The sequence below is a fragment of the Euleptes europaea genome, chromosome 13, assembly GCF_029931775.1.
Source record: "Euleptes europaea isolate rEulEur1 chromosome 13, rEulEur1.hap1, whole genome shotgun sequence".
In the NCBI taxonomy this organism is placed as follows: Eukaryota; Metazoa; Chordata; class Lepidosauria; order Squamata; family Sphaerodactylidae; genus Euleptes; species Euleptes europaea.
Window position 1 is genome coordinate 12,475,911 of NC_079324.1, and position 288,358 is coordinate 12,764,268.

The following is a 288,358-nucleotide window of genomic DNA, read 5'->3' on the forward strand; positions in this document are numbered from 1 at the left end:
AAAGAGTCAAAAGAGGCCAGTTTCCCTAACCTGGTTTCTTTCCTTCTCCTCCCTCTGACACTCAACTAGGTTAAAAATCCCTGGGCTTCTAGAGAGCCAAGACCATCCACAGTCCTTATCAGCCTGATCTGGGAGGCAGCAGTAGCAGTTTCTTCTTTTACATTTTTGTTGTAAAATAATATTTTTCTGTATAGTGCAAGCCCCCTTACTGCAAAACCCCATACTGTGTCTTGGCTTTACCCTATTTCACGGCCCTACGAATAGGCATTAATCAACCACATTTGTTACTATTAGGTACAAATTCCATACACATAAGCAGCTAGCACCTTCAGTTAAAAATGGAGGAAGTATTATGCCTATGTATTATGCACAGTTGGAAGAGATGTGAAAAATTATGTTATTATCCTAAGGAGGCCCCTTCTGAAGCAGAAAAGCTCCCCTGCTTACAATTTGAGTATGTTCTCTTAGTTGTAAGCTTAGGAATGGCCACTGAGTTGAAGGCTCTACTGCCAAACTGAATTAGCTTTCCAAAGCCGGTCTAAAAAGGCTAGCAGGAACTCTCTCTTTGTTCCATTTCTCTTTTTTCAAAAGTTTAAATTGGACCATTAGAATATCTCTCCTCACAGGCCTCTGCTGAGAGGCAGATGGATTTTTGAATGTGGCAGACATTTAATGAGAAGTCTAATGTGGAGATAACGGAATTGGGAAGGCCATTAAAGGGAGAGAATAATAATAAAAAAGGTGGGGGATACATATGAGAGAGCTGAGAACCAGGCAAGATGATATGCCTTGCATATTCTGGAGAGATAGCTCTGTCTGGTGTGAGGAGGTGAGAAGAAGGGATCGTTGCGGGAGATGATGGAGTCCCACTTTCAGGCCTGTGCAATAATAGGATAGTCTATCAGCTTGTAAAAAGTGTCACTGGCTATATTTATGTACAGATAGACACTGACAGTGCAATCCTAAGGAGAGTTACTCCAGTCTAAGCCCATTCATTTCAGTGGGCTTAGGCTAGTGTAACTCTGCCCTGGATTGCACTGTAAATGAAGCTGCAGCAAGCAGTGCTGGTAATTTGATCAGAGAACAGCATATGGGGTGCATCGTTGACCTCTTCTCCCTCTTGCATTGTTTCCCCAAGCTGTTATTTTCTCTTGGTGGAAAAAAAATAAAAGCAAAATGCAGATACAGCTGCATTTCCATCCTCTGTATAGCAAAGAGCACCTTCAGGAGGGGTGATTTAAACCTGGGAAATGGTGCCACTTTGATCAAATTAACACTCCCCACAATTAGTAAAAAAATAAAATAAAATAAAGTGGGCATCAATCCTGGTTCTCTTGATGCAATGTCGAACTTGTGCATCAGGATCCACTGACATGCTTTTTAAAATGAAGTTTTTCACCATTGTGGAGAAATGTATTTTAGTTTGGGTTTGAGTTTAACACAACCCCCTTACTCAGTTTTAAATGTTATTCAGAAGAAGACAGGTGAGAAGGGGGGGGGAGGTGTCAGTTGCTCCCAAGTATCTGAGTGCTAACCATTAAAGCTCTGGAAATGCTAATAACCAGCCAGGCTGGAGACAGTGAAATGGTCAGCTTATAGAATCTGGGATCTGATACCTAGAAGTCTACACAGAGACTTGAGGATGCAAAGGACTAGACTATATCTGCCTGGAGATTTCAGGAAAGGATTATTTGACCCACAAAGAGATGGTAAAAAAAGAAGAGATAAAATCCCTTGGCATAGAGGGAGAGGCTGAATACATCTGGAGGAAGGAACTGCCTGCCTGGACAAAAACTCCAAGGTAATAGGAAGCTTTTAGAAAACTGTAACTTCTACATTAAAGAGCCTGCCTAGAGATTATGGGGGTGGAGCCTGAGGAGGGCAGGGTTTGGTGAGGGGGAAGGCTTCAATGGGGTACAATCCCAAAGAGTCCACCCGCCAAAGAGGCCACGTTCTCCAGATGAACTGATCTCTGTCACCTGGAAATCAGTTGTAATAGTGGGAGTTTGGCAACCCTATTCATCCCTCCAGCCAGGTGGCATGTTTGGTAGCCCTGCTTCTGTGTCTGGGGCCACTGGGGTCCTAGAATGGGAACCAAGGATGTGATCAAGGCAACCTATTAGGTTGCCCTTGGATTTCTTGGGTTTACTGTGTTAGGGTTGCCAGCCTCCAGGTAATAGCAGAAGATCTCCTGCGATTACAACTGATCTCCAGCTGATAGTGATCAGATCACCTGGAGGAAAATGGCCGCTTTGGCAATTGAACTTTATGGCATTGAAGTCCCTCCCCACCCCAAACCCCACCCTCCTCAGGCTCCGCCCCAAAAATCTCCCGCCGGTGGTGAAGAGGGACCTGGCAACCCTACTGTGTGGCCCCAGCTGTGCAGAAGCTAACCAGAACCACACCACCACAGTAAATATATACATTGGCCCTAAGGTTGCCAGGTTGGAGGTTTTTGGGGCGGAACCTAGGAGGGGGGGTTTGGGGAGGGACTTCAATGCCATAGAGTCCCATTGCCAAAGTGGCCATTTTCTCCAGGGGAACTGATCTCTGTCGGCTGGAGATCAGTTGGCAACCCTAACTGGACCTCAAGAGAGTGTGTGGAGCATTTTGTATGTCAGTGGAGTGTCTAACAGCAAACAGCCAAAGTGGAAGAGGGAGGAGAGGATGATAGCAGATGCAATGCATTAAAAACAAACATTATCTGATGCCTGCTTTGTTTTTTTTAAATCCACATGCAGAGCATCTGGCCTCTGGCCTCTGTGGAAGGCTGAAGGGAGAGGCGCCGTGAGGTCACATGTAGAGAGGAGTGAGCTTAATCTGGCAGATTCGCATGATTACATCACTAATGCTTGTCCTTTTAAAACACTCTTTGTTCTGAAATATTTTAATATTTCAAAAATGTAGTTAAATATTTATAGTGGGGCAGCCGCATACTCAGCACGATGGGAGATGCCAGTTCTGCAAAAGAAATGGAACACTTTCCCTGTGTTTTTTCACCCTAAATGCCCAAGGTAAAAAAATACAGAATGTGTCCCCAAAATAGCAGAGGATATCGAGGGAGGGTTCGCTGGTCATCAGAAGACCACATGCTTGGCACACATGATATCCTGCCTTCAGTTCCTGGAATCGCCTCTTAAAAGGAGATTGGGGTGTGTGTGGCTCATCGGTAGAGCATCTGGTTGGCATGCAGAAGGTCCCAGGTTCGATCTCTGGCCTTACCCCTGCCATCCTGGCTGCCTTCCTGCACACTATCTGCCTTCCTCCAATTCGCCTGAGCCAGCTTCAGAATGGGCCGTGCTCTTGGAGCAGCGCTCCCTCCTGAGCCTCTTTGCCCAGGACTCTTTAGCCTCTCTGTCTCTCTGGCAGCCAGTGTGGTGGTTTGGAGCAGCGGAGTCTGATCTGGAGAACTGGGTTTGATTCCCCGCTCCTCCACATGAGCAGCAGAGGCTGATCTGGTGAACTGGATTTGTTTCCCCACTCCTACACACGAAGCCAACTGGGTGCCTTTGGGCAGGTTACAGCTCTGTTAAACTTCTTTCAGCCTCACCTACCTCACAGGGTGTCTGTTGTGGGGAGGGGAAGGGAAGTTGATTGCAAGCCGGTTTGAGTCTCCCTTAACTGGTAGAGAAAGTCTGCATATAAAAACCAACTCTTCTTCTTCTTCTTCTAGCAGAGGCTTCCTATCTAACCTCCTCATCGGCTGGATTCTCCCTTCTTTTATTCCCCTTTCTTTCTGTGACTCCACCCCCTTCACCTTCTTTCTTCCTCTCTCCCAAGCCCCACCCCCTTCACTTTCAGTGTTGATCGTCCTCTGGAGCAGTGTTGCCAACCTCCAGGTACTAGCTGGAGTTCTCCTGCTATTACAAGTGATCTCCAGCCGATAGAGATCAGTTTTACCTGGAGAAAATGGCCACATGGGCAATTGGACTTTATAGCGTTGAAGTCCCTCCCCTCCCCAAACCCCACCCTCCTCAGGCTCTGCCCCAAAAATCTCCCGCCGGTGGTGAAGAGAGACCTGGCAACCCTCTTTATATGTAATGGCATGCCTAGTTCTTCTCTTTTCTTTCAGATAAAGCAGAAAGGGGCCCTTAGAAGTAGAAGGGGTCCGTTTCCAATTCTGTCCCACCATATTTCCTGTTAAATGACTACAGATAGCAGCGACCCTGTAAACCTCGGAGAGTTGCCGCATGGGCTGACCCAGAACTGGGGAAAGGAGTGGACTGGTCATGGCAGGGTGGTGATAAACAGAAAGATTTGCTGGCCCTGCCCAGAAGAGCCACATGAACCTCAAACGCCCACCTGAGGTCAAGAGAACAGGTTGGATCCAATGAAATGTCCAAAGGGAGCTGAACCCTGCTGTTCTGCCAATCTACTACCTGCAAGACTTGAAAGAGGCTGCTGATGTAACAAGGAGGCACATCGCCAGGAAGCTGAATCCTGCAGATTAAGAAAAAAAAGTCTTTTAAGAGATTCGAGAAGAAAACCAGGCGAAAGGGGAAAGAGACAGCCTCAAATACCTGCCAGTTTGTCCATCAGAGCATCTGTCTTTGCATTCCACCTTCTAAACCGTGAATGCTTTTCCAAGGAGAAAGTGAGTCAAGCCTACTATTAAGAGTTGGACAAATTCACTCCTTATTTCCCAGGGAATGTTACAATCTTCCAACATGGTCTGTGATCCAGGAGCCACACAACTCTTTTTTGTCAGCCATGTCTAATTTGAAATAACCAGTATCGGTGCACATTTGTCATCAGATCTCCCATCCCCCTATCTTTTTTTGCCCTAAAAAGCAGCCACGGGTGGGGGTGGTTAACCCTTTTCACTTGCACTGCTTGGACAATGGATCCAAACCCAGCTGTAGCCCCTCTAGGAAAAGAAGAAAGGCGTCCTCATCTTTTATGCATGGCTGTTTCACTCGTGGTCACCCCTCCAACGATTTTGGGTCTTTGTGTTGCTTATGCATGCTGTTTCCAACCATCAGAAGTCACCTCACTCAGCCCCTGCATTTCCCTGCATTTTGCCCACGTTTCAAAATTAGAGATAAAACAGATCCTTCAAAACCCGGACAAAATGCGGGGAAACGCAGGAGGAAAGCGAGGCGAACTCTGACAGTTGGAAACCGTGTGCATAATCAACACAAAGACCCGAAGTTGTCGGAGCGGTGACCCCGAGTGAAACAGCCATACATAAAAGACCTCTGTCTTCTTTTCCTACTGGGGCTAACTGCAGTTAAGGGGGATGGTCTCCCTTGGGCTAATGCCATGAATGAAAAGGTTACCCCTCCCAGCAGTTGTCCAAATCAGTGCCCCAACTGCTTTTGGGGGTCAAAAAGCACATTGAGCGATCTGCTCATGGATCTTCCAGATCAAATATTGTTTGGGCTTGGCATCCTTGCCATTTGTGGTTAAAGCCACTGAGTGTGTTGTAGATGTTCAAAAAGGTCATCCTAAAAATAGCTGTATTGAGTGCAGCTTCTGTCACTCCTTTGGGGAAGGCTGTAAACACTTCTGCTGTGTTCTGTAGACAATCTCAAACTAGTGTGAAACGGTTGCACCTAATTATAGCTCTGCACTGATTTCTGTTTCTTGGAGCTCACCGTCTTCCTGCATCTCATGCGGTGCCCAGACTAAACAAGGCAAACCCTTCGTGGCCCCACTCTGCTGGGATGTGGGAACAAAATGGAGCTGTCTGGCTTGACCGTTAACAGTGCAGTGAAACAAGGGCAATCTCTCAAGGAGTGCCATTGAACTGCCATCCTATGATTTCCAAGGGCACATTACACTTTCATATGATATGTTGGTTCACCCAAATGATCGGCTGCAAACACAAGTGGTCCCAACTGTCCGCAGTGCATAGTCACTGAACAGTTCATTTTATTGATGTGATCACCACTCTGTGATGGAATTTGAAAGGTCCCCACAAGAGGAGGAGGAGGAGGAGGAGGAGGAGGAAGAGTTGTTTTTTATATGCCAACTTTCTCTACCACTTAAGGAAGAATCAAACCGGCTTACAATCATCTTCCCCTCCCCACAACAGACACCCTGTGAGGTAGGTGGGGCTGAGAGAGCACTAAGAACTGTGACTAGGGCAAGGTCTCCCAGCTAGCTTCATGTGAAGGTGTGGGGAAACCAGGAGTGGTTCACCAGATTAGCGTCTGCTGCTCATGTGGAGGAGTGGGGAATCAAACCTGGTTCTCCAGACCAGAGTCTATCACTCCAAACCACCACTCTTAACCACTGCACCACGCTGGACCCCTGTGCTAAACTAATACATTTCAGCATTTCAGTGCTGTCCATGGACTCTTACTTAATGCAGGGAAACATGCCACTTTTTTGCTTCTTAGCCTAGGGACTGATCTGAGAGTAATCAAAGTTGCTTATCTAATGAAGTGGGCGCAAAACGATACAGAGGCCAAGTAATGTACTGCCAGACTAATGTGGTCAGAGTAAATGTAGTCCACTGTACATGTTGTCTGCATAATTTATTTATTTACTACATTTACATCGCATTTGTATCACATTTTTAAAAGTAATTTAATAAAAACAGTATAACGTATGCAGTAATTAAAACTGGATTGCACAAATAGAAAACAATGCAGAAATGACGGTAGAATGCTTACAAAGAATGCAATAAAGCATGATTCAAAAATTGGAGGACAATGCAACAAAAACAGTATAATACATAAAACAATGCAATAAAGCTGGATTACAAAATGAAAACACAGTGCAAATAATTGTATGATACATAAAAGAAACAATGCGATGAAAATTGCCTAATTTTTTCACACACATTAAAACTACAACCCTAACCTCTTTATAAAAAGCCTCCTCTGAACAATTCCATTTGAACCGAATCAAAGTGAGCACCCAAAGATAATTGTTGCATTGCTTCTATTTCCTTCATGTCCCCTCCATCTTGGTGCCGGGACCACCTTCCCTCTCAGTTTTGCATCTAACAGCTAGGGTCACCAACCTCCAGGTACTAGCTGGAGATCTCCGGCTATTGCAACTGATCTCCAGCTGATAGAAATCAGTTCACCTGGAGAAAATGGCCACTTTGGCCATTGGACTCGATGGCATTGAAGTCCCTCCCCTCCCCAAACTCTGTCCTCCTCAGGATCTACCCCCAAAACCTCCCACCGGTGGCGAAGAGGGACCTGGCAACCCTATTAACATCCCATTCTTGAAGGGAAAGGCTGCGCTGGTGGTTGGAGGATTCACCCCCCCCCCCCGAAGGCAGAAAGCTGCCCTTCCTTGCAAGCTCCTTGGAACCGCTCCATAGCATTCCATGGGGCTACGCCACCTAAGAAGGTGGCGTAAATGCAAGTACACATGAACACATGAAGCTGCCTTATACTGAATCAGACCCTTGGCCCATCAAAGTCAATATTGTCTACTCAGACCGTCAGAGGCTCTCCAGGGTCTCAGGCAGAGGTCTTTCACATCACCTACTTGCCTAGTCCCTTTAACTGGAGATGCCAGGGATTGAACCTGGGACCTTCTGCATGCCAAGCAGAGGCTCTACCACTGAGCCACAGCCCTCCCTATGGCTCTCCAGGGTCTCAGGCAGAGGCCTTTCACATCATCTACTTGCCTAGTCCCTTTAACTGGAGATGCCAGGGATTGAACCTGGGACCTTCTGCATGCCAAGCAGAGGCTCTACCACTGAGCCACAGCCCCTATTTCCAGCTAAAAGGTTCTCAAGTAATGGGGCTGGGAAAGATCCTTGTCTGAGACCTTGGGAGCATAACCGCCAGTCAGAGCAGAGGATGCCAAGCTAAGTGGAACTGGAAAGGGGGGCGCTCCTGGCCTGAAGAGGGGTTAGGAAGCAGCCTAAAGGCAGCTCTGCCCCCAGAATACCCCCTGACGGCAGGAGGACAAGTTTGCGTCCTGGGGCTGTGCTGCCAAGGCAGTGCTGGGAGGCCGGGGCCTGGGCCCCAACACCACTGTCCAAGCCGGTCACAGTGGTGCAAGCGGTGTGAACGCCGGTGCGGGCCCTTCCTCACCTCCAAACAACTTTCGCCCTCCCAGGTCTGGAATGGGCTGTAAATATGCAACTCCATGCAACTGGGGAACTCTCACAGCAGGAAGAGAGGTTTTATCCCTCTCTTTGCATTTTTTGCCAGTAAGGCGCCAAATAACAAAAAAGCGGAGATCGTTCTCATGTCGAAACTGCACAAAATGATCTACAACCGGGGCGCTGGTGATGCACGCGCAAATTCTAGAACAATGTTCTAGAATCCTACTTTTGATGGGTCGTATGCTTGCACCGACGTAGATTTTACCGCAAGGACATAAGAGGCAATAAACGCAGTATTTGGTCTCACAATTAGTGAAACTTTGTAAACGAAATACAAATTGCAATTGATCTCCAACTGATAGAGATCAGTTCGCCTGGCAAAAATGGCCACTTTGGCAATTGGACTCTATGGCATTGAAGTCCCTCTCCTCCCCAAGCTCCATCCTCCTCAGGCTCTGCCCCAAAAACCTCCCGCCGGTGGCGAAGAGGGACCTGGCCAGCCCTATTTCAAGCTGTCTATGCTCATGGCCATCACCATCTCCAGTGGCAGTGAATTGCCCCGGCAGTGGATAGAGCGATGGAGTCCATTACTAGAGTTGCCTACTTGGTTTGAGCAATGTTTGGAGAGTTGGGGGCCTAGGCTTGCCAACCTCCAGGTGGGGCCTGGAGATCTCCTGTATTTACATCTGATCTCCAGACTACAGAGGTCATTCCTCCTGGACAAAATGGCTGCTTTGCAGGGTGGACTCTATACCCCGTTGAGGCACCTCCCCTCCCCCAAACCCACTTTCACTATGTTCCACCACCTCAATCTCCATGAATTTCCTAACTTGGAGTTGGCAACCCTAATCCTACCCCCAATTCTCCTGCATGTGTAGGGTTGTCAACCTCCAGGTGCTGGCTGGATATCTCTTGCTATTGCAACTGATCTCTAGGCAACAGAGATCAGTTCCTCTGGAGAAAATGGCCACGTTGGAAAGTGGACTCTATGGCATTATACTTGATTGAAGTCCCTCCCCTCCCCAAACCCCACCTTTCTCAGGCTCCACTCCCAAAATCTCCAGGTATTCCCAACCCAGAGCTGGCAACCTTATGCGTGTATGAACCAGATCTCATTCTGCATTGAGCTCCCACAGCTTCATAGAAGCAGCAGTTCTCCTGTCCGTGAGTAAATATGATAGACTACTCTCTTCCTCCACCCCGACTGTGAGGTTCAAGCTGGTCAGGAGCAAACAGAGCCTGCCGCGTGTTCCAGCTCTGCCTGGCCTGGCCATGCTGGCAGCCTGGATACAAAGTTCAGCCTGTGCAAGGCATGAAGGAAAAGGGATTTTTGTAACTTTTCTCGGTCAATAACAAAGCTCATCTTTCTGGGCCAGCAAGACGCTGCATGCACCACACATTTCAAATTCGGTTAATCTCCAAATAATTCAAAAATCAAAGAGCTTATTCAACCATCAAGATAGGCCAGATTGACTCACTGTGTATTCATGGGAGGGAAAGGAGAGGGAGAGAAGGGAGGACGGGGAAAAAAAGAGAAAAGAATCCAATATTGGAATCAGTAAAAGCTGCACCGGGTTTCTTTTTTTTGTTCATTTTAAATTGGGTTTTTTTTTAGACCACACAAACACGGTGAATATTAGAAAAGATACCCAAAGAATGTTTTAGGATTCTTTTGTTTGCATTATTCAAGTGGTAATAAAATAGATTTCTGTTGGAAGAAGCAATAAACATCTGCCTAGGGTTGCCACTCCCAGGTTGGAAAATTCCTGGAGATTTGGGGGTGGAGCCTGGGGAGGGTTTTGGGAGGGAGCTCAGTGGGGTATAAGAGTCCATCCTCCAAAGCAGTCATTTTTTTCCGGGGGAACTGATCTCTATAATCTGAAAAGCAATTGTAATTTTAGATCTTCAGCCCCTCTCTGGAGGTTGGTCACCCTACACCTGCCTCTTGTTCTTTCTGTCCATTTTAAGGTTTTTTTTATTATTATTTTTTTAGGGAGGGGAAATGTGTGTTTGTGTTAGTGCTGTTTTAAATGGTTTGCATGTACAGCAAAGTGACTAGTAAACAAAGGGCTCTGATTGAAATCCCCATGGATAGGGTTGCCAACCTCCAGGTAGTAGCTGGAGATCTTCCTCTATTACAACTGATCTCCAGCCGATAGAGATCAGTTCACCTGGAGAAAAATGGCCGCTTTGGCAATTGGACTCTATGGCATTGAAGTTCTTCCCCTCCCCAAACCCTGCCGGTGGCAAAGAGGGACCTGGCAATCCTACCCATGGACAAAGGTTACCTTTCCATCTAGGGTTGCCAGGTCCTCTCTGGCCAACTGCCGGGAGTGGGAGGTACAGAAAAGAAGAAGAGTTGGTTTTTTATATGCTGACTTTCACTACCACTTAAGGAAGAATCAAACTGGCTTATAATCACCTTCCCTTCCCCTCCCCACAACAGATACCCTGTGAGGTCGGTGGGGCTGAGAGAGTGTGACTAGCCCAAGGTCACCCAGCTGGCTTCATGTGTAGAAGTGGGGAAACTATTCCAGTTCACCAGATTAGCCTCTGCCACTCATGTGGAAGAGGGGGAATCAAACCCGGTTCTCCAGATCAGAGTCCACCTCTCCAAACCACTACACCATGCTGGTTGCCAGCTCTAGGTTGGGAAACTCCTGGAGATTTGGGGGTAAGGTTGCCAACCTCTAGGTACTTGCAAGTAAACTTGGATTGCAATAAGAAGCTATTCAACCAAAGGGCAATCACTATGGCAGAGTTTACAAAATAAGAAAAACCAATGATATTAAAGCAAATCTTGTATTGTTTTGTTCCTTCACAAACACTGTTCTTTAAACCACAAGTATATTACAGGACCAACAAACACAAATCAAGACAGAATTCCGGTATTCATTCTGTTTCAAAACTTTCCTCAGTTGGATATTGTTAAAGTCCATAGAAAGGTAAATATTGTCCTCAAATAATAATCTTGTATTTCTTTTCTTTTCCTTTTCAGGTGCTTCTTCCTTTTATATTGAAGAAGATGAAGCTCATAGGCAATGAAGCCTAAGATACTGTTTCAAAGAGAGGCACACTTCATTACTATGTTTGACACAATGATCCCTAATGGGCTTAACTCGGTGTGCGACTATTCAGCCTTCTTGTAAAGTCAGTCTCTGGGAAGCATCTGAGTTGGCGTTTCTATAAATGACGAACCTGATTCCCTTTTAGTATCCCACCAAAATATAAAGAAATTGACTCAGAGAGCCTTTATAATGATTTAGAAGACGTGATAAGTTGTCTGTAAGTATTTATTGTATAGTTTTTGCATGTATATTTAATACTCTGTATGGTTTCCAATGATATTTTTTGTAAACTATGTTTAGCTGATTTAAATAGAAACAGCGTGGGAGTGCCTGTGAGCTTCATTGCCTATGAGCTTCATCTTCTTCAATATAAAAGGAAGAAGCACCTGAAAAGGAAAAGAAAAGAAATACAAGATTATTATTTGAGGACAATATTTACCTTTCTATGGACCTTAACAATATCCAACTGAGGAAAGTTTTGAAACAGAATGAATACCGGAATTCTGTCTTGATTTGTGTTTGTTGGTCCTGTAATATACTTGTGGTTTAAAGAACAGTGTTTGTGAAGGATCAAAACAATACAAGATTTGCTTTAATATCATTGGTTTTTGTTATTTTGTAAACTCTGCCATAGTGATTGCCCTTTGGTTGAATAAGCTCTAGGTACTAGCTGGAGATCTCCTGCTGTTACAACTGATTTCCAGCTGATAAAGATCAGTTTGCCTAGAGAAAATGGCCGCTTTGGCAATTGGACTCTATGACATTGAAGTCCCCCCATACCCCACCCCCTCAGGCTCCACCCCAAAAAACCTCCTGTCCTGGGCCATAGAGGGACCTGGCAACCCTATTTGGGGGTGGAGCCTGGGGAGGACAGGGACCTCAATGGCGTACAATCCCTATTCCTGTCACTTGAACTCTTCAATGCACTTTCGAATCCTGATTTCATTGATCTTCATTACGTCTGTTTGAAGTGTGTCATTACTATTCTGACTTTCCACAGCCGCTGTTTGCAGCCATTTCCAACATGACAATTTCCCTTTATGGGGAAGCACCTGCCATTCTGCATTGCAAGCTGGAAATGGGAAAGAGCCGATTGAAACATTTGGTTGTCGGGTTAATGACTCTCTTTAATGTCTGTTCTGTTTATGTGTTCAAGGGACAGATGGGAGGTTCAGGATAGGGAGCCCCAATGAGAAACTAAAGGGGCAATATTTGAAGCACAGTGATGGAGATGGGAAGGGTGAAATGAGATAGTGGAACAAGTTAGCATCTTTAAGAGTGGGTTTACAACTGATCTCCAGCTGATAGAGATTAGTTGACCTGGAGAAAATGGCCATTTGGGCAATTGGACTCTATGGCATGGAAATCCATCCCCTCTCCAAACCCCACCCTCTGCCCCAATATCTCCACGTATTTCCCAACATGGAGCTGGCAGCTCTAATTATGCAGGGGGTTGTACTAGAGGACCCTGGAATTCTGTGTTTCTATGATTCTATTTGCAAGCCAGGCTCAACGGCCCCAATACTCTAGAAGCCAGCATTGCAGAGACCACACGTCTCAACCAATGGGGGTGCAGGAAGAAGCAATGGGGTCAGCCCACATCCATCATTGACACTGCTGGTCAAGTCTGAGCTAAGTGGCCCCAGAAGTGCTGGAAGAGCTACCAGTAGGGTTGCCAACTCCAGTTTGGGAAATTCCTGGAGATTTGGGGATGGATGCTTACGAGGGATGTGATGCCATACAGTCTACCTCCTGAGGCGGCCATTTTCTCTGGCGGAACAGATCGGTGTTGTCTGGAGATAAGCTGTAATTCTGGGAGAACACCAGGCCCCACCTGGAGGTTGGCAAGCCTAGCTTCCGGGGGCTTGGTTCTGCTTACTCCTGGCTACCAGCATCCTTCCAAAGCAGTGGTCCACTAGGAACATGCCCTGTAAATTAAATGGCCAGTCTACCCTGGCGTCTATCGTCACGCTGCTCTCCTGCTCTGTCAAAATCCCTGGGGGAGCTTTTGCTGCAGGAACTATATTTTACCCTTGCTTTACTACAGATGGAACCCCATGCCGCAGAGTGGTAAGCTGCAGTACTGTAGTCCAAGCTCTGCTCACGACCTGAGTTCGATCCCGACGGAAGTTTCAGGTAGCTGGCTCAAGGTCGACTCAGCCTTCCACCCTTCTGAGGTCAGTAAAATGAGGACCCAGCTTGCTGGGGGTAAAGGGAAGATGACTGGGGAAGGCACTGGCAAACCACCCCGTAAACAAAGTCTGCCTAGTAAACGTTGGGATGTGACATCACCCCATGGGTCAGGAATGACCTGGTGCTTGCACAGGGGACCTTTACCTTTTTACTACATTTTAACCTTGCAAGCATTTGTTGGCAATCCAGCTGTGCTACCTAGAATTATTTTTAATTATCTGGCAAATCTGAGGCTGCTGTAAAGGTTTCTGCTCCTTTAAATTTTTAAATTCTGATTCATTCCCCTCCCCCCTTCAAATCAGTGCCTCTTGTTACCCAGAAGCAGCACGGTAGCTTTCAAAAAGTCCCTGTTGTTCTGCTACACCGCAAGGATCTAGGTCGCACCCCCTGCCATAGAGGAAAGGAGACGGCACTCGAAGAGGAGCTGGGTTTAAGTGCCGGTGCGTGTGCCCGCTGTGTATTACCTTCCATTATTTATCTTCGTGCCTCTGGCAATGTGCCACTCTTCTCCCTGCCCAGGCGTAATTGATGTGGCAGAGTGATTAGAGATGGCATGCTACATAACAGCTCCCATTATCATAACCAGGAGGGCATGAACAAACAACGTGCACTCTGTCTTTAATTGCTTTTTTCTTAATGACAAGGACCGTGGTCATTTATAACGTGCATTAAGCATCCCAGAGACCAGGTGCGGCAGCTGTGCAGTGCGCTGTTCTCTTCCCCATGCAGGCAACATCTGGCGCTAGCAAGACCAGTTGTAATGAGACGGCAGCGTTGCCCCGCATAAGGATTTAGTGGTAGCAAAAAGGGTTCAGTGCCTGGAGGAGATTCATTTTGCAATTCGAGGTGTGTGTGTGGGAGGGGGAGATAAGGCTCTTCCTCTTTTGACTCCCCCAAGTGCTATCCCATTTCCACTTATTTAGTGAACTCCAAAGCTGGGAGATGCTAAAAGCTTTCCTCGTTCTGTTTGGGAAATCAATTAGGGAAGTTTGCAATTCTTTGTGTCGACAGATTGAACCAAATTAAAAACCATTCTTAACCGCTTCGTCGACCTGGTTAAGTGAAAACAGGCTCCAATTTCTTCTCATTTGCTTACTTGCAATTCAGGGCTCTTCTACCAAAGCCAGCGAAGCTAAGAGCAACTTTACACGATCAGACTAATCTCTGGACCTGCTCATTTTCACATGGTCAAAGTGTTTGTGTAAATGTTTCTCTGTGTTTGACTTATGGTTGATTACTTTAATGATATTGCTCACATGGCCAATTTGGCCCTGAACAATTCGGCCCTGGTTGATTGATTGATTGTGGTTGATTTATTTAGGAGAGTTCTATGCCAGCCTCTTCAGAATCCTGCTTGAGGCAGCTTACAATTATCAATATAAAAATAACAATCCATTAAAACAAGACCAGGGACATAATCATAATTAAGCGATGTCAAGCAACTGACTCACGGCTATCCCTCATGAGGTTTTCCAGGCAAGAGATGAGCAAAGGTGGTTTACCATTGGCTTCCTCTGCATAGCAACCCTGCTTTGCTTGGTGGTCTCCTGTCCAAATATCAACCATGGCCAACCCTACCTAGCTTCGAAGCTCTGACAGCCTCAGGCTAGTATGGGCTATTCAGGTTCCTCACTGGAGTCGAGGGTTGCCAGGTCCCCCCTCGCTGCTAATGGGAGCTTCGTGGGTGCAGGATAGGGGAGTGTCCTCTGCATGCACAGTGTGCAGGGCGCAATTATGTTACTTACGGGTTTGCGTGGGATGCTCTGGCACATTCCTCCAAAAACTCTATGGAAACCGTAGGTTTTGGGGGAGGGTGCTAGAGCATCCCTGTCGCAATGCTGGTGCATCTGGGGTAAACCTGGAAATGACATCATTGTGCGGCACACCCTGTGCATGTGTGGGACACCTGCCTTCTTCAGCTGGCCTGTTTCTACCCACTGGCCAGCGGAGGGGTGGCAGGCAGCCCCATTAATTGGCGGGCAATTTCCTACCATAACCGGGCAGTTGGCAACCGTACTGGAGACATAAACACTATAAATATGTAAAGATTTCTGCTTTTGTCTCCGGTTATCCTCTCAAGAACTGGATGGGTGGGAGGAATTGGGTCTCTGTGCATGGATGTGGGAAATGACTACTTCCCTGTGTTTTCTGTCATAAAGGTTGAACAGTCCTGTGCCGACAGGAAGTAGAGCTTATGAATCATGGCAAGAGTGAAAAATCTAAGAAAAACACTCAAAGAGGAGGTGGGAACAGATTATGATTGACAGTAAAAGGGAAGGGAACAGAACAATGGGGAAAGAAGAGTAAAAATATCTAAACAAACAACCCGTTCAACAAAAATAACATAAGAACTTAAGAAAGGCCATGCTGGATCAGACTAAGGCCCATCAAGTCCAGCAGTCTGTTCACACAGTGGCCAACCAGGTACCTCTAGGAAGCCCACAAACAAGACAACAACAGCATTGTCCTGCCTGGTTCCACAGCACCTAATATAATAGGCATGCTCCTCTGATCCTGGAGAGAATATGCGTGCATCATAACTAGTATTCATTTTGAGTAGTAGCCATGGATAGCCCTCTCCTCCACGAACATGTCCACTTCCCTCTTAAAGCCTTCGAAACTGGCAGCTATCACCACTAGGGTTGCCAGGTGCCCAGTGGTGGCGGGCCTATCACGAGGCGGGACTTCCAGTTGTAAAGAGGAAGTGATGCGCACCCACATCGGTGCGTCCATGCATGTCGTGGTGCAGGTGAGGAGCGAGGGCTGTAAGTTGTAAGCGTAGTCTGGGGAACAGTCCAAGGTCATTCACAGTGAAGGCAGAGTCTGAGATATCAATACAGGCAAGGGAAGTCCAAGGTGTTAGTCAGAGCCAGTCCAAGAAGTCAGGGTACCAGGAATCCAAAGGTTAGCAGGGAAACAAGGCCGGTACACCAGGAGGTTGGTGACAAGTTGCTTGCACAACAGCCAAGCCTAACTGGTGGCTTAAATCCCTTCCCCTGCTGCTGTAGCAGAGCCAGCTGATGCTGATGAGGCTGAGTTCACAGGTGGTGCTTCAGCCCTGCTCTTCCTCATCACTGCTACTGGGGAGGTTCCTGTGTAAAGCCTTCAGTCTAGCACTCTGCCGTCTCTGCTGCATTGCCAGACGAACCTGTTTTCTTTTCTGCTCCAGTGGCCTTGGCGAGGCCTCTGGAGACACTGCATGTTGCAAGGTGTCAGGTCCAACTGGAGTCCTTGAGCTGGCAGGCTGCAGGCATGGCGAGTCATCTCCTGACTTTGGCTGATCCTCTATTCTGGCCTCTACTTCCTCTTCGTCAGAGGAGGTCTCTGCAGGCTGACTCTCTGCAGGCTGACTCATGACACCGCGTTGCCGCTCGATCTCGAGATGTGCCTTAAAAGTCTCCCGCCGGAGGAGAGGTAGGACCTGGCAACCCTAATCACCACATCCTGGGGCAGGGAGTTCCACAATTTAACTAATTAACAATGGGTGTGGACTAGGGTTGCCAGGTGCCCGGTGGTGGTGGGCAAACTCCCCGCAATTTGTCCCTTTGCCCGCCGACCAGCTGACCGTCGGCAGGCAAACTTGCACACGCGTACCAGCCACTGCAGGTCACTTCCGGTCCCGCCTCGCGAGGGGCCTTAAAGGCCTTTCACGAGTCGGGACTTCCGGTTGTAAACTGGAAGTGACGCGCACGCGCGTCGGCGCATCCACGCGTTGCCACGCAATCCTGAGCTGTGCCTTAAAAGTCTCCTGCCGGAGGAGAGGCAGGACCTGGCAACCCTAGTGTGGACATTCAGCATGATGTAAGACAAAGGTGTAGAGTGACTAGAAGGCCACAGAAGAGGTCTCTACAGGATAGGGATAAAACTGGGAGAATGCTATTCCCTGCTGATGTACACCGCACACCTTTGTCTTCCGTTCCAGCTTTAAAATCAAAGTTATAGACATGTTCAGCTTGATCCCGTCGACTGGCATTGCTTGTTATCAAGCCTTTTAGCTGCCTAGTTGAATCCATTTATTTTTTAATGCAAAAGACATATAGGCAATTTAGAGCCAATGGTAATGGAAATGTATTATAAATGTCAGAGGTTTTGAGTGAGAGGACTGGTATAAAACTTTATGTACAAATTTTATACACACTTTGCCCAGTTGTAACAAAAAGGCCTGATTAACATTATTTCTTACCTTTTTATTATTTCCTCCTGAACACCTTGGCTGTCTGTGAGTTCATGTAAGTTTTGACACCTACTAGGTGGGGGCCAGCAAAATTCATGGGGGGGGATCCTATCCTACATTGCAGCTCCAGGCCTCCTACTCCTTCCCCAACCCCACTTTCTTGCTGGCTTACCCAGCGCAGCATGGCCAGACCTCCTCCTTCTCCTCCCCCTTGTGCATGCACACTCTTTTTAAAATCGGGGGGGGGGGAGGGGATTTAACCCTCCCTTTTTAATTTCAGATTTTTCTGCAGGCCCGGTGGTCCCCTGAGTCTGCAGAAAAACCCATTGGAGGTGAGTGTGCCCCCAAACTGCGGAATTAAGTATCTGCAGGCAGGGGACACATGAAAATTAGATATATAGATACTGCCAGATTTCTTAGCCATGCTACCAACTTGAAATTCCCACATGAAAATTAGATATACAGATACATGAAAATTAGATATATAGATACTGCCAGATTTCTTAACCATGCTACCAACTTGAAATTCCCAGTTTCTCTATGGGGATTCTCAAGAAGAAGGTTGATCCCCACAGATGACATAAGGCCCCCACGATCCAGCAACTACATTAGAAATATGAGCAGAACAATAACTCTGTAGCGTATTCAATGGTTTTGGTATACACACACTTACTTTATCCATGTTCACAAGTTATAGTGAATGCATGTATAATTTATGTACCGTGTACTCTGGAGTTTTCTTTATACATGTGTTGGGAAATTCTCATGGCACATTCAGTTCTCATGGTACATTCAATGCACATAAAGCTGAAAGTGTGGTTTAAACCCCACATTTATCCAGGTACTGGTGCCCAGTTTCATTTATAAAATGAACACTCGTTGGAGCTTTCTTACAAACAGATGTACATGTGTACAGGCAGGATGTACATGCTTTCACTGCAGTTTGTGAAGAAAGCTACAAATTCACACATGATATCCCTTTGCATGCATGTAATGGCCCAATTAAAACAAAACAAAAATAACCTCTGAAACATTATTTTCTAAATATTTCTATTTTGCTGTGTGTGTGTGTGTGTGTAAAGTGCCGTCCAGTCACAGCCGACTTATGGCGACCCCTTTTGGGGGTTTTCATGGCAAGAGACTAACAGAGGTGGTTTTCCAGTGCCTTCCTCTGCACAGCAACCCTGGACTTCCTTGGTGGTCTCCCCTCCAAATACTAACCAGGGCTGACCCTGCTTAGCTTCTGAAATCTGACGAGATCAGGCTAGCCTGGGCCATCCAGGTCAGGGCTCTATTTTGCTAACCGAAGTCAAAGGTAAAATAGACCCAAAGAAAAGTAAAAGGTTTAAATGAGACTCCATAATAATAATAATTAGATGGGCCAGTTCCACTTTGAATTCCACCCACGTGGTTCTCCACCATGAATGAAATGGGAGCCCGCGTGACCACACTAATAGAATTTGATGGGAATGTTATTGCTTTGATTGACACCTGTTTTTGTATCCATAGCATTACCCAACAGATTCCATAAAATGTTCCCTGGTTTCCGTGCTGGAGCTGGAACTAGAGCTGCCCCGAACGTTTCAGCGAATCTGTTCAGCAGGCGAATACATCATTTTCGACAGCTGCAATCCTTCGTGAGCTGGACCTCGGATCCCCTCGCTTTGCTGCTGTCCCACCTGGGTACCCTACCGAACAGCTTTGCAGCAGCTCACTAGCATGGTGTTGGAGTTTCATTTCCTCCTGCCTTGTGGCATCTGCACAGGAGGGGAACTTGATTCTCCCCCAGGGTCGTGGGTGGCTGGGCCAGGTAATTAAATGCTATGGGAGGGGGCTACAATTCCCATACAGCTGTGCAAAAATATGCATGAAATAATGTTCATTTATTAAATTACTTATACCCTGCCTTTCCTCATGGCGGAAGGTGTCTTACGAAACATAATTAAAAACATCCAAACAACAATAACATACCAATTCACCACAACCCTCCCAAACCCCCAAATCCCAATTCACCCCCAACCTAAATCAAATGCCTGTGAAAAGCTCTGATGAATAAAATAGCACTACAGTGCCTCCTTGAAAGTTTCCAAAGATGGTACACCCCTCGCCTCCTTGGGGAGCCCATTCCATGAAGTGGGAACAGCCACAGAGAATAGTTGACTGCCTGATAAAAAATCTGACTCCCAGCCTGTGGCCATCGAGCAGAATTTGATGTTGGGCCAGTCGCTCTCTTTCATCCTAGCCTACCTCTCAAGATGGTTATTATGAGGATAACCTGGAAGAGAAGGGAATGATGTTCTAAATCACTTTGGGGTCACACTGGGGAGAAAAGTGAGGTATGTACATACGTAAGTGCCGTCAAGTCACAACCAACTTATAGCAACCCCAGCAAGGGGCTTTCAAGGCAAGTGAAAAGCAGAGTTGGTTTGCCATCCGGGCAGGCCTGCTGAGGCTTCCCCTTAAAGAGAGCCAGGATGGTGTAGTGGTTAAGAGCAGTGGTTTGGAGTGGTGGACTGTGATCTGGAGAACCAGGTTTGATTCCCCACACTTCCACATGAGCAGCGGAGGCTAATCTGGTGAATTCCTCCACATGAAGCCAGTAAGGTGACCTTGTCACAGCTCTCTGAACTCTCTCAGCCTCACCTACCTCACAGGGTGTCTGTTGTGGGGAAGGGAAGGTGATTGTAAGCCAGTTTGTGTCTTCCTTAGGCGGTAAAGTTGGCATATAAAAACCAACTCTTCTTCTTCTTTCTATTGGTGAAGCAGATGCCTGGGTCCTGGGTGCTGCTACTGCAGCAGCCTCCACCACCAGGACCCTCAAAGGTAAGATAATTGTCTGTGTATATGCAGATAACACTTTATTTAATTGGGGGGAATTTAACCCCCAAATAGATTTTTTGGAACATTTTAGGTTTTACTGTAAACCTAGGGGTTCCTGCAAGTTTGTAGAAAAAACTGTTTTGGGTAAGTGTGGCCCTGATCCGTGGATTTAGATATCCGCAGATAGGGGGCACACTTGGGAAATAGTATATAGATAGAGTTGCCAGGTCCCCCTTCATTACCGTTGGGAGCTTTTTGAGGTGGAGCCTGAGGAGGGCAAAGTTTGGGGAGAGAAGGGACTTCCATGCCATAGAGTCCAATGGCCAAAGCGGCCATTTTCTCCACGTGAACTGATCTCTATTGGCTGAAGATCAGTTGTAATAGCAGGAGATCTCCAGCTAGTACCTGGAAGTTGGCAACCCTGTCTATAGATGATGATAGGCCTAAAAAAGATCCACAGTGTAAATGAACAGCTAAAAATGGACAATTAATTTCTGAAGTGAGCTAGACATTCCCAGGACTTATAGATTCTACAGTGTCAAATTTACTAATAATTTGTATATTTTGTATGGCTACTGATACTGGTATCGATAGCTTTTTTCAATGCTGTTTCAAAGTAGGGTTGACAGCTGTGGGTTGGGAAATTCCTGGAGAGTTGAAGATGGATCCTGATGAGGGAGGGAACTCAGCAGGGGTCTGATGCCGTAGAGTCCACCCTCAAAAGCAGCTATTTTCTCCAGGGGAATTGATCTCTGTAGTCTGGAGATCAGTTGTAATTCCAGGTGATCTCAGGCCCCACCCAGAGATTGGCAACCCTAGTTTGTGAACCTTTCTAGCAAGATGTGATTTATACTACACATTTCTAAAGAGGTGTTACCAGATCTGCAAATGTGAACGTTGACCACAATACCAATAATGCAAGTGTCAAAGACTCATTTCGTGAATGAGAATTTCACTTGTGCAACATCAAATTGTTCATGTATGTGTCAGTTTGCTGATGAAATAATGGTTATGTATTGCATGCAACTCCCCACCCGCAGATAGGTTATTCTGCATTTTATGAGAGTTAGCAAAGCTGACATAGTAATAAAATTACTCTGTATCTCTCACTCCTACTTCTATAGGAAATTATTTGAAATCCACTCATCACCCAACTGATCATTTTTTAAAATTGCTGCCATAGCTAAATTGAGTTCAGCTTTTATTTGCTCGTGATCAAGTGTAGAATTCATGAGTTTCAGTTGAATCTGATGCTATATTATGTTGTGAACTGTTCTTGTCAACAGTTATGCTACAGTAGAGTTTGAGCCTCATCTCATCCATAGTTGGGAATATATACACAACACATCTTTTTTCTGCCTTAAGAGTGACCATTGGTTGAAAATCAATTTCTCACGAGACTGTGAGACCACTGTGGTAGAATGGTTGGACCAGGACTATGAAGATGTACCTTCAATTCCCCACTGAGCATAGGACCTGTCGCAATGACTCTTAAGCCTCCATTTTGTTAGCCTTCCTCTCTGCTTCCTTCCATCTTGTGCCCTTGACCAGCCAGTCTGAGGACACACTCAGAAATCTGCACACAAGCAGCCCAATCCCGAAATGGGGGGCAGATCCGCGGTGGCCGGGAGTGGCACAGTTGCACTGTCTCCTCAGAGGCTTCCTAGCCACTGTGGAAGCAAAAAAAAAAAAGGGGGGGTTTAAAGGAATAAAAATAAGAGGAAATGGGGGAAATCCCTCATTGCTTTCAATGGGGCTGAGCCGCCCCAAAAGGTGGTGCGGCACTGCCGCAGCGTGAGGGGGTGTTCCCAGTGTGAAAGGGGTGAGGAAGCTACCTAACCCCAGGAATGCCCCCGGAACGCCCCCTCCATGCTGGTGCAGGTTTTCCCTTCTAGGAAAGCGCTACTGCTAGGGTTGCCAGGTCCCTCTTTGCCACCGGCGGGAGGTTTTTGGGGCAGAGCCTGAGGAGGGTGGGGTTTGGGGAGGGGAGGGACTTCAATTGCCAAAGTGGCCATTTTATCCAGGTGAACTGATCTCTATCAGCTGGAGATCAGTTGTAATAGCAGGAGATCTCCAGCCACCACCTGGAGTTTGGCAACCGTACATACATGTACATACATGTACATATATGCCCTGACCTGGATGGCCCAGGCTAGCCTGATCTCGTCAGATCTCAGAAGCTAAGCAGGGTCAGCCCTGGTTAGTATTTGGATGGGAGACCACCAAGGAATATCAGGGTTGCTATTCAGAGGAAGGCACTGGCAAACCACCTCTGTTAGTCTCTTGCCACGAAAACCCCAAAAGGGGTCGTCATAAGTCGGCTGCAACTTGACAGCACTTTACACACACACACACACACACACACACACACATATACATACATGTAACATATTAGCACACAGACATCTTACTGGGTGAAGGGCAGCCAGTCACTGTCTGGCGGCATAAACTGACTCACAGGATTGTTGTGTGAATAAAATAGAGTCACTGTGTATGCTCCTTGGAGGACACAATAAGTAGATTTTCTTATAGTCTTTGCACAGTAAAAGAGCACCTTTGTAAAATGTAGAATGTCTCAGTTCCAATCGCTGCCATCTCTGATAAAAGGGTTGCAGGCATTCTGCGTCAAGAGAGAGCTTTTTCTACCAGAGACTTGGGAGAGCTGCCGCTCATCAGGGTAGACAATACTAAATTAGATGAACGAATGCCCTGAGTTGGTATAAGGCAGTTACATATCTTCATATTCATCAGAGAAACCTCATTCGTTCCAATCCAGGACAAAGAGAAGCTCTCGCCAGGGCTGTCCCAGGAGACCCCCGGGTCATTAACTCATCTCTTTGTTATGCCTTGACTGACTGATCAGAATTCTAGTCGCTATCAGAAATTTGCATATTTCCCGTAAGACAGGCTTCAGAATTGTGGTGCAGGAATGTAAGCCACATAATATTTCCCACCGTTATCTTTAGGATCCCCATGTTACCTTCAGGCTGTCCTTCAGATTTATTTTAAGATGGTTCTTGTTCTACTTGTCAGTTCCTGATCTTGTCCTTGCCTTTTGTCTACCCCTTTAGCTCCTTAGAACAGGGATCCTCAGCCTTTCCGAGCCTGCGGACGTCTTTGGCATTTCGGTACAGTGAGGTGGGTGCAACCACAACACAGTTCCCGCAGTAGCCCCTGTTGCACTGGATCTGCAGCTATGGAGAGGGCGAAGGCAAGCCCATTCTACCATGCCATCATTCAGCCACCACTTTCTTCTTCTGCATATTAAATCTTCCCTAGGCCAACAGAAAGAAAGGGGAGCCCTTTCTCCCCCTCTCATTGCTGCCACCATGGCGCCTGCGAAGAAGCTTGCCCCGAAGGGTGGCAAGAGGAAGAAGCAGGTCCTGAAATTCACTCTAGACCATGGGTCGCAAAAGTGCGGCTCCCGAGCCGCAGGCGGCTCTTTGAGCCCTTGAGTGCGGCTCTTTCCATGTGCGGGCCAGGCTGAGTAGCGAAAGGGGGGGGGCTGGGAGAGAGTCTGCGCAGGAGGTGCTTGGGTTACGTCGGAGCAACCACGTGCCGCTGCTGCTGGCGGGCCTGCTGTGGGGAGAGAGTCTGCGCAGGAGGCACTCGAATTACAAAGGGGCGACCACGTGCTGATGCTGCTGGCTAGCCTGCTGTGGGGATTGGGGGTTTCTTAAGCAGCGGAGGGAGCGGCCGCCGTTTAGATATTTGCACAGTAAGCCCGCTCGCTGCCTCCTGGCTTCTGCTGTCAGCTCCTCGAGTCCCTCTTCAGAAAGCCTCGAGAGAAATTCTCATTGCTTTGGACGCGCTTCGCCCGGAAGAGGAAGCCCCGTGCAGCGCCTTTCTCACTTGAGGCCGCCCGCAGCCCGGAGGGGAGGGAGAGGCAGAGAGCGAGCTGCCCCAGCGGCTGCCACCTCTTCCCTCCCTGCCGCGCAGGCCTCTCTTTCGGTACGGCCGCTCTCGCCCCCTCGCCCCCAGGGCTGCAGAGCGAGCCCAAGACCGTGCTCAGGCTGCCCCTGGGAGGGGGGAGGGGGCTGGCGCCATGGCCTCGAGGGAGGGAGGGGCAGTTGGGGGACTCTCCTTTCTTCCCCCCGTGGAAACTTCCTGGGCGCGCGGCCCTGCCTGCCTGCCCCCCCAGCCGAGGGGGGGGGGCTCCTCCAGCCAAGCAACTTTGCTCGGGCGTCTGCCTGCCCTGAATCTGGAGCCCGTAGGTCCCAGTATGGTAGGGGGGGTGAGCACCTGCCCCTCCCTCTGGCCAGGAGGGAACTGGCATGTCCGTGGTGGGGGGGAGGATGGATGGATGGACTGTGCATCTCCCTCTCTCCAGGGAGGGAGGAAGGGGCCGTTGGGGGACTCTCCTTTCTCCCCCTCCCCCCGTGGAAGCCTCCTGGACACACGGGCCTGCCTGCCTGCCTGCCCCTCCAGCCGAGGGAGGGGGGGCTCCTCCAGCCAAGCCACCTTGCTCGGGCATCTGCCTGCCCTGAATCTGGAGCCCGTCAGTCCCAGAATGGTGTGGGGGGGTGAGCACCTGCCCCTCCCTCTGGCCAGGAGGGAACTGGCATGTCCGGCGGGGGGTGGGGGAAGGATGGATGGACTGTGCATCTCCACCTTGTTTGTTTGCATGGAACACACACAGACCGGGGACCTGCTGGCCTCTTCCTCTGTGCCTGGGATCCCTGGACGTCTGGACCCTCGCTGGGTGATGGGCCTTTTTGTCTGGCAATTGTTAGCCCTCCCCTGGCCTATTACTACAGGTTTCCCCTCTTCCTGCTACTTTGTGCCTCTTTCAAAAGGAACGGGGGGGGGGTTACACTCTCCCCACAGCCATTCAGCACCCCACTGTGCAGTAGGTGCTCTACTGGTTTCTACTCCTGCTTCTTTTCTGTTACCCAGATGGAAAACTCAGCACTTATCCTTGTTGAATTGCATCCTGTTCACATCTGCCCACTTTTCCAGTGTGTTCAGATCTCATTGAATGCTTTCTCTATCTTCTGGTTACCTGGTGTGTTCGCTGCTCCTCCCAATTTGGTGTCATCTGGAGTAGTACCTCTCTTGCCCTCTTCCAGATCATTAATAAAAAATAATGCAAAGTACCAGGCCCAGAACTGATCCCTGTGCCCCTCACTGGACACCTCTCTCCATTCAGATGAAATGCCTGCTCCTGCTGCTTTCTTCTCCCCCCCCCCCCGGAGGGGATTTAATATATTTATGTTGCGTCCCCCTCTAAGCCACCTTTACTCTGATCTGAGAAGCGCCAAATGCGTTTGTTTTTTCTCTCACGTGGGAGCTGCTGTGAATCATGTCCCTTGCAAACTATGCCTTCCCACCCAGCCCTGGAGAGCCCGCTTTCTTTTCTAGGTCGGCTGCCCTCAATAGTCATTTGGGGTCATTTAGTCCAGGATCAGAGGACCAGGCCTGTTAGGTTCTTTGGGGCACAGGCAGGACAGTACTGCTGCTGCAGTCATTGTCATGATTTAATGTTATGGATACCTTACTTACAAGTTAATTTTTATCAATAAATAAGATCATTATTAAGTTTGATGTCAAGTTTTATTCAGTGTACCTATAGTTTAATTAAGACTTAAAACTTTAATTAAAGTTTATTAAGTCAATAAACAGTGTACCTACCTATATAGTTTGAGTTTAAAACATTTGGCTCTCAAAAGAAATCTCAATCGTTGTACTGTTGATATTTGGCTCTTTTGACTAATGAGTTTGGCGACCCCTGCTCTAGACTGTACCCACCCAGTAGAAGATGGCACCATTGACACAGTCAACTTTGAGCAGTTCCTCCAGGAATGGATCAAAGTGAACGGGAAAGCCGGCAACCTGGGTGGGGGCGTGGTGACCATCAAGAGAAGCAAAAGCAAGATCACCGTCAACTCTGAGGTCCCCTTTTCCAAGAGGTACTTGAAGTACCTCACTAAGAAATACCTGAAGAACAACTTGCACGACTGGCTGCACGTGGTTGCCAACAGCAAGGAAAGCTACTAGCTGTGATACTTCCAGATTAACCAGGATGAAGAGGAGGAGGAGGAGGAAGATTATATGCGCAGGGATCTGGAGATAGTTTTGTACATTTGGTTTTTCTTTAAATAAAATGTGAGTCCAACTGTTAAAAAAGGGGGGGGGAGCAATGCCTACTTCTCTGTCTCTAAAGGAGAGAGGTCAGAGAAGAAAAAGGAAATGACCTCACGTTTAGTTTGGCCGTCATCCATCATAACACCAAGAAAGGGAAAGAGCCCAGCCAAGGGCTCCTCTTAGGACCCTGGCCCAAAGCTGATTGGGGCAGCTAGATGATCATGTAGAAGAAGACTGAAATCTCATCCCATCTCCTAGGGCTTAAGGTAAGGGTGTCAAGCATATGGCCCTCGGGCCAGATCCGACCACTTGAGAGCTGTTATCCGGCCCACGAGCCAGCTGAGGCAGCCAACCCACAGGCTCTTGATCTGGGTTGGTGAGCCCGCTGTGACCTCGCCAGCCGAGGCAGCCACCCCCCCATCCCAATCTGGGTTGGCAAGTCCGCTGCGGGCTCACCAGCACAGGCAGCCTCCCAGTCCTGATCTGGCTTGGCTAGCCCGCTGTAGTCTCACCAGCCTAAGCAGCTACCCCCTCCAGTCTGAGGTATCAATGATCAAAGACTGTTAAGTAAAAGAAAACAAGAGTGTGATTGTTTTAAGCAGGTTTGTATTTTAAGTAAAAAATAAATAAAAATAATAATATCATTAATTGGCTTTGCCTGAGTCTTCTATAAAGTGTGTATCTTCGGTACCTGGCATTAGATTTAATGGTACATGTGGCCCAGCTTGACCAAGTGACATTTATGTCATATCCAGCCCTCGTAACAAATCAGTTAGACATCCCTGGCTTAAGGAAATGAATAACCACAATTTACAATTTTACCCTTTCCTCCTGGGTGTTGATATTCAAGGTCATCCCCAGCTTGCCAAAGGCCCCAGAGGCAGCAGGAGAGGTCCAGGACAGGGTTGCCAATCTCCAGGTACTTGCTGGAGATCTCCTGCTATTACAACTGATCTCCAGCCAATAGAGGTCAGTTTACCTGGAGAAAATGGCTGCTTTGGCAATTGGACAGCTTGAGGTTTTTGACTTTTAGAAGAGCTGTCTTGGCATTTGGGAACTGTCATTCTGAGGTTTTACTTCCCATATTTATTGTGACCATTTTGAAATTATCAGCTGAAGAAGCTTTGGCGAAACGTGGATGATGATCTAGGCAACAAGTCCTTATGTTTCCTTCTCGGCTGTTCTGAATGTGGACTGTGCCACTCTTCTCTTCTTTGCAATACTACTGAAAAAGAAAGAAAAAAATCATAAGATTATATCATAAGGAACAATTACAGAATACTTACCTCAACAGAAGAACCTATCCTACCTAAACCATTGGCAATTTGTACTTTGTATATATGTGTTGTTTGTTTATAGGTAAGTATTCACTTTCACCTGCACTTTTAATATAAGATTTGTATTGCATTGATATCGTGTGCTGGTTTTTGTTCTCCAGTACCTGGTGGTTGGCAACCCTAGAGGAGCGCCATCTTATGCACTTACATATCTAATTGCTGATTTTATTAATTGATGATGTCTATGGGGCTGGTATTTATTTATTATATGAACTATTTTAATGTGTTTTTATGTATTTTATTATATATTGCCTGATTTTGTTGTAAGCCACTCTGTGCCCGGCTTTGCTGGGGACAGCGAGATATAAAAATAATAATAAATAAAATAAAATAAATACCCTGACAAATGTAATGAATGAAGCTTTTTTGGTTCTGATTAAAGTGTATGGAATGTTTATTTCCTTGGCTTTAGAGCGATCTTGCAACAGAAGAAAGCAGTGATACTGCTCTGATTGAACTGTATTCTGATTTTTAAAAATGGAGTTTGGGGACCACACAGAAATCTAAGAGCCCAGGTACTGGGAACAGGAAACAGAGAACTAGTCAGCATTTCAGGCTTCTGATGTAATTTGTGGCTTGGGTATGGATGGCGGAAAACTCCCCAATATCTTTGCTTGGTTCAAAATTCAAGGGATGTCATTTGAGACCTATGGGGGTTGTGATCTTATTATTTTGCCCTAAAGACTGACCGCACATTCCTGAGGTTTCAGGGCGAAACCTCTTAGGAGGTGTCGTGACCGTCTCCATACGCCTTCAGCTCAGGAATGGGCTGAGAGTAAAGTATCATTTGGGTCTACTTTTTTCAGGCAATAATAGCTCTAGAAAGGGGCTGTAGTGTATTGTTATCTTGATTTTACAGTTCCAGTGTCCTCCCTCCCCCCACAGCCCCCCTAACTTTATACAGTAGGCATTGAAACCCTGCAAACAATGAAAAGTCACTCCCTTCCCAGTAGTGAGTCCTTCGTTTTATACAGATCAAACGAGGCCACCACGGAAAGCAAACTAGGTTGTAGTCAAATATGGGCAGCAGGTATTATTTATGATGGATTTAACACTTTGCATATCTTAACCTGCTATGCATAATGCCTTCTCTTTCTGTTTAACCAACAGAACATTTTTATATGCCATCTATTAACTTTGCATGCAGTCATAAATCTCCACCTACGGGCTATCCATTAGGGAGCGAGATCAAAGAGAGCTATTTAATGTGCGGTATTGTACCTTCTCATGGTAATCCCAGCTTTGGCAAGATTTATGAAACTCAGTGGGGTTTACAGAAGCAAACCAACGAATCGCTTTAGAAAAAACAATAATCCCCAAATGCAAGCCCTGCCATTTGGGACTGAACATAGGTACGAGGGCCTAGAACAGCTGATGCTTACTCTGCTTCATTCAAATCATAAGGGTTGTTACTCGTTTGCATACGGCCTTGGTTTTAAGTGCACACACATGGAAAAAGCTCTTAGAATATCACATAAAAGTAGTAGAGTTGGTTTTTATATGCTATTTTTAAGAAGAATCAAACCATCTTACAATCTCCTTCCCTTCGTCTCCCCACAACAGGCACCTTGTGAGGTAGGTGGAGCTGAGAAAGTTTGGAGAGAGAAATGTGACTGGCCCAAGGACACCCAGCTGGCTTCATGTGGAGGAGTGGGGAATCGAACCCAGTTCTCCAGATTAGAGTCCATTGCCCCTAACCACTACACCATGCTGGCTCTCTAGCGGTGCAATCCTAAACAGAGTTACACCCTTCTAAACCCATTGACCTCAATGTCTTCACTCTTCTGAGTGTAATTCTGGTAAAGATGGCATTGTAAATTAATGATATAAAAGATGGGCTAATTAAGTATTGGCTAAATAGGGACCTGCAGCTGTTTTGTTGATTGGATTTATATAAATCTCATCTTTGTTCCATCATGGATCGCAAGATGACATCCATACGGTTCTCAACAATTCTCCCATTCAGGCATTGACCCAATTCAGTTTTGATTAGCTTCAGTGAGGTTGCGACATGATGTGCTTTCTCTGTAGCCTGGGAAATGGGAGATTCCTCGGTAGGATCCTGTGATGTCACAGAGGTCTCTGGGGCACTCTGCCATTATCAGGTGAGAGGGGTGCTCAGTGGGAAGCAATGGAGAATGGATTCCTTGGAGCTCCCTTGTCTTTCAGGAGGCAGCAGTGGGCCCTGTACTCCAATGATGGTGGGCACTGCTGAAGTCCCAGGGGCTTGGCAGCAAGTGCCTATGCTGAACTAGGCCATTGTTCCATCTAGCTCAGGTGTGACAACTCTGGAAACAGCTCTCCAGAGTTAAAGGCAGAGGTCTTTCCCGGCCCTGTTTTCCAAGATTCTTTAACTGGAGATGAATTGGTTGGACTTTCTAAAGGAAAAGCATGACTTAATATCAACCATGCCCTGACCTGGGTGGCCCATGATGGCCCGATCTCATCAGATCTTGGAAACTAAGCAGCATCAGTAATGGTTAGTACTTGGATGGGAGACCGCCAAGGAAGTCCAGGGTTGCTGTGTAGAGGCAGGCAATGGTATCTGTTCATCTGTTGCCTTCAAAACCCTACAGGATGACCATCAGTTGTCTGTGACTTGATGGCACTTTCCACCACCACCACTATCAATTGTACATTGATTATGGCCCTTCTCAGTTTAATCAGATGGTCTTATATTAGGGTTGCTAACCTCCAGGTAGTGGCTGGAGATCTCCCGCTATTATAACAGATTTCCAGGCGATGGAGATCAGTTCTTCTGGAGAAAAGGGCCACTTTGGCAATTGGACTCTATGGCATTGAAGTCCTTCCCCTATCCAAACCCTGCCCTCCTCAGACTCCACCCCCAAAATCTCCAGGTATTTCCCAACGTGGAGCTGGCAACCCTATTTTATATTAAGCCTGACCATAGACCCATCTAGCCGAGAACTGTGTACCATTCAGATTGGCAGAAAGTCGCAGGCAGAAAGTCTTCCTCAGCTATCCAAGATCGTCAAATTTGGGGGCCTTAGGATGAAAAGTGTGTGCTCTTACCATCAAGCAATTCCACCTGATATTATTTTATGGTAAGGTCGGTCACTGAGCTCCTGGCATTGAATGTTAAGATGATCTTGTTTAATTCTATTACAACAGCTCTATATGGATTACCTTGATCAATCCTTGCAACAACTCTGGAAAAAAGAGTCAGCATTTTATTATCCCAGTAGATGGGCAAGTGGGACAGAAAGTCTTGCTTAAGGCCTCTTGGCAGGGATGCCAGCTCTGGGTTGGGAAATACCTGGAGATTTTGGGGGGTGGAGCCTGAGGAGGGCAGGGTTTGGGGAGGGACTTCAAAGTCATAGAGTCCAATGGTCAAAGCAGCCATTTTCTCCAGGTGAACTGATCTCTGTCGGCTGGAGATCAGTTGTAATAGCAGGAGATCTCCAGCTAGTACCTGGAGGTTGGCAACCCTACCTCTTGGTAAGTTCATGGGAGAGATAAGATTCAAACTGGCGACTTTCTGATTCATTGCCATGGTGGGTTTCTTAGTCATAATGCTACACCAGCTTTTATTAGTAAAGGCTTCTCCATCCTCCTCCTTATGTCCATTAAGCTCTAAAATTGGGGTCTACAGGGAGTAACAGTTTCTCATAAAAGAGCTCCCTGAGTGTTTTGGCCTTCATTTCACTGAAAGAGTTCCTATTATTTCAAAGAAGAGGCAATGTTCTTTCAGCGCATCTAGTTTAAGACGCTTGGAATGAAAAGATAACCAAGTGCCCATTACGACAACAGTTGTTTTCCAAGGTAGTTTTGGAACGGCTGGAATGACATACTGTAATATCAATACAGATAAGTAGCGTGCCTCTGGTGATAAGCTTTGAGGCGAGTGCTGAAGGCACACCAGAGCCGGCACTTCTATTATCAACCCTGGTGGGTTTCAACAACTGTCGTGACGTGTAGTTAAAGAGCAATCAGAACTTCAATGGGGTAAATAAACAGGGAAACTTCAACGGAGAAAGGGTGGGGAGTAATAACTGGGTTCCGAGGGGTTGCTGGCTGGTAAAGAGCAGGAATGCACTGGTTAAAGGCCTTTCTTCTTCTTCCCCGGGCTCTCCTATCACAGTCAATAAGCAAAGGTTATTTATGCATGGGTGCTTTCACTCACATTCACCCGCCGTCTGTCTTGGTTGTTCCTTGGAGTTATGCATGAGTTTCCCCTCCGTTAGAGTTGACCAGCCCTCCCAAATCCTGGGACTTCCCGTTCCTCTGTTAACCCAATTCTTCCCTCTCCCCTGAGCTCAGCCCGGGTGAAATCCCCGTGCATAAGGCAAAGTGTGGGACATGCACGCTTGGTTTCGCTCACAGCCAATTACAAAGCAGCATGTCCAGAGGCAAAGATTCAAATACTTCCTTGCTTCCTTGGAGCTCTTTCTGAGCAGAAGAAAGGCTTGGATTCCCTCCCCCCTTTTTTTTCAGGGTATAATGCCATGCAGTCCTCCTTCCAAAGCAGCCATTTGCTCCAAGATAAGCTGAGTAAATATTTTAAATAAATACGTAATAAATAAATAACTGATTTATGTATAGGGTTTTCAGGTCTCTCTTCACCACCGGCAGGATGTTTTTGGGGTGGAGCCTGAGGAAGGCAGGGTTTGGGGAGGGGAGGGACTTCAATGCCCTAGAGTTCAATTGCCAAAGTGGCCATTTTCTCCAGGTGAACTGATCTCTAGCTGCTGGAGATCAGTTGTAATAGCAGGAGATTTCTAGCTAGTACCTGGAGGTTGGCAACCCTATTTATGTAGCCCAGAGATCAGCTGTAATTCTGGGAAATCTCCAGGTCCAATCTGAAGGTTGGCAACTCTATTCAGATTTGTCATTCCATTTTTCCTTCCCTTTCCATCTGATCCCTCCTTCCCTCAGGAAAGGCAGCTGTTGCTATATAAATAGAGTTGACAGCTCTGGGTTGGGAAATTCCTGGAGATTGGGGGGTGGAGTCTGGGGAGGGAGGGGTTTGGGGATGGGAGGGACTTCAGCAGAGTATAATGCCATAGAGTCTACCTTCCAGTGCAGCCATTTTCTCCAGGGGAACTGGTCTGTTTCACCTGGAGATCAGTTGTTATCCTAGGAGAGCTCCAGCTACCATCTGGAGGATGGCAACTTATTATCAGCATCAGGCTGATGGGAGATGTCGTCCCTCAGAAATCCCATTACAATGCATTGCAAGGGCTGCCTCTCTTTAAATAAGCTCCGGTGTCAAAGAGATGAGGGCAGCAGGCCACGTTTTGCTCCACCAGCATCGCTTCAGATGAGGATGGTTCTCCTACTTACCAGTTGCAAATAGGGAACTAGTTTTTCGACAGACATCATCTGTTCATTGACCCATTTATGGCTGTTTGGCAGTTGCTTCAACTGTTCCTTCCCAAAAATGCACTACAGCATACTCAGCCTCTCTTATTTCTTCCTCTCCTTCCTGCTCCTCTGCTATGCTTGGCAACCAATCATTTAAATACAAAGTGAAATCACTGACAAATCATAGAATCATAGTGTTGGAAGGGACCACCAGGGTAATCAAGTCCAATCATATAAATGCTGTGCCATAGATAGGGTTTCCAGCTCCAGGTTGGGAAATACCTGGAGATCTTGGGAGTGGAGCCTGAGGAGGGTGGGGTTTGGGGAGGGGAGGGACCTCAAGAGGGCATAAAGCCATCGAATCTACCCTCCAAAGCAGCCATTTTCTTCAGGGGAACTGGTCTCTGTCATCTGGAGTTCTAAACCATCCTCTAACACCAGATTAAGAGCTTTATACTCTGGTGATTTGCTGTATTTAACTTCTGTATTTTTATTCCTTTTAAAAAATTCATGTTTTAGGTGGCATATCTCCTGTGCAACCCTATGCGGGTTGCATGGATTTTTGGTGCCGGGCCTGGTGCAGGCATTCCACTCAGGAAGGCACTATAAGAAGCTTATATTGTCTCCTATATTTCTTCCTCATAACAACCCTGCATGTAGGTACCAGCTGGAGATTTCCCGCTATTACAACTGATCTCCAGCCAACAGAGATCAGTTCCCCTGGAGAAAATGGCAGCTGTGGCAATTGGACTCTATGGCATTGAAGTCCCCCCTCTCCAAACACCACCCTCCCCGGGCTCTGCCCCAAAAATCTCTAGGTATTTCCCAACCCGGAGCTGGCCATCCTACCTGCAAGGAAGATTAGGCTGAGAGTGTGTGATTGGCCCAAGGTCACCCAGCAAGCTTCCATGGCAGCATGGGGATTCAAACTGGGGCCTCCCAAACCCTAGTCTGACAGTCTAACCACTACACCACCCTGGCTGACATTCCATGGTGACAGCAATGCCTGGCCCTATATCAGAAGAAAAGCGTCTTTTGATAAAGGCAGGTGTCAGCAATTAAAGCCCATCTACAGAAGCCAGTAAGCAGTCCTCCATAGCCCTCCGGTACTCAGAAGATTAAAAGTTACGGCTATATAAACTCACCATGTTCCTGGCTGGTGATGCAAAGTCTGGCAAGAGTACTTGTCATGGGTGTTGATTGTTGCAAATGTTCACTTGCATTGCACGGAGTAAAGCACGTTCTCTGGGGGATTTGTTTCCTAAACCTCCTAAAAGAAACTGTAGAAACCAGTACCTTGAAAGGAGAAACATAGACACAGGCAGCTAGATTGCTCCTGTTTGGAATCAGAAGTCTATGGCCACACAATACTCCTTTTTCAACTCCCTGGGAGTATAATACAGATGCTCCAATTGCCATGGTTTGAAAAGATCGTGGGAAATCATCACAGAATTGTTAATGCGGAGTCCAGAGGTGGCAGATAGACATTGTTAAGTCTTCTAAGCACACCAATATGACATGTGAAATGAAAAATCTCCCTGGGATGACTGTATTGCCTAAAACTAAGTCCAAGAATCTGCTGGAGAGGAAATGCTGGATGCTGTAAACCAGGGATTCCCAACGTGGTGACCGTGCATCCTTCCTTTCTTTTCCTTTCCTTCCAGGCTCCCATGACCCACAGGTCTTGAGCAGTCAACGAGGAGGGTTTTCCCCCCTATTTCTTCAAGGAAGACTGTCCGCATCATGATGCCTGCTGAGCATGTTCCTGGAGCCCACCAAGTGTTTTTAGAAGTGGGCAGAGCCAGGTGGAGCATTTGCCCAGCAGGGCTTCTGTTTGGCCGTTGGAGATTTGATGGGCTGTAAAGATTTTTTTTAAAATGCTGCTTTGGCAGCAGCTGCCACCACAGCACAAGGATCTTCACGGTGGGACTGAAGAGAAGCTGCGGCAGCCGTTTTGTGACTGGCACTGCCTCCTACAGCAGTCTTTTTTTGGCAGTGCCAACCAGAATTCCAAAGGTGCCCGCAGGCTCAAAAAATGTTGGGGATCCACGCTCTAAACCCTTTCCTTCCATTTCTAAAACTGGCTTTCAAAGGATTTTGATTATGACATCAAGGATTTTTATCCTGCATTTCCTCCAAGGAGTTTGGAGTGGTGTCCATAATTCTCCCTTCCTTGACTCTTAAGGGGAGGGACGATCCCACCCAGGAGTGAGAAGGAGACACCAAAAGTGCCCCCTCCATATCAGTAGATAAAATAAGAGGTCTCAGAGCTCCTCTTTGCTCACTATACTTTTCTTTCTAACTTTTAATATGGCATCCTGTGTGAGGAGTTAATCCCTTCAGCTCTCAGGAGGTGGCACCGGGGCAATAGAACGGAATTCATATTAACAAGATATCAGCCCTTTTCAAGGGAGATAAAAGATCCTGATGGCAGTGTGTGAAAGCTACCAAAGATTAAATTAATATACCAAAAGCACCTTTAAAATGTAGCCTTTTATTGAGCTAAAATTGACAGTTCTGTGGGTGGTTTTTTTTTTTGTTTTTTTTTTGCTTTTCCTCATGACTTAACTCAAGCGATTAAACTCCCAATTGAAAAGGGAGGGGGGGAATGGTGAGGGGCAAAAAAAGAAAAAAAGAAAAGAAAAAAGAACCAGCCATTCAAATTCGCTGAAGTGGATACTCTGAGGAAATAAAAGATCCTACAGGTTTATTCTTGTGTATCCTTCTGTGACCAGCTAGCTGGCTAGCCAGAACGGTAGCTGGGCACGAAGAGAGAGGGGAGGTTTTAAAGTGGAAATAAAATTTCCTGCTCCAATGGAAACCCATGCCCACAGTCATTAGTCCTTGCAACCAAAGAAAGTTCTGGGAACTTTAGTGTATCAACCCACAGCAGGCCAGCCGCTGGAGAGCACACTCAATTATTTAAGGGCAGTATGTTTCTGACACACTTGTGGTGAATTCCTAATGAAGTGTGCGCCAGAGGAAAGCCTACTCTGGCGACCTAAAGGACGAAGGTGGGAAGGGGAGTGCCATTAAACTGAAATGCCGGCGGCTGAGTTTAGAACCTGCCGAGCGGTGTGTGTGTGTGTGTGTGTGTGTGTGTGTGTGTGTAAACTCTTTTGCAGCAAGAACACATCTAAAATCTGATAACTTTCCTTCACCCAGTATGCCTCTGGGAAGAGAGACGCAACAGCATCCCTTACATTAATGGACTGTTGCTTAAACTTAATCAGAACCCAAATAAATTGTCTGTGGACTTTACCGTGGTGTAGTGGTTAAGAGCAGTGGACTCTGATCCGGAGAACACCGTTGGATTCCCCATTCCTCCACATGCAACCTGCTGGGTGACCTTGGGCTAGTCACAGTCCTCTCTGAGCTCTCTCAGCCCCACCTACCTCACAAGGTGTCTGTTGTGGGGAGAGGAAGGGAAGGAGAATGTAAGCTGGTTTGATTCTCCTTAAAAGGTAGAGAAAATTGGCCTATAAAAACCAATTCTTCCTACTCATCCTCTTCTTCTTCTCTCTAGTATCAGAGGAGCATGCCTGTTATATTGGGTGCGGTGGAACACAGGCAGGATGGTGCTGCTGCACTCGTCTTGTTTGTGGCTTCCTAGAGGTACCTGGTTGGCCACTGTGTGAACAGACTGCTGGACTTGATGGGCCTGGGTCTGATCCAGCAGGGCCTTTCTTATGTTCTTATGTTCTTAATACCAGGGATTTTTTTTTTTAATACAGAATGGACAAGAAATGTGGGATATTGGCAGGGGCGGAGGAAGTATTTCAGTCGTTGGCTGACATGCTCCCCGTTTTCTTGAGTGGTGAGAAGTTCCCAGGGTGTGCTACCAGGCTGAATTTCAAAGTACTGAAGACTTGGGGTATCCTTTGTAACATTTGCTTTTTATTTACAAATATACAAGCAGACCACAGTGGAGGTAAAGGCATGCTGGCAGACAGAACAGACTGCCTTAGATTTCCATAGGACAATTTTTGTAGCACTGCTGTTCCTTCTCCACATGGCCAATGTATTATTTATGTATTACATTCACATCCCACTTGTTTTCTTTCTCTCGTGGAAGATCAGAGTCACGTACCAGGTTCTAGTTAATTCCAGATAGTAAATGGAACACTTGAACACATGAAGCTGCCCTATCCTCTGTCAAACCCTTGCAGCCCAGTCCTAACGGGAAAGGCAAAGGGGGTTTGGAGCCGGCGTGCCCCCAGCGATGGCATTAGTGGCACGTGCGCTAGCTAAAGTGGCGCCAACGCTGGGGCAGGTACATTGGGTTTGGGGAGCCTCACGGTAGCACGAGCCTCGGACACTGGTGCGGTCTCACTGGCGGCGTTTTCCTGGTGCAGGGGCCCACACTGGCATCAAAGGGGGTGTTCCTGGGGCCCAAGATGACATCAGTCAGCTCCCAAAACCCTTTCAGCCCAGGAACACCCATTTTTGCAGGCAGCAATTTACCCTTGCAAAAAAGGCATGCATTGCCCCATGAAACTGGCTTGCTGCGCCTGGAAGCGCCTGGAAGCACTGTTGGGCTATTAGGGTTGCCAGGTCCTTCTTCGCCACTGGTGGGAGGTTTTTGGGTACAGCCTGAGGAGGGCAGGGTTTGGGAAAGGGAGGGACTTCAATGCCATAAAGTCAAATTGCCAAAGTGGCCATTTTCTCCAGGTGAACTGATCTCTATCGGATGGAGATCAGTTGTAATGGCAGGAGATCTCCAGCTGATACTTGGAGGTTGGCAACCCTAACAGAGACCCTGCTGAATAGTCTCCCACCTGTAGAAGTGAGGTGAGCAGCTGATAGGGGCAAGGCAGTTGCAGTTATGGAATTTTTGCCCCGTGTTGTTTTGCCTGACGCCGAATCGGCAGTTCAATATATGTCTTTTCTCTCAGGCTTTTTGTTGAGATCCTCTTTTGTTGAACGGTTGTTCCTCCTTCACACTTAGATGTTGCTGCTGGGTTTTAAATTAGATATTTTAATGATGTGTTTTACTGTGGATTGTTACTTTTTTTTAAAAAAAATCCTGTTTTCATCTGGTTCACTGTGGTTTTTTATCAGTTGTTTTACCGTTACTGGCATTTTAGTAATGGCTGGGGACTGCCTGGCAAACTGCAGGCTGAAAGGTAGGGTATAACTATTTTAAATAGTCAGGTAGTCCAACCTGGGATTTATGTGCTGGAGGGACATATGAGCCCATGTGGCAACTCTGGTCATCATACCCCTTGGTTTTCCCATGGTTGTTCCTGTCATATGGTAAGGCCTTTTAAATGGAGTGAGAAAATCCACCACCCTCCTGAGACCCAGAAAGCTCCAGAAGGCTGAGTTGTATAGGAAAGCTCTTCATGATCCATGATGCAGAATTCTTGGTTGAAGTGGTTTGACCAGCAAATACAGGAATGGAAGCAGAGATCTGCTTTGTCTTATTGCTATGTGCCACCCACATTGCCACGCACCTTGCCAAGGTAAATGCTCTTCTGCTGCTGTTAAACAGCAGGTGCCTCTAGGAAGCCCACAAACGACTGCAGCAGCATTGTCCTGCCTGTGTTCCACAGCACCTAATATGAGAGGCATGCTACTCTGATCCTGGATAGAATGGGTATGCATCATGACTACTATTAATTTTGACTAGTAGCCATGGATATCCCTCTCCTCTATGAACATGTCTACTCCCCTCTTTAAGCCTTCCAAGTTGGCAGCCATCACCACATCCTGGGGCAGGGAGTTCAACAATTTAACTATGTGTTGTGTGAAGAAATACTTCCTTTTATCTGTTTTTGAATCTCTCCCTCCAGCTTCAGCAGATGACTCCGCGCTCTGGTATTATGAGAGAAGGAGAAAAGCTTGTTAGTGGTGTTTATATTTGCAGGCTACTTTGAGTCCTGAAGCACAGAAGGAAATTGGGATAAAAATATTTTCAATAAGAAATGCCTAAAATATAATATGCAATGATATGAGAAATATGGTGCAGCAGTTAGGGTGTCAACCTAGGATCCGGGAGACCCGAGTTTGAATCCCTGCTCCATAATGGAAGATTGCTGGGTGTCCTTGGGCCAGTCCCGTGCTCTCAGCCTAACCCGCCTCACAGGTAGGGTTGGGAAGTACCTGGAGATTTTTGGGGTGGAGCTTGAGGTGGTGGCTCCTCCAGGTGGTGGCTGGAGGGTGGGGTTTGGGGAGGGGAGGGACTTCAATGCCATAGGGTCCAATTGGCAAAGCTGCCATTTCCTCCAGTTAAACTGATCTCTATCAGCTGGAGATCAGTTGTAATAGCAGGAGATCTTCAGGTATTTCTCAGCCCGGAGCTGGCAACCCTAAATGGAGGTGAGGAAAGCCATAACTAAAAAAACATGAGCTATATAAAAAATAGCAGTGAAAAGACTAGCACCTCATAAAGACACAAAACTGGTACACTTTTGGAATCCAGTTCATTGTAGCACGCCTCCCTGATTCTGCACATTGCCAAAAACATGGATTAGACTCTACGCTACATCCATAAATATACACTACAGGAATGGGGGAAGATAATCCCGTAACCTCCTTTCAGTCGTCCTAGTTGTTAGGATAACATGATGTTACTGGGTGCTAATCCGTATTATGCGGCCCTGTGAATCGGCATGTGTGTACATCTGCACCTTTGCTGGCTGAACCCAATGATCAGTGTTGCGCAGCGAGCATTCGTTGGGATGGGATCTTTCCAAAAAGGTCACATCTCCAAATATTTTTAAAGCAACCGTTGTCATCAACTTTTGCAGTGGGGGTGGGGGTTGGAAGAAACCCATGCTGGAAAAGCCAAACGTGTCCACTCGAATAGCTATTCATGCTAATGGCAAGACAGGCTTATGAATTAACTCCCTGCAATGGTAAACAGGATTAGAGTTAAGTGCTTTTTTGGGGGGCCGTGCAAGAAGCAGTCAAAGGCTAATTGCACAGGAAAGAAGGAAGAAAGTCCATAAATTAGAAAACCAGAGTCTTGAAAATGGGGAGGCCAGTGAGCAAAATAGTCAGGTGAACTTGGGAGAGATGGGGGAAGAAATATCGGCTCCAAAATAAACAAAAAAAAAGAGACAGTGGGCGTATTTGTTGACTGAAAGAGGGAAATAGAGCAGTGATTAAGTGCCAGGCAGAGGTCCTTCCAAGGATAAAGAGGACAACATAGCATAAACGGTAACGCTGAGCAAGGTAAAAGACTCTTTCTATAAGAGGGATGGCAAAGGATGGGGAACTGAACACGGCCTTGACCATTCTTTTAAAGGCCCTAAACACCACTGTTATAAACAACACAAAAGAGAAGCTGAATTTGTTATGTTAAGAAAGCAGATGAAATGTATTTAGAAGGTCTGAACAATGGGAAAGGAACAAAAGAGAGATAGTCCTAACCAACTGAGGGCATAATGTAATATATTTTCCATATAAAAGCAAAAGAACTGTGCATCAGTTGGAATGATGATGAATTCCCCTTATCGAGAATGGTTAAATATGAATCCTGATGGGGATGAATATGTGAGGAGTGGTGACCGTCTATGGGAGGGGAGGCAGTCCCTTTGGCTTCATCACAACTAGGGTTGTGCATTCTCATACACATGTGATCTCTCACATAATATGTAAGTACGGTATGTCTTGGGCTGCCACATAGGGCTGCCAATCTCCAGGTGGTATAGGAAAAAACAGCACACGGGCTCACTGTATTTGAAACACTCTATATTGAATTGATTACCCCCAAAAACATTTTCTTTCATGTTGTTTTACATATAAATCCACATACTATGTGCAAACAAAGTGCATTGCTTGTGCAAAAGGCTCTCATATAACTCAAAGTGAAAGAGACCAGAGTCTATAAAGCTCCCAATAGGTGATGAAATAGACGCTGTGAAGAGATGCTGTAGCCAATGTCACTGTGTGATCTGTCAGCGTTTTATGTCACAGCAATGACCCGAAGATCGGTGGAATGTCTTCACCCCCGTAGGTTGGGGTGAGGCCAGGAAGCACCTGGCGTCACAGAAAAACAAGGAGGGAACGCTCTATCCGGAAACGTTTTCGCAAAAAAGCTTCATCAGCCAATTTCTCATAGAATATGGTCTCAAAAGACCTAATTCTGTTTTTCCAGCTGGATTCACTACCAATTCTCCAGCTATTTCAACTGATCTCCAGGTGACAAAGATCAGTTCCCTTGGAGAAAATGACCATTTTGGCCATTGGATTCTATGGCATTGAAGTCCCTCCCCTCTCCAAACCCCACCCTCCTCAGGCTCCTCTCCCAAAATCTCCAGGTATTTCCCAGCCTGAAGCTGGCAACCCTATATATACACCATACAATATATGCACTTAATTGGTGGAAGGAATAGAGTCAAGTGAAGGAAACACTCAATTTCCTCCCTACTTCCAACCTCAGCTCTTTCATGAATTCACATGGGGGTAGAGCTGCCAATCTCCAGGTACTAGCTGGAGATCTCCAGCCAACAGAGATCCATTCACCTGGAGAAAATGGCTGCTTTGGCAGTTGGACTCAATGGCTTTGAAGTCCCTCCCCTCCTCAGGCTCTGCCCCAAAAATCTCCAGGTATTTCTCAACCTGGAGCTGGCAACCCTACGTGGAGTCTTAGGCCAGAGTCGGCTCAAGCTCTTGATCCACTCCAGGTGGCCTTCTTGCATACTATCCCAGCAGGATCCGAAGCAGGCATTAGAGGAAGCACCTCTGTAATCCACTGTAGACCTGCATGAGGCAGCAGCTCCAGCGCAGGAGGGGACAACTGGTACAAGCCACCCCAGTCTCATGTCACCTGCCCTCTGCTGGTTTGGCACTCCCTGAGCAGCCACTTGGATGATGAACTTAGACAATCCATTCTTAGACAATCCATTCTTCTTCAGTTTCGCCTTCCTTCACCTCAGGGATGCCAGCCTCCAGGTGGGACTTGGGGGATCCCCTGGAATTACAGCTCATCTCCAGACTACACAGGTCAGTTCTTCTGGAGAAAATGGATGCTTTGGAGGATGGACTATATGGCATTGCACCCCACTAAGGTCCCTGTCCTCCCCAGGCTCAGTCCCCAAATCTCCAGGCGTTTCCCAATCTGGATCTGGTAACCCTACCCAACCCCCCATTCCTCACCGCTGGCAACACTAGGTATGCAAATGAGTGGGCAGGGATAGGGCACATGCAGAGGTAGGTTGCCAGCTCCAGGTTAGGAAATTCCTCGAGATTTTGGGGGTGGAGTCTGAGGAGGGCAGGCTTTGGGGAGGGGAGGGACTGCAATGCCATAGAGTGCAATGGCCAAAGCGGCCATTTTCTCCAGGGGAACTGATCTCTGTCACCTGGAGATCTCCAGCCACCACCTGGCAGTTGGCAACCCTATGCAGAGGGCATGATGACAGGCAGGGGGCAGATACTCTTTGCCCATGCCCTTAGGCACCCTCTGCTCAGGGCCCCTCAAAACATGGAACCAGCCCTGGTTCTGGGTTCCTCTTTGGAATGAAGTAGGGAGGTGGGGGAAATAACATGGGCTTACTAAACGGAGCTAGTAACCTCCTCCCAGAGACTTCGCCATTCTCTTAGCTCATGCAAAGTCCTATCACCACACCTGAATATTATGGTAGACGGTGGGTGCCCCTTTTTGCAGCCACGCATTGAGATTTCACGTCATTTGGAAGCTGCCCATCACAATTTATGCTACCTCTTAGCTGCCCAGAATTATGCTAATCAGGAGAGCTTGGCATTTCCAGGCTCAAGGCAGCCCAAATTAGACCATCCACCCTGTAGCAAAGACCACATTTATTTATTCCCCCTCCCGTATGCAGTCCGAGTCGCCTCCCTGAGGTTTCTCTTGGTGCATAAAGGGGGGGAAAAATCAGTGACAACCCAGTGTGCAGATTTAGAGGCTCTGTCTCCAAAAACCAACAAGTGTTGCTTCGACGTTTCTAGCCTCTTTCCCAAATTAAATATAACTGCACCCAGCTGAGAGTTAATGATAAACACTTTCCCATTGGGAGCTGTGTAATAGCGGATGCATTATTGGCTGTGTTAAATTAGTAGCCGCTTTTGTTTACTTGATTTTTAATGTGCTTCCACCCACCCCCTCCAGTTCAGTAAACCTACATGGTGGTAATGAGGTGGTGTCTGGTTATGAATTTAAATTGATTCCCCAGAACTCTAAAGAAAAGTTTTTTCACTCTTCTGATGTATTTGATTTCCTCCCCCCCACCCTTCTCTCTCTCTGTCCCTTTGTTCTGGTTGGAAAAATCTACATCGTTTTTTCTGTATTTATTAGTAAGATAAAAGTGGCAAGCAGTACATTTTCCCAGCAAGTGATACAGTTAAAATGTCCTCTTAGGTTATGGTTTCGGTATATATAGGGTTGCCTGCTCCAGGTTGGGAAATATCTGGAGATTTTTGGGTCAAATTCGATGTGGTCCAGAAGATCTGTGATCGAGATTTTTAAAGATCTATTCTAATTTAAAGATTTTTAAAACTATCTAAAGTGTGTGTGTGTGTGTGTGTTTGTGATGTCAGGGTGGATGGTAAGGATTAAACAAGTTCCCTTATAATTTTTCCTCCCCATTGCTGTTATTTGCCCCATGGACAAAAATATGCGGATGCTTTGCTTGATCTGACAGCCACGGTGGTGTAGTGGTTAGAGCAGGGTCCCCCAACTTTTTGAGCCCGTGGGCATCTCTGCATTTCTGACAAAGGGAGGTGGGCGCAGCAACAAAATGTCTGCTGCAGGAGGCGGAGCCAGCCACAAAGTGCCAGAGAGTGAGGTCATGCATAATAGTAGCTGTTCAACATTTCAGGTATTTTTAAATGAACAACATATTTTCTCACATACATACAGCTGACTTTCAGTCATGCAGTGAAGATCCTTGCGCTGTGGTGGCAGCTACTACTAAAACAATGGTTTTAAAAATCCGCACGGCAAGTCAGATCTCCAGTGGTCAATCAAAAGCCCTGTCCGCTTCCTAAAACACACATGGCAGGTGACAGGAAAGGTGTCAGCTTGTGCCATGGCACCCACGGGCGCCATGTTGGGAACGCCTGGGTTAGAGTGTTGGGCTAGGACCTGGGAGATGTGGTTTCTAATCCCAGTCTGTCGTGGAAGCTCAGTGAGTAACTCTCTGTCAGCCTAACCTACCTCATGGGGTTGTTGTGAGGCGAAAATAGGGAAGGGAGAATTATGTACACTGCCTTGGGTTCTTTATAGAAAGGGAAGAATATAAAACTGTACTGTTTTTAAATAAAGCCATGCTACAAGAAACCCTCCAAGACCAGTGCTCCAAAAGAAACCGAACTCAGTAGCGGTGCCGTTGGCCCTTCTTACTGCTAAAAACAGTAAAACAACATATCACGATATTTTCAAAGGGAGAATGGCCATTGGTTCCATAGCCCGGTATGCTTGGTGCCAACGGTGATCTTTCGCACTGGGCACAATCTGATTCATTGTCTGCAAGGAACCTCCAAGGACACCATCTTAAGAACATCCCTTGCTGCTGATTGGCACTGTGTCTTGTACCAACCTCACTTTTTCCCTGTCTTTTGCCCTTTGTTTAACATTTTGCCCATGGAACAGTTTTCTGTTGTAAGAATAAGACATTTCTGTGCTTAACTAGGAGCCCCGTGGTGCAGAGTGATAAGCTGCAGTACTCAGTCCAAGCTCTGCTCACGACCTGAGTTCAAACCCAACAGAAGTTGGTTTCAGGTAGCCGGCTCAAGGTTGACTCAGCCTTCCATCCTTCCGGGGTCGGTAAAATGAGTACCCAGCTTGCTGGGGGTAAAGGGGAGATGACTGGGGAAGGCACTGGCAAACCACCCCATAAACAAAGTCTGCCTAGTAAACGTTGGGATGTGATGTCACCCCATGGGTCAGGAATGACCCGGTGCTTGCACAAGGGACCTTTACCTTTAACTAGGAACTATTTACAGCCCATTCCTGAGCCTTTCAGTGGCTGGGGACAGCATGGCCGATGCGCCGCCGCTGCCCCAACCAAAGAGGTTCCCCTGGCCTCTGAAAGCCTTAAAAAGGCCTTTTAAAATTTAAATCTTCAAAAATGAGGCATTTCCCCCCCCCCATTAAGAACAGCGAGGCTGTGCCAAGAAAAACCAGACACAGCCATGCTGTTTTGGAGTGGGGTGTTCCTGGTCTGTAGGGGGGTTTGGAGGCAGCCTACTGGCAGCACAACCCCCCAAACACCCCAGGAACGCCTCCCTGGATACTGATGCAAGCACTTGCACTGGCAGGCTTACGGTGGCAGGCCGAGCCGGTGTCCATGGGCCGCGCTGCCACGCCAGTCCTGGGGTGCTGCTGCAAGTGGCACTACATCGGCATCCGTGCCACTTTGCACAGCACAAGGGGCTTGGATGCCAGCGTAGGGGGCTGGTCGCCTCCTAAACCTATTCGTAGGGTTACCTACTTCCAGGTAATAGCTGGAGATCTCCTGCTATTACAACTGATCTCCAGCTGATAGAGATCAGTTCACCTGGAGAAAATGGCCCCTTTGGCAATTGGACTCCATGGCATTGAAGTCCCTCCCCGAACCCCACCCTCATCAGGTTTCGCCCTCAAAATCTCCCACTGGGTGTGAAGAGGGACCTGGCAACTCTACCATTTGGCCCCCAGGCTCAGGAATACGCTGATAGTTACAAAGCTTTCTGGAAGACTTGGAACAGATCCCCTAACCTATATCAGATCCCCAGAAAGAAAGACCTTGCTCTCTCCAAGTGCTTCAGCTAATTCCCAGCCATGGTTTTGCTTTGAGAGCCAGCATGGTGTAGTGGTTAAGAGTGGTGGACTCTAATCTGGTGAACCGGGTTGGTTTCCCCACATGAAGCCAGCTGGGTGACCTTGGGCTAGTCACAGTTCTCTCCGAACTCTCTCAGCCTCACGTACCTCACGAGGTGTCTGTGAGGAAGGGATGGAGATTGTAAACAGGTTTGATTCTCCTTAGAGTGGTTAGAGCAGTTCCTTAGTTGAACAGGCTTCCTCAAGAGGTGGTAAATGCTCCTTCCCTGGAGGTTTTTAAGCAGAGGCTGGATGGATGGCCATCTGTCAGCAATGCTGATTCTATGAACTTAGGCAGTTAATGAGAGGGCGTTTTGGCCATCTTCTGGGCATGGAGTAGGGATCACTGGGGTGTGTGGGGGAGGTACTTGTGAAATTCCTGCATTGTGCAGGGGGTTGGACTAGATGACCCTGGTGGTCCCTTCCAACTCTATGATTCTTTAAAAGGTAGGGAAAGTCAGCATATAAAAAACAACTGTTCCTCCTCCTCCTCCTCCTCCTCCTCTTCTGCTTCTTCTTCTGCTTCTTCTTCCATCTCTGTCTCTTTCATAATCCAAACTGGGCTTTCTTTTCACCTCACCCCCCACACCTGCCTTCTTCCTTTAGCTCTTCCATACCCGGATGGCATTTGAATAAACCATTGAAGGGATATCTGCAGTCAGAGGGGCACGTTACAATTCCCCTTGCCATACTGGACAGATTGAGAACCAAACAACATAATTAGTTTTTTAACAAGTCGGGTCTGGGGAATACTCTGTGTGCAGCTGCAAAGTTATGCAGATGAATCCCCATCAGAGTTGTTTGGGCTCAGGGAAATGGCACAGGAGGAAGGAAGGCAGGAAGCCCCTCCTTCCCCCACACGGTTGTCCTGAGCTGAATTGGGCCCCTACAGGCTTATAAAATGACACTCCCCATGTGGGAAAGCAAGCCAGGTCTGTGTAATTTGGCATAGAGCCGCAGTGCTCAGATGTCAAGGCCCTCATGCTATTATGGTAGTGCTGCTATTTGGATTTTGACAACTTAATAAAACCTCTAGTTTCTGTATATATTAAACAGCCTCTGAGTCTGCATACTCTGAGATATGGATGTTAAGGTTAAGTCTTGCTTTGTTCATGGCTGCACCCATTCTCACCATAAACTGTCAAGAGCTGACTATACGTGCCATCTACTGTATCCTATCCAGACTGTTTATTTGCCATATTAAATAGGACCAGTAGTTGAAGGAGCAACATCAGGGTTGCCCGATTTGAGGTGGGAAATACCTGGAGATTTTGGGGGCAGAGCCTGGAGAGGGTGGTATCCTGTGTGCGTAGGTTACACACAAGGCCAGAGGCAGAGTTCCAACAGCAACCGCCTTATTCAGTTAACAGGGAAGAGAGAACTAACTTAACTGCAAAACACCCCAATTTATATACAGTTCCCAGCCACCTGGAGCCACCCCCCTAGTCCGTGATGTCCAACGTCCAACGTCCAATTGGAGAAACAGCCGATGGAGCCTGGAGCAGAGCCTCCCGCTCAACACAGTTCAGCACAGCTAAGTTCAATAGTACAGTGCATTACACTCCTCTCTCCTAAGAACCAGCGTACCTGATTTCAGCACACATAGTCCCCCCCCCCCCCCACCGCAGGTAGCTCAGCTGAGACCGAGTCCTTTGAGAGTGGCGGGATATTCATTGTTAGAACTCTGTGAAAGGTGTTAACACATATTCTGTATGCTGATTGTAAGCTTAAGGATTGATGCAGTGCACAAGAGAAGGCCATCGGAACTGAAGAAGTTAACCACGAAACGGATTGCATCTAGAAGACTGTCTTCCTCCCAGCGTCTTCCTCCTAGCGTCTTCTGTGGAGAGCCTTCAATTTATGGACTTGATTCAGGCACCTTGTGGTGGATACCTATTATCCTAGTTGTATTTGTAAAGTCAGCAATTGATGCATTACCTGCATTGTAAATGAACTTGGCTCTTTACATCAATCCAAAAGAGTGTTTATTGTGATCCACATTTAGTGTTCCATATAGGTCTTCCTGTGTTAGGTTTTGCTTTTGCTTTGTCTCTTCATCACTGACTACCAGGCCATCAGCAAAGCCAGCACTGTACGAATTACTGAGATGAGCTAGCCGAACTCAAACAGATCCCTGTGCACCATCAAGAGAGTTCTGCACAGAAGTTGCCTGGGAAGGCATCTTTTCATGTCTGCTCGCATACATTTTGACTTCTAACATAGTACAGCGAGATGTGATTTAGCATTTAAAGGGCTCTGGTTTGATGTACGTTATTCTAGCCTGGCGAGTAATTGGCAGAAAGGGGGTAGCAATATTGTCGACCAGAAGGACGAATTAACAGAAGATGCCTTTCAAGTGTTCTAAGGCCAAGATTTGAGGCTGGCTCTGTGTTACTCTGAAGAGAGTTGTCTGAGCATGGCCCAGGGGGTTATCGGCTAGCTAGAGGCTCGGCTTCCCTCAGATTCAAAGGGCAGCCGAAACAATTTGGAGGATAGAAGGTAAGGGGTGGGCAGGATGTCAGGGGTGGCACAAGGTGATGAAAATGGAATGTTGCTTCCTGCCAATGCTTGGCTGTCAGTGGCATTTAGTGAATTGTAAATACTCTGCGGTGGCCTGACTTGGATGGTCCAGGCTCACCCGATCTTGTCAGATCTTGGAAACTAAGCATGGTTGGCCCTGCTTAGTACTTGGATGGAAGACCACTGAGGAAGTCTGGGCTTGCTAAGTAGAGGAAGGCAATGGCAAACCATCTCTCATAGAATCATAGAGTTGGAAGGAACCACCAGGGTCATCGAGTCCAACCCCCTGCACAATGCAGAAAATTCACAACTACCTCCCCCCCCCACACCCCCAGTGACCCCTACTCCATGCCGCAAAGATGGCAAAAAAACACAAACCCTCCAGGATCCATGGCCAATATGGCCTGGAGGAAAAGTTACTTCCTGACCCCAAAGTGGAAATTGGCACTACCCTGGGCATACAAGAAAGGACCATGAGAGTCAAACACTGATGCAAACCTTTCTGCCCTCCTCTCATGATCTGCCTAAGGTGATAGAATCATAATTGCTGACAGGTGGCCATCTAGCCTCTGCTTAAAAGCCTCCAGGGAAGGAGTGCTTACCCCCTCCTCAGGAAGCCTGTTCCACTGAGGAACCGCTCTAATTGTTAGAAAATTCTTCCTAATGTTTAGACGGAAACTCTTTTGATCTAATTTCAACCCGTTGGTTCTGGTCCGACCTTCTGGAGCAACAGAAAACAACTTGGCACCATCCTCTATATGACAGCCCTTCAAGTACTTGAAGATGGTAATCTTATCACCTCTCAGTCGTCTCCTCTCCAGGCTAAACATACCCAGCTCCTTCAACCTTTCCTCATAGGACTTGGTCTCCAGACCCTTCACCATCTTTGATGCCCTCCTCTGGACATGTTCCAGATTTTCTACTTCCTTCTTAAATTGTGGTGCCCCAAACTGAACACTGGGTACCCAAGGTTGGGTGAAAAAGGTAAAATTATATAATAGAAAAATATTTTTATTTTAAGGTGCTTATATCTCAATTAAAAACATTAAAAATTATAAAACAAGGCACAATGGCAACTCATAAGGTTGATACACCTGAACCACACAGACCATATGCGTTACGTCCTACAGGCCTTCCTCAGTGGTCAAATAAAAACTCATATAATGCACACACAAGTAGTCTCTCATACAGAGTGTGCATGCAAGTATCAACCTTGTAAACCCCAAAACTGAACACAGTACTCTAGGTGAGGTCTAATCAGAACAGAGTAAAGCGATACCATCACTTTGCTTGATCTGGACACTATACTTCTGTTGATTCAGCCCAAGACTGCATTTGCCTTTTAGCTATCGCATCACACTGCTGACTCATGTTCAGTGTTTGGTCTACTAAGACCCCAAGATCCTTTTCACACACAGTACTGCTAAGACAAGTCTCCTATAATTATGCATTTGATTTTTCCTACCTAAATGCAGCACTTTACATTTATCTCTGTTGAAAGGCATTTTGATAGTTTTAGCCCAATTCTCCAGCCTGTCAAGATCATCCTGTATCCTGGCTCTGTCTTCTGCCATATTTGCTACCCCTCCCAATTTAGTATCATCTGCAAATTTAATAATCACCCCCTTTATTCCTTCATCCAAATCATTTATAAAGATGTTGAACAACACAGGGCCCAAGGCAGATCCCTGAGGCCCTCCACTAGTCACTCCTCTTCAAGTGGATGAGGAACCATTAACAAGCACTCTTTGGGTGCGATCTGTCAACCAGTTACAGATCCACCTAACGGTAATAGGATCTAAACCACATTTTCCCAATTTGTCAACGAGAATATTATGTGGAAACTTACTGAAATCAAGATAAACGATGCAGAACCTCCTCCTCCAATTTATCCTTACAACAACTATCCTGTCAGGAAGGTTAGTCTGACAGTGAGTGACTGGCCCAAGATCACCCAGTGAGCTTCCACGGCACAGTGCGGATTTGAACCCGAGTCTTAGTCCTACACTCAGGCAGAGCAATCCTGGAGGGGAGGTGGTTACATGGCGCCCGGGGAAGGCACCGCCGTGCCGCCTCCTGAGTGACTTGCAGCAGCACAGTGGAGAATTAAAAATAGATTAAAAATAGATTTCCCCCCAATCCCTGTGAAACTCTCCCACAGAATTTCATAGGGCTATGCCACCTTTTTGCAAGTGTAACTTGACGACTGCCAAAAGGGGGTTCCCAGGCCAAAAGGGCTTTGGGAGCTGACTGACATCAGCTCTGCCCCCAGGAACACCCCTGGAATGCCCCCTTGGATGCCAGCGTGAGGATGTGCACCTGAAAAATGCTGCTGGGGAGGCAGTACCAGCCCCCAAGCTTTGCACTGCAGCACAGCACCCCTATGCCAGTGTAAGTGCTCTTGCTATGGTTGCTAACCTCCAGGTACTAGCTGGAGATCTCCTGCTATTACTACCGATCTTATGTGAGAAATCTTGTGGTGGGCACCCATATGTTTTACCTCCTGGGGCTGAAAGCAGCTTGAAGGTGATTTTAGACATCCCAGCTGGGGAGGGGAGGAGGAAGAAGAAGAGCTGGTTTTTATACGCTGACTTTCTCTACCACTTAAGGAAGAATCAAACTGGCTTACAATCACCTCCCCTTCCCCTACCCGCAACAGACACCCTGTGAGGTAGGCAGAGGCGGATCTACTGTGAAACTAATGAAGCTTAAGCTTCAGGGCCCCTAATCTCGGAGGGGCCCCCTGAAGCAACGTTTTTTAATGAGAGAATTTCTCAACAAAATCAATTGAGTTTTTTAGCGATAGAATCATAAGCCAATGGGCTGAAGTACTTAATATTGACTTTAGAATATGCTCTAATACCCATTTCATGTGGCCTGAAAATGTCCTTGTATTGGGTCAAATTTCAAAATTTTCTTGGGGGCTTGCAGCGCCCAAACCCCCAGCTGTAAGGGCTCACTGAGCTCGCCAGAATCTATTCACAGCTTACATTTGGGCAGCTGGATCCTCAAATTCTTTGTTGGTGCATGGCTTAATAGTTCTGTAGTTTTATTTCGTCACTGTATGGCCCATTTTCAAGGACTCCACCCCGCCATTTGGGCCTTGCAAGGGCAGCCAGGCCCTTTGGACCTTGTTGGATGTTGCCCTATTGTTGCTTGTTCCGAAGGGGGTGCCATAAGAGTTCAAGCTTCAGGGCCCCCAAAATGTAGCTCCGCCACTGAGAGAACTCTAACAGAGCTGTAACTTGCCCAAGGTCACCCAGCTGGCTTTGTAGGTAGGAGTGGGGAAACAAATCCAGTTCACCAGATTAGCCTCTACCGCTCATGTGGAGGAGTAGGGAATCAAACCCCGTTCTTCAGATCAGACTCCACCGCTCCAAACCACCGCTCTTAACCATCACACCATGCTGGCTTTCTGGAGGAAACACAGAGACCCCCCCACCTCCCCTTGAAACTTAAGCCACAGCTGTGTGATAGGGTTACCAACCTCTCGTTGGGGTTTGGAGACCTCCGAGAATTACAAATGATCCCCACCAATTCCTCTGGAGAATGTGAATGCTTTGGATGGTAGAATCCATGGCATTATATCTATGGTTGCCAGCTCTGGGTTGTGAAATACCTGGAGATTTTTGGGGTCGAGCCTGAGATGGGTGGGCTTTGCGGAGGGGAGGGACTCCAATAAAATCCACCTTCCGAAGTGGCTATTTTCTCCAGGTGAACTGATCTCTATTGGCTGGAGATCAGTTGTAATAACAGGAGATCTCCAGCTAGTCACTGAAGGTTGGCAACCCTAATTATATCCCACTGAGATCCCTCCCTTCCTCAAACCCCACCTTCCCCAGGCTCCATCCCCAAATCTCCAGGAATTTCCCAGCCCAGAGTTGGCAAGCCTACTGTGTGTAGTTCTATGTTTTTTTGGGGGATTTTTTGTTTGTTTTAAAAATACCGTTCATTGCCTTAAAAAGTGACTTTGTGACATTTAGTTCCATCCTTAGAGCTGCTGGATTGGTAACCTGAGGTACTTTCTTAGCTGAGGGAGAAGGTGTTCTTCCATCTAACCTGGGCCTTTTTTCTTGAGGTCCAAAGAGGCCGTTTTCAGATTAGAAAATAAAGCCTCATGCTGCTCTGCTGCAGAGTTTATCCAGATCCTGCAGAACTTCCTTTGATTTTTCAGCCGGGCACCCCAATTCTATATGCACTCTTGTTCGGTGTCAGTGAAATGGTAGCATTTTTCAATTTGTTTCTCCCAAGGAAATACTTGAAACCATATTACAAAGAGAGAGAGGAGAGAGAAAAAGCATACTCCCCACAAAACTGTCCAGGAGAAGTGGAATTACAGTGTTCCCTCTAAATCTCCAGCAGTGTAACCTTCCAGGTCAGGCGCAAATGGTTTAACATAAATGTGAAGAGCAAGAAAATATGGGTTGGTTTGTGTTCCATTCTGGGGGGAGCCGAGGGAATTTATACGCTGAGGCAGCAATGCAGACACTTTAGCCTTGGTTTATTTCTCCACCTTGGAGTATTCAACCTGGATTTGAGAAAATGTTAAGAATGATGAATGGGGTGTAAATAAAGGCCCTTTTAAAACTGCTGCTTGCCCTCATGCGTCAATGGATCAGGGGGAACAGCGGTAGACTTAACAGTGGACAATAGGTAACCTCCCAGGAATTCTCTCCACTGTAATCTGCCAGGAGCCATGGATTACCTGGAAAATGGACCACTCTAAACCAATCATTGTTAATTGTGATGCAAAAAGAAAGGGAGGGGAAATCCTACAACCTTGCAAGGAGAAAATCCCTCCCTTTGTTGGTTTGGTGTTTTTTTTTTTTTGGTGGCTCAAGTACATACACATACTACTTATTTTGTCAGTACATTCTGGTTGACAGAGGCATGTAAAAGTGCCAGCGTATATCCATTGCAACACACGGCCTTTTATCACAATCAGGAGTTGTTCTTTGCAAGCTACATCTCACATGAGAAACACTTTTTTTTTTTTTTTTACAACCCCTCTGATGCCGAGGAATCGTAATCTGTTTTTCAATATCAGGTCAAATTGATCTCCTAATTGCTTACATTTTATATTTATATGGAGGCTGTAAAAAGAAATAAGGTCTTTTATGCACGGCTGTTTCACTCGCCGTCGCCCTCCGATGACTTCAGGTCTTTGTGTTGATTATAAGAAGCTGAATTACATGAGCCTAGTTCTAAGCTTGCCAACTCTGGCCTGGGAAATTCCTGGAAATTTGGGGAATTGCCTGAGGGAGCTCAGTTGGGATGTGGTACCAAAGAGTCCACCCTCTGAAGCTGCAATTTCCTCTAGGGGAGTGGATCTCTGTAGTCTGGAGATCAGTTGACATTCTGGGAGAATGCTCTGAGTGGTGACAGGGAAAAAAAAATATTGGCATTGTGTGTGCCACAATGTCACTTCCAGGCCAAACCATATAGTTTTATCATAGAGTTTCTAGTGATTCCTAGAGATACTTGACATCACTTCTGGGTTTCCCCTGGAAGTGACATCATGGTGCATATGAAACTCTGCTCCCTGCCCATGTCCCCATCCCTGAAGCTCCCACCAGTTACCAGGAACTGTCTGGCAACCCTACTCTGGAGTGTCACTCACACTGGCTGATGGCTCACTTTAAACAAGATGCGGAGCATGTGCAAAGGTATTCCAAGAACTTTGCAGCAAACCTGTTTCACTTATCTCTCATCCTACCTGTGAGTTGAGCTTCAGGTGGTTTCATCCCCATAGCTGCTCACTTGCAGACTCAAATGCTGCCCAAATCAGCACAGCAGCCTTGGAAGTTTTATTTCTAACTTATGCCTTTCAGCTAGTTCCTGCTTTTCTGGTTAACAGCAGCAAACTCTAATCTGGAGAACTGGGTTTGATATCCCGCTCCTCCACATGAAGCCTGCTGCGTGACCTTGGGCCGGTCACAGTTCTCTCAGAACTCTCTCAGCCCACGCGGAAGCAGGCAGTGGCAAACCACCTCTGAATGTCTCTTACCTTGAAAACCCTACGGGGTTGCTGAGAGCCAGCATGGTGTCATGGTTAAAAGCAATGGACTCTAATCTGGAGAACCGGGTTTGATTTCCCACTCCTCCACATGAACGGTGGTGGATTCTAATCTGGTGAATTGGGTTGGTTTCTCCACTCCTACATGTGAAGACAGCTGGGTGACCTTAGGCTAGTCACAGTTCTCACTGGACTTCAATTTGAGTCTCCTTAAAAGGTAGAAAAAGTCGGCATATAAAATCAATTCTTCTTCTTCTTCTTCTTCTTCTGCTTCTGCTGCTGCTGCTGCTGCTGCTGCTGTGACCTGACAGCTCTTTCCATCACCATCAGTATAGAAAACCAGTCTTTCTCATACTACAAATGCATAAACTACTCTGGATCCAGACAGTACAGCAGCCAATCATGGACAGCAAATAAACTGCCACAGGACAGAGAGGCAGGTCAAAAACGCATGGTCGCTGTAGCCTCCTTTATTCCCTGTTTCAGACAGGATCAATTTTTTGCGAATGGACGTTACCTTATTGATTGTCGGCTCAGCCCTGTTTCAACCCAAAATCAACCCGGCTTTTTCCATTCCTCTTCTGGCCCGAGTCAAACCATTCTTCCTGGCTCATCATTGGTCAATTTGAAATGACCAATCACCGGGGGTGTGGGGCGTGGTAAACTAAACAGGAACTCCACGTCTCCCGCATTTTCTGTTTTCATGGATCAATTTGCACACAGTTTTGTCCCTGCTCATTCAAGGTAATGCGTCCAGTTTCCCCCCTAGCCCGGGTTACTTTGATCCTGGCTGAAACAGGGAATAAAGGAGGTTCAATGACCATGCGTTTTAGACCACAGACACCAAATGAGTAAAAGTGAAATTTTAAATCTTAATGCTTCCCAAACTTCATATTTAACACTATGCCTTTCAAATTGGGGTGTGTGTGTGTGTGTTCCAGAAAAGAAAAGAGACTTTTTTTTTATTCATCGTGTGGAGTCAGGGGTTATATACTGGTGGACATATCCAAGTTGTTCCAATGCAGACCAACATTTGGATCCTGCAACTGTAGCAATCAGGACATGAGACAAAACACCAGGTGCTCAAGTACATCTATGGGTAAGTTTGTTTGTCCTGCCACCATAGGGTTGCCAGATCTCCCCTAGCCACCGGTGGGGGATGGGGAGGTAGGGTTGCCAGATCCAGGTTGGGAAACTCCTGGAGATTTGGGGATGGAGCTTAGGGAGGACAGGGACCTCAGTGGGATACAAATGACATAGAGGCTGGCATCCTTATGCCATTGTTAGGGCATTAAGCTCCACCCATGGGCTATGAATGGGAACCAGAGCCAGGTAGAAGAAGAAGAGTTGGTTTTTATATGCTGGTTTTCTCTGCCTTGTAAGGAGAATCAAACCGGATTACAATTTCCTTCCCTTCTCTTCCCTTCCCCTCCCCACAACAAACACCTTGTGAGATAGGTGGGGCTGAGAGAGCTCAGAGAACTGTGACTAACCCAAGGAAACCCAGCAGGCTTCATGTGGAGGAGGGGGGAAACCAACCCTGTTCACCAGATTAGAGTCTGCCACTCATGTGAAGGAGTGGGGAATCAAACCTGATTCTCCAGAGTAGAGTCCACTTCTCTTTAACCATTACACCACACTGTCATGGCAAGAGCAGAAAGAAATGACCAAAGAGGAAGCTACCTTTCCACCAGCTCAAGGAAGACCTTGTCACATTACTGTTCAGAATGAGGCGTTTAAAATGCGCTGATATGCATTTAAAAGGTATTTTCAACCTGAGTGCCTGTGTTGGTCTAGGAGACTCTTGGCGTGCTGGGCTACGGTCATGGTTCAAATCTTCACTGAGCCATCATAGCCCCTGGGTAAATTTGGGCCATTTTGTGTGTCTCAGAGGGTGCTTTCACATGTACTGAATAATGCACTTTTGATCCACTTTCAGTGCAATTTAGCGATTGTTTGCAAGTGGATTTTGCCATTTCACACTGTAAAATCCAGCTGCAAAGTGCATTGAAAGTGGGTTGAAAGTGCATTATTCAGCATGTGTGAAAGAGCCCCTACCACAGAATTTATTTATTGGTTAATTAAAATATTTATATCTGCCTTTCCCTGTAGTTCATTGTGGCCTATAAATCACAATTAAAAACTTCACTCTTCAAAACATACCCCCCCCAAAAAAACCTCAGACAAAGCCCCTCATCCAAAAAGATGCCTGCTGTCTATACCCTATTAAAAGCTATGGCCAATAAAATGGCCTTTCAGCACCTCCTGAAATTTTCTAAAGATGGAGTCCCTTATACATCCTCAGGGAACCTCCTGCTGGCAAGGGCCTCTTACCATCATCCGGTGTAGAGAGGAGGTGGCTACTCTTTCAGTAGTGAAGCTGCATCATTTCCTGTTCAGCTGTGTTTACTTCCAGTCAAGCCAACTGCTGTGGGTAGGGTTCCCAAGTGGCAGCCACAGCCCCGAGGCATATTTAGGGGTGGGGGACAGGTGCTCCAGCTTCATGCCAGCACATTGACATCACTTCCAGGGGAAACCGGAAGCGATGTCATAGGATAGTCCAGGGTTCGCAAAAAATATAGTAAAACCACAGAGTTTCTGCATATCCTAGAGCATCCCATGATGTCACTTTCAGTTTTCACTGGGGGTGATGTCAACACACTGGGGCAACGCCAGCAAGCATCCCCATTCCCCCCCATTTCCACCCATTGGTACTTCAGGTGCCAGCAGGCAAAAAACTGGGTTTCTGGGAAGTCTATAGTCAGAGACCTGGCAATCCTAACTGCGGGGCCAATGCTTGGTCCCAGTGGCCCCTCTCCCCCATATTATATTGTTGCCCCTAAGGAAAGATCTCTCTTGACTCACAATATGCCAGGCCTCACTGACCTTTCGGATTCCTGTGTTGCTTTGAGCTTCCCTCATGCCTTCGTTTTGAGAATCATGGTAGCCAAATCACAGGTGAAGAGGAACAGAAACAAAGTAACCTGTTAATTAACACAACCCTTTTTTAAAAAAAAATGTAGAGAGAACGATTGACTTTAAATTAATTGATCTCACTTTTGCAACCGGGGCTGAATGTGTCCCTACAAGCTCTTGCAACTCCCTCTCTTATGGATTCTCAATTTGTGTTGAATATTTCATTGTTTTGATTGTTAATCATTTCTTGCTCCACAGATGCCCTTGCAGGCAATCCATCCCCTGTTTTTACGAGAAGCGTTCTACGCAAATGAATATGAGAGGTTTGTGCTTTCATTATAGGATAACCAGTTAACAATCGATCTGTGGGGGCCCACCTGACCTTGCAATTACTGGTTTATCGGTACAATTCATTGCATTAGAGATATTAATTTTACTTATTTAGACTTTTTATTCTTCTGCGTGGCAGCTCTACGGGGGAGAATCGAGAGCAATCCATTAATAACCATTACCGGTGACACAGGAGGCGGCTGAGTAACACATCGTCGAAATCGTGATATTTTGTTCATGGACATAAGCAATTTTAAATACCTCCTTGGTTCCAGAAAACGTGTGCCTTTAATCCATCATATCAAAGGCATTGGGATAGTTTATGGTTGCACAGAAGGGAAGGCTTCGTTCAATAACATTAAAATATAGAGCAAAGATTCTCTGCTCTAATTGCCTCATTTGTTTTGAGGAATGAGAAACACGGGAGGGAGTGGTTAGAGAAAGTTAAGTTCATCTTCTGCAGGGTGGCAATCCATTTCATCATGAGGATACAGGGCAACGTTTATCAGCATCTACTGCTCAAGACACGAAAGGTCGTCCTTTTGTGTCCGCATTGGGGTGCAATTTGAAAGGGTTGCATAGTGATAACAGTTATTATTATAAGGAGTCCAATCCACTGTATTTTGCAATCCATTTTATAACAATGTTTATCTCTAATAATGTATTTATTAAGTATCATAGACAGTATTTTATGATTTATGTTAAGAAAATTAGGATTAACCCTGTTTAATACTTATCACTATACTACTGTATACTGCTCATGATTGTCATTTTTTAAAATATTATGCATTGTTTAAAATATTATTATCTGTTATATTTTTGTTTCCCCACTTCTACACACGAAGCCAGCTGGGTGCCTTTGGGCAGGTTACAGCTCTGTTAAACTTCTTTCAGCCTCACCTACCTCACAGGGTGTCTGTTGTGGGGAGGGGAAGGGAAGGTGATTGCAAGCTGGTTTGAGTCTCCCTTAACTGGTAGAGAAAGTCTGCATATAAAAATCAGCTCTTCTTCTTCTTCTTCTTCTTCTTCTTCTTCTTTTTCTTCTTCTTCTTCTTCTTCTTCTTCTTCTTCTTCTTCTTCTTCTTCTTCTTCTTCTTCTTCTTCTTCTTCTTCTTCTTCTTCTAGCACAGGCTTCCTATCTAACCTCCTCATTGGCTGGATTCTCCCTTATTTTATTCCCCTTTCCATCTGTGACTCCACCCCCTTCACCTTCTTTCTTCCTCTCTCCCAAGCCCCACCCCATTCTCCTGCTATTACAACTGATCTCCAGCCGATAGAGATCAGTTCACCTGGAGAAAATGGCTGCTTTGGCAATTGGATTCTATGGCATTGAAGCCCCTCCCCTCCCCTCCCCAAACCCCGCTCTCCTCAGGCTCCACCCCAAAAACCTCCCGCCGGTGACGAAGAGGGACCTGGCATCTCTACAGATGACCCATGATTTCCAATCAGGAACGGTGGTACAAAGAAGTCTCTAGATGGTTCAGGCCGGTTCAAGCCGGACTGGGTCCTAGGAGTGAAGATTGAGATCATTCTCCCCTCCCAACTTCCCACAGATGAAACTAGCTTCCAATTAGGCTGGTATGTTGGCTCAGCCTTGAACAGGTCTTATCTGCCTGGTAAAAGGCTGCAGGTGCATCCTGTTATCCATGGTTTCCGCTAGGCCTCCACAACTACAAGGCAACAGTTTCTAGGCATGAGGGGAGTTTCGAGGGAAGGGGCCATGGCTCAGTGGTAGAGCATCTGCTTGGCATGCAGAAGGTCCCAGATTCAATCCCCGGCATCTCCAGTTAAAAAGGACCAGGCAGTAGGTGATGCAAAAGACCTCTGCTTGAGACCCTGGAGAGCTGCTGCCTGTCTGTATAGACAAGACTGACCCTGAGGGACTGATGGTCTGATTCAGTAGAAGGCAGCTTCATGTGTTCGTGTGTGTGTTCATTCAAAATGGAGAATAGTGATGCTAAGTTAAAAGCTAACACAAAATGGCTTTTCCTGTCTTCGCATGTGTGCCTCCAACATCTCTTCCTCCCCCCCCTTCTTGCTGCCAGGCACACACAGACTTCTCCATCCCTCACATCTTACATTACATCTTTGGGATGGATTTTAATTGCTATAAAGCTACTTTGGGAGCTGGTCTTTGGGAAGGAGAAGTAGAATAGATATATAAATAAACAATGCAAATAAGAAAAAGTTCTCCACTGATACCCCAAAGACACTGCCGAGTCTGATGCTGCTCTGGTTAAGCCAGGTAAACAGAACAGCGTATATTGTGTTTCTATCATTCCTTTCACTACACCAGGCCGAGCTTATGCTAGGACAGGAGTAAATAAGCCTCCTACCGGCACAGTTCTCCTTTCTCCCCTTATCACTGTGAGACCTCCCCTCCCCAGTTGCTCTGATAAGTTGCTAAGCCCTTTGCTACACGGCGGAATCGAAGCAAGAAGCTTACAACAAAACCGTACAAGTTGCTTGGCTCAAGTTGTACACTTTTAAAAACGGACTGTCAAGCTGAGCTTTGCTTTGCAAGAGTGTTGGGGAACCATCAGTCGAATCCCGTTTCACTCCGATGCTTGCTTCTCTTGAGCAGGCACTGCTGAATTCAAATGAGATTTAGTTCTGAGAAGCTTTACCTTTGGGGAGGGACTTCAGTGCCATAGAGTCCAATTGCCAAAGCAGCCATATTCTCCAGGTGAACTGATCTCTAATGGCTGGAGATCAGTTGTAATAGCAGGAGGTCTCCAGCTACTACCTGGAGATTGGCAACCCTATATCTTACCCTCACAATAAGATTGCCAACTTCAAGTTTGGAAATTCCTGGAGATTTTTTTTTTGGGGGGGAGCCTGTGGAAGGTGGGGTTTGAGGAAGGGAGGGAGAGCAGCAGAGTTCAATGCCATAGAGTCCACCCTCCAAACATCCATTTTCTCCAGGGGAACTGACCTCTGGAGATCAGTTCTAACTCTGGGAGATCTCCAAGCCCCACCTGGAGGTTGGCAGCCCTCCCTCATGATAACCCTGCAAGGTGGACTGGGCTGCAAAAGAGTGACTGACCCAAGGTCACCGAATTCATGGCTGAGTGGGGATATGAATCCAGGTCTCCCGATATTAGTCCAACACTCTAACCCACTCATTCTGCAGCTCATGGAGAATTACTTTCTCAGCATCAGCTGAAACAGCCACATCGATGTCCACCCCAGATTGAGGTCTGTGCCTCAGGGAGGGTCGCAGCATACCCACTGTATTGGCTGTGGGTGTTTCATGGTGGGAACCCCCTGCCAACCAGAAGCCCCGCCAGCAAGGGCCTTGCCAATTCTCTGATACATGGGTAGGGTTGCCAGGTCCCTCCTTGCCACCGGTGGGAGGTTTTTGGGGTGGAGCCTACCACCAGTGGAAAAACTGGTTGGATTCAACCCCATGTGAATCTCCCTGAGCTCCTTGGAAGAAAGGGTGGGATAAAAACATACCATCTGATACATAAGAGCCAGTGTTCTGTAGGGGTTAGAGCAGTGATAGTGGCTTGGGACGTGCGCCACCTGAGGCTCTTCTGAGCACCACTCCCGAATGTGGCACCTGCCCCATGTGTAGGGCTGCCCACCTCCTGGTGGTAGCTGGAGGTCTCCCAGAATTAGAACTGATCTCCAGATGACAGAGATCTGTTCCCCTGGAACAGATTGCTTTGGTAATTGGACTCTATGAGATTGAAGTCCCTCCCCTCTCTAAACCCCACCCTCCTTAGGCTCCACCCCCAAAATCTCCCATGTGTAGGGTTGCCTACATAATTACATAAATTCATTTTTTATTGACCCATGTTACTAATATCATTATTATATTGAAGCAAAAAATATTTTTGCTTATTGAAAGTTGGCTAATTATAGCAAAGTGTTTCAGCTCGAACACACATTATTTTTGGAGCCCATGTGCTGCCCTTTCTTCCAGTTTCTACTAATTACGCCATAGGTTAACGTTCTTTATTTAATCTCCAGGTACCAGCTAGGAGATCTCCTGCTATTACAACTGATCTCCAGCTGATAGAGATCAGTTCTTCTGGAGAAAATGGCTGCTTTGCCAATTGGATGCTATGGCATTGAAGTCCCTCCCCTCCCAAACCCCGCCCTCCTTAGGCTCCTCCCCAAAACCTCCTGCTAGTAGGGTTTTTAACCTCCAAGTGGTGGCTGGAGATCTCCCGCTATTACAACTGATCTCCAGCCGATAGAGATCAGTTCCCCTGGAGAAAATGGCCACTTTGGCAATTGGATTCTATGGCAAGTCCCTCCCCTCTCCAAACCCCACCCACTTCAGACTCCACCCACAAAATCTCCATGTATTTCCCAACCTGGATCTGGCAACCCTTCGCCCTAGCTTTCTCATCCTCACTCCCCCTTTGAGTGTACCAGCTTCCTTAAGATATGCTGCCCGAAACACACACGCTTGCAGAACTGACTCTCAGCAGATGTTGAGCCCCCAAAGAAGCCCCCAAAGGTAATCACTCTCAATTGTTCAATAACATTGTCCCCTCCTCCTTTTTCCTTTCGCAGATGTGCAGGTTGTTTCAAAAAAGGGTTCTGTAATTTCTTGCAATGAATTTGTAGCTGAAGTTAGAGCTTGTAATCATTGATGGCTCAACAAGAAATCCCTTTGACAGCTTCAACTCTCGGCATAGGAGTTATGAAGCCAAGTGATGTGAGTTGTGGCTCCAAGGCAGGCCTTGATGAGCTAGTCCGCTGCAAAGGCATGTTGGAGGGAGCAGTGGACATGCTGGCCGAGCAGGAAAGGAAGGGTTGCTAGGTCCCTCTTTGCCACCAGTGGGAGGTTTTTGGGGCAGAGCCTGTGGACGGTGGGGTTTGGGGAGGGGAGGGACTTCGATGCCATAGAGTCCAATTGCCCAAGTGGCCATTTTCTCCAGTGGATCTGATCTCGATTGGCTGGAGATCAGTTGTAATAGCAGGAGATCTCCAGCTAGTACCTGGAGGTTGAATTCAAACAAAGTATCACAAAAACAAAAAGCCAAACTAAGGCACATCAATACTTAATTGAGAAATTGCTAACAAAGTGTATTGAAACAACCATGAGGTAAAGAACCACAGTTGACGAAAAATGGGTGCAAGACCAACAGGTCAATTATCACAATGTAAAATAAACGCAAAGCATTTAGTATTACAAAAGCAACGGAATAATAAAGATGCTATGGGCTTCCGGTAAAATTCCCATTTCATAACGATTTTTTCAAGTTTCCAAGTCTTCCGTATACTTGAGAGTTCATTTGTGCAGCAAAGGAATGTGCCTTCCTTGTAATCACGGATGGATGGCTGAGGTGTCTGAAGGTAGGCAACCCCAAGAAATGGTGATCACTTGGCATATCACCATTGGAAAAGTGACCTCTCATTCTCTTTTTCAGCTAGAGGAGACGTACCCATCGAAAGGACAGAAACATACTCCAGTATGCTTTCGTTTATGGGAATGGCAACTAAATAAATGCTGAGGTGGTGGAAATAAGCAGAGAAAGCCAAGGGCTCCTCTCTGCTTATGTTGTGATAGGCCACTCACCATCTCTGCTTTTATTGCCATCGTTGATGCTCCAAACTCTGTTACCCAGAATTCAAGGGGAAGAAACATTAATGCATCTGGCTGCTATAGGTGATGGTCTGGGCACTGGCCACATAGGAGTGCAATTCTAAGTAGAGTTACACCCTTCAGAGAACATAACGATCATCAAATAATACTTTGCTGGTGGTCCCTGGCCCAAAGAGTGTCCGGCTGGCTTCGACCAGGGCCAGGGCTTTTTCTGCCCTGACCCCTGTCTGGTGAAATAGTCTCTCTAATGAGACCAGGGCCCTGTGGGACCCGAAGGATTTCCCCAGGGCCTGCAAGACAGAGCTATTCCACCAGGCCTTTGCTTGAGGCCAGCTACAGTTCTTTCCAGCAATGCTGGCCTCCACCCCCCAATTTATTATTATTACAGGGGGGGGGGCTCTGACTGCCCACAGGCCCTACAGTGGCTTATATGCCATAATAAGTATGCTGTCTGATACACATGGATTCTATTATCTATTGATTTTATGGGGCTGGTTTTATTTTAACTATTGTTTTAGCAAGACTTTATTGTGATTTATTGTAGTTGTACTGCAAGGTTGTGTGAGCCGCCCTGAGCCCGGCTTTGCTGGGGAGGGCGGGATACAAGTTTAATAAAATAAAATAAAGCCCCTTAACTTCAAAGACTATCGCACTGCTTAGGACTGTGCATAAGACTTCCTGACATCAGAGAAGAGCTATATTTGAGTCCAGTAGGACCTTAGAGACCAATAAGAGTTGTGGGGTGTAAGCTTTTGAGAGTCAGAGCTCCCTTCATCAGTAGGGTTGCCAGGTCGTTTAGATTGACAGGCAATTGCCCGCCAATCCAGTGCCCAGCTTGGAAGCGGGGATCGAGCATATGCAATCCCTGCCTCAGCTCTGTCCCAAAAACCTCCTGCTGGAGCCAAGGGGGGGGGGGGGGACCTGGCAGCCCTATTCATCAGATTTGAGAGCTTTGACTCTTGAAATCTTGTTGGTCTCTAAGGTGCTCCTAGACTTGTATCTTGCTCTTCTAGTAGAGACCAGCATGGCTACTCTTTGAAACTGACACCAGAGAGTATCAGGAAGATGACTCAATGGAAGAAGTACAGCCATTATTCCATCTATGTTGCAATAGCCAACTGTAATATTTTCTTCTCATTTTAAAAGCATTCTTGCTCTCTCTTATTTGGAAATGTAGCAGAAACTAAAACGCTGAGCTTTTCGAATAAAAATTATTTCCAAAGGTTTGAGTACCATGTAGGGCTGTTGGAAAAAAACCCGCGGAAATTTGGGTTCATTGGCCTTCCCCCCCCCCCGCAGGAAAACCTGAATGCCGAATTTCCTATACCAGTAAAGGTAGGAATTCTGCTTTAAATTCGGGATTCCTGAAAAATTCGTCCATTTAAACCCATTTCGTGGCTTTTCACGGCTTTTTGCGGCTCCTAAGAGACATCAAAGACTGCAGCAACTGTTGGACCATTGCATTAATTTCTCACACAAATAAAGTGATGCTCAAAATCTTACAAGAAAGTCTGTTACCATATAGGGAATGAGAAATGCCTGATGTTCAAGCTGGATTCAGAAAAGTCATTAGAGAGATCATATTGCAAATGTATATTGGTTACTGGAGCATTTGAGAGAATTTCAGAAGAAAATCAGCTTGTGTTTCATAGATTATAGTAAAGCTTTTGACTGTGTGGATCATGAAAAGCTATGGCTGGTTTTAAAGGAAATGGGTGTGCCTCAGCATCTGATTGTTTTGATGTGCAATCTGTACTCTGTACAAGAGGCTACTGTTAGGACAGAATATGGAGAAACAGAGTGGTTTCCAATTGGCAAAGGTGTTAGACAAGGATGTATTTTATCTACCTCATCAGTATGCAGAACATATCATAAGGAAAGCTGGATTAGATTTAGATGAAAATGGAGTGAAAATTGGAGGGGTGGGGAACTTAAAAATTTGAGATATGCCAACGATACCACATTACTGGCAGAAAATAGTAAAGACTTGAAATGACTGCTGGTGAAAGTTAAAGCAGAAAGTGCCAAAGCAGGACTACAGCTGAGCATCAAGAAGACAAAAGTAGTGACTACTGGGGAATTACTTGACTTTAAGGTGAACAATGAGGAAATTCAAGACACTTTTCCTTGGCTCCATCATCAACCAAAAGGGAGAGTGCAACCAAGAAACCAGAAGGATATTGAGACTGGGAAGGGCAGCCATGAAGGAGCTAGAAAAGATTCCCAAGTGTACGGATGTGTCACTGGCCACCAAGATCAAGTTAATTCATGCCATAATATTCTCTATTACTATGCATGGATGTGAAAGTTGGACAGTGAAGAAAGCTGACAGGAAGAAAGTAGATTCCTTTGAAATGTGATGTTGAAGGAGAGTGTTATGGATATCATGGACTGCCAAAAAGTCAAATAAGAGCGTTCTAGATAAAATCAAGTCTGAACTGTCCCTAGAAGCTAAAATAACTAAGGCTATTGTATTTGGGTCACATTATGAGAAGATCAGAGTCACTAGAAAAGACAATAACACAAGGAAACATTGAAAGCAGCAGGAAAAGAGGAAGACCCAACAAGAGAGGGATTGACTCTATAAAGGAAGCCACGGCCCTCAGTTTGCAAGACCTGAGCAAGGCTGTCAAAGACAGGACATTTTGGAAGACATTGATTCGTAGGGTCACCATGAATCGGAAGCGACTTGATGGCACTTAACACACACACACACAAACCTGTATGTTCAGTTTTGACTACTGATAAAGACTTGTAGAAATGTGTTTTTTCTTACATATCTGTCATAATGAAAGGTGTATTTCAGGGGTGTGTGTGTATATATAAAATTTGATGTAGTGCCAACTGAAGCGCTGACTGTCAGTCCCACTACACAAGATGAGGCTAGATGGGTGAAGTATAAAACAGTATAAAACAGCTTCATGAGTTGCATCTTGGATGGAATAGCCTTGTGGGGAGACTGATGAAAGCAACATCTCTCTGCCTCCCAAGGTTATACGTATCTCTGGGGGCCACTGCTTCAAATGAGCGCCTTTTTCGATAAAGCTGTCAAGGGTGTGGCTTGTTTCAGACATAAGACACAACCATAGTTGTGTTTGCAAAACCAAGCCTGGGCTTGCAGAGGATCACTCCATTCCTGACTAGTCTCCAGGAATGCTAGTTTAATTGCCTTTGCTCTGGTCAGGGATCTCTGTAGATGTGGCATGCATGAGGGTGACTCCAGGAACCAGGTCAGGTTTAAGACGGGCTGTCCATAGTCATATGTAGGGTTGCCAGGTCCAGGTTGGAAAATACCTAGAGATTCTGGGGGTGGAGCCTGAAGAGGGCGGGGTTTGGAGAGGGAAGGGACTTCAATGCCATGGAGTCCAATTTACAAAGCGGCCATTTTCTCCAAATGAACTGATCTCTATCGGCTGGAGATCGGTTGTAATAGCAGGAGATCTCCAGCAGCCACCACCTGGAGGTTATATCAAAATAGACACTTCTGTGTACTAATTAGTTAAACTCAAAAACACACAGAAAACCACTAGCATGAAATTAGCCCAATATATAATGGGAATCAAAATGCAAGAATACCATATGTTCAATGTCAGTTTTCCAAAAATGGTGTTTCACTGTAATATGACAAATATATATTAGCAAAGGTAAGTATACATTCAATCAAAGGTTCTAATACTAATATTATTATACATTTTTTTGTCTTTTTACAGGAACAACATTCCTTGTATTCAACACATGTCAGGTTGAAGAGGAAGATGGCCGTTTCTGTTCTTATTCATCAGTTCCTCTTCAATTACATATATTCATTCTTAGACTATCATTTGTGGCCTGCAGTCTTTAGGTTGGTACAGTCTACTATAAGATAGGTACTAGTCCTACTGCTTCAACAGGCTAGTTTCATGTGATATACAGCATAATGGTTCCTGGCTAGGATACCTGGAGGTTGGCAAGCCTAGCCATATGTCAGATGACCGAAGGACTCTAAGTAACCATAATGGCCCACATCCAATCACACAATCCTTAATTAATGCTTGGTTTTGAATTGTGTCTGAACTGAGCCTAAATTAGAAGGAAAAAAAGAAGTTGCCAAGTAGATTCACTGTTAGCAACAGAGCTCCAGGAACTGTTATACAAACAGCTTAATCTTTTAACAGTTATGAGTACCCCAGACATCAAATGAGTCCTTATACAATCTTGATGAGACCATGAATTAGGAGAACTACTTCAAATTAAATCATAGGAAGTTGTTCCCTTCATTTTTAGTCAAGATTATTCAAATTCAATTGGAGAAACAGTTATAAAATAAATCTCTAGAAGAAACATTTTAAGCTAGGTGGAGGGAAAGAGAGAAAAAAAGCAACGAAGTGAAAGAAAAAGGATAAGTGAAAGTGACAGAAAGTGACAAAGAGAAAGAGGAAGGGAAAGAGAGGGGGGAATAAATAACCCATAGAGAGGAAGAATCCCTGCTTAATTGTCGAGCAATAATTCCCCTGGTTATTTTTGATACTAGGACACTCTTAGAGGACATTCAGCAATCTGGTCACCTGAAAGTATTTGTATGAGATTAAAGCAGATTCAAATGTGTTTACAGGGCAATATTTGTCATGTACTGTATTCACTCTCATGGAGGAGAAAAAAATGGAATTAATCTTAGCTCATGAAACAAGGGCGATCGTGTGCTGAGGCACGTTCCAGGATTATAAGATTCCCTCCAGTCAATCCTGAGTTATTGCTCTGCAAATACTTTGAAAGCTAATTTAATAGATACTCTGCATAAGGTCTACAATAGGAAATTACTTTCTGCATGTGTCAGGATAAACATTCTATTTAAAAGAATGAAATATTTAGCACACCACTGGCGAGGCACAGTGTTTTCATTAAGGTAGCCTTTGTTTCAGAGTAGATCGTTGTCATTTTATCCTTTATTAACCCTCATAATGAGGAGATCCTTTGCGCAGTTAACAGTGTTTGCTCTGACAAGGATGGTTGGGATATGTCACCCTCTTGCCCTCAATAATCTCTTTGTCAGAGGTAATCAAACTTTGCCATAATCAGTCTGCTTTAGCAAAAGTAAAAGACTCGGTCTCCCTGTCCTTGCTTATCCATATTACTTTAACCACTAGGACAGTTTACTGTTAATGCACTCTATAGGGGCTGTCCTTGAACCCTACTTAAAATTTTCAACTGGCACAGAATGCACCTGACTACTTGCTTACTGGGGTGAGATGATTTGAATCTTCTTCACACAACACATAGTTAAATTGGGGAAGTCCCTGCCCCAGGATGTGGTGATGGCTGTCAACTTGGAAGACTTTAAGAGAGGAGTGGACATGTTCATGGAGGAGAGGGGTATTCATGGCTACTAGTCACGATGCATACCTATTCTCTCCGGGATCAGGGTAGCATGCGTATCATATTAGGTGCTGTGCAACACAGGCCGGACAATGCTGCTGCAGTTGTCTTGTTTGTGGGCTTCCTAGAGGCACCTGGTTGGCCACTGTGTGAACAGCCTGCTGGACTTGGTGGGCCTGGGTCTGATCCAGCAGGGCTTTTCTTATGTTCTTATGAATGTATAGCAGCAGTTTTGAACCACTGACTTCTGGTTTACTTCCAGGTTCAATTCAAGGTGACAGTTGTTATCTTTAAAGGCCTTCATGACCTGGGGTCATATCTGAGGGTCTGCCTCTCCTCATATAGGTCTATGTAAATAACCCCAGGCTAGTCTCATCATGTCAGATCTAGGGTTGGTCCTGGCTAGTATTTGGATGGGAGACCTCCAAGGATGGTGGGGTGTGACCTCCTTAGGCTTGCTCTCATCATGGCAGATATTTGACGCTTCTGGTGCCTCTCTCCTGCTTGTCTCTCTGGGACAGGGTTACCAGCCTCCAGGTGGTGGCTGGAGATCTCCTGCTATTACAACTGATCTCCAGGTCACAGAGACCCTTTGGCAACTGGACTCTATGGCATTGAAGTCCCTCTCCTCTCCAAACCCCACCCTCCTTAGACCCCACCCCCAAAATCTCCAGGTATTTCCCAATCCGGAGCTGGCAACCTTACTCTGGGAACATCTTCAAGAAAAAGGTTTTCCCATCCCCCTTCCTGTTCATTGGCTGCCCTGTGTAAATGGCCGGGACCTGCTTGTATATTGCATGAATGAACTGCCCCTGTTGCAGAAACACCCGAGCCAAATGTGACATTTTGTTTTTCTGCATCCCTCGGCAGCACCGCTTTCCCTCCAAAAGTGATCCATCGCTCGGAAACTGCTCACTGTGCGATGAGAATTGAATCAAGGTAGCGCTTGTATAGCATTAGCACAAATAAAATAAATTCTGTCTGGAAGCACCCTTGCGCTAGCATTCAGGAAATGGAGTGGCTTCCCCCATTAGTTCTCGATGTCACCATTCTGGTGGCAAGTTTTGCTAATGCCTGCCTTTGGGGATATGGAAATGGCACCAGCTGACTCATAATTTCAATTTCAGTCAAACTTCTATTGCTTTTCCATTTGATTTCTCATTGCCATTCTGTCTGGTAACTGCCAACAGCAGGCTGAAATTTTTACCTAAATGGGAGCATTTCCACTCAGAGGAAGGATATTACACAGCACCATTTGTTTAATAGTTCATATTACTGTGTAGGGAATGCTACAACCTCAGGCCAACTTCTCACCGCTTGGGCTGCTAACATTTCAAGGGGAACAGCACTGTGGAGTCTGTTTAAGCCAAGCGATACTCTTAAAGTCTTTTTGAGGTCAGACATGGAGCCTCTTTACTTTCACCCCTACATTTTTTACAAGGACCTTTGAATACCATTTCCCCTCTGGAATAGCTCTGAGAGATGCTTTAGGTGGCAAAATGGTACTTTTAGGGCTACAGGCAGGAGCTGTGGCTCAGTGGTAGAGCATCTGCTTGGCATGCAGAAGGGTCCCAGGTTTAGTCCCTGGCATCTCCAGTTAAAGGGACTAGGCAAGTAGGTGATGTGAAAGGCCTCTGCTTGAGACCCTGGAGAGCTGCTGCCAGTCTGAGTAGACAATACTGGCTTTGATGGACCAAGGGTCTGATTCAGTATAAGGCAGCTTTATGTGTTCATGTGTTTTTTGAGAGAGGCTGTCATCCATGTGGGGATTTTTTAAAAAAAGGAATGGAATGGAATATCGGTTATTTCCTTCATCACCAGCAGAACCCTGTTGCTGAGCTCAAGGTCTATTTACAGTTTTTAGTGCTAGAAGCATACAGGTATGGTTTAGGGTTGCCAACCTCCAGGTAGTGGCTGGAGATCCCCTTCTATTGCAACGGATCTCCAAGCGACACAGATCAGTTCACCTGGAGAAAATGGCCATTTTGGAAGGTGGACTCTATGGCATTATACCCCATTAAAGTCCCTCCCCTTTCCAAAACCCACCCTCCTCAGGCTCCACCCGTCAAATCTCCAGGTATTTTCCAGCCCGAAGATTGCAACTCTAGTATGGTTGGAGGGCATATGCTCTGGCAACCTTGGTGCTAGAGTTGCTAGGCCTCCTGCTATGGTAGGAGGCTTCCTGCCAATCTTCTCCATTGCCCACCATCACTCCAAGTGGCAGCGTGAGAAAAATAAAGAAAAAAAATGGTGCCAACCTCTGCAGTGGTACTACCCAGAAGTGACAGTGGGTAACTCTAGGAATTGCTGGAAACTGTTGAGTTTCCAGAGATTTCTAGAGCTACTCATTGTCCCTTCCAGGCTTTGCCTGGGAATGACAGAGTGATGTCAATGAAGTCACCAACATCATACGCCTGCCATAGATCTATCCCCCAATCCTCCTGCTGGTTGCCAGGCCAAGCCCTACTTGATGCCAGGTAGTAGCAGGAGATCTCCTGCTAATTCAACTGATCTCCAGCCGATAGAGATCCGATCACCTGGAGAAAAATGGCCGCTTTGGCAATTGAACTCTATGGCATTGAAGTCCCTCCCCTCCCTAAACCCCACCCTCTTCAGGGTCCACCCCCAAAATCTCCCGCCGGTGGCGAAGAGGGACCTGGCAACTCTACAGTATATGTCTGGTCAAGCCTTACTTGGTGCCACTCTAGGTCTGGTCAGTGCCTGGATGGGGGACCTCCTGGGACTATAGGCACTGCTTTGAGCTCTATAATAAAAGAAAGGTGGGTCTAAACATTATTTTATATTCTTACATTTTAAACTCTTGTCCATGTCTTTCTTAACAACAGTAAAGCTCTTCACTGATACTGCAATACAATACTATTTTCTTCATGGGCCGTCCTCTCATGATGTTGCGAGCTGGGGGGAACCCACATTGTGGAACGGCTAGCATACTGGATTTTGACCAGAGAGACCAGGGTTCAAAATGTTGCTTGCCCTGGAAGCCTCTGGGACAGCCACAGTCCCTTACCCAACCTACTTCACAAAGGAAAGCATGGCAGCGGGGGGGGGGGGATGCCATTAATGTAGGAGGCAATTCTGTGTACACTCGCTGCTTGAAGGGAGGATAAAAACATGATAGGTAGATATATATCCCTATCTTTGTATGGCCTTGGCCTAGGTAGCCCAGGCTGTCCCGATCTCTTCATATCTCAGAAGCTAAGCAGGGTTGGCCCTGGCTAGTATTCAGATGGGAGATCCCCAAAGATGTCCAGGGTTCCAATGCAGAGGCACACATTTGCAAACCACCTCTGTTCATCTCTTGCCTTGCAAACCCTATCGTTTCCACCACTATCACCCTTATATGAGCTACAGATCAAGAATCTTTACAATAATCCTATAAAGCATGCCAGGATTATTGCCCTCATATTGCAGATTAGGAACACAGAGAAGAATGTCTTGCTTAAGGCCATCTGTCAAAGAGCTCCAACCAGCCTCCACCAGTTGGGCTGCTTTGGTTTGGTCAAAGGTTTCCCAAAAAACAAAACATTGAACTCCAGGCTTTCGCCCCAAGTTCAATGAGTAGCTGCCACCAGCCCTGAACCAAAAGTTAAACCTCCAGGCAAGAGTTCAGGGCAACCCTTACGAAGCTTCAAATTCAGTGCAACACTTACCCTGCAAGGTAGAGGCCTTGCTGGGGGAAGATTACACTCACAAAAATGTCTTAGGTTTTTGGTAGGTGGTTTTACACTCACCCAAGGCACAAGATTTAGGCTGGGAATCCCAAAATCAAAAGACACAATCCATTTAAAGTCTAAAAATTTATTTATAAGATTTATGCTGGTTTACAGGAAAGAAAAAGTCATGAAGTTTTAAGCAAGAAAATAACAAAATGATTTAGCATAGCTAACTCATACAATACTTCAGTTTTCCAAGGTTCACAAAATTGTCAAGGCTTTTTCAAAAGCAATGTTCCAACAGTTACCAGTTTCAAGAGTTCTTTCAGCATACAAGAGTTTCAAAAGGTTGTCCAAAGGTTTCTCCAAAAGGTCAGCTTGACCAGTTTCCCCCTCAAGGGCCAAAATCAAATGGGTTATGATGCCGCCTGCACAGCCTTCTTGCTGTGCCCCCAACGAGCATGATTTGCTCAGGACTGGTCTGTCCTTATATTCGTTTTCTCAATGGCATGAACTCATAGAGGCCAATTGAGAAAAAGAAAGTAATTAGCTGTTAATTAATCGCTTGGTCAGAATGCTGACTCACTAATTGATGCATTCAGGTGGTGAAGCCTGCAGAACTCCCTGCACCTGGATGTCGTCACAAACATTAAGATAGTGGCCGACCGATTACTTATCGTGGCAACGCATGGCCTTGCATTCTAGAAAGGGGAGAGAAAGGTTTAACGAGAAGCAGCTGGTTGCCTATCTTGTTCCCTCCCCAGAAGCAGCTTTCAAAATGGAACTATTTTGCTGTTCTAACATCCCAACATCACAAAACTCATAGGCCTCCAGGCCTGAACCAAGGAAATAATGAAATCCAAGAAATTGAGGGACCTCAACTTCTTGACACCATCTAATGAATTTGTAGGCAAGATTAGATTTGAACTTGGTACTTGCTAAACTCTCAGCTCGTAGTTGCACCAGCTCACAGTCCTTCAGCCCTTGAAACTGTTCTCCTGTGCTGCCTTTTGTTCTGCCAGCCATGTTCAGTGTTGAAGAACATGACCTCAGACAGATGCTTTCATGTCATTCAAGCAGGATACCAACCCTACACAATCCCGGGAGCATACAAACATTGCTGTCAAAGCATACACTTACAAAACATTGCAAAAAAGCCATTTTGATATGATTGTATGAATGACTGCATCAGGGTTGTTTTTATGGGGTGCTTTTCTGGTACTTTGTGAACTGGAAATGCAAAACGAAATTTGGTGTGTATATGATTGGATCAAAATTGCTTTTCTGCAGTGTTTTTAACACTGCCCTTTGTGTCTCAGTAATGTGAAGATGGGGAAAAAGTACAAATGAATGGAAGAAAACTCACACACACACCTTGGACATGAATCTAGCAAATTAAGAACTCCCAACATCTGGGGAGAATTTAGGATAAGAAGAATTTCAAAAGCGTCTTTGGATCGGAGAGACATTTGCAGTTTTTGCTATGACCAAACTCGAATGTTTGAATCCAAAGAGTGTATTTACAAAATTCAGTAGCATCTGGCCCAGCAGTGACGTGTTAGTGGCAAGAATCCTGTTGTTAAACTTCCCCTCCACACACAGTTCTTCACAAGCTCCCATTTGGCATACAATATATCAAATCAATTACTGCTATGCTATTTGTGATGAACTCTAGCATTTGTCGATTGTCATTGCTTCTCATCCTATACACATGGGTCATAAAGCTGGAGGGAGATTTCCTTCCACCTTCCCTCGACCCTCCTGTCACATTTCCATGCTGCCCAATAATAGGAAATTAGAATGAGATAGCAACGAATGGTTACGAGATGAAATTCTTGGCAAAATGATGGATGAGCCCAGGGAGAGAAACGGATGGGCCATCCAATGGCAAAAGTGACAGCCGCATAGGAAATGGATGACAGCTGATGACAGAATCAGAAATGGATGACAGAGCCAAGGCCCAACGCGGCCCCGCCAAGCAGTATTAAAAGTTGTGTGCTGTGGATCTTGTTTGGCAGAATGGCTGAAGTTTTCTTTAAACACACACACACACCGAGAAAGACTTGAAGCGCCGCACAAATTCTCACAGCCCACAAAATAATTTATCTAGATTGATTACACTATGAAAATAAAGAGAACGAGAACCTCTGAACATGAATCAGAAGCGCTTTGGCTTGTGGCTTGTGCGCAGCAAACAGCTTCCTGTTGTGCGTTTGGATCAATGTTTGCAATGGTGCAGGCGGAGACAATATAGTTAATTATTACTTTCATTTTGCTGTCCCCCCCCAAGATAGCTGTCCCCCCACAGTTTGTGAGAGTCAGCTTGGTATAATGATTAAGAACAGCAGACTCTAATCTGGAAAATCGGGTTCGATTTCCCACTCTTCCACATGAAGCCTGCAGGGTGACTTTGGGCCAGTCACAGTTCTCTCCCAACTCTCTCAGCCCACACGGAGGCAGGCAATGGCAAACCACCTCTGAACATCTCTTGCCTTGAAAACCCTATGGAGTCGTCATAAATCAGCTGTGACTTGATGGCATATACACACACACACATCACAGTTTGGATTTCATGTCCCTTTGAAAGTATTCAACTATTAGATATAGGACTTCAAGATCTAAATAATGCTGCTAATAAAACATGCTCCCCATTAAATTTAGGGGTACCCTTTGATGTTTACCAGCCCTCTCCATACTTATCTCACCTGTGTGATCCATCTCAATGTAGAGCTATCTCTCTGGCCAGATTTAATGTTTTGCCATCTGCGCTACTCGATGGCAGATTTTGGAAAATTCCTCTGTCTGACAGGCTCTGCCCTTGTGACAATAATTGTATACAAACAGTTGCTCACGTGTTATTTTATTGCAGTTTCTACACAGCATCTCGTAATGAACTACTAAGCCCCCTGTTGGTACATCGACTGAATGTCTCAGATTCTTTTAACGTTCTCTGTGTACTGAACAATTGTTTGCCCCAAATATTAGAGCCACTGGCAGTTTTAAAAGTTTGTTTTAAAAGCCTGCCGAACCGCTACGGGTAATTAGATGGCAGTATCAACAAACTGTATTTCTCAATGTAACTGCCTTTTAACAATATTAAAAAGGGCATCTTGTAACATTTCCATTCCTTTTGTAACCTTTTAAATTGTGTTTTTATGCCAATAAAGGAATGATGATGATGAAAATATCTATTTATTTCCATAAGTTGCATACAGTATGCAAATTTTCTCTGGAGATGCCATGAAATAATATCATTCATGTCCTGAGTGGTATCACATTGGTTCAGGGGCTGACACGTGACTTTATTTCCTGGTGTGGGGCCATAGCTCAGTGCATACTATGTATGCAGGTGGTGCAACATTTAATCCATGCTATTTCTGCTGGAAAGGATCTCAGGCAGCCGAACTAGGAAAGACCTTTGCACATGACCTTGGACAGCTGCCACCAGCCACAGTAGAGTTGGGCTAATGGCCTAAGTCAGCAGCAGGCTCATGTGTATATGTCAAAGAGTACATGCTTCATTGTGTGTGTAAAGTGCCATCAAGTCACGGCTGGCTTACCGTGACCCATTAAGGGGCTTTCAAGGCAAGGGAGAAGCAGAAGTGGTTTACCACTGCCTATCTCTACAAAATCTCCCTTGGTCGTCTCCCTTCCAAGTACCAACCCTGCTTAGCTTCCAAGATGTGACAAGATCAGGCTATAGCATGCTGCCTTCCCTCCCATATGTTTCTTTTTATGACATTAATATATTTGTGTGTGCGTGCATGCAGTGTCCGATTAGCTGCCCCGACCTGCATGAACCTGTGGAATTCCATGCCGAGGTCTTGACTCTGTCATCAGCAAAAGAGAGGCTGTGGTATCCATGCCATGAGCTCTGACACGGGGTGAGTATGTTAAAGGAGCATTCTTCCATCCATGGAAGGAACCATAACACAGTGGGAGGGTGCATAAGAAGGTTCCAGATTTGTCCCAGACATCTTCCCAGTTGAAGATCTCCAACAGGAGGCATTGGGAAAGATCCTCCTCTAAAATATTGTGCAGAATAGACATTACTAATCTAGATGGACTAGTGGTCTGACTCAGCATGACAGCTTCTCACATCCACTCACCACTTTCATGATGACATGTTGAAGATCCACCACAGAGTGGAGGAGTGGGAAATGTAGGTAGGCATGGGGAGGGAGGATGGAAAAATGTAGGGCCATCACTACGGCCATGGAGGGATGTCTCAGCCCCCTTCCCTGAATTTCTCATTTCTATTCTTTTAAAAAATAAGGCTAGAGTTCTAAGCCTTGCTTCTCCTTTAGCTGATCAAAAGATGCTAGTCTCACATGATGAGAATCTCCTAGTACTACAGGTATGTGTTCTGTAGTATAGGACTGCCTCTGTCACGGAAAAGATGGCAGCAGGAGTGGAAGCAAGGATTAGGATGTAAGCCTGTCTAGTTCTTTTCCTCATGGAAGCACAAGAAAAAGCATACAGGTAGCATTTTATCCAATTGCTCAGAAAGGTTATAAACCTATTTCCAGTATCCTGGCCAATGAGTACAAGGACTTTGGACCAATACACAATGCATGTTACACAAGTCAGGACATGGGTGCCCGAAGAAGAAGAGTTAGTTGGTTTTTATACCCCACTTTTCTCTACTGTAAGGAGTCTCAAAGTGGCTTACAATCGCCTTCCCTCCCCCCCCCAACAGGCACCTTGTGAGGTAGGTGGGGCTGAAAGAGCTCTAAGAGAGCTGTGACTAGCTCAAAGTCACCCAGCTGGCTTCATGTGGAGGAGTGGGGAAACAAACCTGGTTCTCCAGATTAGGGTCTGCCACTCTCAACTGCTACACCATGCGGACCCAACTTGTCACACAAAGGATCAATGCAACTAACTTTGAAAGAGTTATGTCGCTCCGTACAGTTCTGTACATTGAAAAAGGGAGGAGAGCCTTCAGACTTCACTACCATGCTGGGTTTTTTTTGTTTTTTTGCCAGTGGAAACATCTTCAAGGCAAACCGCCCTTCCCAGTGGCCATTTCCATTGCCAAAAATGTCATGGGAGAGAAGCCTCCCCTCCTACTGGTGTTTAGAGCCACATGGAGCAACACAATGCTTTCAGAGTGAATTACACTGTTCCCATGTCCCAACTCGTGTCATACATATTGGGTATTTTGGCCCTTGGTCATTACTAACACTTTGGAAGCATCTACGATGTGTCTTGACATGTGTCATATAAATCAAGCTATGTGCTGGCTGTGCAGTCTGTGAATGCCACTTTCCCAGTGGCAAAGAGGTTTTCTGTTACTGATTGGCTGTGCTTCTCCTGCACACTTTCCACCCCTTTGGTTATTGCTATAGTGCCCCGAAGCGATCTTGTATCCTTTGTTCTGCCTCTTCCATCTCCTGTGCTTGGGGATTTGCCAATGAAACAAAGTTCCCCTCGGCTGTGGTTCACCTTTGTTCTTGCATTTCTCTTTGTGAAACTGATCATGGCCCATTTTTATGTCTCTTTTCTTCCCCCTTGGCCACTTCAGCCGCCATCAATACCTTTCTCGTGATGGCCTGCCGTGCAGTGGTTTTGGGTCTGAACCATGTTTCATTCATCGTCTCTGTCCTGTCTGGTCAATTATTGACCTGCTTTCAGCCCTCTGCTCTGATACCGTTTAACCTTGTTCCTCTTCAGTGTTTCCTTATCTGATTTCTGGCTTTTAAAGCAGGTACTTAGCTCTGCCACTCTACCTTAGTGAGTCAAACAAGTTTTGCTAAACTTAAATGGAGCAGATGTTGCATTTCTGTTTGATAGGTAGCTATTATAATGTGTTTTCCTTTCTGCAAGTCTGTATGTGGGATGGACACACACACACACACAGGTCGTTTATGCATGGTACTTTCATTCACGTTCACCCCCCATCCGTCTTGATTGTTCCTTGGAGTTATGCATGAGTTTTCCCTCCATTAGAGATGACCTCGTTGCCAGCCCTCACAAATCCTGGACCTTCCCATTCCTCTGTTAACCCGATTTTTCCCTCTTCCCTGAGCTCAGCCCGGGTGAAATCCCCATGCATAAGGAAAAGTGCAGGACACGCAAGCTTGGTTTCTCTCACAGCCAATTACAAAGCAGCATGTCCCGAGGCAGGGGTTCAAATTCTTCCTGCTTCCTGCTTCCTTGGACCTCTTTCTGAGCAGGAGAGTCTTTTTAAAACTGTTGCTTGGATTTCTCTTTCCCCTTTCTTTTCAGATTGCTCCGTTTTTTTGTTTTAACTTCTTAAAATGCTTTTTATGTGGCAATTGGGTGTTTGGGAGGTTGGGATCTTTTCTCTCACTACAGCCAATTATGAAGCAACATTTCAAGGGGTGGGGATTCAAATACTTCCTGATTTGAGTTTGGGCACTCCTGTGCATAGACTCCCAACAGGAAAGTGTGGGTCCAGTGAGCAACGAACCTCAGATAAAACTCCCATGCATAAATGACCCTTATGCATGGGTGTTGCTTGTTGTGAAAAAAGTCCTGGGATTCTCAGGAGCAAAGTATAATCACAAGTCGAAATCAGGAGGTGCCTGAGTCCCCCCCACCCCTTAAATGCTACAGTGTCACTTGCAGCTGTGCTTACTTTGACAAAAATGTCACCCAGCCCCCCTCCCCCCGTGAGTGGCCATTTGACAACACTTTTCACAAAATGGAGTGCAGATTTGCATCCACAAAAGAAAAGGGAGGGGAGATTCTCGGTTGCCCACACACTGCTGAAGCTGACTAGAATAGATGGTTCAAAACAATAACACTGTTAAATAAAAGCAAATACTGTAAGAGTGTTATTGTTTTAAGCATGTTTGTATTTTAAATTAAAATACCTACTCACATCTGAGATAAGATCAGGACTTAACTTAATTTTTGAATGAAACAGGGATTGGAAAACCCAGGGAAGTCGCGGGCAGAAGTGAGCTGAGCCCACAGGGAGGGGAACATCATGCCTAACCCCAACAGAGAACTGGGACAATTGCAGGAGATTGGTTCTTGTAGGTTATCCGGGCTGTGTAACCGTGGTCTTGGAATTTTCTTTCCTGACGTTTCGCCAGCAGCTGTGGCAGGCATCTTCAGAGTAGTTGCAGGAGAATCATTGCAGGAGAATCATGAGACAAACCAGCCATGCAAAACCAACCGTAGTGTGAAAGGGAAGACTTATGCCAGTTTAACCTGGAAGAAAAAATTCTAAGAAGGATATGTTGATAGGTTTCAGAGGTTCCAGTAAATCCCAGCTGGGGCTGTGCTGTTCCTTTCCTGTTGCAGAATTTCTCTCTGTGCTACATTGCTCTCCTTGCAAATTTTAGTCTACCTAGGAGTTCCCCCCCCCTGCAGCTAATTCAAAAATTGGACCATGTGTTGTTTGCTGAAACTTCTGGCTCTTCTAACTCAATTGCATCTCCTTCGTCTCTGGATCCACATGTACCAGGATGAAATATTGAGTTGCCCCACAGCACGGTTGGATTGCCCTCATTTAAATATGGGCAAGCCAGAAATGTGACTGGTCTCATGTGCTATTCTGTGCTGACAAAGATCTAGCCTTCTGGCAGACTTTGCCCATCCCATGGACATCGAACCCAGACAGAATTCAAGTCAGAGGGCTGTCTATTTCACTGACTCTGCTTACCTGCCTGGTTCTGTTGTAACATTGTCAATTTCAATCCGATGCATACTTATTTGAGAGTCAATCCCATCGGTATGGGACCATATCTCAGTGGAATATCTACTCTGCATACAGTACTTCTCAGGTTCAACCCCAATATCTCCCATTACAAGCGTTAGGAAGTAGGTGATGTGAAAGACATTGACTGGAGACCTCAGCTGGAGAGACATTGCCAGTCAGATTAAACAATAGACTAATGGTCTGACTCACTATAAAGTAGTGTCACATCCACCTGCCTCTGTTGTGTGTCACTGTGGTGTTGTGGTTAGAGCATTGGAGTAGAACTAGAATGACCCAGATTCAAATCCCCACTTCCTACGAAATTTATGGGGTGACCTTGGATATATTACTCTCCTTCAGTTTAACCTAACAGACCAACAAAATGTTGGATTTATTAACTGACAACAGGATTGATGATAGTTTCAGAAGGCGGCCTTGTTGGTCTGCAGTAGTCAAGTGAGATTCGAGTCCAGTAGCACCTTAGAGACCAACAAGTATTTCAGGGTATACATTTTCAAGAGTCTAAGCTCCCTTCATCAGATACAAAAGCTTATATCTCGAAAATCCAGTATTCCTGACTGTTTCAGAGTGTAGAGAGCAACAACATTTTCAAGGTTTAAGCTACTGAAGAAGGAAGCATCGACTCTCAAAAGCTTATGCCCCGAAAATCTGGTTGGTCTCTAAGGTGCTACTGGACATGAATCTAACAGGATTGATGGTTGACTTTCCTTCATTTCTTCTTGTTTGTGTTTTGTCAGCTTCAGGCTCCCTGCAATGGATTATTCTTTTACTCCAAGACAAAAGGTAGTGTGGGTTCCATTGGAGCTAATCTCCAGGGTCCCAATGCAAGGTTAATGACTCACCACAGAAACCAACAAGATAGCAAAAATTCTTGAGACATGTTTGGAATTTTTAACGTTCTGCATGCTTGTAAGGTGACTCAGACAAGTCTCTCTGCTCCCAGCTAATTGCATGGGATGGCGGCATCTGCTGTGAAATGCAGATGTTTTCGGTGGAAACACATTGTTAACATCCCCCAACGGGAGAGAAACCGAGCCCCGTCTTTTGCACCATTTGTGTAGAACACATCTCAAAAGTTGGCTCCAGGAAGAAGTCTCGCAGGAGAGCAGCAAGCAGAACAGAAGTAATGGGAAAATTCTGACAGCTGTCATCTCCGTTACTTGTTAGGTAGGGAAGAGAAATCCCATTGGAAGCAACCACAGTAATGTACCTTGGATGAGAAAAAGGGCTGGGGATTGCTGCTCTCATGGGTAACTAGAAATCAATGCCATTGTTGACTTCTTTCAGAAGGGAGATGTTTCTGGAATCCTTTAGGGGGAAATTATGATAACATTTAAATTTTCTAAGACACAATCCAAATGAAGTGAAATCTATTCCAGTCCAATTTCAAGATGAAAGTTCTGTGTGTGCTTGGTCACAGTATTACTGGAAGCGATACATTAAGTTTGGCTGATAGGTGGACCCCAAACTGATCATCGTGTACAGTTCTTTGGAAATAGCGACTGCTGGCATAACTGGAGCAACCCATACAATATACCCTGATACTGACAAACAACTGGAATAATATATACAATTTTAGCCACCCCATCTCAGAATTGATACCATTAAGGTAGAAAGGGTACAGAAAGGTTGCAACCCAAAATGAAACTCCTTCATTGTAAGGAAAGGTCAAATCGTTCAGAGCATTTAAAGAAAAAAAAAGTCAACTAAAGGAAGAGCCCCATGGCGTGAAGTGGTAAGCTGCAGTACTGCAGTCCAAGCTCTGCTCGCAACCTGAGTTTGATCTCGACAGAAATTGGTTTCAGGTAGCTGGCTCAAGGTTGACTCAGCCTTCCATCCTTCTGAGCCCAACGGAGGTTGTTTTCAGGTAGCCAGCTCAAGGTTGACTCAGCCTTCCATCCTTCCGAGGTCGCTAAAATGAATACTCAGCTTTCGGGGGGTAAAGTGTAGACGATAAATTCATGGCGAATAGGCCCATCCCTAACTATTAGCATTGCTGGATAAAAGGAACCACTATGTCTACAGATAGCATTTTTCTGAATACCAGGTTTTTTTTGGGGGGGAAACCAGAGGAGCCTTTATATTCTCTGCCCTGCTTCTAGGCCTTTATGGGTCATTTGGTAGGCTAGTGGGAGACACAGGATTCTGGACGGCAGGAAGCTTTAGTCTGATCCATCAGTGTCTTTGCTGTGGCTTTAAGTGACTTGGGTCACAATCCTAAGAACAGTTTCCTGGGAGCAGTGGTGAACCTACGTTTTTGGGGCCCTGGAGCTTGAACGGTTATGGGGGCCCCCTTCGCAACCAGCAACAATAGGGCAACATCCAACAAGGTCCAAAGGGCCTTGCTGCCCTTGCAAGGAGCTGGGGGCTAGGGTTGCCAACCTCCAGGTAGTACCTGGGGATCTCCTGCTATTACAATGGATCTCCAGCCGATAGAGATCAGTTCACCTGAAGAAAATGGCCGCTTTGGCAATTGGACTGTATGGCATTGAAGTCCCTCCCCTCCCCAAACCCCGCCCTTCTCAGGCTCTGCCCCAAAAACCTCCCACCGGTGGTGTAGAGGGACCTGGCAACCCTACTCGAGGGCCAAATAGTGGAGAACAGGGTGGTGGGGTGGAGTCCTTGGAAATGGGCCATACAGTGATGAAATAAAACTATAGAACTATTAAGCCAACAAAGAATTTGAAGATCCAGCTGCCAAAATGTAGGCTATGAGTAGATTCTGGAGAGCTCAGAGAGCCCTTACAGCTGGGGGTTCTGGCACTGCAAGCCCCCAATAAAATTTTGAAATTTGACCAATTGCAGGGACATTTTGAGACCATATGAAATGGGTATTAGAGCATATTCTCAAGTCAATATTAAGTACTTCAACCCATTGGCTTACGATTCTATCACTAAAAAAACTCCATTGATTTTGTTGAGAAATTCACTCATTAAAAAAAAAATTGCTTCAGGGGCCCCCTCGGGGATTAGGGGCCCTTAAGCTTCATTAGTTTCACAGTAGATCCGCCTCTGCCTGGGAGTAAGTTGATTAAAATGGGACTGCTATGTAGTTCTGCTTCGGATTGCATCCTAGGGTTGCCTGCCTTCAGGTGTGGCCTAGAGATCTCCTGGAATTACAGCCAATCTCCAGATGACAGAGATAAATTGTCCTGGAGAAAATGGCTGCTTTGGAGGGTGGACTGTATGGCATAATACACTGCTGAGATCCCTCCCCTCCCCAAACCCTGCCCTTCTTAGGTCTTTCATTCATGGCTGTTTCCCTCATGGTCATCCCTCCAATGACTTTGGGACTTTGTTTGGATTATGCATTCTGTTTCTGACCATCAGAGGTTGCCTTGCTCTCCCCCTGCGTTTTGCCCTTGTTTCCAGGGACCTATTTTATCTTGAATTTGAAAATGTGGGCAAAATGCAGGGAAATGCAGGGGGACAGCGAGGTTGGAAACGGCATGCATAATCCTAACAAAGACATCAGACGGGTGACTGCAAGGGAAACAGCCATGCATAAAAGGCTGTAGACTCTATCCCCAAATCTCCACAAATTACCCACCCTTTACTTCCTAAAGGTCTTAAAGACAAGTACAATTATATAGTGAGATCTCTCTCTTTCTTACAGTAAACACAACTGTGACCAAAACTATTGTAATCTGTACATCTCTAGGGAATAGATGCCCCCAGCTGTCTATCCAATATTACAGTTTACTGCATCTTCAGGCATGAGTGGGCGAGGAGCTTAATTCGGGGGCTGCTGCTGCTACACATATTCAATAAAATAATGTGGAATAGTCTTTTGAGGGCCCCAGGTGGGGCAATTACATTTTTATTGCCCATGTAAAGAAACTAAGGCTTATTTCAAATTTCTCATCCCAGCTGTTCAATGCAAATGCCTTGCTTTGGTTTTGCTTCTCCAAGGTGTGAGTCGAACCAGCCATTTCGTGTTTCTGTTTATTCACTCCGTATTTCTTCTTCTTCTTCTTCTTCTTCTTCTTCTTCTTCTTCTTCTTCTTCTTCTTCTTCTAAGTATCAGTTTTTTTCAACACTGCCTCAATACATGGGCACACTACGCTTGATTTTATAATGTCCATAAATGTTGTAAACCTTGACCTGGATGGCCCAGGCTAGCCTGATCTTGTCAGACCTCAGAAGCTAAGCAGGGTCAGCCCTGGTTAGTACTTGGATGGGAGACCACCAAGGAATACCAGGGTTGCTGTGCAGAGGAAGGCAATGGCAAACTACCTCTTGCCTTGAAAACCATATGGGCATGCCATAAATTGGCTGTGGCTTGATGACAATGTTCACACACACACACACACACACACACACACACACACACACAAATATTGTGTCCTTGATTTAGAATTGTTGCATACATTACACAGGAAAGCTATGCAACCTGTGGATACAATACAAATGATCCTACAAAACCAGTAATGACAAGAAGAGAACAAAAACCCTAGACAAAAATTATAAACAAAATCAAAAAGAAAAATAAGGAAAATGTGCCTGTCCCTAAAATAAAGCTCCATGAGCCATTTATGTGTGCATGGGGATTATCAAAGACACAATTCACCCCACAAGAATTCGAAGTGGCACAGCCCAAAAAGGATTTCCCTGTTTTTTTTAATGTGCAGCTTTCCCCAGTGTGTTTTAAGCATGTGTTTAATGGAAAGTTCTGGCATCAGGGTTTCTAGCATCAGTTCTGTGTCCCTCCCCCGACACACATTTAAGAATTAATACTCCCATTTGGTATATTCCATTGTGAGCCGACAACATTGTACATTCAGTAGCTTAAATTTCACAGCAGGCTCGGTATAAGCCTTTAATCGTAATAATGATCCTTTGATCTGCCGCACTCTTTTTCATTTCAGAGGTTGTTAAAGGTCCCTTTTGGGAGCATTCCAGCTGCTTCTGTTTAGTTCATGTATATTTATTTATGTGGCTTTTGAACCCCATTTGATGGCAGAAAAGTGCTTCCCTGGTTAGCTGCAGTTATTGTAGATCAATTTCCAAAAAGGCCAGCCAGAGATGGGGAGAAAGGAACAGACGGCTGCATTTTTTCTTCCTCGTCTCTGTTCTGGGGTGACCTCTCCGCTCTTCCTTGGCTCTGCTGCTGCCCGTTGGTGAGCAACATCAGCTGATTCAGTTTTCCCTAAAAGTCACTGTGGCCTGCAGTTTACGTTCCCCTATAGGTAATCCATCTTGCAGAGGAAAGCAGAATTGCTGTCTTGTTGGGGACAAGAGCCCCAACAAACATACTTTTCACTGTTTTGTCCTTAATTAGATTTATTTTTCCTCTTTAGGTTTGGTGATAATTGTGCTCATTTGGGAAAGTCACGGGCCATTTATGCAGGGAGGTTTCCCTCGTGGTCACCCCACCGACTGCTTTGGGGCTTCCTTTTGATTATGCATGCCTTTCCTGACTGTCAGAGGTCGCCTCACTCTCCCTGCACATTTCTGTGTGTTTCCCCCATGTTTTCTGGATGCTGTTTTAGCTAGAATCCAGACAATTATGGCAAAACACGCAGAAATGCATGAGGAGTAGGATTGCCAACCTCCAGGTAATAGCTGGAGATCTCCTGCTATTACAATTGAGCTCCAGCCACTACAGATCAGTTCACCTGGAGAAAATGATCGCTTTGGCAATTGGACTCGATGGCATTGAGGTCCCTCCCCTCCCCAAACCTCGCCCTCTTCAGGCTCTGCCCCCAAAACCTCCCACCGGTGGTGAAGAGGGACCTGGCAACCCTAACGAGGAGTGCAAGGCAACCTCTGACGGTTGGGAAAGGCATGCATAAGCAAAAGGAAGCCCCGAAGCAGTCGGCTGGGGTGACCGTGGGGAAACAGCTCTGCATAAATGGCCTCAGCTTCTTTGCTATAGAAAAGCTGGCATAAAAATGCAGAAAATCCGCTCTGAGCCTGGCTTTGGATGGGAAGAGCGGGGTAACAAATGGAAGTAACAAATAAATAAACAAACAAACAAACAAATAAAGGTAGTTCCCTGTGCAAGCACCAGGTTATTACTGACCCATGGGGTGATGTCACATCCCGACATTTACTAGGCAGACTATGTTTACTGGGTGGTTTGCCAGTGCCTTCCCCAGTCATCTGCACTTTACCCCCAGCATGCGGGTACTCATTTTACCGACCTCGGAAGGATGGAAGGCTGAGTCAACCTTGAACCGGCTACCTGAAACCGATTTCCATCGGGATCAAACTCAGGTCATAAGCAGAGCTTTTTACTGCAGTACTGCAGCTTACCACTCTGTGCCACAGGGATCTCTATAATATACTATGTATGTATATATGAATCCCCTATATAGCCTGACCCACCTGTTATTGTTAGGGTTGCCAGGTCCCTCTTTGCCACTGGCGGGAGGTTTTGGGGGCAGAGCCTGAGGAGGGTGGGGGAAACTGATCTCTGTTGCCTGGAGATGAGTTGTAATAGTGGGAGATCTCCAGCCACCACCTGGAGGTCGGCAACCCTAACTATTGATCCAAAACCTTCTTCAGGTCACAGGTCAAGACCTTGCTGTCATCCTATCCTGAACCACTACAGGGTGAAAAAACACACCTTGCTAGTATACAACACAGAATCCTGGAAACACAAAGTGTGGAACACACTGGAAACTCAACTGTCCGCTTGCCCTCAAAAATAAAATCCATCACTGACACAAAATTAATCAAAAGAACTATGAAGAGTATCAATGGACAACAGCGGTGAGAAAAAGCACCTCGGTTCTTTGGCTCCTAGCTTGATGTCTTCTGGTCCGCTGACCTTTCCGTGCATTATTGAAGACGTCTTGACTAATAGCAGCTCATGTCTCTGGCAGATGTTGATAGCAAAGTGCTCTAGAGATTCTTCCAAGCTTTTGCGAGGCAAAAAATAAAATAAAAAAATTCCAGCAGCACGAGGGCAAGGAGGCTTCCACGAGCATGGGCTTGAAACAGAGTTCCTGTCACTAGAATTATTCATGGGGTGGGCTGAGCTGTAAGAAGAAGGTACCCAGTTAAACCTGAGGAGGGAAAGACCTTAGAGGAATCGCACACATTTCACAGATTCAGGGTGGGACTAAAGGCAGAATTGAAGCTCAGCCTGCAGTTCTTCAGAGACATCTTTTTTTCTGATTTGGAGATTAATTGGATCGCTAGGGGGGGAAAAAATCACCCATGCCATGACTTTGTTTCCTGGATTTTGAATCAAAACATCAGGAATCCTTTGCTTTCCAAATAATATTTTGACTCTGGAGAGTATTTTCTGATTAGACTGGTTGCCAGGCTGTACCGAAGCATCTGCCCCAGAGTGTAATGGGATTATTAATCAGTAACTTTCCTTGGCAGCTGAGATTTGAGGAGGTGGAGGTGGGGTACAAATGCTGAAGGCCATTGAGGCTGTGGCCAATAATTCTTGCTAAGACGGCTGCCATATTCCCTGGTGGGGCTACAAAGAAATCTGTAGGAAACTAGTGATCCCCACCCCCCCCATAACTAAGAGCAACATCTATTACTTGACGTTTTAGCACAGTATCTGGAACATATAGAGTACCCATGGGTGTCTCGATGCCCCCAAATGTGTCCCTCAAATAAAAGAACCAATTTTGGCTCTTCTGCAACCTACTGGAGTGGGAGACGCTTCAGAAGGGATCACCTTTAAGACGGCAGGGAGCTAGGGTTGCCAAGGCCACCATCAGGGGATGGGGTGATAGGATTGCCAGTGTTTGCATTGCATTTCAGTGGAGGAAGAGGGTGACATCTTCCAGACCCCATAACTTCGGAACCCCTCACCCAATCTTCACCATCTTAGGGGTTCTTGCAAGGAGAGTCCCTTCAAGCTACCCTGAAAATTTGGGACCTTTACCTGCAAAAATGCCCCCCCCAGGAGCCGCGAAAAGCTGCAAAAATGCCCCATAGGGTTTAAATCAGGGGTGGGGAATGTCAGGCCCAGGGGCTGTTTAAGGCCCGCGAAATCATTTGGCCTGGCCCTTCATGGGTCCTGGCAGATCTCTAGCTCAGAAGGATCTAAGACTGGCGATCCGCCCTCTCCCGCAGACAGGAATAGCCTCTATTCAAGGCGGATGCGAGTTTGTTTTGCTGAGAAAAGGAACCTTTTTCCCCCTTGCAGAAGAGTCATTAGCTATGGAGCTGCTAGGACCACCCAAGAAACTGTGTTAACCTTTTCCCACCCGGGCCATGGAGAAACATATTCCCTCTGTACTACAAGAGGGCTGGGGGCAGAAGTGGCGACAATGGAGGGATTAAAGGGGGCAGGGCCAGAATGCACGGGAGGGGGGAGTTCTTAGCCAGTGTGTCCTTATTTCAACCTGCAGGCGGAGGTAGCAGGAGCCGACTGTAGAATCTAGCCCCCACCATGTGGAGCAGGAGCAACTCCGGTGTGTGGCTGGACGGCTACACCCAGCTGGTGCAACAGACCATCCTGTGCCACCAGGTGGGCGAGTGTGCCACCGGTTGGATGCCTGCCTGCTTGCCCGCGTCAGGGGGGTTCATCTGGGGCAGCTGCCTGCTTGGGGCTTGGTCAGCTAATTTTTAAGTTGATAATTGTGTATGGCCCACGAATGATGTTATAAATATCCAAGTGGCCCTTGGTGGAAAAAAGGTTCCCCACCCCTGGTTTAAATGACTGCATTTTTCGGGAAACCCGAATTTAAAGCTGAATTCCTATATTTACCGGTATAGGAAATTCAGCATTAGGGTTTTCAAAATAATAATAATAATAATAAAAATCCAATAAACCCAAACCCGAATTTTACTGAATTCCCCCCCACAGCCCTAAAAAGCATACATACTATCACAAAAGCATACATTAACTACAAATCCGAAGGTAATTGGTCCAAATGTATATGCCTTTTTTTAAGCTTTAGTAAATATCCTCAGACTCCGTCATCTCAGCTTTTAAAAAATGTAGAAAGAATGGCTTTGTATGCTTTCCTAAAAACAGACAATGATGGTGCCGTCCAGCAAATAAGTTTTGTTTACCACTTTTGCACCTGTGTAGTAGGGAAATCAACTCCCCCCTAGGTTTGTAGTTAGATCCTGTCCCCCCCCCCTTGTATTTTGCTGCTGAAAGATCTAAAGATCCAACATGTAACCTCTGTTCACCTGTACTCAAAGTTCATTTACTGGAGCCCATAAAGCAACCCTTTATTATTTTTCAGTTTTTTAAAAATCCATTTTTGTTACAATTGGGGGGAGGGGGGTTAAACTACAATTCTCAGGAGGCTCTGCCAGAAAGTGTATCTGCAAACTACTCTGCATTTTCATAACATTCTTTATTTCAAATATGACAATTTGAATTTATGATTTTAACAACTGCAAGAATGGGCAGCCACAGAGGAGGACTGCATTCCTATTAGGGTTGCCAGCTCCAGGTTGGGACATACCTGGATATTTTGGGGGTGGAGCCTGAAAAGGGCTGGATTTGGAGAGGGGAGGGACTTCAATGCCACAGAATCCAATTGCCAAAGCAGCCATTTTCTCCAGGTGAACTGATCTCTATTGGCTGGAGACTAGTTGCAATAGCGGGAGAACTCCAGCCACCACCTGGAGGTTGGCAACCCTAATTCCTATGCATGAATAGCTGGGGCAATTCCCTGCTAGGCAGGTTTGAGGATTTCATATGTGAGCCAGACCGCCTGGAGAACTGATGGTTCCTGCGCTTGTGACCCCCAATCACGATGCAAGCTGAACCAGCAGGAGCTCAGGGACATCTAGTTACAGTGGCATTGGTCAGTGTGTCTGGGTCGCACGAATCCAGTTAGGGAGAAAATCTACCAAATATAATTGTTCTTAGCAAAAACACTGTTTTGCTTTTCCAACAGCAAGGCAGAGTCCAAGTACACCCCAAAGCTCTGTCCTCTTTCCATCATCAGGTGTTCCACCTGGCTGCATCAGAGGAACAGGTAAGACAGAGGAGTCGCAGTAGTAATGATCTCATCCCCAGTATAAGGAGATTAGACACCTGGTAAGTTATGTCATCCTTCCCCCCTGCCCCAGCTACAAGGCCTGAGAAAGCATTTTTCATGAGACAGCTATGGCCTGATATCTTGTGTATAGAAAAGACAGCTCATAAGTATTTATTGAAGTAATCATATGTATTTGTGCTGATATCACTTATTACAATATCAAATCATATACTTAGAAGTAGTCACATGATTGTGAGAATCATCTTTAGAGAATGATCAGGTAGATAAATTTTATCTATAAATATACATGGTTGTGAAAAGCAATTTGGATTTCTTTGAACTGAATCTCAGGATGCAGAGGTTGAAGAATCATTGACTGGTAAAATATTGGGATCTTTGGGCATTATTTGATAATCCCTAAAATCTTACCAATCAATGATTCTTCAACCTCTGCATTCTGAGATGCAGTTCAAAGAAATCCATTTTGCTTTTCACAACCATGTATATTTATAGATAAAATGTATCTATCTGATCATTCTCTAAAGATGAATCTCACAATCATGTGATTACTTCGAAGTATCCGATTTGGTATTGTAATAAGTGATAACAGCACAAACACAAATGATTACTTCAACAAATACTTATGAGCTATCTCTTCTATACACAAGATATCAGGCCATTGGGTGTGTGTGTGTGTCACAGTAGTAATAATCTCATCCACAGTATAAAGAGATTAGACACCTGCCATGTCACGTCATAAGTATCTGATCTGCTATTGTAACAAGTGATATCAGCACAAACAGATATGACTACTTCAACACATACTTATGAGCTCATTCTGAGATGGCAAAGTAGAAGGCCATAGCTGTCTCATGAAAAATACTTTCTCAGGCCTTGCAGCTGTAAAACAAAGGATAACATAATTTAGCAGGTGTCTAATCTCCTTATACTGGGATGAGATCATCACTACTGCAACAGAGGGGCTGCCATTATTGGCAGGTGTGTTAATGTTTGAGAGAAGCTCAGAGAAAGGGAGTGGGCAGAGCTAAGGAACTCAATATCTCTGTTCTGAAGAAAGAAGAAGAGTTGGTTTTTATATGCCGACTTTCTCTGCCACTTAAGGAAGAATCAAACCGGCTTACAGTCACCTTCCCTTCCCCTCTCCACAACAGATACCCTGTGAGGTAGGTGGGGCTGAGAGGGTGTGACTAGCCCAAGGTCACCCAGCTGGCTTCGTGTGTAGGAGTGGGGAAACAAATCCAGTTCACCAGATTAGCCTCCGCCGCTCATGTGGAGGAGTGGGGAATCAAACCCGGTTCTCCAGATCAGAGTCCACCACTCCAAACCACCACTCTTAACCACTACACCACGCTGGCTCTAAAATGGGATTCTGGTTTTGGTAAGCTGCGTGTTCAGTAGCTGTGTTTGACTCTGGAAACCTGCGGGTTCAGTCTTGCCTAAACTGGCGTAAAACAAATCCTGTGGAGTGACAGGCAGAGATTGGGTGGGAAAGGGCCTTTCTCAGGTCACTAAAAGGGAATAGGCTCTGGAAAGGAGATATTCCAAATACAGGGTGTTGTTAAGGGATTACTGCCACAGAAGTGGGGTATATCTATAGTGAGAAGAGAGATTGGAGGAGAAATCTCCATACTTCTGTGTTTTTCTGGGGAAGAGAGATTGTATGGTCTCCAACTTCCCTTATAGCTAGGCAGCAGAATCTAAATAGAAACATCTAAAAGAAGTTCTGGGAACTGAACTAAAACTGTGAACTTAAGAACTATAATTGTGTACCAACTAAGCCATCTAAGATCTATGCCTTCTCTGAAGTGACTTATAAAATGGCTCTGGTTGTATGCTTTTCCTAACCCATCATTTCCCTTCCAAATCCACCCCTTGCACAGTGTTTAATAAATCTCTGTTATTTGTGTGTTAACTTGAAAAAGTCTCTGGTGTCTCATTTCTTCTGGGGTAAAATAAGTAAAGACTAAGAAGGAGAAAATTAAAAATCCAAATAAACATTCTGGCAAACAGACAAGCAAACTCTCCCCCTCAGTACCCACATAAGAGGGGTCGGGATAGCGGGCCAGGGTCTTTGGAATCTGAAATAGTTTGAAGAGCAAGTAACCACATTCCACCATCGCCCCCCTTTAAGAAAAGAAGTAAAAGAAACTCCAAAAAGCAATTTTGTCTTGGCTTGGATAAATCCAGGAGCAGCAAAATAGCAGTGTGATAATAAAGGTGTTGCAGAGGGCTAAACAGTACGCTGCAGTGGCTTCTGAATAAAGCCACTGCAGGCAGAGGGCTTAACAAGATTTAATTGGATAGTGGGTGAAGATAAATGGGAAACAAGGATGGTGAGTACCAAAGCATTGGTTACTAAAGTAACTGTGTGAAGTCTGTTGCCGAGCTCTCTAACAAGAGCGGCTTGAACACACAGAACTTTTTGCCAGAGCTTTGTGACATATAGCAAGTCATACTGAGCCTTTACCCCACAAATGTTAGCACCAGTCCTTAAGTACCAAACTATGTGTCCTACTGGAGATCTGTGGACAGATCTTCAGATTTGTTTTTTAACTTGCAAGGGTAAGTGCAGAGGGGCTGAGACAGATCGGAGCCATGATGCTGGGTAAGGGAATGTTCACTCTCCCCTTGCATCATGGTTCCAGTGGAAACAATTGGCACCAGTGAGGAAAAAAGACAGGCACTCAGCCGTGGCCTGTCTTCTTTCTCTCTGGGGGCCAATTGACATTGAGTAAGGGAAGGTTCACTCTTCTCCTGCAACATTTTCCCAATTAAAACTGCCCACCCCTCTTTGTTACAATTTGCCCCAGGGAGGAAAGAAGACAGGCATTCCATCTTCTTTCCCTCCTGAGACTAATTGCAACTTCAAGGACAGTTCTTATAGGGAAAACAGAACTGTGGGTGTGGAAGTGGGGAGAACTTCACACAACTGCTGATATTATGCTTTTAAACAATATCCATACTTTTAAACTGGATTAAAAAAAACACACCATATGATGTGCATATACAACTCCAGCAAATCTATAAAACCAATACTGAAAACCAGAAAACTCAAACAACTGAAAAAATATAAATGATTCTATAAGATGAAACAGGGAACATTCACTCATTCCTATTGCTAGCACCCCAAGGCTGAAATCCTATATGCTTTTACTCAGGAGTAAGGCCTTTTGAACTCAGTTTATTCTAAGTGAACGTCCGTTGGACTGAGCAAGATATAAGGTTGGAGGAGACCTTAATAAATTGAAAACCGCCCAGATTCCAGCAATAACTCCATTTCCTTCAGAGTAGTCCCACTGGAATAAGAGCTGAAATCAATGTGATACTTTTTCAGCCCAAAGCAGCAATAAAACCATACTAGGCTGTGCTCACATATGACTGATCATAGGATTCTTGAAGATCTCTATTAAAAAAAGCATAGATTATAACATCATGAAAACTTATGGTGCTAGCATAATCTTTATTGATGGTATATCATCAGTGTCAAAAGAGGGGTATGTGTGGGTAGCCATATGAGGTCAAATATACCCTGGAAGCTGCTTTGTTACCACCACTAACCAAAGATCATGGAAGAGTACAACCCCTAAATGGTAGTCCAGGAAGAATTTTGGCTGCTGCTTGGAATTTGGTGGGGTTGGAAAATGCCATCAAGTTGAAGCCAACTTATGGCAACCCCGTAGGGTTTTCAAGGCAAAAGACATTCTCAGACGGTTTGCCATTACCTGCCTCTGTGTAGAGGCCCTGGACTTCCTTGGTGATCCTCCATCCAAGTACTAACCAGGGCTGACCCTGCTTAGCTTCCAAGATATGACAAGACTGGGCTAGCCTGGACCATCCAGGTCACAGTGCTTGGTACTTAGGAAACACTAAACAAGCAAGTTGCCCTTCCCACCAATTATACTGCATGGTAGATTCTGCCTGCCTTCCAACCAACCATGTTTACTTGTCTCATATATTGTCCGGGCAGAATGTGCTAAATGATGAGAAGGGTAAGAACAACCCTTCTGTTACAGGAAGCCAGCATGGTGTAGTGGTTCAGAGTGGTGGATTCTATTCTGGAGAAGTGGGTTTGATTCCCCACTCCTTCACATGAAGCCTGCTGGATGACCCCAGCCAGTCACAGTTCTCTTAGAACTCTCTCAGTCCCACCTACCTCACAAGGTGCTTGTTGTGGGGAGAGGAAGGGATTGTGATTGTAAGTTGCTTTGAGACTCCTTAAGATAGAGAAAAGTTGGGTATAAAACTCCACTGTAGTAGTAGTAGTAGTAGTAGTAGTAGTAGTAGTAGTAGTAGTAGTAGTAGTAGTAGTAATAGTGGTGCTGTTTATTTCCCCCATGTCTCTCTCTTTCTGACTGAGGAGGTATGAATTGTTTTTAAAGCCTTGGCTGAAAATGTAAGAAAAAATCAGCTGCTACAAAAGTCTTTACAGCACAGTGCAGCCAATTCCTTTGCCTTAAAAGGCACTTATAAACTAGCCTCTCTCCTGTTGGCAACCCAAAAAGAAATGGCAGTCTGTTGTCTAGAATGGAATACTGGCTCCAAAGGTAGGATTGCAGGCAGGTCAATTGAACTAGACCTTGTACCATCATAATCTAGTTTTCTCTTCTTTGCTTCCCTCTCCGATTATTATTATTATTATTTTTTTGGTGCTACCATGACATGCTGCAGACTTTGGATTAAACCAAAGACCTTTAGGAATTCCAGTGTGGTGAGGTGGTGAGGGATCTCTTAAGAAGTTTCCAAAGAGCCTCCTGATATTACAAGTAATGGAAGAAAGCATGACTAGGGTTGCCAGCCTCCAGGTGGTGGCTGGAGATCTCCCGCTATTACAACTGATCTCCAGCAGATAGAAATCAGTTCCCCTGGAGAAAATGGCCACTTTGGCTATTGGACTCTAGGGCATTGAAGTCCCTCCCCTCTCCAAACCCCATCCTCCTCAGACTCCACCCCCAAAATCTCCAGGTATTTCCCAACCCAGCACTGGCAACCCTAAGAATGACTGTTATGGACTTCTGGGAAACTTAGTTGTCTGGAATCTAGAAATGCCATCTATGGGAAGAACCGAAGCAATAGAGCCGTCTAAAATTTTAATAGATGCAAATTATTTTGAAAACAATGCAAAGTAAATCCTGAAAACCCAGCTGAGCGCAGTACTTAGAGAGGAACGGTAAAATCAAAGGATAAGAAAATTAAATGAGCAAGGCAAGATCTATTCGTTGCAGTGCATGACTTGAGATGTGATGGTTGGTTTTTCGGTAACCTGCCAAGCTACACCCCATGGATAGAGGTTTGCCACCCCAGCAAGAACCAATCCTAGGATGCATTGTTAAAAGCTGGTATGCAATTACAGCTGCTAAAAACGTCTGGGTTAGATTATCGGCCACTTAATTAGACACATGTGATGGCAATCAATTAGTAACAATCACATCAAAGCCAATTGAAAGGCTGCTGTTCTCATTAGGGATTTCTAATTTGTTGTGTCTGTTGAGAGACTGTGGACAGTGGGGGCAGAAATCCTATTAAGGAAAACAATGTTTATTATTTTATTCATTTGACTGGATTATCATCTCTTCAAGTATCCACTGCATGTGGCATAAAACAATCACCTTTGGAGTTAGGATGTTAATTCATTGTTTATTATCCCGATTCAGCTATAGTGATAAGAGGAGTAAAAAATTCAGACATGTCTGTTAGAGTATGTACACTTGTGCGTGTGTTGCAGATTAAATGCTTAAGTAATAATAATAATATAAATGCCCCCCCCAAACCACTGAAATGGATAATTGAATATTTCATGGTTTCAGTGACTCACAGCTCATTCCTGAGGTTGGGGGCTTAAAGTGGTGTGGAGGTGGCGTGACCCACAGAATAAGGGGCACTTACGCTGGCTCGGGGGGGCATTTCCTGGGCACCACGAAGCTGCGTGGGGCCCCCACGCCATTGGAGCCTCTCCGGGATCTAAATCCGAAAAAAGAACTGTGGCGGCAACGTGGATGTGTGGGTTCCTGGGGCATTCCCAGGGGTGGAGCTGACTTCAGCTTCCTCACCCCTCCCAGCCAGAGAACTCCCCCTTCAGAAACAGCGGTGTTGCGCCAGCTTTTTATTGACTCAGCATCGCTCTTTTCAATGGGGCTATTTTTCCCATTTTCTATTTTTTATTTTCTAAAAGGTTTTTTTCGCCTTGCAGTGGCCAGGGAACCTCTTTGGAGGTGCTGCGGTTGGCCTCGGCCATGCCGTCCCCGGTCGCTGCAGGGCTCAGGAATGAACGGTCACTTCATAACTTACCTTTGAGACATTAGGTAACACTAGCAGTTGAGGTCCCTATGGCCAGTCCTAAACCCTTCTCATTAATTGGACAACGTGTTTAAAGTTCAGAAATATCAAGATAAACCAAGGTACAGAAGTATACAATTTCCCTGCAATGGTTTCACCCACAAAACTATTTAGTATGCCCAGTTTAGCAAACACTGTTGGTAAATATCAGGAAGATGTTCGTTGTTGCCATTTAGCAATAAATGTTAGGATTTTAGAAGACTATGGGAAATATCTGAAAAATATTAGCATTTATCCATAAATCTCATGACCAGTCAAATATCTTCAGTCAATGAAGTGCCTCTAGTAAAAAACAAGCTTCAAGTTAATTTTCGCTTATACTGGGAAAAAGTGACATGCATCATGGCAAAAGCCCTGACCTGGATGGTCCAGGCTAGCTGGATCTCATTGGATCTCAGAAACTAAGCAGGGCTGGTCCTGGTTGGTTCTTGGATGGGAAACCACCAAGGAAGTCCAGGGTTGCTATGCAGAGGCAGGCAATGGCAAACCACCTCTGCATTGAAACTTCACCTCTTGCCTTGGAGACTCTACAGGGTTGCCATAAGTCCTAGCTGCTACTTGATGGCACTTTCCACCACCATCATGGTAAATGAGGAACCCAAGTTCTCCTTGTACCATCATTCCCGACATTGACCAGAACATCCAATGAAATTTTTATTTTATCAGTACTAGGGTTGCCAGGTCCCCTCTGGCCACTAATGGGGGGTGGCAGGGTAGGGTTGCCAAATCCAGGTTGGGAAACACCTGGGGATTTGGGGGTGGAGCCTGGGGAGAAGAGTGACCTCAGTTGGGTACAATGCAATCTAGTCTACCCTCCAAAGCATCCATTTTCCCCGGGGGAGGGGCTGATCTCTGTAGTCCGGAAATGAGCTGTACTTCTAGGGGATTTTCAGGTCCCACCTGGAGGCTGACATCCCTAAATATTGCTAGAGTTGTGCAAAAAAAGAAGAAGTAAATTTCAGGTTCAGCTTTATTGGGCCTGTTTTTTTTGGGGGGGGGTAAACCTGGAATAAGCCGAATACCCATACTGGTAAAGGGGTATTTCGGCTTTATTTCCAAGTTTACTGAAAAAAATTGGGTCCATTATAGTCTGTGGGAATTTTTCCCTTCCCAAATTTTCAGGGTAGCTTCAAGAGACTCCTTGCATGAACCTCAAAGTTTGATGAAGATTGGGTCTGGGACTTTGATTTTATAGGGTCTGGAATTGGTCACCTCCCCTCCATAGAAATGCATGGCCCGCCGCGCACCTCCAGGGAAGCTCCCTGGGGGCGCGCGGTGGGTCTTCAAACAGATCTGTGCCTCCCGGCTGGGAGGCACAGATCTATTTAAAGCCCCCCCCCCAGCCCTGCCGGGACTCCCGGCAAGGCTCGAAGGGGGGGTCTGGAAGGGTCTGGGGGGTCTGGGGGGGTCTGGCCTTGCCAGCCCCCCCCCTGCCGGGAGTCCCAGCAGGGCTGGGGGGGGGCTTTAAAGGCGCAGATCTGTTTGAAGACCCGCCGCGCGCCTCCAGGGAGCTTCCCTGGAGGTGTGCGGCAGGCCCTTTAAATAGATCTGCGCCTCCCAGCTGGGAGGCGCAGATCTGTTTAAAGGGCCCCCCGCGGGCCTTCAGGGAATCCCCGTGAAGGCGCGCGGGGGGCAAATTTTCCCCTGAACTCCAGATCCCCCCGAATTTCCGGGGATCTGAAGCGGGGGAGTTCGGACTTCGGCACGGCCCGAATAAAAACGGGCCGAATTCAGCCTAATCCGAACTATACCAAAAAAAATTTTCAACAGCCCTATGCCCCACCTTTCTCCCCAATGGGGACCCAAAGTGCCTCACATCATTCTCCTCTCCTTTATCCTCACAACAACCCTGTGAGGAAGGTGTGTGACTTGCCCAAGGGTCTCCCACATCCTAGTCCAATACTCCACTACACCACACTGGCTATCTAGATGGGTGGTGACCAGAAAGAGGGCCTTTTCAGTGGAAGGGAATTTACAGACCTTTCCCATAGAGATGAGGAAGGCACCTGTGTCATTGTCTTTTTGGTGTCAAGTTTTTTTAAAAAAAAATTCTATGGCTTTTAATGGTTTTCTGTCTGAGCATTTGTTATCTGGTTTGCCTTTTATCTGGTTTTAAACTTGGTGTTTTTTCTTTTCTTTTCTTTTTTGCTGTGCATCTTGTTTTTTTAAGAGGCATTTTATTGGTTTTATGTTTAATTTTATAAATCAATCTTGGAACCCTTTGTTTTGTTTCTATGCCACTTGGAGAACATTTTTAAAGGGGGAAAGCAATTTATACATTTCAGCAAAGATGCTGATAAAACAGCCATCAGTTATAATTATTGTTAATGATGATGACATTTGCAGTACTCACAGTAACAAATGCAATTTTTCTTTCTCCGTATCCATTTTTTTCCAATCGTTTAGGAAGCATCATTTTTGTGTTACAATGTACTTCTATACCGAGTTACTACCACTGAAATCAGGGAACTTAGAAGGGTATAACTCTGTATCAGACTGTTCTCTTAGCTCTGTTCATTACTGTACTGCTTTCCCAATGCAGGGCTAAATTACCACCTTGGCCACTGAAGGCTGAAATTGCCCACGTCTGCATTTCCTTGCTCATTTGCCTTATCCAAACCTTCCCCCGAACATCATGGCTGTTTTCTTGCCATCCCATTTACCTGTGTTTTTGAACATTAAATTCTAATTACATAGGTGAATCTAGTTAAGTATCTCCAGGTGTTGTGTGCATTTTGTTGTAAAAACCTTTCTGCTAAGTCAGGGATGTCAAGTGTAAATGGGTTGGAGAATTAAATTCTCCACCCCAGAAGGTGCTGTCTAGGGGCCACATGTATAACTTTTCACTGTGTGACGCTCCTCCCGCCCAGCCTCGCCCGAACACCTCTCCACAATCTTGCTACAAGCCCTGTGACTAGGGGCTGCCAACCTCCAGGGGGTGGCTGCAGATCTCCCACTATTACAACCGATCTCCAGGCAGCGGAGATCAGTTCAACTGGAGAAAATGGCAGCATTAAAAGGTGGACTCTGACATTATACCCCACTGAAGTCCTTTCCCTCCCCAAACCCCTCACTCCTAAGGCTCAACCTCCAAAATCTCTAAGTATTTCCCAGCCTAGAGCAACCCTACCTGTGTCCTCCCTAGGCCTCAGAATTGAAAGTAAGTTGTAGCCAAACTATGCCAAACCTCGTAGAGTTTTCAAAGCCAGACACATTCTGAGATGGTTTGCCACTGCCTGACTCTGCGTAGACTCCTGCTTCCTCCTCACAACCAGGCAGGATATCCAGAGAACTACTGGGTCTCTGGACCCTTCCTACCTTGCAGTGAGCCTGCCCTTCTGTTGCTTCTAGCAAGCTCAACCTTCTGGCTGGACGGTCCCATGCTGAAGCCTGCCTAGGGTTGCCAGGTCCCTCTTCGCCACCGGCGGGAGGTTTTTGGGGTAGGCAGGATTTGGGGAGGAGAGGGACTTCAATGCCATAGAGTCCAATTGCCAAAGCAGCCATTTTCTCCAGCTGAACTGACCTATATTGGCTGGAGATCAGTTGTAATAGCAGATCTCCAGCTAGTACTTGGAGGTTGGCAACCCTAAACCTACCCCAGTGGCCTCATCCCCACCCCTGTTAGCTAAGGAATATTACACCTCCTTTTTTAGTAAGTCAATTTGAAGGAAGTCTTGATACCTAGGGAAGCCTTCTGAGGAGGGTGGTGTTTGGGGAGAATAGGCACTTTAATGCCATAGAATCCAATTGCTAAAGCAGCAGTTTTCTCCAGGGGAACCGATCTCTGTCACCTGGAGATCAGTTGTAATAGCGGGAGATCTCCAGCCACCACTGGGGTCCCAGGCATAGGACCCTATCCAGGGTCCCAGGCATAGGACCTTCACATCACCTACTCCTCAATCCTTTTAACCAGAGACGCCGGGGATTGAACCTGGGACCTTCTGCCTGCAAAGCAGAGTAGGCTGCGGCACTCTGATTTGTTTTTGCTTCACTGAAATAAATTTGTCATGTTGGGTGATTTTGTTAGTTGCTGAGCCACAACTGTATTCACAGAGAAAATGAATCAGCTGAGGGTGCTGTCAGAAGCAGCACGGCGGTGGGGGATCAGGGAGTTGGAGATGGCAGAGCTCCTGCTGCCAACGGCACTTCTCCTTCTTGCTGCGCTTTTGTTCGAAGGGATGGAGGCCATCCTTTCTGTTACCGCAGTGCCGTCCCCCCCCCTCTACCCACCAACCCACTCGCTCACTTGGACATCTATGACCTTTCTGATATCTGATATTTGGAAAGTTAACCGTTCTGTACAGGGCGTTAGTTTGAAAAAAATTCTAAAGTGTGTAGAAGAAACGGGCACCCAGTCAAATACGGAATATGAAAAGGTCAAATGGGAACGTCGCCGCCTGGGTAATTTGAGAGCTGCCGTGTATGGTACATCAGAAATGTAAATTCTCACTTGGGTTTCATTGATTTAGACAGAGAACCACAAATGAGACATCAATCAATCATGCTGACAGCCAGAACAATAACTTGTACAAGGGCAAATCTGAAGGCAGCACATTTTTATTTATTTATTTAAAATGTTTTTGAGGCCCACCTTTCTACCGATATAGTTCAGACCTAAAGCAGGTGCTTGCGGAAAGTGCCGTCAAATCCTAGCCGACTTATGGTGACCCTGTAAGATTCTTAAGGTAAGAGATTAACAGGTTTATCCAAGATTGCCAGAGCATCCGCGTGCACTCATGTGCATGTGCGTGCCTGCAGTGCCCGCCGGCCATCAGCTGGCTAGCAGGCAGCCCGGTGGATCAGTGGGATTTTACCCACCACCACCGGGCACTTGGCAACCCTACTGGCAAATATATTTAGAAAGTGGACAGGGCCAGATGAGGCTTTTGCCCAGCAAGGCTTCTGATTGACCATTGGAGAGTGGATTGGCTGTGTGTATTTTTTAAAATGTTGCTTCGATAGCGGCTACCACCACAGTGCAAGGATTGTCACTATATGACTGAAGGTAAGCTGCAGAAGCCATTGTATGGCTGGCATGACCCGCTTCTGCAGCCATTTTATGGCTGTGCCCCCCACACTATGTCATAATTCCAAAGGTGCCTGCAGGCTCAAAAAGATTGGGGACCACTGATCGAATGTATCAGGAGCATTATGGGTAGTGCAACCTCCTGACAGAAGAAGAAGAGAAGAAGAGTTGGTTTTTTATATGTCGATTTTCCCTACTTTTTAAGGAGATTAAACTGGTTTATAATCTCCTTCCCTTCCTCTCCCCACAACAGACACCTTGTGAGGTAGGTGAGGCTGAGAGAGTTCGGAGAGAACTGTGACTAACTCAAGGTCACCCAGCTGGCTTCATGTGTAGGAGTGGGGAAATCAACCCGGTTCGCCAGATTAGAGTTCACCACTCATGTGGAAGAGTGGGGAATCAGACCCGGTTCTCCAGATTAGAGTCCACCGCTCATGTGGAGGAGTGGGGAATCAAATCCGGTTCTCCAGATTAGAGACCACTGCTCCTAACCACTACACCATGCTGGTGCTCACCCTGGCTCATATGTATCTTTCTCACGACACACATGATTGCAGGGATGTAATGTCTGCAAAGGACTGAAGCGATACTGTTGTGGAGTGAAAAGGAAACTATGATCTCAGATGGATGATAGAATTACTGAAAATCTTAAAACGAATTACAGGGTTTATGGGGACAGATGCTAGACATATGCTGTCCATCATCGGCTGCTTACAAATCATCCTTTGTGGTTGCAGAGTCAGTACGGCAGATGGCTTATAAATGCTGAGGAGACTCAAAACTCAACAGTCCCTTCAATCAGATGGTGTTAATCCTCAATTCCTTTGCAAGGCCAAAGGTTCTTCTTCCTAAAGAACACTGGGAACATACACAAAATTGTGTCAAATACCGATTAAGCCTTGCCAGTATAGGAGAGCACTATGAAGAAGCATCATGCGTTTATAAATCCCTAAGGTGCCTCCATTGGCTGTGTGGTTGAGCATTTGTTTGGCATCCAGAAAGTGCCAGGTTCAATCCCTGGCCTTTCCAGTTAAGAGATCTCAGATAGAAAGTATAAGTAAAAAACTTTCTCTCCTGAGACCCTGGCAAGTTGCTGGCAATAAGGACACACAATGCTGATAGACCAAAGTCTGTCTCAGTGCCAGGCAGCTTCAGGTGTTTAAATGCCCCTCTGACAAAATGGATTCCAGTTTATTGTTGTTTGGTTTATTAACTTTCACAGACCCACAGAAATCGTTTTTCTTCTTTTTACTTGGGAGCTACAGTTGTCCTAAAATGTTATTTACTGGTCCTGAAGCTAGAAAGCTAAAGAAAAGCCAATGTATGTTTGGCTCTTTATTTATTTATATTGTATGTATTTAAAATATTTATAGGCCTGTGTTTCTCCCAAACAAATGGCACCTATGGTTGGCAGAAAAGTCGGGGTCGGGGTGGGGGGCAGGAAGTTCCTGCTGGCTTGCTGGCAGCAAGTTAGCAGGCCCTGAGGTCCATCTAAACCAGGGGTCCCCAACCTTTTTGAGCCTGCAGGCACTTTTGGAATTCTGACACGGCATGGAGGGTGCAGCAACACAATGGCTGCCACGGGAGGGTAAAAATTTATATTCAGGTCATGGCTTTGTCTACTTATAGTTTTTACACTTCTAATTCATGGCATTGATGGTGAAATAAATATTGGTTTAAATACATCTAATTCAGCAAAAATATGCACTTTAAAGGGGCTGTCTTACTTAAGCATCACCTTGTAGAATCAACTCATTGGCAGGAGAAGTGAGATTCATGCATGCCTGAGAACTTGCAATAGGTACAGATAGATAATGTTTGGAAGAAAATATGGGCATAATCGCCATCAAAATCATGGTGCCAATGTTATACTGCATGTGTACACAATTATTTGAAGATAAATTCAAATGGGGCTCACCTATGGTTGCCGACCTCCATGTGGTGGTTGGAGATCTCCCACTATTACAACTGATCTCCAGGAGACAGAGATTGGTTCTCTTGGAAAAAATGGCCACTTTGGCAATTGGACTCTATGACATTGAAGTCCTTCCCCTCTCCAAACCCTGCTCTCCTAAGGGTCCACCCCAAAATCTCCAGGTATTTCCCACCTGGAGCTGGCAACTCAAGTCTCACCAGCTCCCTCGGGCTGATGTCGGAAAAATAGTGAAAAAGAGTATGTTTTATCTTACCTGCTGACTCTATGCCAATATCCTGAGGTTCTGAACAACAGTCTTCTAACTCCTATATAAATCACAGATTACCAAATAACAAAAGATTTATTTCTTTTTTTTCCAGCCTGAAATAGCCCAGGGAAGTGGCTGTTTGCTCTGTTGAAGAAACTTGTGTACATTGGTGCACACTGAAATTTTCTCGGTGGGGCAAATGGCTAATCCATAGGGTTGCCAGGCCCCTCTTCACCACCGGCTAGAATTTTTGGGGCGAAGCCTGAGGAGGGCGGGGTTTGGGGAAGGGAGGGACTTCAATGCTATACAGTCCAATTGCCAAAATGGTCATTTTCTCTATCGGCTGGAGATGAGTTGTAATAGCAGGAGATCTCCAGCTAGTACCTAGAGGTTGGCAGCCCTACTAATCCATGAGGCTATTTCAGATCAGGAAAATTGTGTGGGTGGAAAGGTTAATCCCCCTACTATCCACATACCACAACTTTCTTCTAAATTAGGCCCCTGCACCTGGAAATTAAGTTTCAAGACAGAACCTCCAATTCATATCTGGTCAATAGGACTTGTGGCCGTGGGAAGTGCCATCAGGTCACAGCCGACGTATGGCTAGGGTTGCCAGCTCCAGGTTGGGAAATACCTGGAGATTTTGGAGACGGAGCCTGAGAAGGAAGGAGTTTGGAGAGGAGATGGACTTCAGTGCCATAGAGTCCAATCGCCAAAGGTGGCCATTTTCTCCAGGTGAACTGATCTCTAGCAGCTGGAGATCAGTTGTGATAGTGGGAGATCTCCAGCCACCACCTGGAGGTTAGCAACCCTACTTATGATGACCCTGTAGGGTTTTCAAGGCAAGGGACAAACAGAAGTGGTTTCCCATCAAAATACTAACCAGGGCTTACCCTGCTTAACTTTCGAGATCTGATGAGATCCAGTTCACCTGGGCCATTTAGGTCAGGGTATAGGACTTGAGGTAGATCCACAAAGGATGTTATTGCATAGTTAGGCCAAGAATCTTCAGGGGAACAATCCAGTCCCATCCATTACATTAGAATTTATATCTATCTTGTTGACTTTTGCCAGAACACAGATTACAACCCAATGGAAAAGGGAAATCCCTCTATTAAAAAATGGATAGGATATGAGATCATTTAATAATGATTAAAATAACAATATAGACAGACGTTCAGGAAGGCAAAAATGCCCAAATGCCTTTCTTGGGATATGGTTACCATTTTTAGTTTACTCCACATATGATGTAGGTATATACAAAACACCTAAAAAGATGATCATGTATGACAATTTTTTAGTTACAACCTATGACCTCTAACAATCCAACGTACTCATATTCATGACAACCGTCGCTGATTAATACTATATTCCTTTGTATCCTCACAAAACTTTATATTTATCTATGTGCATTACATTTTGGGAATCTTTAGTGTAACTGATATTATTTCATGTTACTTGCATGTGATAACTTGAATGCATTCAGCTAATGAAGAAAAATAAACAGTTTAAAAAGCAATGTTTTGATTCCTCTAATCTTGCTAAACACAGAGAAGAAAACCATCAAATCAGTCTACAAACATAGGAGGCCATTTATTTTATGCACTCACACACATATAGACACACATACATATACAAACACATAGCTTTTCCTTGATATGGTTTATATATGCTTACTATGCATGTTGGGGGGAAAACTATGCATGTTTGTCAATTTCAGTGGTTGAAACTAAATGAAAAGAAATGTACAGGTAAACTAAAAGGATAGCAGCCTTAGCAGAAAATTTAGAAACAGCAAGGAAAATTCATTTAGAATGAAGCTTAAGCTTGTAGTTCTGGGCTATACAGTAAAGTGCAGAGGCTGGAGAAAAGTAACTGATTAAAAAACTTGACAAATAAAAACCTTTTCATTTTATGCCAGATGTTCATCAGATTTGGTGCCTTATGAACAACTGAAGAAGGATATTCACCATGTGAGGTGCCACAATTGAAAAATCCCTGCTATATATTGATATATCTAATTCTCACCATGGCTCCATTTGTGAATACTTAAATCCAAAAACTGGAGCCAGATGAAACAAAAACAGATGAGGCAGATCTTTCTACAAACCTGGGTTGGTTTAAAATCCCAGAAAATATGAGAAGCAGTGCCTGTATCTTTAAGAAATGGATGACCTCTGAGATCTCAGTGGCCATTGTGGAGGGTTGCTAGTCAACTACAACAATATTGCCTGCCTTCATGCCTTGGTTTTTGTCAGTAAAAAAGCAGGAGGGTGGTCTTTTCTAGGGCTGTTTTGGCCTCCCAGTCTGTCCCTGCTCCCCTCCCTGCTGTCCTGGAGGGAGGATTCATCAGGGTGCGGCCCAGCAGCAACTGCCATGCTGTTTTCGATGGTAGACTGTATGACATTATACCCCATCGAGGTCTTTGCCCTCCTCAAACTCCACCTTTCCTTGGCTCTGCCCCCAAATCTCCAGGAATTTCCTAACCTGGACGTGGCAACCCTAAACTCTTCTCAAAAGCAAAGGACCAGGTTGGGCTTTCCTACAAGTTTTTGGAGCAGGAGTTGCTTCAGAAGAACCCAGGAGGCACCACATGTATGTCTGCAGGGAGTACCCATTCAGACATGCCAGGCTCAATTATGGGAAGATTTTTGGTTTAAAGCCTCCTAACATTTTGTGGTTGTCCCCAGCAACCCAGAGTAGTCATTTTGTAATTTTCATCCATGGTAGCCATTTTGAGGTTGTGCTTACTCCTTGTTCTCAAAATTCCAGAGTTGCCAACAAGTTCAACAAGATGGGGACTTCTGTATCATACTTTCCTCTTCTGATCCCTAGAAGAAACAAAGGCTGAAGACACTTCTCTAAATATGACTGTGAGGACGATATGTCTATGAAATCACAAGACAACCTCCCCTAACTTCCTGGCCACCCACATTCCACATTGTGTACTTCAACGAAATGTCCTAATTTTAAATTAAATGAAAGGTTGGGCAACACATCTAGAAATGTTGGTAGAAACTTGAAAAGCTAGAAGAAAAAAATGTACCTGGAATTAGTCCTTTGATATCATTAGGGTTGCCAACCTCCAGGTACTAGCTGGAGATCTCCTGCTATTACAACTGGTCTTCAGCCGACAGAGATCATTTCACCCAGAGAAAATGGCCATTTTGGCAATTGGACTCTATGGCATTGAAGTCCCTCCCCTCCCCAAACTCCGCCTTCCTCAGCTCCGCCCCAAAAACCTCCCACCTATGGCGAAGAAGGACCTGGCAACCCTAGATATCATGGAACCGGAGTACGTTGGTATGAGGCGAATGGCCTCAACGTTGACTGTACCTGCCTCTGTGGCACATTAACCCGACTGCGGCACCGAATCAAGCTCTGTGTGCTAATTGTGGGCTTCGTTGTTTTGTTCACTTTGAGGCAGCACAGAGTGGCGATCACAGCGAAAGAAGCAAAAGGTCTCCCGCGGCAGCAGGCACCCCAGGAGTGTTGGAACGCAAGAGCGAGCGTGTCAGCACTGAAATTATATGGTGTTCTAGTCAAAGGCTGGAGCTTATTAAGCTTCTTTACCAGCGGGGCGCTGGCGAAAGACACAACTCCCGGCGAAACGTGCTGCCAGGATTTAATCTCATCAACTGCATATAAATCAGTTTTAAAAAAGCTTTACTTGGCTTTGCTAACATACTCCAGTGCCTTTGCTGCTGCCTCCGGTGCCTGTTGCCCTGTCATTTATGTGAATGCAAATAAATAAATAAAAATAAACTACAGAAACAGGATTGTCTCGCTCTCTTCCAGGTTTCATGCCAATGGATATTTTCATTGTCCCCCAACTCTTTCCTTAAACCATGCTGGCCTTTAAACTCCAAGGTCCCGGTTTCTACTTTTCAGGGGTGCACAGCATGTTGTGGGGCCTGGAATATTGAGCCACAAAGCGAAGGTTTCCCACCTCTGTTGTTCTAACCGCCAAATTCTTACTATTTCTTTTCTCCTCTGTGCAAACTGAATATGTGGTTGTGACGGATTGAAGGGAGACTTGGATTTTTTAGAAGAAGAAGAAGAAGAAGAAGAAGTTGGTTTTTATATGGCGACTTTCTCTACCACTTAAGGATGAATTAAACTGGCTTACAATCACCTTCCCTCCTCCTCCCCACAACAGACACCCTGTGAGGTGGGTGGGGCTGAGAGAGCTCTAAGAGAGCTGTGACTAGCCCAAGGTCACCCAGGAGGCTTCATGTGTTGGAGTGGGGAAACCAACCCGGTTTACCAGATTAACTTCCGCTGCTCATGTGGACGAGTGGGGGAATCAAACATGGTTCTCCAGATCAGAGTCCACCACTCCAAACCACTGCTCTTAACCACTACACCACACTGGCATACAGAGATAGGGATATCTCTGTATATTAGGTCTATTAGAAATTTGATGGCATACGGAGGCTTGTGGTAAAAATTCATATCAGGAATTTATTTATAACAAAAAGGTTTAGGCAGGTAAACTTGGATTTCAGAAAATGGCCATTTTGGAAGGTGGACTCTATGGCATTATACTCCACTGAAGTTCCTCCCCTCCCCAAAGCAGCCCTCCTCAGGCTCCATCCCCAAAATCTCCAGGTATTTCCCAAGCTGGAGCTGGAAACCCTACTCGTAATAGAATGAATTTTGTCTGTGTGTGTATAAAGTGCCATCAAGTCTCAGGCAACTTATGGCGACCCCTTATGGAGTTTTCAAGGCAAGAGACTCAGAGGTGGCTTGCCAGTGCCTTCCTTTGCATAGCAACCCTGGTATTCCTTGGTGGTCTCCCAACCAAATACTAACCAGGGCAGACCCTGCCCATCTTCCAAGATCTGATATGGGGCTATACCATGCTGCCTTCCTTCCACAATGAGTGTTACATGCAGTGGAAATCTGGTTATTATGTCAATCTTTGCCAGCACATAAATAGGTACATCCCATAACTGAGAAACCTGTGCAGCTCATCTGGTTGATAGAGACATATAGTCCTTTTTTTTAAAACATAGTCCGTGCCTACCAATGCCACAGGCAATTGCTGGTATGACTCTTGTTCACCATCCCACACTGGCCTCCCTACCCTGCTCATGAGCTTGTTTATAAAACAGCAAGCCAGGTCCCTCTTCGCCACAGGTAGGAGGTTTTTGGGGTGGAGCCTGAGGATGGCTGGGTTTGGGGAGGGGAGGGACTTCAATGCCATAGAGTCCAATTGCCAAAGTTGGCCATTTTCTCCTGGGGAACTGATTTCTATCGTCTGGAGATCAGTTGCAATAGCAGGAGATCTCCAGCTATTACCTGGAGGTTGGCAACCCTAAAGCCCAACCAATAACCAGTTTCTCCCAGAGCCATCCCCAACAAGTCTAATGGATTTAACTGGGATCAGCAATTGAAGCCTTGTGCTTTCCGTTTCTATAAAAGGAGTGAGCCAAGATGTGCTCTCAGATGTTTCTAGGCCTTTAATCCCAGCCAATTATTTCCCCACAGATACTGTGCTCGGTAGTAGGCTATCTTCTTGTTAGCTACAGATGCAGAGGGGAGGCTTGCCAAGTGGAGGGATCACAGTGGGGGGCAGAGCTAACAAAACTGGTATCGATCCATCCAACCTCCCCTCCCCACCCCCTTTCTGAAAGTATTATGGGAAAAGGGAGCTGCAAAACTGTCTCTGAATCTTCAGGGCTGGAACAACCTCTCAAAAGTAATAGTCGCTATTGCTTCTGAATGATGGGAAATACTTTCTTTCCCCTCTAAAATAATCCCAAACAGCTAGGGCAGCAACCACCCACCTCCCATTGGAGCTGGTGAGAAAGACTAGAGCTGAGTGGAACGTTCTTGAGGTTCACATTTCATTTGAGAATAGCGATTTTGCAGAGACCAGAACCCCCCACCAGAAATCTCCCTTTATTCTCTCTTTTCGTGGCTGTTGGGTTCTCTTCCCAGTATCTCCTCCTCGGCTTTTGCTACAGTGGCTCTTTATTCTCCACGGAATATCACGTCAAATGATCCTAGTCAATGAGGAGCTGTATACTGGGAGCAAAGACATCATAATTCTGTACAAAAAGACTGGACATAATGACAGAGCAATGCCGGTGCTTTTAATAGGGTGTAGACAGCAGGCATCTTTTTAGGGGAAGGGAAGAGAGTTGGGCTTCATTTTGTATGTTTTAAATTGCAATCTGTAAACTGCCCCTAAGCAATGAGGAAAGGCAGGACGTAAAGATTTAAATGGATAAATAATATTTGGTTCTTTTTTGGGGGGCACTGATAAGGGCAAATTAAGCCCGCACAGCCCATTCCTGAGAATTGGGCCGAAGGTTTTGTGGAGGCGGCGTCACCTCGCCGCCAGCGTAAGCCTGTGTAAATGCTTACACGCACTTATGCTGGTGGCGAAGCTGGTCCCGCCGGCGGCAGAGCGCAGTGGGACTGTGCCTCCCCCCTCCGCTGGCGCAGCCTCTCCGTGGCTCCGGCAACGGTGTGGAGAGGCCACGTTGGCTCCCTATCCCCTTTCAGTCACTTCCGCCAGCGCCGGGAATGGCGGTGCTGCACCTGCCTTTTAGCAGGCGCAGCCTCACTATTCTCTATGGGGCAAAAGGCCCCGGTTAAATAAAAAAACGCCGCAAAACGGCTTTTTTTTGTTTAACGGCATTCGGGGAGCGGCTTAGGAAGAGGCGCCGCTGCGTCTCTTCCCCGCCGTCCCTGTACACCTCAGCTCAGGAATGGGCTGTTAGAGTATATACAAATATGACTTAATGGCTCCTTTGTTTTTATTTTGGAAAAAATTAATCCTTAATGAGACCATTTAAAGAATACTGTTTAATCTAATCCCTTATTTTTACCTTTTAATTTTTGATCAGTACTGATTTAATACCTTTAGATAGGATAAGAATATGTTTATTAAAATACTACCGGGATTAGTTCTGTTAGCAAAAGACTATACAATTTATTTTAAGATGCAAGAGGGTGAGGGGGAAGTCATATTATTGTTGAATTGTATTAATATATGTTTTTTATTATTATTACTGTTATCAATCTTAGAGTACTGGATATTGTTATATATGATGATATAATTTAAAAAAATAATAATAATTAAAAAAAAAGGAATGGGCTGTTAGAGTTAGGGCAATGTTTCCTATTCACTCAGACATCACAAAGCAATTACAGCTGTTTTGGGGAACAAATAAGCAAAGTAAGGTGCTTTGTCTGATTTTAATGAAGATTTTCATGGCCGGCTTTGGCTGAGCCCAAATTAAAACTCCAGTTGGTTACAATGATTCCAAATCGCCTCCTTAAATTACCTGAGTTGAGTATGATTCTGCATCTTTTAAATTTGATTGGTAGAGGTAGATTGAAGATAGGGATGTGTGGATTTCTCTTGTTCTGTCCCATCATTGAGACCCAGCGTGGTGTAGTGGTTAAGAGTGCTGGACTCTACTCTGGTGAACCGGGTTGGTTTCCCTACTCCTACACATGAAGCCAGCTGGGTGACCTTGGGTAGTCACAGTTCTCTTAGAGCTCTCTCAGCCTCACCTACCTCACAAGGTGTCTGTTGTGGGGAGAGGAAGGGAAGGAGATTGTAAGCCAATTTGATTCTCCTTAAAAAGGTAGAGAAAATTGGCATATAAAAACCAACTCTTCTTCTTCCTCTTCTTCTGGAATTATGTTGTACACAGAGTTTCAATGCTCCAGAATTCCAGTTTAACTAGAAACACTTCTAAAATTAAGTCCAGAATTGGTGCATATGCACTTGGTTGCATCTTTCAGTTTCTTCAGTTCATGTACATCACACACATTGTTAATAAAACACTACCAAAATTAATCTTTCACCACACCAAAGACACTAGAGAAATATCACAAACAATCAACTCAAAATTGCTTTTTTTGTAGTTTTTTATCCATGGGCAGAGGCAGATGGATAGTAGTGTAGAGAAGCTGTGAATGAAACAAAGGAACTCAAAGTAGCTGTATGCTCCACATGTACAATGTTCTGTGTACAACATCTGGCATATAGAACTAAGCAAAAGATTATTCATACTTCATTCTTTCCTCTTTGGAAATAAGACCATGTAATTCTGAACTCCAAAATCCAGAGACCAATTCAGGTGAGGAGAATTTTGGAAGCATCCCTAGCATCAGCAGAGCACACAAACCGCATTCTGATGTCCTGAGGTGTTGCCCATTGGGGTTGATTGGTATTGGGGATGGAGCCTGAGGAGGGTGGGGTTTGGAGAGAGACTTCAATGCCATTGAGTCCAATGGCCAAAGCCACCATTTCCTCCAGTGGAACTGATCTCTGTCACCTGGAGACCAGTAGCAATAGTGGGAGATCTCCAACCACCACCTGGAGGCAGGCAACCCTACTAGTAAGACCCCTACCTGCTGGCTGAACGGCGCAAGAGGGAGAGGCCCAAAGCACAGGATCCCCCGTGATCCTGGCGGGGGTCTAGCAACCCTACTAAGAAGGCCTATCTCTGCCTCAAGGCCATAGATGACACTGAGTGACATGAAACCTTGGTATGACTATGTATAAAGCAACTTCATATGTTCAAAATCCATAATGGAGATATTAAATGAGCACACCAATGGTTACATCTCCCATTTTGTGCATCTCACATATTGCGGTCTTATTTTTGTGTGCTTTTATTAGTTTTACATTTGCAATAAAAGCAAGCATAAGGTAATGTGTTTTAAAATGGTTTCTTTCCCGTAATCTGTTCTCTCTCACTCTCACTCTCTCTCTTTTACCTGATTTAAGAAACGAAACCGCAACTTGATTGCTCCCAAAGGTGAGCGCATGAAAGCTTTACTTCTGTGACATCATTTTGCCACATCAGTGCAAATTTAATTTCCAAACACTCTGGAAGCAACAGGGGTGCTTCAGCAGAATGCATTTGAAATCAATAGAGGATAATTTCATTCCAAAATTGAAATGTGTCTCTGTGTGTCTGTGTTTGTGGTGGGGAGGGGTACCTTCTCCTAGTATTAATAGCCTCCTCAGTAACAATTACAAGCCTTGGCTTCCACCAGTTCAATTGCTCTTGGCAAAATATGAATTGAAAACACCATTGGCCAATTTAATGCGGCAGCGTTTTGGAATCTAGTTGGGAAATGGATGGGAGCTCTTGAAAACGATCCTAATCATGATGCTAATGAGAGAAAGGCAGAGAACAGTCCCCGATAAGCATCAGAGTGCCTGTCTTTTTGTGTCTACCATTATCTTTTATTTTCCTTCAGGATTCATGGTAACTTAGCAACCGTGCAGGCCTGAGAGCCTTAATGGCTCCAGAAATGACATGCTAGGAAATCTATCGCTGAAGGCCTGGTGCTTAGAGTAATGACGCTGTTTGATGGTGGATCTCAAGCCACTTAGATATGGAACGATTAATAGCTTTCGTTGCATGGGCTGTCGTTTTGGGGTAGGTTGGTCAGACACCTTGAAACGAGGGGAAAAGTCATCCAAGATGAAACAAAATAGATCTCCTTAGATATTCATACTCTATCTAATTAACTGAACAACTTTAAAAAAATATTTTTGAGAAAACCTTGATATATTGTTGTGGAGAAATTGGTGCATGAGGGTGTGAAGAGCTCCCCAACGAATGGGCAGCCACATTTCGCATTTATGATCAGCGGATGGTCGAGTGGCGATTCCAAGGGTGACAGTCAAGCCTATTAGCTGCTTGGCTGCTGCTCGTTGCTCATGGATCCTCCAGGCTGAAAGCACAGCCCAGACTGAGTGGCTGGGAAAGCACCAGGGGAGGGGGAGCATGGGTCAGCTCTTTATTATTAATATTCCACAGATTTCAGTCCTGTGAAAGGAGAACTGAGCAGTAAAGTGAAGGGAGGTGGCAAAATGAGGCTGCTTGCCCATTCGAACACTGGGATAATCAGCTTACCCAAACAACATCCTGTTATAAACCATATTTCAGTAACCTTTTGGACTGATTTCTGTTATGCATTTTGTATGGGGCAACCCTTGAAGACTGTTTAGAAGCTTCAGTTAGTTTGGAATTCAGTGGTCTCAGCAATTCCCCCCCCCCAAAAAAAAATTAATTCCAGGTCCAGGTAATGCCAGAAAGCTCTAAATATTTGTAATAGTATCTTCTTTTGTCTCTTTCAGCCCCCAAACACACTAATTTTTAAACAAGGGCTGGCAGAGTTCAGGTTGAAAGGATCTGCTTTGTCTTTTGCTCTCACTCCAGAGCAAATGGCAAAAGCTGGCTCAGGGGTCTTCTAGATTTTTTTTTTTTGAAAATTTTCAGTTTTAATAAACCCTAACCTGAAAAATACTGAAAAAAAATCGGTGCATATCCCTAGATGCCTCCACTAACTGAGCTCAGGAATTTAGGAGCATACAGTCTTTCTATTCCACAAAACAAATCTCCACCCCAGGTTTCCTTCCTTCATTCCAGCAGCGCAATAGAGGCACCCTTTTCTTGTTTTGAACACAACTGTTTACATGTGAAAATCTGTTTGAAAATGGATTTTCTTGAATGCATGTTGGTGCCTTGTACTGAATCAGACCATTGGTCCATCCCGGTCAACATGGCCTACTCATTTTGAAAACTCAACCTGGAGATGATGGGTACTGAACCTGGGACCTTCTGCATGCCAAGCAGATGCTCTCCCACTGAGCCATAGACCCTCTTCTGTTAAGACTTCTAGTTCTAAGCATGTGGTAGAGGACTGGAGGAGCTGATTCTGTCTCCAAGGGCTCTGAAGATGGGATGCAGAAAGGAAGTCTAGCTGCTGAGTGTCCATCAGAAGTGATTTGGAATCTAACATAACAGAAATTGACACAGGAACCGTTTGAATGTCACCCGTTGTGGTTTTCTTCCTGGGTACGAGTCACTGGTCAGCTATCCAAGGTAAAATGGAAATCAGGCTTTAATCAGTAAAGGCTGTGTTTATCTAACCCATCAGCATGTCCTGATGTGTTGGGGTGCCTTCAGATTTCTGTAGCTCTCGAACTAACAATACCTTTTGAGCTATACACACCAAGGAGTCTCAAACAGAGGGCTTTAATAAGCAAATCAGAGGTGACCCGAACAGGGCAGCATGTGTCTCCCATTGATATCCCAAAGAATGGCGGCTAATGAGTTGTGAGGAACATACAGCCATTGGATGTTTTGCAAGCCACACTCTAATGAGTAATTATTTTGTAAGTAACTGCAGAGGGAGGTGTGCCCCGAAGCATACACAATGAAGATTAAGCCTTGCTACATTTTCTGTTATTGCTGCGCTCATAATTTTGGCCATTAGATGCAGAACACATTGCATTTCTACTCCCATAGCAGGGTTGTCAATGTAGCCTCATGTGTTAATTTGGGCTTGCCGTGCACCGCAATGCACATCATATTTGATTGTTTACTTTGCGGTTACTAGTGAGGCAAGAAACAAACACACAAACAAACAAACAAAAAACACCAGAGGCTGGTGGCAGCGGTAGAAGTGTTTTGTTTGGAAGCCTTCGGTGAGCACGCCAAAATGCATGCAAATCTCATTAAAAAGCCTACACGGGAGTGAATGTGATTAACACAGGACCGGAGGGTTCCAAAGTTGCCCTGTTTTATTCTTCTGGATGCACACCCAAGATTCGTTTCAAATAAATCCTTGTTTAAACCTTTCCAGGGTCTTACTGTACTCTCACAGCTCATGCCTGAGCCTTGTGGTGGCCGGGAACTGTGTAGCCGAGGCGCTGCCGTGGTGTCTCTAAAGGAGTTCCCCAGCAGCCGCAAGACTTAAAAAAGCCTTTTTTGCAGTGTAAAAAAGAAAACAGTGTTGCACTTACCTGTAACTGTTGTTCATCGAGTGGTCTTCTGTGCAGGTGGGACTGCACAGAAGCTATGTGGGACTGCACAGAAGCCACGAAGGTGAAAACAGAATTGCACTTAACCTGTAACTATTGTTCATCGAGTGGTCTTCTGTGCAGGCATGCATGGGAACTGTGCATCCGCAGGCCAGCCTGCACAAGCGCAGTCCCAGGCGGGACTGCACAGAAGCCATGAAGATGAAAATGGGGCTTCCCCCCCATTGAAAACAGCGATGCTGTGCCAAGAAAAACCTGATGCATTCCTGGGCTGGAGAGGCTTTGGAAGCTGACTACCATCAGCTCTGCCCCGGGGACACCCCAGGAATGCCCCCCCCCACATTGGCACCACATTTCTTTTCCGGGATTAACTTCTGGAGAGACTGTGGCTGACGGAACTGCCCCCCTGCCAGTGTAAGTGTCTCTTATTCAAGGCCACTTATGCTGGCAGTGGGGTCATGCTGCCTCCAGAGCCGTTTCAGCCCCCCACCTCAGGAATGCACTGTCAGGTCAATAAATGAGCAGGTTTCCTGACCTTTCAATAGATAGTTATGGGCCCTCCTTCTCCTGGAGTCGTATCTGGGGTCTACTGTTTTGAATTGTGCATCAATGAACACTCTTCAGTTCCCTGCACGTATAGACAGTGGAGGCAGAGGACTTTTCCTCCTTCTCAAACAATAACAAATCACAGAGTCCCCCGATCCATGCCAAGGGTGCAGAATTTATTTATTTTAACATATGACTTGAAGCTATGGTAGAACATGCATATGGCTTTCAGCAAATGGAGACCCTTTCGGATTCACACTCCTCTGTGATTCTATCATTTTATGCTCTGATTACTCACTGTTGAAGTGTAACAGCAGAGGAAAGATTTATTGCTTTCCTGCTGTGCTTGTACTAGCTTTCTTTGTGCATGGATTTCTATTTTGGTACAGAGAAAAGCTTTCAGCTGTGATAGCCCTCATCTTCATTTTTTAAATGGCAATGCTCAGATGCAGTCTTCGTGAGAAACAGGCCTGGATGAAATGGTAGTACTAGCCGAAAGGCCTGAGAATGGAGAAAAAGGGATTGTAACAATTCCAGTCCCTGCTCTGGATGTCCAGGGCTAGCCTGATCTTGTCAGATCTGGGAAGCTAAGCAGGGTCAGCCCTGGTTAGTAATTGGATGAGAGATCACCAAGGAAGTCTAGGGTCACTATGCAGAGGCAGGCAGTGGTAAACCACCTCTGTACATTTCTTGCCTTGAAAACCCTATGGGGTTGCCATAAGTTGGCTGCAACTTGACAGCAATTTCCAACACCAATAGTTCCAGAACAACAAGTGTAAATGGGATTTAACTTACTAATGCATAACTGTAGTCCATTTGGCTAGAAGTACCTTGAGGTGGGGCTTATTGGCCACAGTCTCTCATGGCGCTCAAGGGCTGTGCTGTTAGTTAAATTAGGGAAAGCCCTCAAGAGTTGGAATGCATAAAAACACAGCTCCATCCTTAGTGGTGTTGTGGCTTTGTGCAACTGGATGGCATGCTTACGTCCACAACCGTCAGACTTTGAAGGGCTCTGGACGATGGCCCTGTTACCTCTATTCTAGCTCTCTGCTATGACTTGAATCACTCGGGTGCCCCAGAAAGGCCACTAAACTTGTCTTGCCCATTTGAATTGCCCAAATTTTGACACCTTAAGCTTGCAAAGAAAATGATAATTGGTATTTCATTAGGTAGGACTTTCTCGAGAATTTTGCAATTGAAATGACTGGTAGAAGAGGAAATGTTCTCAAGAGCCATTTTCAAGCATAATTACTGCACATCAGTTACAGTTTAGAACTTAAAATACTTCTCATATAAGTGAAGCATGGTCGCCGTCGTAGTAGTATAGGGTTACCCTATGCAGAGTTATTCCAGTCTAACCGAATGAACCCAGCTTCTAAAAGTGCTTTGAGTGCTTAAAAAGCTAAGAGAGAGAGAGAACAAAAATATAAAAAGAGAGAGAAATGTTGGGCACACAAAAGGCTAGTTTTGTAGAGGTTTCTCTTTTTTGTTTCTATGGTAAAGAAGAGCAGAACCTCTGCAACATGGGAACAAAAAATTAAGAGGAACCCCTTCAAATCAAGCTGCCTCTGTGGTGAAAAAACTAAAAATGAAATGCTTTTAGCCACACAATGAGCAAGTTTGGAAGAGGTAATCTTTTTTGTTTCTATAGCAACACAGAACTTCAAAAAAAATCCCTAATGTTTTCAGTCTCCCTAGACCACTGGTTCCCAACCAGGGGTCCATGGACCCCCAGGGGTCCGCGAGAACTAAATTAAGGTCCGCGAAACAAAGTTATAAACCCATAATAAATTAATATTTTCAATTAAAAGTTCTCTATTATAAAAATATATATTCAAATATTATTCTAAGTTTAATGTTTAACTAACAGCTATGATTAAAGTTTATTTTCAAATTCTCGGAATTTTTATTTTGAACCTTGGGGTCCCTGCACCGAACAAAAAAGTCCTAGTGGTCCCTGGTCAAAAAAAGGTTGGGAACCACTGCCCTAGACACTTGTGGAAAACATGCCCCTCCTCCAGAGTGCGAAAATGCCTCTTTGACCAGTCGCTGGATGTCCCATGGACCAAGTTTTATCCAAAGAAAAATCCAAAGTGGAGGGGGCGGGCACTAAGACTGAATTACTCAATCCATTTATTAGCAGCAATAACAATGCTTGGATGGATCCCTCTTTTACGTGAGCAGAACGTTTCTAGATAAAAAAGGATGTTCTATTCTCCCTTCTGCTTCAGACTTCTGTGAACCTTGGACATCATCCCAGTAGGTCGCTGGATCCCTTAGGGTAGGGCTGCCAGTCTTCCAGAGGCATTTCCCACCACTGCTTAGATCAGCAGTGGGAGAAAAATAAAATGAAAAGTGGTGTATGGCGGTGATGTCACTTCCAGGAAAAACCCAGAAGGGATGTCATGCCTCTCTAGGAATTGCTAGAAACTTTATGGTAAAGCCCACATGTCCCCACCTTCCATTTTCTCACCTCCCCAGTATCCCACTGGTTGCCAGGAACCCTGGGAACAGCATGACAAGTGAAATGGATTGCCAACCACTCAGAGAAGAAGGGTGTGAACGCGTCAGAACACACAAAAAAAAAACACAAAAAAACCCCCACAACAATAGCAACCCATCTACTATTCATCTGCTATTAATATCTTCATTAATGTATTTGTTTCTCATAGGGATAAGTACATCTCTCAAATTCCATTCCTTCATTGTTCAGGAAATTTGCCATGCGCTGCACTCCTTAATTCTAGTACATCTAGCAATTCTGGGGCAGGCACATTTTGCTGCCAATTTCTGTTCCTTCCATTTATATCTGACCATGCTATATGCTTCTGAAAACAATGCACAAAAAAGAATCTTGATGCAACTGTACAGTTCTTTGATGCAGTATTTTAGCATTGTACATGAGGATCTACCCAGCAGTAAAACACCACACCCAAACAATCTCGAGGCAATCATAGGTATAGTCACATTGAGGTAAGGGATGCTGAGAACTTGGCTAAAAACATGATGATCTGAAGGACCACCTCTCCCTTGTTGTACCCATGAAGCAGCTTCGTTCATCCCATCAGTATCTTCTCCCCATCCCCCCTGCGCCAGAGAACTATCAGCTGTTGCCTAGATGCGTTCCTTTTCGGACACTGCCCCCCTTCCTTGGAAGAGTCTGCTGGGGGAGCTGAGAAAGGTTCACACCTTGGGGGCCTTCTTGAGACATTCTAAAGGTGTGGTGGGTGACAATCAGAGATAGGGCCTTTTCAGCAATGGCTTCTCACCTGTGGAATGCTCATCCCCTTGAGGCACACCTGAGGCCTATGCTACTCTCTTTTAGGTGCCGGGCCGAAACATTTCAATTTACCCAGGATTTTAACCGAGGGAGTGATCTTTTAAAAGTATTGTGACGTTCTGTTTCTAACCCGAGAACTGTTTGTGTGGGACTCATTTTAAGGTGCTCATTGTTTATTCTGGTTTTTTTTAATGTTCTAGCTGGGGTTTTAATCGTTTTTGAGTTGTTAACAATGTTATGGTGTTTTATGTTTTCATTATGTTTTCCTTTGTAAGCTGTCTGGAGCAGATTCTTACGTTCTTATGTAAACTCTCCTCCCTCTCCCATAATACTAGAACCCGGGGTCATCCACTGAAACTGAAGGGTGGGAGATGCAGGAGAGACACAAGGAAGTACTTCTTCACACAGCGCATAGTTAAATTGTGGAACTCGTTGCCACTGGATGTGGTGATGGCTGCCAACTTGGAAGGCTTTAAAATTCATGGAGGACAGGCTATAGTATCAATGGCTACTAATAATGATGGGTACCTACTCCCTCCAGTACCAGAGGTAGTATGCTTGTTTAAATCAGTTGTTGAGGAGCACAGGCAGGATAATGCAGCCTTCCTGTTTGTGGGCATCCTAGAGGTAGCTAGTTGGCCACTGTGTGAACAAAATGCTGGACTGGATGGGCCTTTGGTCTGATCCAGCATGGCTCTTCTTATGTTGTTATGTTCTTAACCTCTTCTAGCAGGGAAGGGGAATCCTTGGGAACATCTCTGCCAGTTGAATAATATCTGGGCTGGGATTCTGTTACAGGTATTTAAGCCATGGCTAGAAGCTCTTCTACCAAGGGATGGGAATTCTTGGGAACAGACCTGCCAGTCGAATAAGATCTCGGCTGGACTTCTGTTTCTTTTCCTGTTACAGGCATTTAAGTTTGGGTTCAGCTAGAGGCACAAGCTCTTAACTCTTACCTCATGGCTCACATCCTGGGTTTCTGAGCACCTAGGACAGATAGGGTTGCCAGGTCCCTCTTTGCCACCGGCGGGAGGTTTTTGGGGCAGAGCCTGAGGGTGGGGTTTGGTGAGGGGAGGGATTTCAGTGCCATAGAGTCCAATTGCCAAAGTGGCCATTTTCTCCAGGTGAACAGACCTTTATCGGCTGGAGATCAGTTGTAACAGCAGGAGATCTCCAGCTGGTACCTGGAGGTTGGCAACCTTAAGGCCAGTGGATCCAGGATTGGGCAAAAAGTTGGAGCTGTACTGAATATTTGTTATTATTTATTTTATCTAAAGAATATTTAGATTATATTTTTTGCATTTCTTTGAAAGCCACTTAGAGTATCCAACAGGAAACAAAGTGGAATAGAAATAAAAGAATTTAAAAACAATCTGGGGAGAAATTCTGATGAGGAAAATGCAAAAACATCCCTAATCTCAGTGGAAGCATGAAAGAAGTGAGACGTCACTAAGGTTTGTGCAATTATTCCTGGGGTAAACACAGTCACAATTTCAAAACAACCTATGTATGCAAAGATAAATCGAGGAGGTTGTACAAGCTCAATCCGAGATGAAATTTCAAAGAAGGCTATTTGCGCAAATGATTTCTGGAAAATTGGAATCATGTCACTCACACCAAAAAGCCTGACAAATAATGTTACAGGGCTGGCTTTTTATAAATTAGGAGAAAGAAAGAAAAAAGCAAAAAGCAATAAAGTAGCCACAAACCCTAAGCAGTTTCCCTTGAGTAATACATTGTTCAGAACACAAGGTAAGAAATGCCAAAAGCCAATGCAAAACAACAACAACAACTAGCAGTAACAATTCAAGAACTATTTAGAAATAGGGGGGTGGCTCTTCTGTGGTACTCTAATGACTGGAAAACAATAAATGAAATCCATGAACTCTACCAATTTGGCCTTCTTTGTAGCTTTTTTTAAAAAAGCAACTCAGGTAATAGGGTTGCCAACTCTGGGTTGGGAAATACCTGGAGTTTTTGTAGGTGGAGCCTGGGGAAGGTGCAGTTCCAATCCAATTCCAATTTCCAATTTATTTATTACGGTCATTTGACCAGAATTATAAAAATACAGAAATGGGGTTTGGGGAAAGGAGATATCTCATTGGCATACAATGCCATAGAGTCCACCCTCCAAAGCAGCCATTTTATCTAGGGTAACGGACCTCTGTTGTCTAGGAATCAGTTGTAATAGGGGGAGATCTCCAGGCAGCAACTGGAGGTGGGCAACCCTATCAGGTAAGGAGCCTGTCGCACTAGGAGATGGAGTGAGAAAGGTGTGGTCCCCTCGTGATTTGAATCCTGAGCTCTTGCCAACTGTCAGATGAGCCATCCATTTCCACTAGGCATTGCAACACCTGTCCAATGTTTTCCATACCTCTCCTGTCCACCAAGGTGCAAACAAGACACAAGGTATTCTTAGCACTGAATCTAGGGTGGCCAGCTCTGGGCTGGGAAATACCTGGAGATTTGGGGGTGGAGCCTGAAGAGGGAAGGGTTTGGGGAGGAGAGGGACTTCAATGCCATAGAGTCCAATTGCCAAAGCGGCCATTTTCTCCAGGGGAACTGATCCCTATCAGCTGGAGATCAGTTGTAATAGCAGGAGATCGCCAGCTAGTACCTGGAGGTTGGCAACCCTAACTGGATCCTTCCAAGTGTGTTAGTCGACAATGCAAACAGAAAGTAATGCTGGCAACTTCCATGCTGTTTGCTTACTGATGTTGTTCTTCAAACTCGCCGATGTATCCTTTCTAGCCATTCCATGGAGCTTAGTTCAAAAGCTTGCTTTGTTCTTTTTCCGCTCTTTATCTGCAGGAGAGGCAATTTGCTGTCTTTGAGTGAAGACACCCTGGAAGCTGGGTCTTTAACAGAAAGAAAGGAAGGCCTAATTTTTCTATTTTCTCTTCCTCCCTCTTATTTAACAGCCATTTTTCCTGCGTTGCTGTTTGGGCCAAAACCCCTGTTTCCTCCTAATTTTCTTTGCCCTTTGTCTAATCTCAGTCACCTACAAAACCATTTGGAGAAAGTTTTTGAATTAAGGTCCCTTTTGATAGACTTCAGGATGCTGGGAGAAAGCCGAGCCTGTTGATTAAGGTGCGACTTGGATGATGAAGCTGATGATGATGATAACACACATTACCTTAAGAGTCCCATTAGAGAGCACCGTCAGGATTGGACAATTTCCCAATTCTGTTTTTCCCCCCCTTTGGATCCTGGGAAGCCTAACAACCCACCCTGTGTTGAAGGCCAGATTAGCCTTTGTTGGTGAGAGAATAACCAGATTCCTCGTTGTCCTGAGTTTGTGAGGCAGTTTTCCTGCTGAGGGAAACTGGCAAAGCACAGGCTGTTTGGCTGGCTGCTGTGATGGGCTGGTAATGCAAGTCTCTGAAGAGATAACAGGAAGAAAATTTTTAAAAAGCCCCCGAACTAGGAATAAAAACCAGGAGAGAGGTTCTCAGATTGGAAAAAAACAAGTATTTTTCCTGTCAATGTTGTATTTCAGAATCATTCAGGGAGCCATACCCAGGCACGCTTGGGATACAAACAGCCATATCACACTTTTAATAGATTACCCTAGTAATATAGATTAGTAGCATGTAGGGTTCCCTACCACCCAGCTGGGCTCACCTGCTGCCATTGTGCCACTGGGCCATAGCTTTTCCAGATAGATAGGGTTGCCAAGCTCCAGGTGGTGGCTGGAGATCTCCTGCTATTACAACTGATCTCCAGGTGACAAAGATCAGTTCACCTGGAGAAAATGGCTGCTTTGGCAATTGGTCTCTATGGCATCGAAGTCCCTCCCTTCCCCAAACCGTCCCCTTCTCAGGCTCCACCCTCCAAATCTCCAGGAATTTCCCAAACCCTACAGATAGATGAGTTGGTTTTTATACCCTGCTTTTCTCTACCTTTAAGGAGTCTCAAAGCGGCTCATAATCACATTCCCTTCCTCTCCACACAACAGTCACCTTGTGAGGTAGGTGGGGCTGAGAGAGCTCAGAGAGAACTGTGCCTAGCCCAAGGTCACCCAACAGGCTTCATGTGTAGGAGTGGGGGAAAAAACCTGGTTCACCAGATTAGAGTCTGCTGCTCAACTGGAGGAGTGGGGAATCAACTCGGTTCTCCAGATTAGAGTCCACCACTCTTGACCACTATACCACGCTGGCTCTCTAGAGGCTTCCAGGGGAAGGGAAGGAGGGAAAGTTGAAAACGGGGGAGCAGATTGAGGTAGATTGGCTGGTAGGTAGGAAGGAGAGAAGGAAGCGGGAGGGTTTGTAATGTAGATATGCCCATGAATTAGCAGAACCTTAATCATTTTGTTGTGAGAGCAAACCCCACTGATAGCCAATGACCTAATACATTTGTGAAAGACTGTTAGTATAATGAATACTGAAAGGCACAACTGATTGACTCCAGAACAACACTATTAGAATGACTGAGATTTCTCTAGAGGTGCTGGGTTGTGGGTTATCATCTCTCTCGCTCTCTCTTTCTCACTCTTTTTTGTATGCAATTTCGTTCTGGTTTGAGAAGTCTCAGTATGAGCCATGAAGCCTCTTTGGACTTTCGGCATGTTTTTCTAGCCCAAACCGTCTTGTTTGAATCGATCCTGCTAATACATATTCTCCCAGTGAGCTGAGGAGGCCCCTGGAACGTGAAGTTATCTGAATTGCTGATGGATAGCTTTTGACATGCTACCCATGTTCAAAACAGAATGAAATGCAAAATGCGTAGCTCAGTGCCAGCGTAAACCTATCGGAATGATTCATGCGGTGCACCCAAGACTCCATTTTAAAGAAATTCTCCCAGAAATGGCAAAAGGGATCAGTATCCAGGGTGCATTCAGCTGGAAGATGTTTTATGTTCGATGCGCTGGAGGTATTTTGATCAACACAATACTTCACCTGCCATGTTTGAATTGTTGTGTTAGCCTAATAAAGCACCCCTTCACTGGGGAGAGAATATTCATTTTTAATCCAAGTACAATAGAGTCTCCCAGGCAAGTTTTCCTCCTCGGGAAGGGCCCATAGTTCAGTGAGCAGTGATTTGCCTCAAGAGGTTCCCAAGTTCAATCCCTAAGGTTGCCAGATACCAGGTAATGGTGGGCAATTATCCACCAATTAAAGGGGCTTCCCACCACCACTCAGCTGGCTGGTGGGTGGAAGCAGGCCAGCTGAAGGGGGGTGATTAACATCATTTCCAGGTAGGGTTGTCAACCTCCAGGTACTAGCTGGAGGTCTCCTGCTATTACAATTGATCTCCAGCTGATAGAGATCAGTCCACCTGGAGAAAATTGCTGCTTTGGCAATTGGATTATATGGCATTGAAGTCCCTCCACTCCCCAACCCCACCATCCTCAGACTCTTCCCCAAAAACCTCCCGCCAATGGCAAAGAGGGACCTGGCAACCCTACTTTCGGGCCTACTCATGACCCTACACATGAGTGGAGGTCCCTCATTAGATACCCTTGATGTTTTCACCTGAAGTTCAACTTGTACATGGTGCCAAACAGTTTTGTGCCTGCTCAATAGCCAATGGTCATGGCCAGGTGGGGCTAGGTAAATAAGCTACATCTGTAACTTACCTGCTGCAGCTTGTGGCCAGTTTTACAGCTCTGAAGTTGGTGTAATAAATCTCTTGTGATCCCCCATGCAGAAAGCATGCCTCTATCATGGATGGGTCATTAAAATGAACTAGCCATGGCTACTAGCCATGGTGAATAAGGGGAACTGCCACATTCAGAGACAGTCAACTTCTGAATACCAGTGTCAGGAGGAAACATCAGGGGAAGGTCTCAGCCTCCTGGGCCCTGTTGTTGGCAATCCAGAGTAACTAGTTGGCCACTATGTGAGACAGGATGACAGACTAGATCAGGGGTGTCGAACTCAATTGTTACAAGAGTCAGATATGACATAAATATCACTTGGTCGGACTGGGCCATGCCTCACCAGCCCAGGTTGAGAGTGGTGTGGGGGAGGTGGCTGCCTCGTGGGCCAGATAAGAGCTCTTGAGGGGTCGGATCCAGCCCTTGGGCCTTAAGTTTGACACCCTCAGACTAGATGGACCACTTGTCTGACCCAGCAGGGCTCTTCTTATGTTCTTATGATGACTTACCATGCACAGGATCCCTCACAATTAATCTCCCTGAACTAGCAGATGCATCGTTTCAATAAACTAAAGTGCATAGAACAAAACACTTTGCGGTGACCTCTCTAAGAGACTTACCTGCTGAAGGAGTGGCGTTTGTGCCTTTTTTTTTTTTTTTTTTGTCTTGCTGGCCCCGTGCAGCAGTTCCACTTGCTGGGTTGGAGAGGTGCTACGAAGGCGACTCCGTTGCTAAACATCGATGACAAAAAGCATGTCATGGAGACTTTTATGGCAAAACACTGTGCAGAAGAATCTGCTTACCTGCCCGCCCAACATCATATCTCAGTACTTGACCATGGGGAAGGCAGGTGAGGTTACGTCTGTTATAGGGCTGTTGAAAACAAAAAAATTCGATTTAATTCGGTTTTGGGTTTAAATGGCCTTTTTTTATTTGGGAAAACCCAAATGCCGAATTCCCCTATACCAGTATAGGTGGGAATTTGGCTTTAAATTTGGGATTCCTGAATAATCTGTCCATCTATACACATTAAATGCATTTCGCTGCTTTTTGCGGCTCCTGCGGGGGTATTTTTGCAGGTAGAGGTCCAAAATTTTCAAGGTAGCTAGAAGGGACTCTCCTTGCAAGAACCCCCAAGTTTGGTAAAGATTGGGTTGGGGGTCCAGAGTTATGAGGTCTGGAAGGGGTCGCCCCCATCCTCCTCCATTCAAATGCATTGGCAAAGTGGCTGTGTTCAGACTCTTTAATGTGATGTTTGCAATGTATCTGAATGGAGAAGCTGGGCTTTAAACGGTGGGTAAGTTCACCCCACACCTCCATAGAGACGAAGTGTATCACATTGTATCTATATGAAGGCACTGGGCAAACTTTCCCACCCACCGTTTAAAGCCCAGCTTCTCCATCACAGCGACCATCACCACATCCTGTGGCAACTAGTTCCACAATCTAACTATGCACTGTGTGAAGAAGTACTTCCTTGTGTCTGTCCTGAATCTCCCACCCTTCAGCTTCAGTGGAATACCCCGGGTTCTACTATTATGGGAGAGGAAGAAGAGTTTACATAAGAACATAAGAAAAGCCATGCTGGATCAGACCAAGCCCCTTCCTCTGCAGAGTCTTCCATGGTGGTCTCCCTTCCACATACTGACCCTGCTTAGCTTCCGAGATCTGATGAGAACTATGCTGCCTTCCCTCCCCATATATCTCATGAGGGAACAAAAAAGTAAGTAAATATTACATTATATTTTTCAAGATAGTGGCAGGTATCCTAAGGTACCTTCTTCCAAGCTAATAGCAGTCCTAGAGAGATTTACCCCCTTCTAAGCCCATTGACTTGGGTAAATTATGCATGGGTACTTTCCCTCACGTTTGCCTCCGGTGTGTCTCAGTTGTTCCTTGGAGTTATGCATGAGTTTTCTGTCCATTATAGATGACCTTGCTACCAGCCCTCACAAAGCCTGGGACGTCTCGTCCCTCTATTAACCAGATTCTTCCATCTTCCCTGAGCTCAGCCTGGGTGAAGTCCCCATGCATAAGGCAAAGTGTGGGATATGGAAGCTTGGGGGCGGGATGTTTCTCTTACAGAAAGAACAACAGCCAATTACAAAGCGTGCCAAGAGGCGGGGATTCAAATGTTTCCTGCTTCCTGGGAGTTCTTTCAGAGCAGAAGAGAGGCATTTAGAAACGAGGCTTGGGTTTCTCCCCCCCCCCCTTATTCTTTTTAGGGAGCTCCCTTTTGTTTTTGTTTTTGACCCAGCGCTTGGGTTTTGTTGGGGGGGGGGAACTTCTAAGCACTATAGCCAATTACAAAGCGGCATTTCAAGGGGTGAGGACTCACAAGTTTCTTGTTTTGAGCCTGGAGACTGCTGGTGCATAGCTTCGTGAGAAGAAAGTGTGGGTCCAGCGAGCAACACACCTCAGGTAAAACTCCCATGCATAAGTTACCTTGGACTAAGAAGGGTATAACTCTGGTCAGGATTGCATAGTAAGGAGAGCCATTTAAGTGGCTGTTATGTTGGAGAAAGTTGAGTCATTTGAGTTGAAGGAGGACTCTAGGGAGGCTTCAGACTTCAGTGGAGTGGAACTACCCAGCCTGGTCTTCTGTGAGTTTATTTTGTTTTGCTTTAAATGCTTTAGGTTTAGGGGCTACCCAGGAGGGGCTGGTTAAAAACATGTTGTTATTTTTTGTTAATATGACAGGAAAAGCCCCTCTCCCTCTCTCTCCCACTGCGTCCCCTTTCTGTCATTCATGTGGGGCTTGAGTTTGAAAGGAAGGCATGTTTGTCAGCTTTTTACGCTTCTAAGTACAGCAGTAACAAAATAGGTGTCTGGAAAAACCTGTTTTCTAAAAGCAACTTTGGGATAAAATAGCTTTTTTTATTGTTTATTTCCAGGTTTTGAATGAACGTTGGTTAAGGGTTGCCTTCTGCACCTGCTCTCTTTCCGAAAACTGTCTCTTCAAATTCTCCAGACTGATATGTCATTTTCTTATGTGCCACAACTGGTTGTATCTGCCATTGCAGCATGCTTTGGACATGGGCTAATGCCTCGTGACAGATGCAGCTGTGCCTCAGTAAAGCCAGGAAGCGGGCGGAAACAGAAGGCTGAGGTTGAGAGGATGGCGGATGATGGCTTATCTTCTCAGAGCGGTTTTAATGAATGACTCTTGTTCCTTACGTCAAAGGGGTCAGTTCATATCAATGTTACAGAGGATGGTGGCAGTCACGTGTGCATGTTGATAAACCCACAAATATTTGAAAAACGCTATGCATTTTGTTCACTGTTTAGAAATATACTGGTGAACACAAGGCATGCTTTGGTGCCTGTCAACATTCACAGGCAGTTTTTAGACATTCAGAATGTCCATCTAGGATTGTCAAATACTGATATATGAATGTTGACACTTGACACAGTTTGGAGATCCACAATGACTAGGGACCCTCAAACACCCACTATTTTGGCTCATGTGCTGTTCAACAGTTGTGAACAAGATGCTGATTTTTTTGTGGGCAGGGACTGTGGCTCAGTGGTAGAGCATCTACCTTGGCATGCAGAAGGTCCCAGGTTCAGTCCCTGGCACATCCAGTTAAATGATCTGGCAATAGGAGATATGAAAGATGTCTGCCTAAGATCCTGGAGAGCTGCTGCCAGTCTGAGTAGATAGTACTGACTTTAATATGTGGGTCCCAGGTAGCGTTGCCAGCTCTGGGTTAGGAAATACCTGGAGATTTTGGAGGTGGAACCTAAGGAGGGTGGAGTTTGGGGAAGGGAGGGACTCCAGTGGGGTATAATGCCATAGAGTCCACCCTCCAAAGCGGCCATTTCCTCCAGGGGAACTGATCTCTGTCACCTGGAGATCGGTTGTAATCCCTGGAGATCTCCAGCCACCACTTGGGGGTTGGCAACCCTAGTCCCAGGTCATTAAGGGCTTTAAAGGTCATAAGCCGCACCTTGAATAGAACTTGGAAACAGATTGGCAGCCAATGTTGCTGTTTCAAAATGGGCAATATATTTTCCAAGTATTGTAGTTTAGATGGTGCCCTGGAAGAAAGGAACACTGTTAGGTATATGATGGAAGGCTAGTGGTGATAGAAAAGGCAATGTACTGGTCAGCGCTTGGCTGCTAGAAGCCCATGTTAAGACCTCCTCTGATATCTTACAGTATTTTACTCTTCTGTTCCATGAGAGTGTACCACTACAATATTTGCATTAAGTAAGGATGTTGGGATTTTCATGTTTAATGTGTTTGATAGTCAAATGTACCTTGCTCAACTGGGGAAGTTACGTGTGAGTTGATCACCAGGTTTCTTGGTTCAGCACCAAATGACTCAATTGCCTGCCAAACATATCCACATCAGGTTTCCCCCCACCCACCCACCCAAAAAAACTAAGCAGTCACAAAAACTCCATTAACATAATTGAGGACAACACCAAATGGTAGGTTTCTTTTAAAACAGATAAACAAAGTTTTATTTATGAACAATTTATATGTATTGTGACTGATCTAATGTTTGTTTAAACGACTTGCCAAACAAAGCAGTAGCATAGCAAGGAGGGGTAGAACTCTATCAGTTGGTATGAGAATTCAACCTGCTGAATAACCATAAACCAACTGATGAACAGTCTGCCAAAAAACTGGCTCCTTGTTCACCCCTGGCAAACAGGATGTGGCCTAAATCATCAGGTGTTTATGCATCCTTAAAGGCATAGTGTTAATTCTTGGAGGCAAGAAGACTATTCTGGTGCATCAGACATAAAGGCGAGTACAAAGATTTAGAACTTTAGTAGATGGTGCTGATCTCAACTGGTCCATGCACCCCAGTTACATTTGACAAGAATTCTGTGCCACCAGGGCTTAACCAGAACTTGCTTGTACAGTTGCTAGATCCAAATACAAAATATTAGGAACTCTCCAGAATAACAGTGTCTATTCTGTCAAATACCGACTTCCAGATTTAGGAACATTCTTCAAATACAAGGACCTGTGTTTGAATGAATAAATTTATTTGTATGGGGCTATGGGCCAGTATAAAACACCATCAGCAAATATAACACATTTTAACATAAGTATACATAATAAAAGACAGGCTATAAAATTGGAATTACAACAATATAAACAACCTTAAAGTAATTAATTCTGATAAAACAATACAAACAACAACCGCAAACCAAATCAGTTTTATGTAACTGCTCTTGAAGAAATAGTCTTGGCCCTTATTTTCTTCGCTTCCAGGGCATACAGTGCCATTCTGTAAGATATATGACCATCAACATCTGTTAGCAGAAATATTATTTTCTCTTTATCAGAATAAAGGCTTAAACTAGCTAATATCCCAGCAAGAAACTTGCTCCTGGGTTGTACGTACATTGGGCAATCAAGTATATAATGGGCTAAATCCTTCAGTGCTGGCATACCACGAATACATAAGCATTGGTCCCTTGGCTTTGTTTATAACGTTTGTCCAAGACGACTGTAGGCATAGTTTCAAAATGCAATGACGTGAAAGCTGCTCCAAGGTTATGATTTAGGTTTCTTAATTAGGTAGGGAGGTCTACAGTGGCTGTATTTAAATAGTTTAAACCACAATGCAGACTGTGATTTCAAAATTTATCCATCTATCCATCTATCCATCCATCCAGGTATCACACTTATATACCCAGTCTCTAAGTTGAGAATTATCTACTGAAAAGCCAAAAAAATAATCTGGGATGGAATATTGTGCCAATAAACTATTAAGAAAACCAGATCTCACTGGATCTTTAGAAAGCATGGAAAGAAGCGATAATTGACTAAATGAATTTGATTTATCCATTGTAGTTTTTCCCAATAATTTTAGAACAGCAAGATGAACACGAGCCCTGAGAGAAGGTAGGCCAGTTTCTGCTCTCATCAGGGCAACTGGAGTCCCCTTAGGGAAGACCAGAATACACCTTAGAAATGTATTTTGAATTGTTTCTCTGCTAGATATAATGTCCTCTTTCCAATCCCAACCTGTGTCGGTTTCCCTAGTGCTGATAAACTTACACTCAGATTTTTGATGAAGAGGATAGACAATTCATTCCATTAATAATTCACAATCCAGTTCCTCCTTTTCATAACAATCCACACATCATTCCCTTTCCCCCAACTCCTCTACCATTGTTTACTGTTCTCTTTGCCGAGCCTTCAATATTCTTTGTGAAATAAAAACTCATTTGTGTCAGTCACGACAATGAGATGCCTAATACATTCTTTAAGGCTTAGCATTCATCATTTTCAGTTATCGCTGAAAAGTTAAACTCACTGACACCGGGAGAAAATATTCCAGCTGTTTCAAAGAAATATGGCAATGCAAAATCTTTTCATGGGCCCTATATCATTGGCACTGGGTGCTGTGTGGCATCCATCCATCCTATAGTAAAGTCGTTATGGCAGATAAAAAACAGAGGGACAGGATCTTGAATGTCAGGTGCTGTTCCCAGCTTGCGAAGACCGAGGCCTCTTCAAGGATTTAAATAACACTTAAACAGAGAATGCACATGTATGCACAATAGGGCTTCCAAGTCCCCAGTGGGGGTGGGAGATCCCCTGCCCCGTGCTCCCATTGCCCAACACTTCTCTGAGTGGCATTGGGATAAAAAAATGAGAGCATTGCATATGGCACTGTGTCACTTCCAGTAAACACCCAGAAGGGACATAGAGTAGCTCTATGAATCTCTGGAAATGCTTTGGTTTGCATAACTCTAGGGTACCTCTGGGAAGCCCTGACCTGGATGGCCCAGGCTAGCCTGATCTTGTCAGATTTCAGAAGCTAAGCAGGGTCAGCCCTGGTTAGTATTTGGATGGGAGACCACCAAGGAATACCAGGGTTGCTGTGCAGAGGAAGGCCCTGGCAAACCACCTCTGTTAGTCTCTTGCCATGAAAACCCCAAAAGGGGTTGCCATAAGTCGGCTGTGACTTGACGGCACTTTACATACACACACCTCTGGGAATCATTATACATAATGTAGCTCTAGTAATCATCTGAAACTCTATGGTTTACCATAGAGTTTTTGGTTATTCCTAGAGCTACCCTATGTCACAGTTTTTTTTTTTTTTACCAAAAATGATGTAATGCCGCGGACAGCACTGCTGGTGAACCGAGTTCAATTTCCCACTCCTACACCTGAAGCCTGCTGGGTGACCTTGGGCTAGACACAATTCTCTCTGAACTCCCTCAGCCCTACTTACCTGACAAGGTGTCTGTTGTGGGGAAGGGAAGGTGATTGTAAGCTGGTTTGAGACTCCTTAAAGGTAGAGAAAAGCAGGGTATAAAAAACAACTCTTCATGTTCTTCTTGTAGGTTTTTTTTTTTGCCATCTTCTTGGCATAGAGTAGGGGTCACTGGGGATGTGAGTGTGAGGGGTAGTTGTGAATTTCCTGCATTGTGCAGGGAGTTGGACTAGATGACCCTGGTGGTCCCTTCCAACTCTATGATACTATGATTCTTCTTCTTCTTCTTCTTCCTCTTCTTCTTCTTCTGTTATTTCTTGATGTTGTGGAATCTGTTTATGTAATTTTAAATAAATGCCTAATGAAGTTTTTTGATTTGATGTGTGTGACTCTGTGTCAATCCAGATGAGATACTGAGAGAATGAGTGGCTCCCCACAACGTTTTTAAAAAGTAAATGACAGCTGTGTTTGAATTTCTTATTTATTAAATTTTTTATCCTGCCCTTCTTCCAAGGAACACAGGGTGGTGAACATGTTTTCCCTTCCTCTATTTTTATTCTGGCAGCAACCCTGCATGATAGATCAGGCTAAGAGGAGACTCAAAGCCATCCAGTGATTTTCATGCTGAGTTGGGATTTGAAGATGGGTTTCCCCTGGCCTAGAGCAACACTCTACCACAGGGGTGTCAAACTCAATTGTTACGAGGTGTTGGGGAATAGATAGCGAGCTTCGTTATATGTCAGACAGACAAGGGTTAAATTGATTGTATTGATGCTGACCAGTTCAAGAAGGTGATGTAATCTCCAATGTGTCAACTAGCTATTGGTCAGTGAGGATAAGTTGTAAACATGTTGTTGGTCACGTACCCAAAATCTGCATGTTACTGCTCTTCCTTTGTCTAAGAAGAAGAGCAGTACTTAGAACCATTTTGGATCCCAATCAGGGAGGATGGGGCATTTCTGTTACTTCAAAATGCTTAAGAGTAGATTCCTGCCAGCAGCAATCTGGCAAGTTTAGGGAACTAGAGATGTAGTAAGGATTTATTGTTTTAAACTCAAGTTTACCCTACCCTATTTTTATAGTGAGTAAAGTTTGTTTTGCTAAGACAAAGGACTTTGTCTGGTAATTGTGTGTGTGTGTCTTTAATTGACTTTCACCAGCCATAATCAAACGATCCATAACTCTCTGATAAGGGAATTTTCCTAACACGAGGGCCAGATATGACATAAATGTCATTTGGTCAGGCCAAACCATGCCTCACTAGCCCAGATCAAGAATGGTGTGTGTGGTTGCTTTGGCTGTCTCGTGGGCTGGATAAGAGCTCTCAAGGGGCTGGCCTGTGGGCCTTATGTTTGACACCCCTGCTCTACCACAATCACAGTAAACCGAGATTGGGATCAAGGCCATGGTGCAGAGACAGATGGGGGTTTAGCCATCATATCTGCGTGCAAACCTTCCCTATTCTTTGATTAGCTTTGGAAGTGAAGCAAATATAGAGACAGAGAGGAGAGCCTGCCTTTTTTCTTCTTTCTGAGCTAATAGCTTAAGGGGGGCTGGTTTCAGTAAATGAAATAGCATGGAGGAAGGACGGCTAATTCCCTTGTGGTATGGCTGCAATCCAGATTGGGGGACTATTTCCTGTTAAAATTGCTGGGGAATTACATACATGGATCTTCCAGGATCATGTCTAATTCAGTCCATGAAATGTAGATCCTGGTCACTGAGACAGATGTGATCTAGGCGAACCATGATTAGAGCTAGAATGGCCAGGTTGCCTGCAATAGGGGGCAACCTCCTGCCCCCACGGTCCTGTCCTCCATTGCAAGGCTCAGACCTTACCTATGAGCCCAGTTTGCTGGCATGCACTGGGGTGGGTTGGGAGCTGGCACAAGGTTCAGGGGCTTGTCCAGTGAGGCAGGGGCTCAGCTGGGCCACAAAAATGGCTGCTGGTGGGGAAGCTGGAGAAGGAGCTAGCGTTTCTAACTCCAGCTGGAACTTTTCCTGCGCTGCTGCATACCTTCCTGGCCCACCCTATATTTCAAATGGACCAATCAGGCCTTGGCTCAATAGGGGTGGGGCCGCAGGCAGGTTCAGACCAGAGCTTTTGCACTCGGCTCCTCCAGCTAGGTATTTAAGAAGCTGTCCCCCTCGCTCAGCTGAGTCTGCTTCCTAATTTGTCCTGCCTGCACTCCCTATACCTGGGCTGTTTGGTTGTTATGCCAACTTCGTGTTAAGTTGTCACAACATTTGGCACTTTTGGCATGGGGCTGGATCCAGTTTGGGGGAAAAGGCAGTTGGTACGAGTCCTTTCCCCCATTCTGGAGACCACAATAAGGGGTTTGGGGGGAGGCCTGAAAATGGGACATGCCCAGTCGGGGGCTGTCATGATGGGATATACCCAGTCAGGGGCTGTCAGGATGGGACATGCCCAGTCGGAGGCTGTCAGGGTGGTGGCCTCCCGCCAAGTGGCAGGGGACCACACAGCTGGCTTCCGCCCATGTGTAGGATGCATCGGTCGGCAGGCAGGTCGGGCAGATGCCTTGGGTATAGCCACTATGCAATGCCAATGCCTGATGCTGTAACCAATAAAGTTGTGGCCATTTCCATTCCAGCCACTGTCTCCACGTGTTTAATTGTATGCTAAGGTCATCAAAGTATAAAGGTCCAGGGGTGGTAATTGCATGCCAAGGGCGGCCAGGGTTGGGGGGCTACAGTAAGTAGCCGGCTCCAAGACACTCTCCAATTTGGTGCTAGGCCAGCAAGCCACTTGATGTGGAGGCAGGAGCAAAAACAAGATACTAGACGGTATTGACCATAGAGATGGGGGAATTCCTGAAGTGCCCCTCGAACATGGCAATGCCCCTTCACCCAGAAGTGATGTTACTGTTTAGTGCGATGCTTCCCCTCCCCATGCCCCACTTCCCAAACTTCCTAGTATTTTGTCTTTTTTTTTTTTTTTATCAGAGTGGTGGTGTTGGGGTAAAAAGGTAAAGGTAGTCTCCTGTGCAAGTACTGGGTCATTCCTGACCCATGGGGTGATGTCACAGCCTGACATTTACTAGGCAGACTATGTTTATGGGGTGGCTTGCCATTGCCTTCCTTCCTCAGCCTGTTATTAGACTTGCACAAGAAGAAATACAGGTATAAAGCAAGGGCATACATTGTTTGCTGCTGTGAAATGAATAGCTGCTGGGGCAGGGGGTGGTGGTGGTGGTGGATGGATGGAGTTGTTGGGGAAATGATGGTGATGGGGAAAAGACTGAACATACACCTAATGTTACTGCTCATCTAGTCAAAAGTAAAGCCCGCCACTGCTGCATATAGTTTAAAACAACCTGGATATCCAAGTCAAAGATCTTCTCTTTTTTTCGCCATCAAGTTGCTGTGGACTTATGGCAATCCTGCAGGATTTTCAAGGGAAGAGATGAGCAGAGGTGGTTTGCCATTCCCTTCCTCTGCATAGCAATCCTGGACTTCCTCAGTGGTCTCTGACGCGGAAGCCAAGCGGATTAGCAGTCTTGTCCAGGATACCCATCAGAAAGTCCACGGCCACATAGAAAAAATGTAGTTTATTTGTACAGTGCAGAAATATATACAGATACTCCTTTCACACTCTCCGCTCATAACATCCCGCATAGAACTGCAGTTTCACTACATTATATAAACCTGGTGGTTGCAGCCACCAATCACAGTAGATATCCAATTATCCTGGCATTGCTACTGCATTGCATCAGCCACCTGGCTATAGCTGGATCAGGCCAGCTTTCTCTAGCTCCCCAGGTACTTTCCAGGCTGATTACATCATCCTTAGATCTCACTGATCTATCCTGCACCTGTCAAACTAACTGACAGACTTGTAATCTTGACACTCCTTCTCAAGGATTTCAGATTAGTTTGATTAGGTTCATGAATCTATTGCAATCCACCTAATGTTACTGCTCATCTAGTTAAAAGTAAAGCCCGCCACTGCTGCATATAGTTTAAAACAACCTGGATATCCAAGTCAAAGATCTTCTCTTTTTTTCGCCATCAAGTTGCTGTGGACTTATGGCAATCCTGCAGGATTTTCAAGGGAAGAGATGAGCAGAGGTGGTTTGCCATTCCCTTCCTCTGCATAGCAATCCTGGACTTCCTCAGTGGTCTCTGACGCGGAAGCCAAGCGGATTAGCAGTCTTGTCCAGGATACCCATCAGAAAGTCCACGGCCACATAGAAAAAATGTAGTTTATTTGTACAGTGCAGAAATATATACAGATACTCCTTTCACACTCTCCGCTCATAACATCCCGCATAGAACTGCAGTTTCACTACATTATATAAACCTGGTGGTTGCAGCCACCAATCACAGTAGATATCCAATTATCCTGGCATTGCTACTGCATTGCATCAGCCACCTGGCTATAGCTGGATCAGGCCAGCTTTCTCTAGCTCCCCAGGTACTTTCCAGGCTGATTACATCATCCTTAGATCTCACTGATCTATCCTGCACCTGTCAAACTAACTGACAGACTTGTAATCTTGACACTCCTTCTCAAGGATTTCAGATTAGTTTGATTAGGTTCATGAATCTATTGCAATCCACCTAATGTTACTGCTCATCTAGTCAAAAGTAAAGCCCGCCACTGCTGCATATAGTTTAAAACAACCTGGATATCCAAGTCAAAGATCTCTTTTTTCGCCATCAAGTTGCTGTGGACTTATGGCAATCCTGCAGGATTTTCAAGGGAAGAGATGAGCAGAGGTGGTTTGCCATTCCCTTCCTCTGCATAGCAATCCTGGACTTCCTCGGTGGTCTCCCATCCAAGTACTAACCAGGGCCAATTGTGCTTAGCTTCCAATATCTGATGAGATCAGGCTAGCCTGGGCCATCCAGGTCAGGGCATTAGTCTGCCTAGACACTACCACCTGTAATCCTTTAACTGGACATGGTAGGACAGCCCCTCCAAATGAAGACCCTACCACACTATTGTATTAAACAAAGGTTATTATTAAACTTTATTAAATGTCCAATTTTTGTCATCAAACGATGAGCATCTAGGGTGAGTTGCAACTAAGGCAGCCTAATGTCTACCACTTTGTGCAACTTCAGCCTCTGAGGTCTGGTGAGATCGGGCTCCTGGGCTATCCAGGTCACGGTAAAGACATTGCATACATGTAATACCACTAATAAGCCTGCAATAATATAATGGAAACTGCATGAGACTGGACAAGTCAGTTGCAGTGAGAGCCTTAGAAAGGCTATCACGTGGAAAATGTTTACTCACAATGGATGTGAACGGCACAGAGGATTTACCATGGTTTGTTAGAGTGGAGTTACACATAGTTAAATTGTGGAACTCCCTACTTCAGGATGTGGTAATGGCTGCCAACTTGGAAGGCTTAAGAGGAGAGCGGACATGTTCATGGAGGAGAGGGCTATTCATGGCTACTAGTCAAAATGGTTACTAATCAAAATGGATACTAGTCATGATGCATACCTATTCTCTCCAGTAACAGAGGAGCATACCTATTATATTAGGTGCTGTGGAACACAGGCAAGATGGTGCTGCTGCAGTCGTCTTGTTTGGGGGCTTCCTGGAGACATCTGGTTGGCCACTGTGTGAACAGACTGCTGGACTTGATGGACCTTGGTCTGATCCAGCAGGGCCTTTCTTATGTTCTTATGAGGAAGAGTGGATTGGAAAAAAGAGGCTGGAACGAAGGCCTGAGCTGTTCATGGTGAGACCAAAGGATTTGGAGGCGGGGGTGGGGTGGGGGCTGCAGAAAAGCCTTCCCAATTCTGTATGAGTACAACTGCACAAAACATTGTCTCCCCAACCGATATGGCTGTGGGTAGGCTTATTGCAGAGGAAATAGAAGTTCTGCAAAAGGATTGCCTGGTTACAAAATGATAGGGCAATGTTGTAGCACAGTGAATGGCCTTCTGGCGGTTGGTGAAGGGTTTTTAAAAATGCTTTAAAAGGTCTAGACGGTTGTGTTCCCATTTTAGAGTTCCAGGAGAAAGAGCTCATGTCTAACCCCCCCCCCCAAAAAAGACAATGTAAAAGGGGATAAATGTTTTAAAGGCTTCCCTAAATAGAGCAGACGTTGGAGGGGGGGGGGTGCATTCAAGGTTGTTGCAGATGTCACAGGCACTAGTCAATATGTCCTTGCAATGTTTGCAGTACCTCAATCCATTCAGCACTTACATTTGCCGTGGAAACATTGAAATATGTTTGTGTATGTTTGTGTGTGAAAAGGGGGAAATGCATATTCCCAAGTGCTGGAAATAGGGTTGCCAGCTTCCAGGTAGTGAGAATTTCTCTCATTCTGACATGTGAGCCAGCCACTGAGCGGTCCATGTCCTGGTCTGAGGAAGATTAACCATTGAAACAGGAAGATTACTGGATCCCTGTTTGCCTACACTCTTCTTACAGGTCAAGGGAACCCAAAATCAGCACTATATGTCCAAGAACGCATGCTACATAGCAAGTTGGTGGATTGCCCTGGAGGCACCCTTACAAGACTCATGCTATGACCTAAAAGGACTATTTATCTTGGACACCTTTGTATATTGCATATAAGCTGTATATTGTCATAAATTCCTGCACTTTGAAGTTGATACACTTTTTGATATTTTGATAACAATGTTCACCTTTTGCATACTATTTGTGGTTTTGCCTTTCTGTTGTTTATTGTTAATCACCTACGTGACAACAGGCTAACTTTGTATTGACTCAGCTTCCAGGTAGTAGCAGGAGATTTCCTTGGATTACAGCTGATCTCCAGGCGACAGATATCACTTCACCTGGACAAAATGACCACTTTGGAAGGTGGACTCTATGGCATTATACCCTACTGAAGTCCCTCCCCTCCTCAAACCCCACCTTCCTTAGGTTCCACCCCCAAAATCTCCAGGAATTTCCCAACCTGGAGCTGGCAACCCTAGCCGAAAAACCGATTTACTATAATCAAGCTGGTGCTGTCTTAGAGGAATAACTTAAAATTCACAGGGTGTTTTTTTTTTGTTTTTTTTTTTTTACTTGTAGGAGCTTTTAGATTATTGCTGCAATCCATGTGTGTGGGGGTTGCTTTTTTTAATTGATTCACATTTAAATAATTTTCAGTCATTGTACAAGTTCCCCAGCATTATATCACAAAAGAAGGACCATGTTTGCCAGAAACTATCTCCAGGCGGGAATCACTGCCGTTTTATTGAAGATAACGGGTTCTTTTACTCCTTTGATTTTCCCCCCCTTCTCTACATTTTCTTTTTTGTTTCATGAGATATTTTTTCTTGGCTGAACAACCTTGTTAAGTGACATTTGCTTATAGCTGAGGAAAATATTCATGTCTGAAGGCTCCCCAGCAAGGAAAAACTGCTAATAGCTTTCCATACTTGAAGGTTGATTTTTATCCTTCTACAAGGCTGGATCTTATTTTGGCAATTTCCACTGATTCCCTGCTCCTACTGTAGACCCCCCCTGTCATTCTGTAGGGTCTCAATCCTCTGGGAGCAGCATTACATGGAGATCAGTCAGGTGCTCACTAGGGAAGTAACAACATTTATTCATTTATTTTTGGATTTATATGCCACTCTATCCCAGCCAAGGCCAGGCTCAGAGCGGCTCACATCATTAAAACATCATTTCTAATTAGGGTTGCCAGCTCTGGGTTGGGAATTACTGGGAGATTATGGGGGTAGAGCCTGAGAAGGGTGGGGTTTGGAGGGTATTTTTAGTCGGAGGGTATATCCCTCTAGACCAGTGGTTCCCAACCGGTGGTCCGCGGACCCCCAGGGGTCCGCGAGAACTAAACCAGGGGTCCGCGAAACAAAGTTTACCACCAGGGGTCCGGCACGCAGCTCTCCCTCTCTCTCAGTTGAGCTGCGGCCGCGGCTCAGGGGCCGTGTGTGAGGTAAAGTGCCCTCCTCCTCCTCCTCCTCCTCCCTTTCCCTCTCCTCACAGCGCGGCCGGGTTTTGCACGCGGCGCTCAAGGGCCGGCAGCACCAAGGCGGGCGGCGGCAGCATCCAATTAGCGGGCAGGATTTTCCCGCTGGTTTTGGCTGGCGGAGGAGGCCGAGGCGCTGAGGACGGGCAGATGGCAGGCCCCCCGGGGAGGGAAGGTAGGAAGGAGCCCAGGCGGCGGCAGCAAGGAGGAGGAGGTCTTCCCGTGGCGATCCTCCTCGGCCTCCACCCCATTCCCTCTTTATAGGGCCGTGTCTTCTCCCTCTCGCTCGTCCTCCTATCTCCCAGCCGTTTGTGGGGAGGTTTTGCCTTGGATTTGCCACTCAGATGCACGTTTTCCCCATCCAGATTCTCAAAACTGTGCATGGGGGGTTATTGGCCATCTGTGAATGGGAGGTTTTGCCTTGGATTTGCCTTTCAATAAAAAGTTGTTTGTATCATTGAAAGCTCTGCTATTGTGTTTTTCTTTTAAGGCAAAAGATGTTAACATATGAGTTGTTTTTTCTAAACTAAAACCTCAGTATTCAGGTTAAATTGCCTCATTGGCACTCGGAATTTTTATTTTGAACCTTGAGGTCCCTGCACCGAACAAAAAAGTTCTAGTGGTCCCTGGTCAAAAAAAGGTTGGGAACCACTGCTCTAGGGGAACTGATCCCTGCCACCTGGTGATCAGTTGTAATAACGGGAGATCTCCAGCCATCACCTGGAGGTGGGCAACCCTAGTTGTGGGGAGAGGAAGGGAAGGAGATTGTAAGCCAGTTTGATTCTCCTTTAAAGGTAGAGAAAGTCAGCATATAAAAACCAACTCTTTTTCTTCTACCTGGAGGGACGGTCCCGCAGATACAATGGTCCCAGCCTGTTTAGAGCCTGTGACGCACTGATATCACTCCCCGAGTGCCCAGGAGTGATGTGGCAGCATCTCACTGGGAATGCTCTAGCACAGGGGTGGGGAACGTCAGGCCCGGGGGCCGTTTAAGGCCCGCGAAATCATTTGGTCTGGCCCTTCGTGGGCCCTGGCAGATCTCTAGCTCAGAAGGATCTAAGACTGGTGATCCATACCCTCCTGCAGACAGGAATAGCCTCTATTCAAGGCAGATGTGAGTTTGTTTTGTTGAGAAAAGGAACCTTTTCCCCCCTTGCAGAAGAGTCATTAACTATGGAGCTGCTAGGACCGCCCAAGAAATTGTGTTAACCCTTTCCCACCCAGGCCATTGAGAAACGTATTGGCCGGCTAATTTTTAAGTTGATAATTTTGTATGGCCCGCAAATGATGTTATAAATATCCAAATGGCCCTTGGCAGAAAAAAGGTTCCCCACCCCTGCTCTAGCATTTCAGAAAAACTCTATATTTTTTTCAGGGTCAGCCATCCCTTGACCACACAAGGCCAGGCTTCGAACCAACAGTCCCTTGTGGACTTCCTTCCTGGCTGGCAAGATCATCAAAGCCATTTCCGCATCTTGTGGCAACCCATTCCAAAAGTAAATGTTGCTGTGTGAAGAAGAGCTTTTTTGTTGTTGTTGTCCTGAATCTATGACTAATCAATTTCATTGGATGCCCTTGAATTGCAAGGGGAGAAAAACGCACACTGTCCTCTTTCTTCACACTACTTAGATAATTTCTCTGTCACAGACAGATAACTTAGGTAATTGGTCACAGAGCAAACAACTCCTATATCTTCTGCACATCTTAGCCATATTTTGCAAAGTCTATAATCCTCTCCAGCTTGTTTTGGGCGACACCACCATTATCCAATAACCTCAGAAAGTTGGAATTATTTCAGATTTTTCATCCTTCTGTTTCACCCACACACACACACACACTTTGTTTCTCTCTTTTGCGAGCTGAATTTCTAGTTCCCTATTTTTATGCCATTTTCTATTTCTTTGCACTAAATTTCCCCCATAAAATATATGCATATTTCAACATTATTTGTGCATTAGCAAATCAGCACAGTACATTATAAAAGTAAACATGAGATACAGTGTTGATTTAAAAAAAAAACCTGTGCAAACTGCATGGGTAAAAATTGTATAACAAGCAATGAAAATGAATGTACAAAACCCACTGTGAAAAGAGGAGAAACAAAATGTTGACAAAAACAGAAACAAATGAGGGCATGCTGAATGTACCATTTTTAACAGCCATGATTTCCCAGGGGTTGAGCCTCAGACTTAGCATTGCTATGGGGGGTTGAATTTTGTTTTCTGAAATTCAGTTTTTTGTACATAGCCATTAATTTTTATTCTTGTTCTCTTTCAAAAGAGGAATTTCTCTTTGATTTCTCTTGGTAGTTTTCTGTTACACCACAGGGTGGTGCTCTAGCAAGAGGACGGGCAGGTTTGGGCAGACACTGCCTGCCTCTGTGTATCTGCAGAGTGAAATTCTGACAGTTTGCAGAATCTCCCTTACTCCCTTGGCCTCTTTGAAATCCTCTTCTGATCAAAACAGAATTGATTTGACACAGAATCCAAACTCTGAAAAAGAGGGAAGGAAACAGATTGTTGGATTTCAGGGAGGGATTGATTAAAGAGGAATTAGGAGAATTTCTCTTTACAACACTACTCAGACTTGCTTGTTTCACCTTTGCAGTTGGTTACTTGACTTGAACACAGTGCCAAGCAGCTTTAGTTTGGCAGCTGTGCAGTAGGTGAAATTAATTTGATGCTGTCAGATGACTGAATGGTGGCAGAGGCCTCTACAAAAACACATATACAGCCGGAGTTCAGCAGCCATTAATGTTGATCTGATACCAACGGAGGGGGAGTTACAGTGTTTATTTCTATATTACTGACTGTTTATTAGGGTTGCCAACCTCCAAGTGGGGGCTGGAGATCTCCCACTATTACAGCTGATCTCCAAGTGACAGAGATTGGTTCCCCTGGAGAAAATGGCCGCTTTGGCCATTGGACTCTATGGCATTGAAGTCCCTCCCTTCTCCAAACCCTGCCAGGCTCTACCCTCCAAATCTCCCGGTATTTCCCAACCTGGAGCTGGCAACCCTGCTGTTTATGCTTCATTTAAATCATTGCAATGAGTGAAGTGAGGCATTGATGACTAGTGTGGGATTAATGCACACTGTGTATGACTGAATGTGCACCAAATAATCTAGCGAACAGACTTGGGCAGCTCACAAACAACTCAACCTCCCACTGAGCAATTTGGGGAGGGCTGTGGCTCAGTGGAAGATCATCCGCTTGGCATGCAGAAGGTCCCAGGTTCAATCCCTAGCATCTCCAGTGAAAAGGACCAGGTAGTAAGTGATGTGAAAGACCTCTGCCTGAGATCCTGGAGAGCCACTGCCAGTATGAGTAGACAATACTGACCTTGATTGACCAATGGTCTGATTCAGTACAAGCCTGCCTCTTGTGTGTGAGTTCATGTCTGACTCTATGCTCACAATAGTTGAGTGGGTCATGGACCAGCCTGGTGGGCACACGAGAGTAAAACAGAACTGAAACAGAGGCCATTTGCTCCTACCCACCTCAACCGTGTGTATCAGGAGCTTTTCTCCAGTCTCAAGTGACCGATTGTATCAGTGGGAAAGACGTTGTTTTCCTGCCTGAGCGCATCATTTCCCACCGATGAACTGCCTAACCAACTCAACGCACAGGGACTCTGCTTCCAGAGCTTGGCATACAGGGGTTACTTTTTGAAGGCAGCATTAACTGAAATTTCCAATTCTAATAATGGGAAGGTGACTGTGCAACTCGAAGGGCTAAAGGAGAAAGTTCCTCAGAAGTTGAGCAGTTCACAAGGTTATGTGCAAAGGAAGACTAACAAGATACCGACAAATAATAGTCTCATAAGGGAGATGCTGCAAATTTCAGACAGCACAGTCTTCAGCTATAAATGCAGCTGAGATGCACTTGAAAATCATTGGCTTTTTTAATGCCAGTATCCCCCCCCCCGACCTTGAAAACATAAGGGGATTTGTGAAGAGCGCAAACTCAAGTTCAAAGAGCCTGATGCAATCAAAGAAACAGACATATCAACGTATTTATCGTTACACAGCTGATGAAGCCTTCACACATACATTTTAGGAAGTCTTATATTGTCACCGAGATGATTGATGTCTACAACAACGTTTTCAGAGGGGAGCATGAACAGATTCTGAAGATAAACAGAAAGCCGCGCAATCTTTTCAGCTTCCCTACAAAACATCTTCTTTGTCAAGTGCAAATCCTCAGAATATGATCCAGGCTGACAGGCTGGCGGAACAACCATAGCAACAAGAACGGTTTTGTGTGTGATAAACGTTAAGCGAAAGGTTATGCATATTGTTGTCTGTTTAGTCAATGGCGATGCAGCAGGAGAGGGGCGGTAAAGAATAGGGGATGTTGCGGCGAAGCTTCGGTTTCGAGTGTGGTTTAAGCATTCAGCGGTGGCGATACTCTCATTTCATGTTGGATTTCTAAATTAATTGGGAGAAGCATTTCTGCACTCCCTGCAGGGTTGCCGAAGGTAAACCAGAATATGTTTAAATGAAAGGTGTATACATTGAAAATGGAAGCAATACAGGAGCAATGTTTAAGATGCAGATTGGGTTGCCTAGAGGCCGCAAAGAATTTTGACTGATAGACTGTTCGTGAGTGGCGGAAAGTTTTCAATATGTACCCCCCCTTTCTGCACAGTGCTTGGTGGTCACAAACAACACAGTCTCCAAGTATTTGTTCTATTTTACAAATTTAACTCCATTTTATTTCATTTATACCCCACCTTTCTCCACAATGGAGAACCAAAGCGGCTCATTTCCTCCTCCTTTCTTCCATTTTTCCCCCTCACAACAATCCTGTGAGGTTGGTTTGGCTAAGAGTGTGTGACTGGCCCGAGGTCACCCAGAGAGCTTCCACAGCAGAGTGGAGATTTGAACCTTGCCCTCCCAGATCCTAGTCTGACACTCCAACCACTACCCCACACTGAAGTTTCCCAATTATTCCCAGCACAGGGTACAACAGACAAGATGAGAAGCCCAAATCACATCTGAATTAGATTTCATTTATTTTAGTGTCCATTTCCAAGGGCAGTGGTCTCGAAGCTCCTTCCATTCAATGATGAAGTGGGGGGAGTACACATTACATGCTCTACACACCCAGTCTTTGAGGGGTCACGGATAGAGTTGTCAGCTCCGGGCTGGGAAATATCTAGAGATTTTGGGGGCGGAGCCTGAGGAGGGCGGGGTTTGGGGAGGGGAGGAACTTAAATGCCATAGAGTCCAATGGCCAAAGAGGCCATTTTCTCCAGATGAACTGATCTCTATTGGCGGGAGATCAGTTCTAATAGCAGATCTCCAGCTAGTACCTGGAGGTTGGCAACCGTAGTCACGGAATATAGAGAACTGTGTAAAAAAGTACAAGTAACAAAACGAGACCTGAATTCACAGAAGGCAGGATGACAAGAATATCTATATGCTAATTTGGCTCCAATTCGGTTATTCAACAACAACAAAATTGGCATTTTTTTGCCATCAAGTTACAGCTGGATTATGGTGACACCTGGTGAGGTTTTCAAGGCAAGAGACGTTCAGAGGTGGTTTGCCATTGCCTGCCTCTGTGTCATGACTCTGATATTCCTTGGAGGTCTCCCATCCAAAAAACGTGCCAGGGTTGACCTTGCTTAGCTTCTGTGAAAAATTTCCTGTAATTTCCCATGAGACAATGGGAAAGTACACATCTGAACTGATCCAGACCAGGACAGTTTGTCTTTGGCATTATAACATTCACAGCCATCAGAAAGGGCCCCACACAGACACCCTACAAATGTCAGCCATTAACTATGAAATGTTTAATGAGCACTTTCCCCCAATTAAATGTGTGTACTGTATACAGGGTTGCCAGGTCACTTTGATTGGCGGGTAATTGCCCGCCAATCTATTACCCTGCTCGAAATTGGGGATCACATGTGCGCGAGGCCATGACAATGTGATCACATCACTTCTAGTTTACACTCGGAAGCGTCACATCGCAAGAGACCTTTTACCACTCAAACTCCCAGTTTGAGTGGTAAAAGGCCTATTGAGATACGACACTTCTGGGTGTCAACCGGAAGGTATGTGATCGCGTCTGCATGGCCGTGCGCATGCACTCCCTGCCTCAGCTCCACCACAAAAACCTCCTGCTGGAGGAGAGGGGGGACCTGGCAACCCTAACTGTATATGATAGATAACTTATATGTATATATTATGTCAATTGTATTTATGAAACCTTGGCTGGATCCAGCCTGGCTTTTCACTCAGCCTCTCCTAATTCTGCTCTTCACTACAGCTTCTGCCACGTGTAGCTTTTCTTGATATAGGTCCCCTGATTGCCTTTTGGGCATAGCCTTTTGGGTGCTCAACCCTGTCTTCCCTTTTTTCACCAGTGGAAAAGCTGGCTGGATCCATCGCACTATATAAATGGTTTATAAAAATGTACAATCTGAACACACTATACCATTGAATCCACAAAGCTGAGAACAAAAAGTGGACCCCCAAAACTGTTGATAAAAAACTAAAAGAATATCAAAAGAAATGAAATTTGAACATTTGTTCACCTCTATTGATTTTCAAATTCTTCCTCGATAACAAGCACAAACAAAAAAGATGAATGCGCTGCTGAGCCACAGCTGTCTTATGGGAACCCCATCCATGGGGCGTTCCAGGCAAGAGATAAGCAGAGGTGGTTTGCCATTGCCTACCTCCAAGTGGCAACTCCAGCCTTCCTTTGTGGTCTCCCATTCAAGTACCAACTGTGGCCAATGCTGCTTAGCTTTCAAGATCTTAGGCTAAGTAGGGCCATTTGGGCTGCTCAAAAAAGCAAAAACCCACCCCAAGATCAGAGCTAGGTGAGCAAAATGACACCAGGAGCAGATAGATACAGCCTTATGAACTATGGAAACACATGAAGAATCAACATTCTGAAAAAGAAGTGTAACCTCAGAAGAATCAAGATAGCATTTACAACTCCTTTCTGGAGTGTCTCCAGAATCACAGGTTGTGTCATACCATTCAACTGAACCAAGTGTGGAACCCTCCTTCATTGCAGAAGAAGTTCTTCATCCAGAGGAAAATGCCTCAAGTTGGAGAAAGGTTCCAACATGAACTTGGAGGAGAGGTAGGATGCCAGGCCATGTTTTCAAGGGGCTTCTCCTGAAAACTGCTTAACTTTCGCTGGGTTGCATCCAATCCTAATCATCTTCAATGCACTAAAACAAGCAGTGTTTGAGAAAGGTCCAGCAGGGTTCTAGATCAACATGGAAAGAAGGCCGGTGGGCTCACCTGAGTGGCAAATTAAATGTTTCTGGGTGGTGATTCTCTTTCTGCTGGCCTTTCTGCTCAGATTTATGAGACATTTGCTATTTTATGGCTGGGATATAAGCCCAGTGGATCTCGTGAGGAACAGACATGCAGCACCAGACAACTGAATCCATGAGCAACCAAATGGCTGAAGCACCAGATACCTCCAATTTGGAAGAAACTAGCCAAGATGTACTGATCCAAAGCAACTTTGATATATAAAATGTATGCTCTAAGCTGTTCTTGTCCTGCCTCTTCATTGGTCTGCATGACTTTTTTCTATTCTGATCCAAAGCAACTTTGATAATAAAATGTATGCTCAAAAGAGAGAGAGAGAGAGAGAGAAAGAGAAAGGGCCAGCAGGAAATACTACCTTGGTAAAAAGAAAAGATTTTCATTTTCCCCCCTCCCAAGTTAGACATCAAACAACAAAGAGCTCTGTCCAACCCTTCATAACTCTCTGTAATTACACCAGTGATAATGAGAATGATAGATATCTAATTAAAATCGGTGGGAACTGCAGGCAGAGAGAAATGTGAATGATCTCCCCAAACTGCAATTTTCTCTTAAGTTCAGGCACTTTCTTCAAACGCGTTTGAGAGCTTCCTTTTCTGCCTCTGCAGCATTTTCTCGCGCCTCCTATAATGAGGCTCCTCTGTAGGTCACAGCTAATTTCAACAGACATCTTATGGAACACAGAAAAAAGATTTTGCTTCAAGATGAAAGAGTGGAAGGGATTGTTTCCCCCCCCCCTTTGGTCCGCGCGGAGAAATATTGGTTTGGAGTGACTTATTTGTTTCCACTCTGATTTTCATTTCGCAATGAAATGAACAAACAAAAGTTATTTAGCAAGTTTGCTTTCTTTTATTTCCACTAAAGCACTGAAGTCTATGGGGATTTCCCAAAATTGAACTGCGAGACTGTGCCTTGGACGGAAAGAAATATTTGTCTTTCCCTAGGTATGCAATTAATGTGCATCGGTTCCCCCACATACACAGCTATGTTGCAGCGCCCAGTCTGATTGCCTCTGACTACCAATGCAACGCCCGAGGTTTCAATTTATTGCCAGGAAGGTCAGAACTCCCCTATTAAAAGCATGTTTGTGTGCAGCTCTTTGGCCAATGGTCTGGTTTCTGATTCATGTGCTGTTTCTTGCACGTCTTGTGGGTGTCAAACCAGGAACATAGGAAGCTTCAAGTCGAATGACACCATTCGTGTGGCTGGACCGGGTGTCCAGGTATCCCAGAATTGTTGCTAGAAAGGATCTTTTTGTTCAGCCTTGTGCATGTACACCAACACAAGCATGAAATAGATGCTGCCTTCTGCTTGCCACTAGGATCAGAAGGGGCATTGACAACAACCACTGATGTCTTCTGCTCTGTACTTGCTGGGTGATAGCAGGAGAGAACTTCCTACAGTGGCAGGAAGGAGAAACAGCAGCAGCAGGTGAAGGAGCCAGAATTCTCTTCTGACTGTTAAATCCACCTCTATCCCCCACCCCAAAAAACTGTTGTGAATCCAGGAAATCACCCATGACTAGGGTTGCCAGGTCTCTCTTCACCACTGGTGGGAGGTTTTTGGGGCAGAGCTTGAGGAGGGCAGGGTTTGGGAGGTGAGGGGCTTCAACGCCATAGAGTCCAATTGCCAAAGCGGCCATTTTCTCCAGGTGAACTGATGTCGATCAGCTGGAGATCAGTTGTAATTGCAGGAGATCTCCTGCTAGTACCTGGAGGTTGGCAACCCTCCCCACCGCCAGGCATCAGGGGGTGACGTCCTTGGTTCCTTCGTATGTTTAGCCTGAAGAGGAGAAGACTGAGAGGGGATATGATAACCATCTTCAAGTACTTGAAAGGCTGTCATAGAGAGGATGGTGCCGAGTTGTTTTCTGTTGCCCCAGGAGGTCGGATCAGAACCAACGGGTTGAAATTAAATCAAAACAGTTTCCGTCTTGATTAGGAAGAATTTTGTTACAGTTAGAGCAGTTCCTCAGTGGAACAGGCTTCCTCGGGAGGTGGTAAGCTCTCCTTCCCTGGAGGTTTTAAGAAGAGGTTAGATGGCCATTTGTCAGCAATGCTGATTCTGTGACCTTAGGCAGATGATGAGAGGGAAGGCATCTTGGCCATCTTCTGGTCACTGGGGGTGTGGGGAGGGGAGGTAGTTGTGAATGTCCTTCATTGTGCAGGGGGTTGGACTAGATGACCCTGGTGGTCCCTTTCAACTCTATAATTCTATGATTCTATAAGGCCAATGTCCCGGGAGAGAGCCCACTCATGATCCCAGGAGCCTCCTAGCCCTGCTCTTCCTCCTAAATACCACTGACTGATTGCTCACTCTCTTTGAGCTAGTGAGTACTAACAGGAACAAAGATATGAGCAGCTGCTCCCACTGTCCTCTCCCTCTAGGTGGCAGTGTAGATCAAGGGCAAAGGGAGAGGCAAATAGGTAGGCAAGACCAATATCAATGAGGAAATGATGATACATCGAAGGAAGGAACCAACTGACGTTACTCAGTACCTGGAGCCATCTCTGCATAGGCAGGGCTACCTAAAGGGCTACCAGCTCCCTTATGAACCTGCCTGACCACTACAATCATCTTTGGGTGCCCCTGCCTTCAACCTTCTCAGTCATGGCACCAAAACTGTGGAACTCTCTCCTCAGGAGGATTCATCTGTCCCCCTTCTGTTGCCATCTTCCACCAGTGGGTGAAGACTTTTTGGTTTCGTTTGGCATCCCCTCTGTGATTCCTCCTTCCTGTCCAGTGTTTCAATTGTGGTTTTTATGTCTTTGTATGTTGATTACTGAGGGAAGGCGGCATGGTATAGCCCAGTAGTCTGCAAACTCAGTCACCAGAGCCAAATATCAACAGTACAACGATTTAGATTTCTTTTGAGAGCCAAATTTCTTAAACTTAAACTATATAGGTAGGTACACTGTTTATTAACTTAATAAACTTTAATTAAAGTTTTAAGTCTTAATTAAACTATAGGTACACTGAATAAAACTTGATATCATACTTAATAATGATCTTATTTATTGATAAAAATTAAATTGTAAGTAAGGTATCCATAAAATTAAATCATGCAATGACTGACAAACACTTAATGTGAACAATGGCCTTGCATCTCCTTGGAAAGTTTGGGTAAATCAGGTTTGTATATTGTTGTTTTTAATTTTAGGCACGATTCCAGGTTCTCATCATCTATGCGTTGTGTGAAAAAAATACTTCCTTTTTATCTGTTTTGAATCTCTCACCCTCCAGCTTCAGCAGATGACCCCTCATTCTAGTATTATGAGAGAGGGAGTATACTACTTAGCGACCTGATAAAAATTCAGGCACACTCAGTATATTGGGAGTTGCACACTATGGCGTTTGCCGGAGTTTGGGTCCCTCTCCTTGACTGCAAGTATTGACCAGGGGGGATTTCTAGCGGGCTCGGATGACATCTGAGCATGTGGGCAGCAGCCCCTGTGCAACCCTCCCTCCGAAGCGCCCACGAAGCCCTCCGAAGTCTAGTCTGGAGGGTCCTCCGGCAGGGTTACCTGACCGCCCCTCCTTGGCTTCTGTGCCGACCACGGAATCACAGCGCTGCACCCAGGCCAGCTCCTTCCTCTTCCATCAGACTTCCCCCGCCCCTTGCGTGAACTCCAGGCGTCCCATCCCACCTCACCAGCCAGTGGGAGGAGGGCCTGCCGGGCCAAACCAACTGGTTGCAACACCGGAGGGGAGCACAAACCTGGAGCGAGGATTCCAGACCCCCTTTCACTTTCCAATCATAGAACCAGCCTTTTTTTTTTTTTTTTACTGCCGAGGTAATCCGTCTCTTTTGAGAATGAAAGAGAACTTTGCTCCTCTGCTTTTCTAATGAACTACAAAGAACCAGGCGGGGCTGTAAGAGGAAAGGAGCAGTTTGCTAAATCGCGAGCGCACTTAGAGGGACGGTCGTCTCCTTCGGTAAAATGCAGCCTATGTTAGCGAAGGGTCTTTCCAGCCGTTCACGGTCTGAGGATCTAATTACAGAGCCGCCCTCTAGGGGCCAAAGAGCCGCATGTGGCTCGCGAGCAGCGGTTTGCCAACCACTGGTATAGCCCGATCTCATCAGCTCTCGGAAGCTAAGCAGGGTCGGTACTTGGAAGGGTGACCACCAAGGAAGGCTCTGCAAAGGAAGGCAATGGCAAACCATCTCTGCTTCTCACTTGCCTTGAAAGCCCCTTGCAGCAGTCACCATAAGTCTGCTGTGACTTGAGAGCACTTTACACAAACACATGTAGTTTAGCTCTGGTTTTGTTTTAATGATATATTTTAGTTGGTTTTGGTAGTTTTAAAATGTGATTTTATTACATTTGTTTTCATTTGTTAGCAGCCTTGGTGGCTTTTGTGAGGGCAGGAAGGCGGCCTGTAAATTTTGTAATAATAATACTATAATAAAATAACAAAAATAATTTAAAAAATAATCGTAATCGTAATGACCACAATACATAACAAAGCAGAAAAAGATGTCACAAAAAGAAATGAGGTGATAGCAGAGCATTACAACTGGGAATATCAGAGAGTCCAGAATGTGCCAAGAAGGTTATCATTCTGAAGTCCAAGAAGATTGTTCCATAGGGTTGCCAACCTCCAGTTACTAGCTGGAGATCTCCTGCTATTACAACTGATCTCCAGCCGATAGAGATCAATTCCCCTGGAGAAAATGACCACTTTGGCAATTGGACTCTATGGCATTGAAGTCCCTCTCCTCCCCTAACCTCACCCTCTTCAGGCTCCGCCCCAAAAATCTCCAGGTATTTCCCAACCCTGAGATGGCAACCCTATTGTTCCCTATTATTATAATTTAATAATATTTTAGGTCCAAGGTCAATCAAGTGATAGACTGGTTGCTCTTATGAGTAATACATATTCACAAAGCAGTCATGGGCCATGATTCTACTTCCCTGATTGCAGACACCCCCATAACAACTGGATTATCCCAGATTGCATTGGTTCATAGTTTGTATAGTTTGTAGTTTGTCTGTGATATGAGTGCCATCATATTAACAGGAGAAATGGCAGGTCTTCCAATTGTGGTGGCTCTTCCATTTCCATTTGCTTCATGGACAGAGATTTTTTGGGATTCTTTTTCAACCACTGGTTCAAAGAGCTAAATTCTAAAAACAATACGACTTCTACAGCATTCCATAGCAGTCTGCATGCCTGCTTGCTAAACAGCTAATTGCAATTACATGATGGCACATGCGTGTTAAGTGCTGTCAAGTTGCTTCCGACTCATGTCGACCCTATGAATCAATGTCCTCCAAAACATCCTTTTCGTATCTTTAACAGCCTTGCTCAGGTCTTGCAAACTGAGGGCTGTGGCTTCCTTTATATAGTCAATCCATCTCTTGTTGGGTCTTCCTCTTTTTCTGCTGCCCTCAACTTTTCCTAGCATTATTGTCTTTTCCAGTGACTCTTGTCTTCTCATAAAGTATGATAGCCTCAGTTAAGTCATTTTAGCTTCTAGGGTCAGCTCAGGTTTGATTTAATCTATAAACCACTGATTTTTTGGTGGTGGGGGGCAGTCCAGGGTATACATAACACTCTCCTCCAACACCACATTTCAAAGGAATCTACTTTCTTCCTATCACCTTTTTTCATTGTCCAGCTTTCACACCCATACATAGTAAGAGGGAATACAGTGGCATGAATTAACTTGATCTTGGCACATATGACGACACACAGCATTTCTAATTTCTGTTACAGAAGGCTTCTTGCCAGCTCTGAGGCCCAGGAGTGCAAAGTTCATATTTAATAGAGGTTCTTACGAGATACGGCCTATGTACCTTCTGAGACCATTGGTCAGATTAGCAGATGGTTCCCAACACTCTGCAACTGTCTCCATTCATGGTGCATGCTGATTTCTTTCTGCTTGAGGAACAATCCACTTGAAACCTAATTGTCCTGAAAAAGGGAAAGCATCTGCTGGGTTGTAATCCCAGCAAGAAAGAAATTCCTCAGTAGATGATATGAGGGACTTTTGTATAGGAAAGTGTGTGTTTGGCTCTAACAAGACAGATGTGCTCTCAGTTTAGGGCAGAGAAACATTTGAAGCTGAGTGGAGAGCTTTTTGTGAGATGACTTGATTTCATGGGCGTGTTTCATGAGAACTTTTGACTCAGTCAAGTGAAAATCTCAAACATTTCTCTGAATTTGTTCCAGCCCTTGACATGAATCACAGTCCGCACAGAGCCATGCAAAAGCCTCAAAGGCTGTTTACAAAACTCTAGTGAAGTTTGCCTAGGGTTGCCAACCTCCAGGTACATTGTATCTCTATGGAGGCATGGGGTGAACTTTCCTACTATTTAAAGCTTGGCTTCTCCATTGAGATACATTGTGAAGATCACACTAAAGTATCTGACTACAACCACTTAGCCAATGCTTTTCAATGGAGGAGGATGGGGGCAACCCCTTCCAGACCCCATAACTCCGGACCCCCTGACCCAATATTTACCAGACTTGGAGGTTCTTGCAAGGAGAGTCCCTTCTAGCTACCCTGAAACTTTGGGACCTCTACCAGCAAAAATGCCTCCCAAGAGCCTCAAAAAGCCCCCATAGGGTTTAAATGGCTGAATTTTTCGGGAAACCCAAATTTAAAGCCAAATTCCTACCTTTACCAGTATAGGAAATGCAGAATTCGTGTTTCCCCCCACAAAAATGGCCAATAAACCCAAACCCAAATTTTACCGATTTTCCCCCCAACAGCCCTAGTCAGCTGCACAGGCCTTGGACAGTAGGTCCTTCTTCACCACCAGTGGAGGGCAGAGCCTGAGGAGGGCAGAGTTTGGGGAGGGGAGGGACTTCAATCCCATAGAGTCCAATTGCCAAAGAGGCTATTTTCTCCAGGTGAACTGATCTCTATTGGCTGGAGATTAGTTGTAATAGCAGATCTCTAGCTAGCACCTGGAGGCTGGTAACCCTTCTGGGCAGGGTGAACAAGCAGCAGTCACCACGAGGGAGCTGACGTCCCCAGCCCCATGTGGGGTAGGCAAGCAGCTGGAACTGCGGGCAAGCCAGTTGCACAGGCCTCATGCAGGGTAAGTGAGCAGCTGTGGTCGAGAGCAAGCTGGTTGTCCAGTGCCAGTGTGGGGTAAGTGAGCAGCCTCCGAGTTGAGCTGGCTTTTGCAACTCCCTCCTTGTTGGGATAGGGTTGCCAACTCCATAGTGGAAAATTCCTGGATATTTGAGGGTGGAGCCTGGGGAGGCTGTGGTTTGGGGAGGAGAGGACACTCACCAGGGAATAATGCTATGAACACCCTCTAAAGCAGCCATTTTCTCCAGGGGAACTGATCTCTGTCACCTGGAGATCTGCTGTAATTCTGGGAGATCTCTAGCTCTGCCTGGTGGTTGGCAACCCTACATTAGGGATGGCACTTGGGCTGAGCCAAGAAGGTGGGCCATTTCCAATGGCCATTTTTGCTCCAGTTTGCTCCTCCCTGGTTGGGGGAGATGGATGAAGATTGGACCACTCAGTGGAATGAATGAGCTGGCTAGGATAAAGAAAGCCAGTTGTAATGCTGGCCAAGTTGGCATCAGGCTGAAGTTGCACAAAGCGGTAGATAGTAGGCTGCCTTAGTTCAACTCGTCCTGAATGCTCATAGTTTGATGACAAAGATTGGCCATTTAATTAAATTTAATAATAAGTGTTGTTTAACACAAATAGTGTGGAGTTGTGTCTTCATTTGGAAGGACTGTCCTGCCCTGTCCAGTTAAAGGATTTCAAGTGGCAGTGTTGCTGCTATCTAGATAGACCAATGCCTTGACCTGGATGGTCCAGGTTAGCCTGATCTCATCAGACCTCAGAAGCTAAGCAGGGTCAGCCCTGGTTAATACTTGGATGGGAGACCACTGAGGAAGTCCAGGGTTGCTATGCAGAGGCAGGCAATAGGAAACCACCTCTTTTCATTTCTTGCCTTGAAAACACTATGGGGTAGCCATAAGTCAGATACTATTTGATGGTACTTTCCACAGCCACAGATGGAACAACAGTCTGACCTGGTATAACTCCAGACTTTGGGACTACTTTAAGACTATGAGACATTGACAATTTTATTTATGGCTGAGATATAACATCTCATTTACAATGGAAACACACACGGGGGTTAGTTTCCCATTTGTATGGAAGCCTAAAACAGATTAAATCTTGCAGTTATGTATATATTAATTGTTATCCTGCAAACACAGTGTACCTAAGGTCATAAAGATTTTTAGAAAGTTATGTACATTTTTAGTCTGGAATTGTGATTGTTTCAACCACTAAAGAAGGCCATTTGCCCAAAACGCGTTTGGTCAAAGTCTAATTTTGTTTGGTAGGCTATTGCAGGGCCTTATATACGTTATTGATTTTAGCCTGTAATAAATATATACATATTTTGTATTGACATAACCTTTAGATTGTATAACTTTTGGCCTTGGCTATTTATTTTTTCTTGACCTTTGGGTACTTAATTCTGTTGTTTTTAGAGTTACGTTTTTTCTCCCTTTGTTATTGGTCTGGTATAAGGCAGTTTCATATGCTCAGCAGAAGATAAGATGGTGTGAGCTGGGATTGTTTGATGCAGCCTAGGAAGTAAGAAATTCCACAATATACAACGTCTTGTTTTTAAAGTTAACTGCATTTGCATTCCTATTTTTCCAGATAAATTGGTTTTACAACCAACCTTTGTCATGTTAAATACCTCTGATAAGACATATTTATCTACTGCTTTATAAGCTAAATCAACAGAGCTTCTGCAATCTTTTCTCACATGTAAATCTTGCTATATCTGCAGCCACCTTTGCTACATTATTTGATCCCTTTTCAATTTCAATTTAATCTCTTCCATATTCCATTACTAGCTTTTGATATAAATGACCACTCTGAGTGAGCAGAATTAAACAGAATGGAAATGAGTTTATGATATTGGTTTCCATTAGATTTGGAGAACAACTTTCTCCATAATAGTTGAGGAACTATTGAAAACTATCTTTATGACCAGGTTAATGCTTTAGACTAACAATCATTTGCTATTTACATTTGCCTTCGTCAACGAAACGACATTGATTTTATTATCACTAGTTACATTACACATCATCACACTCCTATTTTAAACCAATTAGCAACGTAGTATTGAAACACTAGATGGATACATACACTGCTGTCAGTAGGGTTGTCAGGTCCCTCTTCACCACCGGTGGGAGGTTTTTGGGGTGGAGCCTGAGAGGGAAGAGTTTTGGGGGAGGGACTTCAATGCCATAGAGTCCAATTGCCAAAGCAGCCATTTTCTTTTTCTTTTCTTTTTAAAAAAAATTTATTGTGATTTTTATTAAACAAAAAAAACCTTTTTAAACAATAACAAAAACTTACAGAAAAGAGATTATACAATTAAGATTAGAAAAAATAATAATAATAAAAAGTCCCCTACCCCCCTTTGTGCTATGTGCCTACGCACCCCCCGTTGTGACTTCCTCTTAACTTTATATCATCCACTATATAATTAAGTTTTCTTTAATACAATAGCTTGATTTCAAGCGGCCATTTTCTTGAAGTGAACTGATCTCTATTGACTGGAGATCAGTTGCAATAGTAGGAGATCTCCAGCTAGTGCCTGGAGGTTGGCAACCTTAGCTGTCACTGATACGAGGGAAAGGATGGTTTTGCTTACTCTCCAGCAAACATCACATGAACACGCAAATCTGCCTTAAACTGAATCAGACTATTGGTCCATCATGGTCAGTATTGTGTATTCAGACTGGCAGTGCCTCTCCAGCATCTCAGAGTGAGGTCTTCCACATCACCTCCTGCCCTGTTCTTTTCACTGGAGATGCTGGGGATTGAACATGGGGCCTTCTGCATGCCAAGCAGATCCTCTGCCACTGAGCTACTGCTGTTCCTCCTTACTTGCATTTAGAGGAAAAAAGTGTATTTCACCTGGCCATTTTCTCCAGATGAACTGATTCTTATTGGCTGGAGATCCGTTGTAATAAGCAGGAGACCTCCAGCTAGTACCTGGAGGTTGGCAACTCTACTCAGATTATACAATTAAGCAAGGGGTGCTCTTCTCTAAAGGATAGAGACTAAAGCTGTGTATATCGGTAAACCCGAACTTAAGCCAAAAAATTGCCATTTTGGCTTTTCCAGCTTCGGGTTTTACTGGATGCAAGAAAAGAGGGAAAATAGCCTAGCCAAAATGGGTGATTCTTGGATAAGGCGAAAATATATCCGGCGTTTCCGGGTTCGGCTATTTGCCTCCCTTGCAAGGAGAAAGCTCTCCTTGCTTTAGGCAGGCGGGGGAACCTTCACTTAGAACCATGCTGCCAGCTTTGGCAGCATGGATCTCAGTGAACTCCCCCTGCCCACCTTCCTTTACGGTGGACAAAGGGAACCCCTGCCAGAAGAAAAGTTGGCTGGATCAAGCCCAATGCCATGAGCTGTGAAAGGAAAGTTCTGCTTTATTTCTGAAAGGGTATCAATAGCATCATCATGGTAATGTGTTTGCAGGTGGAGCTGGGCTTTCCAGGATCCCCATGTCCCGGTAAGGTATGCTCATCCCCATCCTTGCCTGCTTGGGTCCTGGCTTGACCTGAGACTATGGAATGCCTACCTTTCCGTGCAAAGGGCTCAGAGAATTCTAAAGGGCTTGGGTGGATAAAATGAGCACTAGAGTTGGGACATCACTGACACTATCCAATAGGAGCTGATGTCATCTTTGCAACTACATTCCATTTGTCACTCCCTATCATGGCTAATTTACTATCTGGAGGGGAAATGATATTTTCCCCATGACCAAAGATTGTCAACAAGATTGCTGGAAAGAACGTGATATCCCTGAAAGAGATGAGTCACTGCTGTGGGAAATAATATATTCAGGTACAGGGCTTTTGTTTTCACAGGAGTTAAAATTCTGTGAGTGCAAATTCTGCATGTTCCCAAAAGAAGCAGACTCCACTTTACTTTATGCCTGAACAAAGGGGAATGTAAGACAGCAGACATATATTGCCTGCCTCCAGGTCACCACCAGCTCAGGCAGTGAAATAAATCATTATTTATGGCTTGCCACTGACTTTGTCTGGAAATAGCCATTTGTAGAATTCGCTCAAGCATGGACAGGAGCTGCCTTTTACCTTTTGAAGGGAAGGGAGTCCGATGATGCTTCCGCAGCAGAGTATTCCTTCTTCGTTTCTCTTGCAAAGAGGGCCCATTTCATCGAAAGCACATCAAAGCGCGAACTCAATTTCATACACAAGCCAGGGAGCTGAACAATCTTCAACTAATATAGATGGTGCCACCAAACCATGAAATCTCACCTGTAGAAAAACACATGGGGAGGAAGCTAGAAGAATGCACTTGCGACCACGAGAAGAGCAGATGGAGAATTTGTATGTAATCGAATGCTCCTTTCGCCTAGCTTTCCATGAACTGCTTAGATGCCCTTGAGGTGTAGTTTATATGTCAGGTGCTTTTCGGTATAAGCTGATCCCAGGAAAAGATGCTCTTCAAATCCTCTTCTCCTGCGTTTATCACCTAGCAGTTGGGAGTTCCAGATTTCTTTCTGAAATGGAACCAGTGAATGCAGTCTTCTTACTTAAATGATATGGCTTGAGCAGTCAAAAGGCCACAAGCAGCATCACACTAACACAATCCCTCAAATTAACCCTTTTTACATTTAATTACTGCCCTCAAAAATTAGCCACTAATAATGTAATTATTTTTTATTTATTTATTTTATTGCATTTTTACCCCATTCCCCCCAACCCAAAGGTCGGGCTCAGAGCGGCTTACTTGATCAAAAATATAATAAAAGCACAAACATTTAAAAATACAATTTAAAATACAATTTAAAATATTCTTTTATCTGTGCCAAATAGCAACCTTTGAATTCAGCTTAGTAGGAAGAGATAAAATGTATAAAGTAAAAGTTGCCCTAAATATTTCTGCCTCAAATCATCCCAATGACAGCAGTACAGCGAAACATGTTCCAGAGCCTCTATATGGCCATCCCCACATATGCAGCTTCTGTCTGAATATGGAACGCCTGCAAAGTGTCCTTCTGTAACCATAGACAGAAATGCATCGAGCCTAGCTGACATAAATGCTCTTCTATACTGATATACCATTGAATTAAATGCATATTGTGGAATGGGCTTAGAGAGGATTACACCAGGAGTGGCCACAAAGCAGACTCGCCGAGCTCTCTCCTGCGTACTAACCCACTGAATGCAAATTATCTGTTGCGTCATTATCGATTTCCAAATTTTGCCAAAGTGCTCCTTCACGGGCATCTTCCCCTCTCTGTGTTACCAATGTACACAGGCATACTGAAAAAGGCATTATTGCCATTGTATGTATGGCTGGATCTAGATTCTTTCTGTATGGTGTTTTACCATTGCACTGCAGTGCATGTGTTCATCAGTAAAACAATGCCCCCGAACAATTTTAGTGCAGTAATTTTTACAGTGTTTTATTAATTCACAGATGTTCATAGTTAACAAAGGGGGGAGACTACAAATGTACTGCAGGAATTGGAAAGCTGTGGTGAATTATACCTGCTGTAGTTCCAGAATGATTTTTAGAAAGTCTCCTGATTAAACCAGAATTAAAGAGGGGAGGAATAATGCAACAAAATGGAATGCCAGCAGAGGAACAGCAGAGGAACAGAATGAAGGACAGCCATTCATTGCTAGATCCCATGCAGTTGGAGGTTGCAAGATGCATAAAGTGTCACTCATGAAATTGGGAGTTCACATGACCACATGAAGTTGCCTTATACTGAATCAGACCCTTGAGGCATCAAGGTTAGTATTGTCTACTCAGACTGACAGCGGCTCTCCAGGGTCTCAGGTAGGGGTCTTACACATCACCTATTACCTGACCCTTTCAACTGGAGATGCAGGGGATTGAACCTGGGATCTTCTGCATGCCAAGCAGATGCTTTCCCACTGAGCTACAGCCCTCTCCATCTAATTAATCTAAGGGGCACCTTGGATGTACAAACAGCAGTCAGTATGGGTGGGGGCTGGGGAGATCTGTGCTGCACAATGAGCATTTCTTCTTCTTAGTGTTGCTCTTTCAATGATGCATTCACTTACTTCCATAGCCAATTCCTCCTTCTCTGACCTTCCAAATGATTTAAGGAGGTTGCTGTTTCCCTTTTAATTTGAAGGGTATTGCAAAGTTTAATCTGAGTCAATGTTTTTGCATTTTTAAAACAAAAAGTAGTGAGGTTTTTTTTACACTTGAAAACTGCTGTGGGGAGGGGGAGAGGGGATTTTGCGGTAAATTACAAGGGTCAGCCAGTTAGCACTGTTATGTGCTCTTTTGGCTTAGAACATAAGAACATGCTGGATCAGAGGAAGGCCCATCGAGTCCAGCAGTCTGTTCACACAGTGGCCAACCAGGTGCCTCTAGGAAGCCCCCAAACAAGACGACTGCAGCAGCACCATCCTGCCTGTGTTCCACCACACCTAAGATAATAGGCCTGCTCCTCTGACACTAGAGAGAATAGGTATGCATCATGAATAGTATTCATTTTGACTAGTAACCATGGATAGCCCTCTCCTCCATGAACATGTCAGTGAGCGAGGCTATGTATAATTCTAAAAGTAACTCCTCAACATTTCAGGCAAAAGTCCTGTTTAACAGGATGCCTTTTAAAATGAGCATATTGCTTTAAAATATTTTCTTGCCTACACACAGTTTACCTTCGACCACACAGTGAAGATCCTTGTGCTGTGGTGGCAGCTGCTGCCAACCAAACATTTAAAAAAATCTCCACGGCCAGTCATAGCTCCAGTGGCCAATCAGTGGCCATGCAAAAGCTCAACATGGCCCCTTCTACTTTCTAAAAAGACTTGGCAGGTGCCAGGAAAGGTGTCATGGGTACCATGGTACCCACAGATGGCACAGTGGGGACTCCTCATATATATTGTTTGCCTCCTGTTCTTAGAATATCGGAACTCAAAGGCATTTCCCTACTGTTGAGTGAAAGATCACACAACATCCTGTGAGGTACATTAAACAGAGAGAAAGTGAAAGAGTCAACATTATGCAGAAAGCTTAGTGGCTACCTGTAGAGTGGGATCCATGTTACCTGTTTCCTAGTGCAGGACTATCCAGTGTTATGCCATTTGGAGAGCCAGCATGGTGTAGTGGTTAAGAGCAGTGGTTAGGAGCGGTGGACTCTAACCTGGAGAACCAGGTTTGATTCCCCACTCCTCCACATGAGTGTTGGACTCTAATCTGGTGAGTCGGGTTGGTTTCCCCACTCCTACACATGAAGCCAGCTGGGTGACCTTGAGCTAGTCACAATTCTCTTAGAACTCCCTCAGTACCACCTCCCTCACAGGGTGTCTGTTGTGGGGAGAGGAAGGGAAGGTCATTGTAAGTCAGTTTGATTCTTCCTTAAGTGGTAGAGAAAGTCAGCATATAAAAACCAACTCTTCTTCTTCATTTAGGCTGCAATCCTAAGGGCGCTTTCCTTGGGGTAAGCCCCATTGAATCACATGGGATTTACTTCTGAGTAGAACTACTGAGGTATGTTCCTTTGCTCTCCCCTACAGTCCAAACAAACAGGTCTATGAGAACAAACACACCACTCATTCTTTGTAGTTTCTGATGCCAAGATTGATGGTTTTAAAAACACAATTCACTTTGGGAAATCATAATTTGAAAAGCCTTAAGATGGATGGTTCTCCATTTCTCTGTAAATAATGGACAGGCCCTGTGAAGGGCCAGTGTAGATATTAATTGTGCTATTGGAGGTGAACCAAGTCCTGGATGCAGAAGACTTACGTTCTTTTGAGCTAAACAAACATCCCCAAAAGGGTTAATTTCAAAGGCTCAATGGCAGGCAATCCAACCACTCCCAATGTCCAAGGAAAAAAAGCTGTGCAATCCAGGACGTCTAACCAAGTTCAGGAAACTTCCCCACCAAAAAGAGTCAAAGACTTTATTATTTCTTTATTTTTCTCTCTCTTCCCCTTCACTTTGCCTTAGATTTTCTGGTTTTAGTGAGAACTTTGTGGGAGAGGGTAGAACTTCCAGATATGAGACTGGTGTGATCAGATTAACTAATGTATCAAGATTCTTTGTGTGTGTGTGTTTTACAAATGCATGAGATCCAACCCATTATGCTATCAGTGGCCATTTATGCAGGGCTGATTTCCCACGGTAAACCCCCCCAGAAAACACGGGCAAAATGCATGGAATCGCACGGGGAGAGCGAGGCAACCTCTGATGGTTGAGAAAGGCATGCATAATCCAAACAAAGCTCTGGAGAAGTCGGCAGGGTGACTGCGAGGAAAAGAACCCTTGTCAGTTTATACTGTAGTCCTTCATTCATATTGCTCTTGTGTTGTTTTTTTAATTTAAAAAATTATGTTCCTCCATTTGAAGCCGTCACTGTTGTTGAAAATCAAATCAAAGTTTCTGAGCGTTCTTGAATAAACAAGTCTGAGTTTGGGAAGAGTTAAAAGAGTTAACGTTTTATTTTATTTTTTTGTCCTGAGCTCATCTTCAATTTTTGGCTATTTTTACAGAGCCTTGACATTTCTAATTAGGCAGTTTTACATACAGGCAAGCGAATTTACCCCCAGCTGGGAAAACATGGCTTAGCAAGAGTTTTACATCTGCCCTCATTGATCTACAGATTATCTCACATGCAAGACTCTGCAGCCTTTGGGAGCCGAAAAGAAGAGAAACAAATGTGGGAAAGAGCACCGTAAAATCTTTTACTGGCTTCTGAGTTCAGTAGATCACTTTGGGCAGGCTGTGGAGAGGGAATGGGATTTATCTAGTTTCTTTGCCCTTCAAGGTCAGGATCCCAGCACTGGAGTGAGACACAGATATACCCACTGCTTGTGAATGTGCTGAATTTCAGGAGTCCTGCAATATAAACCTAAGAACACTTTCCTGGAATGAAAACCTCCTCCTCCATCTTCTGGTCCACCTCTGACATGTCCAATGATTCATGTAGGAGGACATACTCCCTGCTGTTGAACCCAAATTTTAGGACATCCTTCTCTTTCAGTTCATAGTAGTGCTGAGGTTCAATGCGCTGGTAGTTCAGAAATGTGCCATTGCCTGAGCAAAGATCAATGATGTAGGGTTTTACCTTTTTACCTGTGCCATCAGGGCGAGTGTACTCCACAAGCTGGTACTGAAAGACAGCATGCTCTTTGGAACGGGAGGGGTGGTCAATAGGAATATCAGCAATGCATCTGTGTCTGCCCATAGAATCATAGAGTTGCAAGGGACCACCAGGGTCATCTAGTCCAACCCCCTGCACAAAGCAGGAAATTCACAACTACCTTCCCCCCACACACCCAGTGACCCCTACTCCATGCCCAGAAGATGGCCAAGATGCCCTCCTTCTCATGATCTGTCTTAGAATCAGCATTGCTGACAGCCTCTGCTTAAAAACCTCCAGGGAAGGAGCGCTTACCACCTCCTGAAGAAGCCGGTTTCACTGAGGAACTGCTCTAACTGTTAGAAAATTATTCCTAGATGGAAACTCTTTTGATTTAATTTCAACCCGATGGTTCTGGTCTGACCTTCTGGGGCAACAGAAAACAACTCGGCACCCTCCTCTATATGACAGCCCTTCAAGTACTTGAAGATGGTCATCATATCCCCTCTCAGTCTTCTCCTCTTCAGGCTAAACATACCCAGCTCCTTCAACCTTTCCTCATAGGACTTAGTCTCCAGACCACTCACTGGAAGAACATGACCGGAAGAACCTCATAATTCTTAAAAGAATAGAGGTGCCACCATTTCTTTGGGATACGTGCTTCAGGGGGCTCACTGTATTTGATCACCACTCCACAGAAAGTGTTGGTGTCCTCCACAAGCACACTGGACAGTTCAAAGCTCGGCTTTTATTTATTCCGTGATTCTTTTCCTGTGTTCTTACTATTGGGTCTTCCTGTGTTTCAATTCTCCTCATCACCACTTGCTTCCATCTGCTGACAATGTTCACGCCGTCGCTCATGATAAAACTCCCTCTCTACCTGCTGCTCCTGGAGATGACCCGCTTCACTTTCATGGCTATGAGGGTGTTCTTTATGGGGTTTCCGTTGGTCTCAGTGTCTGTCTCTATCTCCTCTTCTCCTCCATCTGTGCTCCAACTGAGAATGGTCTTGATGCTGATGTTCCTCATGCCTCCTTTGGGAGTGATTCTGTTGCTCTTGCTTTATTTTGCCTATCCTGCGACGGGGGCTTCGACTCCTCTTGAGTCTTTTATGCAAGGACTTGTTCTTCTTTTTGGAAGCTGGCCTTGCTTCCTCTGGCAGGCTAGGCGGCGAGCAGTTGCCATGGGTGCTCCACTTCCCGTGCTGCTGGCGCTCCGGTTCCTCCATAGAGCCTGCCTGATTGCCTTCCTCGAGCTTCGCCTTCCATCACTACCTGGAAATGCTTGGGATATCACTCAGACCCACCCTGCTTAGCTTCTGAGATCTGACGAGATCAGGCTAGCCTGGGGCTATCCAGGTTGGGGGCAATCAAAATGACATAAAAATAGCATTCCAAATCACATACCCACTTAAAAGGGACCACGTTCATACCCGCTTTTTCAACCTCTGGTCATCCATGCATGCAGTGACCCCTATGTATGTAGAGGTGTATACATGTAAGCTTTGCACATATAATGGGGACTAGGGTTGAGTGAATTCTCAATCATTGTTTCTCCGATTATCAGCACCCAGGCATTCAATTCCTCTGGCCTTCTGTACCTTTCTTGAGAATTCCTTTTGTGTGGATTTCAAACCCACATAGGTGTTTGAATTCTTATTTTTATTTGCTGTTTGACCTGACATTGCCTATGAGTGTGGCAGAGTGAATACTTCCAAAAACATGCATTTGAGTAGTAGAAGAAGAATTGGTTTTTATATGCCGACTTTCTCTACCCCTTAAGGAAGAATCAAATCAGCTTACAATCACCTTCCCTATCCCTCCCCACAACAGACACCTTGTGAGGTATGTGGGGGTGAGAGAGCTCTAAGAGAGCTGTGACTAACCCAAGGTCACCCAGCTGGCTTCATGTGGAGGAGTGGGGAAACAAACCCAGTTCACCCAATTAGAGTCCACCACTTATGTGGAGCAGTGGGGAATCAAATCCGGTTCTCCAGATCAGAGTTCACTGCTCCAAACCACTGCTTTTAACCACTACACCATGCCGGTGTACATATTTTATTTCCTCATTACACAGACAGGAAAATCTGATCCATCCCAACGTTTCCCTGCTGGTGAGGGGACAAATTTGACAGAGAAATTTGGTGGCAGAGAACGTCACGAGCATTTCCTTGAATAGTCGTGCATTCTTAATGGACCATACAAAATTTATGTGTCTACACTTGCATGTGCAGATGTCTGAATATATGTGCAGTTGTAGGAGGAGTGGCCACTTGACCCGTTCCTGCTCCTCTCTATGCATGAACAGTGTATGAGATTTTGAGTGTATGAACCATACTCTAATCTAGGAACTGTCCTTTCTTATCACATAGATCTGTAGTCTTGGTCTCCCTGAGGTTGTAACGCTATGTCTTGGCTGTAATGATTCGGTCTGCAGACTAGGGGCTTATGTGATTAAATGTTGTTCCTTACCAAGAAAGAAAATCCCTCTGCACATATGATGCCAGAGATTTATGTATTGATTTCTTTAATTTATACCCTGCCTTTCTCCCCAGCTGGGATCCAAAGCAGCTTGCATTGATCTCCCCTCCATTTTATCCTCACAAAAACCCTGTGAGGTAGATTATGCTGAGTGGGTGTGACAGATTATAGTCTCACACACCTGTCTTTTATATTTGGGGTTGCCAACCTCCAGGTACTAGCTGGAGATCTCCTGCTGCTATTACAACTGATCCCCAGCCAATAGAGATCAGTTCGCCTGGAGAACATGGCAGCTTTGGCAATTGGACTCTCTGGCTTTGATGTCTCTCCCCTCCCAAAACCCCACCCTCCTCAGGCTCCACCCCAAAAACCTCCTGGGTGTGACAGATTATAGTCTCACACACCTGTCTTTTATATTTGGGGTTGCCAACCTCCAGGTACTAACTGGTCATCTCCTGCTATTACAACTGCTTTCCAGCCGATAGAGATCAGGTCACCCAGAGAAAATGGCCACTTGGACTCTATGGCATTGACGTCCCTCCCCTCCCCTCCCCAAACCCCACCCCTTCAAACTTCACCCCAAACTTCACCCAGTGGCAAAGAGCAACCTGGCAACCTTAGAGCTTCCTAAAAGTAGGGCTTCCAGCTCTGGTTTGGGAAAGTCCTGGAAACTTGGGGGTGGAGCCTGGGGAGACCAGGGTTTGGGTAGGAGAGGGATCTCATTGGGGTATAATGCTATACAGTCCATCATTCAAAGCAGCCATCTTCTCCAGGGGAACTGATCTGTAGTTTAGCTGTAATTCTGTGAGGTCTCCAGACCTCAGCTGGTGGCTGGCAATCATACCAAGAAGACACCCACCATCCTCGAGAACCCCACTCATGGCTGGCTGGAGCTCTCATTATGGCCCATAAATCTGCCTGAGCACAAGTGGCTCTGACTCCTTCCGGAACTGGCAGTTGAAGAAACCCTTCTGGCTTGGATGCAGTTTCATTTATTTGGTTTTATTTATTTAATTTAGAATGCATATATATCCCGCCTTTCCACTTTTTTTAAGGCCTCAAGACAGCTTACTAAAACCATCAGACATAAAAAACCAACAACATAAGAAGCCTCAGAATTCACAACAGAGAGGAAACTAAACAGCGGAGCACTTAAGAAGAGAAACAAGGAACTCTAAAACTAATTCATCAACAAAAAGCCCTGGAGGATAAAGAAGTCTTAACCTGGCTTTGCTGAATGACAGCTGTTGTTCACAAGGAAACATTTTTACAATCCAGTTTGAAGTATGCTTGCTTGGAAAAGAACCTTGCTGAATTTAATGGCACTTCCTTAGTAGTAGGTGTAAATACACCCATTACAGTTTCCTAACATCAACCTACACTTCATTACTCCAAAGCCCCCTTGTTTTTAATGGGAGTTCTGGTGAGTTGGGTCCACAGAACTTTGAGAAATCTTCTGCTAATGGGAGAATTCTTTCCAACCTCCACCTTCCCCACAACAGTCCTCCCGGAGTCACCGAAAGACAGGGTCAACGTGAAAGACTGTGAATAGAAGCACCCTTCCCCACCTGGAAGGAGGCATCTTGATCTAAAGTACTAGAAGGTCCTCAGCTGTAGAATTAGGGTTGCCAGCTCTGGGTTGGGAAATACCTGGAGATTTTTGGAGCAGAGCCTGAGGAGGGTGGGGTTTGGAGAGGGGAGGGACTGTCACGGTCTCTGACATAATTATGGTATTTTGTGTACATGTGCAGAATTAATTCCATGTAGAACTTGAATACAACATACAAACTGAACCACAAACTGCAGAGGTTTGTGTAATGAAAAGCCTGGCAACAGCTTGCAAAATGCAAATGTCCTTTGAACAGGCTAACTGAATTCTCTCAAGGTCTGAATTCTTTCAAGAGCTAACTAACTTACCCTGGTCTTGTCCTTGAAGGGAGAAGAACAGAGTCATTCTTCACTATCTGCCAGAAAGGTGTATCTGAAATTACCCTTCCTGATTCAGCTGCCAGCTGCTCATATCTCAAGAGCAGAAAAGTCCTGCTATCCTCAAACCTTGAGAAGGTCTACTCAAAGACCTCAAGGCTATAAGTGCAGTAAGCTTCTTGCTTTCTATAACCTTGCTGAAGGCTATGTTTCCTACTGTCCAGATGGTTACATGTTACAATGTGAGCAATAATTGTGTTTTATGATTCTGAAGTGTAAGGATGTGACTCTGGCCACCAAGACTAGATTAATTCATGCCATCATATTCCCTATTACTATGTATGGGTGTAAAAGCTGGACAGTGAAGAAAGCTGATAGGAAGAAAATAGATTCCTTTGAAATGTGGTGTTGGAGGAGAGTGTTACGGATTCCATGGACTGCCAAAAAAACAAATCAGTGGGTTATAGATCAAATCAAGCCTGAACTGACCCTAGAAGCTAAAATGACTAAACTGAGGCTGTCGTATTTTGGTCACGTCATGAGACGACAAGAGTCACTGGAAAAGACCGTCATGATAGGAAAAGTTGAGGGCAGCAGGAAAAGAGGAAGACCCAACAAGAGATGGATTGACTCAATAAAGGAAGCCACAGCCTTCAATTTGCAAGATCTGAGTAAGGCTGTCAAAGATAGGACATTTTGGAGGACTTTCATTCATAGGGTCGTCATGAGTCGGAAGCGACTTGACGGCACTTAACACACACACACATGATTTATATAGTTATATATTGTATTGTAGATTTCTAAATAGTCTCATTTAATGCGTATTGTACTGAAGATGAGAATGGTATGAAAATTGAGTATATGGAGTGATCATGGAGCTCAGAAATGATTGTTTATACTTTAAGCAAAATAGACTGAAAGGAAAGGAAGCCCATATTTGGTCATGGGGAGAAGCTAATAACCTGAACAGCTGCAACTGTACATTATTGCACTGCTCATGTTATCTGAAAGTGGGGAGGAAGATATCCCTCCTGATGGTAAAATCAACACTCTTAATGAGTCTGAAACAGTATAAATACAGCCACAGTAAGCCCAGAGAATCAGAACCTTCCAAAGGCTCTCAAGAAAAGGCTAACTGGTATGTATGGCTTAAATACATTACTCTAGACTTTATGAATTAGATACTTTGAACTGAATCAGAATAATTTGACTGTTATATTTTAGAAGTTGGATTTTGAAACTGAATAGTATGTAAGACTTGCTTGCTTTTACTTCAGACTAGGGCTGTCGATTCGGTTCGGCCCGAACTGAAAAACAGCCGAATTTCTCCTGATTCGGCGGTTTTTAGTTCAGGATGAACCGAACTCAAAAATGGCAGGAAACCGGGGGAACCGAATTCAGCGAGTTCGGGAGTTCACGAATAAATTCAGCAAATTCGGGGCGTCAGTAAGCAGCATAACTGTCAGTAAGCAGCATTCTCCTCCCCCGACCAATCAGTAACCAGGCTGGGTGGTCTTCTGGCCAATCAGTCAGGATTGAGTACTGGAGGAATCAGCTGCTGCGCGACCCTGCCGGGGGGAGAGAGAGAGAGAGAGAGAGATACTCATGGAGGGTGCTTGTGCACATTTGTTCCTTTCCGTGGCTGCAGGGGCGCATTTTTGGGGGTAGAGACCCCAAACCTTCAGAGGAGCTTCAGACGAGCCTTCTTAAGAGACCCCCCAAGTTTTGTAAACATTGGGTCAGGGCCCCCCGAGATATGGGCTCCACCCCTTTTCCCTTCCCCCTTTTCCATTTCCGTGGCTGCAGGGGGTGCTTTTTTGGGGGTGCAGCCCCCAAACTTTCAGCATAGCTTCAGATGAGACTTCTTAAGGGACCCCCCAAGTTTTGTAAAGATGGGTTCAGTGGGGGCAGAAATATGGGCTCCCCCCTTTTCTCTTTCTGTGGCTGCAGGGGGTGCATTTTTGGGGGTGCAGCCCCCAAACATTCAGCATAGCTTCAGACAAGCCTTCTCAAGAGACCCTCCAAGTTTTGTAAACATTGGGTCAGGGGGTCCCGAGATATGGGCTTTCCCCTTTTCCCTATTGGGATGAATGGATCACCCGATCTTGTATGCATCTCCAGAGCGACAGATCCAAGGCAAATCTCCCGTGCTTAAATAGAATCATATTGGATTACCCAGCCCCTCCCAGCTCCTCCTGATGGAACAGAAGACAGCCACAGTAAGACCCCTTTGGGGGCTTTAATCTATAATTTTTCTCCTGTGTGTGTGTGTGTGAGGGGGGAAGCAGAGTCTGTGTGTGTGTGGGGAGGGAGCAGTTTCTGTGGAGAGGGGAGCCAAAGGGGCTTTCGCCCGTTCTGCCTGGGGTGTGTGTGCCCCCTCAAGTCTCTCTCTCCCTGGTTTGAGGGGGGGCTTCAGTTGTGTGTCCTCAGGTTTTCCCTCATTCATAAGATTGGTTAGGTCTATTTTGATGCTTGCTCAAAACTGGTTTTCAAATGGTGACTTAAAGAATGCATTTGCCTGGTCCCGAGTCCGATGCAAAAGGGGAAATTCCACCCCTCCTGCTCATTATGCATAGCTAGCTGCCTCTGTCCCTTTCCATGGTTTGCAAACTCCCAGGTGTCAGGTGTTGCTTTGCATGTTTGCAAAGGTGTTGCTTTGCAGTTGTGTTGCTTTGCAGTGTTGCTTTGCAGTTGTGTTGCTTTGCAAACCTCTTAGCACCTGCCCCGCCCTTTGCATGTTTGCAAAGGTGTTGCTTTGCAGTTGTGTTGCTTTGCAGTGTTGCTTTGCAGTTGTGTTGCTTTGCAAACTTCTTAGCACCTGCCCCACCCTTGCTCTCATCAGCTGTTTGTCGGGGCTGGGAGCTTTGTGCCTGGGTGGCAAGCTCTGCTCAGAGATGCACATTAAGGGTGGGGGGACCCCTTTCGGGGCCCATATCTCAGCCCCCCCGACCCAATCTTTACAAAACTTGGGGGGTCTTGCAAGAAGGGTCCTTTGAAGCTCTGCTGAAAGTTTGGGACCTCTACCCCCAAAAATGCCCCCCCTGGAGCCGCAGAAAGGAGCAGTTGTGGTTTTAATGGCTTTATTCGGCTGAATTTTTTCCCCGAACTTTGAATTCGTGCTGAATTGCACGGACCCGAAGCAGGGGAGTTCGGACTTTGGCATATCCCGAACCCAGACGGGCCGAATTCAGCCGAATCCGAACTATACCGAATTTTTTTTTCAACAGCCCTACTTCAGACATTGTAAATACATACATTGTACTTTGACAAGAGTTTTTATAGAAGTGTTAAAGACTTGATAATCTGCATTTACACATATTTTACTAGAAGTATATCAATAAAAAGACTTGCTTTTTAAAAGTCAGTAAGGTGTTGAGTCCTGCTTACTCGATGACTGGCTGAATAAGATAACTTCACTTCTCAGTAAGTGATACATTCTAAGAGCCTGTCATCTGAACAGCACGACCCGCTTCAGTACTTCAATGCAATAGAGTCCAATTGCAAAAGCGGCCATTTTCTCCAGGTGAACTGGTCTCTATCGGCTGGAGATCAGTTGTAATAGCAGGAGATCTCCATCCACCACCTGGAGGTTGGCAACCCTATGTAGAATCCTTGTCTGGAGTGGTTATATTTGGTATTTCCCCAAATGGAGACCAGTTTTAATAGTTCTTGTGTGCTACCTCACTGAATGAAATCTGCAACTTCTCTTCTCCATTTTAAGACTTTCACACCTTTCAGGCTTGAAACGTTATTGCATCCCTTGTGACATCTTTGTCACAGATGAAGACAACAGATAAAGACAACCAAAGTGCGGAGCGGCTTAAATCAGCTTTAATATGAAAAAACATCTCGGACAGCAGCCTCACTCTCTAAGCCTGGTTCTAGAATGAATTACAGTCATGTGATCTTAGGGTAAGTTCACAAATTACCAGTTCCTTAACACTGTTTAATATAAGAGAATGTCTCTAAATTATAAAATCTATCCCTACATTCTCTTTCACTTTTGTTTGGTTGGTTTGTCAAACTGTTTGAGGAACTCAAAAGCTGTTTCGCTGTTTTGTCAAAATTTGGCAGCTGTTCATAGGGTTGCCAGATCCCCTCGGCCACTGGCAGGGGATCGGGGGGGAATGCTACACTTTTTGGATGTTTTTCTAAGGTACCAACATGGCTGCCAATACCAACTGCCAGGAAGTAGCAGGAGATCTCCTGATAATTCAACTGATCTCCAGCCGATAGAGATCAGATCACCTGGAGAAAAATGGCCGCTTTGGCAATTGAAGTCTATGGCATTGAAGTCCCTCCCCTCCCCAAACCCCGCCCTCCTCAGGCTCCGCCCCAAAATCTCCCGCCGGTGGCGAAGAGGGACCTGGCAACCCTAGCTGCCAATCAACTTTTCCCTTGTAAGGAAATCATATACTTCTGTTCAACTATTTGTGCATGTAAGGTGCACAGAGTTTTCCTGTGCTTGTCTAGGTCCCTACAGCCACTTCTGAACACTGGAAAGATAACTCCTGGGTCTTGGGACCCATACAGAGAAGACAAGAGGTTGTATTTGACTCCTCCTAGCAGGGGACCTGCTTATGGAAGAGACCAGACATGCAGTTTCATCCCTTGTCCCTCTTTAACCCAGCCACCCCAACCCACTCAGGTATTCCTCTGTGTGGGTCACAAGATTTTCAGCGGTGCTGAAAAATGAAGAAGAAGAAGAAGAATTGGTTTTTATACGCTGACTTTCTCTACCACTTTAGGAAGAATCAAACCAGCTTACAATCACCTTCCCTTCCCCTCCCCACAACAGACACCCTGTGTGAGGTAGGTGGGGCTGAGAGAGCTCTAAGACAGCTGTGACAAGCCTAAGGTCACCCAGCTGGCTTCTTGTAGTAGGAGTGGGGAAACCAACCTGGTTCACCAGATTAGCGTCCACCACTCATGTGGAGGAATGGGGAATCAAGCCTAGTTCTCCAGATTAGAGTCCACTGCTCCAAACCACAGCTCTTAACCATTACACCACGCTGGCTGTAAATGTTTTATGGGGAAAATTCGACACAAGGAAAAAGAAAATTGCACTGAAATAAAGAATCACAATTTGATTTGCACAAGGGCAAAGTGAAATGAAAATGAGGGTCTTCAGAGCAAGCCATCATGGCTGAGAAATTCAAGATCATCCTTGTGTGTGTATAAAGTGGTGTTAAGTCACAGCTGACTTATAGCAACTTCTGGTGGGGTTTTCAAGGCAAGTGATTAAGAAGAGGTGGTTTGCAATTGCCTTCCTCTGCAGGGTCTTCCTGGAAAGTCACCCTTCCAAGTACCAACTCAGCTTAGCTTCTGAGATCTGACGAGATTGGAGAGCCAGCATGGGGTAGTGGTTCAGAGCAGCAGACTTTAAACTAGAGTACCAGGTTTGATTCCCCATTCTTCCACATGAAGCCTTCTGGGTGACCTTGGGCCAGTCACAGTTCTCTCAGAACTCTCTCAGACCCACCTACCTCACAAGGTGCCTGTTGTGTGTGTGGGGGGGAGGTGATTGTAAGTTGCTTTGAGACTCCTTACGGTATAGAAATACAGGGTATAATAACCAACTCTTCTTCTTCTTCTTCTTCTTTATGGTTTGTTGAACCAAAATCCAAATCAAACAAGGGAAGGAGGTGCTTGTCAATTATATGAAATACTTTTCAGGACTGCAGGCAAGTAAATGGAAGAACATCTGAACAGTTCTTCTTCTATATTATACAATTCCATGTCCCATCGTCATCCTTATGAGAATGGAATAGAATGGACTACATATTCCATATTTCATATTTATTCCATATTTCATATTTATTCCATATTTCTACAAGAAATATTCCATATTTCTACAAGTCTGATTGTTTCCACAGAATCTACCAACTTGGTAACTTCCTCACTGATTGACAGTTATTCATTTCGATGTATCCTTTTTCTACTCTTAGGTAAGGTGTAGAAAGGTAACTTTTTCTTAACAAGCACAGTACATTCTAGCTGGCTAGTTTTAATCTTTTAACTAAAAGGTCACTTCACTTCATTTTTCTCTCCTTAAACCAGTTGTGACTAGGAGGCCTTTTTCTTGCAAATGAGATGATCAAGTGTCATACAATAATGCTTGTAATTGGTGGAAAGTGTTAACAAAGAAATCAAGTCCAGTAATAAGGTCTGGTTGAAATCATAATCTGTCTCACGCAGGAGGAGACTGTAGCCTTTGAGGGTTTTTTTGTGTGCATCGGAAAGATTAGAAGACAAGTGAAAGGTCCTGAGGCCACGAAAGCTGTTGCCCAGTTAGACTTTTTGAATATCTTCCAATCACATCTTTTTTTTTTCTAATGGGCCACAGAGACTTTGTAGAAGAAACACTGACATAATTCTGTTATATCTCATTTGCATCAGCTAACTGGTTTGCACTGGTTTTAATGAAGAGTCTAGAGGAAAATCTATTTTTGCAGACTTAATATAAAGAAAACTAACTACTCTTTCCTTATTCCCAGATAGATTGATTAGAAAAATATCTTTTTTTAAATACTTGAGGCACAACGGACTTTCCCTCTATATATCTGAAAGTTATTTGTCAACTTATCGATTGTGTACTAAGGATGAACAGATTTCCCCATTCCATTCATTTGTTGTTCTGGAATTTCTCTGCTGTGTTCACTCCTGCTAAATCCCCTTTTAACTAGAAGCATGTCTAAAATGAATTGTAGAATTGGATCATGCACAGTTTGTGGCAGTTCCTTCTGTTCATATGCATCTCAGTTTAATTCTATGTTGTGATGCACACACACATTCACAAAACAGTTTCTGAAAAAAGCAATCTTATTCATTTACTTAAACAGTTTCATGCCTGCTTTTCTCCTGAAGAATGGGACCCAGATTTCTGGAGGGACAATTATAGCTAAAATCAAACAAATTTTCAAGAATCAAATCAAAATATAAAATAATAAAATCTAACAACAACTCATCTAAAACAGGGGAGTCCAGCATAAGGCCCAAGGGCCAGATCTGCCCCCCTGAGAGCTCTTATCCGGTCCGCGAGCCAGCCAACCCCCCCCCCCCCGCCCTCACACTCTCAATCTGGGCTGGCGAGGCATGGCCTGGCCCGACCAAGTGACATTTATGTCATATCCGGCCCTCTAACAATTGAGTTTGACACCCTGATCTAAAACCTCAGTGTAGTGCAATGTCATTGTCCACCCCCAATCTCTTTAGATAGCTACTTTTTATAGAGCTTCCCAGAAAGCTACCAACTTCCAAATGGTACCTGGAGATCTCCTAGAATTACAATTGATCTTCAGAGTACAGTAATCAGTTCCCCGGGAGAAAATGGCTGCCTTGGAGGGTAGACTCTACAGCATTTTACCCCGCTGAGATCCCTCTCCTCCCCAAACTCTGCCCTCCCCAGGTTCCACCCCCAAATCTCCAGGTAATTCCTAACCCAGACCTAACAACCCAATGCCCACTCATCTGAACAAAGCCTTCTGAAGGTGCCACCCTGCAAACAGGTAAAAATGGCAATTGCCCATTCATGCAGATTCTCTGAGGGGACTCCTATATTGTGGAACGGTCTACCTGAGTCTGTTAGGAAGCCCCCCACACTACTATCGTTTCAAAAAAATGTGAAAAAAAAGAAGGGTTCAGGGGGGCATTTGTGTGGAAGGGGCAAAGCTGTGGTGTAATAGTTCAACTCAGGGTTGCCAACCTCCCCTCCCCAACCCTTGCCCTCCTCAGGCTCCACCCCCCAACCTGCTGGCATAACTGCACTCCACTGGTGGCATTCTCAGAAGGCATCATGGGGTGAATGCATCAGGCAGTCCCAATGTTGGTAATCCCACTGTTATAAAGTTCCCACTGCTATATGGTGTCACACATTAAGCTGATTTATACTGAATCCTGACCATTGGTCTGTCAATGTCAGGTGTTGTCTACTCAGACTGGCAGTGGCTCTCCATTGTCTCAGGGAAAGGTCTTTCACATCATCTACTGCCTGCTTCTTTTTAACTGGCAACGCTGGCAATTGAACCTGTGTTCGCATGAAAATAAAACTTGATTACAGCCAATTTAACATAGCTTTAGGTTCATTGAAAGAGCCAGGGGGTGGGAATCAGACCCTTGGTCCAAGGTTAGTTTTGTCTACTCTGACTGACAGCATCTCTCCAGGGTTTCGGTAGGGGTCTTTCGCATCACCTGCTACCTGATCCTTTAACTGGAGATGGTGGGGAATGAACCTGGGACCTTCTGCATGCCAAACAGATGCTCTACCACTGAGCAAGGCCCCTCCCCACTGGAGTATGGAAACCCCAATACTTGCACCAGTCAATAGTGAATGTGTGGAGCATGGAGCAGATTGTATTCAGCAGGTTTCAAGGCATCAGCTGTCTGTCTCTCTTAAGAAGAGAACACTTCCCATCTTTTCCTCTGTTTTCTCCATTAACCTTGGGGATATTTGAACACAAGGATGAAGTAAGAGACTGTCTGCCCTCGATACTGTCCTTGAATCTGTGCCCAAATTTCAGCAATTTTTTTTAGCGCAATGCATTGATCTGTAGCCAAAAGAGTCACAAAACATATGTACTTTCTTAAAAAAACGTATTGCATGAATTATGGCGCCATTTTACATTAATGATTTTTTTTTTAAAAAAAACAGCTTCTTGTAAGGGAGGAATCGGCTGTGATTTGGGTCATTCGAACGCTCTGTTATATTGAATTTAGCATGAAATCCCCCGATGGATATCCGTCTGATGGAAGCCGAAGCAACTGATGTGATTAAGGCCAGAGTTTTTGATTAGCTGGACTTTGACAAGCCTTATTGGATTGTGTCAGGTGGGGATTTCTTGAGGAATTGCCTCTGTCTCGGAACTCAACCACAAGCTGACATGCTGGGGAACTTGGGATTTTCGGGCTATGAATCTGTAAAAGGAATAATTTTAATTGGCAGAAATGAAAGAGTGGGAAACGCGAGCGCATTAGCACAAAGAGACTTAGCCTGACAGGTCAGTTTGTTTTGATTCTGACTGCCAGCAATCCAGCGCATGGCACCTCCCCTGGTCCCTCGACATCCTTCAAACACACAGTGTGCCAGAAGAACGCAAGAGCCCAAATACCGGCCAACCTGTTCTGGACGGAGATCACAGCTGGACCAATTATTAGTCAAGCATTGCTAATAGGACGACCAACCAAGCCGCCTGTGACAAGGAAGGTCGGGAGGTGGCAGAGGTGAATGTGCTGTTTACTGAACATCTCGCTAATTATTCATCTCGGTAACCGTCGTTACATGGTAGCCTTTGTGTGATGCAGAAACCTCCCGGCCTCGCATATGGAGTAAGAGTTCAGTAGGTACTTAATAACTGCAAAATTGCATCTCATTTGGTCCTGTTGAATTTTAATGTGACATAGGGCTATGTGCAGGGCTTAATTTCCTAATTTCTTCTGGGCTGTGGTGCCAGCCACTGGCATTGCTCAGAAGCAGTATTTTCTTTGGTATCCCAGAATGCAGCCACCCCCTCCAAGGATCTGCCATGTGAAACTTCTTGGGGCTTTTCTTGGGGTTGTGGTTAAGAGTGGCTGACTCTAATCTGGAGGACAGGGTTCGATTCCCCGCTCCTCCACATGAAGCCTGCTGGGTGACCTTGGGCCAGTCACAGTTCTCCCAGAACTCTCTCAGCCCATGTGGAGGCAGGCAGTGGCAAACCACCTCTGAATGTCCCAACCTTGAAAACCCTACGGGGTTGTCATAAGTCAGCTGTGACTTGACCGCACTTTCCACCACCAAATATTGTGCAGCCCATCATTTGACTGACAACAAAGAAGTCTTCTCCAAGGTGAGTTGCAAACAAATGAAAGCCATAATTCTAGAAGTGACATCAGCATAGAAGAGAAAAATGTACAAGTATACTGGGAAAAATATTGAAAGTATCACCATAGAATCAGCCAAAATTGGCAGCAAATCAACAACAAACCAAGGCCAGAATACAAATCACATGATGGCCTTTAGAACAAAATGTCCTGTACATCTAATGGTCACCTAAGAAGGAGATGAGTGAACCTCCTCGGGGAGGCAGTTCATAACTTCAGTAACAGCGCTGAGATGCCCTGAGCTAAGCACCTTAGATGGTGGTGGAGCCACAATGCTGAAAATAAATATGCTATTTGAATTGCTGCCACATCTCAGTTCAAAGACCTAACAATCCTGTCAAGAAGACTGCTGATTCCCCCCCCCCCTTTGAGCATCTATGGGGACCGATTCATCTGTTCGTCCCTCTGCAGCTCCATGTGACAATCTGGGGGCGGGTGGGCGCCATGGGATAGCTTTATGCTATTTAGGATTTTACAGGGCTGTTTTAATTGCTGTTGTTTTAAAATGCTTTATTCTATTTGAATGTATTCTAGAGTTTTATGTGAGCCACTCTGAGTCCGGCCTTTGGCTGGGGAGGGTGGGGTATAAACAAACAAACAAATTAATAAATAAATGGTATGAACTCTGCTCCCAATCCTTTTTCTCCTTTTCTTCACAAAAGAGCAGGGTCACAAAAACAGACTTGGGTGCCAGGTGTGCTATTATGGCATGAGACCTCCTGTGGGCAAATCCCTGGTATTCTGTGCAATGTGATGTCACTTCCAGGGAAGTGCTGCGTTGGTGTCTCCCTGTTCCTGTGCCCCCATCTCCTGCCAGTTGCCAGCCATCATGTGGCACACAACCCTAAACACACACACACACACACACACACACACACCATAAATCGTTACTCAGACATGACACTGCACCATGGAGGCATTGAACTCTGGTCTGGCTCTGAAGAAATCTCAGTGGTGGTTAGGGTTGCCAACCTCCAAATGGTAGCGGGAGACCTCCTGGAATTAGAACTGATCTCCAGGTGAACAGAGATCAGTTCACCTGGAGAAAATGGCTGCTTGGGAATGTGGACTCTATGGCATTTTAACTAAAGTTACCAACCTCCAGGTACTATCTGGAGATCTCCTGCTATTACAACTGATCTCCAGCTGATAGAGATCAGTTCACCTGGAGAAACTGGCCACTTTGGCAATTGGACTCTATGGCATTTAAGTCCCTTCCCTCCCCAAACCCTGCCCTCCTCAGGCTCCACCCCCCCCCCCAAATCTCCAGGTATTTCTCAACTCAGAAAAGGCAACCCCCCGGTTTACCAACAAGTCTATTACAATGACGAAAGTCCTTGAGGCCAGTTAGATGGTCACCTGAGCTAACTCCTATTGTAGTGAATATCATGCATTCAAATCAATGTTGGTCCGACCTTGCTGAGTTTTTTAAACAGAGGGATACGGTGCAGATGATAGAATCGTTAACTAATATTTTAAACCTTTTCAAACCAATCTATTCAAAACCATCATCGTCCTGAGGATTCCAATGTAAAAATAGCTGGTTTGATGGTGAGTGTAGAGAAAGTATTAAAAAAATAAGATCTCTTCACCATTTATACAAAAATACTAACTCAAATATACATCTGTTAGATCTTATACGGCTAAAGCGGTCATTTAGGTCCCTGATAAATTTTAAAAAACGGCTGGATATATATAAATGCTGGCAATTACTCATTTCAGCAATAAATAATAACAAAATATTAACAAAACTTTTTGGAATCTAGTGAATAGAGGACTCTCTACAGTGGCTAGTATCCCTTCATGCATTACTCCTGGGATCTGGGAAAAATATTTTACTTCTAATTTTGTAACGGTCCCTGGTTTTGATTTGGATGAGGAACTGGTTGAACCCCCCCCCCAAATGGATAGTTGGCCACAGGTCTCCCCTGAATGTGTCAGTGCCTTAATTAAACAATTTCGGTCAGGTAAAGCTCCAGGTCCTGATTTAATTCCGGTTGACCTTTTGAAAGTAAATCTGTCTTGGTGGAGCCACATTTTGGCCTCACTTTTCACGCAAATAAATAACACAGGAGATATTCCCGTAGCATGGAAACATGCAATAATTGTGCCGCTTTATAAAAAAGGACCAAAAAACGATCCTAAAAACTATCATCCTATTAGTTTGCTTTCATCAATAGGTAAAGTATATGCAGCCTTTTTGCAGTCAAAATTATCGAATTGGCTAGAAACCGAAGAAATAATACATCCGGAACAAGCTGGGTTTAGGAAAGGCACCTCTGTCTTGGAACATTGTCTTATATTATATCATCTTGCAGATAAGTATTCTTCATATTCAGGGGGCTTGTTGTATGTTGCCTTTATGGGCAGCTTTTGATTCAGTGCCTAGAGGCCGACTGTGGGCTAAATTAAAAACCACAACCATAGATAAGAGATTACTCTGGCTGATTTTTAAGCTTTATGAGAACCCTACTGCTCAGGTCCGTTGTGGAGCTGAAGGCCAACTTACTAATAGCATTCACCTCTTAAAGGGGGTGAAACAAAAAGCACACTTTTTGGGAAAAGGTGGGGGACAGCCGTTTCAAATCTTTTCTTCAGCCCCAAACAGTAATCATATCCAAATCATACCCAATAGTAAAATCTTCCACTCTGTTCTCAGTTCCCTGAGGGATAGTACCTACTATTGGACTTTTTGAAAAAAATACAACATTTACTTGAAAGAACATGGCAATTGGTGCATTGAGACTGCACCTTACTTAGATTGTACATGCTGTATATAACTTTGATTGTTCTTATATGTATCTTTCACTCTTGTATTGTTGATGTTACATGTGTAAGCACCAATAAGAATTTTTTGCTACTTTTGTACTGGAGACTCCGTTGCAGATTTTCTAACCATTGGTATTGGCACGGAGGTGCCTATTTTGTATTGTAACTGCCAGGTAGTAGCAGGAGATCTCCTGCTAATTCAACTGATCTCAAGCTGATAGAGACCAGATCACCTGGAGAAAAATGGCCGCTTTGGCAATTGAACTCTATGGCATTGAAGTCCCTCCCCTCCCCAAACCCCGCCCTCTTCAGGCTCCACCCCCAAAATCTCCCACCGGTTGAGAAGAGGGACCTGGCAACCCTACTTATACTGAATCAGACCCTTGGTCCATCAAAGTCAGTATTGTCTACTCTGACCAGCAGCGGTTCTCCAGGGTCTCAGGCAGGGGTCTTTCACATCACCTACCTGCCTAGTCCTTTTAACTGGAGATGTCAGGGTGTTACCAAAACTGCTCTCTGATTGGGGAAATTAGCATGAGCAGCGGCACTAATTTATTTATATAGTGGAATCACCCAGTGTATACCAGGGTTGTTTTCAGTGAATCTCAGAATAACAACAGACCAAGGAATTCCAGATTAAAAGTGTTTATATATTCATTCATTCAGTGTTGCAAATACATACATACAAGAAACTAAGAATAAAAAGGAGGTAGGATTAGAGACGTTTCTCAAGGGAGAGGATGTTGTTGATTGGGTAATACGTTACCCATCTAGAAGTGGAGATGTCCAAAATCCATGGCATATAGGTACAAAATAAAATATAGCAGGGGATGGGAGAGGGATGTATTGGAGCCTTGAGCCAGCCAAGTCATTGGAAAGGAGGGGGTGTGGAGCTCCGCAAAACTCAACACACACGGTATAAGGAGGGAGAGGTAGGGCAGAACCTAAAAAAAACCTTACTGCTTGTTGGGGAGGGCAAAATATACCCTTCTCTGGGGTGGGGGGGGGTTGAGATTCCCCAGATGGCTCCTATCTAAAACAATAGGGGTCAAAGACTTCGGCTACAGCGATCGGGCAAAGTGACAATTTGTAAACTAAGCTGACACCAATGATTTGCATATCTCCGGGATGGCTTGACTTGATTTTCTCATGTTCGACAATACCTCAGGAAGGTGTGAATCTCTACACTCCAGGGATGTGGCAGAGGAGTATTAATGCAGATTGCAGCAGATGTTTTTCTCACAGGCTACTGGGGGGGGGGAACTGCAGGAGAGAGAGCGACTTGATGCTCTCGCTTCGGTGTTATGGCTTCCCTTTGGATCAGGAAACAATCAGGATCATGGCTTCCCTTTGGCTGGTTCTGCAGGGGTGACCCGGTCTCTTGTCCTGGACAGCCAGGTAATGCAGCGGAGCACTAGCCCAGAGCAGCAGGCTATTAATGCTTAGACAGTACAGTGAGTCTCTGAAGTAGTTGCCAAGACCAGGGCGGGATGTCAGGCAGCGCATGTGGCAACAAAGGATTGAACCTGGAACCTTCTGCATGCCAAGCAGATACTCTACCACTGAGCCATGGCCCCTTCCCTTTATTTGTGTGTATGCATGTGTTTAAAGGGCAGTAGGCTAGTCAAAGAAGAAGCACTTATGAACCAAGAACAGATCCACGCTGGAGTTCCAGTTCGTGTTTCCCTGAGAATGCCTGGAGATGCATATCATGTGTTCCCTTCAAAAGAGCAAGGAGCTGTGATCCTTTCTGGGCCAGCCTGCCTTTCTGTGATTTAATTGTCTGCAAAGATTAATTGGGACCCCCAGCATTGCCAGCTGTGCTGCCTGTGAGAGGCTCCTGCTGAGTGGCATAACAGACCATGATGCATGCAGCCACCACTCCACAGTCCTGTGATTCATTGCTCTGTCAGTTGTTTGAGATACAGTGTATGAAAATGCCATATAAATGCAAATCCAAGCACAAACACTGAATTCCCCTGTTGGGTAGTGATAAGGTGCTCATCCAGATGACATATTATGATTTAGAAGTGGAAAGTAATATCAGCGTAAAGGGTGGGGAGGCGTGGACAACAATGACTTTTCAAATGCATTTGACTCCCCCCCCCCAAAAAAAAATGTTTCAGGTGTTTATATTTTGGCACATTTGCCTTTGAGAAAGAGCTCCTTCTACCATTTTCCTCTGCCTGTAAAGCCTGTGAGATGATTCTTTTGTGATTAATTAAATTAGCCAAGGATAAACTCTGAAATGGAAAGGGGGAAATGATAGAATTGCTTGTTCTGAGAAGAGTGCATTGCCTAGGAGAGCCACAAACACCTGTGACGTGAGGGGAAGCAAAAACGGTGCGCTTGCCATTACACCGAAGTATCCTGAAAACGTCTGACATTTTTGCACCCTAAGGTAACTTGCAATATTTCAAAACACATTTTAGTGGAGTTCTTCCTGCCCACTCATTCTCTTTCCCAACACAGTGTAATTAATAAGCGAAAATGTGATACATCATTTCAGCTATAAAATACTGTTCATAGATGCCTGTAGACATGCCACCTTGAAAAGCTCTAAGGTAAAAGCCACAGTGTGATACAATAAAAAATGGTGTCTTGGATGGGTCAGAAGTACATTATGTGTGTAAAGTGCCATCAAGGTGCAGCCGACTTATGGCAACCCCAGCAAGGGGCTTTCAAGGCAGGTGAGCAGTAGAGGTGGTTTTCCACTGCTTTCCTCTGCAGGCAGTCCTTGGTGGTCGCCCTTCGAAGTACCAACCCAATGTAGCTTCCACGATCTGACATGATCGGGGTAGACCATGCTGCCTTTCCTCCCAGAAGAACACTGTGTGTGTGTAAAGTGCCGTCAAGTGGCAACTGACTTATGGCCACCCTAGCAAGGGGCTTTCAAAGCAAGTGAGAAGCAGAGGTGGTTTGCCATTGCCTGCCTCTGCAGAGTCTTTACTGGTGGACTCCCATTCAAGTACCATCCCTGCTTAGCTTCTGAGATCTGAAGAGATTAGGCTTTACTGTGCTGCCTTCCCTCCCAGAAGAACATTAACAGTACTTCATTAGAACATAACATCCTTGTGAGGTAGTTTCAGAGGGTAGCTATGTTGTAGTGCAGTAAAACTAGGGTTGCCAGGTCCCTCTTCGCTACTGGTGGGAGGTTTTTGGGGCAGAGCCTGAGGAAGGTGGAGTTTGGGGAGGGGAGGGACTTCAATGCCATAGAGTCGAATTGCTAATGTGGCCATTTTCTCCAGGTGAACTGATCTCTATCGGCTGGAGATCCGTTGTATTAGTAGGAGATCTCCAGCTAGTTCCTGGAGGTTGGCAACCTTAAGTAGAACAACTATATTCTAGTCCAGTAGCACCTTCGAGACCAACAAGATTTTCAGGATACAAGCTTTCGACAGTCAAAGCTTCTTTGTCAGAGAGAGCTTTGGCTCTCAAAAGCTTATACCGTCAAATCTCTTTAGCCTCTTTTTTTGTTTTAAAATGTGAAATGGTACATGAATAGCCAATGGGAAAGGAAAGGAATCTCGCTATCCTTGAAAGTTATTACTTGTGACTTCCTTTTTGAAATTATGGTACATCTTTTCTCTCAGTACTTCTGAAATAAATAAATGAGGAACAATTCCTTGAAATAAGGAACAGTTATCCAGCCTGCTTGCATGTCCCCAAAGGGTAGGTGCCTGTAGGCATCCCTTTAGCAGATGCCCAAAGGCTATTGTCTGCTGGAATCTCTCTCTCTCTCTCTTTTAAATGTCCCAGGAACCAAAGCAGGAAGGAGCCAGGTGCTGTTTTGCCCCAGGTGTGTTCTAAGAATAAGTTTGGAATGGCAAGTTGCCTATGAACTGTTATTGTAGATCCATTAAAAGGTAAATGGAAGTTGTGATATGCTGTGCATTAATTACTGCTTCGCAGGGAGAAGAAGACTGCATAACATCCCAACCTAATTTTGGTGATTTTTTTTCAAATGGAAACATATGTCTAGCCTATTTGATGAGAAACAGCAAAAGTGAGCTTTTCAAAGTGATGACTCACCCATGGCTTTGATATGCAATAAAATAATGAGGTCATTCTGTACCAATACATTTTGTGAAATTAGCAAAAACCTATGGAGTCCCCATGGGACAAGCAATGTAGAGAGAGTGTGGTGCAGAGGTTAGAGTGTTTGACCAAGGATACCTGAGGATATCTTGAAGCCCACAGGGGAGCTCTGGAGGCAGGCACAACTCTCAGCCTAGACTGTGCATGTAAAGTGCTGTCAAGTTGCACTCAACTTATGGTGACCCCAATGGGGTTTTCAAAGCAAAGAGATGAACAGAGGTGGTTTGCCACTGCCTGCTTCTGCATAGCAACCCTGGACTTCCTTGGCCAAATCACAGAAATCCTCATATGGTTTAATAATCTTAATGTTCTCAGTGTAAATGACGTTGGCAGCATCATGCTTCTGGCGCTAGGCTTCAGCGACCTCTCCCATCCAAGCATGAAATCTATTCTTTGTGTTGTATAACACAGGAGGAGTCTCTACCATGAGGCCTGTTAAAAAAAATTCTAGGACGTCACCACCATAGGCTGCAGGAGAAGAATACTGCTAGGTAGGGCTGTCAATTCGGTTCGATCTGAACTGAAAAACACGAATTTAGCCCGATTTGGCAGTTTCTAGTTCGGATAGAACCGAAGTAAAAAAAGGCGGGAAAATGACGAGCCGAACTTGGCAAGTTCGGGTGGAAGCCGGATAAATTCGTACAAATTCGGCGACCCCGAATCAGCATTCTCCCGCAGCCAATAGGTGGCCAAGCTGGGTCTTCTTCTGGCCAATCAGTCGCGGATGAGTGCGTGAACCCGGGCCGCCCAGCGTCTGTGTGTGTGTGAGAGAGATCCCCGTGCGGGGTGTGTGTGTGTGCGTGCATGGTCCCGGGTTGCTGTGTGGCCCAGGGGGGGGGGCGAGAGAGGCCATTTATGCACGGGAGGTTTTGCTTTGGATTTGCTGCTCTCTAGATGCACATTTCCCCCATCCAAATTCTCAAAACTCAACAATAAGCCCCCATGCAGAGTTTTGAGAATCTGGACGGGGAAAATGTGCATCTAGAGAGCTGCAAATCCAAGGCAAAACCTCCCATGCATAAATGGCCAGAGATTCTGTGTGCGTGAGTCTGTATTCCTTCCATTGCTGCTGCTCCTGTGCTGCTCCTGTGCTGATCATGAGAGATCCTGAGCTGAGCTGACCTGCTGCTGCTTGCTGGAATCAGATTGGATTACTCCTCCTGACCCCTGCTTCTGCTGGAAGAGAAGACATGCTCAGTTTGACCCATTTTGAGGCTTTTATCTATAACCTTTTTCCTGTGTGTGTGTGTATGTGGGGGGGAGGAGATTCTGTGTGTGTGTGTGGGGGAAGCCAAAGGGGGAGCTATTCTGCTGGGGGGGGGTAATTGCCTCTGCGCGAGTGTGTTTTTTGCAGTTTTCACTGGTTGCCATCTTTGCCTGGAGGTCAGTGTGGGTCGGTGAGTCTCTCTCTCTCTGGCTGCCTACTGCTGGGGTTGCCAGCTCCAAGTTGGGAATTTCCTGGAGATTTGGTGGGTATAGGCTGGGAAGGGAGACTGCAGCCAAGAAATCAGAAGAAGATCGAGTCTGGGAAGGGGAACCATGAAGGAGCTAGAAAGGTTTCTTAAGTGTAAGGATGTGTCACCAAGATCAAGTTAATTCATGCCATCGTATTCCCTATTACTATGTATGGGTGTGAAAGCTGGACAATGAAGAAAGCTGATAGGAAGAAAATAGATTCCTTTGAAATGTGGTGTTGGAGGGGAGTATTATAGATACCATGGACTGCCAAAAAAACAAATCAGTGGGTTATAGAACAAATCAAGCTTGAATTGACCCTAGAAGTTAAAATGACTAAATTGAGGCTGTCGTACTTTGGTCACATTATAAGACAAGAGTCATTGGAAAAGACAATCGTGCTGGGAAAAGTTGAAGACAGCAGGAAAAGAGGAAGACTCAACAAGAGATGGATTGACTCTATAAAGGAAGCCACGGCCCTCAGTTTGCAAGACCTGAGCATGACTGTTAAAGATTGGACGTTTTGGAGGACATTGATTCGTAGGGTCGCCATGAGTCAGAAGTGACTTGACGGCACTTAACATGCACACAGGCTGGGAAGGGCAGGGTTTCAGGAGGGACTGCAGTGGAGTACAATGCCATACAGTCCACTTTCCCAAGCAGCCATTTTCTCCTGGGGAACTGATCAGTTATAATCCCAGGAGATCTCCAGGCCCCACCTGGAGGTTGGCAAGTCTATAATACTGCCAAATTTATGAATGGTAGTCATTTGTTTTTAGGACCTAGCAGAGAAACCAGTGTGGGATCCATCATTAGAAATCATTTTCACCTGTAGTCATGTTCCATTAGGAAGCCCTCAAACTCATCCTGATAGAGATGGGCTACACTAGAAAGAACTGATTGGAAACTGGAATTCCTGGAGCCACACCTCACACTGTAACCACAACATTACAGTGACATCATGCCTCTCTAGAAATCACCAGAAACTCTATGGGTTTTACCATGGAATTTCTGGCAATTCCTAAAAAGGCATAACATGACTTCTGGGTTTTCCACAGAAGGGACATCATGCCATTTCTGACAGCTGTCCCTCCATGTCCCTGCCCCCCTGGAGTCCGCTGGTTGCCAGGACATACCTGGCAATCCTTAATGGCAAGACTAGTGGATGAAAGGTGAGAATGGCATTACTTTTTTCACTGTGTATTTGGCCATGTAGCTTAGGGGGAAACCCACGTTACGACTCTTGACAGTTCTGTGCACTTTTATAGGTGTGCTCTGGATCTCTTGCCATGTCTGAGCAGAACCAAGGTCACAATTTGCATCAGCTTTCTTAAAAAGAAATTTGATTTAATGCCATTTTTCTGGAGTTTTGTTGGAAGATTCTGTCATTGTGAACAGATGGCACATTGTTTCACTCTTTCCTACTTCTTCCTGTAGATGGCACTAATGAGGTAAAAATACACAAGACTGCAGGGCTCCCCCCCCCATGCACAGTGGACACTGCACATTTTTTATATTATTTAGGATTTTAAAAAATAAACATCTTTAGCTTTTCTTTCTGTCCACTTCATTCCCCCACCCCAAATCCTAAATGCCTTTATACATAAAATCACACAGAGGGCCTATCTGTACAACAGGCTCATTTTTCATTTAGTTTTTCATCTTATTTTAAAGTGTTTCTTCAATATATGGCTAAGTCAGTTTGGTTTTCTACTCGTTTAACTTGCATGGTTCTCTAACCCAAAAGAATGCAGGAAAATGTAGTTTGTTAGTGTTACTTGGAGCTTTCTGTTACAGAATTTAAGACTTCTTTTTATTATTTATTTATTGCATTTCTACCCCGCCCTCATTCCCTGCAAGCTGGGCTCAGAGTGGGTCACAACAAGATAAAACATAGGTTAAAACATATATTAAAACATACTTTAAAATCATTCTTCATTATACATTAAAACAATAGAACAAGATGGCATTCCCTTTTGTTTGCAGCCACCAGTCACTAAACAGGCCTGTTTATTGCTGTTTATTCTTATTGCTCCCAGGCTTCCAAAAGGGATTAGGAATGATGATTAAGACACTTTAAATCTAGCATGTGGATACATCCTTGCCAACCTCCAGGTGGGGCATGGAGATCTCCTGGGATTACAACTGATTATAACTGAGAGCCAGTGTGGTGTAATGGTTCAGAGTGGTGGGTAGGGTTGCCAACCTCCAGGTAGTATCCAAATATAGACACTTTTGTGTAAATAGTAACTCTACCAGAACTTGCACAGAAAGGCAATCCAAACCAATGGTTAACAAATAAACTGAACTTTGTTAAGAAGAAAGGTAAGTATATATACAAGTGCTTATTAGAAAAATAGTCACAACAACAAGTACACACAAAGGTGTATATACAGAATCAATGTATCCAATAATAATAATATAATAATCTCTTCCTTTTCATTTTTTTGTTCATAGGTATCACAGGTAAGTGTACCCTAGGTCAGAGAGGAAGAAGAAGTCTGTTTCAGTTCTTCATCAGTTCCTCTTCATAAACCTTATGTGAACAATATATAACAAGAAATATCTCCTATGTATACACTGAATAAAACTAGCATATAAAAACCATAAACAAACATAAAAAGCTGTTACCTATAAATGTATCTGTGTTCTTTTTTAACTTCCTTTTCTTGCTGCATTTTTCTTATGCACTTAACGGACCTTCCTTAAAAGATAACAAATGATACTACATTATCTACTGTACATTTTAACAGAGACCAAACAACAATTGCAGAATACTCATAACAATAATAATAATACATTACCCAGTGTCATTCTTGTAGCTTGGAGATATGCCCTCTAGTTATATCATGTTGGTTCCCATTAGGGATACTGATAGTGTCCCACTTTGCTAGGATCTTTATCCCAAAAGCCTACCTAATGGTCTACAGGTGTGACGACAGGTAATTATAACTCAAAAATATTTTAAAGGAACCAGCTCTCTAGATGTAACAAGAGAGGTCATTTTCTAAATTTAACCCTAAAGGTGTAACTGTCTGAAATAAATGAATAAAATATGCCTCCTTCTGTCTTAAAATTCTTTCAATATCAGATCTTTCACATTGTCTCATTTTTAAGTGCCACAAAACAAAATAGCAACAATTGTTCTCAGAATGCTTGAACATGTGAAAATTGTCATCCAGAGGAGCAGCCATTATTTTAGCTCTTATTCTTGATCTATGCTCCAGAATCCTACTTTTAACCGTTCTACTGATGGATCCAATGTACATTTTATTACAAGGGCATAATAAGCAATAAATAATCCTTTTGGTATTACAATTGGAGAAACCTTTAAGTTGGAATTTAAAATTGGTTCCTATCTGCTGAAATTCCTTGACTTTCAGACATAGACAACAGGCGGCACAATTTTTGCATTTGAAATGGCCTCTTGGTTTGTTGTCAACATCAGCCCTCATTATGTCAGAACAAACCAAGCTATCACAGAGAGATTTGGGTTTTTTAACCCAATTATGGGTGGTTCCTAACACCCTGGGATTCCTTGGATGATATGCCAATGTTTACAAACAATTTTAATAATCTGATTGGCTCTCCAGCCAATAAAGATCAGTTCACCTGGAGAAAATGGCCACTTTGGCAATTGGACTCTATGGCATTGAAGTCCCTCCCCTCCCCAAACCCTGCCCTCCTCTGACTTCACCCCAAAAACCTCCCACTGGTGGCAAAGAGGGATCTGGCAACCCTAGTGGTGGACTCCAATGTGGAGAGCCAGGTTTGTTTCCCCACTCCTACACGTGAAGCCTGCTGGGGACCTTGGGCTAGTCACAATTCTCTCCAAACTCTCTCAGCCCCATCTGCCTCACAAGGTGACAGTTGTGAGGAGAGGAAGGGAAGGTGATTGTAAGCCGGTCTGAGTCTCCTTAAAGGTAGAGAAAATCAGGGTATAAAAGCAAACTCTTCTTCTCTAGACAATAGAGATCAGTTCCCCTGGAGAAAATGGCTGCTTTGGAGGGTAGGGCATTATAGCCTGCAGAGGTCATTCCTTTCCTCAGACTCTCCCACCCCCAAGCTCCACCCCCAGATCTCCAGGAATTAGAATGCTTGTGACATCAATCATGATGCCCTGTAGAATGGAAGCATTGGAAAGTAGCCACAGAATCATCAATCCTCTGAAGCTGGGCCTGATAGCTAAAAGAAGTTGGGGGTTGCCAGTCTCCAGGTGGTGGCTGGAGATATCGTAGAAGGGGAGGGGTTATGGCTCAGTGGTAGAGCATCTGCTTGGCATGCAGAAGGTTCCAGGTTCAATCTCCAGCATCTCCAGTTAAAGGGACTAGGCAAGTAGGTTGTGTGAAAGACCTCTGCCTGAGACCCTGGAGAGCTGCTGCTGGTCTGAGTAGTAGACGATACTGACTTCGACGGGCCAAGGGTCTGATTCAGTATAAGGCAGCTTCATGTGTTCATGCATTGAATTACAACTGGTCTCCAGGTTACTTAGATCAATTCCCTTGGAGAAATGGCTGCTTTGGAAGGTGGACTCTATGGTATTATACCCAGCTGAGGTCCCTCCCCAAACGTCACCTTCCCCATGATCCATCCCTAAAATCTCCAGGAATTTTCCAACCCAGAGCTGGCAACCCTAGGTGGATCGAGTCTAAATGTATGAAAACAGGATTGCAGTTTATTGCTGGAAAAAATGTCCAATCTGTCAGTCAGAATAACAATCAAAGTTGAACTCAAGTGAGGAATGGTTAAAGTTGCTTTAGTGATGTTCTGTTGATTACTGATGAACATACTATAACAAAATCAGAAGTGAACAAGTTGGTGGGGGGCAAGGAATCATGAGAGGGAGGAGCCATTCAGAAACTCTTCAACTCCAAGCCCTCCCCTCCAGGATTCCACAAACTCTCAGGCATTGGAGCAGATTTATTTCCCTTCTCATCCCCCTTTCTGTTTTGCACCCTCAACTACTCTCAGCATTCCAAGCTCCTGGAGGATATTTTACATCATATTCAACAACTATAAGACAGGATTAGCCATTGAACTAAAAAATGTCAGCTGCCAGTTTGAACCAGGGCAAGTCTGGGATTTCATGTGCGATCACTGGCTCTCTGCAGTTCCTGGTATGGTGCCCCACATTCAACCCACAGCTCTATGTGAACATTCATGTTGGGCCAATACATGATTTGACGAGCCTGTGCTTTTGACCTCGGCAAATCTTGGTTTGGGGAGTAAAGCAGGGTCAGCATGTGAGACATGCCCCTTTGTTTTATTGTGATCTAATAAGATCAAGCTTTTAAAAATCTAAGTCACTGCCCTCCTTTCACCAAGTTGTCCCTATGGGGTGTTAAAGTTGCATACTTCTGCTGATTCTCTCCACTCCTCCTTTCTCTGCTTCTTCTATTTTCACTCCTACCTCTTCCTGTTTCCTCCTTCCTGCTCTGGCCCTGTTCCCCTTTCCTACTGCTCCACCCCTGGTTGTCTCCTCCTACCTGTACTTTATGTAGCCCAGAGCTGCTCTGGTGTACCACCCAGCTTTTCCCAGAGTGCCTTCTCATGGTGCATCAAGGCCCTTCAGATCACCTGCGACCATGGCCCTCAGGATGGGCCTGAAACTATGCCCCAAACCCAGGCAGTTCCCATGGCATGGGCTGTCACCTGGCCACTGCCACCATAGCTACCACCTTCCACCCATGCTCACTGACCAGCTTTTTGTTGGAAGAGGGCCAAGCTAACAGCTTCTTGCAGTTTCTCTGGTGTCTTCAGGGTGCTTAGTCCACTGGCAAGCATGGCCATTTGACGCCACCTCCTTGGGGCTGCTGCACTCAGTAATTCTTACAACACCCCTGTCATTTCAGCCAGTATTATCGTATTGCACAAGAGGGACTTGGAGAGCGTGCCTTTCTGAAGGCTACCCAGTGAACATGCAGTGTCTGAGCTCCACCTCTTAGCCACATTGCTACACTGACTCCCAAAGCAGGTCGCTTTGAAGATCCTAGTTAACAAACAAACATCCAAAAAATGAAACAATTCTCGACATTTGTGCTGATCAAAAAGTCTTCTTAGATTTCATTTCAGACCTCTAGATGAGCAAAGAAAGGAGATCTGTCCTAACCATTTGTTCATATTCATTACTGATTCATCCTGAGGGATATCAAGGTAATTATCCCATAGCACTTTGCTTTATCCTCGCCAAAAGAACCTTGAATCAAGTTTTGCTTTGAAATCAAGGAATGTTTACTCCAATCAGACATGGACAGCCCTTTTTTCTTCTTCTGAGCTATCTGAGAACAAAGTTGGAAGTGTCATCTTGATTACAGTGCCTTTTTTGATTGCTTCTCTCATCTTGAGTTAGTCCCGAATTTCTATTTCTCAGCTACCTCCTAAGGTTCACTTTGACTTTTCCAGAGAACATTTATTTTGGCGTCTCTAAGTTAAGGCATTTCTGTTCTTGCTTTTCAGGGGGTTGAATCCTTTGTTCATCTTCATCTCTTTTGTGTTGAAGTACCAATTTTATGTGATAGTAACAACTAGACTGGCACACAAAAAAACCCACACACCCCACCAATCTCAACTTCAAAGTTTTGCTTCAGTTCCCCAGGAGCAGCATCAATACAAATGTACGTATGTATTTAGTTTCTTTTAATTTTCTGCATTGGAGGGGCTGGGGCTCAAGGGAAGAGCCTTCGCTTTTCATGCAGAAGGTTCAAGGTTCAATCCCTGGCATCTCCAGTTAAAAGTACCAGGTGGTAGGTGATGGGATACCTCCGCCTGAGACCCCGGAGAACTGCTGCCAGTCTGAGTAGCTGATACTGACCTGGATGGACCAATGGTCTGAGTAAGTAGAAGGCAGCTTCGTGTGTGTGCTTCTCTCACTGATTGCTTGGGGAGGGGCTGTGGCTCAGTGGTAGAGTGCTTGGCATGCAGAAAGTCCCAGGTTCAATCCCCAGCCTATCCAGTAAGGATCAGTTAGTAGGTGATGTGAAAGACCTCAAACTGAGATCCTGGAGAGCCGCTGCCAGTGAGTAGACAATACTGACCTTGATGGACCAAAGGTCTGAGTCAGTAGAACGCAGCTTCATCTGTGTTCATGTGTGATTTTGTTCAGCCTAATTTCTTCAGCAAATAGCTAGGGCCAGATATCACTTTTCAAACAAGGGCTGCAACTGGTGAACCCACTGAAGTTCCTTGAAGTCATGGTGTGGTACATTGGGACACTTTGTTCCAAATGGCTCTAGTAGGGCCTGATTCAGATATAGGTGTGCACTTAAGAAGCCTTAGGTGCCTAATTAGCTTTCCTATATCAGATCATTAATCTCCTGGCGAAAGGTACATCTCAAGAATATTTTTGTTCAGTTTGGGTGTAGTACACAAGTATAAATATTACTAGAGAATCTTGCCTCCCTTTTTTAAACATGATTATTTACACTTTCAACATAAACTTAACTGAAAAGAATATGATAATTCCATCCATTATTTTTACATAGATAATTAAAGAAGAGCAATTACTCAACCCCATTAATTGTGTCTTAGGAAAAAGTAAACATGTTATAGGCAAGACTCTCATACTTATTGGTTTTCAAAATCATTTTCTATCAATCAATCATTTCCCATCAGCTGTCCCACAGGGCTCACATACTTGGCTAATTATCTTCTAACTTCCAACATCATTCAAAGTTATATATGCTCAATTATCTCTTTAAAACATTTTTTTTTTGGCCACCAAGTCACATCTGACCTACGGCAACCCCTGGTGGGGTTTTCAAGGCAAGAGATGTTCAGAGGTGGTTTGGCATTGCCTGCCTCTGTGTAGTAACCCTAGTATTCCTTAGTGGTTTCCCCATCCCAATATTTGCCAGGTTGACCCTGCTTAGCTTCTGAAATCTGACGAGATCAGGCTAACATGGGCTATCCAGGTCAGGGCTTCTTAAAATATATAAATGCTGTATTCACTCATTCTCAAGTAAGCAACTAATTGTGATAAAAAGTAGGTGGCACAGTCCAAAGAACAAATTTGACTTTATCTTAAATGAAGGGAAATGTTGTACTAGAACTAAGGTGGAATAATTACCTTGTGCTGCATTTTATTTTGTGAGTATCTATGAGTACCTCTCATCTTTGGTGATTTTTTTGTACTCGTTGCAAACATAGTTGCGTAGTTTCAACACTGACTCTGATGATCTTCTTTAAAGCTCAGAATGCACTGTCATTTTTATATAGTTTATGCAATAGCCACACCATTTCAACCCTTTCTCTGTCTCCCCCCACCCCATATTCTGAGAAGAACCTAAGCTAAAGAGGTGTACAGTCGGCACTATTTATATAATTTTTCACCAGGTGCTGCTTAGCTGCACATGAAAATTGGTAGCACCTTTATGTGCTTATCAAGTATGATGAGATTTTTTCCAGGAAATGGTGATATGCTAAATGTGCTGAGGAAAGGTATCCCAATAATGATGATGATGATCAAGATTTATGTGTGTTTGATTTTTGTTCAGCACAGTTGTATCAACAGTGACCTCCCCAGCTCCCTCGACTTGTGTTTGGCTTTAGGCAACTCCAAGGGTAGTGATGTATGAACAGTCCTCTGCTTGAATCACTATCTGATTGCAAACTGCAGGCAGCCCCCTCCAACAACCACCGGCATATTTGCTTTTCATCAAGCACTTGATATTGTTCTAAACTGTATTGCAGCTGTTGAAAGGCAGCATGGTGTAGTGGTTAAAAGCAGTGGTTTGGAGCGGTGGACTCTGATCTGGAGAACAGGGTTTGATTCCCCACTCCTCCACATGAACGGTGGAGGCTAATCGGTTGAACCGGTTTCCCCACTCCTCCGCCTGAAGCCAGCTGGGTCACCTTGGGCTAGTCTAAGGTTGCCAACCTCCAGAAACTAGCTGGAGATCTCCTTCTATTACAAGTGATCTCCAGCCGATAGAGATCAGTTCACCTGGAGAAAATAGCCGCTTTGGTAATTGGACTCTATGGCATTGAAGTCCCTCTCCATCCCAAACCCTGCCCTCCTCAGGCTCCGCCCCAAAAACCTCCCACCAGTGGCAAAGAGGGACTTGGCAGCCCTAGGCTAGTCACGCTCTCTCAGCCCCACCTACCTCTCAGGGTATCTGCTGTAGGGATGGGAAGGGGATTATAAGCTGGTTTGATTCTTCCTTAAGTGGTAGAGAAAGTGAGAATATAAAACCAACTTTGCTTCTTCTTTTTATGTATGTGTGTGCTCCACCTGCTTTCCCACTAGGGTTGTCAGCTCAGGGTTGGGAAATACCTGGAGATTTTGGGGGTGGAGCCTGAAGAAGGCAGAATTTTGGAAGGGACTTTGATGCAGTATAATACCATAGATTACACCTTCCGAATTGGCCATTTTGTCCAGGTGAATTGATCTCTGTCGCCTGGAGATCTCCAGATAGCAGGAGATCTCCAGCCACCACTTGGAGGTTGGCAACCCTATTTCCCGTGGCTGTTTCCCTCCCCGCGATGGTTCCCATTTGTCCACTTTTGGTGGGCAAACTCCAGCCAGTTGTAACCTTTGCCTGCCGATGCTCATCTGATTGGTGGGTGGAAACTGGGGCCAAAGTAGGGTTGCCAGTGGTGGGTTGGGAAACACCTGGAGATTTTAGGGGTGGAGCCTGAGGAGGGTGGGGTTTGGAGAGGGGACTTCAATGCCATAGAGTCCAATTGCCAAAGCAGCCATTTTCTCCAGATGAACTGATCTCCATCGGCTGGAGACCAGTTGTAATAGTGGGAGATCTCCAGCAACCACCTGGAGGTTGGCAACCCCAGGCCAAAGGGGAGGAATCACTCTGGGGAGAAAAATTAAAAAGGAAAACAAAGTCCCGGCTACTTACAGGATGTTCTGACCATAGAGTTCCTGATGATCAGACCATGTCATATCATTCCAAAGCAGAAAAATGTGACAGCATGTTTATATTAAAAAATGGTAGACCATCAAAAATTAAAGATACCAGTATGGTTGAGGAGAAAAAGAAGGATCTAGGATCAAATACTGGCCTCTGTCAATTCCAGCCACTCCAGTGAAGTTCAAAGGTGATGGATGCAAATGTGGCCGCAGTCAGTAAAATGATGGGGATATCAGGGATGGCCCATGCAACTGACTCCACCCAGGTGGTTATGATGTTCACACATGCTCCTTTGTTGAATATCAAACAACATATCAACTGGTACCCAACCGCCAGTATAATTTTTTCCCCAACACTCACAATAATATATTCATAAATATATTTGTATTCACATGAATATCCATTCAATAATATGGTTGCAGATCAAAGGTATATTTTACATTTATGTATGTATGTATGTATGTATGTATGTATGTATGTATGTATGTATGTATTTTGTGATTTATAGCCCGCCCTCCCCAGCCGAAGCTGGCTCAGGGCGGGTAACATCATGAAAGATACATTAATACAGCAATAATAAAATTAACCACAAAATCTAAATTTAAAACAATAAAATCCCAATTTAAAACTAAAAAAAATCTTAAAGTCTTACAAATAAACACCTTCTGATACAAAATCAATGGAGACTCTATTGCTTTTTCTCTCTTTTGTGCAACACTTCATATATAACGAGTAGCAAATTTGCCTCTCCGTTAGCAAGTGCGGGAAAAGACCATTCACTGGCCAAGGCCTTGGAAAAGTGCTGCCAAGCAGAGGTATCCCACTGGTTTAAAGGGACCAATGGTCTGACTCCATGTCAGATAGTTTCATATGTTCACAGATCTCATGGGAACAAAGTGTTCTTTGTAATATTGTTTCCTCTTTCTAGAACTAGATCTGAGGAGCTGGCTTTGTGAAAGTTAAAGCCGAGGCTGTCCCTCGTTTGGAATAGAACACCCTCCCTTCTCACCCCCCCATCTAACTTTCCATTCTGTCTCATGTGACTTTCACATTCTCCTTTCCACCTCCTTCTTGGATAGCCACTATGCACATTATTTTCTCTTTTGCAGTTGTCAGAACATAAGGGGGAGAGGAGGGTCATTTGACTATGCTTTTCAACTCTTCCAGATGCTTGTTCAGAATTGATGGCTTTGAACAGGTGCAATTTGTTATCCTGCCGTCTTCCCTCCAAGTGTACGAAGTCAGTCCTTTGCAGATGTATTATCATGCCGTTTCTTTGCAAAAGTGGCTTCACTGAGAATGGGACAAATTGAGCTGAGAAACTCAAAGCTACAGCAAAAGGTTTTTTTTTTTTTTGGCAAAAAAATGTGCTACAAAACAACACCCCACCCCATATTCTTTCAGTGAAGTATGATTCTGTTAGATTTTCAGGCTGGGTTACCAAAACCCACAGTATGTATTCTGCAAGGTTCCCCATTATATGGGGACGTGTGGTGTAGTGGTTAGAGTGTCAGCCTAGAATTTTGGAGTGCCAGGTTAAAATCCCCACTCTGCCATGGATGTTTGCTGGGTGACCTTGGGCAAGTCATACACTCTCAGCCTAACCTGCCTTGGAGAGTTGTTCTGAGAACAAAATGGAGAAGGGGCAAATTTTGTAAGCCACTTTGGGAACCCACTGGGGAGAAGAGTGGGGTATAAATGAAGTAAAAAAACCAATACCAGAGACAGTGTGGTGTAGTGGTTAAGACAGAGCAGTGGACTCTAATGAACCGGGGTTGATTCCCTACTCCTCAGTATGAGGGATGGCCTCTAATCTGGTGAACCGGGTTGGTTTCCCTACTTCTACACATGAAGCCAGCAGGGCGACCTTGGGCTAGTCACAGCTATCTCAGCTCCGCCTATTTCACAAGGTGTCTGTTGTAGGGGAAGGGAAGGTGATGGTAAGCCAATTTGAGACTCCATAAAGGTAGAGAAAAAGCAGGGTATAAAAGCCAACTCTTCTTCTTCTTCATAATCCATGGTTTTCTCAATTTCAGTGTGCCCCATAAAGGAAATAATACATGCCTGCCTTACTGGGCAGTTGTGAGAGAGTGAAGGTGATAACTGCTATACCGAGGGGCCACAGACTTTGTGGAGGACATGTTGGCTAGGCAGGTGAACAATACTGTTTTTGACAGCTGCCATCCTTCGTGAGGCGAGCCCTGGATTCTGTAGGTGAAACTGATTGTCCGCCATGTTCATGGATGGTTGTTCAGGCAATTAAATGATGCAAGGGGGAGGGGGGGAACTACAGCTCCCCTAAGGCTGTGTGAAAGTGTGCGTGCACAAAATAGCACAGGGACGTGGGCAGACACCAAACAGTAAGACATTTTGCCCCTCAAAAGTGCTTAGTTAAAAACCACGGCCGGATTGGTCTGCAACAACGAAAGGTCTGTGGCAGAGTGGCGCTGGGACTCTCATGGGGCTGCATGAGAACACCCATGAGAAATGCTCCCTATTGCACTGGACTGCACTGTTTGGATAGACAGAAAATAACCCTCGAAACAGGCCGGAGTGGCTCACAAACTGCCAAAACGCTCAATGAAAAATTGGCTTCCAGCTCACAAGCAGTGGGCAGAAGAGGAGATTAAGATTCTGAAAAGGTGGAGCAATGGTAATCAAGGTAAAGCATACAATGTTTGTTAATGCACCAAATAAAATGTCTGCAGAAATACATAATATAAAATGGAAAATTTTGATGTATGTGTGGTGTGGCCTAGTTTAATAAAATGCATTAGGAGGAGAGCCAGCGTGGTGTAGTGGTTAAGAGCGGTGGACTGTAATCTGGAGAACCGGGTTCGATTTCTCACTCCTCCACAGGAAGCCTGCTGTGAGTCAGGGCCAGTCACCTTTTGCCAGTCACAGTTCTCTCAGAACTGTCTCAGCCCACACATGGATTAAGGCAAACCACCTCTGAACATCTCTTGCCTTAAAACCCTACAGGGTTGCCATAAGTCAGCTGTGACTTGACGGCAAAACACACATAGACGTTAGGAAGAACGAGTGTGCACCTGTGAGGAAGTCGCAATGTGAGGGGAGGATTCTTGGTTGCAGTGGTATCCTGCAAGGTGAGTAGCTAGGGTTTGCCCCCAAAACCTCCCACCGGTGGCAAAGAGGGTTGCCAGGTGCCCACTGGTGGCAGGCAAGCCCCCAGTAATGTGCCCCTCTGCCCGTCGACCAGCTGAGGGCCAGTGGGCAACTGAATCGTGCACACGTGAGCTGACATGGCACGTCCAGTTTACAACCAGAAGTGCTGCTTCGTGTGGAGGCTTAGACCTTAGTAAAGGGTCGCTGCGGCTCAGACTAAGAGTTTGAGTAGCCTAAGGCTTGTAAACCGGAAGTGCTGCGTCAGCGCACACGCACACATGCGCGCGCACAAGATCTGCACAGAAACCTCCCGCTGAAGGTGAGTGGGGACCTGGCAACCCTAAACCCTAATCTGTCCCCTCCTGTTGCTATCTTCCACCAGAGGTTGAAGACTTCTTTGTTTTGTTTGGCATTCCCTCAATGATCCCTCCTTCCTAACCAATGTCTTAATTGCTGGTTTTTATGTTTTGTGTGTATTTAACTCTGTTTTTAAATTGTTTTTAACAATGTGCGTTTGGGATGTTGATTCGTTTTAATGGTTTTAAAATAGTATTTTATCATGCATGTTTGAAATTATTCGCCGCCTTGGTGGCCCTTGTAAGGATAGAAAGGCGGGAGACACATTTTGTAAATAAAATAATATACATGAATCTAATAGTTCATTTTTAAAGCACAAAGCTCTTAGTCTTGTTTCTATGGGCCTCCCACCCCTATCGACAAGCAAGACAGCAAAGGAACCGATGGGGAAAGGGGGAGATATGTTGTTGAAGGCTTTCATGGTCAGAGTTCATTGGTTCTTGTAGGTTATCCGGGCTGTGTAACCGTGGTCTTGGTATTTTCTTTCCTGACGTTTTGCCAGCAGCTGTGGCCGGCATCTTCAGAGGAGTCACACTGAAGGACCAGTGTTACTCCTCTGAAGATGCCTGCCACAGCTGCGGGCGAAACGTCAGGAAAGAAAATACCAAGACCACGGTTACACAGCCTGGATAACCTACAAGAACCAGGGAGATACGTTGTTTACTCTTTCTATTCCCCTACTCCCTCCAATAGAGCCAGCTTAAAGAAGATGCACAAAACCGTCTGGCAGTTTAACCAGAGTGACAGATTCATTCCTGAGGAGTGAAAATGCGGCTGCCTTCAGGCCAACAGGTTTTAAACATGTCGTCCTTGCAAAACACTTCTGGCTGCCAGGTGCCTGTGACATGGCATGGAAAAAGTCTGCCAAGCGTTTCGCGATAAGGAACGCCTTGAGTGGGAGGCCCGAGAAACTCCGGGTTGCGAAGAGTCAAAGACTCTTTATGCCCCAAGGCTGTAGGAAGACTCAGCTGATATTTCCCTGCTTTAAATTTTTCAGAGCTGCCACTAAATTCTTGATGCTGTAGGGAGAAACCAAGTACAAGCTGGGTAGGATTTGCCTTGTAAAAAGCTCTAGTCAGGCAGGCAGGAGAAATAGTAATGGGCCATCTTTAATTGATGTGGGAGTCTAGTAGGTTTGCCAGGTCCCTCAGAGTCTGAAGAGGATGGTGTTTGGGGAGGGGAGGGACTTCAATGCCATAGAGTCCAATTTCCAAAGCGGCCATTTTCTCCAGGGGAACTGATCTCTATCGGCTGGAGAAGAGCTGTAATAGCAGGAGCTCTCCAGCTATTACCTGGAGGTTGGCAACCCTAGAGTCTAGAAATGGCTACCATTTTACTAAAATATGGAGGGATGCTCCCAAACTCTGCTACCCCATTGTTTTAATTAAAAAATCCCATTTTGCTTCCCCCCCATTGTGGGAATAAATCCATTTGTCTTCATGTTTATTACTAGACATGATACCAAAATGGTGAGAACCTAGGGTTGCCAGGTCCCTCTAGGGCTGTCGATTCGGTTCATCCTGCACCGAAAAACAGCCAAAGGAGGCTTTTGCCCTTTCTGCCGAGGGGTGTGTGACCGCTCACCTCTGCGGGAGTGTGTGTACTGCCGCGCCTCCTCCTTGGTGTTTTTCCCTGTTTTTGCCCCTAGCCTGGGGTTGAGTGCAACGGGGCGGCTTGCGTCTTGGATTTTTTCCCCGTTTGGGGGGTGCACCGCGGCGCCGTATTGGTTGGAGAGGTGGGGGTGGTGCTGGTGAGACTTGCTTGAGTTTGGTGGGGTCGTTTGCATAAGGGGGGAGCATCCCTCCACCATGAGAAGAAGGAACAGGGCAGAAATTACAAACTCTGGGGTTTTTTTTTTTTGCACGGTCTGTTTTGCTGCTAGCTCAAAAATGTTTTTGCAAAATCTGACTTTCACAATACATTTGCACAGTCCAAGTCACTTGCTCCTTTTTTCCTTTTTGCTGAGTTAATTAATAGCATGCAGTGCACAGCTCGCGTGTTGCTTTGCATTGCAATGGTTAGCATGGGAGGTTTTGCCTTGGATTTGCCGCTCTCTAGATGCATAGGATTGGCTGATCCCATTCATCCCAATAGGGAAAAGAGGGGACCCCATATTTTGGGGGGCCCTGATCCCATCTTTACAGAACTTGGAGGTTCTTGCAAGAAGGCTCCTATGAAGCTATGCTGAAAGCTTGGGGGCTGTACCCCCAAAAATGCGCCCCCTGCAGCCATGGAATGGCTCGAATGTGTGCTGTAAATGGAATAAAAATGCACATTAAGGGGGGGGACCCTTTTCGGGGCCCATATTTCAGGGGGCCCTGATCCCATCTTTACAAAACTTGGGGGTTCTTGCAAGAAGGCTCCTCTGAAGCTACGCTGAAAGTTTGGGGGCTCTACCCCCAAAAATGCGCCCTCTGCAGCCACGGAATGGCTGGAATGTAGTTTTTATGGCTTTATTCGGCCGAATTTTTCCAAGAACTCAAATCTCGCGCCGAATTCCACGGATCTGAAGCAGGGGAGTTTGGACTTTGGCATTTCCCGAATTAAAACAGGCTGAATTTTGCCGAATCCGAATTTTACCGAATTTTTTTCCCCAACAGCCCTAGGTCACTCCCTCTTCACTACCAGCAGGAGGTTTTGGGGGCAGAGCTTATGAGAACCACATCTGCCCCTTGAGCTTCTTCGAAGAAGGGCAGGATAAAAATGTCTAAGTAGTCATCTGAGGTATTAATGGCTTGGCATGCAAATCTTGAAAGAATCCAAGCAGCTCCTAAAACCAGCCATGGGATTGCATCTCAACCCATTAATTTTATTGTACTCTGCTGATATCCCTCCCCAAACCCCACCCTTCCCAGGCTCCACCCCCAAAATCTCCAGGTATTTCCCAACCCAGAGCTGGCAACCCTACCAATGACTCTCTTTTTGGTCTGTTTACTGCTTCCCTACACAGAACTTCCCCCTCACGATGTACATATTTGTCAGGGTCATCTGTGCATGAAGAAAAACGTTATACATATAGACAGGTTACAGGCAAATGAACACAAACCCTGAACAATCTATTGGTTAATTTGCACAAAGCCAAACTGTATATGCATGGTCAATTCACACACTGTCCCTGCTCACACAAATTGTGACTGCCTGTATCAGGAAAATCGTGGGTAGCAACTGTACCCGATACATGCATTTTATAGGCTCCCAGTACTCATGAGCATAACATTTATTTGTTGGGGTTTGTGTGTGTGTATTAGTTATCTAAAAACAGCTAAAAAGGGCTTAGATATTATGATTATTACTTATTATCATTGCTATTATTATTGTTGTTGTTGTTACTGTTATTATTATTACTGTTATTGTTGTTGTAACTGCACTGTGTGTTTTGTAAATAATTGAAATCATAGAAAGGAGACTCAAAATGAATGGCCTGGTGCTTTTTTATGACTAAGGTATCGGTCTTCTCTGACTTCTGCTTCATGGCTGGAGGACAGAAGAAATTTTCTTTGGGTTTTTCTGACAGTTGAGTTGGAATAATTGCAGTACGCGGCCAATGAAGCGTTAACCTTTGTTGAGGATGGCCTAGCCATGTGATCTGTCATAATGATTTGTGTACCAGGTAAGTGTTTCTGCAATTAGTATCTCTCAATAGTTCTGGGAAATATTCACTCTTCCTATTCATTTATTCAGCCGTGTGGGGTTTTGTTTGTTGGATTGTTTGTTTTTCTTTTTTAAAAAGCCACAGCATACAACTTTCAGCAAATGAGTTATCCGACTGTCGGCATTCAGTTCATCAAATGGAAGATCTGAACAGTGGCACACATTTTAAACTCTTCTTTTGATGGCCGATATCACCCTTAATGTATGCATCACCGGCTAACAGGGATGGAGAAAAAAATCATTACTAATTGATATGCCTTAATGGTCTGTGAGGATGAGCCCAAGAGAAATGCCGAGAGAAAGATATTTGATTCTAATTATGCCCTAGAAGGTACAAGTGGAACCGTCATGACAGCTATATCATTGTCCAAGCACTACACTTCGGGTTTTCTGCTAATTTGACATGATTACAAAATACTGCTGCAATGATTGCTAGAGAGGCAACAATGGATAAAACAAGGGAAAACATGAAAGTAGGTCACTGCTGGAAATCTTTATTTGACTGGGACACCACAGAAGGTTGGCAAAAGCAAACCAGGGCGGTCTAGCCAACGAGCACTTTCATGAGAAGGCCCAGGGGTTCGACTGCTTACACTTTCAGCCAAGGTAGAAGAAGAAGAGTTGGTTTTTATCCTCTGCTTTTCTCTACCTTTAAGGACTCTCAAAGCGACTTAGAATCACGTTCCCTTCTTCTCCTCACAACAAACACCTTGTGAGGTCAGTGGGGCTGAGATGGTTCAAAGAGAACTGTGACTGGCCCAAGGACTAGCAGCAGAAAGCAGCTTCATGTGAATTGGACTTTACAATTGATGTCATAACTATGTTTCAGTGATGGGCAAATGCTCCTGTTCTGCTCAAATTATGCTCCTTTTTTGTGATTGTTCTGTGGGAACGAAAAATCTCACTTTCGCAGAAATTCACACAGAAGCTCTCACAAAAAGCAAATGTAGAGACCTCTTCCCCGTCAGCCCATCAGAGAGCGATTTCTTAACATCATCATCCGCTCTGCCTTTTGTGCCTTGATTGTCTAAGGAGAATGAAGGCTTCTGGGAGGAAAATAAAAATTCAGCACAATCTCTTTTGTGACGGTTGCAAGAACAAACCAGGCGCCCAGAATATGTAGTAAACTCACCAACCGTCAGTTGGTCTTTGGTAGTGCATATAGGGTTTCCAATTGGTCTGACGAAAAATGGCCTGATCCATTAATAGAAGCTTAATGGGATATTTACCAGGTGTTGTTACTTACCTCCAGGCCATGAAAACCTTCAACTGCCCATTTCCAGATATTAAACATATTTTAAAGGGATGGGGCATTGTTACTCAATTCCGTTGACAACCTTGAGTAATAGGGTTACCAGGTCCCTCTTTGCTACCAGTGGGAGGTTTTTGGGGTGGAGCCCGAGGAAGTCCGTGTTTGGGGAGGGGAGGGACATCAATGCCATAGATAGGCTTGCCAGATCCCCCCTCTCCTCTGGTGGGAGGTTTTTGGGACGGAGGTGAGGCAAAGATCGCGCACGTGGCCTTGCCGATGCAACCACATCACTTCCAGTTTACGCCCTGAAGTGCTGCATCGCAGGGGGCCTTTAACCACTCAAACTGGGAGTTTGAGTGGCACGCATGTACACGTTGCCTGCTGACCCTCAGCTGGTCAGCGAGCAGCCAGGTGGATTGGTGGGGGCTTGCCTGCCACCACCTGGCACTTGGCAATCCTAGCCATAGAGTCCAAATGCCAAATCTGCCATTTTCTCCAAGTGAACTGTCTCTTTCGGCTGGAGATCAGTTGTAATAGCAGGAGATCTCCAGCTAGTACCTGGAGGGTGGCAACCCTATGTAGTATGGAAGCCCATACTACACAATATAAATGGGGTAAGCTGGCACCTGGTTGAACACATTCCCAGATGCCAGAATTTTCCTCTCTTAGGACTCAGAAAAACTGCATCTTTAAAAGAATACTTAATAAAAACTGATCTTTATAAACCAAGGAAACATATCAGTATCCAAGGCCACCACAAATGTGGGACCTGTTCCATGTGTCCATACAGCCTTCCCATCAAACAGGTCAGTTCTACATCTTCTAAATTTTCTTACACACTCAAACAATTTACAAATTGTGGCTGAGAAATAGTTATTTTTTTGATTTCTGTTAATTTCTGTTGAAATGCACTGACTAGTTCTTACTAGTCAGTATATATATTATTACTGTGCTTTATAATAACAGTTTTTTGTAAGTCATGATTGTAATGAATATTGATTTTTCATAAAGTTAATTCACGTTACCAACATCATTGTTGATACTGAAGCAAAATTAATTTTTTTTGCTTATTGAAGGTTGGCTTGTTTCAGCATAGTGTTTCAGCTGTAACACTCATCAATTTGGAGCCCACGTGCCATTGATTTCTCCAGTACCTGGAGGGTGGCAACCCTATGTAGCATGGAAGCCCATACTACACAATACAAATGGGGAAAGCTGAGCCAGATATGATAGGGCAGCCATGTTTGTTTATTGTTGTTTCTGCCCCATTCATAAGTAAACTGTGGAATAACATATAGGTGATGAGAACTAAATCCTCTCCCAGCATTCTGTTGCGCTGAATACGTTTCTTTGATCTAGTCAAGCTCACTTCCAATATTACAATCATTCTGGGTGCCTGAAGCAATAGAATGTAAGACCATAAGGTGCTTTCCCCCTATGGTTGCCAACTCCAGGTTGGAAAATTCCTAGAGATTTGGTGGAGCTTTGGGAGAGACCTCAGTGGGGTACGGTGCCATAGAACCCACCCTCAAAAGTAGCCATTTTCTCCAGGGGAACTGTTTTCTATAGTCTGGAGGTCAGCCATAATTCTGGGAGCTCTCCAGGCCCCACCTGGAGGATGGCAACTCTAACTCCCCTCTTGAAGTGCTAAGATTTTTTGTAATGGGGCTTTTAATTGGCAACATTACAGTTCCCATTTAAAGAATGGGAGCTTGCTTTTAGAGTAAGAACATTTTTAGTTAAGAAAGGCTAGCCCCCTCCTATTGTAACAATCTTCCCCTAGGCTCTTTTGCCCTTTATGTATTTAAGTAAGTTATCCTGAACGCCCCTTGAGCTACTGAGATTGTAAGTGCTGCAAGATGACTAAGGAAGGCATGAGGTAATTTAAGAATGTTCTTATTTATTTACGGAAGGCATTCATTATCAACTAAGAGGCCATTATGAGTAGGAGAAGCTTTGGAATGTAATAAAAATGGTTCTTATTCAGCAAGCAGCTCACGCATACCAAACTGCGCTTAGAGATGTGTGTTTGGCACGTGGGTTGTAGAAGTTTCTCTTGATTACTGGGATTTTGAAATCTTTTACAGCCTCACCTGGAAATGTGGCAGCCCCTGTGAGCCAGGGAGGAGGCCCTGGGAAGGGCAGGAGAAGGGGGGCAGTGGGGATTTCCACTTCTCTCAGCCCTGTAAAGATTTTATTGCAAAAGTGAGGCCCTTCCCTTCTCTTTAGGTAGCAAGAGGACAGACATATTGTCAGCAACGGCCATCAGAAATAGCAGCTTGCTTAAGATTGTTACCCGAAATGCTCTTTGAATGGGGAATTAGCTAAGCAGATCGGTAACTTTAATATTTCTATAGCGAGATCAACCAACTATACCAGAGCCCATTAACTGTGACCTTAAGAATAAAAGACAGACAAGGGATTTCCGAATTAAAAGTGTTTGCTGACCCAGGGTTAATTGGAGGGAATGCCGACACGCTAACAAAGTTATACGACATTTTATTAGTTAACAACTTTATTATAACACAACTTTATTAAACATCAGTTTTATTAACAATTAACTATAAGGATTGGAAAGAAATTGGAATATAATGGCCCCAACTTAGAACTGGCAACAGCTGCGACCCCCATGGCGCAGCATGTTTGATGTGTCAGGTACCAGGGCCGACCCCAATGCGGCCCTGTGTAACCACCAGCCCACAGCAAGCCCGCTGTGAGCAATCGGGGAGACGGGCCCTCCAAGACACCAGGACGAATGCCACTGGGTGTATTGCCCGCCGCTTGGGAAGAGGCAGACAACCTACCCTCCCTTTAGGTCATATCCTTGAAGCCTCTCCCAAAAAACCCCTTATTGGGATTCCCATAGTTGAAAAGCGACCCCTCCTGGCTGCTTTTCCCCAAGCTGACACATCTCCATGCCTATCCGCCCAAGTTGTGAAGTGAAATTAGGGTGGGTGGGTGGGTCAAAAGAAAAGATGGAGTGAGCTGGGGGCCCTGGCCAATAGAGGGGCTGTTGCAGGGCAGACAAGGACCAGCACGAGCCTTCTGAGCACCCACAAATGCACGTGTTGGCCGGCCAGCTCTGTCTCCCCGCTATCTGTGCTCCGGATTCCCTCCGCCCCGGGGCAGCAAACATGGCTCCTGTTGAGGCGGGAACCAAGGCTTATGTTGTTTCAAGCATTCAGTGGTGCAACACAAACATACACAGAGCTAAGAATTCAAAAGGTAGTAGAATACAGACAGATGCCCATTTGGCAGGGATCGTTGGTGGGGTAATATTTACCGTTCTTGAAGAGGAGATGTCCAAGTTTCAGTAAACTAAGATAGCAGAAAATAAGAGCAAAGGTGGGGGTAAGGGGTTCCCGTAGACTTGGCCAGCAAGGCGGGAGGGAGAGTGGTCAGGCTGCGCAAAAACCAGACTAGGGCTGTTGAACATTTTTTTTGGTAAAATTCAGCCCTTTTTTATTTGGGAAATGCCGAAGTCTGAACTCCCCCGCTTCGGGTCCATGCAATTCGGCATGAGATCTGGAGTTCGGGGAAAAATTCGGCCGAATAAAGCCATTAAAAACACAATCGCGCCTTTCCATGGCTCCGGGGGGGCATTTTTGGGGGTAGAGGTCCCAAACTTTCAGCGTAGCTTGAGGGGACCATTCTTGCAAGAACCCCCATGTTTTGTAAAGATTGGGTCAGGGGGAGGCTGAGATATGGGCCCCGAAAGGGGTCCCCCCTCCTTAATGTGCATCTCTGACAATGGGGGTTTGCAATTAGCAGAGCTAATGTGGATTTCTCCTGTTCCATCTTCTTCGCACCTGCCCTGCCCTTGCTCCCCGCAGCTCAGCTGTTTGTCGGGGCTGGGAGCTTTGGGTGTGGGTGGCAACCTCTGCTAATTGCAAACCCCCATTGTCAGAGATGCACATTAAGGGTGGGGAAGAAGACCCAGCTTGGCCACCGATTGGCCGCAGGAGAATGCTGCTTACTAACTGACGGTTATGCTGCTGCGCCGAACCCAAATTTGCCGAATCTATTCGCTGAATACCCTGAACTCGCTGAATTCGGCTCCCCGTTTTCCCACCTTTTTTGAGTTCGGTTCGGGTCGAACCGAATCGACAGCCCTAAACCAGACCAACAGAGTAACGGCAAGTATGCCAGGAAAGACCTAAGGTAACATTATGGGCTGGGGGCACCCCAGATATACTGTTTTTCTGGGGGCGGGTGATGGGATTACCTTTCCTAGTTCCCAGGTGACAAAAGGGTGACAAAAGGATTACTCTTCGGCTGCCAGGGTGGGGTAGTGAGAGAATTTGGGGTGGGGTAGTGAGAATTTGGAAATCTATTCTGATTCTAATGACTTTTGCAACCCGGGAGGAACAGGGAGATCTTTGCTGAAGTGATTAACGTTCTCAAACAAAAGGCGCGATCTCTGCTAACGTCTGGGGATCGCTGCTGCTTAGCTGGAGGAATGACTCATCGCTGATATCAGGATCGCTGCTGATTGCCCATTAAGATGCTGATGTTGCAATGGGAGAGGGGGGTGTTGGCACTGACTACGTGACTGTCTTCTTTCCACGACATGGCTGCACAGGAACATGGAGTCTCTCAGGTTCACTGGAGGTTGCCCTTGCCTCTGCTTCCTAGCTGCCGGCTGCACGGAGCGCACAGGAGCGGCCGTGTCAGTTTCAATGGAGCCCGCTGCAGCCATCCCAGTAGCGTTTGGGGCGGGTGCACGGCTGGAACAGTAGTTGTGTGCCTGCATATCGGGTTGCCATGTCCAGTCCGGGAGTTTAGGCAGCCTGTATGCTTACAAGATGTAGCTGAGATTTTCATCCAAGGTTTCCAGTTTATAGTTCCTTCCTACTGTTAATCAATGTACTATGTTACCTAGGGTTGCCAGCCCCCCCCCCCCACTCAGGCCATCGGAGGGGATGGGAGGTAGGGTTGCCATATCCAGGTTAAGAATCTCCTGGAGATTTGGGGATGGAACCTAGGGAGGACAGGGATCACAGTGAGGTACGATGCCACAGAGTCCACCCTCCAAAACTTGTAGTCTTGACTTGGAAAGTCAAGGTAATTCTGAATGTGTCAGGCACTTGGGGGGGGGGTCATAATTCTACCAGTAATGAAAAACAAGAGCGTATAAAAACTCAGTGTAACAAGTACTGCTCACTGAACAGTTCGACTTCCAAAGTTTTACAATGTTTAAGATGGCAGGTTCCGCCACATTTTTTAAAGTAAACTGCTGCATCAGCTTGTTCCAAAGACACTCTGGTCACCTTCGGAGATGAGGGTTGCTGGGGGCCCCTGGCCACTGGTGGGGAACAGGGTGGTAGGGTTGCCACATCCAGGTTGAGAAATTCCCGGAGATTTGGGGATGGAGCCTGGGGAGGAAACGTGCCTCAGAGAGGTTATAATGCCACAGAGTTCACCCCTCAAAGCATCTGTTTTCTCCAGGGTAACAGACCTCTGTAGTCTGGAGATGAGCTGTAATTCTGGGGGATCCTGAAGTCTCACCTGGAGGCTGGCATGTATGCAAGAAAACATATCTAAGTAGGGTTGCCAGGTCCCTCTTCACCACCAGCGGGAGCTTTTTGGGGCGGACCCTGAGGAGGATGGGGTTTGGGGAGGGGAGGGACTTCAATGCCACAGAGTCCGATTGCCAAAGCAGCCATTTTCTTCAGGGGAACTGATCTCAATCAGCTGGAGATCAGTTGTAATAGCAGGTGATCTCCAGCTAGAACCTGGAGGTTGGCAACCCTGTATCTAAAAAAACTCTTGATAATGGAAATGCTGATTGTGAAATTCAGAAGAATTTTTCCAAAGCTATTCAAGTAACTGTGCACAAAACTAAGAGGTGCGTATTTGATCTATTTAGGGTTGGGAGCCAGCAGCTGGCATCCAGCGAGAGACTGGGGGTTGGGGACTGTCAAGGAGCGCCAGCAGCTGCAGCCCCTGGGACTCCTTGTTTATTACAGAAGGGCAAGAGTGTGAGTTAATAAAAACCATGAGCAGGGGGTCCACCCTGCTGTTTCGTAGCCTGCCACCACTCTTGTACAGGGTTCAAACCAGGCTGCGGCCAAGAGACACCCAAGTCTTCCCTTTGCAGTTACAAAGCCAAACACCGACCCTGCAGGGGAGCACACCTGCCAGGTGGGGTTGCAAACACAGAAGTCTTATTTGGTAAGCGTGCTGCCTTAACCAGGCCAAACTAGATTTAGCTTGAAGCCAGCAAAGTTCAAGAAGCAAGTCAGAAAATATAGTTTAAGAATGTATTAAGGCTTGTACTTAGTTCCAGATAAAGGCATACATGAGCATAGCAAATAAAATAACAAAGCTTAACGCAAATATCTTACTATACAGAAGAGGTTCAGTTCAAAGAGGTTTGGCACACAAAACATTTACCAGTTCCCAAAGGTTTCTCATGGGCTTTCGCCTGCATCAGCATTCAGGATATTATCCAAGGTTGCGAGAGACAACATCCCGTCCTACAAGGCAAACAAACATGGTGATGCCTCCGTGCAGCATAGCACACCGAGAACCACACACTGACTAGGCCCAAATCAGGTGTTCTTATCCTTGCAGACCCAGAGTGGGGTGAGCTCATGACCCAATCAGGCTCTGCAAAGAACTATAGCCAGCGGTTGTTATAAATTATGCTGAGCAAGCATTTCCAAACTGCCCCTTTGAAGTGCGGGTGTGAAGAATGGTGGCCATCCATCCATCACCCCCCCAATCTCCCAAGTGACAGGTGAAACTCCTTTGGTGAACAAAGTTGTTTCCGTAATTGCTCTCCGAAGGCTGGAAGGAGGATCGCTGGGATTACTCCCAGCTGGATGTTATCTAAGAGGTATGAAGCGTTCCCAGGGACTTCAAAACACCCCTTGCATACCAAAGACCTTTGAAATGGAAATCAGGCAGCAAAGGCCCAGGCCTGAACCAAAGATTGGCCAAGCAAGGAATTGTGGGTGATCTCAATTCCTTGACAGAGACATTGACACGTGATGTCATTTCCTGGGCAAACCCAGAAGCGATACCTTGCTGCGCTAGGTTTCAGCAGAAACACTATAGTTTTACCATAGGGTTCCCTCTAGGGTTGCCAGGTGCCCAGTGGTGGCGGGCAAACCCCCGGCAATTCACCCCTCTGCCCAATGACCAGCTGAGGGTCGGCAGGCAAATGTGCACGTGCGCGTACACACCACAGCATGTCACTTCCGGTTTACAACTGAAAGTGCCGCCTCGCGAGGAACCTTATACTGGGAGTTTGAGTGGTAAAGGGCCGCTTGCAATGCGGCACTTCCGGGTGTAAACACATTGCAAGGGGCCTTTTACCACTGAAGCTTCCGGTTATAAACCGGAGGTGACGGGCACACACATCGGCACACGCAATCCACCTCAGCTCTGCCCCTAAAGCCTCTTGCCAGAGGAGAGGGGGGACCGGCAGCCCTAGTTCCCTCTGAGGGGCTTGATGTCACTTTCAGAATTGCCCCAGAAATGATGTAATGGCCACCAAAGGCCAATGCAGGGTGGCCAACAACTCTGGTATGGGAAATTCCTGGAGAATTGGAGGTCTAAGCCTGGGGAGGGCAGGGACTTTTTCTTCAGCTGAACTGGTCTCTATAGGTTGTGAATCCAGGACATCTCCAAGTCCCACCTGGAGGTTGGCAACCCTATCACTTTTTATCTAAGAACATAAGAACATAAGAAAGGCCCTGCTGGGTCAGACCAAGGCCCATCAAGTCCAGCAGTCTGTTCACACAGTGGCCAACCAGGTGCCCCCAGGAAGCCACAAACAAGACGACTGCAGCAGCACCGTCCTGCCTGTGTTCCACCGCACCCAAAATAATAGGCATGCTCCTCTGATACTAGAGAGAATAAATATGCAGCATGACCAGCATCCATTCTATGCAGCATCCAACTAATAGCCATGAATACCCCTTTCCTCCATGAACATGTCCATTCCCCTCTTAAAGCCCTCCAAGTTGGCAGTCATCACCACATCCTGGGGCAGGGAGTTCCACAATTTAACTATGTGTTGTGTGAAAAAATACTCACACCCTAAACTAGCTCAGAGTGTTGTTGGGAGGTTAAATGAAGGAGGGCAGAATAATGTAAACTGCCCTGGGCTTCTCTGAGGAACCTTGGAATAAAAACTGAGATCGTGAAATAAAGCTATTCTATTTTGTTCCCCCCTCATAGGAAAAGGCCTTGTGAGCCTCTATTTTTTCCACTAGCTTCTCTTTCCTGTTTTTCACAATTTCAGTTTTTTATTGTAATTATTGCATACATTACACTATATAATAAAATGATACAAAGAAAGAAGAGAAAAAGAACAGTATTTACAAGAATTCATAAAAAGCAAAAGGATATGTCTTGTCTATAGCTTTTTCATTCCAATACATAATAAAAACTGCCCAGCATTCACAAAACTTATTTGTACATTGTGAATTATTTCTTTGCATCCTTTGGTGGTATGTTAATTTAGTTAGTAAGACGAGATTCCAGATATGATTAAACCAATCCTTTATAGAACGGGATTCTGCTCCCCCCCCCCAATATGGTGCAGTAACCATTTTAGCAGATGTAAGCAGAAATAAGACTTGTGCAATATATGAAGCTACTCTCAATTTTTAATCTCCTAGCAGAATTATTTTAGGATCCAGCAGTTTATTACTGTTTAACATATCACTGATAAACTGAATCACTTTTTGCCAAAACAGCTTATGTTTGGACATGTCCAGAACACATGTATCAAACCTGCATGAGAATCTCCCCTTGCGGCACCCCACACACCAGAGGGTGCCGCTGTGAGATAAGAACATAAGAAAAGCCCTGCTGGATCAGACCAAGGCCCATCAAGTCCAGCAGTCTGTTCACACAGTGGCCAACCAGATCTCCCCCTTAAGTGCCATATTGACATTTCAAATGGACCAAAAACAAAAGAAAACAAAAGAAGAAGAAAAACCTTGAAAGCAATAGAATATACCTGAAAAACACAAAACACTTTTTGAGAGGGGAGAAATGTTCATACAACTCTGTCCCTCCATAGCAACTGGCATACAAAGGTAGACGGTTTCCAGACATGGAGGTTCCATTCAGCCATCAAGAGTAATACCCACTGATTGACCAATCCTCCACAAACCTGTCTGTTTCCTTTTAAAGCCACCTATACTAGTGGCCATCGACCATATTGTGTGGCAGCACATTCTACAATTTAATCATGCTGTGTGAAGCTATTTATTTAATCTGTTTTAATGGACCCATGTTTTCAGTTTTTATCTGCAGTGTTTCTTAATTTTCTCAGGGGAAAAAAGACAGCTGTAGCTTTGCCCCCAATGTGAAGAACCTTCTGAACTTCTGAATCAAAGCACAGTTGTCATGGAATTCAGTACTATTCATTATGGTCTAAAACGCACGGTCACTTACTCCGGTTTCTGCCCAGTTTCCTCCCTGTTTATTCCCTGTTTCACCCAGGATCAAATCCTCGCAAACGAACGGCACCTAATTTGCTGCTGGCTGAGCGATGTGTCAACCCAAAACGAATCCGGTTTTGCAATTGAGGAGCCAAACCATTATCCCTGGCTCATCTCAGATGAACACGAGCTGAGTCTTTCCGTGTCACAACAGCCCGCCCACCTGCAAACCCCTCCCCTCGCAAGGCTGTCATTGGTCAATGTGAATCGACCAATCACCAGGGGGAGGGGGCGCTGCTGAAAGACCAGGAAGTGCATGTCTCCCACATTTTCTGTTTTCACGGACGGATCAGCACACAGTTTCACCACGGATCAACAAAGGTAATGCGTACAGATTCTCCCCCAGCCCGGGTTCATTTAATCCTGGCTGGAACGGGGAGGAAACTGGGCAGAAACCGAAGTAAGTGACCGTGCGTTGTAAGACAGACCTATGTGTCCTCCATTATTATGTTGATTGAAATAGGAATTGTTTTCTCACCATCTTGGACTACTGCCATTTCACATTAACCATCAGCCATTTATGCATGGGAGTTTTACCTGAGATTCGTTGCTCACTGGATCCACCCTTCCTATTGGGAATCTATGCACCAGCAGTCTCCAAGCTCAAATCAAGTCCCCGCCCCCTTAAATGCTGCTTTGTAATTGGCTTACTTTGTAGAGTTTACTGTGAGAGAAAATCCCCCCCACCAAACCCAACAGCTGAGTAAAAAAGCATTTTAAGAACAAAAACTGGAGCAATCTGAAAGGGTGGGGGGGAAATCCAAGCCTCAGTTTTAAAAAGCCTTTCTTCTGCTCAGAAAGAGCTCCAAGGAAGCAGAAAGCAGGAAGCATTTGAATCCCACCTCTGTACACACTGCTTTGTAATTGACTGTGAGAGAAACTAAGCTTGCATATCCCGTGCTTTGCCTTATGAACAGGGATTTCACCCGGGCTGAGCTCAGGGGAGAGGGAAGAATCGAATTAACAGAGGAACGGGAAGTCCCGGGATTTGTGAGAGCTGGCAGTGAGGTCATCTCTAATGGACGGAAAACTCATGCATAACTCCAAGGAACAACTGAGAAAGACCGGGGGCAAACATGAGTAAAAGTACCCATGCATAAATGACCATCACCTCTTTTCACACTAATGTGATAGCTGAGTTCTACGGAAAGCAGGCACATATAATATGACCATCCTGAAAATTCTCTTCCATAATGCAGGCTTTGAGTGGCTTTGCGCTCATTTGCCACTGTGTACTCTGCTGCTGTAGACATTGGTTCATATCTGCTGCTGGGGAAAAAAAACTTCCTGTAGAAATCTAAATATTTATTTTCTCTGAGCAACGGGACTTTGAATATCCACAGAAACTTCCTGAGGCACCTCAGGGTCTCCAACTGTAGAAGAACACGGTTCCTTTCCCAGGAGATAATGTTCATGCCTTCCATAGATACTAAACAAAGCATTATTCATACAGAGAAAAGGATAATCACACTCCACACTGCGAAGTGATCAGGGCAGTAACTGAAGCACAGCAGCTTGGTCTAATCAGGTGTCTTTTTTTGGTCTTGTTAGCGCTTTCAGATTTAGGCTTGCAACAATAAAAACTCTGACAACGATACACTGGAGCATTGTCTTTTGGAATGTGTTTAACTCAGATATAAGAGAATTATGGATTTTGCTGCTTCTTCAAGGGAGGGCAAATATACCAGTTGGAGAGAAGGAAGGAGGAGGAGAAGGAGAAGGAGAAGAAGAGTTGGTTTTTATATGCCAACTTTCTCTGCCACTTGAAGGGAGACTCAACCCGGTTTACAATCTTCTTTTTATTATGCCTGATAAGCTGGCAAGAACACAAGAACACAAATAAGCTGGCAAGAACACTAAGAACACAAATAAGTCAAGTCCACCTTCCCCTCCCCTCCCCTCCCCACAGCAGACACCCTGTGAAGTAAGTGGGGCTGACAATGTGTGACTGGCCCAAGGTCACCCAGCTGGCTTCATGTGTAGAAGCGGGGAAACAAACCCAATGTAAGGTCTGAGTTCACCTGTTGAATCCAGTCACCAAACATCCAGACAGGGTATTCTAAGAAGCTGGTTTATTTGGGAAGCATAAGGTGAGTAGCAGGAACTTACAGGAAAAGGTACAAAGACTCTAATGGGAGGGGAATGAGCAGGATGGAACATATACAGAAAACCAAAGGCACAGTTGGATACCAAGCCAAGCCTGGTTCCCATGATAGATTACAGTTATCACACCAATGGAGAGCAAGCAATCATAATAACCTTGGAGGGCAGCTGCGCTCCCAGGCCTGGAGCTCACATTCTGCCCCCCCAGGGGCCCCCCTCCCCTCCACGTTCGATGGGGCGGGTTTCTCCGGATACGAGGCATGGAACTGACATAGTAGGCGAGGGGCGGAGACATGACGATGCTTAACCCATTTGTCATGGGCGGGGCTGAAATGCTTCCAACAGACTAGGTACTCCAGCCCCCCCCCCTGGATATGGGAATCAAGAATCTTGGAAACCTCGCAGTGTTCCCCCCCCCATTTCGAGAACCTCTGGGAGATCTTCTGGATGCCACTGAGGTGCTGGCACGTATTGTTTCAGTAAACTGACATGAAACACTGGATGGATTCTCTTTAACGTTTTAGGGAGTTGCAACTCCACCGTTACCTCCTTAATGATTCAGGAAATAGGAAAGGGTCCAATGTACTTCTCACTCAGTTTTCTAGAGGGTCGTAGTGACCGGAGATTTTTGGTGGAGAGATATACCAGATCACCCACCCTGAAGGTCCAGTTTGAACGGCCAAGGTGGGTAGGATACCTCTTTGCTCAGGAGTAAACAGAGATTCGGTGGGGCGCTCCACCTTCACTGGGTATTGCTGGAGCTGGGAAAGAGTATCAGCTAAGAGGTTTTTCCTGCCCGGAATGTGTTTGATTACAAAACGAAACCGAGAAAAGAAGTCTGCCCATCTAACTTGTTTTGCGGTGAGCTTGTGAGTCCCGGTTAAGGCCTCAAGGTTCTTGTGATCCATCCACACCTGGAAGGGAGTTTCAGAACCTTCAAGAAAGTGTCTCCAGACTGTCAAAGCGTGTTTCACCGCTGCTGCCATGCAGAACTTAGGGAAGAGGCTTCAGCCCCATTTCCCCCAAAAACCAAAACAAAGAAAAGAAACAAAATGAGAATAAAGGAGGGAGTAGAGTCCTAATGTAAGGTCTGAGTTCACCTGTTGAATCCCAATCACCAAACATTCAGACAGGGTATTCTAAGAAGCTGGTTTATTTGGGAAGCATAAGGTGAGTAGCAGGAACTTACAGGGAAAGGTACAAGGACTCTAATGGGAGGGGAACGAGCAGGATGGAACATATACAGAAAACCAAAGACACAGTTGGATACCAAGCCAAGCCTGGTTCCCATGATAGATTACAGTTATCACACCAACGGAGAGCAAGCAGTCATAACAACCTTGGAGGGCAGCTGTGCTCCCAGGCCTGGAGCTCACACCCAGTTCACTAGATCAACCTCCACCGCTCCAAACCACCACTCTTAACCACTACACCTTACTGGCTCTCAGGAAGGAAGGAAGGGCTAGGAATGATGTTCTTGTTGTTCTGCACAAGTTCCGAGTTTGGGTTAATATTTGAAGGGCCACAGGGCTCATTCATAGCACAACATAAATGCATCCTATACTGTCCTGTTCACTTGCCCTGTATTAGTCTTAAATCTATTAATCTTAAATAATTCGTAAAATATTTTATGCATTGTGGCCACAGGAGCATTGATTAATACATCATCCAAGTACAAACAACTGAATGTGGAAACAGTTCTAGTGCAATAACAGTGCTACACTGAAAAGCATCTTTAAGGTGAAATACTAAAATCGACTTATTTTTAAAAGGATTCTACAGCAAGGCCGCAAAGCAAGGAGACAGACGGGCTCGGCTTTAGCCAGAAATTGGTTCTTCCTGCCAAGCCAAATCATGTGTTTTCAGATAATCTATTCAAAAGTGCAGTAAGTCAATCCAAAAAACATTACAGTGCCCTATTAAGTCCTTGGATAACAGGATTTGTATGTCTTTAAGTTTAAATCAAAGCCTAATCCATACTTCTAGGGAAACTAAAACAGCATAATTCATTTTCACCACTGATACAGCACGGTCATTGGGGTAACAAATACACAGTCTAGATCTGTTTGAGGTTTTTTTGTTTTCCATTTTCCTTGACAAGTCATAGGACATTTATGCATGGGAGTTTTACCTGAGGTTCGTTGCTTGCTGGACCTACACTTTCCTGTTGGAAGTCTATGCACCAGCAATCTCCAAGCAAAAATCAGGTAGTATTTGAATCCCAGCCCCTTGAAATGCTGCTCCGTAATTGGCTGTAGTGAAGAAAAGTTCCCTCCCCCCCCCAAACCCAATTGCTGCATAAAAAAGGTAGTAGCTGGAGATCTCCCACTATTACAACTGATCTCCAGCCGATAGAGATCAGTTCACCTGGAGAAAATGGCTGCTTTGGCAATTGGACTCTATGGCATTGAAGTCCCTCCCCTCCCCAAACCCCACCCTCCCCAGGCTCCGCCCCAAAATTATCCAGGTATTTCCCAACCTGGAGCTGGCAACCCTAGGCAGACGCTACCTTGTCCGTCACACCCGTTTGCCAAAATGTAGTCCAACATTTTAATCACAGCACATTGTTTCTTCTGTTGCAGAAGAAACAGAGGCCTAAGAAAAACTGCAAATAAACTCTTACTTCACTTAGTCAATGTGTTTCTTCTAAGCAGTGCTAATGTTGTTATTGGCTAGGCCTCTTTTATTTAAAAAAAATAAATTATTTGTTTCTGTAGTTGGCAATGACATTTCTGCTTTTCACCTGTGCTGTTTCACCTCCTGCATTAAGACCTTCTGACTCAGTAGTGACAATTTCAAATCACAGAGTGCCAAACCTTATTCTATTTTTATATCTCAATATCTGTATTTCGATTCGAGCAAACAAAGACAGGGCCTGAGAATCCCAGAGACCTAAAGTGATCACTCTCCCCATCCCAGGACTCTAAAACATAAACTTTGGGATATGTTTGGGGATATTTCTTAGCATTTACACTTTATTCATTATTTTTAAATGAGAAAGCGAATTCCATATATTCCGAGCTTTTCCATGCTGCTTTCCATCCAGGGAGAAAGGCACTCTACAGTTTCTCAGAGGCTCTGTGCTGTTAGGTCCTTTGCCGGTTCTTTTAAAGAAGAATCCGGGGTGTTTTGCCTGGGTATTACCTAGGGTTGCCAACCTCCAGGTGGCAAGTGGAGATCTCCCAGAATTCAAACTGGTGTACAGATGACAGATATCAGTTCCCCAGGAGAAAATGGCTGCTTTGAAGGGTGGACTATGGCATGGTACCTGGCTGCAAGTTCCTCCCCTTCCTGAACCTTGACCTCACCTGGCTCTGTCCTAATATCTTCAGGAATTCCCCAAGCAGGAGCTGGTACTCCAAGCTTGTTGACTCAGAACTTTTGCAATGGTAACTTTTAAGAATGCAAAATCTGAGCTGCCCAGAGACAAGGCATTTCACTCCGACTATCCTCCAAAATTGGAAGAAGTCTCCTTAGATTTGATGAAGGCATCAAACTTGAGCCAAAGGGAAAGGTGGGTATAAATATTTAAATAAACTTTAAGAAAGGCCATGATGGATCGGACCAAGATCCATCAAATCCAGCAGTCTGTTCACACCGTGGCCAACCAGGTGCCTCTAGGAAGCCCCCAAACAAGACGACTGCAGCAGCACCATCCTGCCTGGGTTCCACAGCACCTAATATAATAGGCATGCTCCTCTGATCCTGGTGAGAATAGGTATGCATCATGACTAGTATCCATTTTTACTAGTAGCCATGAATACCTCTCTCCTCCATGAACACTAATGTACAGTTTTTCTAGTAGTTATTAATATCTCTGACATGTAGGGTTGCCAGGTCCCACAGTGGGAGGTTTTTGGGGCGGAGCCTGAGGAGGGTGGGGTTTGGGGAGGGGAGGGACTTCAATGCCATAGTCCAACTGCCAAAGTGGCCATTTTCTCCAAGTGAACTGATCTTTATCGGCGGAGATCATTTGTAATTGTAGGAGATCTCCAGCTAGTACCTGGAGGTTCAATACAATATATCAATAGGGGAGTGGTACCCAAAGCACATATATACAGAAAAAATACCACTATACACCTGAATGTGATCAACTATATGATTTCAAAAAGGTGATTTATAATTCCAAATGTACACTTATAGCAGGGATGGGGAACCTCAGGCCCGGGGGCCGTATGCGTCCCCCGAGGATATTTTTGTGGCCCTCGGGATCTCCGGGGCTCTGCCGCGGAGGCGCGGTGCAGGGCCCCCCTCCCTGAGGGTGTTCCTGGGGCCATGCCTTGCAGGGGCGCTGCGGCGCCCTTTGGACCTCCTCTCGCTGACGGCTGTTGGTCGGCGAGAGGAGGGGGAGGGACGCTTCCCCCAAGGCTGCCCCATATAGCCGCCGCATTCAGGAATGCCGGGGCACACTGTAAACCCCTCTCACTGCCTGTCAGCTGTTGAGCAGCAAGGGAGGGAAGATGCCCGCAGCTCCCAGCATCAGAGCATGCGCGCAGGAGCCGATCGGGCTTCGCGGGGGCTTTTGTGGACTCTGGGGGGGAGGGCATGGAGCCTGGGGCCAGGTTGCATGGGGCCGGAGGGTGTGTGTGTGGGGGGGAAGGCTTTTCTCTCTCCCTCTCTTTCTGTCTCTTTCTTTGTCTGTCTCCCTCCATCCTTTTCTTTCTCCCCCTCTTTCCATTTCTTTCTCCCTCTCTCCCTTTTCCTCTTTCTCTGTTTTCCTTCCTTCCTCCCTTCCTCCCTTTCTGATTGACTGCAGGCTGCGCCCCCCCTGGTGCCTCGTTTGCTCGGGCCCACCGCTGGCTGCCCTCCCGCCTGGGAGGGGGGAGGACCGGGAGAGTGGGGGCGCCCTCCAGGCCTCCTCTGCGTGGCCTCCCCTGTGGTTGCCAACCTCCAGGTGGTGGCTGGAGACCTGGCAACCCTAGCCTCTCCCCCCCCACCGGGAGATCTACAAGGTATGGCCCCCGAATGATGTTATAAATGTGCAAATGGCCCTTGGCAGGAAAAAGGTTCCCCACCCCTGACTTATATGGACATAAGTATTTTGAATATTATAAGTATATAAGTACCAGGAGGTTGGTAACCCTAGTGACATGCTTTGTAGTTATAATTAGAAGAAGAACCACTGGTGTATCCAAGACTTCCCATTAAATATCCATGCCCCTCCTTAGAATGGAATCCTGGCCAATAGATCACCGTGGCTGTAGTACCTAGAGATTTCTGACTCATTACATAGAAAATAATTCAAGCCAAAGTCTGAATCTCTCTGTATAATTTAAAAAATGTAATCCTTGTCTTCCAAGCAATACTCCAGGCTGAAGCTCTGCAATTTATTCCTCCAACCAGCACGGCGTAGTGGTTGGGAATGGTGGATTATAATCTGGAGAACCATGTTTTGATTCCCCACTCCTACACAGGAATACAGCTGTGTGACCTTGGGCTAGTCACAGTCCTCTCTGAACTCTCTCAGCCCCACCTACCTCACAAGGTGCCTGTTGTGGGGATAGGAAGGGAAGGAGATTGTAAACTGGTTTGATTCTCCTTAAAAAGGTGGAGAAATTTGGCATATAAATTTGGCATATTCATCATGAATGAAGCCGGGAAATCTGAAGTCCTACATGGAAAACACTTCTGAAATAAGGCTATTGCCTGATTAAAGATGTCTTAGTAAATTTATCATATGAGTTTTGTAAAATCAATCAACTCTGCTTAAATTTGCACATGAATGATAACCTCCCACCAGTGGTGAAGAGGGCCCTGGCAAGTCTATGTTTTAGCCAAAATCCGGAAAACGTGGTCAAAACGCGCAGAAGTGCAGGGAGTGCGAGGTGACCTCTGACAGTCAGGAAAGACAAGCATAAAGAAAAGGAAGCCCCGAAGCAGACCGGGGGGGGGGGGGGGAACAGCCCTGCATAAATGGCCATGGCCTGCAAAATGTTCCTGCTCATTTTAGCTCAGCACTAATCAATTCCTATCTACTGCACCAGCTACAAAATAATATATGAGGTGAGAGAAATAGTTACATGCTTTGAGATTTAGTATGCAACACTAGTGGTACAAATCCGCAGACTTGTGATGAGTTGTGCATCAGAAATGGAAAGGAGAAATGCTCCAGTGAATGTGTGCATTCACCGCACATGCTGCTAGCCAGCAGAGCAAGATCACCCCAGGTGGTGCTAAATACGGCAGAGGAAGGCAAAGTACCAGAACAATATTTGACTTGCTGGCCAATAGGCATTTCTTGACTCCTAACAGGCATTGCTCCAGAGCATGATGTAGAAAAGACATAAAAAGCTTCTGTTAAATCTCTCACTGCTAAACAGATAATCCTTCATGGTCATCCCTGGCTTCCAAATCACCTTGTTACAGCATGCAACTGATATTAGAACAGAAAAGCACCTGAACATCACCAGTAGGGTTGCCAACCTCCAGGTACTAGCTGGAGATCTCCTGCTATTACAACTGATCTACAGCCAATAGAGATCAGTTCACCTGGAAAAAAATGGCCACTTTGGCAATTGGACTCTATGGCATTGAAGTCTGTCCCTGCCCCTTTTACAGAGGCATTGACCAAGCAGCATTATCCAAACAACCCATTCCTGAAGGAGGTGGCACAGCTCCGGTGCTCCCGGCTGCCACAGATCTACCCCCAGGGTTGCCACAGATCTACCCCCTCTTCGCGACTGGCAGGAGGTTTTTGGGGCGGAGTCTGAGGAGAGCGGGCTTTGGGGAAGGGAGGGACTTCAGTGCCATAGAGTCCAATTGCCAAAGTGGCCATTTTCTCCAGGGGAACTGATATCTATCGGCTGGAGATCAGTTGTAATAGCGGGAGATCTTCAGCTAGTACCTGGAGGCTTGAAACCCTAGATGTCACCCATTCAGGAATGGGCTTTTAGTTTAGGGTGATCAAAGTTGCTGCCTGCTGGAGCTTTCTCCTTCTCCCTGAGGCCACTGAAGGATGTGGTAGAACTAGTTGAAAGGACACAGGCAGTGTTCTGAGCTGAGACAGCCCCTCTCCTGCTGAAGGAATCAGAGAAGTAGCAATGAGAGCCACACAAATCAAAGGTCAGTAAAAGGCCTCCCTGTAAGATTCTCTCCATCCTAACAGTTAGGGTTGCCAGGTCCCTCTTTGCCACCAGCAGGAGGTTTTTGGGGTGGAGCCTGAGGAGGGCGGGGTTTGGGGAGGGGAGGGACTTCAATGCCATACAGTCGAATGGCCAAATCGGCCATTTTCTCCAGGGGAACTGATCTTTATCGAATGGAGATCAGTTGTAATAGCAGGAGATTTCCTGCCACCACCTGGAGGTTGGCAGCCCTACTAACAATGGAAAACAACACTAGGAGAATATTTTCCACTGCCCTGAAATTTGCAGTGCCCTTACAACTCTCCCCATGTTGAGAAATTTCGGAAAAGTCAATTGAACAAGGATGTGTTGAGTCAAAATGGGCACATGTGCCACTGAAGTAGTTTCAAGACTTGATCCAACTTGCCCCAGCAAAAAGTCCACTTGACTTCAACATGTTGGCAATCCGATTTCCATCCAATTGTACAATGAAGAAACAAGAGGCCTTTCCTACTTAACCTTCAGAGAAAATGTTTCCATTGTTCACTGTTCTTAAGGCCTTAGATGCTTCCTCTTGTACCTCCCTCTTCGTTCCTCTTCTCCCTACAGAACATGAGAGATATGTTTATTCTACCCTATAAAGTGCAGCAAGAGATTGAAGTAGTACATTGAGCAAAGACAGATAAGGCGCTGTTCTTGTTTCCAAAATCTAGTAGGAATCCTCCTTGTTCCATTTTTTAAAAAATCTGAATTTTGTAAAGATATTTGTGCACATACAATTTGCTACAGCTTCCAGATCCTTTACTTCATATCTTGCCCTTCATTATCAATGCATATAGAACACAGAAACATAGAGCTGGAAGAGATGTCAAGGTCATCTAGTCCAATCCCCTGCACAATGCAGGATATTCACAACAACCCCCTTCCCCATTCCCCCAGTATCCCCTGCTCTATGCCCAGAGGAAGGCAAATCATGGAAAGGGACAGAGGCATGGTAGCTATGCATAAGGAGCAGGAGGGGTGGAATTCCCCTTTTGCATCGGACTCAGGACCAGGCAAATGCATTCTTTAAGTCACAATTTGAAAACCAGTTTTGAGCAAGCATCAAAATAGACCTAACTGATCTTATGAATGATGGAAAACTTGAGGACACACAACTGAAGCCCCCCCCTCAAACCAGGGAGAGAGAGACTCGAGGGGGCACCCCCCAGGTAGAATGGGTGAAAGCCCCCTTTGGCTTCCCCCCCCACCCACAGAAACTGCTCCCTCCCCACTCACACACAGACTCTGCTCCCCCACACACACACACACAGGAGAAAAATTATAGAGAAAAGCCCCAAAATGGGTCTTACTGTGGATGTCTTCTGTTCCATCTTCTTCGCACCTGCCCCGCCCTTGCACCCTGCAGCTCAGCTATTTGTCGGGGCTGGGAGCTTTGGGCATGGGAGGCAAGCTCTGCTAATTGCAAATCCCCATTGTCAGAGATGCACATTAAGGGTGGGGGCCCCCATATTTCGCCCCCCGATTCAATCTTTACAAAACTTGGGGGTTCTTGCAAGAAAGGTCCTCTGAAGCTATGCTGAAAGTTTGGGGGTTCTACCCCCCAAAATGCACCCCCTGCAGCCACGGAATGGCTCAAATGTGCACACGCACCCCCCCAAGGGGGATCTCTCACACACAAACAGATACTCTCTCTTTCTCTCCCCTGGCCACGCAGCAGCTGGGCTCATGCACTCAATCGCGACTGATTGGCCAGAAGAAGACCCAGCTTGGCCACCGATTGGCTGCGGGAGAATGCTGCTTACTAACTGATGGTTATGCTGCTGCGCCGAACCCTGAATTTGCTGAATTTACTTGCCAAACACCCCAAACTTGCTGAATTCGGCTCCCCGTTTTCCCGCCTTTTTTGAGTTCAGTTCCATCCGAACTAAAAACCGCCGAATCAGGGGAAATTCGGCTTTTTTTTGGTTTGGGATGAACCGAATCGGCAGCCCTACATCTACACCACACTGGCTCTTCGTTTCTTTCTTTGTTTACACTGGGGAAATATATTTAGGATTTAAGTATCATAATAGTGTATCAGTGGCCACAGAAACATTTAAGAACATAAGGAAAGCCATGCTGGATCAGACCAAGGTCCATCAAGTCCAGCAGACTGTTCACGCAGTGGCCAAATAGGTGCCTCTAGGAAGCCCACAAACAAGACAACTGCAGCAACATTATCCTGCCTGTGTTTCACAGCACTGGCCTCATATAATAGGCATGCTCCTCTTATCCTAGAGAGAACAGGTGTGCATCATGACTAGTAGCCATTTTTACTAGTAGCCATGAATAGCCCAGTTTTCCATGAACATGTCCACTCCTCCCTTAAAGCCTTCCAAGTTAGCAGCCATCAACACATCCTGGGGCAGGGAATTCCACAATTTATGTGTTGTGTGAAGAAGTACCTCCTTTTATCTGTTTTGAATCTCTCACCCTCCAGTTTCAGCAGATGACCCCGCATTCTAGTATTATGAGAGAGGGAGAAAAGCTTCTCCCTGTCCACTCTCTCCAAACCATGCATAATTTTATAGACCTCTATCCTGTCTCCCCTTAACCACCTTCTTTTCAAGTTAAACAGCACGGTGTAGTGGTTAAGGGTGGTGGTTTGGAGCAGTTGACTCTAATCTGGAGAACCGGGTTTGATTCCCCACTCCTCCACATGAAGCCAGCTGGGTGACCTTGGGTTAGTCACAGTTCTCTTAGAGCTCTCTCAACTCTACCTCCCTCACAGAGTGTCTGTTGTGGGGAGGGGAAGGGAAGGAGATTGTAAGCCGGTTTGAGTCTTCCTTAAGTGGCAGAGAAAGTTGGCATATAAAAACTAACTCTTCTTCTTTTTCTGAGCTGAATTTCAAGGGATTGTAGACTATGGGTTCAGTTTGTGGCTTAGCCATTTTGTGTGTGTGTGTGTGCGCATGTGCAGTTCCTCGGGTGTGATTTCCTTTGGTGGCTGTCCTGAACAGGACCTTGGCTTGCTAGGCTGATGATCTTGGGACATCTATGTGTGCCTTTGTGTGTGTGTTGTGGGTGTGGGGGGAGTAGATTGTCCACCCAGCTGCATCACCTTTCTCCCCAGGCATCTAGATATATCTGCTCTGTCATTTCCAAATAGAAAGTCATGCCTAGATGGAATCCTTTTTAGCTAAGATCTGACGCTCCGTTTCTTCTTAGATAACCGTAAGATGTATGTTTGAGCCGCATGCAGTCCTAATGCTCCTTTCAGATAAAGCACAATTTATAAATAAAAAAACAGGGGCCTGGAAAATCGAGTTTGTCAAATGTTTAGACGATGAATTTTTTGAAGATAGGAAGAAGCCAAGATTTCGGCTGAGTAAATACAGGGAAATTAGAACAGATGATGGGGGCTTGTTTACCAGACTCGCTGTCTGCTTGGAGAAGATTACAAGGAGTCAATTCCCTGTGGCAGTGTGGAGATCAAATTCCGAAAAAGGATCAATAATAGGTGTTGCCTGGGAGAAAAGCACATTTACTTTTTAAGCAAAGTAAGGCCAGAAAGACAATGGTCATTTATGCATGGGTACTTGGACTCACGTTCGCCCACTGTCTGACTTGGTTGTTCCTTGCAGTTCTGCATGAGTTTTCCGTCCATTAGAAATGACCTCTCTGCCAGTGCTTGCAATGTCTGGGTCTTCCCATTCCTCTGTTAACCCAACTTTTCCAAACGGGCAGGTCTCGAAACACCTCCTGAAAATCTCCAAGGAGGGGCCTCCCTCACTAGGCTTGCCAACCTCCACATGGTGGCTGGAGATCTCTCACTATTACAACTGATCTCCAGGCAATAGAAATCAGTTCCCCTGGAGAAAATGGCTGCTTTGGCATTTGGACTCTATGGCATTGAAGTCCCTCCCCTCCCCAAACCCCACCCTCCTCAGGCTCCACCCCCAAAATCTCCAGGTATTTCCCAACCTGCAATTGGAAACCCTAGACCTTTTCAGGGAGCCCATCCCACAGAGCCAGAGCCACGATGGAAAAGGCCTGGACTCCTTTTGGTTCCACATGGGCAACCCTAAATAGTGGGAGAGCCAACAGATGGCTGCCTGATGAGTGTAGTTGGCACACGGGGCATATGGAAGGAGATGGTCCTTCAAATATTTATAGATTGCCTTTCCTGCTTTTCAGAGTGAACCAGCTGTTCAAGATGAAGAGTTAAGAGCTGGCACTGCTCTTGAATGGCTCCCCTTTACTTTGATGGCAAAAAGAAGACATCTGAGAAAGACCAGAACCCAAGAAGCCCTCTTTATATGTCATGGACCCTTCGTCTGCCTCTGTAATAACCAGTGCCGAGTGCTCTGTCTTTCTCACACTCAGTGCCAAACAATATAGGACAGTGAGCAATCTGACATTGGATCTCCTGTTTTTCTGAATGTTAAAAGCAATTCTATGCATGAGGAGGGAACACTGAACTGCATCAGGCCCGTGTTGCCAGGGAGAGGAGTGATCTATAGGGATGCCAGCCTCCAGCTGCGACCTGGGGCTCCCTTGGAATTACAGCTCCTCTCCAGACTACAGAGCTCAGTTCCCCTGGAGAAAACTGATGCTCTGGAGGGTGGGACTCTGCAGCACTGTACCCCAATGTGGTCCCTGTCCTCCACAGGCTCCCTCCCCAGATCTCCACGAGCTTTCCAACCTGGATCTGGCAACCCTAATGGTGGCCAGGGGTGGGGGACTTGGCAACCCTAGCGACTTACCCTTTCCCAAATCTCAGTTCTAGGCTGGGGAGGTCATGGTTTGGAGAAGGGAGAGACTCAGCAGGGTATAAGGCCATAGAGTCCATCTTCCGTAGCAACCATCTTCTTCAGGGGAACTGATCTCTGTAGCCTGGAAAGTAGTTCTAATTCCAGGAGATCTCCAGCCATGACCTGGAGGCTAGCAACCCTACTTAATTCTCTCTCCTGCTGCTGTTTGCCTCAGTGGGAAATACACAGGTACCCAAGGGCCAAATAATTGCTTGGGGTGATTTTGATCAGGAGAATGGGAAAGATTTAATTCTTCTCTAGTGCTGCAGCTGTGATCTGAATTGCCCTTTTCCCCAATGGCTGCTTTTAACTTCTAACAAACACTGCAGGATATCCAATTATAACTCTCCATCCATCTCACCTAACTTGATTCTTGAATTTTCTGGGTGGAAGGGGAGGGGGTTGTGGGCTTTGCAGACTCCCCTATATCTTGACTGCCAGCTTCTGAACATATCTCCTGTCAAGCCTGAAAATATTCCTTGGCAAGATTAGCAACCTCTGAGATACTCCACAAATTGACTAAGATAAAATACCTGTAGTATAAGTTTGAAACCAACCTGCATTGCTGGGGGGGGGGGGATATTTCCCTTCTCTCTTGCTTAGGTTTAATGGTTCTTGATTTCCAGTGTGATGTCTATAACATAGTGGTATTATCTAGAAAACAAATATTTTATGATGGATTGACTTGGGGTGATTCTCGCTAGGGAGAAAGTGAAACATGGCAGTATAAAGCAAGGGTGAACACTCTCAGCCTGTGCCTATGCATTTCTCAGTCATTCTTCTTAGCATATACCAAATGTGAAGGGAGAAAGCGAAGGTATACACTATTCGAATCTTTCCTTTTAGATTGCCAGTGATGGATTTCTTTCTAAGCAAAGATAAAATTGTCATCTTTCCCACCCACCCAGGTACCTGAAAACCCATTTTTCCCTCTGCCATGCTTCCAGAGGAAGAAATATAAAAGAGAGTGCAAGAAGGATATAGATCATGACGGTCACATCAGCAAGACAGCAGATCGGAAGTGCTGAAATATCCAAATCCATTTGGCAGGACAATGGGCCCGATGAGCTCCAGTCATTCTTTACTACTCCCGATTCCGAACACAGAGACCATCTGAGCAGGGAGGCGTTGCATTCTTCAAAGCAGAGCATTACAATGATTGCATATCTCTCTTCCTACAGACAAAGAATTCAAAGATGTAGCCAGTCTGCAAGGCACATCTTGATGCACGAGAGTTATCCAGCATGGTGTAGTGGTTATGAGTGGTGGTTTGGACAGTGGACTCTGATCTGGAGAACTGGGTTTGATTCCCCACTCCTCCACATGAGCGGTGGAGGCTAATCTAGTGAACTGGATTTGTTTCCACACTCCTACACATGAAGTTAGCTGGGGGACCTTGGGCTAGTCACACTCCCTCAGCCCCACCTACCTCATAGGGGTCTGTTGTGGGGAGGGGAAGGGAAGGCGATCGTAAGCAGGTTTGATTCTCCCTTAAGTGGTAGAGAAAGCCGGCATATAAAAACCAACTCCTTTTCTTCTTCTTCCTTTGCAAGCAAGAACCTGTGTCCGTGCATCTAAACTCTCAGAACTGAAATAATTCCCCCCCCCCCAGTACAGGGAGAGTATCCCTTATCTGAACATCCCATATCTGGACTGATCCAAAAACCGGACCCTTCGAGCCGGCATGTAGGCAGATCTGCGATGCCTGCTTTCAATGTTTCCTCTCATCGGCAAAAATAAAATACAGTGTACAGCCGTCCCACTTATGCCGGCACCAGCGCCCCCCTCTTTTGTCTTCCAAGCTCTTTCGGCCAAAAAGCTCAGGATTGCGCTGTAAATATCACATGCACAAAAAGGTGAAATTCTTCACAGGAGAAAAAGCGATCTAACCTCAATGTAAGATACCATCCCTTTTATTATTATTATTACTATTATTTTACAGGAATGTTTAAACTTTCGTGACAGCTTAAAAATCTGGTTGCAATTTAAGCTGAAGATCAGAAACCAACAACAATTGTGAGTGCTTTCTGCGTGCGGCTGAAAGCGTGGATCATCTCTACCGGCATGTAATGAGGAGCTGGATTGATTGTAATGGAGTGGGTCTAAATTAATCCTGATGTAAGAGAGAGCAGACGGCGCAAATGAAATGTTTAAATAAGAAGCCTCTTCAAGGCCACGAAAGCCAGTCTGCTGCCTTGAGATTCCCTTTTTGGGTGTTTAAAGTACCTGATCAGTGTGCAGCTGTGGCAAGAAACAAATTATTTAGAGACTTTTATTGCCCATTTACAAGATCTGAATTAAAGCGAAGAGGAGATACCTTGCCCTGCTTTCTCGTGCAATTAGATTAGCAGAGTTCACATGCAGAGAGAGTTTTCATTAATAATAAAGAAAAGCATTTGCATAGCACTCGGCTTTTTCTGTGTTAGGGCTCAAAGAGACACGCTGAAGACTGCATGTCTTGTTCCAGCCAGGCTCATGCAGCCTCGGTTTGCCTTCGGATGAGCACAGGAGGGCCAAGGGATTTAAACCTTTAGGCCCCTCTCAGTTTCACTGTTCCATGTTGTATGTAATTCCAAACCAACTCCCTGTTAGCAACATTTTATAGGGGAAAATGTGCTTTTGGCCTTTTCTCCTGTAAACTGTCAATACCCAATAGCAAAACTGAGTGGAAGTTGAAGAGTTAAACCATGTTAATCTTCCATGTATGTACAGGCCATTATGGACAAAAATGAAGTGCATGACTTTCATCTCATTCGTTTGACTTGAGTCTGCAAGCAGAGCAGGGCTGGTTTGGGGTTTTTGTCATTTGTACAGTACAATCAGTAAGCTTCTGCTAACATTAAAATTAATCTGTAAGGTGTCACAAATTCGTCAGTTCAAATCAATGAGGAACTTCATTTATAATATTTGTTAAAAATTCTAATCAACTTTCAAACAATTTTAATTTTAGATTACCCATAATACACATTACATTAAAATTGCATCTTTACAGTATCTTATCAATATGGGTGCTGGTAATTAGTGTGGATAAGAGATAATGGGCTTTTGGGCATGGAGTTTTCTCCTCAGTTCTGGCCTTGTACTTCTTCGGTTAATCCCCTGATTTCTGCATGCATTTTTGTATCTTTATTTTATTTTATTTTTCACTTCAGGTTTTTTGTTTTTCCCCTGTTTTTTTTTTCAGGTTGAGGCCACTTTTACCCCAAATTTTTTTTCTGAAAAGTGATTTTGAGTTGGCTGTTCCCCCCCCTGTGTAATGTTTTTGTGGTTCTCGTAGTCCCACCCAATCGCACCCATCTCCAGCCCACAGTTTGATGATTCGCCTGTCACATTCATCCAAACACTCCCTCCCCCCCCCCACCTTGAAGACAAGTGATTCCTTTTTCTTTTTTAAAACAACAGCACAAAAATACTGATACACTGCTGGAGCGTTGTAACAATAGGCTTAGGCGGTTCTCTGAATCCCCAGTTTTCATTTTTAAAAGACATATCTGCGAGGGAAAGGGCTAGAGATTTACTTTTTGAAAGCTGGGAAATCAGACAACCTCCTAAGCCTATTGTTAATAATCTCTGATATTTTAGTTCCATTTTTTAAAGAGGGGGGTGCTATTATGCCACCAATGACACCTCTGATGATGATAGCACCCTCCCTTGAAAATCCTCATTAATGAAGGCATATGCAGAAGAAAAGAAACTGACTCCACAACTCTGAAAATGCACAAGAGGGCAGAAGTGTGGAACAAACATGCACAAACCAATTCCAGTGCGTGTGGATCAACTCCCAAGAAAATCAGGAGTGAGTTGAGTGTTTGGAAAAGCCCAATGAATGGGAGGAACTGAAAACCTATAGCAACTGAACTGAAAACTATAGAACTGAAAACTCACGAGCACACTGCTCCATTCTGGAGACCCTGGAGAGCCACTGCCGGTCTGAGTACTGACTTTGATGGACTGATGGTCTGATTCAGTATGAGGCAGCTTCATGTGTTCATGGGTTCCATGTTTGGAAATAAAAACCCTAAATGATGGAGGATTCCTAATAGATTGGTTCCACTTCCGAAACAAAATTAAGCCAAGGAGAAATTGAGATGAAAATTTTGGACAGGATTCTCAACTGCCTGTCTTTTCTAAATAATGTGAAATGTGGCACATGTGGAAAGAGGGGTGCAGGTTGCAGTGTGCATTTATTTATTTGTTCACTAAAATATTTATGCCTTACCTTTCCTTGTGGGTCCAGGCTGCTTATAAATCATAATTAAACATATCATAATTTAAACAATGCCCCCCAAAAAGCCAAATACCCCCCTCCACACACACAAACTCAAAATGCCTGGTTAGTGTTGCCAGCCCTGCAGCTGCAAATCTCAGGAGCTTTGGGGGCAGAGCTTTGTGGAAGCATCACAGATGCTGTGATGTCACTTCTGGGTGGTCAACATGGAAGTCACATCACAGCCAGCGTCCCCCCCCCCCCCATAACACAGTGGAGATTGAAAAAAGTCCTAGAGCATTTCAGGGAGGTGGAGTGACATCACTTCTGGGTAATCATGTGGAAGTGGGGTTGCCAATCTCCAGGAGGTAGCTGGAGATCTCCCGCTACTACAACCAATCTCCAGGTGACAGAGATCAGTTCACCTGGAGAAAATGGGCGCTTCGGCAATTGGACTCCATGACTTTGAAGTCCCTCCCCTCCCCAAACCCTGCCCTCCTCAGACTCTGCCCCCAAAATCTCCAGGTATTTCTGAACTTGGAGTTGGCAACCCTATGTGGAAGTGATGTCACAACATCGGTAATGTCTCTCCTCCCCCTTTTCTCCTGCTTTTCAACTTGGGACTTTCTGCATCCAAGGCAAGTGCTCTACCACTGAGCTCTGTGTCCCTTCCCCCAGTGCTAGAGCTAGAATTGCCTTTCGTTTGTATTATGTTTATTCCTTGGTTAGATGGAACAGCTAGATTCGGGTCCTGTAGCACCTTAGAGACCAACAAGATTTTCTGGGTATATGTTTTCAAGAGTCAAAGGAAATGGAATGTCTTTTTTTAATTATATAGCTAGAAATTTGGAACAGAATTGAATCAAACATAGATAAAATAAAAGTTTTAGGTAATAAAAAGATAAAGGTCCCCTGTGCAAGCACTGGGTCATTCCTGACCCATGGTGTAATGTCACATCCTGACGTTTACTAGGCAGTCTTTGTTTACGGGGTGGTTTGCCAGTGCCTTCCCCAGTCATCTTCCCTTTACCCCCAGCAAGCTGGGTACTCATTTGACCTACCTCGGATGGATGGAAGGCTGAGTCAACCTTGAGCAGGCTACCTGAAACCGACTTCCGTTCGGATCGAACTCAGGTAGTGAGCAGAGCTTGGACTGCACTACTGCAGCTTACCACTCTGAACCACGGGGCTCCTTTTAGGTAATAAGTAAGTAATAAATATAATAACTGATATGGAAGAATATGTGATAAACAAAGAGTGATAATTCAATGAGCTTGACAATAGAATTGTAATTTTGAATGGCAAGTTTCATATGCATTGTTATATTGAGTTTATGTTTTAATGTTTTAATGTGTTTATGGTTGTTCATTTGAGTTTGTTAAAATTAAATTGTGGGGAAAAAGAGTCAAAGATATGTTCATCAGATACAAGTTGAATGGAGATCTCTGAGTGGCTTATATCCTAGTCAGAAGGTGGGAAGGGTGTTGCAAAGAAGGAATTCAGTATACAGAGGTACTTGATTGGAGCAGAGGAGAAATGCTTAGGGGCAGAAAATTAGTATCTGTAGTTAGATAAGAATCCTATGTCCCTATTCAGCTCTCGGGGGTGGGGGGGGGATTCCATTATTCTGAACTTGTGAATGAACTCAAGTTCACCAATATCCTGTAGTAATCTCCTCTTGAAGTTTCTCTATTTGAGAACTGCCACTCTTAGGTCAGCAATGGAATGACCTGGAATATTAAAATGTTTTCCCACTGGTTTTTGAGTGTTGTGGTTTCTAATGTCAGATTCATGTCCATTTATTCTTTTGCGTAGGGACTGACCTGTTTGTCCGATGTAGAGAGTGGGAGGGCATTGCTGACATTTGATGGCGTATATAATGTTGGAAGATGAACAAGTGAATGAACCTAAGATGGTATGGCAGGTGATGTTAGGTCCAATGATATGGTCCAGCTGTCAGAGTGGATATGGCGACAGAGCTGGATCTTGGTTTGCTTCAGGCCCTGGTCACAGAGTCCTTGTCCATGTTACGAAGGGCATTGTTGTGGGTGAGGATTTGGTTAAGGATGCTGGACAATGAAACTCCTCTCCCACAGGCGTTGGGAGGTAAACCTTTTCTTGCCCATTTGCCTCCCAACGCCTGTAAGAGAGGAGTATCTTAGAATCATAGAGTTGGAAGGGGCCAGACAGGCCATCTAGTCCAACCCCCTGCTCATTGCAGGATCAGCCTAGAGCAGTGGTTCTCAACCTGGGGGTTGGGACCCCCAAGGGGGTCGCGAAGTGTTTTCTGGGGGGTTGCCGCCACTGTCCTGGGACAGCCCCCATCCTGGGCTGTCCAGGACTAACCCAGACGCCCTGTAACCCTGTAACTGTAGTTCTGTGCACAGTGTCCCAGTCACAAGAGGGGGGGTTTCCTCGTGAGAGCCCCGGCCTGCTTGAAAGACTTTTTGGGGAGAGAGGGGAGGACAAGGAATGCAGTGCATGCTCAGAGGCACTCTTTCCTCTGTGCCAGGAAAGGTTGCCGCGCCACACAGTCACAGCCGCTGCACAACAGGTGGTAGTACCAATTGCTTGTTTGTTTTAAACTTTAAAATTTAAAGTAATTATATATATGGATACCCTGGACTGCCAAAAAAACAAATGTGTTTTCTTTATCCTATTGAAAATGTCATTTATGCAAATTTATGCAAATGTGACGAGGGTCACAGGTTACTTGGCAATTGTAAAAGGGGGTCGCGACTCGAAAAAGGTTGAGAACCACTGGCCTAGAGCATCCCTGACAAGTTCTTGTCCAGCCTCTGCTTAAAGACTGCCAGTGAGGGGGAGCTCACCACTTCCCTAGGTAGCTGATTCCACTGTCGTACAAGCCTTACTGTAAATTTTCCCCCTAATATCCACCCAGTACCTTTCCACCCTCAATTTAAACCCATTATTGTGAGTCCTATCCTCTGCTGCCAACAGGAATAGCTCCCTGCCCTCCTCTAAGTGACAGCCCTTCAAATACTTAAAGAGAGCAATCATGTCTCTCCTCAATGTCCTCTTCTCCAGACTAAACATTCCCAACTCCCTTAGCCTTTCCTCATAGGGCTTGGTCTCCAGGCCCCTGATCATCCTCGTTGCTCTCCTCTGCACCCGCTCAATTCTGACCACATCTTTTTTGCATTGAGGCCTCCAGAACTGCATACAATACTCCAGGTGCGGCCTGACCAATGCAGTGTACAGCAGAACTATGATATCTTGCAATTTTGATGTTATGCCTCTGTTGATGCACCCCAATGTCACATTGTCCAGCATAGGTTGTAGGTAGATTAAATGGATTGCAGATTGGTTTGGTGGATTGCTGATGCATAGACTAGAAGGTATGGCTGAACTTTCCTCAATAGGAGCTAACAGTTAAGCGATGGTGCCTTTGATCGTTGAGAATCTCTCTGCATTTTTGAATAAGGTACCCACTGGAGCAAAGGAAAGCTGAGGGGAAAAGGCAGCAGAACCAGCTGCTTGGCAGCTTTTGAATTTGGAGACAGAGAGACCTGTGAGTTGGCTGGAGGTGAAACACCCTGGCACACAGGGTCTCTCTCTCTCAGTTTCTGATGCAGAGGAATGGATTCGCTACTGCCTTCTAGAAAGGCCTGCTTGCTTCTGCTTATGTGCTGCTTTTTATATCTGTAAATACATAAAGCAAACATTACAAAGATACCATAAGTCTCCAACACTCTCTCATCCAGAGGTGATCAAAGTCTGGAAGCATTGCCCCTAGATGTTTTCTCTGTTCAGGGGAAGTGGGGATCAGGGAACAATATTTTCATGTGTGTGTGTATGTGTGTGGGTTTAGCCTGTGTCAACGAGCAAAGCTTTTCACAGCTTTTGAATCATGTTGAATCCAAGTCCTATTGGTCAATAAATGCTCTCTAAAAGTTTTTTTCTTTTCTTTTTTGGTTATAAAACTTCCACCTCCCTTCAGGAATCATCCTATTGAATAACCATCTGCAATAATCAAAGATTTAGTAATCCTGTAACTACAGCCTTCTAATCTTTGACAGCGAATGAAATCAGATGCACAGTATGTGAAAAGGGACTGGAGGGAAATTGATAATGTGGCCTGCTTTTCCTCACCCCCTCTTGAACACTCTTAGCGAAAAACAAGCCCTGGGGAATTCTGTTCAATCGATAAGATTGTCCAGGTGGCTCCAAGATTTCCTTTTACTTATCCAAGCCACTAATCACTGACTGTTCAGATCATACACGTCCAACAAAAACCCATGTGCGCTCACAAGTGGAGACCTTTTCTATCTCAAGGCAGAGGAATCATAAGAGGCAAGGTTTGTCAGAAAAGGATAGAGCCAACTAAGCTGATGAAATTGTCGTTTTCAGAGCGGGAAGGGTGCGTGCCTGAAACAAGGCTGAGCCAAGGGTTTAATGAGAATGCAAAAAAGAAGACGACAACTTGGTTTTTATAGGCCGACTTTCTCGACCACTTAAGGAAGAATCAAACCGGCTTACAATCACCTTCCCTCCCCCTCCCCACAACAGACACCCTGGGAGATAGGTGGGGCTGAGAGAGCTCTAAGAGCTGTGATTAGCCCAAGATCACCCAGCTGGCTTCGTGTATAGCAGTCGAGAAACAAATCCAGTTCTCCAGATTAGTGTTTGCCACTCATGTGGAGGAGTGGGGAATCAAACCCGGTTCTCCAAATCAGAGTCCAAGGTGAATGCCATTAAGTCTACCTTACAAAGTGGCCATTTTCTGCACAGGAACTGATCTCTGTCACCCGGACATCAGTTGTAATAGCGGGAGATCTCCAGCTGCCACCTGGAGGTTGGCAACCTTATTAGATGCTTTGAAGCCAGGGGGCTTACACTAGAGAGAGCCAGAGAGCCAAGGAGGAGAGATGGTTTGGTTTTGATGGGACTCAGGGAAGTAATCAGAGATGGAAACAGGATTTCAGCATAGACTCACCTCTGAGGTTCAAGAAAACTGCTCAGGTGGCCGGTGAGGGGGGAATGGCAGCAAACTGGGAAGTAGGGTTGCCAACCTCCAGGTAATAGCTGGAGATCTCCTGCTATTACAACTGATCTCCAGCCGATAGAGATCAGTTCACCTGGAGAAAATGGCAGCGTTGGCAATTGGACTCTATGGCACTGAAGTCCCTCCCCTCCCCAAACCCCGCCCTCCTCAGGCTCCGCCCAAAAAACCTCCTGCCGGTGGCAAAGAGGGACCTGGCAACCCTACTGGGGGGACCTCAGCAGCGTCCTGGTACGCTGATGTCACTCCCCATGCACCCAGAATTGACATCAGTGCATCGCTGGGAGAAGCTAGGGTCACTCTGATATTTGGGCAAAACTCTTTTTTTCCAAAATGCACTTTTTAAGGTATAGCCATTGTTTCCGCATCTGCTCTTTTCTCTCTTTTAAAAGAGGGATTTCTCTTTGTAGAGAAATCAATTCGCCCTTTTGAAACTTGCCATTGTTTAATATTACATACCACAGGGTGGCACTATAGCAGAAGGATAGGAAGATTTGGGACGGCATTGTCTGCCTCTGAGCATCTGCAGAGTGAAATTCTGACATTTTGCAGACCCTCCCTTTCTACCCCTCCTGTCTCCAAATTTCTCTTTGATCAAAATGGAAGTGCTTAGGAACTGACTCCCAATTCCTAAAAAGAAGAAGAGAAGCAGATTGTTGGATTTCACGGAGAAATTTGCCAAGAGTAAATGAGAGAATTCCTTTTAATGTGGCTAGATTAAAACTTGGGCTTTGGTTACACAGCCCAAATAATGCACTTTCAATCCACTTTCAGTGCACCTTAATGATCATTTACAAGTGGATTTTGCCAGTTCACACAGTAAAATCCACCTTCAGCGTGCATTGAAAGTGGATTGAAAGTGCATTATTTTGGCTGTGTGAAGGTGCCCTGAGTGTCAGAATTCATAGGTCTGGAGTTGTATTTCTGGAATGAGTGCAATATAAATAAGTAGAAATAATGTTTATAGTATCATCCTGGGATTTTTTTCCCTTGTCTGTTTCAGAAGGGTGCGATTTAACTCTTCTTCATCAGAAAAACATTTTAAAATATGAATTATAATATTGTTACAAGCTTGAATGACTTTAGATCAGTGGCTGTAATGGTTATAGATATAATTTCAATGTGGGGCTTTAAAAAAATCTGGTTCAATGCTGCACAGGTTGAACTACTGTGGATAGCTAGTATTTTTTCTTTCTTTCCGGGAAGCCAATTATTTAGTTTATTTGTACTGCATCCAGTGAACAGAAGAAAGACCAACAGCCAAATGAACAGGAGGCTTGGTGACAGGACTCTGATACTAATCATGGATCCCTTTCATACGAGCTGATGAAGCCGCTTTGGCTTCTGATGGCAAACAGATATTTTAAAAGCTTTACACGCCTTAAGGATAAAAAGCTGCCCTCCCACAGTTAATGGTGGTTTATGCATGGGAGTTTTACCTGGGGTTTGTTGCTCGCTGGACCCACACTTTTCTTTTGTGAATCCAAAATTTGTTATGCACTAGCAGTCACCAAGCTGAAATTAGGAAGCGCTGGGGGCCTGCCCCTTGAAACACTGCTTTGTAATTGGCTGTAGTGGCTGTAGTGCTTACTGTGAGAGAAACGTCCAGTTCTCCTACCCCTGAAAGCCAAGTTCCCTGTTAAAGAAACATGTTTAGAAAAAACGGAACTCAGTAAAAGGAAGGGGGAGAGAAACCCAAGCCTCATTTTAAAATCCTTTCTTGTGTGAAAGAACTCTGAGAAAGCAGAAAGCATCTGAGTCCTGCCCCTTGAAACACTGCTTTGTAATTGGCTGTGGTGCATGCTGGGAGAAAAACATCACCCCCCCCAACTCCCCTGTCACATGTTTTGGCTTTTGCATGGACATTTCACCTGGGCTGATCTCAGGAGAGATTGAAGAGTTGGGTTATAAGATAGGAAGACCCGGGATTTGCGACAGCTGAGCATGAGGTCATCTCTAATGGACGGAAAACTCTTGCATAACTCCAAGAAACAACCAAGACGATGAACATGGGTGGTACTCATGCATAAACGACCAATGAAGCCTTAATCCGGGTTTTCAAAAACCTGTTTTGATCCGATGTTTTGTTGTTGTATTTTATCTTTAAGGCTTGTGAAACCTTATGATCTCCCCTCCAAGCTGGCTGTTAGTAAGGAGGAAGAAAGGTCCCAAGAGGAAAAAGCCAATCAGTAGCAACTTTTGTTTGCATTATATATCATGACTGATTTGAATTGTGAGCTGCTTTGGAGCCAGTCTGGCTGAAAAGGAAGATATAAACACAATCAATAGCTATAAACATTAAAATCTATAATCAACTTTCTAAAATTCTCCTTTCTTGCCAGAGGACAATTGGAGTGAGGCATAACGGAACCACAAAATAATAATGGAGCAGAATTGACAGCATCTGTTCATCCCTCATGAAAAATGGCCACACAGAGCCAGAGGTTGGGGAGAAAGATAATTGGTGCACCTTTTATGCCTGCTGTAGAACCCCAGTAAGAAAATGTATCTTGTGTTTTGGGGTACACTTTAGAAAATTCTGTGATTCACAAGGGACTATTGAGTTGGAAAAAACAATTAGGAAGTTTCAGGATTATGAAGAAAGAAGAACCATTTGGTTCTTAGCATCAGCTTAGCATCAGTTATTCTCCATTTTGTGTGCCTAGAATTTGTTTATAAAGGTCTAGCAGAGCTTATGGCTAAAAAACATCACCTGTAGCCTGTTGCCAAACAGATCAGCCCTGTTCAAGGACAGAACAGCATACCAACCTAATTGGTAGGGTTTCAACCTCCAGGTAGTAGCTGGAAATCTCCTGCTATTAAAACTGATCTCCAGCTGATAGAGATCAGTTCACCTGGAGAAAATGGCTGCTTTGGCCATTGGACTCTATGGCATTGAAGTCCCTCCCCTCCCCAAACCCCGCCCTCCTCAGGCTCTGCCCCAAAAACCTCCCGCCCGTGGCGAAGAGGGACCTGGCAACCCTATCTTAAAGGGTCCCACCCCATACAGGTAGGACAAAACTGGGACGGAATGGAAAAGAGAAACAATCAATATCAATATCAAAACCTTTATTGGCATAAAATAAATATATACATATTTAGGTAAAAAAAGGTTTTAAAACTAAAGTGGGACTATTACTTAAAATCATGAACGTGGATTAGAGTAATTTAAAATAAGTCCCAGGAAGCTGGCAACCCCTGCAGTAACCTGAGAGTGACTATCGCTTAAGAGAAATCTGACTAGCTCCTTGTCAGTGCGGCCGGGGCTGTCTTTCAAGAGGGGTTCATTGATCTGTTCGCGAAAGGGTGCACCATGCTCACAGTGTAGCAAAACATGGGCCACTGTTTCGGCTTGGCCATGAGCACAAGAAGATAGTCTTTTCGGGTGGGGGATCTTTGCATATCTGCCCCTGGTCCAGGCCGTGGGAAGGATATTTAAGCGGGTCTGCATAAAAAGGCGTCTGAGGGAGGGGGAGGTCAGAGTGTGGAAGTAACCAGGTAGAGAGCTCGGGGTCATGGAGATACCATAGAGTAGAGGCGAGCAAGAGCTTACGGCACTAGCAAGCAGAGATTGTTTCCCGATGTCTGGGATCCTTTGTTTTAGGATTCTAAAGGCTTGCGCCTTTAGGGAAGTAACGCCTCAAAGGAGATCCCTATGGATGTAATTTTATCCGTGATGGTCCTGCTCCAGAGGGAGATCGAGCGGTTGGAAAGCATATGCCACGTCAGACACGATGGGGTGGCTCTATAGTGGAGCCTCAACCAGAATTTAAAAATAATCAGCCAGACCCTGGTTTCTAAAAGGTCTATGCCTGTCTCTAAACAAAGAGCGGGGTACGGGACACAACTGGGAATTCCAAGTAGTCATCGTAAAAAGGAAGACTGGGCTGACTCTATCTTTTGGTTGAGGGTAACCCCCCAGATGGGGATTCCATAAAGTAGGATGGGAAGCAGCTTTGCTTTATAGATTTTGGGAGCGGCTGGCATGTATTGACCACCCCTGGAGTAGAAAAATTTAGTGACAGCCCCAGACCGAAGTCTCATGGCATTGATTGCCAGGTTGGCCTGGTTATTCCAATTCAAGTTGCTCTGGAAATGAACACCTAGGTATTTGAACACCTTAACCTGCTCAATGTTATTTCTTTTCAGCACCCAAGACCACGTCTTGTGAGACTTTGAGAACACCCAGATTTTGGATTTATCAAAATTAATAAGCAAGGAGTTTTCATCGCAGAAGTCTGCAAAAGCCTGCAGGAGGCGGTTCAAGCCGGCTGCATCATCAGCGTAGAGAAGCAGGGGGACGACCTGGGCATTTAAAATGGGGGGATGACCATCAACCTTCCCCAAATAAGAGGCAAGGTCAGCAAGATATAAGTTAAAAAGGTGGGGAGCCAAAACACAACCCTGCTTGACTCCCTTATTAGAGTTTATGTGGGGAGTAAGTTGGCCAGATGGAAAAGAGAAACAAGCAAGGGTTCCTCTGCTTGCCAAAGCATTAGACTCGAGAATCTGTGCAAAGGGAAGTCTTCCATTAAATAGAGTCATATTTATCTTCAGATGTATCTTATCTGATGTTTCTGCGGGGATGCCTGGAGCTGTCCCCAAGGGGACTTCACTTTGTGACTCACAGGACACAAATCATTCAAGTCTCCTACCAGGCTCTGAGACAGTTGCTTTTTAGAATGCCTTAAACTGTTTGCCTGAGTGCCAGACCCCCAACACCACACCGTTCCCTAGAGACAGCTGTCTGCAAAATGCTAATTCTTGCTTGAAGGATCACTACCACAGACCTTCCTTTGCGGATGGACTCCTCAGGAGTCTCTTTTGCATGGTCTGGCCATCAAAGCTTGTAAGATAACAACGTATAACATAATTTTTAGTCTCGCAATGGATCTGATTTGTTGGGTTGCCAACCTCCACGTAGTAGCTGGAGATCGCATGCTATTACAACTGATCTTCAGCCGATAGAGATCAGTTCACCTGGAGAAAATGGCCGCTTTGGCAATTGGACTCTATGGCATTGAAGTCCCTCCCCAAACCCCACCCTCCTAAGGTTCTGCCCTGGTGGTGAAGAGGGACCTGGCAACCCTATCCACAGGTCTGACCTGTGAATGTTGCTGATTTGGCTTATGATGAAAGAAGAAATGTACATTAGAATACACACTCAGTTTCACTTTCAGCAACTGTTGCTGTTTGAAGAGGCAGCTACAAAGGAACAGAAGGGCCGCCATTAGGGTTGCCAACCTCCAGGTGGTTGAAGAAAATGGTAGCACGAGGGCTCAAGAGTATAACACCACACTGGGTAAAAAATACAAAATAATAATGCAATCAATGAGCATGCAACTGTGCAAAAATCATATAAGCACTTCTGAATGTGCAGACAATATTTATAGGCATAAAGTCAACAAACACAATGATAAATAAAATGAAATGAAAAGCATTACATCATGCAGTGGAGCAAGCAAATATATAGCACAAATTAGTGCTCTAAACTAAATACAATCCACAACGGGTACAGGAATATCCAGTCCAAAACATAAAGTCAAACATCAATAGTCCAAAAGTATAAGGTAAGAAAGTCCAAGAAGTGCAGCCAAGGAAAAGAACCAACATAAAAGGAGAACGTGTGGCTAGTCGTAAATCACTTTTCAAAGGCTTTCTTCAGCTCCAACGTTGTTAGCATTAATCAGCCTGTAGGCTATGAGGTCTGTCAAGGGGTTCAAATGACCGTCAGCTGTGAAATAAATAACATCTTATGTATGGCATGCTGAAAGCATTAAAAAGGTAAAGGTCCCCTGTGCAAGCACCGGGTCATTCCTGACCCATGGGGAGACGTCACATCCCGACGTTTTCTAGGCAGACTTTGTTTGCGGGATGGTTTGCCAGTGCCTTCCCCAGTCATCTTCCCTTTACCCCCAGCAAGCTGGGTACTCATTTGACTGACCTCGGAAGGATGGAAGGCTGAGTCGACCTTGAGCCGGCTACCTGAAACCGACTTCCGTCGGGATCGAACTCAGGTCGTGAGCAGAGCTTTTGACTGCAGTACTGCAGCTTAACACTCTGCGCCACGGGGCTCCTGCTGAAAGCATTATTGCAATATAAAATATATATACCAAAAATTTTATCTAAGAAACTATGTAACCACTATATAACAACTATGTGTAAAAAACCCAACACCTATCATCCAAAAAGTGAAAATGTACAACCAAATAACCCAAAAAGCTGAAAAGTCCATTCGAAGTATAAATGGCACTTGGTCCAATATCTTAGATTTAAACACTTTTCAATAGCCAGTTCGAGGGCTGTAGGTAGACCATGTCTTCTTGTCCGGAAGAATTTCTTGGTTGTCTCAGAAAGAGCCAGGAAAATATGCAGATATGCAGGGAATGTTTTCCGGATTGCTTTAAACGTTTTCACCACTAGGTGGCTTCATCAGCCTTATATCAAACTCAAAGTCCTTGAAGCCATAGTTTTCTTTCTCAAAGCTCCAACAGAGCTGCAATGTCTTATCAGTAAGTCAAGTATAGTCAACCTCCAGGTGGTGGCTGGAGATCTCCTGCTTTTACAACTGACAGAGATCAGTTCCCCTGGAGAAAATGGCCATTTTGGCAATTGGACTCTATGACATTGAAGTCCCCCCCTCCAAATAGGGTTGCTAGGTCCCTTTCACCACCGGCGGGAGGTTTTGGGGGTGGAGCCTGAGGAGGGCAGGGTTTGGGGAGGGGAGGGACTTCAATGCCATAGAGTCCAATGGCCAAAGCGGCCATTTTCTCTAGGGGAACTGATCTCTATCGGCTGGAGATCCGTTGTAATAGCAGGAGAACTCCAGTTGTATTTATTCACAACATGTTTATCCCACTTTTTCTCCTTGGTCTCAAGGCAGCAAACAATGCAGCAACCAGCCTCAGGGATACAAGTTATACTACTCCAAGTAAAAAATTAAAACACACATAAATACAGGTCCACACGTTTCAAAACAAAAAGTTCCCAAGATTGCAAAAGAATTAAAAAATACACAGGGATAAAATGAGCCACAGCCAAATTTGCTGATCCATCCAATTTATCCTCCACTAAAGGCTCTCCATGCCTACCTAAATGTAGGAAGTCAAAACATTTGTTCTAGTACTTGGGCATTTGTGAGCAACTAGATGCTTGCAAAAGATGTGTATAAACACACTAGGGTTACCAGCTCTGGGTTGGGAAATACCTGGAGATTCTTGGGGAAAAGCCTGAGGAGGGTGGGGTTTGGGGAGGAGAGGGACTTCAATGCCATAGAGTCCAATTGCCAAAGTGGCCATTTTCTCCAGGTGAACTGATCTCTATTGGCTGGAGAACAGTTGTAATAGTGGGAGATCCCCAGCTACTACCTGGAGGCTGGCAACCCTAAAACACACACATAGGTGCCCATCCCTCCCATCAGTTTTCTTCATTGGCAAACCTTATCTTTCCAAAGGGTGTGTGGGTATGTGCGGATGGAGTAACCTGCCATGGAGCAAAGAATAATCATTAGTCCTTAAGGTGCCACTAGACTTTTGCTACAACAAATAATATGGCCACCCTGCTGGAATTATCATGGCTACTAAACAAAGGTAAATTTCTATGCAGGGTCTTCCTGCCAAGGTTTTGGAAACGGCAGTTTTCATCACACCCTGAACTGAACCAGAATTCTCATCGGCTCCAGCAATCCAGTAAGTCGTGAGCATGCACCAACCAGCCAGCTCACAATGTGGAGATAAATACTGCCAGATGCAAAAACACTTGGAATGCCATTTCTTTTCCACTGCAAACAAGTCAGCAATATGAGGTGCTTGACTCAAGAGAATATGGACATTGTGAGCAGCCTCAGTGGAATTTTGGAAGGTGTCCTTGTGCAAGGATTTCAGCATCGCTCTTCCCCAAAGATGAAAGAAGGATGGGGACCAGAAAACAGGGACTGTCCCTGTTAGATAGCGACAGCTGGAGCGAATGAGAGAGCAGAGTCAGCCATTCTCCTCTTTGTTATTTCTTACAATGCCAATTTTGTGGCAGCAAATAAATAATGGAGCATTTGCAGGTATGATAAGGCCCCCTACCTGAGGGGCAGGGGGAAACAAACGAAGGGAAACTGTGCAAAAAGTATGTCATATAAATAAATGAATAATAATGAATCCTGCCAGCAATTCCTCATGGCAAGATTTATGCAAAGGGACAAACACCAACGGCGCAATTGCTCCCATCCCCAGGGACAATTTGCTGTAGGCAAGCTGGATGTATTCCGTGGGGCAACCGATGCTGGTGGTTGCCGCTGCAATCTAAAAGCCGTGATTGCCTGGAAACTAGCTGCGGCTGTCTGCTTTATGAACGGCTATGAATCTTGGATGGTATAATTCCATATGTGATATCAATATTCAGAGAAAACCTGGCCAGACCCCAGACATTTAATTTTGGGCTGCGTGCCAGCTAGGCCGAGGAATGCTCCCGGGGCTGAGCAGCGAGCACTAATGAGTTCTCCGCCACCTGCAGATTACTAATCCTGATTCATTTGAGACTTATATATTAACACTTCATGGTTCCATTTATTTTTCCCTTTCTGAGAGAGTTTCCACCCTCATCTCCAGAAGCGGTACTGCTTAGCTGATTTTAAAGGCGTGATAGCTGTAGGCTTTTTCTAGAGCAGGGAAATTCTTTTTCACTGAGAGGAGGGAACCTGAAGCGATACGCCACTCAAGTGCTACTGAGAGGTCGCATGTGTGCCCTCTCTGGAGGAACACCAAGGGAAAGGGAAGGCCAGCCTGCTCTCTGCCCCCAGCGCCATTGGCCAAAGAATAAGCAGCCATGGGAAAGCTCTGCTTGATCCACCAACTGCCCAGGTGGGATGGTAGAGGAGAAGGAAAGGACACTTGTTCTTTAAATATACTGGAAGCATTGATGTTCAATTACCTGACAGTTCAGCTAGCATGGTGTACTGGTTAAGAGTGGTGGACTTCAGTCTGGAGAACTGGGTTTGATTCCCCACTTCTACACATGAAGCCTGCTGGGTGACCTTGGGCAAGTCACAGTTCTCTCCGAACTCTCTCAGCCCCACCTACATCACAAGGTGTCTGTTGTGGGGAAAGAAAGGGAAGGAGATTGTAAGCCGGTTTGATTCTCCTTAAAAGGTAGAGAAAGTCGACATATAAAAACCAATTCTTCTTCTTTACAGAAGCTGAAGTTTGATGGGCTAGTCATCTCTGCCCAAATAGCTCAGCCACATCCAACTGCTTTTTCACAGCTGCCCCACCCCCATCTTTGACCATCATATCAGTGGTGGTGCTGTCACTTCAAACTTTAAAAGATATATGGTCAAAAGAAAACATTATAGAATTGTGTTGAGACTTACTACTTTGGTATCTCTGTGCACCTTACAATGATAGCATAACTCAGTATTTGTCAATGGCTGCTGAGTGGTCCACATCAATTCATATACCGTATTTTTCGCTCCATAAGACGCACTTTTTTCCGTCTTATGGAACGAATGTGCGCACAGAGCCAGCTGGGAGGCGGCCGGGGAAAGCCGCCTCACGCCGTTCCAGCACGCCCAGCCAGCTCTGTGCTCCGGCTTAGCCCACTCTGAATGCCTGCCTGCCTCCAGCTGGGAAGCAGCGCGCCCACCCGCCCACCTCCCAGCCCGCTCTGAGCGCCCGCCCGCCTCCCAGCCGGCTCTGAGCGCCAGCCCGCCTTCCAGCTGGGAAGGCGGGGGCAAAGAGCCGGCTTGGCGCGCGCACCCACCTCCCAGCCGGCTCTGAGCGCCTGCCTGCCTCCAGCTGGGAAGCGGGGGGGGGGGAGCACAGAGCCGGCTTGGCGCGCCCACCCGCCCGCCTCCCAGCCCGCTCTGAGCGCCTGCCCTCCTCCCAGCTGGGAAGGGGGGGTGCAAAGAGCCGGCTTGGCACGCGCACCCACCTCCCAGCCTGCTCTGAGCGCCAGCCCGCCTCCCAGCCGGCTCTGACCGCCAGCCCGCCTCCCAGCTGGGAAGAGGGGGCAAAGAGCCGGCTTGGCGCGCGCACCCACCTCCCAGCCGGCTCTGAGTGCCTGCCTGCCTCCAGCTGGGAAGCGGGGGAGGAGCACAGAGCCGGCTTGGCGCGCCGGCCTGCCCGCCTCCCAGCCGGCTCTGAGCGCCTGCCCTCCTCCCAGCTGGGAAGGGGTGGAGCACAGAGCCGGCTTGGCGTGCCCGCCCGCCTCCCAGCCCGCTCTGAGCGCCTGCCCTCCTCCCAGCTGGGAAGGGGGGGGTGCAAAGAGCTGGCTTGGCGCGCGCACCCACCTCCCAGCCGGCTCTGAGCGCCTGCCTGCCTCCAGCTGGAAAGCGGGGGGGGGGAGCACAGAGCCGGCTTGGTGCGCCCGCCCGCCTCCCAGCCCGCTCTGAGCGCCTGCCCTCCTCCCAGCTGAGAAGGGGGGGAGCACAGAGCCAGCTTGGCGTGCCCGCCCGCCCGCCTCCCAGCCCGCTCTGAGTGCCTGCCCTCCTCCCAGCTGGGAAGGGGGGTGCAAAGAGCCGGCTTGGCGTGCGCACCCACCTCCCAGCCGGCTCTGAGGGGCAAAGAGCCGGCTTGGCGCGCGCACCCACCTCCCAGCCGGCTCTGAGCGCCTGCCTGCCTCCAGCTGGGAAGCAGGGGGGGGGGCAAAGAGCCGGCTTGGCACGCGCACCCACCTCCCAGCCTGCTCTGAGCGCCTGCCCACCTCCCAGCTGGGAAGGGGGTGTGCAAAGAGCCGGCTTGGCGCGCTCTGTGCGCCCGCCCGGCTCCCAGGGCATTCACTCCATAGGACAAGTTTTTAGAGGAGGAAAACAAGATTTTTTCTTGTTTTCCTCCTCTAAAAACTAGGTGTGCCTTATGGAAAGGTGCGTCCTATGGAGCGAAAAATACGGTATATGCATATTCTAACCCAGCCTCATGGGAGTTGTAACAATAGATCCCTAAGCAGAGTTATACCCTTCTAACTGCATTTAAGTCAATGGGTGCAAAAAAGATGTAGCTCCACGTAGTATTAGACTACAAGGGATGTGTCTCAGGCTTGCTACAACACAATGTTGTTTATGCATGGGAGTTATACATTAGGTTTGTTGCTTGCTGGACCCACACTTTCCTATTGTAGATCTATTAACCAGCAATCTCCAAGCTCAAATCAGGTAGCATTTAGGTCCCTGCCTCTTGAAACTCTGCTTTGTAATTGGCTGTAGTGCTTTCTGTGAGAGAAAGCTCCTCCTCCTATGCGCCTGGGAAAGGGAGGGGAGGATGGGTGGGTGTGCGGGGCCTGCTCGGGCCTCACTGTGCCCGTCAAAGATGGGGCGAGGTGGGTGGGTAGGCACGCCCGCCTCGAGACTCTCTGCGCCTGAAAAAGGCGAAGTAGGGGGGTAAGCGTGCAGGGCTGCTCAGGCCTCACTGCACTCAGGAAAGGAGAGGAAGGGTGGGTAGGTGAGCGGGGCCCACTTGGGCCTCGCTGTGCCCGGGAAAGATGGGGTGAGGTGGGTGGATGGGTGCGCGAGCCCGCTCGGGCCTTGTTGCACCTGGGAAAGTCAGGGGAGATTGAGGGTGAGTGTGCAGGGCTGCTTGGGCCTTGCTGCGCCTGGGAAAGATGGGGCGAGGGTGGGTGGGCGTGCGGGGCCACTTAGGCCTCGCTGGGCCCAGCAAGAACGGGAGGAGGTCGCTGACTGGGCTGCCGCGGCCCTGGGAAACTCATAAAAGGAGGGGGAGTGGGGGCTGGCTGCCTCAGCTCGCGGGCCAGAGAACAGCCCTTCGAGGGCCAGATCCGGCCCATGGGCCGCATGTTTGACACTCCTGACCTAGAGGTTGGCAACCCTAACTATACACTTTCTGATCACAGTTTTAGGTATTATTCTGAAAGTCTCCTTCTGACTTTTTGCAAAATATGCAGTCATTTTACCTGCTTTCATACCAAGGAAAGGAGCTGTTAATTTTGTACTGCATGGAGAAAACTTAGGTGATGGTACTATGGTGTTAACTGACATATAGATTACTCAAACCATTTAAAGGAAAGAATGTCATCCTAGCACTACATTTTTAGGCACAAAAACTCATGAACACATGAAGCTGCCTTATACTGAATCAGACCATTGGTCCATCTAGGCCAGTATTGTCTACTCAGACTATCAGAGGCTCTCCAGGGTCTCAGGTAGAGGCCTTTCTCATCCCTGATCCTTTCAACTGCCAATGACAGGGACTGAACCTGGGACCTTCTGCACACAAAACAGATGCCCTACCACTGTGCCATGGTCCTTCCCAAGCTAGCTGCCCAGGAAAATCTCAATGTACCATTACAGCCCTAAACGTGTGCACATCTGTTCTGGTGACAATGTTTGCCATTTCTTTCAGCAATATATCCCCAAGAGATTAAAAGAGGCAGTGTAGACACCATCAATTGAGAGCGTTTATGCAGGCCTATAATCCTTGACTTCGTATAGGTTTTTCTAAGGGTAAGTCCCAGATGTGTATTTCGCTCATCAACTTCTATCACACTTCCATAATTAATCTGTTCGTGCCCCCAAGTTAATAGCAATTCCAGTTACTGCAAATTGATTTTCACTCAGGTTTCGGTTAGTCCTGCCAAGTCAAATGTCATAGAAAAACAGTTTGTTAATTTAGAATATCATCCTTACATTTTAAAGTTGTTTGAACATCTAGACATGTCGAGGAAGCATCAGAACCTTTTATTCAATGCCTTCTTTATGAAATATGGAGAACCTCTGTGATTTATCATAATTTATATTTCATCGCACTGTCTTTTGGTATATTTAAAGTTTAGTTAATACAAACCTGACAGGAGAGTGGAAGGTAATTTACATTTTAATATATTGCAGAACAGCAATGGCTATGTATTATTTCTGTCAATGGAAAGATGCCATTTCTCTGATAAATTGAAAGAATAAGAGAGAGGAAAATCATTTATCTGGGTTGACTTTTTTCCCTTCAAGGCATAACAAATATGGCAGCAGGAGTCAGGACATTATGCACATGCACACAATTCCAGCATTTGTTCTTGTTCCAAATTATCAAGCATTGGTGGCAACCAGTTATGCCACTAAAAAACATTATTGAAACAAAGTTTTCTCTAGAGATCTGCCATCCAAGCACTGACCAGAACTAGACCTGCTTAGCTTCAGCAAGGATGCTTTCTATCTACACCAGGGGTGGGGAACCTTCTTTCCGCCAAGGGCCATTTGGATATTTATAACATCATTCGCGGGCCATACAAAATTATCAAAAATTAGCAGACCAAGCCCCAAGCAGGCAGCTGCCCCAGATGACCCCCCCCCCCGCACGGGCAAGAAGGCAGGCATCCAGCCAGTGGTGCACTCGCCCACCTGGTGGCACAGGATGGTCTGTTGCAGCAGCCAGATGTAGCCGTCCAGCCATACACCGGAGTTGCTCCTGCTCTGCATGGTTGGGGCCTGATTCTACAGCCGGCTCCTGCTACCTCTGCCTGCAGTGATGAAATGAAGGCACACTGCCTAAGAACTCGCCCACCCCCCACGTGCATTCTGGCCCTGCCCCCTTTAACACCTCCATTGTCGCCACTTCCGCCCCCTGCCCTCTTGTAGTACAGAGGGAATATGTTTCTCCATGGCCTGGGTGGAAAAGGGTTAACACAGTTTCTTGGGTGGTCCTAGCAGCTCCATAGCTAATGACTCTTCTGCAAGGGGGAAAGAAGGTTGCTTTTCTCGGCAAAACAAACTCACATCCGCCTTGAATAGAGGTTATTCCTGTCCGCGGGAGAGGTCAGATTGTCAGTCTTAGATCCTTCTGAGCTAGAGATCTACCAGGACCCACAAAGGGCCAGACCAAATGATTCCGTGGGCCTTAAACAGCCCCTAGGCCTGACGTTCCCCACCCCTGATCTACACCCTGGGACACAACTGAAGCCACCAACAATTAGGGTTTCCAGGTGGGTGGGTTCAGTGGGCAATTGCCTGCCACTCCACCCAGCTGCTCCAGAGTGGCAATCATGTGCATGCGTGGCCATCTGAGCGCTAAAGTGGCCACAGTGATGTAAACCTGGAAGTGACATCATCGTGGCCACCCCAGCCCCGCCCCCTAAATCCTCCCGCCGATCGAGAGGGGGACCTGGCAACCCTACCAACAATGCTCTGTAAGAATCAGGATGGAATGTGTGTGCATGTGGATAATGCCTTTTATTTCCATTCTTTATGTTTGTGGACCAACAGGTCATGAGCAAATCAAATTCAATACATTCCATAATACAAAAATAACCAAACATACAAAAATATAACATCTAAACAGTACAGTTAAAAGGAAATATCATTAAAAACTATAGATAAAATTTTTGCCATGGCGAGGGTTACATTTGGATCAGTATCAGCCAATAACTTTGCAACTATATCTTGCTTTAGGGCAGGTCCCCACCTCTGAATGTGTATCGTGATCCATTTGTCTCTGGCGAGATCATGCTTTTTACAATCTACAAAAATATGCCAAACAGTGTCCAAATTCCCTGATCCACAATCACAAAGTTGCTCAGAAAAGGGATGTAGATAATGCCTTGATATAGGATTAGATTAAATAAACCCGATATCCTTGCAGACTCAAACTTCCTGTCTCTGGACCTGGTACGGACCTGTAATGAGCTCCCTTTCCCTGATTCTGTGTCATACATACAATCACAGAAGCCATGAATGAACACATTTTTAAAATTACTTTAATTGACCATATCATGGTATTGGACTTGTAGCCCTGAGCTCCCCTGGACTCTGGTAAAGGGTACCCATTCTCACATTCCCTAGACTAGGTCCTATCTTTATATTTTTGCACAGGTAGAAAATGTACGACCCTGACCTGGATGGCCCAGGCTAGCCTGATATCAGATCTCAGAAACTATACAGGCTTGGCCTTGGTTAGTATTTGGATGGGACACCCCCAAGGAATTCCAGGGTTGCTATACAGAGGATGGCAATGGCAAACCACCTTTGTTGGTCTGTTGCTTTGAAAATGTTACAGTGGTCGTTTATGCATGGGAGTTTTACCTGAGGTTCATTGCTGGCTGGACCCACACTTTCCTGTTGGGAATCTCTGCACCAGCAGTCTCTAAGCTCAAATCAAGTCCACACCCCTTTAAATGCTGCTTTGTAATCGGCTTACTTTGTAGAGCTTACTGTGAGAGAAACCCCACCCCGAACCCAATTGCTGCATGAAAAAGCATTTTAAGAACAAACAAACAAACAAAAAAAAAAACCGGAGCAATCTGAAAGGGTGGGGGAGAAATCCAAGCCTTGGTTTTTAAAAGCCTTTCTTCTGCTCAGAAAGAGCTCTGAAGAAGCAGGAAGCATTTGAATCGCACCTCTTTACACGCTGCTCTGTGATTGGCTGCAAGAGAAACCAAGCTTGGGTGTCCCACGCTTTGCCTTATGCATGGGGATTTGACCCAGGCTGAGCTCAAGGGAGAGAGAAGAATCAGGTTAACAGAGGAACGGGAAGTCCCAGGATTTGTGAGGGCTGGCAGCAAGGCCATCTTTAATGGATGGAAAACTCATGCATAACTCCAAGGAACAACTGAGACAGATGGGGGGGGGGGGGTGAACGTGAGTGAAAGTACCCATGCATAAATGACCATTGTCACCATAAATCGGCAGTGACTTGACAGCACTTTACACACACATAGAAAATGTTCTCTGTACCTTCATTTGTCAGACAACCATATTATTGTCTTCTAAGAACTTTCAAACAATTAAAAATGTGCTAGTTTGCCCAGGCTTTGGTGACATTTAAGCAATATGTGACAGGGGCTGTAACAAAGAGGAGAATTGGGCAAGATTTAGTGAAAAAGCTGGCTGGATCCATCCCGTCATCAGTAAACAGTAGAATAAAATCAGCAGTGAAGAATACCGTTAGCCTGATAGAAAGTAGCATATGCTGTGTGACAAAAGAAAGTGCAGACAAACACCCCTCTCCACTTCTTATTTAAGTGGAGCAACTTCAGCTCGATATTTTTCCTGCCCGTATTTGAATTATATGTTATATATCTTATCTGATTATTGAAAAATACATGTTAAGTTGTGCTGATTCTTTTAGTTAGCAGGCGTAGCAGCTGATCTAACAGTAGTGGTTTGTTTTCCCTTTATGCCTATTCAATAAGCAGAATGTTTAATTGCCTCCCTTCTCCACCACTTGCTTAAATATACATACAGAGAAGCTAATTCTAAACTCTTTTAGGAGAACAGGTGTCTGTCTGACTAATGCATTTTTATCTATACAGGTGGCCGATCAATGTGCGCTTGTTAAAAGTAGATAATGATAGCAACGTGTAGTGTGAATTTTGCTGCACACTTCATTAGTCCTGTAAGATGCAGGGGTCAGAACAAATCAAATTAAATGCTGTTGAAAAGGAATTATGAGAAAGATATTGCCCGAAGTGAAGCCTAAGGTTATAAAATAAAGCAACTGCAGATGAGTATATGAACATGTTGATGGTAGGCGATTAGGCTGTCTTATTAAAGGCATAAAACACAATATTTGCCGTGTAAAGGGTTGCTAGGACTTTGAATTATCTTTGTGCTGGAATACACAGAGCAATTGTAAAGATGGCCATAACACAGCCAGAATTATTTTTATATTCCAACTGCCTTGTATACCTTGAATAGGGTTGCCAGCTCTGGGTTGGAAAAAACCTGGAGATGCTGCGGGTGGAGTTTTGGGAGGAAATGGCTAGAGTGCACTGCATGATGCCAGCACTTCCAGGGTAAACCCAGAAGTGTTGGTATTGCACCAGGAGTGCATGTGCACTAGCATGCATGCATGAATAGCTCCCCCCAGCCTAGGGTTGCCAACCTCCAGGTACTAGCTGGAGATCTCCTGCTATTACATCTAATCTCCAGCTGACAGAGATCAGTGCACCTGGAGAAAATAGCCGCTTTGGCCGTTGAACTCTATGGCATTGAAATTCCTCCCTTCCCCAAACCCCGCCCTCCTCAGACTCTGCCCTGAAAACCTCCCGCCGGTGGCGAAGAGGGATCTGGCAACCCTAGCCCTGCCCAAAGGAAACTCCCACCAGCGGGAAGAGAGGACCTGGCAACCCTAACCCATGGCCACCATCACCACTTTATGCTAGACTTTAACAGTTTAAAACTTGACACAAGGGCCTGACCTGTGGCGCAGCAGCATGAGATCTTATCCCTCCCCCCACCCCGAGTTTTTTCAAGTACTGAAAAAGTTGTGGGTGGAGGACTACTTCACCACTTGAAAAGGCTGCTATGTACCTAGGGTGGCCAGGTCCCTCTTTGCCACCAGCATGGTTTTTTGTGGGCGAAGCCTGAGGAGGGCGGGGTTTGGGGAGGGGTGGGACTTCAATGCCATAAGAGTCCAATTGCCAAAGCGGCCATTTTCTCCAGGGGAACTGACCTCTATCGGCTGGAGATCAGTTGTAATAGCGGGAGATCTCCAGCTAGTACCTGGAGGCTTGAAACCCTACCTGTGCACCATTAAACATCATACCAAAAGAATCTTGATATACCTGTCCACGGAATAATGTCAAGATTTCCCTTTATTGAATGTTGTTAACACGTGCAGGGCAATTCAGAGTGTGCAAAAGTTGTAAATGGAACGAAGAAACTGACAGCATCCGCATGAAGCTGACAACTGACACATGAACAACACTCTGTGCAAAAATTGGAAATCAAATCAGAACAATGGGGGACTCCTAATGCATGGATATCCTTTGAAAACATGCCCCGGCAATTTGGAATGCCAAAATCACAAGAAGTGAATTTTGGAAACATCCCTAGCCCCAGAAGAAAATGGGGCCGTTTCTGCCAGATCACACCAGCTCCCATAATGCTTTGCTCATTTGGCGCATGGCTTTATGACCCTCACTAACGCTAGTCTCATTTGTTTGCCAGTCAAATCCCAGTGAAGTCTGTGGGTGGAACTTCCATCAACATCTAACTTGAAAAACAATTTGTTCTTTTAGAGTGATTTCCATCAGGACTGTCTGCATGTTGCTTATCGGATCTCGCTGTCTTCAGACCTAGTTTACCTCCCTTGAAAGCAACTTGCAACTCAGCCAAGCAGATGTTTTCTTATCAAGAATTCAGCCCAGACGGATTTATTCAAAATTAGCATATCTCATTAACTGTCTCAAGGATACTGGCTTAATTCATCTTTTAATGAGCATCCTTTAGAAGAAGAAAAAAACACCCCCTCTCTTTTCAAAAGGGAAATTCACCACTACCCCCAACTCCAAAAAGGTTTCTTTTTAACCATATAAAGCCTAAAGGGAATATGAAAAATATTAGGCTGAGTTACTAGGTTGGTCAAATAAATAGGGTGGGTCAAATAAATAGGGTCATAAAATAAGCCATCAAAACGAACCTCCAGTGGAAGCTGTCTTACACCAGGTCAGACCACTGATGCATTCAGCCCTGCATTGTTTATTCGAGGCTTTGGCTTTCCAGGATCACAAGCTCAAAAAGGTATTTTTCTTTATAATTCATAACTGGGGATTGAATCTGGGGATTTCTTAAGGGGACCAGGTCTTCTGCTATAAAGGGACATCCCCCCGCAAGTTTCCCCACTGTTGCCAGGTTAGGCTTACCAGGTCCCTTTGCTCCATCGGCGGGAGCTCTTCAGCAGCGTGCGATGCACGCAACGCGCCTATGTCACATCCGGGTTTACCCAGAAGCGACGCGGACTCTCTATCAATCTCTGCCAAAACTCTATGGTTTCCATAGAGTTTCTGTGGAGGCTGCTAGAGCATCCGTGTCGCTTCCGGGTAAACCCGGATGTGACGTAGACACGTCGCGCGGGCGCGTATGCATGCGTTGCCTGCCGGCCCTCAGCAGGTGGGCGGGCAGCCCAGTGGATTGGCGGGATTTTACCCACCACCACTGGGCACCTGGCAACCTATGCCAGGTGGAGCAGCCGGAGTAGGGTTGCCAATAGGGTTGCCAACCTCTAGGTGGCAATTGGACTCTAGGACACTGAAGTCCCTCCCCTCTCCAACCCTCTCCAAGCTTCACCCCCAAAATCTCCAGGTATTTCCCAACCCAGAGCTGGTAACCCTAGTTGCCAACCTCCAGGTAGTGTGGAATTCAAAATATGGCACTTAAACAGAAATATCCAAATCAGGAAAGTCACGATGCAAAACTTGCAGTTAGAATAATGTATTAGAACATTAGAAACAAAGCCACTTCTAACGCAACAGATATATCATTAGAACAAAGTTCCAAGACAAATACATATACAAATTGTGAGCATATGCTGGCAGCGCTCGGCTAAATTCAGTTCATAATCTGTGGTGCACTTAACAGTCACTTCATACAGCACCGGGAACCAAGAGTAGAGTAGCAATGGAAATCCGGTAAAGTTCCATTACATGTAGACTTTCTCAAGCCTTTTGATTGTTCCGTGCAATATTCATTCAAAGTTTGAAGGAGTGTACCTTTCCTTTTTTCTTGGGACAACAAAAGTCATACGCCTTTAGAGGGATACTCTAAAAAGAAGCCAAGTACAATGTTTTGCCACTAAGCATGCAGTTTAAAACAGATGTTGAAAAGTCAGCTCGCCTCCGTGGAGGTTACCGTATAACATGTAGTATGGGAGCCCCACTGGTGTTTGCCTTTTCAAATATAACATGAGAAATCATTATCCACATTCATCCCTTTTGGTTTTATCGTATCAAAGAGATGTATGAAATAAGTCTCTTTTTGCCTAAGAATTCTTTCTGTATCCCTCCTATCAAACTTTTTACCCTTCAAGTTCCATATGACAAAGAAACGAAGATCATTCTCAGAGTGCCGGGCTTCAAGGAAATGATCTACAACCGGCGCACTGGAAATCCTTGAGCGTATACGAGTTCTGTGTTTTAATATCCTGGCTTTCACTGGTCTAGTACTGGAACCAATGTCCAAAAGCCCACAGGGGCATCTAAGGCAGTATACAGAGTTCCTAGTTTCACAATTTGTGAAATTTTTGAGCTTGAAAATAAATTGAGTATCTGTTCTTTGAAATTCTCTCACTTCCAAGCACAGCTGACAGGCTAGGCAACCATGACACTTAAAGTGTCCTCTGCATCTATCCTTATCATCCAGTGTTCCCCCAATATCTGCCCTAACCAATTTATCATTTAGAGACATTGTACGTCTATAGCCAAATTGTGGTACGATGTCACATCCGGGTATATTTTTTAAGAGATGCCAGTGCTTTTTTATAATGTTACTGATTTTACCAGATAAATGTGTGTATTGTAATGCAACTGTAAGTCTCTGCGTATTATTATGTATAGATCTATTGTATAGCCAAATTGGTAGAGTATCCCTCGGGGAACTGAGAACAGAGTGAAAGATTTGACTATTGGGTACGATTTGGATATGTTTACTGTAAGTATTGCATAGTGTATTGATATATAAACAGCTTACTTTTGAGATGTATACTAGATGCAACACTGTATGCTTTATTTAATTTAGGTTTGGGGCTGAAGAAAAGATTTGAAACGGCCGTCCCCCACCTTTTCCCAAAAAGTGTGCTTTTGGGATAGTACCTACTATTGGACTTTTTGAAGAAAATACAACATTTACTTGAAAGAACATGGCAACTGGTGCACTGAGACTGCACCCTATTTAGATTGTACATACTGTATATAACTTTGACTGTTCTTATATGTATCTTTCACTCTTGTATTGTTAATGTCATATGTGTAAGCACCAATAAGATTTTTTGCTACTTTTGTACTGAAGACTCCGTTGCAGATTTTCTAACCATTGGTACTGGCACGGAGGTGCCTATTTTGTATAGTACCTGGAGGTTGGAAACCCTATCCCTTTATGAGGACCTGAGTGGCAAACGAACAATGAAAGATCCTTTCGAAACCATTTACTACACCTGGAAGTTGGCAACCTTATGTATTAGTTAAGTAGAAAACCGCTGACTGATATGTCTTTCTTCGCTTCCATCCAGATGACCTCAAATAAAGAACAATATGCAGGAATACTCATCCCCCTCTTCCTTTATCCTCACATCAGTAGATGCTTGGATTTCAACTGAAATCTTTTAAATCAATAACTATACTTTGTCCCATGGGTGAGGGTATTGAGTTGTGGGCTCCCCTGTTTAGAAAGAACTAGAAAAGCCCCAAGGGACGCTGGGAGAATCTTGTCTTGCTGCTTGGCCAAGCATGCTTCACCCCGCCAGTTCTCTAACCCTGGTTTTCCTCCTGACATACAATTTGGAACAGTCTCAGCTTCTGCTTACGCAGCATTTAATCTTGTGGCCTCCTGCAGAATGAGGTTGTTCCTATCTATTCAAATCAAATTTATTAATACGGTTAATGACCAGCTAAAAAATAGTTCCTATCTATTCATTTTTTTTATTTTTATGTTTAGCAAAATGATGCATACAAATAAAATATCAAAGCTTTAAAATACAAAAATAGACCAGTCACAACTTTAAAAAACTAGAGGACATGAGAGAAGGACACATCCATTCTATCAGGTAACAAATTAAATGTCAAGTGTAGAGGATTCTATTTTGTTAAGCAGAAGATTCCAATTAACAGCTATTTATTTAATACCCCAGGCTTTCTGTAAAGCAGTTAACTTTAATAATACAAAAACTTCTTTCGAGTTATTTACTCAGTCCTGTTTTTAGGAGATGACCTAAATTTCCAACATTTGGCAAAGATTAAGCTTGGTGTAGTAATTAAATACAGGGCAATTTGCTGATACTTTTGGCATAGCTTTTTAAAGGAGGATAGCCATATTCACCACTATTGAGTACCAGCACCTGGGGTGGGGGCTCTCCCAAGTCCTGAGGAAGGAACTGGTAGAAATCAGTGCAACCTTATGTATAGGGTTGCCAGGTCCCTCTTCACCACTGAAGGAGGGCGGGGTTTGGAGAGGGGAGGGACTTCAATGCCATACAGTCCAATTGCCAAAGCGGCCATTTTCTCCCGGTGAACTGATCTCTGTTGGCTGGAGATCAGTCGTAACAGCAGAAGAAGAAGATTCCCAGCTAGTAGCTAGAGGTTGGCAGCCCTAATTATATATGAGAACCAGCACCTTTAAAAAAACCCAGAAGCACTGCTTTTGGGGGATTATATCAACATAGTTTGATAGATACAGTTCAGTAGAGGACTGCAGGTTAATTCCAAAAGCAAGTGACAACAACCTTGTCACCATTACCCAAACTCGTAGCCCTCACACATTTCCACCACATATGAGAAAAGTTGGCTTGGCCTTCTCCACAAAACCAACAGCTGCTAGAAATATTTTTATAAAGTTTATACATTCTTGCTAATTTCAAATAACTTAATTGCTACATTTTTGAAATATTTTCTCCAAATAGTACAGTGGCTGAGCAGTTAGAGCCACGAGTTGATAGTTAAGACCAGATATTAGAATTAACATCATCATAACCTAACGATTTCCTCCATTTCAGAAAGGAGCTCAGTGTAAGTCTACAATTAACCTCTAATAATAACACACCGGTCTTTTATGCATGGCTGTTTCACTCGTTGTCACCCCGCTATCAACTTCGGGTCTTTGTTTTGATCACGCATGCCGTTTCTGGCTGTCAGAGGTTGCCTTGCTCTCCCCCTGCATTTCCTCGCGTTTGCCCGCATTTTCAGAGACCTGTTTTATCTCGAATTTGAAAATGCAGGCAAAACGCACTGTGACCATCTCTTGGAATCAGATTTTTCATCACCACAATAAAGGACAGTTCACAGGATGTCATTTGCCACCAAAAGAAATGTTTTCTGTGCCTTATTTCTCCTGCATTTAAGCCTTTCACCTCCATTTGGAAGCTAATTTGCATGGACATCATGCAAAGCGATCCAGAAACGAAGGCAGCCCCAGTCACTGTTGTCTCCAAACTCTCTCAGCCCCACCTACCTCACAGGTTGTCTGTTGTGGGGAGGGGAAGGGAAGGTGATTGTAAGCCTGTTTGATTCTTCCTTAAGTGGTAGAGAAAGTCGGCATATAAAAACCAATTCCTCCTCTTCTACTTCTTGTTGTTCTTCTTGTTTGATTCTTCCTTAAGTAGTAGAGAAAGTCGACATATAAAAACCAACCTTCTTCTTCTTCTTCTTCTTCTTCTTCTTCTTCTTCTTCTTCTTCTTCTTCTTCTTCTTCTTCTTCTTCTTCTTCTTCTTCTTCTTCCTACTCCTGAAGCAAGCAGAGGGAATGACCCCCAAACAGTACAAATCTCATTTCAGTTTTCTGCCTAGTGTTCTCTCATATCACTGTGGATGCCGTAGGGGAGAGAAACAAACAAGAAAGAAGCAAAATTGCCAGGAGGAAAAAGAGACGGGACAGAGTAGGTGAAAATAATTTGCCACAGCTCGAGAACATGCAGTTCCCCCTCTAAATATAAATGGAAGCCTTGTGGCACTTTATAGGCTAACAACTTTTTCTTATCGCCAAGTTTTTTGTGGACCCATTTGCTCAGATCCCACCCTGACTCTTTTACTTTCTTCCCTCCCCATCATTCAGTCTCTTTCCTTCTCATCTGCCCATCTTTTATGAAGTTTTTCATCCCCTCCTTCATGGGTCAAAGGGGTAGAGACCCTCCTCCTGGTCCAGTATGAAAGGGTAGGGTTGCCAGGTCACCCCCTCCTCTGGCAGGAGGTTTTTGGGGTGAAGCTGGGGTGGGGATTGCACACGTGGCCACACCAACACAATTACATCACTTCCGGTTTACACCCAGAAGTGCTGCATTGCGACGGGCCATTTACCACTCAATCCCCCCCCCAAAAAAAGCAGCCTGTCACGATGCAGTGCTTCCAGGTGTAAACTGGAAGTGACATGATCACGTCAGCATGGCCGTGTGTGCATGATCCCTGCTCCTGGGCCGGCCGATGAATTGGCAGGCAATTGCCCGCCAATCCAAGCGACCTGGCAAATCATTTATATCTCAGCAATGTTGTTGCCCTAAGAGGTTTACAAAATGTTACCAAGAATTTTTAAAAAACAGAAACAATTATGATAAAATTAAAAAGTGACAAGCCAAAATGAAGGAAAGCAGTGAGGCAGAAACCCATAAATTACAAAAATGCCTTCAATCCAACTTAACTTCAGAAGCCGTCAAGAGCCCATGTAAATAAATAAGTGTTCAGCAGTGCCTCCTGGGAGTGCCTTCAATAGCCTGGTGCCACTTTCGAGAAATTTCAGCTTCTGATAGGCGTCTATCTCACTTCTAAAAGTAGGAGGCGTAGGGCAATAACGCATGGCAGTTTTGTCTTGTGATTATCCTGCAAATGTAGCAAATCTCCATTGTCAAAATGCATGGTCATCTCCCACCTGCGGGACCAACCCACTTCCCTTGCGAAACTTCCCCGGTTTTCAAATCCCAGTTTTGTCCCGAGTTTAAGTCAAGAATCATTTCAGTTGTGAGTGCTTGCTGGTGCATTTCAATGTGCAGATTGACTCCCCTTCCTTCTCCTCCTCCTCCTCCTCCTCCTCCTCCTTCTTCTTCCTCCTCCTCCTCCTCCCCCCAAATCTGTCTTTCATCTTTCAAGATTCTCCTTTGTAACCTATTTTTGAAGTTTGGGAAGATAGTCATTTCACTGTATCCAGAATATCATGCTCTAGATTTTATTTTGCCCACATTATGTGTGAAATGAACGTGATTGTTTGAACCAGTGATTTTGCTTTACGGCCCTACTTACTCATTGACTGTGCAACTATTTATATGATATACTTTTGTGACGTATAATTCAACAAGCCACATTTGTTCAACTGAAGCACCATGTAGGTGAATACAAAATGCTTTGGAGTGTTTGTGGAAGTTATTTGTCATCCTCGAGGGTGGTTACAGTAAGCGGGTAAGATATAAATGGCTGCTTTTATATCCTAGTTAGGCCCACAACCGATTTTATTGTTGTTTCTGGCTGTGGTACACTATATCATAATGCTAGCAGAAGTCAGATTTTTATACAGGCAGCATGGCAATGAAGACTGCAGAAGGGGGCATTTGCAGAACACCCTTTTGATGTTGAGCAATCTAAAAAAAAAACCCTAAGGCTATGGGAACATGTGGTAGTAATGAATGAACTTGATTTAAAAATGGGGTTCCTGTTCTGAGTAGCATTTGCAAATCCTTGGTACAAAGCTTCTAAATCAGCTCATTTTTTAAAATGGAGACATGTTCTTCCGATTGCATTTGGGAATTAGGCCTGATTTTAGTTTGATACTGGCAGATAGTAGGGTTGCCAACTGCCAGGTAGTAGCAGGAGATCTCCTACTAATTCAACTGATCTCCAGCCGATAGAGATCAGATCACCTGGAGAAAATGGCCGCTTTAGCAACTGGACTCTATGGCATTGAAGTCCCTCCCCTCTCCAAACCCCGCCCTCCTCAGGCTCTGCCCTGAAAATCTCCAGGTTTTCCCATCCCAGAGCTGGCAACCCTACTGCTTCCCCTGAAGACAAACTCTGAGGCAACCCCTGTCTCCTCAGACCAAAGATTTCCCACCCTGTCCCCTTGGTGGTTAAACCACGTCTGAGGAAATATGGCAGTCCAACTGCTTTTTGCTCCAACTCCCCCCCCGCCCCGCTGTAGCCCTATTCCCAAGTTCCTGATTGGCTGTTAGCAGCCCCATGAACATTCCAACCAGGTTTAAAAGGGATTGGTAGTTTTCAGGATATAGGCAGGACTTTTACCTGTCTGTCACACTATCCCAAGCCCAATTCCAAATGCCAACTCTCACCAAGCAAATCCATGTTTGTGTCAGCAGAATTGTTCCACAGGACATGAACTTTGGGCTCAGGATGTTAGGAAACCCACATAACCTCTAAAAGAATACACCTTAGCATTAATAATGCAGTCATCTTGTTTGGGGGCTTCCTAGAGGCACCTGGTTGGCCACTGTGTGAACAGACTGCTGGACTTGATGGGCCTTGGCAGGGCTTTTCTTATGTTCTTATGATACATTACTGAAGCCGCCTTAAGTTTGAGGACCATTTCACATTCAGGGGAGCTTACCTTGCAACACAGCAGAGTAGATCAAAGTGCAGCTCCATCATTAAGAAGAGGGAGTCTTTATATATATATATATATATATATATATATATATATATATATATATATATATATATATATATATATATATATATATATAAATTATGTTTCAATAAGAATACATCAGGGATAAAGTGCACAGAAAAGTAAAACACAGTAACATATAATACAAATAAAACAAAAGAATAAAAAATAAACAAAACAAAACAAATTCTGGGTGAACATATAGCAATTTTGATAACATTGCAAAACTTCCCCTTTATTGTTGACTATTCTAGCTTCTCAATCATAAGTACTCGTAATTTTTATTTACACATTCAATCCTGATGTTACTACTTTTACAATTATATAATAATGTTTGCCTGACTAAATATTTGTCTAATTTTCACATCAGTGTGTACTTATTTTTGACATTATTTCTACTGGTTCTTGTAGGTTATCCGGGCTGTGTGACCATGGTCTTGGTATTTTCTTTCCTGACGTTTTGCCAGCAGCTGTGGCAGGCATCTTTAGAGGAGTAACACTGAAGGACAGTGTCTCTCAGTGTCAAGTGTGTAGGAAGAGTAACATATAGTCAGAAAGGGGTTGGGTTGAGCTGAATCATTGTCCTGCAAAAAAGTATCAAAGGTAATGTGCTAATCATTGTCCTGTAAGTATCAAGATAATGTGCTAATGAGGGTGTGGTATGTTAATATGGGACCATTGTATCCTGAAGTGATCTGTTAATGTGTGAAATCCAAAGCTAATCCGCGTGGCTATTGTTGACTGTAGTCTTTGTTAGTCTGGAGTAGGGCTGTTGAAAAGAAAATCTGTAAAATTCGGATTCGGCAAAATTCGGTCCGTTTTTATTCAGGAAATGCCGAAGTCCGAACTCCCCCACTTCGGGTCGGTGCAATTCAGCATGAGGTCCGGAGTTCGGGGAAAAATTCGGCCGAATAAAGCCATTAAAATCACAACTGCACTTTTCCGCGGCTACGGGGGGCATTTTGGGGGGTAGAGGTCCCAAACTTTCAGTGTAGCTTCGAAGGACCCTTCTTGCAATAACCCCCAAGCTTTGTAAAGATTGGATCAGCGGGGGCTGAGATATGGGCCCCGAAAGGGGTCCCCCCTCCTTAATGTGCATTTGCAATTAGCAGAGCTTGCCGCCCACTCAAAGCTCCCAGCCCCGACAAATAGCTGAGCTGTGGGGAGCAAGGGCGGGGCAGGTGCGAAGAAGTTTGCAAACATTGAAAAGCAACACAACCATGCAAACCATCACGTTTGCAACCATGCAAAGCAACACCTAATGCCTGGGAGTTTGCAAACCATGGAAAGGGACAGAAGAAGTTTGCAAACCATGCAAAGCAACACAACCTTGCAAAGCAACACCTTTGCAACTATGCAAAGCAACACCTGACGCCTGGGAGTTTGCAAACCATGGAAAGGGACAGAGGCATGCTAGCTAAGCATCAGGAGCAGGAGGGGGTGGAATTTCCCCTTTTGCATCGGACTCGGGACCAGGCAAATGCATTCTTTAAGTCACAATTTGAAAACAATTTTGAGCAAGCATCAAAATAGACCTAACCGATCTTATGAATAAGGGAAAACCTGAGGACACACAACTGATCCCCCCCTCAAACCAGGGAGAGAGACTCAAGGGGGCACATACACCCCAGACAGAACAGGTGAAAGCCCCCTTTGGCTTCCCCCCCACCCACAGAAATTGCTCCCTCCCCACACACACACAGACTCTGCTTCCCCCCCCACACACACACACAGGAGAAAAATTATAGATTAAAGCCCCAAAAGGGGTCTTACTGTGGATGTCTTCTGTTCCATCAGGAAGGACTGGGAGGACTGGATAATCCAATACGATTCCATTTAAGCACGAGAGGTTTTGCCTTGGATTTGCCGCTCTCAAGATGCACACAGGATTGGCTGATCCCATTCATCCCAATATGGAAAAGGGGGGGACCCCATATCACGAGACCCCCTGACCCAATGTTTACAAAACATGGGGGTCTTGCAAGAAGGGTCCTTTGAAGCTCTGCTGAAAGTTTGGGGTGTCTTCCCCCAAAAATGCGCCCCCTGCAGCCACGGAAAGGAGCGAATGTGTGCTTTTAATGGAATAAAAATGCACATTAAGGGGAGGACCCCTTTCGGGCCCCATATCTCGGGACGCCCTGACCCAATGTTTACAAAACCTGGGGGGTCTCACAAGAAGGGTCCTTTGAAGCTCTGCTGAAAGTTTGGGGTCTCTACCCCCCAAAATGTGCCCCCTGAAGCCAAGGAAAGGAGCGAATGTGCACAAGCACCCCCCCCACGGGGATTTCTCTCTCACACACAAACAGATACTCTCTCTTTCTTTTCCCGGGCCGTGCAGCAGCTGGGCTCATGCACTCAATCGCTCACACTGATTGGCCAGAAGAAGACCCAGCTTGGCCACCGATTGGCTGCAGGAGAATGCTGCTTACTAACTGACGGTTATGCTGCTGTGCCGAACCCTGAATTTGCCGAATTTATTCGCTGAACACCACGAATTCACTGCATTCAGCTCCCCGTTTTCCCGCCTTTTTTGAGTTCGGTTCCATCCAAACTAAAAACCGCCGAATCAAGGGAAATTCGGCTGTTTTTCAGTTTGGGATGAACCGAATCGACAGCCCTAGTCTGGAGGTCTACAGGCTACAGTCAACAATAGCCATGCTAAAGACTACAGTCAGCAATAGCCATGCGGATTAGCTTTGGATTTCACACATTAACACATTTTGCGGCTGTTAAATAATAAACTACAGATTGAGTAACAGCCTTGTCTTCAGGTGTTCAACTAGTTTCAAGATTTGAAGAGGACGTTCATACAGGAAGAGGCATAATCCGGGAGCTGACGGAATTTGAAAAGGTGATAATGCAACAAAAAGAACATTGTCAAAGGCAAAAAGAACATTGGCCAGGATGAATTTACAAGCTATTACTTAAATCTGACACAGTAACAGAACAAGTTAAAAAAATATATGGTTATATGGATGCAAAATTTTGAGGAAGAAATATCTATCCAACAATGGGAAATCTTGTGGACAAAAGATGTAAAATTTACTGCCAGTCAAACTGTCAATCAAAACAGTTGATTTAATTGTAACTGCTGCCATGATATGGCTTTTAATTTTTCTTTTCTTTTATGTTCTGTTATATTTATAAAAAATAAAAATCTATTAATACTAAAAAAAAGTCTTGCAATGCCTGCTTCTAGGGTTGCCACACTCCAGCTGGGGCCTGGACCGCTCCTGGAATTACAACTGATCTCTGGATGTTGGCTAGGCATACAATATTAGGCTCCAAATTCTCTCCCTGGTATAAATGGCTCAAAGTGGATCATGTTTACAACCTAAGATCAGCCTTTACAGCCAGTCACTTTCAAACCATGCAATCTGCCATGTTAACAGGTCTTGCAAACAGGTCACTCAGCATATCTGTGTTTGCGGTATGTTAGAGGTCGAGGATCTTCCTCACTTATGCTGCGTTGCTCTCTCTCTTGGGAACCTGGATATAATTTTCTGGTGGCCATTTTAGCCAATCTGATTGCATGCACAGCTGAGGAGAAAATAATATTCCTTCTTGTGGATGTATACCCATATGTTACGCACATGGCAACACTATATGCTGTGGCTGTGAAGGAAATATGTGCAAAAGTGGCATCTGAAACCTAAAACTTGTAGTTATGTTATCTGTTTATGTGTGTGTGTGTGTGTGTGTGTGTGTGTGTGTGTATGTATACAATGTCAGCTGACATATATGGGTCATATATATAATCGTCTGGGTAGGAAGATGTTTGTTTGATGGTTGGCATCTTATCTTGATTATTGTTTTTATCCTTCCTTTTGGAATCTATTATTTATTTAGATCAATTTTGTAATGGCCCTTGGCCACATGAAATACAAATTTCTAATTCTACTACCATTGCTTCTACTACTGCTACTATCTCATGTCTTTGAACTGTTTTAGAGAGGCATGATAATCTCTTTGTCAGAGCACCCAAAAATGCTTGATAGGTATTTGCATGGTGTAGTGGTTAAGAGCGGTGGTTTGGAGCAGTGGACTCTAGTCTGGAGAACTGGATTTGATTCCCCACTTCTCTACATAAGCGGGGGAGACTAATCTGGCGAACTGGGTTGGTTTCCCCAGTCCTACACATGAAGCCGGCTGGGTGACCTTGGGCTAGTCACAGTTCTCTTCAAATTCTCTCAGCCCTACCTACCTCACAAGGTGTCTGTTGTGGGGAGGGGAAGGGAAGGTTATTGTAAGCAGGTTTGATTCTTCCTTAAGTGGTAGAGAAAGTCAGCATATAAAAACCAACTCTTCTTCTTCTTCTTCTTCTTCTTCTAACATTCACAAAATGTGTGCATTCATATGGCACCTGTCCCTTCCGCCAGCTTCCCCCTCTCCAGGACATAAATGTCTCCTTTCCTAACAACCATAATGATTGGCTCATTAAGCAGAGGATAAGAGCCTATCCTTTCTGTAAAGGATTCTTCTCAATTTCCCCACATGACCTACTGAAAAGGTTGATGGAATGTGCAGGTTAAAAAAAAAAAGACGAATTCTAAATTAAAGCACAAGACTGAGAATACTGCAATTCCCATCAACCCCAGCAATCCCGTAGGTTCTGAACATGCCCTAAGAACAGACCACAGATGTCTGGCAACTTTGCAAGTGCAACTATCTTCAAAATGCTGCTCTTTTTCTGTTACGAACAAGCCAGTCATGTGAGAATATTGGCTGCCTGATGAAAGAAAATGAGCATTGCAAACATGCGAAGCTTGATTTTCGAGCCCACTGTTTGGAAGGACTGCGACATTATTAGAAGTCATATTTCAAGATCAAAGCAAGCACAGCAATAAAGAATGGTCAAAAGCCATTCCTGACATTCTATTCACACCCCCAAATAATTGATTTATTCAACATTTTCAGCACCTCTGCTACAGCTGCCTGTTTCAAGAGTTCATTTGTATTTCACGCAAAAAAAATATATTATTTTCTGTGGCTAAGAAGAGTGCTGGCTGCATTCTCTTTGAAGCCATTTGGACCTGTGATGCTGTCGAGGTCATTGTGGTACAATCCATTTAGTAAAGCATTGCTTTTCGTGACAATGTTGAAATGCAGGCTATGCCAGCGCTTCCATTATGTTCTCCCTTCCCAAGGGGTTTAACTTAGAAAAGCATTCAGCAATTCACTGTACCAAAGAGCCATAGCTGGGGGGGGGGAGGGAAGAGAGAGACATTCAATAATCCGCTTCAGAAATTGAGGAAAGATGCACTTATGCTTTGGAAAGAACTATATTAATGGATATAATGCATGATGGAGAAAATGGCATCTGCTGCTTAAGCAACATGGTGAACATATACTAATTCAGAGGTGTCCACTGCAGGTGGACTAAACTGAGAAGCAAGGCTGTTTGAAAAGAAAATTTGGAACTGCATGATTGGTATGTACCGGTATACAGGTCATCAACCTTTCTGAGCTTGTGAGCAATAATTAAAGAAATACTCTATTTTATTTATACACTACCTTTCCCTCTAACTGGGACTGAAGATGGTTTACATAATTATCCTCTCCTCCAATTTAATCCTCTCAACAACCCTGCAAGGTAGGTTAGGCGGAGAGGCTATGGCTAACCCATGGTCATCCAGCAAGCTTCCATGGCAGGGTGGGGATTTGAACCTGTGCTTCCCAAATCCAAGTCTAACACTCTAACCACTCTACCACAGTGGCTCTCTACGATTTACAGCTCATTCCTGGGGGGGGGGGGAAGAGATGAAGCTCCTTTGGAGCTCTTTGAAGCCATTTGCATCCTTGATGGTGTCGAGGTGTGGGGGGAAAGCCTGCACCGGCCTGGGGAGGGCATTCCCAGGGGTGGAGCTGCCTTTAGGCAGACTCCACAGCCCTTTTGCCCGGAAAGACCCCTTGAGTGGCAGCGGACTTGTGCCACCATTTTTGGTGGTTGCAACCTTGCTGTTTTCCATGCGGTATTTCCCCCCCCCCCCCATTTTCCTTTATTAATTTAAAAAAATGTAGTGTTTTTTTCTCCACGGCAGCTGAGAAGGCTCTGAGGAGATGGCGTGGCTCCACCGCTCCCGGCTGCCGCGGATCTACCCCCCATTCAGGATTGCGCTGTCAGCCACTATGTTCAAGACTACATAGATTAGGGCCTCTGCAAAGTTAACTGCCCGTACAATGGAACCATCTGAGCAGTTCCTTATGTAAGGACAGTGATCATCTTGTTCTCTGCAAAATTCCTTTGACCTCAGCAGGACACAGAGGCAGGTTTCTTCTCAGAAGACTGCGCTGAGAATGCAGAAGTGGTTTTCTTTGTTGCTGTTGACCTAAAGGCTCAGAACAGAGGAACATGGTCCAAGCTAGAAGAAATTTGAAAATATGAGCTGGCGAGGAGAAGAAAACCTCACAAGAATTCAAGTTAAGGGGGATACGGGCGGCACTTAGGAAACCAAGACTGAGCCCAGTTCTTACAAACAGCAGATGGGGAGGTCAACCTGTGTCCAAGCTGTACCATTTCAGTGGGCAAGTGGGGACTTCCTTCTCCACCCCCAAAAGATTCCTACCATATGTACCAAAATAAATTTTGCAGAGAAAGTTTCTACCTGGCTTTGTCTACAGCAACAGGATTTTTCATAGCGATGCTTCTTGGCTCAGAATATGAGCTCATAAATGCTCCCCCCCCCCCGCCACAACCCTCCTGCCAGTTGCCGGGCACAAATAAATTTTAAAAAACGGAGCTCTTTTAAAGGAACCGGGGGAGGGGAGACACCTAAGCATCATTTAAAAACCCTTTCGTTTTTGTGAATGTCTGCTCAGAAAGAACTCCGGGTGGAGACAAAAATCAGGAAGCATTTGTGACCCCGCCCCTTTAAATGCTGCTCTGTAATTTGCTGTACAGCTTGCTGTTAGAAAAACGTCACCCCCTCCAGCTCCCCTGTTGCGCACTTTGTCTTATGCATGGTGATTTTACCTGGGAATCTTAGGTCGAGATCGAAGACTAGGGCTATTAGAGGAACGGGAAGTCCCAGGATTTGTGAGGGCTGGGCTCAAGGTCATCTCTAATGGACAGAAAACTCATGCATAACTCCAAGGAACAACTGAGACAGACGGTGTGTGTGTGTGTGTGTGTGTGTGTGTGTGTGTGAATGTGAGTGAAAGTACTCATGCATAAATGATTGATAAGGAATCCACGGCCTTCAGTTTGCATGATCTGAGGAAGGCTGTTAACGAGAGGACATTGATTCATGTCGGAAGTGACTTGATGGCACATAATGCACGTGAACCGGCCCTCTGTTCTTGTCCTCCCCCCTTTCTAGGGTTGCCAACCTCCAGGTACTGCTGAGATAAATATGCACAAGTTGGGAGCATGAAGAGTCCACCTGAGATTTTATATCTAAGAAACTGCTGAATGAATATTTAAGGAGAACAGTTTCTGTTTATAACGGAGAGCTGAAGAAGCCGCCCTGAGGGGCGGCGAAAACGCAAGGCATCCGGACCACGTTCCGTCTTCTCCTGACTTCTGTCTCCACAACGCAAGGATTTGAATATATTTATTATGAACTTTTAAAGATTCTATCGAGACATAATTATTGACTTTATCATATTTATCGACCTTTAGATCTTAGTGAATAGATTTTGTGTTAAGCTTCCTTTTTGTCACTTCCTGCACTTTCACTATTGTAACTTTCAAATATACGTCTTTGCTATTTGAGTGTTTGAGCCTTGTACTATTGTTTACTCAACCTCCAGGTACTAGCTGGAGATCTCCTGCTATTACAACTGATCTCCAGCCGATAGAGATCAGATCGCCTGGAGAGAATGGCTGCTTTGGCAATGGGACTCTATGGCATTGAAGTCCCTCCCCTCCCCAAACCCCGCCCTCCTCAGGCTCCACCCCTAAAACCTCCCGCCAGTTGCCAAGAGGGACCTGGCAACCCTACCCCTTTCCCAAGGTGTAAAATCAGGCTTTTTGGGGAAGGCCAGGCCTATCACATTAGGGGGTAGATATACTTGTGGTCTTTGGTAAAGCCAAGCATAACACAGCTCCCAGATTTAAAGTGTGGGGGGGAGAGAAGAGCCCATCCTCTTCCTCTCCGCCCCATTTGACTCCTGGCCGCTCCAGGGCTTGCAGCACCTGAGCAGAGCACAAGGCAGGTGGGCGGGAAAGAGGGGCGCATCAGGCATTCTAAACCATTAACTGTCACCACCTCCAGAACCCGTCTCCCCCTGTGAGTGTTTACAATGCACCCTAAGCTTCCCCCCCAGATGTCTTGCATGCCTAAAGCCTACAACAGCCACTGTCAACGTGCAGTCCTTGAAAAAGGGGGCAGAAGACAAGGAAATGGGAGATTCTGCAGGTGGAAGAGAGGAGGGTGCCTTGGCCGGGGGAAGAAGGGAGATTAGCGAGGCCAAAGAAGGTTACCTGGGGGTCTATGTCTCTCACTGCATCGAACTTGCATGTTTCAACACCTCCTCAGGAACTTTTAGCTTCCCCTCCTCTTCACTTGCCACTGCCTTATCCTACTAACCTTTCCTTTTATCCCTTAGAAGCTCCTTGATCAATTGATCTTGAGCAGCCTATATCTAGTGTTGGAGGGATATAAGGACTGAAACAAATCTTGCCACTGACAATGTAGCCTTGGGGTCCCTGTCGCTTAGTAAAAAAGGCATTATGTCAGTCACAGAGGCATTCGATTTGTAGATTACTAACAGTCAAAGTGTCTGCGTTACCAATGGCTGCAACTCCCCTCTGAGGCCAGAGGTCTCCCTCTCGCCCCCCCCCCCCACTCCTAGCAGCAGCCTAATCGAGGGGACGGGGCGTATACTGCAGACAAGCCATCTCTACTGGGTAATTGAGCCTCCCACACCTCCTACCAGCAGCCTAATTGGTGGAGGGGGCACGGTCTGCAGAATGAGCCATCTCTGCTGGGTCATTCAGTTTTCCCCGTCTCCTAGGAGCAGCCTAATTGGGAGAATGGGTGCACACGCTGCAGAACGAGCCATCACCTCCGGGCAATTGAGCATCCCCCACCCTCTGCTGCTGCCCCTTCTCTGCCCACCTGCCAGGGCACCTGCCCTCCTTGGCCCCAAGATCCAGCCATGTCCACCACCATATACCTGCTCAGGATGGGAGCAGCAGTAGGCCTAATAGGTGAGGTTTATAGGGTTGCCAACCTCCAGGAGGTGGTTGGAGATTTCCTGGAATTACAACTGGTCTCCAGGTAAAAGCGATCAGCTCAACTAGAGAAAATGGCTGCTTTGGAGGGTTCACTCTATGGCCTTATACCCCACTGAGGTTTCTCCTAGGGTTGCCAACCTCCAGTTATTAGCTGGAGATCTCCTGCTATTACAACTGATCTCCAGTCAATAGAGATCAGTTCACCGGGAGAAAATGGCCACTTTGGCAATTGGACTCTATGGTATTGAAGTCCCTCCCCTCCCCAAACTCTCCTCAGGCTCCGCCCCAAAAACCTCTCGCCAGTCGCAAAGAGAGACCTGGCAACCCTAGTCTCTCCCTTCCCCAAACCCTGCCCTTCCCAGGTTCCACCCCCCAAAACTTCAGCAATTTCACAATCCAGAGTTGGCAACCCTATTCCCCCCTTCAAATGTTGTTTTTGCATTGTCTAATATGCCAGGAGCTCTGGGGAATATAGTGTACAGAGTGTCTGAAATATGAATGTCAGATAATATTGAGAGGTAATAGAGAAAGAGTCTGAGAGCTCCTAGGAAGTTACAAGGAAGTTTCAATTGAATTGAGAATTATTTATTACAAAGAATGTTTTATTTCTGAGAGTTCTCTATTGTTACTTGTGATTTCCTAGGCCCCTTCTTGATTTGAGCCTGGAGAAGTTTGCCCATCATTAATTTCCTATATACTGGGATCTTTTTTGGCATGGACAGCCAGCCATTATGTGAGGCCCAGGGGCAGAATTCTAACTCCAAAAAAAGAAAAAAGAAAAAAAAAGCCAGTCCCCAAAGATGACATGAGGCCACCTCTTTCGGTGTACCTGAATCCAGATTAGTTCAATGCGCCTCAAGCACAAAGCAATTCAGTAGTGCATTCAGTGGCATGGGCACGTCTGTGTGTCAGAAAGAGAATGAATATGATTTGCAATTAAATAAAAAAAAATGAACTGGAATGTAATGTTGTTAATATTTCTGTTGTTATATGTTAACCTCATACAAGTAAACCTTAAAATATTGAGAACCTAATACAAGTAGAGGGTTAAAAAAGGTAAAAGTAGTCCCCTGTCCAAGCACCGGGTCATTACTGACCCATGGGGTGACGTCACATCCTGACGTTTACTAGGCAGACTTTGTTTGTGGGGTGGTTTGCCAGTGCCTTCCCCAGTCATCTTCCCTTTACCCCCAGCAAGCTGGGTACTCATTTTACTGACCTCGGAAGGATGGAAGGCTGAGTCAACCTTGAACCGGCTACCTACAACTGACTTCTGTCGGGATTGAACTCAGGTCGTGAGCAGAGCTTTTGACTGCAGTACTTCAGAGGGTTAAAGGTGTGTGTGGGGGTAAAAGAGACCCCAAAATAATAACAACTAGGTAGGTAGGGTTGCCAGCTATGGGTTGGGAAACACTTGGAGATTTGGTGGGCAAAGTCTGAGGAGGCTGGGGTTTGGGGAGGGGAGGGACTTCAATGCCATCGGGTCCAATTGCCAAAGTGACCATTTTTTCCCAGGTGAACTGATCTCTATCGGCGGGAGAGCAGTTGTAAAAGCGGGAGATATCCAGCTACTACCTGGAGGCTGGCAACCCTATAGGTAGACCAGGTTCAGCCTGAATTTCACCCCAGTGAGCCACCACTAAATTATTAAGTGGTATAGTTCTAGGGTTACCAACCTCCAGGTGGGGCATGGAGTTTTCCTGAAATTACAGCTGGGCTACAGGCTACCCTGGAGAAAATGGCTGCTTAGGAGGGTGGACTCTATGACATTATATATCCCATGGAAGTCCCACCCCTTCTGATGCCCTGCCCTCCCCAGGCTCCATCTTCAAACTTCCTGGAATTTCCCAACCTGGAGTTGGCAACTCTAAGACATGGGTTTTGCCATCCCATCTATTGTCATTTAAGGACTAGGCTACAGTTGAGGAATCTATCACATTTTTATCCCATCCTTCGTTCACAGAGCCAGACTGCTGTGCCTGGTCTCTCCTCCCTGATTTTATTCTCACAACATCCCTGTGAAGAAGGTTGAACTGAGCAAAGGGATGCAGGCCGCCTAGAGCTAGGGTTGCCAGCCTCTGGGTTGGGAAATTCCTAGAGATTTTAGGGGCGGAGCCTGAGGAGGGTGGGGTTTGGAGAGGGGAGAGACCTCAATGCCATAGAGTCCAATTGCCAAAGCAGCCATTTTCTCCATGTCTATCGGCTGGAGATCAGTTGCAATAGCTGGAGATCTGCAGCTACCACCTGGAGGTTGGCAACCCTACCTTGAGCTCTTCAAACCCAAGTGGGATTTGAACACCAGACTTCCTAATATTAGTTTGGCGCTGTAACCCCTATACCATGCTGGCTCTTGTTTGGTGTTTTTTTTTTTTTTTTTTAAATGGTTATCTGTCTACTCAGACAAAATATCAGATAATGAAAAGGGGAGTAGACACTGTTCCTGTAAAGGAAGCCTGACTTTGCTCTGTTTACCAAGAGTTAATTAGCCAGAGTTCAAATTTAAATAGAATTTTACTTAATCCTCTGACAACATACGGATATATGCAAATGATTCAATAACAATGTGTAGGGGGGGAAATGGAAGGAATATCCACCTGCCACCAATTAAGCCTGTATAATTCATAGAAAGGATGGCTGATTATACTAATTTTACCCTAGTGCTAATTGCCACTAATCTTCGCTATGTTGTACCTGTCTTGCTCTTGTGAATCCCACACCAGTGCCTGCCAGAAATATTTCATAAAATATTCAAATGCTGGTCTGCAGTCAAGTTGCAACAAATGTCAACAGTCACATTAGGAAGATTCATGACCATTTTCAGAGTGAATTATATATAAAACCTTAACGGCTTACTTATTGTGACCATTCTTATGATTAAGAGTGGACTTTTTAGATCACAGAAGGATCCTGCAATCTGTATTCTCTCCAATTATTATTGTTGTTGTTATTTACAAAATTTATATTCAGCCTTTCTGCCTTTACAAGGGCCACCAAGGCGGCTAACAATTTAAAATATACATGATAAAATTACATGTAATCACTATTTCCCACCAGCTCTTCATAGCACCATTCATTCCAAACAAATTTCTTGTATGCCAATGCATAAGAACATAAGAAAGACCATGCTGGATCAGACCAAGATCCATCAAGTCCAGCAGTCGGTTCACACAGAGGCCAACCAGGTGCTTCTAGGAAGCCCACAAACAAGACAACTGCAGCAGCATTGTGCTGCCTGTGTTCCAAAGCACCTAATATAATAGGCATGCTCATCTGATCCTGGAGAAAATAGGTATGCATCATGACTAGTATCCATTTTTGATTAGAGTTGCCAACCTCCAGGAAGTAGCAGAAGATCTCCTGCTATTTCAACTGTTCTCCAGCTGATAGAGATCAGTTCACCTGGAGAAAATGGCCGCTTTGGCAATTGGACTCTATGGCATTGAAATCAGAAAATTGCAGAAATAAAGATATAGATCTTTCATACACATAGCTCTCTTGCCCATTATTGGGGAGCGGCCATGGCTCAATGGCAGAGCATTTGCTTGGCATGCAGAAGGTCCCAGGTTCAATCCCTGGCATCTCCAGTGAAAGTATGTGACAGTGGGTGATGTGAAAGACCTCGCCCTGTGACTTTGGAGAGCCTCTGCCAGTCTGAGTAGACAATACTGACTGTAATGGACCATGGGTCTGGTTTAGGGTTGCCAGCTCCAGGTTAGGAAATACCTGGAGATTTTTGGGGCGGAGCCTGAGAAGGACGGGTTTTGGGGAGGGGAGTGACTTCAATGCCATAGAGTCCAATTGTCAAAGCGGCCATTTTCTCCAGGTGAACTGATCTCTATCGGCTGGAGATCAGTTGTAATAGCGGGAGATCTCCAGCTACTATCTGGAGGCTGGCAACCCTAGTCTGGCAACCCTATAAGGCAGCTTCATGTGTGTTCATATGCATTAGAGCAGGTTCCTCATTCACTTCATTAGGAGGTGCTGATCTGCCATTGATTTCAGTGGCCTTTAGGCTATTCTTAGCATTTTCCTTTTCATAACCATAAACACCTGAATTAGATCAATTGGTTGTATTATACATGAGGTAATGTCCTGATAATTGCTTTCTCAATTACAAAGTTTCATTGTGTTCATTCCCGCTAATTTAACTATTTTACATGAATTTTACATGACTCCTAGTTACATAACAGGGTTCCTCTGCCTACAAGGCTCTCTGTATTCTTTCCAGTACTTTCCAATTCCCACACATTGAAATTAAAAGGCCAGCCCACATGGACCAAAGCTCTCTGTGTATTTTAAGACCATAAACAATGCCCTGCTGGATCAGACTAGTGGTGTTGCATTATGCAACTGAGTACAATTTAGATTCCAGTCAAAGTTTATCCTAAATCTTAAACAGGCACAATAACTAGGCCCAGGCTTTCTGTTTCCTGTCCTACTATACTACATCTCCCAGCAGGCTCTGTTGTTTATAGCAGCAGCAGAAGAAGAAGCAGAAGAACAGGAGGAGGAGGAGTTGGTTTTTATATGCTGACTTTCTCTACCACTTGAGGGAGAATCAAACTGGCTTGCAATCACCTTCCCTTCCCCTCCCCATAACAGACACCCCGTGAGGTAGGTGAGGCTGAGAGAGCTCTAAGAGAGCTGTGACTAGCCCAAGGTCACCCAGCTGGCTTTATGTGTAGGAGTGGGGAAACCATCCCGGTTCACCAGATTAGCGTCCGCCGCTAGGGCTGTACATATTTGGTATACCCTGAAAAAAAAAAACCCTGAAAAAAAGCAATTTCAGTAAATTTCAGGTTTGGGTTTACTGAATGCCTCAACCTGGAGAGAACGCCAAACCTAAATTTGCAATCCCCGAAAAAGCCAGATAAATATTCGGCTTTTTCGGGTTTGGCTTTCTCTGGGTTTTCATGGCTCCTGGGGGGGCATTTTTTCAGGTAGAGCCCCCAAATTCACAGCACAGCTGCAAGAGACTCTCCTTGCAAGAACTCCCATGTTTTGTGAAGTTTGGATGAAGGGATCCGAAGTTATGTGGACTGAAAGGGGTCGCCCCCTCCATACAGAAGATAGTCAGATTCTCTGATCCTCTCCTAGACGTCTATGCTTTTCTATGGAGGAAGGGGTGACCCCATAAAACTGGACTCCCTGACCCAAACTTCACCAAACTTTGGTGTTCATGCATGGAGAGTCCCTTCAAGCTACCCTGGAAATTTGAGAACTTTACCTCCAAAAATGCCCCCACTGGAGCTTCACAAAAAATCCCCCATAGCTTCAATGGTGGAAACTTTCAATTAGCTACTTCCTCTCCACATTGTGTCTGTATTGCAAGTAGGCTAACTGAAAGTTCCCACCATTGAAGCTATGGGGGAGGTAATTGGCCCTGATTTTTTGGTAAACCTGGAATAAGCCAAATACCCATACCAGTTAATATCAGTATTCAGCTTATTTCCAGGTTTACAGAAAAAATCAGGACCATTATAGTCAAGGGGGTCCCAAAGACTAGTAAAATTTCTGGCAGGGTATGAGCTTTCATGAGCCACAGCTTATTCATGAAATCTTATGCCAGAAATTTTGTTAGTCTAAGGTGGTACTGGACTCTTGCTCTTTTGTACTGCTATTGACAGACTAACATGGCTACCCATCGAAACCTACTAGTAACCAGTGATTGGCTTTGATGTATTTACAATTTTGAATAAGAATATGCATTTCCAGCCTTGATTGTCATTCTGTATCCCCTTGGTCCTTTATGCATGGGTACTTTGACTCATGTTCGCCCCCGGACTGACTCAGTTATTTCTTGGAGTTATGCATGAGTTTTTCATCCCTCAGAGATGACCTCACACCCAACCCTCACAAATTCTGGGTCTTCCCGACGCTGTTATAACCTGATTCTTCAATCTCTCCTGAGATCAGCCCGGGTCAAATCACCTTCATCTCCATGCATAATCCAAAGTGCGGGACAGGGGAGCGGGGTGGTGGTGGCATTTTTCTCACAGTATGCACTACAGCCAATTACAAAGCAAGCTCACTAGATGTTTACTCAGAAATGTCCCACTCAGTTCAGAAGGACTTTAGATTCCAAAGCCTGTTTTTTTTAGAATCCTATCAACATTATAAATTCTTTGGCTAATCCAAGTTTTAAAAAACCTCCTGGAATATAGTCAGTTTCTGATAAACTTCTAGGGATTCAGAACTTCCAATCTCACGGCCTGAACTATTAGATGAGAATATCTCTCCATTGATTGATTGAGCCAGCGTGGTGTAGTGGTTAAGAGCAGCGGTTTGGAGTGATGGACTCTAATCTGGAGAACTGGATTTGATTCCCCACTTCTCCACATAAGCGGGGGAGACTAATCTGGTGAACTGGATTTGTTTCCCCACTCCTGCACATGAAGCCAGCAGAGTGACCTTGGGCTAGTTACTCTCTCAGCCCCACCTACCTCACAGGGTGTCTGTTGTGGGGAGGGGAAGGGAAGGTGATTGTAAACTGGTTTGATTCTTATTTTGAAATAAACTGGCCGCCTGCTAAGATACCCAGCTGTACCCATGGGCCATGTATTATTTAATTTCTTTCCTGGCCCCATTATAAGGCTAATGAGTTTTCTTCAAAACATGCTACAGGTTTAAATGTAATAGATGAAGGCAACTCTTCTGCTGATTTTGGAGCTTAGGTAACTGGGGCCTTCCCCTGTGGACTGAAAGAAATAGTTGTGTTGTTCTAGCCCTTAGTGTTCTAACAGAAACTGGCAGAGTTATTTAACAGTCCGCTGGGACACAGAAAGCAGTAAGAGCTTAGTTATCCCCCTGAGTCACAATTTAAATGAAATATAACGGCTGGGCCTAAAGGAGACAGCTGCTAAAGGTGGGTTGGGGGGTGGGGAGGCTGCCTGGTTTGCTTTCTCACTTGGTTTACAATCTGCACCAGTATACTGTGCCCTGGAATGTCTTATTAGACATGCCAGGTCACTCTAAAGGTTGAACTTGGAAACAACCAAACCAAAACCAGAGACTCCTTAAGCAGTAAAAGAATTTATTTAACGTGCACGGGCTCAAGAACAGAAGGCTCAAGGACCCCTGCTGGAGTTTACACATTACACATATAGGTAAAGGCACTTTGTGACAAAATCCTTCATGCATTTTAGGTGGGCTAGAATATTGACTAAAGGAGCCCCGTGGTGCAGGGTGGTAAGCTGCAGTACTGCAGTCAAAAGCTCTGCTTACGTCCTGAGTTCGATCCCGATGGGAGTCAGTTTCAAGTAGCCAGCTCAAGGTTGACTCAGCCTTCCATCCTTCCGAGGTTGGTAAAATGAGTCCCCAGTTTGCTGGGGGTAAAGTGTAGATGACTGGGGAAGGCAGTGGCAAACCACCCCATAAACATAGTCTGCCTAGTAAACGCTGGTATGTGACGTCACCCCATGGGACAGTAATGACCTGGTGCTTGCACAGGGGACCACCTTTACCTTTTTTTTTAGAATAATGACTACTTGTGGTCTGATAGGCCTGTGCTGTTGCCATGAGGCATATGTGACTTGTTTGCTTCAAGCTAATAGCTAACAACCATTGCTGGACTTAACTGTTAACACTAGCATCCAAGGATGATGAGGGATTTGAATCTGGTTCTCCAAGATCCCAGTTTGACACTATAACGACTACACCATGCTGTCTCTCAGTGTCCTGTCCAGCCCTGCACAACAGCTTCCCTCATCTCCCTAGGCGACCATCCCAACACCCATCTCTGACATTTAACCATACCCTACTACACTAACTGATCTGAGCAAGGCTGTCAAAGATAGGACATTTTGGAGGACTTTCATTCATAGGGTCGCCATGCTTCGGAAGCGACTTGACGGCACTTAACACACATACACACTACACTAACTCTCTACTAACCCTACACTCTCTCTCTCTGTCTCACTGTTGCTCAATATAAACATAAATATAAAATTGTTACGGTGTAACATATATCCTGCAAGAGGGAATCCAGTTTTATTAGGGTTGCCAGGTCCCTCCTCACCACTGGTGGGAGGTTTTTGGGGTGGAGCCTGAGGAAGGCAGGGTTTGAGGTGGGGAGGAACTTCAGTGCCATAGAGGCCCAATTGCCAAAGCGGCCATTTTCTCCAGGGGAACTGATCTCTATCAGCTGGAGATCAGTTGTAATAGCAGGAGATCTCCAGCTAGTACCTGGAGGTGGGCAACCCTAAGTCATCTATATCTATATCAAAACCATATATATGAAACCAAAAGAGACCATTGAGTAAGGTTGTCAGCTCCAGGTTGGGAAATACCTGGATATTTTTGGGGTGGAGCCTGAGGAGAGTGGGGTTTGGGGAGGGGAGGGCCTTCAATGCCACAGAGTCCAATTGCCAAAGTGGCCATTTTATCCAGGGGAACTGATCTCAATCAGCTGGATATCAGTTATAATAGCAGGAGATCTCCAGCTACTACCTGGAGGTTGGCAACCCTACCATTGAGGCTGGCTGAGTCCACTTTTGTGCAATAGATAAACCATTAAGCAAATCAATAAGCAGCTTTTTAAAAAGTCAAAAGGCTCATTAGCTCCAAATGCCCCTGAAGAGAAATAAATAAGAGAGAGGCTGACATTCCCAAGAGCGATGCGATCATTTGCAGCCTACATGGAGGACTTGCTTTAAGTTTTTTGGGATTGTCTTAAAGCCCCACCGATTGAAAAGGAGCTTGGAAGTCAGGACACTGAGGCCATTTTCATACCATTCTGTGGGTGAATGAGAACCCTAGGTAAACTCCGTACTCGCTGGCTTTGTCCATTTGCCTGTAGGTGGCCAATCATGTGCATCTGTGGAGATTTCAGCGTGCGCTAGGAAATGTCTGAAAAATCATGCCCAGAAGCTGAAACTTGTAGCCACTGGTTTGATCAGTACTTGCTTATAAACATACAGCCCATCTGTGGGCACTGGAATACAGAAATGTGCACGCCCAGATTTATCGGAACCTCTGTTGGCTGATAAAAACCTGCTCTCTGTTCTCTCTCAAAATCTTATTGGCAGGGGTTGACCAAAGAACTACTGTTTCTGTGGTAAAGTTTCTGTGCTCAGCAATCAAAATAAGAACTGAGATAACGTCCAGTGTATAACTGACTAAGATTCTAACACTTTATAATAGGTTTTTTCTGTTTTACTCTGCTGCTTAAGGGCCTGTGGGCTGCAATAAAGACTGACTGACTGACTGTCATAAGTGAGTCACAGCAAAGCCTGCAAACAGCTACATCATCCAGATGTGTATTCTGATATTAACATATAAGTACTTGAACTGGAAAACCTATAGGTGAAGGATGTCTCTCTTGGTATGAACCTGTGTGCTAAGTTAGCTTTCCTCATTAGCTCCTCCTCAGGAGTTTTCCTTTTCCTTTTATCCCTTAGAAGCTCCTTGATCAATTGATCTTGAGCAGCATATATCTAGTGTTGGAGGGATATAAGGACTGAAACAAATCTTGCCACTGACAATGTAGCCTTGGGGTCCCTATCACTTAGTAAAAAAGGCATTATGTCAGTCACAGAGGCATTGGATTTGTATATTAAAAGGGGGGAAATATAGTGCGATCGAAGTTCCTCGTAAAAGCAACATTCCAAAAGGGCATGGGCTAATGAGTCAATAGAGCCAGAAGAGCAAGGGGAGATCCTGTCTGAGTATGGTATATTCAGAATTCTGCCCTGCATTACCATAGAAGGGTTAGCATTCAATCTAGCCAAGCAAAAAGCTCTACAGAGACGAGGAGTTGTTAGATAATATGTATAGGCAGGCAGACCACGTGGAGGGGGTATTCCGAAGAACTGGGATGAACAGACACGACGAGCACGAAAAGTAGTGCTGTTATAATCGAGCTCTTTAATGCGCTTTTTAATTTTGGCAAAAGCTTCAGTTTTCCCAAGATCTGATAACATATCCTGCGAGAAGCCCAACAACGCCAGTTTCTCATCTAAGATTTTTTGCCATGAGGATTTAAAAGGGTCATGCTTCAGAGAAGCTAGGAACCCCTCAGTGCTAAAGCACAGTTTAAAGTGTAGTTTAAAGGCGGCCAACCACGCCCTAGCTTCAAGTGACATTTGGCCAAACTCAGAACGAAGAGTAACGCCAGCAACACATCGAGGGGCATTTAGGAGTTTTCGTAAGAACTGAAGCAGTGGACGATTTATAGATTCATTGATGACTGTAATCCAGATGGCAACACCAAAGAGGATAATTGGGGTAATTTTCAGGTTAAAAACCTGAATAGCCCCTGGAATATATTTGCCACCTTTGGTGTGAAAAAAATTGACAATAGCACCAACCCCAGGTTTAATTTTGTTGGACACTGCTTTTTGATGGGCATTCCAATTTAGGTTATGGGAAAACAGAATGCCAAGGTAAACAAACTCCTTGACTTGGTCAACCTCAAAGCCATCTAATACCCAGCGAAAAAGAGGCATTTTTCTCCTCTTAGTGAAGATCATAATCTTCGATTTATGATGGTTTATTTTAAGACCTTCCCTAGAGCAGTACTCAGAAAAAGTTTGCAAAGATCTTTTCAAACCAATTCTTGTGCGGGACAGGAGAACTGCATCGTCAGCATAGAGTAGAATCGGGGTGGGATGACTTGCAAGCTTTGGGGGGTGGCAAAACTCTGAGAAATTGGTTGCCATATCATTCAGGTATAGATTAAACAAGAGAGGAGCAAGGGGGCAACCTTGTCTAACTCCCTTGACCAGCTCAAAGGGCTCGGTTAGTTCTCCTTGGTTGCCACAACGAACCTGAGCTGTGAGGTCGGTATGAAATTGCTGAATAAGCCATAGTAACCTCCTATCCATAGTAGAATGTGATAGTTTCAACCATAGCCTCTCCCTCGGGATGGTATCAAAAGCTCCCTTAAGATCCATAAAACCCGCATAAAGGGTGCCATTTCTGGGGGAGGAATATTTCTCGGCTAGATGGGAGAGCACTAAACAGTGGTCCGTGACAGACCAACCCCTTCTGAAGCCAATCTGTTCCTAGCCAAGGATGTAATTACTCTCAACCCAGTCCAACAGCCTCTTTAATAAGTAGGAGGAATACAATTTGCCTAAGCAAGACAAAAGGCTGATTGAACGATAACAGCTTGGGTCAGAGCGCTGACCTTTTTTAAAGATTGGGACGATATTGGTATGTCTCCAAGATTTTGGAATAGCTCCTGATGCATTAATTTGTGTGAATACAGGAGCAAGAATGTTGGCCCACCATTCGCTGTTGACTTTAAAAAGTTCATAGGGAGTTAGATCAGGACCTGGGGCATTGCCTGAGCGTAGGCGATCAATGAGCGGTTTAATGTCCTTAGGAGACACATCTGGCCAGGAATTCAGCAAAATAGAAGGTGCTACAGGTATAAGACCCTGGTTTTCCACAGAGTAGGAGAAGAGGCTCTTGAAGTAAGCTACCCAGACCGAAGACGGGATACATGCGGGGACTCTGGCATAGCCATTACTTAAAGAATTCACAGTCCGCCAGAAAGTTGAATTATCATTGTTGTTTATAGCTGTAATCAAGCTCCTCCAATTTTTATATAGGGCCTCTTTTTTCCTCCAGTTTACCAAGTTCTTGTAGTTCTTTTTAATAGTTAACGATTCCTTCAATACTGAAATAGTATTGTTCCTTCTGAATTCTCTATGTTTCCATAGAGTTTTAAGTCCTTAGTTGGGATGCACTCGGCTTTCTTGGGTTGTGAACTAAGGAGCTCATAAGTGCACCATCTCTACTCTTTCTTTCTTTCTTTCTTTCTTTCTTTCTTTCTTTCTTTCTTTCTTTCTTTCTTTCTTTCTTTCTTTCTTTCTTTCTTTCTTTCTTTCTTTCTTTCTTTCTTTCTTCAAGCCAAGACTCAGCCTGTTGATTCAGAGGGGAGATGGGTTACAGCGTGCCATCCCACTGACAAGCAACACGGAGGCTGTTGTTGGCAGAGGCAAACACTTTTGTTGCACCTGCTGGGAGGGCGGGTAGAAACGGATGCTGTGCTTGCCCCTCCTCAGCTGCCAAAAATGTGTGCGCATTGTGATTATTTTATTTATTTATTTAAAACATATATTAGCTGGCTTTCCTCCTTACGGATGCTGTGCTTGCCCCTCCTCAGCTGCCAAAAATGTGTGCGCACTGTGATTATTTTATTTATTTATTTAAAACATATATTAGCTGGCTTTCCTCCTTACGGAGCTCAAGGAAGCTTACAACATAGATAAAATACATGAAAGGTATAAAAAACATTTTTTAAAAAAAGTTGGTAACACAGAGAGAGACTACAGTATTGAAGTAGGCCTGCTTCTAGTCAATAAAACAATAGCCCCAAATACTCTTCATTGAGTTGTCAGGAAGCAATTTTTCAGGAAGTATAGTTGTCAGGAAGAAATTGGGACCAGGAAGCAATTTTCCTTCAGGCCAGATTAGCCAGGGATCCTGGAAGATTTTTTTTTTTTTTTTTGGCCATATTATGGGCATGGAGCAGTTGTTAGCCAAAATGCGCTTTGAATGGGGAATTAGCTGCGCATATGGTAATTACAATATTTATATAGTGGGATGCAACCAATGTATACCAGAGCCGGAATCTGTGACCTTAGAATAATGACATAGGCAAGGGATTTCCATTGGTATTTGACTCCAAAAAAATTAGCAAAAATGTATGGAACTATGTCGTCAAAATGTTGGAAATGTCAAAGGGAAGTTGGTTCCTTCCACCATATTTGGTGGACATGTGAAAAAGCAAAAAACTTTTGGGATATGATCTATAACGAAGTTAGATTGATTTTACAGCATAACATCCCTAAAACACCGGAAATGATGTTGCTAAGTATTGTACCAGATACTATAATAACTCAGAGATCTTTTTTAGTATATGCTACCACAGCAGCAAGATTGGTGTATGCAGCAAAATGGAAAATGTCCGAAGTACCGGACAGGATGGACTGGATAAATAAAATGATGGAACTAGCAGAAATGGCTAAATTGACAGCATTAATGAATCAAAAGGACAACAGGGGATTTGTGGGGGAATGGGAGGCATGGAGAATGTACTGTGGAATGAATTTAACTTAGCAAATATCCAAGGATTTGAATTAATTTGAATGTATAGATTTATAAGCGTGTTATTATTAGTTTTTAAATGTTGAAGTATATGATATAATCCTAGGATAAAGAATGATTTAAATTAGAAAATATATGCAAAGGGAAGTACTAAGAGTATAAACGGATAGAGGAGGATGGTGGGGAAGTCAATATTTTTCTTTTTTTGGTATTAATTAAATTAGTAATGTTTATATCTTTTTAAATCAATATAATCATATTGTTTTGATATTATAAAAAATAATAAAAAATCTTTATTAAAAAAGATGTCTGCTGATTGTCCATTAATCACTGCTGATGAAGCAATGGGAAGGGGGGATGCTGGCGGAGGCTACGTGCTTGTGCGCTTTCTCTGAAATGGCTTCTGCTGGATTGGAGGCACATAGGAACATGGAGTCTCTCTGGTTCACTGGAGAGGTTGACCTGGCCTCTGTTTCTCAGCTGCTGGCTCCGCGGGATGCACAGGAGCTGTCGGGTCAGTTTACCTCGCGTGCGAAAGCCTTTCCCCATAGCATTTGGGGCTAGGCATGCGGCGGGAACAGCATGTGCACTTTCGCCTGGGGTTGCCATGACCAGTCCGGGAGATTAGCAGCCCCATTTCATAACACAGTGGTCACTAGGGGTGTGGGGAGAGACAGTTGTGAATTTCCTGCATTGTGTGGGGGATTGGATTAGATGACCCTGGTGGTCCCTTTCAACTCTATGATTCTCTAATTATCTACAATTTGTCAGAACTACATTTCCTTAAGGGGAAGGAGAAAATTCACAGTCTGGTGTCATGCAGTGGGTTGAGGGGATCAGTTGAATGCTCTGCAGACTGCATCTTCACCGGCTCCATCCTCTGCATGTCCTATCCAAAGCTGCTATCATTCAAAGGATTTCCTTGGTCATTTCCAAATATTAATGCCTGTCCTGCTGTATGACCAGTTTTCTTGGGTTGGTTTGCTACACACCTCACATTGCCCAATCTGGTTTGAAAAATGCCAAAATGTTGCTCTCATTCTTTGAAAGTTGGGAGGGAAGATTCTTTAGTGGGAGGTGTACAATCCTGGAGACTTTCCTCCTATTGGGTGGGGAGGGAGGTGGTTGTTACAGAAGAAAAATTGCTTGAAACCAAAGGAAAATTTAAAAAAAATTATAGCTAAAACAAATAGCTTTAATAACAAATATAGCGAACCCAAATTAAGATTAAAAAAAGAAAAAAACAGAAACTTAACGAGGAAAATAATGTACACATCCCCAAGAGTGAACCTATTATTACTGTGGCAATCCAGTTTTCTGCTCGTGGCACGTTTAAGCCTGGATTGTGGTTGTTGGCTAAAATCAGAAGATTGAACAAGAAATTAAAAATATAAGTCAAAACATAAAATAAAACGGGCACCCAAAGTGATTGGGGGGTGGGGAGAGAAATCATCTGTGAAATGCTTAGAAGAATGAGTCCACATTTACCTGGAGCCTAAAAGCTAAACTGAGGCTATCGTATTTTGGTCACATTATGAGAAGGCAAGAGCCACTAGAAAAGACAGTCATGTTAGGAAATGTTGAGGGCAGCAGGAAAAGAGGAAGACCCAACAGGAGCTGGATGGATTCAATAAAGGAAGCCACAGCCCTCAATTTGCAAGACCTGAGCAAGGCTGTCAAAGATAGGATATTCTGGAGGACATTGATTCATAGGGTCACCATGAGTCGGAAGCGACTTGACGGCACTTAACACACACACACACAAGCTATCAAGCTATTTTCCTGGGAAGAGTATTCAATAACTTGGTGGGGCTCCACTACTGAGAAGTAGGGCTGTCGATTTGGTTCGTCCCAAACTGAAAACCGCCAATTTTTCCCCGATTCGGCGGTTTCTAGTTCGGATGGAACTGAATTAAAAAAAGGCGGGACAACAACGAGCCGAATTCGGTGAGTTCAGGGCGATTGCCAAATAAATTTGGCAAATTTGGGGGGTCCGAATCAGCAGCAAAACCATAAAGGCATTAAAAACACATTCACACCTTTCTGTGGCTCTGGGGGGTGGCATTTTTGGAAGTAGAGGTCCCAAACTTTCAGCGTAGTGTGAGGTGACCCTTCTTGCATGAAGCCCCAAGTTTGGTGATTATTGGGGCAGGGGGTCCCAAGTTATGGGGCCTGGAAGGGGTCCCCCCACCCATCTGCCCATTACAGCCTTTAAAAATACATTCAAGTTGGGCCGTACCATTACCCTGGCCCGGGGGTCTGGTCTGGTGGTTGCCTCGGCAGTTGGGCCATACCATTACCCCAGCCTGGGGGTCTGGTTGCCTCGGTAGTTGGGCCATACCATTACCCCGGCCAGGGGGTCTGGCTAAAAGGCAATTAATCCACCCATTGGAATGAATGGGAGCAGGCAATACTTAATGTGCATCTAGAGAGTGGCAAATCCAAGGCAAAACCTCCTGTGCCAGAGAGTATGTGTGTGTGAGTCTGCTAGAATCGTATTGTATTACTCCTGAGTCCTCCCAGTCCCTGCTCCTGATAGAAGAGAAGAAGACATCCACACAGTAAGACCCATTTGGGGGCTTTTCTCTATAATTCTGTATAATTTTTTTCCTGTGTGTGTGTGTGTGTGTGTGGGGAGGAGATTCTCTCTCTCTCTCTCTCTCTCTCTCTCTCTCTCTCTCTGTGTGTGTGTGTGTGTGTGTGTTGGGGGGGAGCCAAAGGGGGTGGGCTTACCTGTTCTGCTGGGGGGTGAGCTTGATTGCCTCTGTGTGGGACTGTGCTTTCTACTGTTTTCACTGGTTGCCAACTTCGTGTGGAGTTAACTGTGGGTCAGTGAGTCTCTCTCTGGCTGGTTCCTATCGTTTCCAATGGGCTGTGCAGCCGCTCCTGTTGTTTCGAATGGGCTAGCCTGTCATTCGTTTTAGTACATCCCCTGTAATGTATTTCAGTGGAGTCAATGCAAGTCAACCGACATTCCCCTCTCCCATTATCTTCAATGGGCTGGGCAGCCTCTCCCATTGCTTCCAATGGGCTGACTTGTCATTCGTTTTAGTACATCCCTTTTATTGGCTTTATTCCAATGGGCAGATGGGGGGACCCCTTCCAGGCCCCATAACTCTGGGCCCCCTGACCCAATCTTCACAAAACTTGGGGGTTCTTGCAAGAAAGGTCCCCTCAAGGTACGCTGAGATTTTGGGGCCTCTACCTCCAAACATGCCCCCCCAGAGCTGCGGAAAGGCACAAATGTGTTTTTAATGCCTTTATCCCTGTGGGTGATTTGGGGGGGGGACTCCTTCCGGGCCTCATATATTGGGACCCCCTGCCCCAATCGTCACCAAACTTGGGGGTTCTTGCAAGAAGGGTCACCTCAAGCTACACTGAAAGGTTTGGGCCTCTACCTCCAAAAATCCCCCCCCAGAGCCGCAGAAATGCGCGAATGTGTTTTTAATGGCTTTATTCGGCCGAATTTTTTCCCGAACTTGGAACTTGGTGCCGAATTTCA

General features: G+C 45.2%; 1 pseudogene; it reads right to left on the reverse strand.

Annotated features, from left to right (window-relative positions):
* Positions 1 to 40,938: 40,938 nt before the first annotated feature.
* On the reverse strand, positions 40,939 to 164,344 carry LOC130485811 (smad nuclear-interacting protein 1-like; annotated as a pseudogene).
* Positions 164,345 to 288,358: the final 124,014 nt, after the last annotated feature.